The following is a 219,882-nucleotide window of genomic DNA, read 5'->3' as shown; positions in this document are numbered from 1 at the left end:
TGAGATCCACTAGTCCGGCAGCAATGCGTACACTTCTCTCACGTTTCCGCCAGTGGGCCACATAATTTCCGGTTGCCGCTTATGCATCTGCATCAGTAACTCTCACAGGAATAGCAGACCATTGACCAATGGTGGGTTACTGCGCACGCCGCCGACCACTGGCGCGGGCCAATCCCGTTTCTTACCTACGGGCAGTGCATCTTTCAAATTGACAGAACATTGACTGACCCACGACTGATATCGATTTCGACCTCTCAAATATATCGTCCTGCGCCCCCAGTCTGCAGTCGGCATCAAGACCAAGCCAACGGGACCCCTGGCACTGGTTTCTTGGTGATACCGGAGTGTTGCTTCACGATTCACGTATCACTGCATAATATGTATCACTTGTGAGATGTTTCTAGTGCACTCATACAACGACCAAATTTGCTTTGAAATCACAGTAAAACCGGATTTAAATGTGGGACATGTTTGAAGGTGAGAACGAGTTGGCGCCGAGGCGCCGAAGATGAATTACCATATTTGGGCATAAAACTATGGGGTCCTGCCCCTTGCTACAGGCTTAGACTTACGGTCATCATCTTAGCCTGCACACTCACATCTTTTCCTTCATTTCGCCCTCGTTCTGCTCCGTGCTGGCCTCGGTGCAGTCTGAACGACTTTTACAACATAACCAAAGTCGTTTTCAGCTGTAATCATCACTTAAATGACTTTCGTCAAACGAGGAAAGAGCCATCCGGATGACATGGACACGGACGAGGAGAATGACGAGACGATTGACCCCGAGCTGAGGCTGCGCACAGTGCGCACGGCTGCGTCTGCAATTGCAGAGTCCATTGTCTCGGAAGCGCGCATGGAGAGGAGGAAGACGATGAGGAGGAAGAGGAGCTTTTTTCGAAGAGGCAGCGAGAAGAAGAAGCCACCGCCAACGAGTGCGCCTGAGGGGTCACCACCATCGACAGCAGTCACGGGGACAAGGAGAAAGGTGTACTTCAACACCCCCCTCAGCGCTATGGAGGTAGACCGCAACGGAGAACCCAAGATCAGGTATGTGCGAAACAAGGTTAGGACGAGCAGTGAGTCCCTCGTTTTTATTTCATGGTGCTCGCTTCCTCAGCCGGAACAGAGTATACAGCTATCACATTCCTTCCGAAGAACCTCTACGAACAATTTAGACGGTGCGTACAGTCGTCGTTTGCTATGTCAGTATGTTAATGCAACGCAGCGTGGCGAACTTGTACTTTCTGGCTCTCGTCGTGGTTCAAGTGTTCCCAATCTTCGGCGCGGCATCCGCCCAGACGTCCATGCTCCCGCTCGTGTTCATTCTGACCGTCACAGCCATCAAGGATGGCGTGGAAGATTATCGGCGCGCTATTCAAGATGACATGGTCAATAATTCAGCCGCTACGAAGCTCGCGGGCGCCTTCCACAACGTCAACCAACCCACTGACCCACGCTCGTGGATAGAGAAAATTCTCGGACTCAACAAGCCGGGCAGCGTCAGCAAGGGGGTGAGGAAGCTAAGAGAACGTGAGGCGAGTGAAGCAGGGCTTGGCGTCAGGGGCTTGGCGGTTCCACCTCGAAGCGGTGCCTATGACTCTGAGAGCGTCCTTGGTGCAAACAGCTTGGACTACCATGCTCGAGGGGCCGGCGGCAGGCGGCTGGAGGACATACAAAGCGTCGATTCTCACAGTTATCCTCCCGATCTGTCCAAAGTTTCACTCTCTTCCAGTTCCACGCAGCTGATGAAGCCGTCATCAGAGTTCGGTCAAGTCGCCCCCCCTCTTCCCAGCATGAGTCTCGACTCCTTCCAACAGTCTACAATGTCTCAGTCTACTCTTGGAGTTAGCGTTGTGGATTGGCGCAAGCGATCGAACGGTTCAGTACACTGGGATCGGACACTCTGGAAGAAACTGGAAGTTGGCGACGTCGTTCTCTTACGCGACAATGACCAGGTACCAGCGGACATCATCGTACTGGCAACGAGCGACCCGGACGGCATGTGCTATCTCGAGACCAAGAACTTGGACGGCGAGACAAATCTCAAAGCTCGAAAAGCATTGAAAGCCACTACAGGCATTGCCAGTGAAGAGGACCTCGAACGCAGCGCCTTCGTACTTGATTCAGAACCGCCACATCAAAACCTTTACGTGTATAATGGGGTTCTGCGATTCAATGATCCTTCATCGCCGGACAAGGAGCCTAAGCAAGAACCTGTGTCCATCAATGAAATGCTTCTTCGGGGATGCGCTCTTAGGAATACTCAATGGGTGATTGGCTTGGTCGTTTTCACTGGTGCTGATACGAAGATCATGATGAACGGTGGCGACACTCCGTCCAAGCGTAGCAAGATCGAGAAGGAGACAAACTTCAACGTCGTGGTCAATTTCATCGCACTCATTTGCATGTGTCTGATTGCTGGCACCGTTTCTGGTATCCAAGAGGATAGAGACAATACGAGCGCCGATATCTTTGAAGATGGGGTTCAGCCGACAGATTCTACCGTTATCAACTCAATCATTACTTTCGTGTAAGTTATTTCGCTTCATACTCGCCTTGCTGCCGTTCACATCAATTATTCGTAGGTCATGTCTCATCGCCTTCCAGAACATTGTCCCCGTCTCGCTCTACATTTCCGTCGAAATCGTCAAGACCATACAGGCGTACTTCATATCTCAAGATATCGATATGTATTACCCTCCACTTAGCACAGCCTGCGTACCCAAGACGTGGAATATTTCGGACGATCTTGGTCAAATCGAGTACATCTTCTCCGACAAGACTGGTACCCTCACGCAGAATGTCATGGAGTTCCAGAAATGTTCGGTTCACGGTGTGGCTTATGGCGAGGGTGTCACCGAAGCACAGCGAGGTGCGGCGACGCGCGACGGTAAGGCGGATGCGATGGACCCGGAGGAATTGAATGCGAAGCTCGACGCTCTCAAATCCCAAATGACGAACACGATGGAACGCGCCTTCAAGAATCGCTACGTCCAACTCGACAAACTTGCGCTGATCTCACCCAAGCTCGCTGAAGATCTCGCAGACCGGTCCTCAGAGCAGCGCGCGCATCTGATAGCCTTCTTCCGGGCGCTCGCGTTGTGCCACAGTGTCCTGTCCGACAAACCCGACCCGCAGAATGACCCTTATCATCTTGACTACAAGGCCGAGAGTCCCGATGAGGCCGCTTTGGTCGCTGCGGCGAGGGACGTTGGGTTCCCATTCATCGGTAAATCGAAGGATACGCTGGACATTGAAGTCATGGGTCAGTCGGAGAGGTACACGCTGTTGCGGACACTCGAATTCAACTCGACGAGGAAACGGATGAGCGTTATCTTGCGTTGTCCGGACGGCAGGTTGATCTTATACTGCAAGGGTGCCGATAGCGTCATTTATGCACGTCTCGCCGACGATCATGACCCAAAGCTCAAAGATCAGACTAACCGCGACATGGAATCGTTCGCTAATAATGGCCTACGGACGTTATGCATAGCCTACCGATGGTTGACTGAGGACGAATACTTGCTATGGGGCCGGACATACGACGCTGCGGTCAATGCCACCGAGAATCGAGACGAACTGCTTGAGCAGGCAAACGAGCAGATCGAACATTCGCTTCGGATTTTGGGTGCTACTGCTTTAGAGGACAAACTTCAAGAGGGAGTTCCGGACGCGATCGAACTGCTCCACAAGGCCGGCATCAAGTTATGGATTCTCACTGGTATCTCAACTCATACACTCATAGAATTCGGTGTTAATCCCTCTTGTCTATAGGTGACAAAGTGCAGACGGCGATCGAAATCGGATACAGCTGCAACCTACTAAAGAGCGACATGGAAGTCATGATTCTATCCGCCGACTCTCATGAACAAGCCCGTTCGCAAATCGAAGCCGGATTGAACAAGATAGCCTCTATCCTCGGACCGCCTAGTTGGGACCCTCGCAAACGCGGTTTCTTGCCCAACGCCAAGGCCTCGTTTGCTGTTGTCATTGATGGCGACACCCTGCGACACGCGCTCAGTGACGACTTGAAGCCCATGTTCCTCAACCTTGGTACACAGTGCGAGACGGTTGTCTGCTGTCGTGTCTCACCAGCTCAGAAGGCATTGACCGTCAAACTGGTGAGCAACCCTGACCTCAGACGTCTGTTAGGATGTTGATGGAATGCTGGATGCCCTTAGGTCAAGGAGGGCCGCAATGCTATGACTCTTTCGATCGGCGACGGCGCGAACGACGTGGCTATGATCCAGGAGGCCAACATTGGTTGTGGGCTTTTCGGTCTCGAGGGCTCTCAAGCTGCTATGTCCGCAGATTATGCATTCGGCCAGTTCAGATATCTCACGAAGCTACTTCTCGTGCATGGTCGATGGTCGTATCAACGTATTTCGGAAATGCACGGCAACTTCTTCTACAAGGTATGAATTTGTCAGCTACTCGCACTTTCCAGGTGCTTATCAACGTGGCACCGTTAGAACGTCGTTTGGACTTTCGCGCTATTTTGGTATCTTCCATTCAATAAGTACGTAATCCCTTTCATGGTTCCGCATCTGAGGCTGAACCGAATGAAATTCTAGCTTCGATGCCACTTATCTGTATCAGATAACGTTCATCCTCCTGTACAATGTCGTGTTCACGTCTCTTCCTGTTATCGTTCTCGGTGGTATGTCCGGATCGGTGCTGACGCAAAACGGACGCAGCTGACGCTCTAATGATAGCCTTCGACCAAGATATCAATGCTAAAGCCGCACTGGCCTTCCCACAGCTCTACGTTCGTGGCATACGGGGCCTTGAATACACCCGTGCCAAGTTCTGGATGTACATGTTGGACGGACTGTATCAGTCAACGATCGTTTTCTTCTTCCCCTACTTCGTCTGGTCCCTCGGTCTGGCTATCTCGTGGAATGGAAAGGGCATCGACTCTCTCGCGGACTTCGGTACTACCGTCGCTGTCGCTGCTATATTCGCAGCCAATGTGTACGTGGGAATGAATACGAACTAGTGAGTGCTTGATCTTCCATTGGTGTACCTTTAGCTGATCATTCGCTGCTTCTAGCTGGACTTTCATCACCTGGATCGTGGTCATCGGATCATCCGTGGTCATGCTGCTGTGGATCGCCATCTACTCATTCTTCTACAGCTTTGATTTCATTGATGAAGTCATCGTGCTTTTCGGTGGTGTAACTTTCTGGGCGGTTGTTTTCATCTCCGTCGTTGTTGCTCTTGGTAGGCTCTTTCGTACTCAGACGGCGTCTGCCTTGCTTATGATATATTTATTGTACAGCCCCGCGCTTCCTTTACAAGTTCATAGCTCAAGTCTATTTCCCGCTTGACAGAGATATCATACGCGAAGCGTGGGTCATGGGCGACCTCAAGGATCAATTAGGAATACGCCACCGAAATCCCAAGAAGAACACGAATCTCGGCGATCCTGAATCTGTACCCATGTACAGCGCCGGCCATGGTCGTTCGTTTTCCGAGCTGTCTGTAAACAACACTTATGAACCCACGATTCCCGCCTCAGGTCCTCAAACGAGTCCTCTAGTGCGGGAAGTACATCCAATTCAGGCGGACATGTATTTCTCTCCAACATCCAGTCCTAATCCGCGCCATAGCCTAGTACCCGACGCCGCTAGGAATGTGTCGCCCGCTCATATTCATGATACCCGCAACGATGTCACCTCTCGCTCCTCATATTACTCAGTATCCGAACTCCCACCAGCGTCACCGCTACCCTCACCTAGATATCGATACCCCTCAGGAGAAGTTACCAACACGCCCCCGCCACGAAGAACATCGACAGCCACGCGTACATCAGTGCATTCGCGGACACTGTCACCTGCTGCGCCACAACCTAGACCACTTCAACCGTCACCTCAGGGGGGACTGGTCAGGCGGCTGAGCGGCGCTAACACCGACGGACAAGTGAGTCCAGGAGCGTACGAGATGCGAGTCCGCAGTCCGCCGCAGGAGTCCTATGGCCATCTCGGTCATCAGGGAGAGCGGTCAGCGACCGATGCTTCGTACGCCACTGCCCAGGATGACTTCGAAGTTGTCGACGACACTTTCGACCCTCCAATACGGGGTCAGTCGCCGTATGGGTATGCTCGTCAGCAATCACAACATCAGCATCAGCTGTATCCTGAAGAACAAAATCCACCAGGTAGCCGGCGAGCCAGTGGCCAGTCATGGCAGGGTGGTGTCGCGATGTAATACTACTACGCACTTGTTCTTCTCATGGGTTTTATTTTGCAGTTGCTAGAGATGTATCTTCGACCTAATCGTAACAACACTTTCTTTCATATTCCAATGCTTGATGTTGCTATTTACTCATATCCTTTTTTATGCTTATTGTTCCCTCTCTCAGCATCGTACATACCATTGGACCTCTCACTCGCTTACCGCGCTATTTCTTGTGGATCTCTACTTATAACGCAATGAAGGAATGTCTACCATGATCACGTCTCCCCTATGAAACCCACAGGGGTCACTGTTGAGGTTGCGCATGGCCCTGTGCATCTCAACCTCTCACGTCCATCTAATCCATCCCTGCTGCGCGTTTCCTTGACATTTCGCTGAAGACTCCTCGTGCAGGGTCCATACGTCGGACGTGTTCAACGACCGACTTTCACCCACACCCACGAGGTACGCGTTCAGCAGCCCTATTTTTCTATTCGCTTCACTTTGAAGACTGCTGATGACCGTGGCCAGTAGGTGCCTATGTAGCGCGTCGAACGTTGACGGTCAACCTCAACAGACAGCGGTAGAGGTTCGTGCATGTCGTCCTTTTTGACGCATATATGCGCTCATTTCGCGCGTTTGCGGTATTTGATAGGCTCATCGTGGATGTCGCGCGATATTCCGTGGTTTTTGGTGGCCGTCACAATCGTTCTGACGAGAAACGAAGGCTCTGATGCTCGTCGAGAGTTACGTGAACAAGGCTCCGATTTTAGGAGATTTGCGGACCGGTATCGATAACAGAGTCCTAAATCCTTTTATTTGATCGCCGGGAACTTGCAGTGGCTAATGTTATTTTTTTTTTTTTTTGGTCTCTGTTTAACGTCCATCGGAGGTGCTCCATGCGGACGGCTCTGTACTGCCTGTATCTAGTTCTACCTGTATGTACTTATAAGTAAATAAAGGGCCCCATGCCCACCTTGACCCCTAGCTCGTCTTGCACGACAGACGGACGGTCCTAGACCTCGTCCCCCTGCCGCCCAGCGACAGAAACCGCCGTTTTTCGGACGCTAGTGTGTTTATGGGTAGCCATATGGTGTGGGTTGGACGACTTCTTGGCCTGTGGCCTCTCTTGTTAGGTGCTCGTCCCGAGGGAGAGCGAGTCCGTGGCTATCTGTCAAGGTAAGAAAAGTAAAGTCTTGAGGGAGTCTTGAGGAGTTGCTGCCAGAAAACCTTCACCTACCCCGCCAGATTGCGGCCCGCGCGCGAGCAAATCGCGGTCGTGGCCTTCATCTGTGCCGCGCCGCCCCTTCCCGCCCTTTCTTCTTCTGCTGTTCCTTCTTCTTCCCCTTCCGCTCCTTCTGCCTTTCCCTCTTTTCCTTCAGTACGGCCGCCCTTCTAGGCGCGACTAGGTCTCCTTCCAGACTGCCAAAGGGGTTGTCAAAGCGCCTGGTGCGTCGGACGTAGGCGATGGTGGCCTCCGTCCCTCCTGCTGTGGATAGCAGCACTTTCAGCGGTAGGTCGAAATTCTTGCACTCTGTCTGCATCGTTGCCCGCTCCACGTCGTACGCTGGGCACTCGAGTAGGTAGTGTCGGACTGTTTCCTCCTTGTCGTTACAGTGGGGGCAGAACGGTGAATCGGCTTTCTTAATTCGGTGAAGGTGCTGGTTGAGAGGAACATGTCCGGTACGAAGTTGTGTGATGACGCTAGTGCGATTCTTCTTCCAGTCCCCGACCATGCCCAAATACTTCCCAACCTTCAGTGTCGGGTCGATCCTGTCTAGCTTTGGCTTTCGAACAGACTTGCGCCACGCTGCCTCCCAGCGGAGCGGGATGCGCATGCGCGCTACACGTCGTACAGCTGCTCTGCTGGAGGGTAGTCTTGGGTGGTCAGTGAGTAGGGAGGGGAGGTGCTCAGCTGGGTGCGCCACTCCTGTGGCTGCTTCTTTTGCCAGCACGTCTGCCCGCTCGTTGCCCACGACATCATCATGCGCTGAGATCCAATGCAGGCTAATGTTGAGGGGAGTCGCGGCCTCCGCTGCCCTTTCTTTGGCGAGCTTTAACGTATCTTCGACCCGCTCCAGGATGTATTGTCCTGTGCCTCTCTTGCCCGATTCCAGCCGTTGGATTACGGACTGATTGTCCATATAGATCTCAACCTCTCCCTGTAGGTTTTTTGTCAGTACCTCGTTCGATGCAAGAAGGAGTCCCACCGCTTCGGCATCAAAGGTGGTGTAGTGTGTGAGCGGCCCTAGTGTGTGACTCGTTGCTGCAATTTCCCCTTCACCATGGTGAACGACCGCTGCTGCTCCGGCGCCACCCTCGTAGCCCGACCCATCCACATAAATCTTGTAGTCCGCGGTTGAGCTGGCCTCCCGCTCTTTGGAGTCGTCCCGAGAGGCTGCTATGTGTGTTGGGATGGGGCAGGTACTACCAAGCCTCCTGTACGAGGTCGCCTGGATGACTTCCGTTTCTGCTGGCTTGATGTCGTAGAGCCTCGTGAGTGCGATGATGGGGGGAACGTGACTGCCATGATAGCTGTGGGTCCATGTCAGAATCTCACCCACTGGGTGTGTACCTGGCAGTGTCGCCGCCCTCGCCGTGTTCCTGTGGCAAATGAAATCCAGTGTATATTCCAACGGTGGAAGGCTGGCATGCAGGTCCAGCACATCGTTGGCGGTGGTGCGCATGGCCCCAGAGATCGCTAACGCTGCTATTCGCTGTGCTTTGGTGAGGATTTTCAGTGTCCTGACGGACCCGATTCTGCGCTTACGCCCCTCTGGTAGGCGGACTGGGGTGTACCAAACATCCAGTGCGTAGGTTAGCTTTGGGACAGCAACAGCGAGATATAGCTGCCTGAGGAACCTAGAACTTATCCCTCCCCCGACACGCCCTAGCCTCTTGAAGGCGTTAATCCACTGGACAGTCTTGCTGAGGGCGGCCGCTGTCTGTTCCTTCCACCGAAGGTGCTCGTCGAGTATAATCCCTAGGATTTTGTACGATGACTCGCGCAGGACCTCTTGACCTCGTAGTAACAGGGTGGGGTGCTCGGTGTCGTCGGGTGTGAAGTTTACGATTCTGAGTTTGCTGGCCTCGAAGCGGGAGTTGTGGGTGCCCGACCACTCATAGCCTCCTCCGCGGCGTGTCATCATGTCCGTTAGCTTGCGGTGTGCACCTTGCGTGGTCTTGGCCTCTGCTATGAAGGTGACATCGTCAACATAGGCGATGGCGGCCTCTCGCTTGGCGGCATCTGGAACGTCTACCAAGTCAGCGTTGTAAAAGAGATAGAGAATCATTGAGATGGGATCTCCCTGCCCAATGCCGTTGTCCACGTCGATCCAGTCGGACTTGTAGTCGTCAAAGACCATGGTGGTTTGTCTGTGAGAGAGGAGGTTTCGGACGAAGTTGATGAATTCCGGTGGGATCCTGCGCTTGCGAAGATTGGTCAGTAGTTGGTCAGTTACCGCATTCGGGAAGGCAGCTTCGATGTCTAAGAAAAGTGCAGAAACCACCCTTCCTGCGCCCCAGGCCCTCTTGATTTTGGTGGTAAGCGTGTGTAGTGCGTCGCTCGTTGTCCTGCCTGGGCGTCCCCCAAAGTGGTGGTCTGGGAGAAGATTGTGCTTCTCGCACATCTCTACCAAGTCCTCAGTGACCAGTGCCGTGAGAACCTTGCCCATCGTGTTGAGTAAGGCAATCGGCCTCCATGCCTTGGCCAGATCATACCGGGGTTTGCCCGGCTTCTTGAGGACAATTGTGGTCCATCTCTTCCAGGCTAGTGGGTAGTGGTTCAGGCGAAAGATTGCTTCGTAAATCTTGGTCAGTATGGGGGTGAGCGTGCCACTGCATTTCATGAGGACGACGTTCGGAATTCCGTCTGGCCCGCAAACCTTGTATGGCTTGAGTCTGGCGATGACATTGCTTGTCCTATATGTTGAAGTATTGAAATTGTGCGGAACTGGCTCTGGGAACGTCTCGGGTGCGGTCGCCTGAAAATCTCGGGGGCGTTTGGGAAAGAACATGTCAGCGAGCATGTGCCCTTTCTCCTCGTTAGAGGCAGCCTCCTTTTGCGTACCATCGGGCATACTGAACTTGAGAGAGGGGACACGCACCTTGCCTCCATCCGATCCCGGGCTGGAGATATACTTGTTGGCTATCCACAGTTCCTGAGGATCGAGGTCTTCAAGGAAGTCCTCCCAGTGTGCCGTCTTGATCTCCTCCAGGCGCCGCTTGTACTTGACGCCAAGCTGCCGTGCCTCATCGTGGACTGGTGACGCCACTCCCCGGAGTTTGTGTGATGCTCGCTTTGCCCTGGTGTGCTGCGTGCGAAGGGTTTCCAGCTCGGAGTTCCACCATCTGCGGTTGTAGGGGGCGATGCCGCTCTCCTTGATCGTGTCCTTGATGACTCCCTGCAAGAGCCCCGTGAGCGTGTCGACAGCAAGGTCGATATCCTCGGTTGTGCTGAGGTGGTTAGGAATTCCAGCACCAGGGAGGCGTGCGGTGAGTTCATCGTTGAAAACCTTCCAGTCCACGAGGCGAAAGTTGCGTGTGCGTCGCTCTTCGGCTAGGTCGGTGGAGAGGTCTAGTATGGAGTCTATGGGGTAGTGATCCGTGCCTGCGGGAGCTTCCCCTGGGTGCACTTCGCAGACCAGGATCCTGTCGATGAGATCAGCGGATACGAAGACGTTGTCGACTCGATACTCGTTCTTCGTTACCATATGCTCCAGCGTGGGGACTCCTGGTTCTAGTGCCATCTCCATTTCGAAGTCGGCTGCAAGGTCGACAAGCAGTTGGGCTTCTTCGCGGGCTCTGTCTGTGAAGAGGTGATGGTCGGTTGGTTTGTCCCACCATTCATGGTGCCGGTTGAAATCCCCAGCCCAGATCATTAGCGGGTTTCTGTATCGGAGTCGCAGGTCCAGAGCTGTCTGTCGGACACTGTCCAGCGCACGCGAGTGGTTGCAGTCGTTATAGATGTTGAAGATAAAGATGTCGCCAGCATTGGAGGTGAGGCGTAGGGCAGTAACGTCGCCAGTTCCAGGGATGGGTATCTGTTCGTATGCGTCAGTGCTGACCTTGCTATTGACCAGAATTAGTGATCGTGTGGGGTATAAATTATCGGCCTGCGAGTAGGGGTAGAGTGGGACCCAGTTGCGGTTAGTACGTGTTAGTTGCGCATGACAAAGATAGGGTTCTTGGATTAGCAAGATGTCGAAGTCCTCATGTAACGGGGTGTTGGAAACTGTCTGCTGGGCGATCGACGATTTGTTGAGGTTGTACTGTCGAATGCGAATACTGTTGGATGGTTCGTCAGTCATGAGGCTACGGACATGGGGGACTTCTCTTTCAGCTGGGGCGGCGGGTCCTGATCCATGGGTAGGTCCCGGCCGGGGTCTGACCAGTCAGTGCCGTCAGGTGGTGGAGGGCGGCTGCTGCGTGCAAGAGATGCTGCCACCAGAGGCTTGAAGGCCTCAGGTATCGTCGTTTGTTGCAGCCGATCCTTCTTGGTCTGTCGCCAGTCACAGTCCGCAAGGCTGTAGTTTGAAGCGCGGCCTGAATAGAAGGGTGAGCGGCGCTGGGTCCAGGGCTCCTCAGTTGGGAAGAAGGGCAGGCAGTTGCCCTCCAGTCGCTCGTCCAGTAATCTCTGGAGTTTGAGCCGGCTGGGACACGAACGCTCCCAGCTCGCATGCCCACCGATACGGCAGGCGACACAGGCGTGGGCTTCTTTTCGGTTCAGTTGCGGGCAGTCCCCTGCCTCGTCATGGTGCTGGGCGCAGGTGGCACATGTCGTGAGTGAAGCTGTGCAGGCGCTGGCGATGTGACCGTAAGTCTGGCACTTGAGGCATCGCAGTGGCTCTGTCTTGCTCTTGTGACAGCGGTAGTTGGTGTCTAGAGAGGTGAGTCCCTGTCGGAGGATAAGATTAGCATCTTTGGGCGAGGTGAAGGTAATGGTTGCATGTCCATATTGCTGGTTTTTGCCACGTCGTTCCGCTGATTTCATCCACTTGATAAGCGTGATGGCGTTGGGGGGGAGGCCGTTTTCCTTTTCAATACTTAAACGGGCTTCAACGGTATCGATTGGCTGCTCCACCGGAAGATATAGGGCCTTGATGGTGTACTTCTTTGCTTTGACGATGGCGCCAGGACTGAAGATGGCCGTAAAGTTTGCAAGGTGTTCGCCGGTGACGAGCCAGTCCTTGACCTCAGCTAAGTTGGCCTCCAGGAGCACGCCTCCCTTTTCGAGCTTGGTGCAACTGATGAATGCCCATGTGGGCTTGCCCCCGACCTTATGGAGCGCCTCGGTGGCCTTCCTGGTGATACCTATGTTTCCCACCGTGTCAGGGTAGAGTCGGGTGCGCCCTATAGGTGGGTCAATGAGAATGCGTCTGCGGTCCCGTTCCAATCTGGCCTGTGTTGACGGTTGTAGGAGTGCCGGTGCCGGGGAGGGGAGTACTCCGGTGGATGCCACGCTAGCAAAAGATCTTGGGGTGCTTTCTGCTGTTGCCTTCAGATCGCCGGTGGCTACTTTCACTACATCAGTACACTTGTCAAGTTCTCGGCCTGCCTTTATAACACCCTGCCGAACCGCCGTGAGCGTTTCCTTGGTCAGCTCGGCCATTTTCTCAGTGAGGTTGCCCGAGATTTCTTTCACCGCATCCCGCAAGGTGAGTGTGGCCTGCTCCATGGACTGCCGTAATAGGAGCTCGTCCTGGACCGTGGCCAGGGCGTGAAGGAGCTCGCTGGTCCCAGTATCCTGCGAGCGTGAAGCTATTCTGAAGAGAGCGTTAGTAACAGCACGGAGATCAACTTTACCCATGAGTCCGAGCATCCCTGCGTCCCGAAGATGCTTGGTGGCCTTGCTGAGGGGCGTGTCTGGTTCTGCACGGGGTGTCGGAATTTTGGCCCGTTTCTGCGAACGGCAGGGTTGACTACGGGCAGGGGTACCGGGGGTCGTTCTTGGAGTTGCCGCCGTTGCTGGGGTGTCAGGGAGAGGCGTACCCGCGTCCTTGTCTCTATCTTTTCGTTTGGTGCCTACCAGACTGGCTGTGGAGGGCGAGAAGGGGAGTGTGCTCTGCTGTAGGGGTGCGTGTGGGGGGGGGTCACGATCTTTGAAGGGCTCCGCCCGATGAGACGCTGCCTTATTTCTTGCCTTAATCTTGTCCAGTGTCGCTTGAAAGGTGAAGTTGCTGAGGTCGGCGTTGTCGGAGTGGGTGGATTCCGCCCTGGCCCTGAGCTTGGGTGTTGGTGTTGGCTGGTCAGTGGAGGAATGGTAGGCCTCGTCGTCGTCGTCGTCGTCGTGTTCAGCCGCAGTATTGCGCGCGCCAGGGAGGGCAGTCAGTCCCGCATGAATCGATGTTTTTGCACTATCAGCTGGGTGTGTAGGAAGGAACCAGTTGCTAAAATTGAACCCGGGCTTACTCCCCGGGTTGGGGTTACTCATGTTACCTCTTATCTTCCCTTTCTTGCGGTTTTTACCTTGCAGCGTACCCGGGCTTAGGGCGGGCGCTTAATCTTGATGGTCGTGGTAAAGGAAGAGAGAGGTCCGGCTAATGTTATATGTACCCCACAACCTGGAGGTTACGAAGCGGAAGCGGGGTGAGGAGTATGTGTCGTTCCAGGTGCCTGAAGACCAGCATAAGCTCTGGCGAATCATCGACAAGGAATAGCCAAGTGGTAATGCAAGCCAAGGTACCAATCCCTGTCCTCCCTATTACCACTCCAATTGACCTCCGCGCCCTAGGTCGCCTACAGCTTCTTGTGACCGCTTGCAACGGCGGCCGAGAACGAGAGTTGTCAGTGCTGCTTGAAACATGTCTGGGCGTATGTGAACAGCCTAGCTTGAAATGGATCTAAATTCCCTAGCTCTCCGTTACAGTCACCAGTGACGATGCCTTATAGGAGCAACGGATTTACCTCCAGACTCCTGGTCAGGTGTGGACTCTGTTGGAAGCTTGGAACGAAGCCTCTTTGATTCTTGAATCTATACTAACGCCACAACGCACGCAATTGGTTATTCCCCATACGCCCCATCAGTCTTTCGGAGGCCTGGTTCTGGCTACATGTCATGGCGTGGGGCCCCGCAGAGCTCTCCAGTTTCTTGTTGCATATATGTTTCAGCTTGTGATAGAGTCCAGGTTCTCAATTGAGGGACACTGGTTTGTCTCTGGGCTTCCATCGATCAGGAGGAGATCCCAAATGAGGTTTCACCAATCTGTCGGGTAAACTCGGCGAGAAAGGAGATGTGACCACGAGGTGAGGTTGTGCATTATTTACTACTATTACACTATACTCTGCTATTTCTATTTCCATTACTTACTTACCAAAGATTTCACTTGTTTCTCGCCGTCATCATGCCTCCAGTCACTTCTTCAGAGAGCCAGGACCACCAGCAAGCTCAGGCCTCTATTCTCAAGGAAAGGCGCTTCAAGCTAAGCAGGTTAGTCACCACCTTCCTATGTCCGCAGCGATATTTATAACGATTCGTGCAGGGCGTGTGACCGATGTCGGTGAGCGCAGCCTCGAGTGCTTTCGTGACCCTGTTACCGACTAGTTCTTGATCGAATAGGCGGCGAAGGATCAAGTGTGATGAAGGTCATCCTTGCCAGGCATGTCTGTCGGCGAATTCAGCTTGTACGTTCGAGGAGCCGGGGAAGAGGACACACCCACACAAATCAAAGTGAGTCATCGTGCAGTTGCTGGAAATGCAGACGTTGAAGGCCACATAGACGAACAGCGACCCTGGAAGACAGAATGCATCATTTGGAGACGCTGATTCAAGCTATACCCCCAGCAGTCTTTGCAGCAGGCGGCATTGTGCCGCCTGTGAATACCAGTACGAAGGCCTCTACGGATCCGAGTACAACAAGTCCGATCACTCCGTTCATGTACCCATCGCAAGCATTTCCTCTGGGCGTGCCACCACCATCTTTGCATGTATTCCCCCTAATCAACCCCTCCACCCACTTCAGCCCTGATCCCAAGGCCAATAACGAACGACAGCAAAGCCCTATCGCCGCGTTCAATTCACTCTTCCCCAATGCTTTCCCATCGTCAACCGTCGCCCATGTCACAACCCCAGACCAACTTGCTGACGAGACATCACGAATGTCCTTGGCTGCATCTTATTTGTACTTCGATGATGAGGGCTATACACGGTGGCAAGGCGAAACCTCTGGGCTCCCTCTTTTGGACCTCCTCGTCGAAAGGCATACCCCGGCTAATAACCGCGAAAAAGTAGAATCACCGGCTAACATAGATACTTCCTCGCCAGGCCAGAATGGCGCTTCCAATTCTACCAATACTGATTGGTTCCCTAATCGCACCCTCCGACGCACTGATATTAATCCTCAAATATTGTGGCGACTTATCACGTCTTATATTGTTCCGGAATTAATGGACAGGTGCGGTGTTAGACTTCTTGATAACAGTCAAGAGCTGACCTTGGAAAAAGTCTTGTACAGTGTTACTTATCTACGTCATATTACATTCTCCCATTCCTTCACGTTCCCACCTTCCTTGCTGTACGTTCGATATTTTCTGGTGCAATCACATGCATCTCGTGTTTTCATCCGTCTGGTGCTGACCCTTGAACTAATTTAGGATTATGGAAACCCGCAAAAATGGGGAGAACCGGGATTCGCAGCGTTCATCGTTTCTATCTGCTGCCTTGCCTCGCGTCACATGGATGATCCTCGCGTTCGCCCCAACGCCAATGATAGCATTTCTGCTGGAACGCACTGGTTTGAGCTTCTTGGGCGATTACGCACCTTGCCGATTGCCGACAGACCAACACTCTATACCATTCAGGCAAATCTAATCGCAGCTGTCTACGCGGTTGGACTAGGCAGACTCTCCAAAGCTGCATCCCTCTTGTCGGAAGCAATTACCATGTGCATCGATTCCGGCATGCATCGCTCAGCCGATACGTATGATGTATTCGATCCGATCGAGGACGAAGTGCGAAAGCGGACCTTTTGGTGCGTCTACATTTGGGACAAGCAGCTTGCGGCGCACTTTGGGCGTCCCCCAATGATCAGGCTGAGAGATTGTGACGTTGGAGAGCCGTCTCCGGTGGATGATGAATATATCTCGCACGACGGCATTGGCACACCACCCACGGGTACCGAATCCCGGATGACCGCGTTCATATGTTCGTTGCGAATTCTGGTTATTTTGGAATCTGTTGTGGACGTTCCTCCGGCCCGCACTTGGGGAGATTCGTCGCCTTTCTTGATGCGAGCTGCCTCTGTTCTGTCAGGCACTCGCCGGTACAAGGAATTGCGAGAGGAGGAGGCGTTGCTGGATGAGGTTCACCATAGTATACCACCGTTTTGGTCCCACACACCCGATACATTAGCAAGCGAAGATACTATCCGAGTAACACAGGCGGAACGTCTGCACGCTGCGGAGCACTTTGTCCGACTACTGATCTACCGTCATCGTTTTTCGGAACTCGTGGCAGAACGGATGGACAATGGCGAAGAGGAACAATCGGACGCTGAGAAGGAAGCCACAATAGCAGCCCATAATTCGGCATTGCAGATCATAACGACTCACCTACAGATTGCGAAGAAGGGCTTGATGACCTATTGTACGTTGTCTACATTACTCTCTTTGCTGCTCTCTCTCTTACCTACGATGACCAGATGGAGTGCACGTAATTCATCAACTCACTCAAGCCGGAAGAACCCTGGTCGCTATCTTGCTAAACTGCAAGTCGGAAGCTTTGCAGCATCTTATTTCACCGGCTTTGGACGCATTACGCTCCTGCGTTGGTCTCCTACGTCGGTTCAGCGGGAGATATGTTTGCGGTTTGCGTTCGGGTGATCTTATGGAAGAATTTTGCCGACGTAAGTCCATTTTGCTTGGACAATAAATATTGGCCCCAACGTCCTTTCAGTTACGCAGATACCGTTGGAGACCTCACGCTCAGACGGGACACCAAGCAGCAGTACACGACCTGCATGGATTCGTCCTATCCGCAAGAAAGCTCATTCAGTTGCTCGCTCCTCCCACAGCGACGTGTCACAGCATAGTAGTCCTGAGGCATTTTCGCCAGCAGACTTCCTCGCTGACCCGCCAAAATCTGCGTTTCAAAATGGAACTACGATGATGTCGCCGAAGATGGCTGGACCGTCATCGCCAGCGTTTAGTGGCGCCAATGGAGTGACCTCGAGCGGTGTCACGAATGGCAACGGACAGGCGCCTTCACCGTTCGCTGATACATCGTCTGGCATGAATTTGGATCCCCAAATGTTCATGAACCCCTCAGACGTGATGGCCCTTTTCAACGACGGTTCAGTAGACGTAAACTCGATGTTTGGTTCCGATTTTATTCAGTCGCAGCCCTCACCACCATCAGCATCGCCCAACGACCAAAGTACCAACGGCTTCGGGACGCCTGGTATGTTCAAGATGAATGGAATTGTATCTTCTCCTTGATCCACAAGAACCTTATGTTGTAATACTGTGCCGTTGTAATTGTTCTGTATGATCATTCACGCTTTCGATTATATCCATCCGACTATTCCAACTTTGGGCCATTTACTGTTCACTTTTAGGTCAATTCGCTGTGTTGCTATACCGTAATGATCAAGGCCGTTCTATCATTGCCTCTTGCGCAATGCAAACGACCCGGGGCCGAAACGTGAGTGGTTTGCGGTATCCTTTATAATCACACAGACAGATTCTCACAAGCTCTCACACCGTAAACGCGGATTTCGGATTTCATTTTCATCGAGACGCGTGCGGTTACTACTTCTTTCGGGACTTTCTAGGGCCTGCCCCCCCTCGATATCGATGACAACTATTGCTGCCATTCGCATGCTGGCAAGGAGGTCCCGTCAACGTCGTCACAGAGACGCTATGGGGAACTACCATATTTAGTGCCGCGTAGTCACGAGGCGCCCAGCGATCAACCAGCCGATCGTGATAGTCCTTATTTTGACGTTCCTTTGTCCCCAACCCGCTCCAGAGCCAACATCGACCGAGCTCTGGCAGTTCATCATTCATGGCAGCACTTGACATCGTCGAACAAAAGAACGGCCGCGTTAGCTTCAGTCATCGACGAGCAAGGAACCTTGCTTCTGACAATTGTTTTGTAGTGTGCGTCCTCCTTTATCCGTACCGCAATATCTTATTATTTCCTGGCGTTGTGATAGTGGGAATTTCAAAGGGCAAAGTCTGTTGCTTTTTGTTGTCAACCTTAATTTCCCGAACCGCAAGACAATAAACAACTTTCCCGATTTGAAACTCAGGTTGGCTCGCAACGGTTAGTCCGAGAGGGCCCAACCTCTGAGATTGCTTTTTGTTGCGGTGCCATGATCCATGGGACAAAGCAGACGCCATGGTATACATATACCCCGGGGTGCGGCCCCTTCACCTGTTTTCCCACTTCTTCCGCCCTTCATCCCCCCGTCGAGCTGAGTGAGCGATCCCTACCATGACCTCATCATCCCTAAGCCGCTTTGGCCGTCTTGCGCCTATTGACTCGTTGCCTGTTGAAATCATCTCCCATATCTTTGTCCTCAGCGCCTCTGGAGATCGCACTAACGAGCAGCAGTCGGGATTCGACTCTTCATGCATCACCATGCCACTTGTCTTATCCTCTGTTAATCACCGATGGCGACGTGTAGCCTCAACGACACCTGCCCTATGGACGAACTTGTGTTTGACGCCAGACTTTGTCGTCAATAGCACAGGAGAGTTGGATACGAAACATTTGACCAATTATCTCCAACGGTCGCGCAAATCACCGCTTCGCATTTGCATCGACGCTCGAGATCCAGAGTGGGATTTTACGGAGGATGGGTACGTGCCGTTCGACCGTTTGCCGATCCTCTCAACTAATTTTATATGTTTACAGAGTAACTGTTAGCCATTCCGAGTACCAGCCCACCTTTACATCAAAGCACATGAGCCAAGCGCTAGCGCTTCTTCTCCCTCACCTTTCTCGATGGCGTTCAGTCAGCGTCTTCACAGACACATGGGCTCTTATGCATGCTGCTTTGTCGCAGCTATCACCCGCCATGCTTACTTCTGGCGCCCCTCTCCTTGAGTCATTGACGCTTATGCGTTGCAACGATTTCGTCAGTTTCTCTGAATCCTTTCAACCTGGCGATCTCAAACAGTCCCCACTGTTTCGCGACTGTGGGTTTGGGATATCAGAGGATGGGAAAGCGGTTCTACCTCGCCTACGGCATCTCACCCTGAAAGGTGTACATGCTGACTGGCCATCTCTCTCCTCGATCCTCTCCTCCACTTTGTCGCTTGGTAACGGCGGGCTCTACTCGCTAGAGCTCTCTTCACACTCTCCCGATGTTAGACCCGACCTGCCCACCCTCCACTCCATACTTTCGTCCTCTCCACATCTCCGACAGCTCACCATTACTGGTTCAGGCTTCCGCCACGCCGAAGGCCTCGTCGATGCGTCCATTAGCAGACATCACGAAAGCACCAGTCGTGTCCGCCTACCTGAGCTTAGGCAACTACACCTGGGATACAGATCTGTCCCGGATGGGTGCAAGTTCGTAGACATGATAGATGCGCCGCAGCTAGAATCCCTTTCGCTGCGTAACGATTCACATCCAGCCGATTCAGCGATCGTCGACGCTGGGCCAGTGCTCGAATATGTCGGCTCAGGGACCACGTCTCTCCCCAGCTCCCATCCATCTGCTCCCTTACCATCCTCCCCAGCCGAGAACACCGTGGTTGATGGTGAACCGCCTTTCCCGCGAATCGAGACCATCGTTCTCGATAGGGTGGAAGCGTCCGAGTCCCAGTTCAGAACGTTCTTCGATGGTTTACCAAAAGCTCGTCGCCTAGAGTTACGGGACACACCGTTGGTGGCCATGCAATGCCTCCTACCTTCTCGACCGCACCGAGAAGGCATCGAGAGTCCGTGTCCCTCTCTTCAATCACTGGCGCTATATACCTCCGACGCCCTCACGCCGTCAGGCGCTAGCCTCCGGCTTTGTGCTTTCCTGGGAGAACGTGCTCGCAGTGGCGCCGGCCCGCTGAAGGATTTGTCCGTGTATCTGGATTCCGACTCGTCTTTCTGCGCGGAGGAAGAGAGCATACAGACTACTGTCTGTGGGACGAAGATACGAGTCTACGAAGCGCTGTCCGAAGACGAAGATTGGTTGACATGCGTCGGCGATGAAGAAGAAAGTGCCTTCAAGCTTGGAGGTGCCTTCAACGATCCTATCTTTGATTCTTATCATTCTGGGCATTCGATCGGCGTCGCGAGATAAGACGACGCTGAACATTGTAACTTGGGATTGGTGGTTTCCTGTATAGTACCTGTATTCCTTTATAGAAATTACCGGCGTCGCGCTGGTGTTTGCGGCAACTTGACTCATATACACTCATATCTGGCCTCAAAAACTCTGGGCCATTTGAAGCAAAGTTGTGTGCACCATCCACCTCAGGTAATCGATGAGGATGCTTACGGGCCAGAGTAAATGCACAGCTACTTGTGTACGATGCTTCGCTACCAACAATGTATACTTCCATCTGCATATCTCAATAGTCCCTTCGCCACCGGGGGGTGGGTCACTTTGTTCTATCGTCGAGTGCCCTGATGAGCACGGAAACGGATGGGAGGAGGAACTCAGCCTCTTGGGGAGTGTCACGCTTTTGAAGACTGGACGTGCCCATCCTTACGCTGCGTCTCCTTACACCGAGCCCGAGTCCTCGAAGCTCTGGTCGACCCGACGAGGTTGAGGTATTTAATTATGATCGCCGACACCGAGACGCTACTGTATCATTAGACTATCTTGTATATCATCCCTAATACCTTCTACGATTGGTCATGCGCTTCACGATTCGCCATGCTATTACACATACCTGCGTTCGGCTTCGTCTATAGTTGCTCTGAGAGCAGACATTGTATTTAGGTCTCTTGTTTCTTTATCGCACGTCTTATTTGCATGTTCGATCGCTACTTGGACACATTGGACATTCCAGGTAACCCTCGCGACGCGCGATAGCCTCTAGTAAGTGTCCCAGAAGGAGTGAAATATGGGTGGTTGGTGACTAGTCTCCGTCAAGCCAATCTTCAGCGAAACGTCCGTCATCGTCACGTCTTCGAGTTCGCCGCACTTGAATGGAGGGGTGTTGCCAATGAGGGTCTTATTATGGCTGGAGGTGTCCGAGTCCGACGAATTATGATCATGATCAGAAGCACTATCTTCGGCTGCTTCACATACATCCTCTGCCCACTTCTCGACTCCACGAAAGAAGGCCTCATGATCCTCCTCCTCCTCCTCTCTCGCTTGATGACTCTGAGATTCATCATCATCGCCTAGTAAAAGAGATATAGAGTCATCTGGCATCACAAGGTCGGTATCAAGAAAGTCATCTGGGGTGTCGGTCCCAAGCGGCATAGTCTCTCGATCGACAGTGGAAGAGCCACCACCACCACCAAGGGGACCAGGATTCGTATTTCGCGTGTTCCTCCCCGCGCTGCGACCACCGGCTTCGCTCTTTCCAGAAGACGATGTGCCTGCTGGCTTGCGGGCCGCATCTTGGTCTTCCCAGTGACGGTTTTCGGAGTGCAGAAAGGCCTCAGGTGGCGAAGCCGACATCCATACACGATATAAATCATAGCAACTCTTCAAAAATGAGCTTCTGAGGGAGCTAGCGAGTTTGAAGTAATTCTTCAGCAGGTCGCTATCGATCACGGCGCCTGAACCAAAAATCTGCTCAAGCCTGAATCCGGTGTTGAATATCACGAAGTGCGGGTGAACGTGGAGCTCGAATTTTGGCAGCGTATCGAAGGGGTAAAAGTGACGCTCGAATGCAGCGGGATCGTTGGAGTTCAACGAAAGGTCGTATGTGGATATATGGCGATTCGACATCTCGGGAGTTGCAATAAGGTGGTAGGAGAATTTGGTCTTCCCTTCGTAGAGCTGTTGGGTGGTTGTCAGCAAGGGAACGAAGCTGTGAGGTAAGAGCCAGGCTCACCTCGGTTGGTTTTTTGCGCGTGTTCACTTTGTAAGCTTCTTCGAATCCAACCATAATGTCAGAATCCATTGGCACCCATAACCAACCTGTTTTGGGCATATCGAAGAACCTATGGAGGTTAACGCGCACTATTGGGAGTGTCAGAGAAATCATAGAGCGAGCAAAGCACATACATGACTGGAGATTCTTGCGTGTGTCCAGATTGAGGGTGTGGTAATCCATTCCCCAGCACCATTCACATTTATCGAGCTGCAAAAGCGGAACATTCGGCCTCACGACTACGAGATATAGAGTACAGCATAATTACCGTCGCTGACCGAGTCGTGCGAGCAACAACATGCGAATATTCAATGTCACCTATGTCATCAGTCATGCCTGAAACAACGCAGACGTCGCATTCGGCGGACAGTGAGGGGTTACCAACAACCAGAATGGCGTGGATGTCAGCGCGCGCGTTCAGTTTTAAAGTCGTGGAAATCGAGGGTCCTGTCTTGAGCCGTTTTCTGGTGTTCCCATCGTCAGCGGCGGGCCCTTCTGGTATAAAAGGAGAATCTAGAGCAGCTGCCCGCCTCTTTGTGGTCGTCGGGGTGTCAGGAGTGTGCGGGCGAGACATGGTGGTCAGAGAGAAGGAAGGAATTGCGCTATAGTACGTTCATTGCTTTAGTAGCATTGCTTTAGACGCCCATATTCAAATGCGTGATCGCGGTTTTGGTCATGGAAGTGGCGTGGGATCTTTGCCAGAAACATAGCCTATTCTTTCCTTCCCACGTACTTGTAGAATGCGTGGAAAAGATGACTTAATCCAAGACCTGCCACACTGCCACCAGACCCATCCTTCATTCCGCACCACCAAGTGAGTACCCCGTCGCCACCCTTCTGTTGCGTGGCTCATACTTTTGTTTGCAGCACATTTTCGCTTTAATCCACAAAACACATTACATGGGCGGTATATCATTTACTGTGAGTAGATCCAACGCCCAGGGAACGATCAACTCATTGGGTTTCTGACTTAGGTCAAGAACAAACCAAATCATGGCGGCGTAAAAGCTGGAGGCACTGCCCCGAAGCCAAAACCCAAATAGCCCACCTCGCATCCACCACGACCTCTCATCATCTGCATCTACCCTTGAACTCTATGCTTGGACAGCGCATCTTTTAATGGCGGATCTCATTGGTGTTCTTTCTACGGTACATTGATGCTGCAGGGGCGGCATCCGAATTCTAGATGTTTGTTGTACTATCTCCTCGATCTCGTTCACATTTTTTGTAATTTCTAGTATCCCAAAGTCCATTTAACTCATACAGTGCTAATCCAGTATTTTCTCGGACTCAGCTTCTACATGACCAGATGACGATAGCAAGGCGGAAGATAATTGCCAAGGCTGACGATAAGGGAGGCTTGACTTCCCTGCAGAGTTGGTAACATTCGGCCACTCGCATTTCTTCGCACTGTGATCGGAGTAATGGCGCCCTTGCAAGTGCCTCATTGTTTCGACTATAGCTACTAATACGTGCTTGTACATGGTAATTACCGAATGTACCCGCTGCTCAAGCAGTTCGCTGTTGTGGCCTAGCGGCTGCGACCCGCCTGGTCGCACCTGTCCTAGCGCCGTTGTTCACTCTGTTCACTCTTGTCGTGCCGTTTCCCCGTGCAGCGCCTGTCTGTGTAACACGACCTGCCGCTGGCCTAGCAACACGAGCCGCATTTGCTAGCCTCCGAGCACTGGCAGCGGTAGCTACTCGACCCCGGTTGGCAGTATTGACACGATTTCGGTTGGCGGTGTTCGCTGCGGGTCGAGCGGCTACTCGGTTTCGATTAGCGGTGGCAGCGTTGACTCGATTCCTGCTAGCAGCGCCTGTATTCTGTACGCGATTCCTGTTCGCCATGTTGACCCGCGTGTTGGTGTTCCTATTCGCTGTGTTGACTCTGTTTGCTGTATTGGCACCTGTCCGGGTAGTTGCCCCGGCGTTGGCGTTGGCGTTGGCGTTTGCTGCACCGGCGTTGCCGAAGAGATTGCCAGCCCCGACTACGCCCTACAACATGGTGTAAGTATACATTGATCCCTCGAGGCTGGAGCGTACCTTGTTAACGCTAACACCATTCAATGTACCCTGCCCCGCGAGTATGCTGGCGAAGTTATCCGTAAGCAGTTGCACCCCCGACACAAAACCACGCGTATCGAACGCGCTACATGATAAGAGGATGTTGATTAGATAAGAATAATGATCCACGTCAATGCTTGGACGTACCAATGACCTCCGTTAGGAGAACCATCTGCCGTTTGGAGTTGGTTTACTTGAGCTGCCGAGAAGCCAGCATTGGTGGCGATTTGCGAGTACGCAGCGACACCTTGGGGGCTGGGTGGAGATGGCCGTTAGTGGCGTTGCTCCCAAGTGAAAACATGGAGTGAACGACTTACATCGTTTGCTTAAGACTGGCTAGCTCGTTCACCGTCGTCTGCCAATGAATCCTGATGCTGCTGATGTCCCCTTGAACTTGGACCTGCCTACAACGGGGAATCAATCCTATCAAAGACCGCTCTTCCCGAAACACACAAGGATATCTTACGGTGCAGTTCCTCCGCATCCCATAATCACGCCCTTCACACCGAGGGACGCACCAAAAGCCGGTATGGTATGCCCGCTCAACATGATCGCGCCACCGCTGATGCCTTCCATGAAGATCTTGGATTTGTCGAAGTTGACGATTTTTGGCAGTTCCTAGGTACCACTCCGTGAGCAATGCTGCGCGATGCGCAAGGAAATGAAGCAACTTACAGTAGTGATGAATTGGTTGACAGCGGCACTATGTGCAACACCTTGGGGCCTATCCGAAGAGATTTCGTTGGTACGTGCGACGAATCATAGTCAACTGCAGGAAGTACTTGCCTTTGCAGATTGCGACCAGAGCCACCCCATCTAAGACCGGGGTCCGGGGACAACAGTGCGACACCCATAAGGCCGCCTTTAACTCCTTGGTTCTAAAGGCAGATTTAGGTCCAGGATGAATATAGATGAATAGATTGGTTTATACGTACAGGGAAGTCGAAGAATGAGGTCCCTCCGTCACCGTGGAAGAGGATGTTGACTCCCAAGGTTCCGTTCTTCGCGCCAGCTGTCGAAACGAGTTCGGTGGTCGGCGCAGAGACCTTGAATCTCATATTCAACCCACTGATATCAATACCAAGTCAGCACACCGCACTTTGAGACTAATTGATAACTCACTTGATGACAACCTGGTTTTCAACAATGGTGCTGCCATCAGTGGCAGTAGCAGGTCCAGCGCCGATACCAGGCCTATTCTGGCGGCCATAAAGGTGCGGCTCCTCGCTAGGGGCGGCGAGGATAGACGATGCTGACAGCAACAGCGAAGCGGCGGAGGTGGTAAGGATCCAAGTTACAACGAGCATCTCGGATTGTACGTATTGGGGAAATTGACGCAAGGAAAAGAATGTGTGTCGAGTTGAGCTTCAGAACAACAATGACTCGAAGATGGGCCGGCCGAAAGAGTGAAAACGGACTGGAGCCAAAGCCAGTAGAGCGAAATAAAGGGATTAACGAGGGAAGGAAAGAACAAAGTGCAGACCCAGCCGCCGAAGAAGTAGAAGTAGAAGAAAGTCCAAGTCAATGAGTGAGAATGGGAACCAGTTCTGAGGAAACATAATCCATATTGCTATTCACTTTATACCATTGCGTTGTGGGGAATGTCCAATGATTATAACCGTTGTTGCTAGTGATCGATATCGCCGATGGGACGACGGTGCAAACTTCACGGAGACTAGATGAGTAGCTGTGGATAAATGGTGTCGCCGTAACCAAGACCAAGCTACTAGTAGGCTCAGGGAACTAGTATGTTGAAACGTTGGAAATCGACGTGCGGAACATGATTTACTGGCCGGTCGGGGGCGGAGACAGCAACAGACCATCGTAACCTACAGAATCGAACGATCATCGTGATTATCCAACAGACCAACACATGACGTACTAATATGATTATGCCAACTACCACGGTGACAGGTCTGAGTCGAAATATACAATGTCCAAAGTGTGTACAATTGTCCAAGATAGAGATAATATTAAACGTTTACATTACCAGGTCATGAATTGCGCGAGTAGAAGTCCGAAATACCCTGAAAAGATGAATAGAGTCTGCCATTCAAGTGTCACCAATTTCGCCCACAGCCCGGTTGTCAATGAAGTGGCTGAATTGCTGTTGCTGGCCCTGCCGTCGCCCGAAGTAGTGGTTGACACAGGTGTTGGCGATGGTGACCGCGCAAGCGAGCCAGTTGCGGACGAAGACGGAAATGATTGTGGACTGGGATTAATGCGGGCAGAGCTAAAGCTCCCTGAGGGAGCAGGTTCAACGAGAGCTGTCGAGTGGTCAATAGGTGGCGAAGTCGTGAGAGGTGAGTAGATATGCGTACCAGCAAAACCAGTGCCAGTACGACGGGCCTCTGCGACTGTCGATTTGAGCTGGTCCCCAGCGTCCGGTGGAACAGTCGACTTGAAGCCTATACGAGGAGAATCCTGGGACGGATATGTTATGTTCCCGTAGTAAAACGTAGCCATCACGCTACAAGTAGCTTATTAGCATCTCTCCCACAAATTCCCGTAATCAGATTACAACGTACCCTTTCAAGAATGGAGCCCCCAGACTCCAACTGTAGAGGTAATTCTCTCCTTCTACAGGCGTGTCTGTCTCCACAAGATTGGCAAAGCACTTTTCCGCAGAGTCGTGCGAGACGGAAGAAATGAAATCGCGGGGGTCGACGGGGAAGAGTGTACCATTGATCTGGAATGCGAGGGTATGCGGTACTGAGCAGTCAAATTGGTTGGAGCCTAACTTGGAAAAGATGTTCGCGACTACGTCTGCAGGGCCGCGAATAAGAGAGTTTCCCTATGGATGCGTTTAATGGCAGCGACTCGAAGCGAGGGACGGGAGCCTACTGTATCAATTAAGGCGGAAAGTTGGATATTTGGGCTTGGTAACGCTGATCGCGGTAGCTTTACGCCATCAAAGTAGACATCGTCCATAAAAACTTCCCATGTCATCGGGTATGTCTATGTAGACGACGTTTAGGTCGATCTAATAGCGACGCCCTGGGTGCGACTTACTTCGAAAGGCGAATCAATGGGGGGTGGTAAACCTTTCTGCGCGACGGTATACCCACGGACAGGAGACCATGTCATACTCTCCGGCTTCAAGTCTGGAGGCAACTCGCCTACACTAAACATCCCAGCGTTACCGCCCACCTCCACGGCATCCCTCTGAAGTGCCACAGTAAACATCGGTGACTTCAGCACGCCATCCATGACGAGACGAGGTATGAATGGCCCGGTCGAAGGTAGTGATGAAAGGATAGCATTAGTAGCAGTCGAGCCAGCGAGTTGCCGCGAGCTTAGTCGTGAAATGGAAGTACTCTGGTCTGTAGACGACGGGAGAGAACGAAACTGAGAGCTTCTGCGCTGGGGAATCATGGGGTCTAGCGACTGAACGTAAACATCGTGCCAGATAAAACTTCGTGAATAACTTAGCAACCCGACGCTTTTATTGCATTACAACATCGCTCACCTATTAATAGGAAATCCGAGGCCAAATATACCTGCACACCCAGCATCGAGGACACTTGTATTCGTGTCGTTGATCGCCGCGAGGTATTGGGCTGGGAGAGTCATCCCAAGTAATCCGACTGTGTCGCGGCCTATGGGACCGTATGCATGTGTTCCTGTTCGCGAATCGCCATATTGCAGTCGGACAATCAGACCACTTTGTTGAAGGCTGGATTGTGAGTACAGAGGCACCTGCGTCCCTTTCGCACTACACGCCGTACATGCATTTGAGGCGACCCAAAGGTCCGCAGAACCGGTGTCTTCACATCATTGGCCAAGGTGCTTCTCCGTAGAAAGATTGAGACTCACCTAGTACCACCGGTACCTCCTCGCTTCCAATTAGCAACCGTACCGAATACGAACTGAAAGGCGGGTCGATGAGGAGGTCCGCCGCGAAGAGCTGAAGTCAACTCACATGTCTTTATAGTCGCCCAAGCCCACCACCGCTGAAAGTCCGTCGTGCTTGGCAATGATTTGCCTTTTCGAGCGAACTATCGGCATTATTGGAACGTGGATCCCGCCATCGCTGCGTCGATGGACAGAAGCTCCCGAAGAAAACCCCGAAGAGAAGAAAAGCAGCGCTAGCACTGAATGAAGAGCATACATGTCGAAAAGAAGGGCTCGGCGAGAGAGTGGACGGAAGAATTTATTGCATCGGCTTCCAACCGTAGACGCGAGGCGAAGCTGGAGAAGGTGCGCAGCCAGCAGTGGGCCGGCACGATGCAGGGAGAAGAGAAGAGAGATTGGGTGTGGCCTTCATCGCACGACGGACCGCTACTGTATGTATGTAATCACACGCACCTCTGGCCTCAGTTCTGACGAGGCACCGGGATCACGGCCATCTGCTCATCTGCTCAACACCATCTCCATGGAAATTTGGATATCAATTGCAGAGGCGGGTGGCCACCTGGTACAGCCGGCCTTGATCTCGCAGCCAGCGCAGGCTACTCAGTCTTGTAGAACCGAAAACGAGCTAGTTCTGGTGAGTTTTTTGTCCTTGAATCTGTTATTCTACTGCATGACCTACCTCAGGCTGTAGACATGTGGCGAGGGCCGGTTCCTCAGTCTCTGAAACTTCCATCATTTATTTGCACTCATCAAATGATGTTCATCCGAGTGAGTTCCAGAGGCTGGATGCCCCGACAATCGTCTTTGGGAGATGGATAGACTACCATCAGCCAACTATGATCCAAGTCACCCTTATTACAGGCTTACTAGAGACGAATCAATGGGTGCATAGGGAATGGCGGAGAGTTAACAGTGGAAGACTAGGTCGCCTTTTGAGAAGTGAGAACAAGCGGCGAGTCGCGAGCAACTCACGAAGTAACTTCCATGATGTGAAATGATGGGGTTTCTGGCAACCATAGAGTGGGAGATATGCTTGGCAGCAACTTACATTTGATGCCGTAGTCCCCATTGTTGAGTATTATAAAGAGGAACGGTGTGTATGTTAACGCCCTCACTTCCTCTTCCTCGCAGCGGCTGGCTCTGCTTTTTATTCATCTTCCTTCCTCCCTTTTCTTGCAATTAGCTTCCCTAGTGGGCCCACCTTGGTTCCAGCATGGTCAGAATCGCTAGTCTGAGACTTCTCTTGTCAACTGCCACTCTTTTCCTGCCACTAGCATGTGTCCTAGCGCGCCCAATCGGTTCAGACATCTCGCTCTCGCTCTCTAGGCGTCAAAATATTCCCGGTGTTGGGGCTGGACCATCCACTGCCACTGATGGTAGTACGATCGTTGAGAAGGAAGTTGTCATCAAGTGAGCAATCTCTGTACTTCAAGTGTCATATCGCTGATGAGGTTTACCCCTCATAGTGGCTTCAGCATGAGATTCAAAGTCTCGGCGCCTTCCACTGAGCTCGTCTCAAATGGAGGTGCAAAGGCTGGAACGTTAGGCATCAATGTGTTGTTCCATGGTGACGGCGGACAATCGTTCTTTGATTTCCCCGTAGGTCTTACGCCCACGTACGCACTGGACTTCCTCTTGATTATTATTCGTAGAACCAAGGTGTTAACTCTGGTCTTATGGGCGTGGCACTGCTGTCGCCCGATCCTAACCTTCGATGGGGAGGCTCAGATCCCCGAGATTCGCTCATAAGGTAGTTATTCGGTGTTTCGCCGTAGCCTTTTGAAATTATTGACTCAAGATGCAATCAGACCTCAGGGAGCAGCCCACAGCGCCGCGGTGAATCAGCTCCTCACCACTGTATGGAGTCATGCTTGCAGTTAGAGAGGACCCTGTTAATGACTCGCTGAACAGGAATTACCGAAAGTCGTCAATTTCGACCAGACCAAGATATTTATGGAGGGAATCAGTGGCGGTTCACTCTTATTAAGCGGTGAGTTATAATACACATCATGTTTCAAGTCTAGCTTCATGACTCTTGTTGACATAGGCTTCATGGTCCCGGCATTTGGAGCCTCCCTAGGCGTTCCGGGAGTCGTCATGGGCTGTGGTGGTCTAGCTCCGTGAGTAGCCTGCGCGCGCGGTCGAGCGCCGGGGCGGTATGCATGCTGAGACCGGATTCTCAGGCAAGTGCAGGTCCAAGGCGACATTTCCGCCCTGCGCGTACATTGGCAAAGCACGGTGAATGAGCAACCAGAGCTACAGCAATCTATGTATGTCCTTCCGAGTTCTGGTTGCCATATTTCCCGTTTATGTACATTTCGCAGCCCACAAGCGATCGCCGCCTATGAACGCATTGCCAGCGGTGCTGGGTTGTCGGCTGCTCAAATCAACCAGCTTCAAACCGCGGACGCGTCTCCGAATGGTGGCCATTGGTACGTTAGCAAAACGGCTAATTCAATTTTGAACGTACTCATATATGCCATCAATATAGCGAATTTGACCAACGGGATTTTGTTTCAGGAGTGCAGCTTCTTTCCGATAACTACGCCACCATTCTCTCCGGACAAGGAGTACTGAATGGCGTCAATGTCAACAATGTATGTACTCATTCTTCTTCGTACATTGGTGTAACTCTAATTTTTCTTTAGGGCGTCGTTGGCAACGAAAACCTCTTCGCCGTTGCGGCCACTGGAGCGAATAGAGGTGCAGGTCAAGGTGCGGCGGCGGCGGCGGTAGCAGCAGGCGCGAACCGCGTAACGGCCACGGGTGGCCGGAATCGCACTGGAAATAGGAAGGGAGCGAAAGTGAATAACGCCAACCACGTTGGACGTAGTATGAGTTAAGTTTGCTGCTCTGTGAGTTGAGGAGGGCGGTCACATTCGGCCCGCCAAGTGAATTTAGAATTTCAAAACTGGACGCGATCGAGATCGATCCATCTAAGATATTTGTGATGGCTCGGAGGGGCTGTCAAGACGTTCTTCTGGATTATGAAGCACCCACGAGGCGAACTCTAAGAAAAGTTGAAACACAATCTCTGTTTAAAGATGTTTGCGGTTCAGCGCCAAACTCGGTGTAACTCTTCCAAAGCTGTTGCACTTGCGGCTTAATCAGTAACCATGAGGTTACTTCAGAGCAAATCGTCGAATGGCCCAACGCGTCCAATGGGCGTACCCCTTCCTCGCCGGAAGAGCTCTGGCTTCAAACTGGAAAAAGGCATTGGTATTGATCATGTTAAAGTTGGAATGAAGATGGTTGCGAGTCTCGCGGAAGGGATTGACTTTCCTGGCTTGAAGGGCGCTGCCTTCCTGGCGTATGAGATAGTGGAAGTGGCCGACGTGAGGCGTTTCTTCCTTTGATTATACCAAGAAGACATCTGACTAATGAATCTTGATTCATAGACGGTGAAAACGAACAAGGAAGACTGCCGCTTCGTAGCAGAATGCGTCTGGCGCTTGATTGACGCGCTCGTTGACTCCTCCGCGCGGTCCAAAACGATGGTCTCCAACGCGCGTCTAACAGAGGATATAAATCGTCTCGGCAGGTGGGTGCTTGTTTCCCGCTATTTATGTTGTGATTGTAATTGCTTACGACCTTTGAAGGGATCTTGAGAGAATCAAATTTATTCTTCAGCTCGTTGCCTCGCGGAGACTCTTGGGTCGAATATTTTACCACGAAGCGGACCAGAAGCAGATCGCAAGATGCAAGGATATGATTGATACGAGCCTACGCGTGTTCTCGGTCAGTCATCTCGCTTGACTCCTACACGGCGAGATGTTAATTAGCTTCCAACCATCAGGTATACACGGGAATTCAACTACGGACCGATGTCTTCGAGTTGAAGATTCGGCATGTACGTACCCGTTATATCGCATTGCAGACACATGCGGGGTACTCAACTCTGCTTCACAGACATCTGACGGAGACCCGATCCTCACAAAGTCGTGTTCTCAACTTGTTGCCGCGTTTTAGACACTGACTTCACTCCCCTTTAGTGTACAAATATCGCGAGTACCGCCACCGAAGCCTCGTGTATTCGTCGGGCGCGACCAAGTAGTCAACGAAGGCATCGCGATTATCTGCGACGCAGTGCGGAACCAAGTGGGTGCGAACGTCGCGATTCTAGGAACCGGTGGAATTGGCAAAACATCCCTTGCCCTCGCAATTCTACACCACGACGAAGTGCAAACTTCCTTGAATGGGCGGTGCTACTTCGTCCCATGTGACGCTATAAACAGCGTCAGCGCGTTGATCCACAGTATTCTGCAAGTCTTAGATGCACCTCCTGGATCTGTCACGGATTTGATATCCGCTCTGCACAGATGTCTTGAGTCATCGGACCCGCTGTTGCTGATATTGGACAACTTTGAAACTCCCTGGTACGAAGTCACATCCCGTACGCAGGTTGAGTCTGTGCTGGCTAGGATTGCCGCTATTGCCAATGTCACATTGATGATTACTATCAGAGGGCTGGAGCTCCCTTCTGAGATACAATGGATTACTCTGCCTGTCCGCCACACTCATGGCCTCCCTGCGTTGACATTGGAGGCAGCAAGGGAAGCATTCTGGGCTCATAGCGCGGCGACACCATCTGCAGATCCTGAATCTCAGCGAGCACTGGATACTCTTTTGGAGGAGTTGTCCTTTGTACCACTTGCTGTCAAACTTGTCGCCCATGCAGGGAAGCAACAACCACCAGAGTTGTTGCTCAAGCGGTGGCGGAAAGAGCGAAACGCTTTGGCGGAAGCTCACGGAGATAAACATGACCATCTTACAAGCATTGACTATTCTATTAGTCTGCTTGTCAATTCTCCCATTTTGGCTGGTCAGAAGGATGTAAAGCAGTTTCTTGCATTGCTAGCCAATCTGCCAGATGGAATTCCAGATTGGACCAAGAATCTTGAGCATATGGCTCCTCAGTTTACCAATCCAATGAGATTGGCTGATGTTGTGCAAACTGCCACATTGGTGTATCCTGATAGCTCTGGTGCTCTGAAAATGCTATCACCCATTAGGCATCATATATTGGATAGTTACTCTCTGGATAGTGCACATTTGGCTGGACTGGAGTCCTACTACATCACCTTGGTGAACCAACATGCTGCTAGGTCTGGTGCTGGATTGATGACTGCTGTTCAAATTCTGTCACCCCACATAAACAATATCATGAGTGTCATGAGATCAGCTCTAAGGCAACATCCATCCAAGGTTCTGGTCAATGCCACCTTGAAGATGTCATATTTTCTGTATGAAGTCAGACCTACATGTGACCTTCTTGAGCAGATGGTGAAGGTCTTGAAGGTTGTAGATATGGCAGAGATGGAGCCAGTGGCATATCATGTCATGGGAGATATTTGGTGTAGGGAAGGGAAGTTTGTAGAGTCCAGGGAAAGACTAGAGAAGGCATATGAACTTTTCATCGCAGCGGGGAATGAGAATGGACAGAGTCAATGCCTCCAAAGCTTAGCAGAGCTGTGTCTGCGGGAGAGCAAATACTCAGAAGCTGAGGTCAAGATTCATCAAGCTCTTGTAATATACCAAAGCACAAACAATGCACTCGGAATCGCGCAGTGCCAGCGCCGGCTTGGGGAGCTACTCTTCAGCAGCGACCGATACCCCGAAGCTAGAGAGAGCTTTGAAGATGCCCTCCAGAAGTTCGAGAAGATCAATGACAAATTTGGCAGCGCGCAATGCCTCAGAGGTCTCGGTGAAGTGCTACGTGTTGAAGACGAGTACGCGGACGCGCGGGAGATGCTAGAGAAAGCATACGTGGAGTTCAAGACACTCGGAAATATGTTCTGGCAAGCTCAGTGCTTGAAGAGCCTCGCAGATCTGTTATTGCGAGAAGATAAGTACAAAGAAGCGAGTACAACAATCGAGGAAGCCGAAGCTCAGTTTCATCAAATCCGCAACGCACTAGGCTTAGCGGAATGCCATCAGACTCAGGCAGAGTTACTGCAGCTCGAGGATAAGTACCTCACGGCCAAAGAGCTGTTCACCGTCGCATGCAAGGAGTTCAAGAAGATCGGGGCGCCACTGGGCGAGGCGAAATGCTTGAAAAGCATCAGCGAGATTCTGTTGGTCGAAGACGACGTCACGGAGGCTAGACGGACACTCGAGCAAGCCCAAGAGCTCTTCAACAAGATCGAGAAGCCGTTCTACAGCGCCCAGTGTCTCCAGGGGTTGGGGGAACTTCTTAGTATGGAAGAGAACTATCCGGAAGCCGAGGCGAAGCTAAAGGAGGCGGTCGAGGAATTCGTTCGACTTGACAACCAGATCGGAGAAGCACAATGTTTAAAGACGCTCGGGAACATCTTGCAGCTAGAAGACAAGTACTCAGAGGCAAGCGAGGTCCTAGAGCGAGCTTTCGTGCTATTCGACGATATCGAGGATACTTTGGGCGAGGCACAATGTCTGCGAAGCTTGGCTGAAGTTCTTCGGCTGCAGGGTAAGTATGCCGAAGCCCACGAAAAAGTCCAGAAATCGCACGAAGCTTCCTCAAGAATTGGTGACTCGCTCGGTATCGCCCAGTCTTTGCAAGTCTTGGGCGAGATTCTGAGAATGGAGGGAAAGACTACGGAGGCGTTTGGGAAGCTCCAAGAAGCGCTGGACTTGTTCGACTCTATCGGGGACGCCGTGGGAGCAGAGCAGGTCGAGGAAACTCTGCAAGCTATGAAAGAAGGGATCTAAAGCAAAGCGCGTCGTTTATGTTACGTAGAATTAGGTTTGATTTAGTTCACGGGATCTTAGCGTTGAATGGATTTCGGGTTAGCATTATCACTATCTCATACAACGGGTTCCTCCAGACATATCAACTACATATATACAACGGTACATGGTATGGAGAAAAATACACAATCTACACACATGCGTGGCACTACAAAAGTCCATCACGCTGAAATTTACAATACAGACTTACTGGTACGTTACAAAATATCCCAGCCCTTCTTCCTGCTCCAGTCAACGCCATTCTTCAATTGTTCAAGGGTCAAGAAAATCAAGATCGTGGTGGGTTGGAGACGAGTCCAAGCAGGAACCCAGCCCTTGAACATGAACATAGCTCCCTCAGATTGCATGGAAGAGCGGATGACAGCGAGCGTGGACTGATCAGACTATTAGCATGGAAGGGGCACTCAGGGGTAGGTACACTTACGTTTGAACCAGGACCAGAAGCATTCATGATACGACTCTGCAATGAAGAAGAGCTGAGATCAGAACAGCTCTCATGAACGGTGTGCGTGCCGCGGACTTACCTTCAACACGTCCGCTGGGGAGCAGACAGTAGTTGCGACCGTTCCCTAATAGCAGATTGAGTAAAAGGCGATGAGATATGCCTAAGTACTGACTGCTGCGAAACTGGCCGTGAAGTGGCAGGCGATATTGTCCTCAAAGTGGCCCGTCTTGAGCAATTCGGCTTTGAAGAAATCATACCTACGCAAGGGAGTACGTTAGTCACCCCCGCACGATGTGAAATCGGAGGAGGCGCACGAGGCCAGTTGTGACGCATTCATCAACACAGCACGGAAGACGTTGGGCCCAACGCCGCGTGCAAGTGACGAGACACCCTCTTCCCTAACCATCTGCAGTACATTTAGTACCCAAGCGCAGCTCATATCCACGTAAGGGACGTACGCGGAACAAAGCGTCAAAACAGTGCTTGTAGTTGAATCGTTTCTCTGGTGGCTTCGCAAAGTCGCCCTGAAGCCTGACCATGACGATCTCTATATCCAATATTTGATCAGCGTTGTGTTCTCTTCTAATAGTAACAGTAACATACCGCCAGGGTTTCCGACGAAGCCAGCAATACCACCAGCTACCGTGACAAGTACTATCAGCAACAAGTCACTAGTGAAACGCCGATACGATAGCACGCACCCATGCTGCCTGCCAACGCAAGCTTCCATGCAGGGGCATCCTTGCCTGCGCCTAACAGTTTCTTACTCTCGTCGTATGCCCAGAAACGGCACATGGAGTAGGACATCTGACGCAACCATGTTCCGGAGATGCCATCAAAAAGACCGCGAACACCTGCATTAAGAAGGTACGTCATTGGGCGTTCAGGTAGATCAGAACAACAGAAGGTGACCTACCAGCTGTTCGGACCGTCTTCTTGATGCTCTGAACCATCCGTTTGTCCCCCGAAGCTTGCAGGCGAACTTTCGTCAAGTCAAGGGGACTATTATTGACCCATGAGAATCGAAAATGGTAATTACTAAATCAAGGAAACGTACTGGGTGATTGATGCCGCGATAGTGGCAGCCACACCTGCGCACAAGACGATATCAGTTCATGTATCCGTGGAAAGCAGGTGAACACAACGCGCCTCCTAGCCAGAAAGGATACGGTTTCTTCTTCATTGGAGGAGGGATCTGCGTTGAAGGAGTTATCGGTGCTGGGGGTGACGACATCTTGAGGCACTACAGATCAAGAAAGGCTCGAATCCTTTGCAGAAACAGGCAAGTTGGGGGCTGCAAAGTAAGGGTAAGGCTGATGAATGGGTTCCGTGGGTGATTCAAGTATTTATATCGAATCTGCTGCGTCGTGGCCTAGTGCTATTGTTGGGGAAATCGTGGGCGTGTGCAAAGGAAGGCTAGCCGATATATTCCTACTTCACCCTGCACTTCAACCAATCGTGAGCATCAGCGACACGATACCAGGGCTTCTGGAATTTGGAAGGCCAATCTGCTGCCAGGGTACGGACCGTCAAAATGAAGACTGACCTTATAGACTTAGGCTTGAGAGCATTCCAGTCCGTAGCTCTTGTCCCGGTACCGTTCGAGAAACTGAGATGGCAGGAGGGGAGAAGAGGAGAAGAGGAGATGGGAGCAGTTACTTTAAATGTACGGCATGTGACCCCTGTTACGCTTAACGGTTTGCCGTGACGGCGCCTAACGGAAACATATACCCCGCAAGACCCCGCATTTCTCAGGCTACTAGAAATATGGGGTATTTTTCCGATGGAACATTTCATCGCCGGGTGTGTACGTTGTCACTACCGGACCTGATGGGACTGCAGGGGGCCACACGTATTAGTGCCCTAGACGGAGCATCCACTGTCATTATGGAGACTATACGAAGATATAAAAGGCTTGCAACCATGAATACATTTACATTACATTGAACCGTATTTCCCTCTGATCGAGACCTAGGCAATAGTGCATCCGTCCGGGCTCCCATCCTGACCGAAAGCAGCGGGGAGGTCACCCATAAGCTCTTGGGGTGGGGAACCATACGATTGCATCTGCGTTGAACTGTGTCAGAGTTAGGGCGGTAAATGAAAAACAACTCTACCTCCGTCATCATTTCTACAATCTTGAGCTGGGTTTGTGAATCACCCTCGTTATACCCTGGATCGTCAAACACGGACACGATCCGGCGCACGGAGGCGAGTTGAAGCTCATAACGTTCAACATCAGCCTTCGGGAGTGTTGCGGAGTTCGTCTTGATATATTCGGGGAGCTGAGGGCGTAATCAGTATCCTGTATCACGCAAGGAAAGGGATGAACAGGTATTGCCTTCTGACTGAGCTCCTGCAGCGGATCGTATAATATTTCCTTGCTCATGAGCTGCGTCATCATATTTTCGATGAATCCGGCCAATTCCTCTTCACTGTCCCCACCAGATTCCCCTTTAAGCGACGATGTCAATTCGGCCATAAAGCTCTCGAAGTCTGGGTTCGAGGCATCTCCCTATCAAAACACGGCGCTCAATTTATGGCAGCAAAGATGTTCATCGTAATCTTATCGCGTACCTGTAGATTCGATTCGCCCTCCTTCATCTTGTTCATCGTCTGCCGTATCTTCGACTGGAAGTCCTCCTTCCCACCAGAGGTAGACCCGCCGGCATCTTTTCCTAACGAGCTTTCTGGATCAGACATTAATCCGTTCATGCCGTTCACAAGCATATCTTCCCATGCCTTCTTCATAGCCTCCTCGTCAACTGGAGCATCGGCCGACCCCTCGCCTTTATCCGGGGACACGAGGTCACGCATCAGGCTCTCCATACCCTTAGAAAGCTCCTTCGCGAACGTATCTGCGATCTCGTCTTCCTCTGTTGTTGCAGCAAGACCTCCACCAGGCTTGCCCTGTTTCGTGGGTGGCTCGGGGTCCACTCGTGTGTTGTGCCGGGGACGGGTTGGACCGGTTCTCGTCGACGCAGTGGGTAAAGGCGCTGGCGCGGAAAGAGTAGCCTTTGATACACCATCCTGGCCGCTGGAAGACGGTGCCGATGCTCCAGTCTTTTGATTTGGAGTAAACTGGGATATGACATCTATCAACAAGCCCGATGTCAGTCCAATGAAAATTGATCATATGGGTACAAACCATCTAGATCCTCCAGATCATCTTCAGCGTCGTCGACGCGTGGTTTACTTGGTGGATGACTGGCCATGGGTCGCTGGTCGTTGTGGCGTCTGGTAAAGAATTCACAGCATCGTCATGGAACCTGACTGTGGGAACCTCTCTGTGACCGTGTGATAAGGATAAAGGGGTCCCCTGATCCCCACGCGAGTCGGTGCGTCGCGTCCTCTCCCGAGTAATATGTCGCGACCCCCCCGGCCCTATTCGCTACAGGGAGCCACTATCATACTGGTAACTCGGGATATGTATTACTTGCTTCTTACCATTGCCTCTTAGAAACTATGCAACACTCCTCCTGTCTGTCAACCCTCGTATGAACTACATACATTGACAAGAGTTTGGGCATCTGACTACGGGATCTCAACACCATACTCAGTAGTTGCAGGCTTTGATTCGCAGAGCTCTCATCTATATCTGTCGATCCTAGTGAATAATCCCCAACCGCCTTAACATACATAGTCTTGAGGTAACGTTCTCCAAGTATGTCACATGACCGGTGTTGAAAGGAGCCTTGTTAGGAGACTAACACGTATCTTGTCGTTATTTTACCTGGTTTCCCATTACATACTGGTATAAGCTATATGATATACTCTAGATGCAGCCATGGTAGGACATAGACATAATTGCGAGCGTAGCGAGCAATCATGCTCTAAAGGGTTCAAGGCCCGTGCAAATAAGGCCAAACAAATTCTGCGTACTTTGGAGGCTCGGTCGTGTTTTTTTCTGGCTGGACTGGCCTCTTTTCCACAATTCTGAATCATGGGAAGTGTGGATTTTGCTTGCCGTAGTTGGTTTGCGCCAAGAAAGCGGCACTTTTGGTAGAGATTTGATGATTTAAGACCGTAATTTGGCGAAGGTTGTTCAACTTCCTTCAACTCGAGACTTGCTGACGTGGCGCGCGCCTAATTCTCTGAGCTTACGGTGTACGCACTGGGTGCATATCGATGAGAACTCATATGCGCCCTCCTAGCGCTCATAGATTCTACGCAAGTAATAGCTAGCCATCTACCTAGTCTAGGAATATACACTGAATCCTTGCCCTAGCACTTCGAAGCGAGCTACCGCCGGCGCGGCCCGCGGATCCATATTATACTTGCTGCTCAGGGGTCTGTCCGCGATTGAAGAGGTAATGAAGGAAAGGGATAATATAGGGGCACCCCACGATTAAGCGCTCAAGCTACTTGATTCGGGGCGCGCCCTCCGCAGCCACCGTTCGCTCCTCTCTTCATGCGACTTCACCACTTTGCATCCATTTCTGGAGGCCGAATTCGCCAAACATGACTGTCACTCACGACCTTGAAGTTGGCCCAGGCTCAGGCTCAGGCTCAAGGTTGCCAACGGCTGTACTCACTTTGGCTGGGGTATCTTCACTGCTAGCAGTGCTGATATCCGGGATGTCTATATATCTACAACTGAAGAACTATCGCAAGCCGGGGCTACAGCGGTCAGCTCCCTCTCTTCGAGTGTATTTTGCTGGGGTTCGCTGAACGGTTGACCGGTTGAGTAGGATGGTTGTTCGGATTATGCTTATGGTCCCAATTTACGCTGTATCGTCTTTCATATCCCTCGTATCTTTAGAAGCTGCCGTCGTTATAGACGCTGTGCGCGATATATACGAGGTGAGCGTCCCCCCCTTTGCCAGCCAGCTCGTTCGCTTATGCGTAGTCAGGCATTTGTCATATATTGCTTCTTTGTGTTGCTTCTATTATATCTGGGGGGCGAACGGTCATTGCTCATATTACTCCACGGCCGGCCCCCCAAGGAGCCCATATTCCCCGCCAGCATCTTCCAGCGCGAAATCGACGTCAGCGACCCCTACACTTTCCTTTTCCTCAAACGTGGCATCCTTCGTATGTTCCATGTTTGCACTGCAGGAACGCTGGCTGATATTCGTTAGAGTATGTCCAAGTCAAGCCTGCACTTGCTCTGGCGACCGTCGTCCTGAAGGCGGTCGGCAAATTTAACGAAGGCAGCTTCCGCGTGGATTCGGGTTACCTGTATGTCAGCATCGTCTACAATGTAAGTATCTGCCTTGCGCTGTACTGGTGAGCCATCTATTTACCCATCGTCCTTTGGCCTTTGCTTGAACTATGACTTGCAGCCTCGCCATGTTCTGGTTGGTTGTGAGCGACGATCTGAAGCCTTTCAGGCCGGTGCCGAAGTTCTTATGCGTGAAGGGAATTTTGTTTTTTTCCTTCTGGCAAGCTATCGGGATATCCATTTTAGTCTCTGCAGGCGCGATCAAGAGCCTCGGCCCATATACTGACGCTGAACACATATCGCTTGGGCTAACGGACACGTTAATATGTGTTGAAATGCCATTCTTTGCCATCGCGCACATGTTCGCCTTCTCACATACCGACTTCATCGATAACAAACATTCGTTTGTGGCGAGGATGCCTTTCTATTTCGCCTTCCGTGACGCATTTGGCCTTCGAGACGTCGTCGCAGACTCCAAGGCGACACTCCGGGGCGAAGGCATGGATTACCGGGAGTTTGAACCGTCAGAAGGTTTTATGCACCAGGGCATCGGTCGCGAACGCCGGATTCAAGCTGGGCTCCGGTATAGACAAGGCGGGAAGAGCAAATACTGGCTACCTCGGCCGGTCGAAAACACGCAGCCTCCAAGCAAGTTCGAGCGCGGAATCAACAACGCGATTACGCGCGTCGCGGGCCGCGATCAGGGCGAGGAGGTCCACGCCCCCCTCCTTGCACGAGATGCGGAAGATATCGTCCATCTGGCACCCGACATGGCGCATCCCGACGAAGAAGATATATGGGCCGATCCCCTCATAGAGGGCGGCTATGAACTGCCGTTTGGCGAGATAGACGACGCAGACGAGGAGCTATTTAACCATAGCCGGAAGTATCTGTTTGGCGATTATAATTACCCTTGCATTGATGTCAGCTCCGAGGCTGCGCGGGTGACGATGTGGGACGAGGAGGAGCGGGTTCTGAGGGATGAACGGGGCGCCTGGTTTTCTCCACTGCGCGGGGCGAAGGGTCAGGCTGCCCTCGATCAACGGGGTGGGCCCGTTTGGGAGGGATATGGTGCCATAGGGACGACACAGAGGCAGACAGATGGTGGGCTGAAGGGGAAGGGCAAGTTCCAAGGCGCAGTACCCCGCATCAACGAGCGATTGATTGACCATGAATCGGACCGGGCTGCTGATGAACACGGTGGTGCGGACTCCGTCAAGCTCAACTGGACGAAAGCACAGCGCTATCAAAGCCAGGGCCTTCCTCGGCCTGCGTCAGGGTATCGGAATAAGAATAATCTACATCCACATGTCGACACGACGCATTCGTATCCGTCGTCTGCAGAGAGTAGTAATACCAGCGAAAGGGACCCGAGGGTACGGGCGGCATCTATATCACGAAGCCACTCTGGATCTCCCGCGAAATCGCTACCTAATGTTCTCCCACCGGATGCCGTCGATCTGGTAGTGGAAGACAACCATGCCGCCGAAGAAGACCGGATACAGGAACGGCGGAAGGGCGAGCCTGCCATGACCGGATCGTCGTTGAGAAAGGTGTATCGGAAGGGGTTCGTTACAGAAGACGATGCCGGACACGGGCAAGAAGGCGATGTGGAGGTTGAAGATCCGATAGCATGGCATCAGCCAGGAGATGCGCGGTCAAGAAGAGTTGACGCCGGCGAAGTGCTCTGGGACACCCTTGAGCACGACTTTGATGGGCACGCCGACAACCATCACGATACCCCACGAACCAGCATATCCGAGACGCCCGACCTGGAAGGCACCATCGTACGCACGGGGACACCCCCACTACATGCTAGAGTTTACCTGGACGGTGTCGATAACAATCCATGGGCATGATGTATCACTGTATATATCCTTATATTCACGCCTTCTCATTGCAGTGTACCTGTTGCATAATTGTATTGGCATTCCTAATTCCCATTGTCCATATCATCAGAACCTTTCGAAGTCGTTGCATGGCCATCAAGGGAGGATCGTGTCTTCGGTATCGATATCGGAGGGAAGGCGCCCCCAGCTGGAAACTAGCTAAGTTCATTTCTTACGGTGATTCTGGGACTAATGGAGCAACGCAGCATCAACCCCGAGAATTAAAATAAGACATTTCAACGGACACCTACGCCGAGTCTCAGTAGCAAATTTCGATGAATTTGTAGATCCGCATCTTTGTTCGCCAACAATGGCAAGTAGTCATTGCGGCGCACATGTAGGACCGGCTGTAATCGCCATGAAGGGCACATCCAGACTCCCCGTTGTTGGAGGATCTTCGAAGGTATGTAAGTATATCCACTCAATCTTAACTTGAAACATGATGATAGCAGAATTTTCGTAGCATTGAGAATGTGTATTTGGAACGATATCAATTCTAATCGATACTCAGTTCGAAGCATTATCCTTTAGAGTGCAGCCAAGACCGCATCGGCACCAGAAACGGTAACACCTGGGGCGGGTTCAACCTGGGTGAGGAATTACATATGGTTAGAAAACATCGCGGCCTATGAGGACATGGGGCGAACCTCGACGTATTTAACGACAAGATCGTCGATGATCAAGGCGTATCTATTTTCCAGTTCGTTCATTCCATCAGTATGGAAGGAGGCACGGGGCTTACCTGTTAGTTCTAGTGCCCAAGCCCAATGCCGACAAATCAAGGGAGAGACCCAACGAGGCGGACCACGCAGCCCCCGTGTCAGAGAGACACAGAATCTAAGACCAATCATCAGGACGTGACAGTTCGCGATGCAATCCGTAGCGCAGCTTTCGGAGTGCTTACTTTGTCTTTGACGCCTTCCACTCGGCCCCAGCCGCTCATGACGAACACATCGTTCGCGGCCAAGACGGCGATCACATCGACGCCTTTGGCCTTGAACTCTTCGTACTTCTCAACGTAGGGCGGGAGGTGGTTCACGTGACAGGTGGGCTGATAACGATAACGAACATAATGGTCAGATTAGCAGATCGGTTGAATCGACACATACGCACAGTGAATGCTCCAGGCACAGAGAAGAGGACAACCTTCTTTCCCTTCCACTCATCAGTCTTAAGCTTGCTAGCTAGGGATATCGATCAGTTCGTAAAGGAAGGTGTGAGTGATGCATTCGATGTTAATCGCAAGTTCGTTCGACTTACGAACACCGCAGGCAGCCTGGGGAGTTTCGACGGGGCAACCACGAAGTAGATCAAGAGATGGAGCATCAAGAAAGTATCAATCAGCCATCTCTAGGCTCAATGGTGGGGTTGTTAGAAGGCTTACGAGGTCGTCCAGGGCAGGCGAGTAAGGGATGTAACCAAATTCCCCCTCAGGGATCGTATCTCCAACTTTGATGGTAGGTGCCATGGTTCAGGAAGGTGAAGCTTGAATTACAGAACGATTGCAGTGCAAGTGGGTCTATTAATGAGAGAGGGCGATTAGATAACGGCCAACTCCGCGAGCACGCAATCATGAGAGCCTGATTTCCGGACGGTCGGGATACCCGAAAATACGCTGGTGTGAGAAGGCGGGTCGACGATAAACCTCATTGCACATGGATCTTTCATATGGCCATACAAATAGCGAGTGCTAGTGGTGAGCGGTTTACATGGCTTCCCTCTCAAAGCAGCCTGTGATACTGTACGCCATATAGAGACCTCATCAGCGACCACGTTCAGACTAGGAATTTAGCGAGGTGGCACACTGGTGACTAGCGAGAAATGCTGAAATAGTTCTTTGATGGAAGAATTGCTTTCACCACATGCTGCAGCGGCAGTCGGTGGGGTGGGATGGCGCCAGCGCTAGTCAAAAGGGTCAAAACCAAGACGGCCTCGGCCTGGTTCATAAGGCATAGGGACTCACTGTATCGTATGAGAAGTGGGTCTCCGGACTTGGCTACGACCCCAGAACTCTGGCAGCTTTGGTTTTGCTTCCCATCAGTCCGCAGGAAGAGGTGAGAGATATCATTGATTGGATTCGTCGCACAGCCTTTATCCTCTGATGCTCCTGATTTGTTTGTGAGAGCAGGCCACCGATAGATGCGCCAAGGTTTCAGTTTCTGGGAACACACGCTTGCCAGAGCATCCCCAGTTCAAGGCACGTACGAGCGCTCATCGCTTTTAGTACGGACTGTTTGCTGCTGGATACGGTCACCGACATCGCGCCCTCGGTAACCTAGTGGTAAAATATCCGACGAAAGGGGATTGCTAATTAAATCCTTCACATTTCCGTGCAACATCGGTGAGAACGAACTCACCGGTTACTAAGTGAGAAGTTGAAATGACGAGAGCCAATCCTTCCTTCCTCTTTCGCCAGTCGCCACATGCGGGGTTCCGAGTTCAGCTGTTCACACGATGAATCGACTTGAAACATGGTTGAAACAACCCATTATTTCCACCAGAACATCTTTCACTATAGCTCGGATCGTGGATAGAAGGATATGCCAATGTTTAGGTCCCTTTGGCGACAACGATCTAGCCGTCATCGGAAGAAGATGCCAACTTCATCATCCGCCTCAGCTACGCGACGGCCCGTCGCGCTCGTCGCGAGCTAGCTACGAAACCTCGCTGTTAGAAATGCAGTAAGTATATGCATTAGCGTGCTCCTGATATGATAGGATTAATGCTAATATTGTTCAATCACTTGCTGCTAGCCCGGACCATTGATCACTGACTATCAATCATCCATCAAATAATGTTGCCCTGGTGTTGAAGCTTTCATAATCCAGGCGCTCGCATCGTGCTCCTCCGGAGGTACATAAAGGTCTCATTCCTCCGAGGAAGATGTATATCGGCTTTGTTCTCTCCCTAGACGATGTACGTTGTCTCACGTTTGATTCTATGCATATTAATTGACTGAGTTATTGCTCTAGGCCTCACTACCCCACCCCAGCTATCCGCATCGTTGTCTCATGCGACGCTGAGCGATACTTTGCGGTCGACATCACCGGCGCTAGAGATGCCAGTAATATCCGAGGGCGCATCTTCGAGAAAGTCAGCGCTAAGAGTGTTATGCGTAGAAAATATACTGACCGTGCCAATAGTTGAATATTCCGGAGGACGAGCAGTCGCATTACTCTATCTTCCAGTCAGAGATAGGGACCTTCGGTATAGGTGCCGCATTATCGGATGACATGCTCATCGATCTATGTCGACAATACGGTGACCCCTCGGGTTCACTCAAATTCTTTGTTTCACCTTACCATGACAAACCATCGGTTATCTACCAACCCCGCCGGACGCCAGAGGGTCGACGACGTGAGTATCCGTTCCAGGTGTCAAAATACATACTTATCACTCTGATTCTAGCGATACGGCGCCACGTCTGATCGCTTGTGTAGTCGCAGTTGAAACCACTGTTGTACATTAAGTATTTATTGCCGGAGTCGCTGATATGTGATCTGCATTTATCCCGCTTGTATGAGCAGCTTGCGAGCCCCACGCTTTCTCTTGCGAGTCCGATGACAAGTCTTCAGCGGCCATTCGCCTGACAGCATCAAACCTTATGCTCTAGCACGCAGCAACCTGGAGTAACATCGATCTTTGGGGCTGCATAAACTTCTCCAAGCACCGCCCTCGGAATAATGTTAACACTCGCGCAAACGTGTAAGACTAGGAACTATTCGGGAGGGCATGCTTCTTACATAGGTACCCTGGCTTCAGCTCCTTTTGCGCCTCGTGTAGCCTGCAGACACATCAAGCAGAGTCACCGGTCCTTAACCCGTCATTCGTTCATCTCGGTCTAGCTTCGGTGAAGACTTGTTGGCATCATCACGTAGGTGTTTCACGATCATGATTCCATCTAGCCAGCCTTCATCAATGTTCCTCGTTGATCGACGATTTGCACTCATGGCCACGGAGATGGCACTACCTACATGTCGTTGGAGCACTCACCAGGCCCGGTCGACTATTGCTTCCTACCCTCCGATCAGCATCAGGCGACCCACATTGACGATCAACGGTTCAACGTCTCGCTGACAGATACGTTGGACACTTTTAAGCACTTGCGGAAGCTGACTGATTCAGGGTGGTTGGATTAGGAAGCACAAGGGTTCAACGTTCAACATTCAATATTCAACGTTCAGCAGACAATGAATTACGTTCGGCGGTGATCAAACTGCAATTACCTATAGATTTTCTTGTGCGAAAATGCCGTGAAGTAGTCACTGCATGAGGAGCTTAGCGACCGTGAATCAAATTGGATAATGGCTGCGATAATATATATTTCCATCGGCATCAAGCTTCGTGCACACGATCAACGCGACTTGCACTGCATGTACGCGGGTTGTTGATTGGTTTTCTAAGAGACACCTGACGTTGCCTCGAAAAGCAGATTCCGTGTTCTTTTCTTGATTTCTTGATTTGATGGAAATGAAGCAAGGACCATCCCCTGATCTATTATCGTTGTGAGATTGCAGCGCAGCAATCAAGATTGGTTCGAATCGCCCGCCTGCAAAGGATCGTGCTCCTAGCCCCTAGGTAGACACCAGCAAGGTTGGTAATGTAACGACATGTAACGACAATAGGGGGCTGGCAATCCCTCCTCCCTACCCTCATTCGCTCCTCCAAGTCCTCCAGCCATTGGAATCTTTACGACCTGGTCTCATATCATATCACCCTCAACCTGGTGGACTACCTTGGGTTCTTTGGCTTACAGATAGCCAGAGGCTAGAGCTTTTGAGATATACACACTTGGACTCCACCCTATGGAGGAAAAGGTAGGCCCTTCCATAGTGGGACAATACAGTTCTTTTTCTCAACAGATTGGTATTCGTGATGGTGAGCGCATTGCCTGTGTCCTTCTAAATTCCTGTCACGCAAACTCTGTCTGCTCATATCCGCCATGGGACCTACCCTGTGCAGGAAACACTACTGTTTTCATGCCTCTCGTTACACAGGCTGCCCAACCCTTTGTTCACAGTCCAATCATAGATATATTCATGGATGAATTAATTGGAAAATTGTACATTCAAATTAATTACTTTATCTACGGATACTGATGGCTGTCAGGGGACTTCGGAAGGTGGATTTTGGGTCACGTGGTGCCTGGTCCGAAACGGTAGATCGCCCATCATAAGCCAACTTCTCGCCTATTGTCCTGCCATAATGGCCGACATTACCTCTCCACGAAGAGCTCTCACAGCTGCCAATAATTTTATCTCAGGGCTATACAGCTCAGCAACAATGCATAGCGTCGTTCGTGAAGAATTAGCGGGCAAGGTTTCCAAAGATGATGCCTCTGTTTTCAAACGCCTCGAAATCGACCAGGTGTCTGATGAATTCGTCGATTCTTGTTTCGAATTATCCATAACCCAACATCGAGGTCTCTTCAACGAGCTCAATACGGTCGTGGCAGCAGCTGCCCAAGCCCGGAACAAAACATTTCACCACAACACGCAACTCGAGGATAGCTGGGAGGTGAAAATGTACCCGCCGCTTGTGAGTCCCCAATTTTCCACCTCTTGTATAGTCAACCCCATCTTCAGCAAAAAATGTGCAACATCGTCACCAATTTCTCGCATCCAAGGGAGCGGAAAGCGATGAGGAACATCAAGATCGCTGCGAATAGGCAACTCAAGGGCGAAGAATATACAACTGGCTTTCCAAAGGTTGCGCCAGACGGAACCGGATCCCGCGCCCTCGAATGCGATTCTTGGTTGGAAACTGACTGGTTCGTAGAAATCAAACTGAAGGAAAGCCAAGGTCTCGCTGCGAAAGATGCTACCATATCCGAGGTCGTCTGCCAGGCCGCCGACTACGCTCGGCTCCACATGTCGTGCCGCCCTTTCCAGCTCTTCTCAGTCGGCCTCCTCATCTTCGGACGCAAGTTCATGGTGGGTATCTTCGACAGGGATGGTGTCTCGCTCTCTCCTATCTCCGACTTCTGCGACGCCGGTGAAGGTTTCAGAACTTTCATCAGGGTGATCCGCCAACTCGTCAGCCCCCGCCTCTCGGATATCGAGCTCGGGTGTGACCCTACCGCTCAGCCTCTAAGCCCCTCATCTGATCTTCACGCTGCTGTGCGTGAGCTCGCGATTTCACGAGGGCTATCACCAGACTTCCCGCCATACGTCGTATTGTGCCCGAGAGAGTACTCGACGACGGTCAATGGCGTGACTTCTACAAAATGGCAACAGAATTCGTGGTTGACGGTTGGCCCCCCTATTTGGGTGTCTCTCTCCCTCATCGGTCGGGGAACGAACATTTGGCCTGTAGTCCCGCTGATTTGGAACTCTGGCAAGTGTAGTATCGTCGACGGTGCACCAATTTCGATCCTTAAGAATGCATGGCGCAATAGTGAACGCACTGGAGAGGCGTCCATCTATGGGAGCCTCGATGCTCCTCCCCCTGGCATAGCGCGCTTTTTGCAAGGAGGCGATGCCCGGTTCGACGGTGAGACTGACATACTGATATCGGTGCACAATCTTCGTCGTCAATACCCGTACGGCGCATGGCTCCACAGAGCTGCGACGAATGCTACAGCCAACGTTCCACCTGGGCCTGGGACTGGGACAGCCGTCCTCCATCGTCTTATCCTGCAGACCATCGGGCGGCCATTGTGGCACTTTGCGAGCTATCTCGAGCTGCTGAAAGCATTCCGTGCGGCCATCGTTGGTAAGCATCAGATCTCGCCATCATGCCTGCGTATTCTTGGGATAATTCTTGGGGGATAGGTCATCAGCAGCTCGTCGCTCATGGAATCCTCCACCGAGACATCAGCGCTGGGAATATCATGATATCCGCCGACGATCATCCCGGTGCGGGCGAAGAAGGGTTCCTGATGGACCTGGAGTTCGCGAGGATTGATGAAGTTGTACATGTCACAAAGGCCCCTGGGGGTCCGCAGCGTACGACGTGGAGTGTTCCGAGGCGGGGCATCCAGATGACCGTACGAGCTCATCTTTCCTGATCGAGTTGTCTACTAATATAGACCAAAATTAGGGCACCGTGCAGTTCATGGCTAGAGAGATCTTGAACTCCATCCTCAAAAACAAGCCGGTTGAACACACAGTATCACACGATCTTGAATCGTTTGCTTGGGTCTTCGCCTACGTCGTGCTCCGCCGTCTACTTCGCGATTCGGGAGATGAGACGAATTCGACAGTGCCAAAGGACGCCCGACTCGCTGTCAAAACGATGTACGAACAATCATTTGGTGCTCTGAAACTCGAGACCGTGCTGACCCAGCGTCGTTCACTGGGCGTGTTCGACTTGGAAGAAAATAGTTTAGATGGGCTCGTCCCCGCCGCTATCGCCCAGTTCATGACGATTTTGGGCGTGCTGGTGGGCGCAAACCACGCGGCCGCCCGACCGCGCATTTCTGATCCTATGCTTCCACAGGCACCGCGGGAGAGGATGACGCATGACAAACTTGTATATTTCATTGATAAGTCTGTCGCGAGCCTGGAGGAAGAGATGCAGGTGGGCTGATCTGGACTCTGGGGTGCTACTCTACAGAGGTGACAGAAGCGACTTTGTTTTGTGTTTACCTTTGCCTCATGGATTTGAATGACTTGTAGAACACTTCGGAAATGACAGAAATCCGCAAGTGACCCCCGCTTTCGACACACGCAATTGTCCTCGCCACTGTTGAAATAAGCCAGTGAGGTCACGCGAGTTCCGAGTGAGCAAGTAGATATATTGCGTTTGGCTGGGACTCCAGCAAATGCATAAAGAAAATAATACTTACATGCGCGCGAGACGATATTACAGTAGTCACGTGCATTCCCTATACCCCTGTACCGCCAAGATGACCTGACCTGACATGTTGAGATGGACCCGTACGTTGTCGGACTCCTGCCGGAGGTGTCCCAGGCTTTCTTTGCCTGTAAGCAGTTTCGAGCTTTACCGGCGGTTGTGATAGTTTGTCGGAGTTCGCTAGGGTTTTGCTGATGCAATTTAATTACAATGTATTCCGGGGGATTATATCAGCAGTGCATGATCAAGAGGCCCTATCACGTGCCGTTTAGTCTCGCTGTTCGGATGCAATAGACTTAGTGCACTGGTCGGTCATGTTTTTTGACTTGAACATTCCGATACCTCTTTCTTCCTTCCCGTCAACAGCGCAATCAAGGAAGGGGAAAGGAAAACAAACGAACGCGGAAACTCCCCCAGCCTCTGTTTTCTCCCCCGCTCAGGTCAATGCCTTGGAATCACGCATTAACCTGCTTCTTCAATGTAAACAGGATAACTCTGCTTGGATCCATCATCGTGTCTCTGATAATGTCTCGAAGTAGGATACACGGTACTTGCGTTCAACCAGGTCGTGCACAAAAAGGTCGACCCGAAATCACATTGCAACGTTCTTGATAGTCTTCTACCACAACTGAAGCATCGCTCGGGAGTCATATTTCTGAAGCGATTGACGATTATATTGGATGAAGACAGCGAGAAAGGATTCGGCCTTGTACGCTCATGGTCTCTTAACCTCTATGGGAGCTCACATATTCCAAGATCAATGCCAACATCCCGATGTTCAATTCCTACGATCTCATTTCTTTGTTACCAACCTCCGCAACCACTTTCTCGCTAGCTTGCCTGACACATAGCCTGCCCTCACAGCTCACTGCGCATATCATATCTCTCCCCCTTACCTTGCCCCGACTTCCATTTCGCATGAAGCACACTCTGATTCGTACGGCGCTGAAGAATGGCGCAGTTTTCGAAATCAATTATATAGGCGCGCTAGGTGGAGAGAACGATCCGTGTTTAGTAAATGCGGACGCAGCCATAAATGATAGCAGCGCGAAGCGCAATTGGTGGGCAGCCTCGAGAGAACTATGTCGGGTCACGAAAGGCAAGGGGATACTGGTGAGTAGTGGAGCTGTAGCAGATGCCGATCTCAGGGCACCCCGAGACATTGGTAACATGTATGCCATGCCTCACCGGCCCCTTGTCCCTTTAGCTTTGGAGCTGACTGTTTGCGCAGCATTTCTTTATTGGATGTCCCTCAAAATACCGCACGCGACTCTATGTCGACATTGCCCCGATCACTTGTTAAACGCGCTGGTGGGATATTTTCCGAGCGCAAGCCAGATCGTCGGCTGACCAATCCCATTAGAAACACGGAAAACATACCGTGCGGTGCTTTCCGAACCGAGGGTCGTCATCCCAGAAGGGCCCTCGCAGCCGAAGCTCAACGCTCCCGTTACTGTAACTCCCTTGAGCAGCGCGCACAATGGCGCTAATCTCAGAGCCGATATCGCCGTCCATGATATCATTGCCGAGCCGCAAGGAGGCTCGGAATGCGGACCCACTAATGAAAGAGACGGTCGAAGTGGGCCCGTCGAGATCTCGCGCACTAACGGACAGAAACGCTCCCGCGAGGATGTCGAAAAGCAGGCCGTAGCGGCTCCCGTTGATAATGAAACCAGAAAAAAGAAACGCAAGAAGAATAAAGATGGTCGCGGTTTAACCGTATCAACCAGTGGCGCAGGGAGTTAAATCTGCAGCTTCAAATTTCAGGTTTGTAAGTAATCGCACACAAAGCACTGCGATATGTACTGGTTCACCCTAAGCAGTATCGCTTCTCTCATAGGTCGAGACGTGAAATCTGCGATGACCGCGCGGATCGCCTATCTAGACTGGATCCCTGGCATTACAGCCCGTAGGCCGAATAAATGACACAAACTACCCATTAGTGCACCATTCCCTAAAGCAACAGACGAACCATCATTCCCTCCAATGATTACATGGCTGGTATTATATACTAGTAAATTGTCCTGAGAAGTGTCTTTCGGATACCGGGTTGTGTTGCCGCTGATTATAACTCATCCATATACTCTAGGCATCTGTCATACAACTTTCCCCACCGCCCTCCATTCCAATGACGGACTCTAGACCACTCATCATGGGGAGCCATGCGTGCAATCCAGATGAGAACGGAGCATAATGCGAAGTCGGCGTAGGACACGTGATGCCCCTGAACAACAACTCCATCTCCATCGCCAGTATTCTTGTCAAGGATCATGGCGAGAAAATTGAATTGTTCTTTGACCGCGTTCCACGCTTGCTCGCGTTGGCTGCCGGATAACTGCGGCGCTGACATGCCCGGTATCGCATACCCAGTGGGTCCTCCGAAGAAATGATCACGGCTGCGCTCTGGGAGTCGCTGGTGACTCAGAGGCACCATAATTGGGAGCAGCGGCTGAGCGAAGGAGTTTTGCACGAAGTGTACGAATAAGGACTGCAATGCCCGTGAGCCTTCGGGAAATATGGGCCGTGCAGGATATGATGACTCGAGGTATTCCGCAATATTGTTGACATTGGACAGAATTCGAGGGGTGGGTGATTGGACAGGATCAACGATGACGGGTAGCGTGTACGAAGGGCGCCCATCGTTGCGCACCGCGCTTGGAGGTGCGTTTATCGAACGTAACGTGGCTTCTACGTCAGGGAATTCAAGCCACACGGTGCGGTACGGCAGACGCTTGTAATTCAAAATAAAGCTGCCAAGAGGTGTAAGTAAGCCTCATGGCAGTCGTGACGATATACTCGCCGTATTCTCCAGATATTCGGGGCCCATGGTTGCGGACTGTGTCCTGCACGGATGTCGTAGAGTGTGATGACCGGCGGGTTCTGTCGCGAGTGTGACGAAGATGAATGACGATGCATCGCTGAACAATAATTGGATGGTGTCTTGTAAGCAAACAACAAGGTCTTTATATGTCCCCTTGTATATTTACTACATGGACACAAGTCCCCCAAGAAGCAGGGAACCCAGTCAATTGTCGCAATCGCGCGTCTGCGCACCTCTGATTGAGCTATCAACCCCCGGCGCAATATTCAGCGAATGGTCCGTCGGAATTCTGTTGTATTGTAGTTACCGATAGTCAAGAAAGCATGACCTCCAGACCCAAGTAAGGGCGGCCAGGCGCCATAGGTTTCATTGGTGATCGGTAGACGGAGTCATACTGATACAAAGGCATCGCGCTGAGATTGCACCCGGAATCGACATGCTATTATTGGAATGTTTGGCCCAGAGAGAAGTGAGTACTGGACCCATTGACGTATATTAGGCGTAGACGCTATCTCAACCGCAGAAGCTGTACGAGCGCCACTTGGCGCCGTTGGATTGCTAAAGTAAGAAGGGCGCCCGAGCTGTATTCTCCCTGAATTCGGCCACGTGGCGGAAACACTACTCTACTTCCTGGTCCCTTTTTGGTCGTATTATGCATGCTAATGCTTGCATTACGGAGAGCTGAAGTTAGACACACCGATATTTGATATTAAAGTACATATGCTTGAGTGCGTGCAAGCACATCGAGCCCTTGTCAAGCCCGTATTTTAGTTGGCACAGCTTTAACTCTCGAGCTTCGCAGCCGCTCACTGATCGGAAGTATCATGATAACATGCAGTGACAGAATAAGATCGTTATCTGCGAGTATAATCGTATGATCGAAGATCTGTATGAAGCGTCCGATGACTTCACTAAGCCCGACCACGGTGTGTTCCTGGTCAGCACCTTGTTCTGGATGGTGCAGATGCTGAAAATTTAGCACTGGCTACTGCACAGCAAGTGCAAAGCGGATTCGCAAGGACGGAGAGACTATACGGTAAGATGGTTGTACCCATTGAGTTACTGGCGCTGTAGATTTCCGCGAGCGTACGAGACGAAATGACTCGTCAGTCCCATGATAGAGATACTTGCAAGGGTTGGAGTTGCGAAGGTACAATTTATGCTGACACCAGCCTGTCATGTCCTGCTGTCAAATGGTAGCACTCTCGTACTCACTTAGATCTCTGCCAGTCGAATTACATCGGCATGATGGAATCTCATAAAATCTGTTACCATGGGCGCTTCAAACTTTTCCTCGGGGTGAAATCTTGATAGCTGTGAAAGCTGAGAGCTGAGCGCTAAGAAAGTGCCATAAAGATTATGTTGATCTCAGTCTAACTCATGGACCGCTAGAGTACCAATACTATATTAGTTGTCATTCTTGGGATTAACTCTAGCGGTTCTGAGGCAGCCCCTTTAGTCGCCCCTATGCACCAGCACGGTCACCTGACGTGACATCACATTGTCACGCATCAATGCATCTCCCAGCGTTGGTGGTCGTGGTTGCTTCCGCCACTTCAGACTTCAGTTCTACGTCCAGGGTCCCTCCTTCCTTCCAGTCACGATTCAGTGGCATGGAGACGGGGAACACGTTCTCCAGCGCCAACCTTCGCGTTAGGGATAAAATTGTGGAAGAGAAGCATCAGAAAGAGCTTGCTGACATAGAGCGCAAGTTGACGCGATGCAAGGCCACGAACGACGACCTCTTGAAGCAGCTTTTCGATGCTAGACACCGTGGCGAACATCTAGCTTCGCTACTTGGGTTTCCTAGTCTCATGGAAGCTCAAGTCTATATCGAGAATGCCGACGAGGATATGACATACAAGGAACGCAGTGATCGTATGACCGACCTTCAACGTCAATTGAAAGCAGCGCAGGCCGCTGTGGACGAGTCAGCAAATGTCAGGGAAGAAGTTGAATCTCTCAAGCGCAGCCTAGCAGAGTCGCGCGCGGAGGTAGAGTCGCTCAAGTCGTTAGTTTTCTTGAATGTCTTCTTTGCTCTTTGTCTGACTGCTTACACCCAGTGGCGGTGAGCTTGCGATTCTTCAAAAGCGTTATGATAGGGTAGTAGACTCTATGGATCGCGCTAGCAAACGATATGCGAGAGACTACCGAGCAATGGATAGAGTGCGCAAATATCTAGCTTGTACGGACGCTATGATGGATAGCACAGATCCACACCGCGCGGAGTTACAGCAAAAACGTCTCAAAGGCTTCTCTAAGAATGAACTACAGAAGCTGATTGATATGCTGGCCAACGGCACTAATCCAGCTGCCTTAGGTACGTTCTGCTTGCTTGTAATTGACAGTCAATGCTTAAATTCGTCCCTCAGATAAGCACCTCGGTATAGTGCATGCTATTCCACATCGACAAACACCCCAAATAGAACCTACATCGTCTCTTCGTTCCTCGCAGACGCGTGTGGCCCAGTCCCATTCTCCTCAATCCAAGCTTCCTCCTTCGAGCCCGTCTCCTCACGATTTACCTGCACATAGTTCGGACACCGAAAGTGATTCCCAAGGTCTGTTGCTATCAATCTCTACGGAGGGATTTCGCTCAACATATTGCAGCTTTGGAACCATTCGCCGCTACGTTATTCAGGAAGGGTGGGGGCCCATCTTCAGATACTGAAGACGATTCCCAGAGTGCGTCTATCCCATGACCCCATTGGCTAGTCTCACTTTCGTTGAAGTGCCCAGTGCAACTAACCTCAGCCCTGCTCCTGTTCGTGTGGCCACTAAGTTCGAGACGCCTAATTATACGTCCAGGCCTTTCATCCCGAGAACTGTCCCTCACGAAACTCGAACGTCCCCCACGACCAGCCATCTACAGCGACGACCTAATGCAGAGGCAGCTCGGCCTAGTAAAGTGCGGCGCACGTACGCCGAAGATGTCTCCGCGAACATGAGTTCGACACCAATTCGAGCTCCTGATCGCTCCACGAGGGCACCATTGAAGGATAAGCCACTAGTCCGCATAATGGGAAATGAGAAACCCACCCCCGACTCCGCCCCGTTGTTCAAGGGAAAAGGAAAGGCCACAGAGGGCGGCGGAGCCACTACTCCGACGCCATCAGCGCCAGCGAGAAATGGTAGGCTCACAGACTACTCAGCTTACAAAGGTCGGGGGAGATATGCACAGCCAGCTCAATCTTCGGGGTGCGTGGGCGTCCTTGTTTCATTGTGCTCCGTGGCTGAAGCTTCGCAGGAGCTCCAAGCCCATCAACACATTGTTCGCGATTGATCCCAAACGCAACGGCGGACTGGACTTCCAGTTCGAGGAAGTAGTAAAGAATAAAGAGGATAGAAAGAAGTTGCACGCGGGCGATTGCGAGTGTTGTCGCGACGTGGGTATCTCCTGTCCTTTCCTCAGTCCCACTTGATGAACTTTGGCCTAGTACTATGAAGCTGTTGGGCCTCTTCCTCCTAGGCCTCAGCCACCTTTGTGGCGATCGCCGGAATCCACTCCAACCGCTCAACGCCACCGGGCTTCGAGCAGTAACACCTCCCCCGACAGTAGGACTAAGACCATTGATCGGCATAAGCAAGCTATATCTCGGCATCGGCAACAATGGGTTCGAGGTCGGACGCCGCCGGGCTACTGGAACATAGGGTTTCCAAGCACCCAAGAGGCTAATGATATCAATCGCTACGCAGAGGATATGCATAGGAGAAAGCAAGAAGAGATCGAGAAAGAGGCCCGGAAAGAGAATGGACGGTATAAACGGAGGGATCGAGATTGGTGACAACCGGTGTGTCACGATACGTCTCCGCGGGTAGTTCAGTATATTTGCGCTATATCGGCAATTTGGTTGGATCAGTGTAATCGTGAGTTGCTTTGCACTAGCTTTTCCGCACAGCATCCTAACTACATCATATTTATTCAGGTTCATACTCGGATTTTTCAATCCCATGGTATTAGTACATACGCGAAACAGATAACAGCTTTATGCGTGATGCGCCAAGCTTCAAGTATCAATGTCCATATCCAAGAAGTCCCCATCGTACGATTCACACATCCTCATACCGTACATACCGGACATCAAGGCTATGGCGTCTGGGTCGTCCTCCACTGACACGTCCTTGGTGTTTCCCCGAGGGAAACGGAGAGGCGACCGCAAAGGTGAACCTCTTAGCGGGCTTCGTGACTTCCGAGGCGTCGATGTTTGGATGGGCGTCAAGAGACTGTTTTGCGCTGCAACAGACGAACTTGTCACAAGCTGGCTCGTCGGTCGATGTTTCCTCCTCGGCTGCGCCGAGGGTGCCCGGACTAGATTATGGTACGGCGTCAACTGAGTTGGGTGTGCCCTTAATGGCGACGCGCTGAATATATTCTGCAGTTCCCTCGGGTGAAGCCTATTGCTGCCCATAGAAGTGAAGACGTCGTCGATTTCGTTCCTAAAGGTGTTCGTTGCGGCGACTTTGCGACGTTTGCTTTGTCTTTCTTGACTAAAGTCCTCTTCGTCAGCCTCATCTAGTGGCCCAAGTCCAGGGCTAGGAGTGTAAACCCCGTATATCCTACTTCTGCTCGCCAGGGGGCTGCTGAGCGGCGTCACCGATTCTACGTGCTTGTCATTCCGCGTAGGTGTGGCGTTGGCCCTTCTCTTGTTCGCTTTAGGTGCTCCAGGTACGTTCTTTGTGATGCCTACGGCTACCTCGATGTCCTTGCGTATTTCTCTGTCGGTGCGAAGTAGCGCGACGTCAATCCTCATTGACTCTGGTAATTTGGCATTCAGTGAAGCTGCGACTTCCTCAAGTTTCTCCCTAGACATCGTCAAGAGATCTTCATGACAACAGAAGGGTATCTTGTCCAGGGCGGTGATGACGATTGCATCCTCGGAACAATCTTCGTGCTGCAAAGCGATCCGAGGAGCTCCAGGAATGGAAGCGGACGCTGAGCCATGAGCATGCTTTGTTGCCACTGGATTCCTCGATGTTGCACCTGTCACCTTCTTGGGCCCTAAATCCTGGGTTTCTATCTCTTCTCCCCGACGACGCTTTCCCAGTGCCCGTCCTGCTTCGATTCGGATGAATAGTCGCTTTACTGGTGTAAAGTACATGGTAGAGAGTCAGAAAGATGGAACGGTGGCCCACAATAGCGAGTGGCTGGCATTGCCTGAAACGCTCCTATCAAATCCACGTGATCGCGAAATTGCCTAAACTTCAATTTCTTCAGCATGTCGACCGCGACCATGCTATTACCATTTGATTTGCCCAACAGATCCACTTTTCTTGTCACCGACGAGCTCTTTTCGCCAGCCGATTTCATCATACATTCACATGTTGCTGCTCAAGCGAAGGATCGGTCGTACAGATGCCTCATTGTATCGATGCTCCCCGACGTATCCAGATGGAAAGCGATTGCCGCGAAATCCGTGGGTGAATTAGTCACTTGAACGCGCTTCATTAATCATTCCCGCTGTGTTCACGTTCAGAAACTCAACATTGCGGAGAAAGTAGCGTCAGGATCCATCACATTCATCGACGTTTTACCGCTGATACGGCCTTCGAGGGGTGAAGACTCACCACGACTACACGATTTATTTGATGCTGTCTCTTCGAATCTCTCGCGCTTTAACTCGGAGGATTCAGATGTGATTCTAGACGGGATTTCATCGTTACAATGGATGGGGATTCCCAGTAAGGATGTTGTACGATTCCACCGCGCTGTTCGGGGTCTCTGCCGCAAGGTGCGCGAATCTCTCACAGTCCGACTAGAGCTGACCTATGTGAACATCGCGAATACGTGCAGTTTGGCTCAACATTGCTCATCAGACATCACGTAGTCACTCCAACGCAACCCGACGACGTATTTCGAATGCTATTGCAACTATGCACATACCACATTGACGTCCGTCCACTTGCAAGCGGTCGGAGTGGAGCTGTCAGTGGGGAGGTAATGCTTATCTTGACTTCAATTCAGGGCATGGGTTTCTGAATCTTCGTTTAGGTTACGCTCTACTTCGGACCTTCGACGCGTTTAATTCAAGGAGTCCAAGGGAACCGACGGTTGCAATATAGACTGTCTGACAACTCTGCTGTATTTTTTGAACGAGGCATGGCAGGCGGTATCCTCTAGCTAATACCTTCGACGTGATGCTATGTACTCGGATTCTGCGGGAAATGGCTGATCTGGACAGGACTCCCCACTAGTTCGAATTGATGCACTAATTGGCCTGGAGTATCGACAGCCACTTTGTATACACCATTAAACAGCCACATATTCCCCTGCGAATCGGCGCGAGCCAAAGAACCGAGCGTTATATTCAGGTGAGCTTTTGCAGATGATCTTGGCCCGATATCATGTAATCGTGCATAGGAAACCAGCCTTCTGTTGGGTCGGGGCACTGGTCCAGCGTTGCCACTCACAAATAGCATAGTGACGAAGTCGGACTTGACCTTGCCCGTATTATGGACAACCACTTCGAGTGTGTCAAATGTGAGTAAATCTGGTGTCTTTGAGCGGCGAATACTGGATACGAAGTCCGAGATGCTGTAACGCGCTTGAGGTCTCTTCTGCCACATCAAAGAGAACGTGGTAAAATGCAATCCATGGCCGAAGTCGAAGACAGGTGTACCGGTGTACCATTGGTAGGTTCGTCCTGGATTGTTTGCAGACGGGCGCAGTGACATGTCAGTCATAGGGACCTGGTTCACGTATTCGGCAGGATATTGGGTGACGGGTAAACGTCCTGCGGGTGCCGCCTTTCCCGTGAGGATGTCAAACAGTGCAGTTCCTCCACTTTGTCCGGGATATCCTCCCCATACTATCGCGTTGATCTACAGATATTGGTCGAATCGAAGAATCCGATAATCATGCAAAGCGACGTACCTTCCGATTGCTTTTTAACGCACTATCGTCGACCTGCCCGCCTCCAAATTGTAGGACAACGATCGGCTTGCCTGCTCGTTCTAACTCTGTAAGAAGCTCGAGCTGGTTCCCAGGCCATGTGATCTCCGTACGATCTTGGCCCTCTCTTTCTATGGATAATTCATCAATACCTCCCGCAAAGATAACCAAGTCGGCACTTTGAGCCGCTGCTGTCGCAGCGGAGAATCCATCCGTAGTGTTCCCCGTCACTGCAGTTCCGAATTCGAAGATGGCTTCATAGCCTGCGTCGATGGCTCCTTGTAGAGGGCTTATGAGGAATGGAGCGATGCCATGGTAATTGCCTTGCATCTGCACGGTAGCATTTGCCCATGGTCCTACCAACGCAACACGCTTGAATTTGCGGTCAAGCGGGAGGATTCCGTCGTTTTTAAGAAGAACTACTCCTTCCACCGCCGCTCTATGTGCAAGAGCTTGGGTGCTCGGGACATTGACGTCCGACCAATCAATCTGTCGAAATGGTTGTGTCTCTGGAGAATCAAAATATCCAAGGCTAAATCGAACGTATCAGATACACTGATACCTGTGGGTAATTTATTTGTCGTCGCTTACCGGACAAGGGAAGTATAAAGCTTCACGACTGCTTCCTCTAGATCGGCTCTGGTGATCATTGATTGATTGAAAGCAGCCGGCAAGTCCCTCGCGAAGGCCGTTCCATTGCGAGCACAACCAACATCTGTACCTGCTTTGAGCGCAATGGCTGCAGCTTCTTCGGGCGTAGATGTGAAATGGTGTGTTCTCCATATGTTGTCGACAGCATCGCAGTCGGCTGTCACCCAACGGTTGTCATCGAACCCCCACTCGCCCCGCAACAAGTCTTGCAGTAGCCACGAATTAGCGCACGATGGGACCCCGTTGATCTCGTTGTAACTGCACATCACCGATGCGACTTTGGCGTCTCTGACGCAGCTCTGGAATGGGGGGAGGTAGAACTCGGACATGTCCTGGGTGGTCACGATGGCGTCAAAAGAGAAGCGCGCGATGCCTTGCCAGAGCTCGAGATCGTATGCTGCAAGATGTTTGCAGCTCGCGACGATTTTAAACTGTGGGGGATCAATACCGCCTTGCAGGCCGTTAATCAGCTGGAGGACGTATTGCGATATGTGGAAGGGATCTTCGCCAGGCGTCTCTTGACCGCGCCCCCAACGAGGGTCTTTGAATGGGTTGATATTCGGAGTGAAGTAATCGAGACCGGCAAACCCGAAGTTGTTGAACGCCCGGGTTTCCGTGCTGATCACGGTGGCTACCTCCTTGACCAGCGCATCGTCGAATGCAGCGCCCAGGAGTATGGGCTGAGGGAACGATGTGGCAAAGCTGAAGTTGCCGGAAGGGGCGAAGGTTACACCAGGGCTGGTAGCGACGCCATGCTACACGGTTGACGGTTGTAATGATCTTTCATTAATCGGTCCGTCCCAAAGAGTTCAGACAGTGAGACGACGTACGAGGGCCTCAGACCACCAATTATAACCAGAAAGACCCAACCGAGGTATCTCTGGGTTTTCGTTGGCAGTTCTGTTGATGAGTTCGTCAATGGTGAACAGGCTTACGACGGCCTGCGCCCGCTCCCTGGGACTTTTGGCCGTATCGCAGACGATATTATTCTTCAAGGGACCATTAGTGCAATCGGGGAACCCATACAGCGCTGCATAGCTGGTGGGTGCGAAAAGTAGATGGACGAGCGCAAAGATGAACATGTTCTACGCCAACAGAAGGCAAACGTGGGCCCTTTGGAGAGTTCTTAAGTTTTATGCACCACATCTAGTAATCTTTGGGTGGCGAAGAACACAGAAGTCAGGACGAGAATAGCTTGAACCGCCAACGGATTCTCGAAGTCGAAGAGCTCGAGAGCGTATGTAGTCTTGATCACAAGATGTTGTTGGTGCCATAACTCCTCCCCCGCTCGGCCCGCCTGTAGTACTGTCCATGGGAGCCCATATCTTCTTTGAGTACAGAAGTCGTCGGAGAGGTGAGACCTGATTTAGAAAAGTAGTGTGGTGGTCCATGTGAGCTCAAGCAACGTGCAGTGCTAAGTTGTGGTATGCGTGTAACGTTGTCGCGGGTCTTTCTTTTATCCAGCGATGCTATGTAGAACGTCTTTCCAGCCGGCTGACCATGGAAATGCGGATAAGTGTGTGCTCTAGGACATTGTGAGGAAATTGTACGCGGCAGGGTATTGTGTTTAAGCTTACTATCTTTAACTGTCAAGACAAATCAACAAGTGTCAAGACGGAATGGCCTTGAGGGAATACGATAGGGGAATAGGAGTTCAAATTAGCTTCGGAGTAAAGGTCTCCTTGACCCACCAGAAATGCAACGGGAATCCTCTCACAATAACGTATTGAGGCTGAATGACAGAAAATCAGGCTGAAGACAATCCGCAGTACCACCACAGTGACCAGGGGAAAAACCAAGGAAAAACAGTAACAATTACCCCAAGCGCTAAGCGCTCACTGTTATTTCAAGCTGAACCATGTCTACTACAGAATCTTCAGCACCTCGACGTTCCTCAAGGATCTCAGCGCAACCGAAAGAGGAAGTGAAAACCACTGCCAAAACCAGGAAGCCTTCTGTGAAGCGAACAGCTGAGGCTGCAGCAGAGAAGACCACAGCGAAGAAGGTCATTCATTCTTGTTTTCGCATCCCTCGTATATGGGACTACATGTAGATTGTAGGCCAAATCCAGTCCTGAACACGAAGAAAATACTGAAGATCATGATGCTTTGCCAAAGATCGACCTTGGCGACGTCCTTCCGAGCATCGTCCTGAAGAATGAGGAAGATGTAGACGTGGATGTTACTGATCTCGTGTCTGAAAAAGGTCTAGTGCTTTTCCTAGTCCCCAAGGCAGATACTCGTACGTGGATCTCTGAAGTAGATTCCGGACATGTCGAATTAACGTCGTTTCTGTTGGTAGCGGGTTGCACCAACCAAGCATGCGGCTTCCGAGATATATATCCAGATTTCACATCACACAATTTTGAGGTTTACTGCTTGAGCGCCGACTCGCCCGCGGCTCAAAACAAATGGAAAACAAAGGTAAGACAATACTTGTGATCTACGAAGATCATACTCAAACCATCACAATAGAAAGAGCTGCCGTACCCTCTACTTTCCGATCCTAAACGCAAGTTGATCACTGCTCTCGGTGCGGGCGAAGGGGGGAAGACCAAGCGAAGCCATTTCATCTTCGAGAAAGGTGGTAAACTAGTAGATAAGAAGATTCCGGTGAAGCCCGTTGAGAGGTACGACGCCTCGCCGGTCTAGGGCGGATATGCCTGACATCCCCCGTTTCGTAGCCCTGCGCTAGCGCTCGAATTCGTCAAAAGCCTGTGAAGGGCTTGAACGTTCGAACCCTTGGATGCCGTCGCTGGTGGTCGTTAAATTGGCATGGATGGCGCTATCAATGACTCTACCAGCTTGCTAGAAACGTCTCAGACCATATAGACGAGTGGTTCTAAGCAATGATAGCCGACTTTTTCGTATATGTTTGTAGTAATTGCTATGAGGCTGGTCTGCTTACAGGCTGTATGTCTTATAATGACAACTCCAACACCCAATCATAGCATTAATGGGGTAGTGGTAACCTGGGTCGTTGCCAATGGAACATTCGTTTCGACCCGCCGGGAGTTCGATTCTCTCTTAATGCAATTGATTTTGCCTTTTTTGCTGCCTGATGACTTGAGTTCAGTACGTTCAGTACGTTCAGTTCCTACTGGCGATCCTCGGCACAGACGCTTGCCGCGAATTCTGGGGGTTTCTTTCTGCATATTCACAGTAGGCAGCATCAAGTCAAATGTGCAGATGGATATACATGGTAAATAAGTAATAGTGTACCGAAAGGATGATATACGTTATCTTCGAAATACAGGTTCTATTTGAATACGAATGAGTTCTAGGTAATGCATGCATCTAGGTGTGGATTATGAATAAATATTTCGTCTATGTCGTGATGATGTTCGTGAAATAAAGGCAATGTCTGATTGATGATGCCAAATGTGAAAGGAACGGGATGCACATCAAACTTTCTCTTCCTTCGCCAAGGCTTCTGCCTCAAGCTCCTTCGCAATGCGTAGATCCTACACGCAATATTCATCAGGAATGGGGAAAAGGAAGGTATGCGATGGAGGTGACATACAATACAGGGAGCAAACTTGCTGTGCGCACGAATGCGCGGCCCATATTTCTTGAACAGAAATGGTGATGGAGCGAGTATCAAGCCGAGTATACCGAAGAGTGTACACGCCCAGTTTACGCCCATCTAGGAGATAGAAAAGTAAGTCACCCTGGTAAGAGGTTCGAGGCGAGGCGACTACCTTAGTAAACATCTGCACCGTGAATAGCGGGAAGGCCGCGGCGGCGGCCGAACGACACATCGTGTTTGCTGCGAAAGCGGACGCACTGTACATCCTTGGAGACGATTAGACGACGAATAGCACCGAAAAATGAAAGTACACACAAATACGTATCCACCAAATAGCTCTATATAATATTGATGGTTAGCAACTGCACGATTACCACAAGGAATGGACTACTGACCAGGAATGATATGAAGATCAAGCTGATGCTGGTGCCGAGGAACAGCGAGCTGAGGGCGGGCACATACCATGGGATAGAGGAATACTCGCCCGTCCACCCCAGCCAGAAGATCCCAACGACCAGACAAGGGCCACCGATCATCGCCCCGTACAGCCGTTCTTCCGGAGGTGGGAAGCCCTTCCACTTAGCAATCAGGGCTGGGTAGTGCCTACTCGTGAAGACATTAATGAGAGACCCCAAACTCGTCCCGATGCCGATGCCGATGAAGATAAGGCCGTCTTGGGCGATTGTAAACCCGCGCTTGCTCACGAAGATGATCGGGAACGCCTGGAAAACTGTATGGAGGAGAATATTTTAGCAGATAGCGGTTTCACGGTGAAAGGGTGCCTTACGGGCATAGAGAATGGCATAGACTATGGAGACGTAAAACGTTACGAGGAGGAGGATAGGCTCCATAGCTAACATCTTGAACGGTCTGAAGAGCGTGCGGTGCAGGACGCCTTTGAAAGACCAATCGCTCCGTTCATGCTCAGCGTAGATCGCATGATTCTTCTCGGGGTCGGCCTTCCTTAGCCGCCGGGCCTGTATGATAGAGTAAGATTGATGCCGCTTGCGTCGCAAAGATCACATACGCGTTTCTGAAGGAGAACGGGTGCGTATGTTTCGGGTAGGAGGATTATCATCAGCAATGTGCACGCTCCGGCGAACATCATCATGACCCAAAATACCCATCGCCAGCTTAAGGAGCTCTCGACGATGCTATGGGGCATTCTTGAGTTTCAATGGGATCAAAGAAGAGCATGCCAACTTACTATCCAGCGACAATGGGGCCCATGACAGGGCCCATAAACACGCTCGCGGTAAAGAGACTAGTAGCAAGCCCGCGAGTCTCGGCAGACCAAATGTCCGCTATAACACCTAAAATAGCCTACGGTCAACAAACAAAGTACATCCAGGAGGAGGTACACTTACCACCACAATTCGTCATCGGCGCGACGGCAAAAAATCCGGAAAGGAATCGAGTAACGAGTAACGTTTCGATGTTCTTCGCAAGTGCTTGTCCGAGGTGAAGTACAGTGTAGGATATCATGGCGATGAGGAAAATAGGACGTCTGCCCCACAGCTCCGAACCCGGACCCCAAAATAGCGGCCCAAATACATAGCCCAGAAGGAAGGTCGTCGTCATGAGATAAGATACCTCAGCAGAAATACCGAAGGTGGCGATGACCGCATGTGTTGCAGCTGTCGGAGCAGATGAAGCAAACGTACTGTATTCATACATCGTGAGTAGGTGCCATGCATCAGTAACAATACGACGCACACGTTAACCGTCATCATGATGCACACCGCGGTAATGCCCCATTTACGGCGGACTGACCAGTTCTGAGGATTTTCCAGATCGTTGGCGCCATTCCAAAATACACGGTTGGGATCTTGGGCCGGCTCTGTAAAAGTTGGTGTCGGTGTGATCGAGGCTACTTCTTTCGACGGTGGGTCATGGATATCATTCCCTCCGTATATTTCGAACTCTAGCTCGTCTTGTGCGATCTCCCTGTCTAACGGACTAGGACCAACTGACGCCGCTGGGGGATTGTTTTTATGTTCCATGAGGGTAATGGAAGAGCGCCTTGAACCTTCCGCCACCAAAGTAGCCATGTCGGCGAATAAAAGAACGATGAAAAGGTATCACTTGACATAGCTTGAGGTCAACCTTTTATGCAAATTATGAAATGTTGCGCACTTTCGGCTATCTGTAACCCGGTTGTTGGGAGCCGTCCAGGGGCTCCGGAAAGATGCCCGAGTTATCGATCGCCAGTAATCGAGGTAGACATATGCCCGAAGATAGGTGGGTTGCATCCCGACGGGGGTAATAGAAAGCACGGAGCAGCCTTGATAAAGGACGAGTGCGAAGGGAAACGGACGATTACTCAGGAGGTCGATGTCACACCAATGTTCATCTACAAAGACTATTTTGCCAGATAATTGGGTTGCAGGTCGTTAATTGTGGTGGCGCCACCACAGGCAACTTGGAGCGAGCCATCGGCACAAGTGCATTCCAGCCAGTGCTGGGCCGGAGCTGGTGGAAGGCTAGACGGGGCATGAATGAGAGGCGATCTCGCTGAAAGCTTTCCTACGGTTGACCTTTGTACCACCAAGGCGTCGACTTCTTTAACTAGTATCTTGAGGCCTCTTGAGACTCGCCACTCATCCCGAGTTTCTTGTCGTGTGTAGCGGCGCGACGTGAATGAGCACGTGATCATCAAAGGACTTACGACTCAAAGTTCAAAGTTTGGAACTCTTCCAAGTCCAACTCCTCGTCCATGAAATTGGTTCAGATCACGACCATAACCTTCATTTCCTAATATCTGCGCACCCCTTATACTGGACGTATCACAAACATCACGACCATGTTGAACAGCAGGAGTGGTCGCACCCCTGCTCGTACCTCTCAAGTCCATGCAATTCCATCGGTATTTGCAACAAAGACCACACCTACGATCCCATCAGCATCGGCGGGATATGATCCACTCGTCAAAGCAGTATTGCAGCGTCGCTTGGTTTCCGAAATCTTTGTGTACAGCGCCTTCTTCTGCTGGGGTGCCGCCTTCTGCTGGTCGATATGGGGAAGCGGCGGACTCGTGCACAAGCTGTTTGCTTCACTGCTGTACGCTTCCACATTCTGGATAGTAGGAGCTCTTCCCAGCATCATTCTGCGGAAACGCTACGTTACAGGTGCGGTGTCATTGAAACAACGAAAACCCTATCTAATAGTTCCACGTTTAGCTGACTCTAGCATCGCGAATTCCCCTTCAAAGACCGTACGGCAAGCGCTATGCAAGCCAATCACCTTTCATGCTCTACTCACCCACGTCGCTTCGGCCATTCTGATCGCGACGATCCACGCGTTCGTGTCTTCCGAAGCAAAACTGACACTGTTTGTCAAATCCAAGTGAGTTATTCCACTGCTGCAATGGCGTTGATTACCTGACCTGCACTAGAAAGCACCCGCACTACTTAAACGGTCGGCTAATTTTTCTGCTCTGCTCTCAAGTATTGCTGGCTTCAGCTTTCACCATGCGCAACGCTATGCTTGATCGCTACTTGCTTCGTTCAAGCGTGCGACAACCATTTGCCCTTGTTAACATCGCCAAAACAGTGGCCGTTGCAAGACTGCTGACGACCATAACAGTCGCTCTGTCAATGGCAGCTATAGCCCTTGCGAAGGTGTTCATGTTGCCCGTGTTGTATCGCGTTCCTTTCGCTTCGTTGCTTCTGAGGCCATTTGCAGGGCATTTCATGCGCTCGTCCATCATCTCCCTCCTTCCATCGCACCATCTTGCAACGATAGTTCAGGCCTGGTCTCTGGGTTCTGTCACCGTGGATGTATGGGAGTTCTCAAACGCCCTCTTCGACTTCTACGTGCCCATGCCCGTCCGTATTGGACTTGCCTCCGCAGACCCTATCGTAACGCTTGTCTCTGGCGCCACTTCCACCGACAAAATCATCAAGCAATTTGCATACGCCGAACTTCAAGACATCGCCAGCAGCGATTCGCCCACTGCGAGTGCCCAACGGACGGCCCTATTTAACGACCAGAAATTCATGCCTAGTTTGTGGAGCTCTCTCACCAGGGAAAGCCTCATCACGCTTGGACACGACTACCAACACTTTATACGCAAAGGCGCACCAGCTCCGCCACCGCCTACAGCCCCAGCCGCACCAAGAGCCACAGACCCTATCCTTCCTTCCACCCCCAAGAAACTTATACAAAAACCTATCTACCAATCGGCAAGACAGTCACCGATACACAACGTCATTGATTCGCTGGCCGCAGATGGGTCTTTCGCCCAAGCGATTGAGGAGACGCACGTTCCTGACGTCTTCCGCTCGGTGACGAACGCCGTTGTCGAGCCAGCTAATGCAGCTGCCAAGCACGAGGTGCAGAAGGTTCGTGAAGCTGGGATGAGTTTCTTGGGCCACCTCAAGAGTCAAGCGGGAGGCGTAGTCGCGGGCGCGATGACACAATATGCCCCTGCCCGAGTGAACGATTTCTTGGAGACGTGTCGTGCATGGTGGACAAAGGAGAGGCTGGGAAAGGTTGTTGAAGGATATCTGCCCAACAGGCAGCTTGACGTCTTGATTGTTCAAGGTAGGTCGTATCAATGGCGAAGTGTCATATTTGCTGATATCTCTTGGAAGTGTTGACACATCTCGTCTGCGCATCCCTGACGGAAGACCGGTACGGAGTCGTGCAGAGGGACATCCCGAAAATTCTAGAAGCAATGTTATCCTTCCTCTCCGAGATCGAGGTATATCAGAAAGAGGTCAACGCTTTGTACACGCCACCACCAACGAACGTGCGTTTGAGCGTGAAAGAGTTGGACGAGAGCGAGTTTGTTCGGGGACAGGTAGAGAGAGCCGGGGAGGTGCTCGGCGAAGTTGGAGACGGTGAGTTGCCTTCGTTCCATAGGATTCCGACGCTGAGATTGTTTTTTAGCGCTGAAGGATGGCGTTGCCAGTATAGTTCGTACATTTGGAGACAAACTATTAGCCTTCAAGTTCCCGCCAAAGACAGCGAGCAAGCTCCAAGGCTTCATGGACTATTGCTAATGAAAATGGACTTGTCCCTTTGTTGTTCCTTTTTGCCCATGCTAATGGTAATCAGAAGGCAGCGCGCTTGAGTGATACTTGGATGCCCTCAATAAACTATGACTGGATTGCATTTTGGCGGATAGTCGTATATTGCAATCACCGAGTGGGTTCACATCCAGAGTAGTTTCGAGAACTCATTGTGTCATTCAAAATTTAGGCGACGACTCGTAGAGAATATTCAAAGAACCACTACCGAAACTACCCAGGCGCTCTCCTCAAACCTCGCTGCTTACGACAACGTGGGCACGCTCCAAGGGATCCACCGTGTTTGGTCGAAATTGCTGTAGGTCGTGTCGGTGCGGAAGATGTCTGTGGTCCCGGATCCGTTGAGCAAGAATTTGTTGAGGAAGGCCGTCAACTCCGTTTGCTGCGATGACGGGAACGCGCAATGGTTGTGATTTCCTACTTGGGAGTACCCCATGTTCGCGGAGGCGCCGAGGGCCTGGTAGATGAGCTTACTGGCACGCTGGCAGCCGTATGTGCTGAGGGCGCCGAGCCATTCCATGCTAGTGTTCTCGATGACAAACAAGCCACGGGGCGCAACCATCGCAGTGAGTTGATGGTGGTCAACGGGCATGCTGTTCACTTGGTTGACCCACGAATTGAAGTTAGGCGAGAACCAGACGTTCTCCTGTACGATCTCCGGCGCGGTCTGCACGTTCTGGCCCTGGGATTGTTGGAAGTTGGACAGCCGCCATGAAGCCGACCCTCCTGACCCAGACTCTTGCGGGATGGTCAAGGCGATGCGCTCGTCGAACGCTCCTGCGACCAAGGCTCCCTTCCCATTGCGCGAGCAGCCGGTAACACCGATGCGCGTCAGGTCAACGTTCGCCGCGGGAGTTATCTCGAGCGCGTCGATGATGCGCTGCACTCCCCAAGCCCATGCCGTCATGGCACCAGCAGAGTGCCCGGAGCCGTAGAGCTGGTAGAATTTGCCCTGCCCGCGCGAACTGCCGCTCTGCTGGGCAGCCATGTCATCGTTGTTGAAAGTGATGACGCCGATGTTGTTTGGAATGGGGATGCTAGGGCCACCATACGCGATTATAGCTGGGAATGGGCCGCTGCCTGACGGAGTCGTGATTTTGACGGCAAAGGAGATGGATTTGCCTTGGTCTGACACGTTGATGGTCAGAGTTCCACCGGAGAACGAGGCCGTCACCGACTGCGGTTTGGGAGGCATGGTGCCGAGTTCGTATCGTTGGAGAAGCTGCGATATTTCGTTGCGTTGACACGTCCATTGAGCCTTGGTGGAGATCCGGGCACCGCCTGCGACGGGCTGGAAAGGATCTGGGAGGGCAGCATTGGAGAAACTGATAGATGCGGGGATGGCTGCGCAACTTGCGGGCGCGGTAGGTGTTGGTCCACTCGACGTTGGAGCCGACGTCGCCGGTGGGGCTACAGTTGTCGGCGGTGCAGATATAGTTGTCGGTGGTGCAGGGGCCCTGCAAGCATACCATCAGCAAGCGTCCGGCCAGGACTTGCATCAACTCACGATGTGGTAGGCGCAGGCGGAGCCGTGCCACGGAGGCACTGGGAGTAATAATCGTTGAGGTGTGTACATGTCAACCCAGCGTCGCAACTTCCTGTAGATTGGGATGAGAATTAAAATTGGTAGGTCGCCAAGCGTTTGTTCCCTGCTACTGACCGCTTCCGCTCCAGCCGATGCCCTGTCGATACGTCAGTATTCGCACCCATGCGATAGAATTGGTGGGCTCACGCCACATTGCGCCCATCTACGTTGTCCCGAGATCAGTATCATCCTCGGCAAGCGTGCGTCTTCACTCACTCAGGGATTGCTAGAACTCCTGGCGCAGCCACAGCCACAGCGGCGAGAAGACGAAGATACTTCATGGTTGGGTGGAAAGTTCTTGGCGGTAACTGTCTTGAATTCCCTTCAGATACGTCTGAGCAAAGTTGAGGGATTTTATAGGTGGTCTATTTCGCGACGAGGTATTGTCGGTCAAAGTCTGGTGACAGGTTGTCCCCACATGCTATGGAGAACTTCTTGGATTGAATGGCTAAAAGCTGGGCGATGACCACAAGTCGACCCGTCCCAGCCGAGATCAGAGCGCAATAGTTCCGGGAGGGTGTTCGGGATCGACGCTTAAAATGTATAAGAGCCTTCCAAGATCCACGCTTCCATCCCCATATCTCCCCTGAACGGCTTCAACGACGTCCTTGTCAGTCACAACTGCCTCACAGTTTTACTCATCCTACGCGCGCCCTGGACCTTTCTGAATGTGCACCAGCGCCCACCGATTTGTCCAAAACTCTGCACTTGAAGATCTCTCCCTACGAAATCTCTGCTTCGGAAAGAAAACCCTTCCTGTTAGCGATTCCACCGGCGGCCGCCCCACCACTTCGCGTTCTTGAACATTCTTACTGCGTTGTTTCTCCGCCATACGTATCGAGCTTGGTCTATACTATTGATATTAACCGCGGCTGAGCGGGTGGCCGTCGATTACAATGGTTCGTGCAAGCAGCTGATCGTGTCCACGTTGTTCCGAAGTTCCACCATGACGTGCTTGACAATCAGAGGATCCATACTTAGGCCTAAATTACGGCCTCGCAGTATCCTTCAGCCGACACCATGGAAGGCGAACATTCTATGTTATGTTAGTACCAGCCTTGCGGAGGGTCCTTTGGAAGTGGTGTATTCCTGTTCATCCTCTCCTTTACGTTCGGCCACCCGTGTTCATGGTACCGCAGACTTCCCCATGCTCTATCACACGGACCAGCGCTGATGCCCTACGACTAGAATACGATTTCGATCACATGTTTCGTGAAGAACGCGCCCACTACTTGCCAGGCTAGATCGCCTTATCTACACGTAGGCTCAGGGTGTCGTGTTATCGAGGGTGATTTATCTGACACGGCACCAGATGGTCGAATGTGCTTGGCCCCACCTCGTCTTTGTTCGCCTATCCAGAAACGAATCATCGGGCTTAACGGTCGACTCTTCGGGTGCGAGCATGATTGCAAGTAGTCTATTTCTGTCCTCGCATCACTGGCACTAAAATATCGTGCCCTCAGTCATAACCCGCTTGGGGATCGCCGCTACTAGTCTTTCGCATGATATACTTGCGCAATTCCAAAGTTCATAACGCCTTCCATTTCACGGGGGGCGGAGGAGGAGGGAGCCTCTTGACCACGTCGACGCTCATCGGCAAGACAGTGTTCAGTGACTATTTTTGCGCTTCTTCGCACCTCTATCTAATCAGATAAGGCCTCTAGACAAAGACCATACTGTCAAATGTTCCAGCGCGCGTGGATGTGCTCCTTTCATAGGCAAGTTCATATCCAGAGTCATTCGAATACCGAAGCGTTGGGCTTCTAATGCACCTGGTTCCATGTGTTCTAGATGAACTTGCTAAAGATATGCAGACGATCCCTGTTCAATGAAATTGCGTAAAAGAAGCGGTTTCCAAAGGTAAACTGTGCAGAGTCCCCAGTGCACTCCCCCGCTCTAATCACCATGGACTCGACGCCGTTGAGGCAGCCCTTTGTGCGCGCCGAATCATCTTACAACCCAGACAAGCCGTTTTCGAAGAAGAGGAACCAAGAATATCCATGGCAGCTCTGGTGGTGCCTGGCAGTGTTCTTCTTCCTCGTCTCTTCCTTGCAGCTAGCTTCACATCTATGTAACAAGATCGCCGTCGCCAGGTCGAAGACGCGAAGCGTTGGTGATGGTGAACCCCCCGGGCAGCTGTCGAGCACCCGTAGCGTCTGGTCGCTTCGAAAGCTTCCAACCGCTGTTGTCAACGGCTACCGCGTCATGGCCTTTCGCTGGACCATCGACTTTGGTCGCGGCTATGTGTTGAATGTGGCTGAGGTCGTCTTGACTATTGTCTATATTGTCGCGCTATTCACTTGGTCTTTCATCAACAGTACGTACGACTATCACTTTCCGTTGTCGATATACTAACACTAGACAATAGCTACTGATGTTGCGGGTAATAAACATGCAAACCGGTACTGGTCCAATCGCACGGGAACGCTGGCTACCAGCCAATTCCCCTTGATCACCGCGCTTGGGACCAAGAATAATTTGATATCTTGTAGGTCACTATTCATTCGACTTTTCGTGTTCTGAATCAAATCTTTCAATGCAGTCATCACGGGAGTTAGCTATGACAAGGCATGTAGCTTGGCTTCTTCATCTAGTGTCCTCTGACAGGATAAAACAGCTCAACTACATGCACAGGATGACATCGCGAGTCACCTTCGTTCTCATATGGGTGCACGGGATTGGTAGAGTACGTCTATTTGGCAGTTAGCTTAAATTGTGATACTCTAACACATCACATTCGTCACGCTAGATTGTCAAAGGGTATGATGCTCTTGATTGCCTATAACGTTTGTTCATTCTTTTTCAACAGCATTCCTGCGCACGAATGGCATGATTCGTGGCTGTGGCCAGGTATCCTGGCTGCTGTAGGCCTGACAATCGTATGCATGCTATCCATCCGCCCTGTTCGCGCTCAGGCATACGAGCTTTTCTTTTATGTCCATTTCTTCCTGGTCCTGTGAGCCAAATTCATATACCTCTCTACACGACACAATCTAATCCATGGTCATAGCGCATTCCTCATTGGCGCGTACTACCATGCCCGCTATAGACAGTATGTTTGGTCCAACCCTCCATGCTGCATCATCTGATCTATCTGACAGCTTTGACCCTTATATCATCGCGTGCTTCATCATTTGGGGAGCCGACCGTCTCATCCGCGTCGTGCGTCTCGTCGTATTCAACCACTCGTATTTCGGGTTTAAATCGGGCAGCGGCACGCTCGACGCTACGACCGAGCTCCTTTCTCCGGAGATGGTGCGCCTCGTCCTGCGGCGCCCACCCCACTTCCATTGGTCGCCAGGCCAAACTGCGTACCTCATCATGCCGGGTGTGTCGGCACTCCCGTTCGAAGCTCACCCCTTCACCATTGCGAGCTTCGATTCTGGATCAAATGTCGAGGAGGATTTCGGCGGCGCTGGGAGCTTCGACGTGAAGGAGAAGGAAAGCGAGGGTTCCGGGAATGATACGACGTATTGGAAGGAACTCGTGTTCCTCGTCAGCCCCAGAGACGGCTGCACCCGCCGCTTGCTCGATGTAGCGGCTAAACGAGGAACGATTAAAGTCTTTGTGGATGGGCCTTACGGTCCTTCCCCGGATATGCGCCGCTTTGATACTTGCGTTCTTATTGCTGGTGAGCTCGTGTTAGCTAAGTCAGCTGCGATGGGCATTAGTTGATGGTGTCCTTCTAGGTGGCTCTGGTGTATCGCACACACTACCCGTTCTCTTGGATATCATTGAGTAAGTTGCATCGCATTCTATAATGCTCTCCGGCTGAACTCTTTCAGGAAGGCCCGGGATGAACAAACACACTGTACTAGGGTACTCTTTATATGGGCAATTCGTGAACTTGGTACAAATCTTCAGTCTATGCCCTTTTCAGTCGGGGATAGCCGCTCACAACTGTGTCATAGCGCACATCAACTGGATCTCGGAGGCCCTTCGCAGAGGGCTCCTCATTGCTCCCCCTGATTTGGACATCGATATACAAGTCTTCATCACTCGTCAAAGTTCCGACGGCATGGAGGTTGAGAATGCATCCACTAACCTGCATCCTTCAACACCACAGAGTGACAAAACCGTTGCTGACGGAAACCCTTCCGTGCTAAACATGTCGGGCATCCGCGTAGCCTCTGGCCGACCCGACCTCAAGGCGCTTCTGCAGCACGAAGTGGCTGCTACGCAAGGACGGATGTCTGTCAGTGGTACGTCGTTGGCATACTTGTTTCAATACCGCAACTGACTGATTTATCTGACCGTCTAGTTTGTGGATCACAGAGTATCTCCCAGACCGTGAGGAGCGCGCTCTCTTTCCCCGTGTCTGGCGCCCCCAACATCCTTGGAGGAGGAGCAAGCGTGACTTTACATGTTGAGTCGTTTGGATACGCGTGAATTGTGTACATACATTGTACCATGCAAAGAAGAAGTATATTTTTACATGTAACAGATATCATTGTCGACCGCTTTAGATGCCTATCAGTCATGAGACAGGGGTTCCCTATTTCTGAACCTGTGCTCCCTCAAGGTCTGCTAGCCTCACTATCGGCGATTCAAGTGGATCCTGAGAGTTAGACGGCGTAAGAAACTTCTCTCCTCTTCCGTGTGGGCAGAGTGCAACCCGGGACAACTCCCTGGAGGTACGAAACATCAGCTTCTCGAGAGTGGGGGGAGACGGCGCCCACAAGGGACGTACAACTTGGCATCAGCGGTAGATGCCAATGCGCAGTGGTAGTATTATCTTTTGCAGCAATCTGCCCCAAATTAGTCGTTTATCCTGAATTTGAAAAGGGGGGCGACTGGCGAGCGCACTCGAGTGTCGTAACAATTGATAAAAATCCAGCAACGCTCCATATGCCGTATGTGGGATACTTTTAAGGTATGGGTACCAGCTTGGAGCAACCCCCCTCCGCGCAGTCTCTCTTTGCTAGAGGGATCAAGTTCACGACAGTTTACGACCAATTTACGACCGAAAATGTGGCTGGCCATGAAATTTGGTCCTTATCAGCCGGCGCCTAATTTGTGGCACTCAGCCAAGCCACCTGCTCTCATCCAGACCATCAATCTTTTCCTCGAAGACCACAAGCATCAACGCGCAGAACGTCGCCGACGCCGCAAAGAACGACGCCAAGCACGTCTCCAAGAACCCTCGCCTACTATGGATCCCGCCTCCCCCCACATTGGGACAGAATCGCCACCGCTGCGAACAACCATCTTGGGCTCCTTCCTCAGAGGCCGACCGCGAAACTCTTCTCAATCACACATCAATACTGATTTGGCTCGAGAACTATCGCCTTCACCGCCGGCGCAGCCGCCGTCCCCGGGGGGTACAGGTCATAGGCGGCGTCCCGCAGCAGGTGGTGTGCAGGCCTCTGCGTCTCATAATAGCGCCTCTTCATCTGCGGGCATAGGTACGGGATTATCTCATATGCTCAGGCGAAGACGATCTGCAGGAAACATCGCGACGCCGACGACCCCAAACTCGACGGCCTTGCCACCAGCTGTGGCACATCTCTTAGGGCAGCCAGGCATCAGTAATGCCACCCCGGCCGCGGCACCCTCAGCCAGTAATTCAAACGCACCAGCCCATCGCATCCGTTTAGTTCCCCATCTCGATTCTCGACGCTCACTCAAATTTGAAGCCATCGGTAGAGATATTAGAGAAGGCGATCCGCCACTTCGCATTGGTCGTTTCACGGACCGCACAGGATTAGGGCTTGCTGCAGTAAATGCCTTGGGTTCCAACAAACTAGCATTCAAATCGAAGGTAGTCTCACGAGCACATGCGGAGATTTGGGCAGAGCAAGGGGGTGTTTTCTTCATCAGGGACACCAAATCATCGTCGGGGACGTTTTTGAATCACATCAGGCTGTCGCCTGCCAACTCCGAGTCGCGCCCATTTCAAATCAAGGATGGTGATATTTTACAGCTTGGTGTTGATTATCAAGGCGGGACCGAGGATATATATAAATCGGTCAAGATTCGGATAGAACTGGGGCGAGAGTGGCAGTCTGCCGCGAACGCATTCAAGTAAGTGGTGTTTAGTTAGTTTCGACAAGCACTTCAACCCATATCTTCAATGTCAGTACCAACGCGCTCAAGAATCTCAAGTCCCTCGCATCGGCCGTTGCTGGGCCTAAACCCGGAGCCAAAGCTGTGCCCAAGTCAAGCATCCCCGATTGCTGCATTTGCCTCTTCGGCGTCACCATCAGACAAGCACTCTTCATCGCACCTTGCTCGCACACTTTCCACTACAAATGCATTCGCCCACTTCTTGAGACGCACCATCCTGCGTTCTCCTGCCCTCTTTGCAGGACATTCGCTGATCTCGATGACGATGTTGAGGTAGAGATGGATCCTGCCTTCGAAGATGATGACTCTGCCGTGGAGGATGGTCCTGGGCCTAGTACCGTCAATTCGCCAGCAGTGGGCCCGGCAGAAACGAATGGGAGCAGACCGGGAACGGCGGAGTTAGTGGAGGACAGGGATGTTGTAGCCGTGGAGACTGATTTAGATGATGGACGGGTGGGAATAACGAGAAACAACCGGGTTCGCAACAGCATGGGTCGCCTCAGCGATCTACACGAGTCCTCTGGTGGCGAAGAAGACGTAGAGATGGTTAACGATGCGAACCCACACGCCACAGCGCCTGGTCAAATTGAAGTGGATGACGTCCTCTTAGTCGACGCAGGAGTGAGCGACCTGGCTGCTACCAGGATGAACGGTGGTCTGGAGACGGTGGTGCGATCTGATGGAGAGAGTGATGGCCGAATGAGCCCTGCCGTTGGTGATGATGCGGGGTTGATGATGCAGGACGATGGCGAAGGCTCTTCGGACAGTAACATTGGAAGCAAGCGTAAGCGATGAAGGTCGCTTTCGCTCTCCCCCAGTCTGTGGTGATATTTTCGGTAGGTCGTCGATTGTACTTCGAATTGCGTTCCTCTTGCACTTTCCCCCTCGAGATATCCATTTACTACTTCCCTTATTCACTCTTCCAGCTCATCACCATCCAACACGTATTCTAACGTCCAATCTCCCACTATTGTTTCCCATTCACTGCGCTCTCTTTACGCTTCACGCTTCACATTTCACGCCCACAACCTAATGTCTTCCAAGTTAACGAACCTTTTGATATACGATCTGCATTTGAATAAGCCAATGGTCTGTTGATACGTCGACCGTTTCGTTTGGCTACACGCAATACAATTATTAGTGAATAGTGGAAAGTCTGTACCTTCTTGAATTGATGTGTAATACTATGATTACGCCTTAGAATGTTCTGGATATCTTTTGATTATTGCTCGGAGACTCAGCTACGAGCCATGTGCTTCGTTTATTCGACTGACGCGTCTGCAATTTTTGCGAAAGCTACAGGATGATTCAGGGATATGTCAGCCACTAAGCCAAGGCGCAAATGTCAGCAAAGCCCGGTTACTTGCGATTGCGCTTCCGGCTTCACTAACCTGGCACTCTGTCAGCCACTTCCCAGCTCTTCATAAAGCTCGTCTATCGCACGCATGGCCATGCCAAACAGCCCTCTCATCAATGTCGAACTCCAAACTCTTCCAGCCCATCACCATTGGCGACATGCATCTTAAACACCGGGTGGTTCTCGCGCCCCTGACGCGGTACCGAGCCAATGATCAGCATGTCCCATTTCCGCTTGTGGAGGAGTACTACGTCCAGAGGGGGAGTGTGCCGGGGACGCTGTTGGTAACGGAGGCGACCCCTGTCGCTGCGAAGGCTGGCGGCTATAGGAACATACCAGGTATATGGAGCGACGAGCAGATACGTGCATGGAAGAAGGTGTGTTGCTATTCAGATCCTAGGCAACGCCGGTGGTGTCTGAAGTAACTTATAATACTAACAATGGTTGATAGATAACCGATGCGGTGCACGCAGAAGGGTCCTTCATATTCATGCAACTCTGGGGGATGGGGCGTGCTGCTGACGCCAGCTTCCTTGCGGAGCAAGGGTTGGACTACGTCTCCTCATCCCCCATCGCCTTATCAGACCGAAAAGATTCCCCCGCCCCCCGCCCCCTCTCTGTCCCGGAGATCCAGGAATACATTGAACTGTACGGTCAAGCCGCCTACAACGCCGTCCATCTCGCAGGTTTCGATGGCGTTGAAGTCCACGGCGCGAACGGGTATCTGGTCGACCAGTTCCTCCAAGATGTCAGCAACCATAGGACCGACGACTACGGCGGAAGTATCGAGAAAAGGGCGAGATTCGGGTTGGAAGTGATAGATTCCATCGTGAAGAGGGTAGGCGCGCGGAAGGCTGCTATTAGGCTGAGTCCCTGGACGACAATCCAAGGTAAGTTCCACCTCGTGCCTTCCCCGTGGGGTGTCAATGAACCGTTTAATGTCTTCAGGTATGGGAATGGCCGATCCCATCCCCACATTCTCCTACTTCGTCAAAACCCTGCGCGAGCGCCACCCAGGGCTGGCATACCTTCACGTCGTCGAGCCGCGCGCAAACGGGGTTGTCACCGTCGAGAAGAAAGAGGGCCAGTCCAACGACTTCATCCGCGAGATCTGGGCTCCGAAGGTGTTGATCAGCGCCGGGGGGTACGATAGGAACCTCGCCATCCAGATGGCGGATGAAAAGGGGGATGTCATCGCTTTTGGGAGGTTCTTTATATCGAACGTAAGTCTTCCTTCGTCTTGAGGAAAGGTGTTGGCTGAATTCGAGTGCCGGACTATAGCCCGATTTGCCGCTGCGACTGAAGAATGGTTGGCCGGTGGAGAAAGGCGATAGGAAGAAGTATTATAGACCTGGCAGCACGGACCCCGACGGCTATACGTCGTACCCCTTCTTCGCTCCCGCCGTTGATACCAGTAGACTATGAATTGCCTGAGCCGTTAGATGTCCCATAGAATATATCCGTTCTTGTTTCGTACAGCATCGCAAGTGAAACCGAGGGTATACCTACCTCAGACAGGCTCAAGAACAAGTGGATGTTATAGAATGAATATGATTTGATGCTCGTGATGGACACTGTATGATGAAGTGGAAAGAACTGTCAACTGCTACAGGAAAGAAATCTGCCTCTGACTCGATGCTTTTAATCCGTGGCTGTTAACTTGTGTTTACTCCGTGGCAAGCGCGAGCTTGATTTCCGCAATGGCTTTGGCAGGGTTGAGGCCCTTTGGACAAGTGCGAGAGCCTTGATAAGGGATATGATTAGCGTCGGTGAATAACAAGGCGAAAGCGACTTACAATTGAAGATTGTGTGGCAGCGGAACAAACTCAGCTCGTTCTGGAAGTGTTCCTTGCGTTGCGCGCCGTACGTATCCTACGAGATGTTAGTCTATGGGAGTATGCAATAACGACATCACAACGCACTCGCGAGTCCGCAATCCACCTGTATGCAGCCATCAATGCAGCCGGCCCCAAATACTCGTCTTGGTTCCACCAATAACTGGGGCACGACGTGCTGCAGCATGCGCACAGGATGCATTCATACATCCCATCCAGCTTCTTGCGGTCCTCTGGCGACTGGAGGTGCTCCCTCTCGGGAACATTGTCGTTCTGCAGGTAAGGCTTGATGGACTTGTACTGCTTGTAGAACAGGGTGAGATCGGGTACGAGGTCTTTCACGATGTACACTGTTGCCGAACGTCAGCCGATGCAATTAGGAGCTGGAAGACATGTCATACTGTGCGGCAAAGGGTAGATCTTGCTGTCCTTGCTGGCGTTGCGGTCAATTCGGCACAGGCAAGCCAACGTGTTCTGTCCGTCAATGTTCATCGCACACGAGCCGCAGATCCCCTCTCTGCACGAACGACGAAATGTGAGCGTAGGATCGATTTCGTTCTTGATCTTGATAAGAGCATCCAGAATCTACGAGCCCGTGAGCGCGGAGACAATCGCCTTTGGATTGTACGTACCATGGGGCCCGTCTGGTTCAAGTCAATAGTGTACGATTGGAGATGAGGCTTCTTGGCGGGCTCATCTGGGTTCTGTACCGCGAGTGAGCAGTACGTCTGGATATCCAAAGGTCTCAGCTCACCCAACGGTAGATCTTGAATTCTTTCTGGAGGACGGGCTTCTGGAGGGGCTCAGCCTGCCATCTTCCAGGCGAGGTGGAGAAAGCACGAATCGAGCGAGATGAGCGAGCCAACGACCTGGAGGTGAGCGCCTGCATGGTTCAGTGATTTGTGTGTTCCCGGGACGTCGTCGACGATGGTGAAGAGGAGAAATGTCAATTCTGCGGCGGGATCGCGTGAATTCGGGAGCGGAGCGGGAAGGCTCGTGGCCCGGACCAATCAGAAGGGGTGTGTTACTCTTCGGAAAATGCCGGTGGACTTAAGGGAAGTTCATAGGCTTCGTATTTGGTTCCAGGCCAGGAGAAGTACATGTAGAATTGGGGTATTGAGTAGTAGATGATACACATCCAACGTTACTTTGATGGACAATAAAGTAAGACAGAAGAATAACGATACGAGACAATCGATAATCTTTGCGTCAATCGTACTCCCTTCAATAGTGAGGCGTACATGTAGGAGCACCTAGGAAGTCTCAAGGTACGTGAGCAGACGATACATATTGTTGTTATCCTGAGAGGGTAGTCAGGGCGTCTTTATGAACATGATTCCATCGTATCCACTTTCGACGACTTCTTCGCAAATCTTTTGATACGACGGACATCCTCCAGCCCAAAACATATGCTCCATAACCTTGCCTGGGACGTTCGCACCTCTGTACCACGAGTTTGCCCGATTCCAAAGCCCCCTGGCACCGATTTCATCTATTCGTTGAGTCCAATCCAGTTCCGCTTTGTTACTTGCTTCGATGCGAGCGAGCGAATTCTTCATCATATATTCAATGCAGTTGGTTATCCAATCAACTTGCAATTCCTAACCGTTTCGTCAGAATTACCGATGCCCACCGTAAAGTCAATGAAGAGCTACTCACAGCACATGTAGGTGCATTGGTAAAGCCGCTGGGTGCATGAGGGCCGTATACCATAAACATGTTTGGAAACCCAGACGCCAACATGCCCAGATATGATTTTACCCCATTGGCCCATTTATCGCGAAAGACGGCCCCGTTTGTCCCTACGATTTCGATGTCCTTATAGCCACCAGTTCCCATATCGAACCCCGTGGCCATGACCAACAGGTCGAGAGCATATTCTGTCCCATCCTTGGTACGAACCCCAGTAGATGTAATCTCATCAATGGGGCTTTCGTTGAGGTCAACCAAGGTGACATTATCTTGGTTAAAGGCTTCGTAAAGGTGCTAACGGCGCTTGGTGTCAGATTGCAAAGATAATAGAAGCCATTCGGGCCACTCACCTGCTCCAAAGCTGGACGCTTCGTCCCAAAGGGATGCATCTTGATGGTAGGGGCAAGTTTCTCTACGAGCTCGACCTTGTGAATCCGCTGCCGGACTTTGTCCCGCCAATACGCATAAGCGTAGTCGTTGGCAGTATCATCAAGCAATGTATCATCATATGCCCCCAGCCAGAATGCGAGACCCCCCTTGTTCCATAGTTCATCAAATACAGCTTGACGCGCTGCGGCGCCCTCGAGAGCCGGCTTTGGAATGAAATCCATGTCGAAACCACCAAATGTCTTCTTTCTCTGCTCGAATATGCCGGGATAGATGCTTCGTGACACTTCGGCTTGCATGGATTGTCGCATCGGGAATGCCAAGTTCGGTGTGCGCTGAAACACGACAAGGTCTTTCACCACTTTGGCGGCTGCTTCGATCACCTGAACGCCACTGGCCCCAGTCCCGATGACCCCAACTCGCTTTCCTGCCATCTCGACGTTCTCTGGCCATCGTGCGGTGTGACACAACACCCCTTCAAATGCTTCGAGGCCCTTGAAATGTGGTTGGTAAGGCTTACTCGCAAATCCGATGCACATAACGAGGAACCGGGTCTTGATCGTCAGTCCTCCATCTGTCGCGACTTCCCAGAAGTTTCCGGTGTTGTTGAACTGCGCACGGACGACCCGTGTATTGAAACAGAAGTGTTGGCTAACTTTAAATGTTTCGTCGACGTAATGGAGGTACTGAAGGATTTCCTCCCTGCTGGGAAAGCGTTCGGAGAACTGCCACCCCTTCCAAAGCCCCTCCACGGAGTACTGGTACAAAGCAGCGTCGGAATCGACGCGGGCGCCAGGGTAGCGGTTCCAATACCATGTCCCCCCAATATTCCTTCCAGCTTCGACTCCTTTCGCGTCTAGTCCTAACTGCCGGAGACGATGCAACTGGTAAATTCCGCTGATACCAGCGCCGACGACAAGGGCGTCGAGCGACATGTTCGCTGAGGCTTCGCCGGTCCAGCTGTCAGTCATTGAGGAAGGTATGGCGGGCATTTGGGCGGAGGGGGGGGTTAATAAACAGTGACTACACGAGATCGTCGGTCTCAGGCAGACCGGATACCGTGTGGATGATAATACCGTCTTCCCACCAGATCACCAATGGTGCTTCGCTCAATCGATTCATGGGAGCATGTTCACATGTATGTGTCAGGCCCGCACCGCGATCCTTGTCCGGTGATATTTGCTCCGCAGCGGCGAGCGAAAACCTCTCCCAAGTGTCCCTTTTGAACTCTATAAGAAGTTGACATTCGGGAGAACTACACACTTACCTGTAGACCAAGACTATGACACTGGACAGTCACGAGTCGTGAAACGGGTGAAATCGCTCGTGGTGAAGAACAGATGTATGACATTGGCCCGAGTACTGTGGTCGTGATCTAGGTCTCTGAGGCGAAAGATCACAGAATAGTCATCAAAGAAGGTAGAGTGCTGTTAAGATTGTCTGTATACTTTGAAACCATAATTTCGAGGACATCACAGCCCATAGCAATGCCGAGCAACCCGTATTGACGAGCTTGCTTTTCATAGGTAGCAAATGCGTAGGAGGCCGCGGCGGGATGTACCTTCAATGAGGGTCTTATGAGTGAGGTATACAAGGCAGAATATGTGTTGTACCTGGGGCACTCTGGTTGAAAAAAGGAAGAGCTATTGAGGTGACACTCGAAAATCTGAGTCCAACGGCCTCGCAATTCCCTTGAGCATACGTAGTAGAGCCGGTCCATAGGAATAGGAAGAAGAATGGACGTAGAAAGTGTATCGATCTCCTCGGCCGAGATGCACTACTCGATTCGATGGTGGGCTTGATTCTTGAAGAGTTCAGTAGGGATGGGACTTCGAGTAATCGTAACCGAACCTCAAAGCCCCCCGAACCAATTCGTAGTCAACAGCGATCGAATGCCACTTTGTTGACCTACTTGCAGCTTCTCTGGGGCTTATGGATTGTTCAGAAAAAGTATGTGCAGCACTGGCTTAGGTCTTCAGCAATCGTTCTTGAAAATGTTTCTTCAGGCAATGTCGGCAGTCTCAGAAACCATATATTGGTGTTTGCGCAGGTGAACAGTTCACAAGCGGCAGGAGTCCGATGTCGTGTGACGATCGAGCGATATCGTGAGTATGAACTGGTCGTGAATGGCTCTTTGCGAGCGAGAATACCATGAAAGTGGTTAGCGTTATATCGTGCAATAAACACTGGCTTCACTCACAAATGCAGGATATCTCTGAATCAGAGATTCTTAGAGACCGATGTCCACATGGTTTCCGCAAGCGCTTACCTAGAACGTGAGTTTGAAGGTTACATTTAGTGCGTTACTTTTTTAGAGACTAAACAACTTTTTTTCGGGCACAGTGGGAAGCCTACTAAGTCAGTGTCGACGAAAGCGAAAAGATACGAAGATATCACGTTCGCCAGGGGAATGACACAGGTATAACAGTACCTCCTTTGAGTTGAGTTGAAAGAGAGCCAGCTGTAGTTCCTTCACAACATGTACGATGACGAATGTACATTAGAAATAACTATGTAGATGGTGATAGAATGAATACGAATCCGTGATTGCCATTAAAAGCCGGGTAAAACGGTCCTCCGTCCTCCTGAACAGGAATATGAATGCTACGTATATAGAGCTGGGATATGCAAAGGAATTGTGTAAGCTGTAAGCAAGATATACGATAATGAGACGATCGGCAGATAAACTGGCTTGCGAGTAATTTATGAGGGGTTTGGATCAAGGCTAGAAGCAGATCCTCTCCGAGGGGCGTAAGGCCGGGGAGACGCAAGTGATGGTAGGTTAGGGCTTAGTATCGTCGGGCTTCGTATAGTTGGCGAACCCATCCCGTTAGCATTGGCAACGGGCTCCAAATCTGGCTTGCCCGGCGGCAATGTCGGTGAAATGAGACTCATGATGGACGACGCAGACGATCTCCGTGAGATGTACGGTCGCGGGGAAGGTCTCTCTTGGCTAGGCGAGACAGGGCTAGGAGATACTGGGGGAACTTCCGCTTCCGGTTGGGGAGTATGGACGTTCATTTCCAGACCGTATTCGTCCAGCAATGGTCTGGGCGGCGGGCGCTCGACCATGGCCTCTAAAAGCTAGTTCACCGCGATCATCAGCTAAGGAATGAATTCAAATTAGGCTGAACACCAGAAAGCCTACCTCTTTGCGCAAATCTTCACCAGCGTAGTCGCCCTCCATTTCCTCGGGGCCGAGTAGCACAGTGCCCTTGCGGAATACCTCGCCTTCTTCCTCAACCAAGAACCTTGAACTTCAGATTCACGCTATGAACGATGCGTTTACTGCGGGCACTAAGAACATCGCTTACCGGTCGATAGTGGGAGATGTGATGAGCGCAGCGTCATCATCTCCTTCAGCGAGGAACTGGGAGATGTCTTCTTCGTCCGTGTCGCCCTCAGTCATCGATAGCGACAATGAAGGGCTGAGGACCTTCTCAGGTTCTTCTGGAACGGGATCTGCTTTCGCCTTTCCTTTATCAATCCTAGGGGTAGAAACCTCTTCCTCTTCATCAGGTTCATCCTCCTCGGCGATGGGACTGCCGTGCAAAGACCCATTGGTGATGACAGTACCATTTGAATGGGCAGTCCACTTGGCTATATCCCCAGGAGACAGTTCTGGGCTGAGGCCAACCAACTTGAGCGATGGCTTCCCCGGCGAAGGAACGCGCGCCATCAGTTCTGTCAACTCATCATTAAGGGTAAAGAGTTCTTCCATCCGTGAGGGATCGCCCGTGCCTTCGATGAGCGTGGTGAGCTCCGACGCGATGATCTTGGCTTGGGTGATAAGATCATGGAGGGACACAGGCGGTGGAAGTGTCAACGGGTCAGGAGATATCGAAGCACGGAGTTGAGCAATCATAGTTCGGGCCCGGGGGAGTACGTCACCATCGGTCTACAGTTCTTGTCAGGGCTAGACTCGACACACGACTCGAAGGTTGTATTTACCTTTGACCCCTCCCCGAGGCGTATGCTCCTGGCAAGCTCGCTTTCTTCTATCATACTCCAAACACCTTTACCCGTACTCTTACCTAAACTTCCATTAGTGAGCCCTGACTGAGTGCTCTTCTCCGCTTCCTCGGTGTTCCGTATGCATGAGTTGAGGATATCTCGGCACATCCTATAAAGTTCGTCGGAAAGATATACGTAAATGGGAGTATTTAAGTGTGGATTCAACATGAGGTGTACCTTGCGAACTCTTCATCGCTTGGAGGAACGTTTAGATCCAAGCACCTGAGGGTGTGGTTTGCCCTCAACCCCGACCTGAGCGCCATGACGCTTGCGATATCCAAGTTGTTCTCAGTCAGGTCCAAATGAAGTAAGCTAGTCGATTCGGGCAAGAATTCGGCGAGAGCTATGGCTCCAGCGGAAGTCATCGACGTCGAAGAAAGGAAGAGACGCTTGAGGGCAGAATTAAGAGTAAAAGCAGTGCGAAGAGATTGGATCTGAGACTAATGAGAACGTATGATAAGACAGGACGGTAGAGTGAGAGCATACCCCTTCCAGACCAGGTCCACAACATGGGTTCTTGCTTAAGTCAAGCGTCTCCAGGCAGGAATTATATTTCTGAAACGCATCTTTCGTGAGTCCCAACGTTATGAAGACGAAAGCGGCAAAATTACCAATGCTTCAGCGATATACACCAGACAAGGGACGTCTAGCTTGTTCTCACTGAGATTGAGTACCTTCAACGTCCGATTGCGCTTCAAGACTTGGGCAAGATAAGAAACACCAGTCTGCCAAAAGCACGGAGTGCCGTCAGTGGAAGCGGAGAAAAAGAAAGGGATAACGCACGCGAAGGTCATTGCCCTTTAAATCCAGAGTCCTCAATGCCCCCAACCTTGGTAGCGCATCCAACGCCCTAACTTTGTCCAACAGCGCCTGGCTAGGACCCCCATGATGGTTCTTGTCACCACCCGCTTCTGAATTGCTTGCCGATCCCGAAGAAGTATGGCCTGGCAACGATGATGGATGGCGCATCATTGTCACACCACCCTGAGAGGAGCTCGTAATTATCGGAACAGGCTGTCCGGTAATCGATAAAGGATTAGGTGGAGGTCGCCCACGCCGAGACTTAGGTATGTATGGTGTGTAGGTAGTTTGTGGGCCGGTGGGTGGGTGTCTGGGGGGAGGCAAGATCGGACCTGCTCGTGCTGGGGGAGTAGGGGACGTTGGGCTTGTTAACGGTGAGCCATCATGGAGCGGTGGAAGAGGAGATGTGGAAGAAGCAGGTGAAGGTGGAAGGGAAGAGGTTGGTGTGGAAAGATTGCTAGGGGAGAATGGTATCGCAATGGGGGTTCCGGCTGGTATAACGTCTGGATAGTCTCGAATCATGAGCGCAAGCGCGACTGCACCGGTCTGGTTTATCTTATTATGCCGCAAGGATATGTTCTTGAGTGACGAAGTTCGGATCGCCCTGCATAGCGTCTCAAGTGCTGCATTTCGAAGATTACAATCGTCCAGCCGAAGAGAGGCTATCCCCGTCGTCGGTGGCGTTGACAGAGCAGCGACAATGTATTCAACAGACTTCTTGTCTAGATTGTTCTGCGAGAGATCCAGGAATTCAAGACTCTTCGCCTGAACGGCGAAAGCACCGATCAATCTAAACGCGGACGTCTTCAAACGCCTATTAGACGCGACTGAGAGGTAGGATAACGTCCCAGGGATAAGGAGGGCATGTAGCATAGGTTTCAATATCTGCGAAACAATGAATTTTTTCTTTGAAGTAGAATGAGCGGGACTGACGTGTTCATCTAGGTCACACTCGCGAAATACCAGCTTTCGGAGACCCCATTCGATGGTGAACACGTCGGACAATATGGACGCCGACACCAGGTTAAGCTGCACACCAGAGAAGTCTACCGTTCTCGGGTTGCCTTGTGTCCCATGCTGCAGCGGATAGTGAGTACCAGGAGCTTAGCGTATAAGATCACGGCCCACCTTGAAAGCCAGGCTGATGCCCGGGTCAGGCTGTTCATCACATCCAGCACAGCATTCCCTGTAGAACGATTCCACCTTTTCTAGAGACCACCAATCATCCGTATTCTCTGAATTTCCTCTGACTACACGCCGCCGCCGCTCTGCCTCCCTTTCTTCAATAGCACGCTTCTCCTCTTTTAGAGTAGGGGTTGATGGTGGGTTGAGTGACGATATCGGGTAAACGGTAGAAATTTGCGGTAGAATAAAATGTGCTCGTTTCAGCGGTTTCTCTTCGTCCCCCGATGCTGGAGATGGCTGAGTCGGCAAGAATCGAGTGATTCGCGAAAATAGCGATTGCTGAGGCGGAGGCGGTCGTTTAAGGATGGATTTGCCAGGAATCGGGATAGTCACGGCTGAAGACGACGGCGAACATGATGCACTTGAGGACGACATGAAGACCCGTCTGCCTGGAGAACGACGTCCTCGCCAGCATAAATTCAAGTGGTGCCAAATACGAAATATCGTGACCAGGACAAGCGATTCAATAGATGTGGGAACCACTTTCTGTATTCGGAGTAATCCACGTGATCTTCACAGGGGTAATGCCTCACGAGTCGGCGAACGCAATTGATATTGAAATCTGAGACTTGACCTTCATGAAATTTCCGGGGGAATCATATAAGGTATATGTACCTCGCAAGGCTAGCCACGTACGACACAGTTTATGCTCAAGGTAAACCTATTGCCGACATCACGGCCCGTGGCCAACGGATACCTTTGAGGTACGTCTTTCTACTTTCTAAAAAGCTACATGAGTTCGCGGCCTCGATGAACCGTAAATTTAGGCTACACTCGGGCATAAAGGGGTTTCCTAGGGCCCCCTTCACACCACGGCCAAGTTCCATGGGTTCTGACACTCCGCGTCGAAGCTAAACACGCCTTCTCAAGGCTTCTCGTGCCTCGCCGTCAGAACACATAAAAGGTGGCTTCCAGAATATGCATTCTTGCACGGGAGACTCAAGGCTTCAGGCCCCTTGTTGCTAGAGATGTTCGCCTTCACTCATCTCTTCGTGTTATGCCTGGGCTTCCTTGCGTTCACGCATTCCCGTGGAAGCCCTCTTACGTTCTTGCCGTTCCCCGCAGACGTACAACGGAGTCTCCCAGTCAATTTCACGATTTCTGCTCTCAACATAACCCTACCGAACACGAATACAACCGGCGCACCTATGGTCCTTGGGCAGGATGGTAGGCAATTTGTGTCCTTTCATTTTTCACTGCTAACATATACCGTTCACGATAGGTGCTACTGGGGGCGCTCAATTGGAGGTCCTTTCTGTAAGTTCAGTTCCGCAGAACAACGTAACCAGCAACGAACGCAAGTTCTATAGACTTGGAACTCCTTCCCATATAATGATTTCCCCGCTCTGTCCCTCTTCGGAGGCCAGTTAAGAGCATTCACGAAACGAGGGGAGTGGATCACCAATGCTACCGCTCCAAGTCGCGGCCAGCCATTGGGTTGGCTTACGAGCCGCCTCTACCACACGACTGCCACGGACTATTCCGTAGTACCGGTCTATGGACTGAACCTAGCTAAATATGTGTTGGCTGCAAACGAGAGGGCAGATTTGTGGTCTTTATGTTCTTGGAAGGGGCCCCGCGGACAGACCAACGTCGTGTTCGATGTATCTGCCTCTCCGCCGAACCCTGGATATGATATTGCTGATTGTTATGGTGTATGGCTCATCGTGGTACCTACCTTACCTCCTCATTCCAAGTAATTACACTATTCAGCGTACATTGTAGAAAATCATGTAACCCTTTTCGCGCAGTAATATTGCATACGTGGCTCTGCAAGCTAGTACTATCGCTGCAATTAGCAGCGTGTCACTCTGGCGCAGTCAGCGGCCCCTATAAGTTCATGCACCAATCTTGGCGCCTCGAGCAGACCTTGAATTGTAAAAGTCTTTCTGAACCATCAATAACTCTGCAAAGGGGGAGTATACCCTACGATGCGCCAACTGAGCCTGCACGTCTCTGCGCTGAACGATTCGGAGTACGACTTCTACACGACATCTCTCATCGATCTCGCAGAGGATGAATCAGAGCCCACTGCACGGAATAACGAATACTTCGACAATCTCACTGTCGGCGTACGCGAAGCACGAGCATGGATGAAGGGCCGCTTCTCGCACATCCCGGTCTCCAAAATTGACGAGGTCTGTCTTTATCCACAAGAAACACTGCGAAATCATGACCCCTAGCTTTCGCAGATTCTGAGGCTCTTCAGCCCGAACATGAGTGCAGGCGATACGCTGTCGGGCGGGCAGTTCTTCGCTGCTCTCAGACTAGCTTTACATGTCGAGAATGGGAGGGAGGTGGACCGTGGATTGGCCTTTGCGCAAGGTAAGGGTGTTTGGCTAGCAAGCACTTAGCCTGCACTGAGCGGGCCTTGTTAGCATTCCCCCGGACAGAATCATCCGCTTCTCCTCCGAAACGGACGCTCCCGGTGCCCCCAATGTCGCCGCCGATGCTGCCTGCGACTAGCGCTCCCCATACGCCCAATAACCCCTTCAGTCAGGCCCAATCATTCTCGGCTTTGCAGCAGGAGCATCCCAGTCCCCACCCGAACCCGTTCAACCCTTTCGTAGGTCGGAGCAGCAGCCAATCGACGGGGCCGCCGCAGAAGTTGCCGCCACTTCCTCCTAGGAAGCCTTCTATTCATCAACCACCACCACGACACGCCTCCCAAGTGCCCCCCGTGCCCGATCACGCTCCTCGGGGGCATGTTTCGACCCCTTCCCTCACCAAGCCTGCCCACGTAACGAGTGCTTTGATGAAGCAGTCATTGCAAGCTAGCAAAGTGGGACAGACGCTGAAAAGGGCAGAAGAGCAGCTGGAAAAGGAACGCATTCTGCAGGTCCTGAAGAGCAGTAATTCGAATGTAGGACGGGCTCGGAGCAATAGCCCTCATAAGCCTCCCCCACCCCCGCCTCCGCGCCCGACATCGTCCTCAGGTTCAGGCTCGGAGGTCAACTCTTCTTCTGTGCCGCCACTTCCGAAACGACGTTCCTTCGTAGATCGAGCTAGAGCAGCCTCACCGCCGGTTTCGACTACGTCTCTCGAGGAAGTCGCTTTCGCTAGACCACACGTCAACACCAACGTATCCTATGGCTACGCAGCCAGCCCGTTCAAAACGCCAGACCAAGCGTTCAAGGAAGCATCATATTTCACGAGATCGCCTTCCGTCTCACCAACACGTTCACCGAGTAAAGATCTACCGCCCCCGAAGCATCCTCGTCGCAAACCACCGCCACCGATCGAGAGCGCCTTCTCCTCTACGTCGTCCGCGTTATCGTCAGCTGATTCTACGTCGTCTACCACTTTGCGAGATAGGCAGAGAGGCGAGGATCTGAATCAGCCTTTGAACGATTCCCCTACTTCGCGGATCTTCCGTTCGAAATCCGTTCACTATCCATCGCCTCCCCCACCCGTTCCGCCACCTCTCCGCAAGCGTCGTCCGGAAAGCGTCCAAGTTGTCGGCGGCCTCGCATCGTTAGAGCATGCTTCCCAAAATACAACTTCGCCGTTTCCATTCAGAGGCCCTCGAAGTGAAGGAGGGAGCAACGGCAGTGTCGCTGGTAATGGCGCTCTTCTCTCCCGCCACGTCTCCATGTCGGCTTCCACACCCTCGCCAAGGGCTCCTCATTACCGCAACAGCGCTCAAAACGTCGGTGGGGTAGATAACGGCGAAAGCCCTTTCCACCGCACGCTAGCCACGTTGCAGCCCAAACTAGACGCCCTTCAGCCGAAGTTGGATAAAGTGCGGTATAAGGCTGAGGCCGGTCTGTCGAGGAGAGGGTTTGTGAGGGAAAGGGGATGGAGAGAGGGTGAAGACGAGCAAGGGTTGATGGGGGGTACGAGGTCTGGGCAAAGGGGCTCGCCGTCGGATTCCGATGGATGGGAGAGAATTGGTGGTATGGATGGTGGGCCGGATGTTGATAGCGGGGACGAAGGGAGCAGCACGGCGAATGGGAATGATGAGAGGGGTAGACGATTGAATGGGCCCCGGGAGCCTGGTCAGCCACTCTTCAGCGAGAAGGATAACCTGAAGCTACCTCCCGGAGATGGATGGAAGCCTCTGTGACAAAGTGCTTTCACTCTGTCTAGTTTCCTCGAACCATATCTTCATGCATTGTGCATCGTATTGCACCCGTAATCTCATACCGAAACCGAAAATATATACCAAGCTCAGTGCTTAGTTGTAGAGTACGTTATTTATTTAGTACGTAGATTATGCCCGCCAGAGGACTGGGTCTTTTCATTTAGTGTGCCTAACGACGGGCGTTCCACTTGGGCGCAGACACTATCTGCTACACACTCGATTCTCGAACGTACTGTTTCTATGAGCATAGAAAGTTACTCGTGGTTGTTTGGATCCAGAGGCACCGATCAAAATCTGATCACGCAGCAGTGGTTTTGAACAAACGTCTTCGGAAGTGAGTTTCAAGATCTTGAAATTGAATGACTCTGAGCTGCGGGAATGTAGTATCCCTCGCCATCATATATATTAACACCATTACCAAAACATCCCCGAGAGTTGACAATATATACCTTCATCTGTAACGCTTTCCGAACACTTGACTGTCCAACTCGGCCTCCATGTCCATTCGACCAATAACCTCCTCGCTTCCATGGCTCATCTGTCCTAAGTGACCGCTCCCAACACCTCTCCCAGCGCCGCTGCCCGAGCTGCCTCCGAGGCCAGCGACTTCACTAGAGCTCCCAGAATCGCCGCCGTATTGATCCCTAAATCGCCCCAAGAACGGCGAAGAACGCCGTTGCTGACCAGGAATCCCTACCTCCCCTCCACCACGACCGCGACTCTCTGAGTCTCCATCCCAACTCGAACGTTCTCCCCCACTAAATAACGCGCCCAGAGAAGGACCTTCACTCCGCTCTTGATACTGATTCCAGTCTCTGCCTCGCCCTAAGGTACCAAATTCACGCTCTCTTCGAGTACTCGACCCAGACCCTGCCCCAGACGTCGATGTGGACCCACCTAGTCCTTCCAAACTTGCTAAGAACGCTTCGTTCATCTTTCGCAACCGTTCATCGATCTCATCTGCACTAGTGAGCACAGGGGAGGTTCCAGTGGCGAGAAGAAGCCCTGTTTGCGTTTGCTGCGCATTGAGGCTCGCACGTCGACCCAGTGGCGAGCGAGGTTCTCCTCTCAGGGGACCTAGAGACGGTGGTCCCATATCTAGATTCTTCCCCTTGTCCGCCATTTGACGCTCCGAGGCGTCCTTAAGCCATAGTTGGTCAACATTACTCGGACCGACGCTATGGGCTCGAGACGGTCCTTGACTATCCGTTCCACTTTCCTCCATCCTCAAGCGCCCTCTCAAAGGCTTTCGAGCGTCGATCTCTTGTACAAAGTGAGAAATATCGTCGTCGTCGGTGCCCCCCGCGTTGAGGAAGGAAGAACTCTTTTTGGTAGATATGTAAGTAAAAAATGGAAAACCGGAAGGGAGATGGCTCACGCTTCGTCTTGCTTTGACCGGATCTAACTCCTCTCTATTCCCTGATCCGGCGCTCCCAACGTTGCTTGGAACTCCCGCACTTCCAGCAGCGCTTCCTCCCGCGCTACCACCACTACCGGTGGCACTCCCTCCTGCACCAAGGGACGAGGCATACCTATGACCGAAGCTACTTGAATACCGCTTTCTGCCAGGCACAGGGACTGGAGACGGGCGGGGAGCGTCAGGACTACCTGTCGAGGGAGGAAACGCGTAATTCGACGGGCCCGGGCCAGCTGACAACGGTCCGGATGGTGGTGACGGTCGAGTCATTACTCCGGTGCTACTCCCAGAACCCGAGCTCGCAACAACACCAGCACTAGCCAAGGAACCTGCCTTGAATGGTTTGACTGCAATCGGACTGATACTGCTTCCCGAGCGTGTAGGTGTCGGTGGCATTGTCGCGGAAGCTTGAATGGGAGACAATGGGTGCTGCGATAATAGTGAGGTTTGCGGTAGCGAACCCGGAAGGCCTAGGCCTAGACCAATCCCAAGTCCAGCGGGAGATCCAGGGGTGGAAACAGTACTTGACGTCCGCAATCGCGAGAGTGGTCTAGGTATCCCCGCTGCTGCTGGCACGCCAGACGTAGACGGAGAACCTGACGTGCTGGGGACTCTGGGGAAGTCTCGAAGAGGTTGAAGGGGGGATGTGTAAGAGCCAGAGTTGGCGGTCTTGCCATAGATTGATGTGGTACTCGTAGGTATGCCCAGTGGCACGGAGGGCAAGCCAATGTTACCCTTGCGGGGGCTTGTGCGTGGGCTGCTTGTACGAGAACGTGATCCCCCTGAGAAGCCCGTCCCACCATAAAGTCCTAGGGCAGCGGGCGAACCGGAACCTGTCGATCCGGGTAACGCAACCGCTCTGTTGACTCCACTCCCAGGTGTAGACGCTGTGCGGCTGTGACCCATCCCTGGGCTTCCGGATGCTGATGGCTGCGGGGGTAGGATGAACCTGTCAGCTATCGACTGAGCGTTGACTTCGCGATCCCTGGGTAGCTGAGACGCCCAACCATGGACTGGTGAGGAGCTGTATCCCATTCCGGAGGAACTCGCAATGGAATCCCGTTGCTGATTCTTGACAAGTGTTGGCAAGAACTCTACATCACGAACTGGTGGTTCAGCCTCCGGTCGAGGAGCTGGCTGTTCCAGCAATCCGGCTTTGTCTCCAGCAAGGAATCGATTGGAGAACAAGCTTTCCTTGTCCTCAATTTGGAAATTGGGATTGGAAAGATATGTTATTGTCAACGTGATGGTTCCATGAGGGTGCGGCACTGGTACAAATGTGTGCGTTTGCGTGGGCAGAACGGGAGATGGTAAAAGAGGCGACTGGGAGGTGATCGGCATGCCTATCAAGGTCTGAGGGAAATTGTTGAGCACCCACAATGCTGGAGACGTACCGAATTCCAGCACATCGTCATCAGCTTCCTTCACCCGTACAATTATGGTCATATTTCCGTTTCGCCCTGCGCGGCGTTTGAGTCGTTTGTACAGCTTCCAGGCAGGAAGCACGCGAAGGAGTGTGTATAGGCTACGAAAGAGGGGAATACCGTGCTTGTATATAGTTGGTGGCGCAACGTCCGACGCGCTCGACGACGAGCTAGAAAAGGAAGCAGTAGAGCCGTGATGCGCGAAGTTGAGAACATGGGACTCCAATAGGATATATCGCGGTGTTGGGTCTATCCTGCTGGGTATATCATTACTCAAGTGGACGAGCACTTGATTTGAAGCGAGCTCTGGGATTGTTAGTAGAACCTGGATCTCTAAAGGGGGGGCTGCGCCGGGCGGGACGTAAGACGACAAGGAGCGATAAGGCTCCCTGGCCTCTTTGAAGAGCAAATCAGAGTCGGGTGTCTCTAGATTGAACTATTTCAAATGATTTTCAAGTCGAATTGACAGTATGGTGAGGCTGAACTCACCCATTTGTCGACTTTGGGCTGCACCCTGGGCTCGACAGTGGTACGGGCGTGATTGACAACGTGAGATAGTTTCGTATAGACATGAAAGGCTATTTGGTCGGCTTTCTGGGTCTCATTGGACATTCTGGAGGGCGGTGAGTTATAAACTAGGCGAAAGTGGAAGCCATGGTGGTGGTACGAGGAGAAGGCGTGGGTGAAGAAGATAAGATAAGATTGCAACGATGGAACTCAGATAAGATAAGATTGTGGTCTTCTTTCGACCTTTCGACAAGAGCTGGTACTCACACGACCAAGTTCACCACCGCCGACGGACGGTACATGGCCCTTTGCTTGCGCTGAGGATTACTCGTGCAACTGCTTGAAATATCTGCCTTCTCATTCTTCCCTCTAATTCACAATGCCGGCTTTCCGTACCGCTCTCCAACTCATGGCTTTCTCTGTCCCAACATTCGCCACGCTGTGGTCATACGAAGGATCCAAGTCACAGATTCCTATGTACTCGGAAATAAGCACCAAAATATATGATGGGGCTCTGTGGCGATTTGAAACGGAGAACCAGGATGTATTCCAATGGACGCTACGAGTCGCGCAGGTGAGCCGCACCCCCAAACTCACTCGGAAACTCTCCACGGATGGCTAGGACTATTCTCTGGACGTATGGAGAGCCTCTGGGGACTATGTCGACGTATACACCGCAGGGGACTCAGTCATCCCGAAGGCCCTGCTCTCAGTTCCCCACACCATTTCAAACCTCAGCACTACCGTCCGGACACCGTCGAGGGACTCGTATACCAATGCTATCGACCGTTGGAACCTCACGAACCTTGAAAATACGACGTATCACGCTGCATACCACCCTTCATGGGAGATCGACGAGTTCATGCACACGCTCGCAGAGCTGTATCCCGACGAAGTGACCGTCCTGAGACTCGGGCACACGGCGATGGGGTGCGAAATATACGGCCTGCAGATCTCTGGAGACACGAAGGCCAGCAAAGCGAAGCCTGGGTTCCTCATCACCGGTGCTCAGCATGCTCGCGAGGTGAGCCGTGTATCTCGTCGACGCGCTGATGCTGACGTCGCTAGTGGGTCGCTATTTCGACGGCGCTCTATCTCTCCCATGCGCTTGTGAGCAACTCATCCGAGTCGCAGTCAATGAGAGGGCTACTGGACGACTTCGACTTCTACGTCGTCCCTTCGCCGAATCCCGACGGGTATGACCATACGTGGGAGACGGACCGATTCTGGTGTGTTTCTCCTGTTCCCAGTGTGTCCTTATCTGTCCACTAACAAAATCAAGGTACAAAAACCGCCAGGTCGTCGACCCGGTCTCGCCCTGCGTTGGTATAGACACGAACCGGTGCGTTTTCCGTTTTTCTTGGGTCCCTCAGAGTGCATTGACTAACCGCCCGTCAATGTAGTAATTGGGTGCAGCTTCATTTCATTATTGCCATCCCGTCTGTTCTCATAGCGAAATGACGTCTAGGGATACAAGTGGAAACCCCATTCGGCGTTGGGAAACCTGGGGAAAAAGAAAAAGAAGCCCGTGCCGGACGACCCGTGTTCGACCTGGTATCCCGGCCACCGAGCGTTTGAGGCGCCCGAAGTGAACAACCTCGCCAACTTCGTGAGCACATTGAACGGCGCGGGAGGGCCTCATGCGAAGATCAAAGCTTTCGTCGACTTGCGAAGTTACGGTCAGATGCGTGAGGGATATCTTCTACGGTGCCACAAGGAGCCTGTACTGAGCCCGTTGACCAGTGTCGACCCCATATTCATTCTCGTGCAAACGCATGCCGAAGGACGCAGAAGACCAGCTTGAGGCTGCACTCGGGAGCGTTCAGGCTTTGAAAGTCAAGCACGGTACGATATTCAAAGTAAGACTTGCATTCGTACTACGATGCTGCTATATTTAACTGTTGACAGACCGGCAACCTGTGCTCTACGTTATACAGGTATGTTTCCTTGGGCAACCTAATCTAGTCGCTGAAATCATCCTCTCAGAGCTCCGGGAAACATCGTCGACTGGATGTACGCTCGTGCCGGGATCAAATACTCCTATGCTGCCTTCCTTCGTGATACCGGGACGGTAGGGTTTCTTGCTTGCTCCCCCTATTCTTCGATCGAATGATTGACATCTCCTCGCCCAGTATGGTTTCTCGCTACCCGCGGAATGGATTCGCCCGGTTGGCGAGGAGACGGGCAAGATGATAGAATACCTCGCAAAGTTCATTGCTAAACGGCAGAGTAAGCACCTGGTTTGTCCGTCTATATGATTTCCTCACTGATATTCGCAGAATGAGTTCAAGGGCATCACACTTACGCCCTATGACCAATCTTTGTTTAGGCTTTGTATATTACATGATGACTATATTGCATCCACTGTCTCCGCCCGATGCCGACTTTGGGGTGGATCCGAGTTCTTTCTTACTAACGCCATAGCGCAGGCACCTTATGGAGCGTGACTTATGCCCATTGACAGCCCGTGAACGGATTACAGTTCCTGGCCCTGGAGGCTCAAGGATCTACACACAGGTTGTGTGCAGGGGAGGGTTGTAAGTGAGTTTTGGTTCTGACCTTTTGATTCAATTTGTGCGGTATTACATTGATCTTAGGGAGGAGACTTTCCTACTGCCGGCGAAGATTGTCCCAGGAACTATCGATGCTCTCTGGGGCATGGTGCTCTCACAGTTCAAATCTCCGCAGGACACCATCCGGTCAACTGATTCAGCAGTCACTCTCACACTCTGTAACACACCATCTGCTATGGCGTTATATAATCCGACTCCACGTCGCTTGCTTGGGTGAACATTGGGTTACCACTACCATGGCCTCTCTACCTCGCAATGTGGATGTCCTCATCGTGGGCGCGGGGTTCAGCGGACTATACCAGCTCCACTTTCTTCGTCAACTGGGGTTCAACGTAAAGGTCTTAGAAGCAGGGGGTGACATTGGCGGGACGTGGTATTGGAACTGCTACCCCGGCGCGCGGGTCGACTCCTACGCCAGCATGTACCAGCTATCGATCGACGGCGTCTGGCAGAACTGGAGCTTCTCGTCTATGTACCCCGCGCGAGACGAAATCCAGAACTACTTCCACTACATCTCACGCACACTCGAGCTGGGGCGCGACATCATTCTGAACACGCGTGTGGTCTCTGCGGTGTACGACGATGCTGGGAGCGAGTGGGCGGTGACGACACAGCGCGGGGATGTTGTGCGGTGTCAGTTTCTGAGCTTCTGTACTGGGTTTGCGTCGAAGGCGTTTACGCCGGCGTTCAGAGGGATTGGAACGTTCCGCGGTCCGTGCCATCATACGGCGCTGTGGCCGCAGGAGGGAATTGAGCTGCGGGGGAAACGGGTGGCGGTGATTGGCACTGGTGCAAGTGGCATCCAGGTGATCCAGGAAGCAGCGGCTGTCGCCCAGGAGGTCACTGTCTTCCAGCGCACCCCCAGCATCGCGCTCCCTATGAACCAGCAACTTTTAAATGACGAGGCTAAAAGGAAGTTGAAAGACGGGCAGGCGAAGGCGTTCGACGCGCGGAGGAAGAGTGTGTCTGGGCTCGATATGGGACCGCTCGGGCAGAAGATGGCGGATCTCGATGAGGGGGAGAAGAATGAGTTATACGAGGGCCTGTGGGCGGAGGGCGGGTTTGCGCCGTTAGTGGGCGGGTTCGCGGAGGTGTACCAGGACGATGTGGCGAATGATTGGGCATATGGGTTCTGGAGGGATAAGGTCAGGAAGCGGATTAACGATCCTTGGCTCCAGGAAAAGCTAGCGCCGACTGTGAAGCCCTACCCGCTTGGAGCGAAACGCGCACCCCTTGAGCAGGTACGCTCATGTTTACTACAACTTGGTGTAGAAATGAAGCTCACTTTGTCCTGTGCTACAGAATTACTACGATCTGTTTAATCAGCCGAACGTCCACCTCATCGACGTCAACGAGAATGATATAGATCAGATCACGCCGAAGGGCATACAAACAGCCGATGGGGTTGCACGGGAGTTCGACGTCATCGTACTGGCCACTGGCTTCGACGCCATCACCGGTAGCATGACCCAGCTCGACATACGGGGTACGGACGGTGCTAACATACACGACAAGTGGACGTCCTTGGCTAGCACATATCTAGGGCTGATGACGGCAGATTTCCCTAACATGTTCTTCTCGTACGCAACTCATGGCCCGACAGCTCTCAGCAACGGACCCACAGCTCTGGTGAAGAAATTCCATCGCTGATATACGGGTTGGGGGTGTACTGATAGATCTTTCATTGTCATCTCAGGAAATTCAAAGTGACTGGATTGTTAAATGTATCCGGTACACGAGAGGGCGTGGCTTCTCGTCGGTCCGGGCGAGCAAGGAGGCCGAAGAGAGGTGGACGAAGCTTGTTAATGATATTGGTGATCAGGGGCTGTGGAAGCGCGCGAAGTCGTGGTATACTGGGGCCAATATTCCGGGCAAACGGGTGCAGCACCTGAACTTCTCGGGCGGCGTCGGCTTGTACGCACAGATCTGCCAGGAAAACGAGGAGAAGGGATATGAAGGCTTTGAATTTAGCGGGAAGAGCAAGTAGATCTGTGCGAGCTTGCGCTTTTGCATGGTGTGTAGTTATTCCTACCTCGCTTAGCTCGGGGCTAACGAGAATCATTTGTAGTACATCTGAGGACGTTGCATAGTAGCTTGTTTTTCAGTACAATAACACTGCTTAAAGTGGCGAGAGTTACATCCAGCCTCACGCTCCATTCATAGTGGATTCGCCTTGTAGGAAGGGTGGTAGGGTGTCTCTTTAAGACCATAACCTAGCGTGAGCAATGCTTTTCTTCCCCATGAAGTGTGCTTCTTGATACATTACAAAATCGTTCTAGCCAAGAAACTCTGAGATTTGGTTTCCCAACCTTCGTACGGCATGACTGCTCTAGCTCACATGTGGAACCCAGTGTATCGTTCCTTCCATGCTCTTTCTCACTCAATTTCCCAGGCAGTGCTGCAGCATGCGTAGTGCTCCCACCATCGATATCTTACTTCGTGTGACATGATCATCGCGATAGTCTAGCTTCAAAATCGCAAACTCAACCCACGAACTCGAAGGCTACTGCAAGACATAGGTCAGCCGAATGGTTCAATTTGCTATCAGCCCCTTCGGGTACCTCACTCCCACAAGCTGAATGTTGTTATCTGCCTCCGCGATTCTGCCATCAGGTCAGCTGACTTCGCAAGCATAGGTACTGGAATTATATGTTCTGAGCGGCCTTTGGACACACACCACGTCGACATGTCCAACTTACCCGACAAAGTGGACGTCCTCATTGTCGGCGCAGGTTTCAGCGGGCTTTACCAACTTCACTTTCTGCGAGGACTCGGGTTCAACGTGAAGATCGTGGAGGCGGGAGGCGACATCGGTGGAACGTGGTACTGGAACTGCTATCCCGGTGCTCGTGTCGATTGTGATGCAAGCATGTACCAGCTTTCGATTGACGGCGTCTGGCAAGATTGGAGCTTCTCGTCCAAGTATCCTAGCCGCGACGAACTTCGAGAATATTTCCAGTACATCAACCGCAAACTTGACCTCAGCCGCGACATCCTCCTCAACACACGCGTTATCGCTGCGATCTATGACGATCCCGCCAGCGAATGGAAAGTGACGACGCAGCAAGGGGACGTGGTTCGATGCCAATTCCTGAGTTTCTGTACAGGGTTCGCATCGAAACCGTTTACGCCGGCCTTCAAGGGGCTCGACACGTTCCTCGGACATTGCTACCACACCGCGCTCTGGCCACAGGGAGGGCTCGATTTACGGGACAAGCGGGTGGCAGTTATCGGTACTGGCGCGAGCGGAATCCAGGTCGTCCAGGAAGCAGCGGCCGTCGCTCGGCAGGTCACTGTTTTTCAACGCACTCCGAGTATCGCTTTCCCTATGAAGCAGCAAGTGTTGGATGATGAGGCTAAAAAGAAGCTGAAAGAAGGTCAGGCAAAGGCCTTTGAAGAACGGAAGAAGACGGCTTCTGGGGTCAATGTAGAACCCATCTTTCGGGAAATGTCTGACTTTACGACGGAGGAGAAGAACGAGATCTACGAACGCCTTTATGCACAAGGGGGATTTGCACCACTGGTAGCCGGATTTCAGGAAGTATATACGGATGACGCCGCGAACGATTGGGCGTATGGCTTCTGGAGAGATAAGGTCAGAAAGCGAATCAAGGACCCTTGGCTGCAAGAACAACTTGCGCCGACTGTGAAGCCTTCCCCAATTGGATCAACACGAGCTCTCGAGCAGGTGAGTTTACGACAATAATATGCCTATCGACGAAGCTAAATATGTTTCGTGAAGAATTATTATGACGTGTTCGACCAGTCAAATGTCAGGCTTATCGACGTCAACGAGATCAACATAGATCGAATCACACCGAAAGGAATACAGTTGGCTGACGGCATCGAGCAAGAGTTCGACGTTATCGTTCTTGCCACCGGCTTCGACGCGATCACTGGTAGCATGACTCAGCTCGACATACGAGGCACCGACGGTGCAACTATACTCGACAAATGGACGTCCTTGGCTAGCACATATCTAGGGCTGATGACAGCCAATTTCCCAAACATGTTCTTTGCCTATGCGACACACGGTCCCACGGCCCTCGCCAACGGCCCTACCGCGTTGGTAAAAGATTCACTTAGCTTGATTGAACGGGTACTGATGAAACGCCCTTTCAGGAGATTCAAGGCGCTTGGATTGTCAGATGTATCCGTTATATGAGAGAGAACGGACTCTCCTCAATCAGGCCACGCAAGGAAGCTGAAGACCATTGGACGAAGCTCGTGAACGATATCGGGAATCGTGGACTATGGGTTCGTGCCAAGGCATGGTACACTGGGGCCAACATCCCGGGCAAGACGGTTCAACACTTGAACTTCTCTGGAGGTGTCGGTCTATATGCTCAAATGTGTCGAGAGAGCGAGGAGAAGGGGTACGACGGCTTCGAGCTTTCCAACAAGAGCCATTGATCGATGATGCGCCGTTGGCTGAGGCAGGTAGACTATGTTGTCAAGGGAGTGATCATCAGTGTTTAACTAATCTATCCTCCGCGGTAGACATACATTCTTCGTTGACTTGTCCTCAATCCTCAGCTCCGGGATTTGTTCGTTAATAGGGGATATTCAGGAGGTCGTTAATGCTAACACCTGACTTGTGACCTTGCATGTCACGTTGGACAATGAAAAGGTTTTACCAGATTCTCAACTCTACGATTTCCTGAAGGCTCGAAATCTCAGGAGATCCATACGAGCTCAAATGGGGCTGTTGAATTCTGACAGGCTCAACGCGGACGATACGAGTCACACGGCCAGCGGAGCCAGCTAAATTCTGGCTGGGGGCCTACGACGATACCTTTACCGACGACACCGCCAATGACTACGCCTATGCATATTGGCTTGACAAAGTCCGGCATCGCATTCACAAGGTCGAGCTCGTAGAGAAGCTCGCCCCTACCGTCAACATGCATCCCTTTGGGATGAAGCGTCCCGCTTTGGAGCAGGTGAGTAGCCCGAAGCCTTTGATTATTTCTACAATCTGACGCCAAACGCCGTCAGCACTTTTGCGGAGTTTTTAAACAAGATAACGTCACCTTGGTGGACCTCAACGAAAGCCCCATTTACGAGATCACATCTACTTGGGTTCGTACCAAGGATGGGGCGGAATATGCTCTCGACCTGTTGGTCATGGCCACAGGGTTCGATTCGGGGACTGGTGGCTACAATAATATTGAAATGATAGGAGCGAACGGAGCCCGCTTTCGCGATATAATGGGCGAGTGGGGTGGGCGAACTTGGGCATGTTGGCACATGGTTTCCCGAACATGTTCATAGAATACGGTCCTCATGCACCGATTGCCTTTGCAAATGGACCTACAGGTATTGTAAGTGGTCCTGTATCAATTGCAAATGCGCTAGTGACTCTGACGACACGATAAGGAACTGCAAGTCGACTGGATAGCCAAATGCATTGAATACATGGCGAAGAACTCCCTCATTCACATCGAAGCAAGTGAGAAATCCGAACAGGATTGGACGCAATGAGTACATGAAGTCGGAGCCAAAGGCCTTTGGAATCGGGCGAAATCATGGTACAGAGGCGCCAACATTCCAGGCAAGGTTGTGGAGGACAGTTTTGGGCTGGAGGATATCCGTCGTATGCAAAGGCCTGCACAGAAGTCGCTGACAGTGATACGAAGGAATCATATTCGTGGAAGGACGCTGAAGGCCATGTACCTTCCGGAATTTGGAAGGTTTTACCCACGTTTCATGGTACTTGGCGCACATTTGTTTTTCTTAGACACTCTCCACGTGTCTGCCCACAACATGCTCTCTGCTGCTCATATGGGTGGCGTCTGATCGTCGAAAGGTGTTCGCACCGATTTAGTGCCTTGTGGGGTGCGAAGCAAGCCAGAGCAGCATGCTCTTTTATAAATACCCGCACCTTCAGTCCCCCCACGGGCCCGTTCTTCAGCCTGCTTGAATCTACCCTTGAGCTCCTGCGATGTCCTCCGCCTTTGCTACTGTCTGTGTCTTTCTCTGTTAGATTCTACGTGATCCCCCCTGACGTGAATTTAGGCGACCCTCAAGGCTGTGGGCTATACTTTCGCTGCGCCATATCTCTTAATCAGCGACGCTGCTGCACTCGGGTTCTACATCCGATTCATCACCACAGGGATAGTCCTCGTACTCGTTTGCATGATTAGTACTTCGGCTGGAGTGAGGGAGGTGGATAGTATGGAGTAGCGTTGGAATCGCAATTGTAGTATGTGCTCCCGTATCTTCACTCTTCATGACGCTAATCTAGGTTTAGTAAATAAATCCTTCTTATCCTCGCCGAAATTCCAAGATTTGTGTATGTATTCTAGTCGCGGTCCAAGTTTGTACGATGTTTGTATCATCAATTCTGGAGCTGTTCTGCCAGTGGACTTTTGCTTGAGCGACGTAGACGAACAACTTGCGGAAACCCATAGCCCCCACTGCCATCCTAAACCCAATTCCGCATCACAGCCGACACGGTTGGCAACGCTTGGACAAAAGACATTCTCTCATTAACAGGGAGCTTCGTAGACACCAGCATGTTTGGATGATGACCATCAACGTACGTTTCTCGCTGTCGGTGATTATAGCCAGCAATTGCATTTAGGGAGAAGGGCCGGGAGCGCGTGCTAAGAAGAAACGTATAATATTCCGAGCAACGGTAAAGAGGAGAATTGTACTAGTGTCTGTGTCAGATATGATCCATTAGGAACGGTGTTGCTAGGCTGATAGAAACCAGCCTCACTTTGAGTATACTATTTCGAGTCTTGAACCGAGTGCGAGTCCATCAACAGCGTTCCAATTGGCAATTCCGTCGAAGCAAGGGAAACATTTTAGAAACATGACAAGAAGAAAGAAGCGCTCAGTTGTAGCAAGACACCTTACCATCACATTGGCCTGAGGGCCTTCTTCGCAATCTGAATAGCAGCCTGAATATCGCAGAGGGGCTCGACGAGCCCTTGGGTCGAATGTTGGCAGAGTGACTCTGATGACAAGTGTCAAGCCGCCCCGGGCCGCCGTCAGGGTGTCCATGTCAGCGCTTATTAATTCCAATAACCGCCATCGCTTTACCACTCACTTCAACATCGAAAAAATCGTCGTTTCCTCGCACCTGTGAATTCCGTAAAAAGGAACACCTATACGCTGTGCCAGGGCCTAGCAGCACCCAAAGTCTGCGCACGGCACTGTGGTCTGTTCCTCCGTGTACAGAAGTGTGGCCTGGTTCCATCATCAATCCCGCGTTCAGATACGCAGTTCAAACTTGATGGTCGTTAAATTCCGCTTATGCCGAGCGGACCTTCGAGAGATTTTCCAAATGACATTCAATCATCTATGATTATGTTGCGCAATTGGTTTCAATACAGTTTTTTGTCCGCAAGGGGCAGAAGGAAGCATTGTGGCAGGCGCCGACCGTTGCTTATTTATGTACGTCCGGAATTCAATACTTGCGCTCTTCACGGCTTTTCTTCCTCTCCCCTTACGCATCATGTCGGATATCCTATCATCTGCGCCTTCCCTTGCCTCACCGCTGATCTTTGGTGTGTCGTTTGTAACCTAGTCGAGTGATTGCTCAACGACCGGACTCCGAAGGCATGGAGATTGGCACACCGTTTGTCCTTAGATTATGTTCTCAGATGGTGGCTGACGTGCCCTGCAGGCTTTTTGCCATCGCCATCGCTCAAGCTGTAACATATTATCGGACCTACCCCAATGACTCTACTATTAACAAAGTATATGTGAGTACACCAGAGCCATTAGTTCTGCTGTGACGAGACTTATTTAATAAACACAACCTATCCCAGATCGGCGTTCTGCTGTAGGTATCAATGTATGATCAGGGTTTCCCCAGATTTGACCTCGCAAGGTGATCAGTTCTATCGACTTAGCCCACGTGGTGACGATCGCACATGCATCGTTCGTCTGGTATCTCCGGGATCGTCTAAAGGAACATATGCCATGGTAAGTTTGCATCTTGTCCTGCCAACCAATTCTACTCACCCGAGTGACATTATCAATAGGAGTTTGCTGGTGCGTAGTTGTGCTATCGCTCGGCAAATACTGGGTGTACACATTCATCGGTTTCAGGCTAGTGGATTCTTCGCCGTAGGTGTCTACGTTCATCTGTACTACCCCAAGCTGAGCTCTGGTCAGTATCCCGTCGTCACACTGGTTCAGTTGTAGGCCACTATCTGAAAATCATCGGGTGAAGTTCTTACCCTTGCCCTGTCGTAGAGCGTATGGCCGCCGTGTTTGGTATTGTGGGTGTATTCTCTCAGTGCCATCCTCCCTACATTAACGTCCCCTAAGTGAGCCGACACAATAAGATCCTGTGTGTCTTCATTGTAAGCGTTTCGTGGCAATATATCCCAAGTATCTCTGTTCTCATCGCTCGCCAAGGTCTCTGCATCTGTTATCCAATGTGGTGCGCTTCGCCCTCCCTTCTTAATGACACGTCTCTTAAAGCCTTGTGGTGGCGGGTCAGTGTCTGGGATGGGTACGCTCTCTCTTTGTTCGCTTTCACATTGCCCCAATTAACCTCGTCCAAAGCAATGAATGTAGTGCTGTACGTACCACCGCCCTGCAAATTGGAAGACGTCTCATTCCTTCCTGAAGCCTGACGGACACAAGTGTACACTCTATGCATTCCACGGCAGGCGAGGTAAGACAAGGCTTTGTTGACTCGCGTTGGAAGAAACTCATTCTCCTAGACACTTGGCGGGATCCAGCTTGCCACCAGCTTGCTCTGCGATATACTTATCACCGGGAGCCTCGTCTATTTCTTGCGACAAGGCCGTTCCTCTAGCTTCCGTAGGTGTGTAAACAATACCTTCTCCTGGCATCAGCCCTTACTTCTCAATGTATAGCACGCGAAACGTCATAGACACATTAGTGCTCTACTCAATTAACATCGGTTTAGTCACCAGGTACGGGTTGACTCTGGCATTGCCGGGATAAATCTCACCGGACTCTATGTTTAGTATTCTTGCTATCATCACGCTCTTCATCGTAAGTCGGCCTCCGAGTTGCTAGTGTATGTCTAATCAGCTGCTCATTCTTATGGGTATAAAATTAGTGGTTCACAATGCCTCAAAATTTCATATTCAGCACGTTTCATATCATCATCAGTAAATGTGAGCAACTCACCTTAGTGACCCCTTGCCGAACGACAGCGCGCTGATATCGGCGTATAAGTCTACATCAACTCTCTTCTCGTCAGGTACGCCCGAGTCGCTATGGCGTACCTCCCTATATTGCTGATGTTGCTACATGGGGCAGCTTGAACGCTCGCCGTAGTATGCGGCAGTCCACTGAGGTTGATACTGAAGGATATACTTGTACGTACCGGCCATTGACGTGATGGCGGGCCGTTATTCACGATTGATCTCCGCCTACATATAGTGCGCACGATCCAAGAGATGGTATTCTCATAGGCTACTCAGTGATTCTGTTGTGGATGTCTGGATCGTACCGGGTACGGCACACGCAAAAATGTATTCCCCAAGTACCTCGTCCGTCGGTGCACGGATGGTTGCTTGCTCGTGATCAAACAGCTGCGCCATGTCATTGGGTAAGGTGATGAAGATGCCTATGTGTTGTATACAAAGGGCTTAGATTGAATTGACGATCGTGTACTCAGGCCCAGGTGCCGGAATCCTGAAGATAGGTGTTAAACGGTAACGTTCTAAACAGCTATTTCGCCCCCCGCGTCCCACGCTCCCAACACAGGAGATCTTTCGGCGTTCATGGACGTGGCTTCATCACTCTAAAATAAATCCGACAAATTTTACCCGTGATTACACAGGCGTCCTAGTACAGGAAATCGTCGGTTTCGGCAACACGGCCATCCCCCAAGCGCGCTCTTCCCTCTTTGGAGCTCTACATAAGTGGGCGGCTGACCGACGAACACCGTAACTGGCCGACCCCGATGGTTATCACTTCAGTGATTGATGGTGCTTAATCAAGGCCGCATGCTGTACCACTGAAACACATCTCAGAAGATGCCTCCCGCCCGTACTGTTATCTGGATGCAAGCATGCGTTATGGAACAATCTGGCACGATTCCTATCAAGTGAATTTCCAAGTATGAGTGCGGTTCCAAGGCACAACTGGATTCACTAGCGTATTCCTTTCCCCCTCTGGCCGATTGAAAGTATGTCCAACCGGCCTACTCACATGTGGAGTATCATCTGTGCGGGTATCATCATCTGGCTGCGCGCAATCACCATTCAAAGGAGACGGCGGCCTCGATATAATCATCACCCGAGAACCGGTGCATCTAGTTTCCCAGCATAGTTATTCGTCTTGACTCCTCGACCCAGCCTCAGATACGCTGAGTACCGGTGTATTCTCCTTCTAGACCATGTCCTCCGTTATCCTGCGATCTTGCCGCCGTCCCCGGTAACTCTTCGGCCTCCCGTATTCCCGTATCCTGCTAAGACGCAGTGTTTCAATTTACCAGGTACCTCCGTTGGCTATGCGCGGTGGATGACATGTGCAGTATTCGTCACTTTTCCCGACTCTCTGCGCGTCATCATCGCGAGACTCGCGGTCAAACTAGGATGCTTTTCATATATAAGGAGCTCGGCCAAAGAGAAGCATACCATCACTCCCAGAAGCTTCTTTGCCATGCGATTCACCGTCTCTTCGCTGCTTCTCTTTGGCCTTCTTTCCCCTTCTCGGGCTGTGACCGTAAATCATGACCTACGGGAGGAAGCAGCTGCAAGGGACTGCGTAAGTTCATGACGATGAATTAGCATCTCTCACTGACCAACGTCAACTTTCTTTGAACAGTGTCAGACCTTGCAACGACAGTTAGGCCCGACGGCCGTCCTCTTCCCAGGATCTTCAGGGTTCCAGCAACTCGTTAACTCGTACTACAGCAGGCAAGAGTCAGAGATTGTCTCTCAGTGCCGTGTCAGCGCACGTAGCGCCAAGGATGTCTCAGACGCCATCAAGGTGATTACCAACACGGGCTGCAAGTTTGCTGTCCGTTCAGTCGGGCATATGCCATGGGCCGGCGCTGCTAACATCGCGGCGCCTGGTGTCACGATCGACTTGAAGCTCATGGACAGTGTCAATGTATCGGCTGATAGGAAAACAGTCAGCCTTGGTCCCGGAGGGTCGTGGGGACCTGTCTACGACACGCTTGATCGCTTCAACTTGACTGCAGTTGGAGGCCGTTCTAACACTGTTGGTGTAGGAGGCTTCACCCTCGGTGGTAAGTTTCGTCCACACCTCGCTAGTAATCACTCAACTAACCCCACCACAGGTGGCTTTTCGAATCTTTCACCGTCGCACGGTTTCGCTTCTGATAATGTCATCAACTATCAGGTTGTCCTCGCAGACGGTCGAATTGTAAATGCGAACAAGAATTCGAACTTCGATCTCTATCGTGGTCTCAAAGCGGGCAGCACCAACCTTGGGATCATCACTCGCTACGACGTCAATGCCTTCCCTTTGACGCCAAAGTGGGGCGGAAGCAGGGGATACAATGTCTCACAAGGTCCCGCCATATTCGATGCGATGGCTAAATTTACTGGCAAGCTTCCCAAAGAACCCCTTGGTGGTGGATCAGTCGTTTGGGGGTACAACGAGCAGATGAAGAATGATACCATCTTCGCGACATTTGCCTATTTGGGCGCCGACGGTACCCAATCCAAAGCGGAATTGTTCTCGGAGATGCTCGACGTCCCATTCAATAGTGATACCATCCGAACCAACACCAACCAACAAGCTCTTTCCGACGAAGTTGATGTCGCCTTCCCTCCCGGCTTGAGGCGCATCTTCGCTACCCTGACTTTCAAGGTCGATACGCAAATCGCTGTAGGCGTTTATGAGAAGAGCCACGAAGCATTCGCCGGTCTCGTTGGCAAGGAGGGAATATCGTGGTCGGCTTCTTTCCAGCCCATCTCTGTAACCCATCTCCAGGCCACTCAACGGGCGGGAGGTACCCTTCAAGGACTCTCTCCTAAAGATGGAGATCTCATATGTGAGTGCATCTTTCACTGACTGAATTCTGTACCTTGTCTAACATATGTCTTGCAGTGCTCAACCTGAACAGCGTCTGGGTCAACGAATCTGACGACGCGGCAATGCAAGCGGCCGTTCGCAAGGTCATCAACTGGGCAACCCAAGAAGCCAAGAAGCGAAACGTTCTCCACCCCTGGCTGTACATCAACTACGCCCTTCCGGACCAAGATGTTTATAGTTCTTATGGTCGAGACAACATCAAAGTCTTGAAACAGATTCAGGCCAAGTACGATAACAAGAATCTGCTCGCGAAGCTCTGGAAGGGTGGTTTCAAACTCTAGTCCTAATTCTAATTTCTCCACCATTCCGCACCCACTACTTATTGCGTACTTTATCACCTACATAAATATTAGATCAGTCGAACAATTGACCCAGTTCGCGCGTAGATATATATTCTATGGCCTCCATCTTCTCTGTCCGTCGCCCTGTGCTCAACAACCATTCATTGATAAACATCAAAACTTAGAAAATCCTGAAGATGCCTATCCAAACCACCTGTCTGGCATTTGTTCTGATATATTCATTCCCCGGATCTACGTTGGCAAGGGTTTGCTCCGGCTCCTTGGAGAAATGAAATAAAACCGGTGGATCGATGAATAAGTCACAGTCCGTGGTCAATGAACTTTTGCGTTGTACAGCACCATCCCACGCAAAATATCTACGTATAAAGGCGAGAGTTTGCGTACCTCAAAGGTTACAGGTAATGCACACTCCATCCGCTATCTTCCTTGCAATCGGGTCCTTGGCACTTGCTGCCTCTGTAGCAAGTCTTCCGTCTGGAAGCAACGCCACCGAAGGGCTCTCAGCTGAGCAGTGTGTACGTGAGAGACTCGTGTACTGAGTATTATGGAGACTTACGCGCTTTTAACTCTGTAGTGCACTCGCCTGAAAGGTGTTCTGGATTCCTCTCAAGTTCTTTTCCCGGACTCCGAAGAATATGATGCTCAGGAGGCCTCCTATTATTCAGGAGAGCAGGCCCTGCAACGTCCTGCTTGTCGGGTTACGCCTTCGAACGCAGAGGATGTCTCGAGGGTCGTGAAGTTTGCCACTTTAAATGATTGCAATTTCGCTGTGCGCTCGGGTGGGCATATGAACTGGGTCGGATCGTCAAACATTGGGGAAGCTGGCTTTACTATCGACTTGGAAGATATGAAACGGATCGAGCTCCTCGACAACTCGAAGACCGTTGCTATTTCTCCTGGGCTCCGATGGGCCGACGTGTATAGTTTCCTTAGTCCCCACAACCTACACACTGCTGGTGGACGATCCTCGGGTGTCGGCGTTGGTGGGTTTCTGCTGGGCGGTAAGTGCAGAGCAAACGAAGTCCGTTCCCGCCGCTCACAAACTGATGCAGGCGGTATATCGTTTCTGTCACTCGAGTTCGGCTTCGGGAGTGACAATGTCGTTAACTACGAGATCGTTCTCGCGGATGGATCGATCGTCAACGCGAACGAGTCGGTAAGCAGCGATCTGTATTGGGCGTTGAAAGGAGGCAGTACAAATTACGGGATTGTGACGCGTTTCGACATGGCCACGTTCCCGTTGACCGAGATATGGGGAGGATCCTTGTTCTACAACGCTACACTCGGCCCGACTTTCTACGAATATCTCGTTGGATTTACGCAGCGGCTCTCGGTTGACCCTCATGGATTACTAGCTCCCATACTCGCATGGAATGCAGCAGAGAAGGACTATCTTATCTGGACACCAAACGCCTATCTTGGCCCGGAGGCGTTCCCTAGCCCACTGTACGATGGGCTCCAGGACATCCCGACGATCCGAGACACGATGCGTATCACAAACCTCACCTCTGTCACCGACGAGATTGAGAATGGATCACCTGGCGGAAGCCGGACCCAGTGGTTCGCTCTCGCATTCAAGGCGAACGCAGAACTGCCTTGGGACATCCATCTCAAGGGCGACGACATCTTCAAACCGTTCCTTTCCCGACCGAACACATCTTGGGCGCTCACCATGCAGCCCATCAACGTCGGAATGATCGCAGCAGCCAAAAATCGGGGCGGAAATCCGTTTGGCCTCACTGAAGAGGATGGTGATCTATTTCGTAAGCCATCAGTCAATAATGCTCTTCTGGGTCATAGATTTACTTGACTTGGTGCAGTGGTTTTGATATCCGTGTTCTGGACTGACCCAGGGGACGACGTCGATATGAAGGGAGCAACACAGGACTTGCTAAAATGGTCAACAGACACTGCAAAAGAACGTGGCCTTTTCAACCGTTTCATCTACATGAACTACGCCTTGAACACGCAACCTGTGTTAGAAAGTTTTGGACAAGAAAACTTCGACCGAATGAAAGAGGTGAAGGAAAAGTACGATCCCAGGGGGCTGCTCAATGTGTGGAAAGGTGGGTATAAGTTGTAGGTAGAGATGTCACAATGATAGACACACGTACTCAGGCTCCTAGAACCAGCCGCTCGTACGAGAGTAATTTTCAAGCACGTGACGCCTCTTAAGGCGCGATGTAAACAAGTACATCGTCAAGCGAGCTTGAAACTCTCGATAGAGCGGCTGGCAAAATATGTCGCCGAGATCACCGATTTTGTTCCCATGCTCTTCGCCGAGCTCGCGGCAGGCTGTCGATGTCACTGTGACAGTTATGTACCGGCAGACTCCGGTGCGTAGCTTAGGTACTAATTGGGATATAACCCCATAGTACCGCCCAATCTAATCATACTCCCTCTGGATCCCCTTCTCCTCGACGCCGCCAATCTGCTTGCAGTGAGGTGGCATTGAATATACTGCAAATGTGAGTACATTGTTATTCCAGGAAGCAGCGTTCTCAACTGATGGGAGCCTTGTATCCATATTTGCGGAAGGCACTGGCAGGTTCTTGCAGGACAATGCACATGAACGGAACGGAAAGTGTAAAAGAGATTATGAACGGGAACCAAATGAAGACAGATCATGTAAGTATGAACACAGTTCCCCCCCATTTCGTCTCTGATTAAACGATATGAGAAAATGGTTGTGACTGCGAGTCTGCGACGAAGAACTTGAACATTTGGACGTCTACACTCACACAAGCTTGCAAGAAACTGACAGTGCCCATCTACTGGGATCCCTTGGTTCTGCACAACACCCTCTGAGAGCTGACTGTCCTGCTATTCCAATACCTCCCGCCCTTCCTCTTCTATCCCGCTCAATATGACCTCGCCGGTGTCTTGTGCACTGCTATCCATAGCTTTCTTGTTAATTACTACTCATTTACCATATTTGGTTGTATATTACTTGGGAATAGAAATTATCTAAACTATTGCGTGACAGCCTGCCGCGAGCTCGGCGAAGAGCATGGGAACAAAATCGGTGATCTCGGCGACATATTTTGCCAGCCGCTCTATCGAGAGTTTCAAGCTCGCTTGACGATGTACTTGTTTACATCGCGCCTTAGGAGGCGTCACGTGCTTGAAAATTACTCTCGTACGAGCGGCTGGTTCTAGGAGCCTGACACGTACTATGCTTCATCAATGCTTCGTACCCCATCACTACTTCGTACCCCTTGAATTACTCACCCATTGTCTCCTCCCCTGCTAAGATATTCTCGGAATATGATGTAGCAATGCCTACGCACGCATTCGTACCACTTTGAAGCAATACACGACCATATTTCAAACGGTAGAATCTTGGCTGGTGTCACGCTCTGCCGCAGAAGCCGCTGCGGACAATGAATCTGGGATTGATTTATCCTACGTGAGTTCCAATACCTTTTCCGCTCGTCCCTGTGATCGCCAAGTCGGAGTGCAACACTGTGACGAGCATAGTACCTACCCATCGGCCCGTCGTGCATCATCAACGACCAATATCACCCAGATCCCATGCTTTACAGCTCTATGGCTGTTTATGGTATACACATTTCGGCCGCAGCCAGCACAAAAAAAGACATCTGATGAACATCGACTCTGGTGTACATTCGATTGCGAGTTGCTGTCTGTGCGTAAATGGATACTGTCCAACGATGAGAAGGTCCATAAATAGAGAATAATCTAGGTAATCGCGTCATGATAGAGAAACATATAACCTAATCCATGGTATCATCCCGTGTGTTTTCCGGGTTGAGGCTGCGAATAGACATATTGCCCGGGCAAATTGGTGGTTGGACTAGCCACACCATCGGATAGAACATAACCTGGCATAGGTACAAGAGAGGAAAGATATAGAGGGGACGCCTGGCCGGCCTGGCCTGAAAATAGTCCAGGTGGCGGGGGAGACTGTTGTTGTTGCTGCTGCTGCTGTTGTAGTTGCTGCTGCGGATTAGTGGGATCCGGGGTGTTTAGGCGAATGGCGGTAGGCACGGGAGTACCACCTGAACCAGAACCAGTCTGAGATTGCGCCACGTAGAAAGGTTGAGGAGGATATAGAGGCGAGGCGAAAGTCATATGCTGTGGAGGATGACCATACGTAATGTAAGTGGGAGTATATATCGCGGGAGGAACAGCGAACGGAGGAGGTTGCTGGAGGTGCCGGGGAAATTGAGGGACTGGCGGGGGTTCCTCGCCGCGGTGATGATGATGTCGATTCATACGCTGCTGGCGCCTTGGGGGAGGCGTACTACTGGCCGAGGTATGTGAACGGTGACGCCGTTGATCAGGGGGGCTAGAGGGCAAAGAGGGACTCCTAGAGCGATGATGATGAACAGGAGGGGGGGAGAGAGGAGGGGAGCGTCCATCTGTCTGGCGAGAATCGCGTGGCGGTGTCTGACGTGCACCATTTGAGCGATGGGCAGAATCATACGGTGACGAACGATAGCCATCGTTAGCATAACGTTGCGTAGATGTGGCGGGTGCATCACCAGAGTTTCTTCGCCTTGGTGACGACACCGTCCTGCTCCTTGACGATCCGCTGAACCTACTCGACGACGAAGGCTCGCCGGTTGACAACAGGTCAACGGAGTGCGCAGCGGGAGAGTCCTCGTAGTACCATCTAACAGGCGGCTTGTTCAAGATCACAATGCGCTCCTCAGCCTTCCTCGGTCGGTGGTCACCGTCAGGTCCTCTGATTCCGGGTTTATAGTCAACTGTGATGCGATCGTGCTTGATCCATGGTAGACGGCTAAGGTCCCTGAAGAACTTTTGCACTCGGTCGATGTGACTGTACGTGCTGGTAGACGGGGGCGGTCGTGCCATTTTGCGGTAGTCATTTGAGGGCTGAATATCCGCCAGGACGGCGTTTGGAGAGTAAGGACTAGCCTGATGGGTGTCCTCTCTTTGAGCGGTGTATCTGTCGCTATCGCTTCGTGTGCGTCGTGCCGGCCCATCGCGATGAACGGAGTCTTGCCGGATCGTGCTTGCGTGCACGGATGGAGTGTGGTCAGATTGTGAACGAACCTGGCTTGTGGATGAGTCTGCTGATGGGGGCGTTACGCTGATTCGAAGGCTAGGACGACGTGCCGGCGTCTGGCTGACCATGGATTGCCTCGGCATGTATTCCGACGGTTCAGCAACTTCAGGGATCGGCATATCGATTGGAGCCGTGTACTCGATGTTCGTGGGTGCACGAGGAGCGACTGGAGTCGGAGGATTCGAGGAATACTGGGGGAGCGTAGCCCCTGACTGGGCGGCAAGGTTGTCGGCGTGTCCGTTGGTAACTCCGACCGGCGTCATCGGTTCGTTCAATTTCTTTCTCTTTCCAGCACCCTTGCCTCGCCGCCCTAGAAGCCCAGCAAAGAAGCCACCTACGAACCCCTTCTTCTCCCGTCGCCCAGGATACGGGGCACCATCCCCATCTGCAGAAATTCTGGGCGACACGACTTCCATCGGATGCGGATATACACCCTGTGTCGTCCAGCCATAACCTTGCTCTTGTACGACATTGTTATGGTCGATGGTCATATATTCATCTTCAACCCCGAATCCCGTCGGAGGCCGCGAGCGATGCTCCGAGAGCCCGCGTGCTTCCTGGACAGGGGATGGAAGGTTGATAGCTGCTGGCGGAGGTGGAGGCGGAGGCGGAGGTTGTTGGTTCTGTGGAAAGGTACTGACCCACGACCGGACGCTAGCATGACTAGTTGGAGGAAGATGGCTGTAACGGGAGACAGAGACCCTTTGTGTAGGCATGCCCTCGTGGACGACGTCGAGATCGTTAGATCGCGCATAGGCTGGCTGGGGTGGCGACAGCGGGTAGTCCCCGCGGTGCTCGCTGTATTCGCTCATAATAGACTGAGCTTTTTATCTGGTCGCTCTAGCGCTCTGAGATAGATATGAGTTCAATGGGGTGCAAAAGGACAAGGATGACCATACCAATGACCAGAAAACAGATGGGAGAAGGGTGGGGCAGACACATGGGGTGCTGGACTATGGCAAGACGATGCACACGTGGTGAATAAGTGAAATGAACGAGGTGAACGCTCATCCTCAAGGCAAGTCTCCAGACAAGGCTCAGGCATGTTGTAGACGACGCCGGCACAGCGTTAAAGGTCGAGGCGACGGGGATGAATGGCTTGTATCGGCGAGAGTATAAGAGCCTGGAGGCAATTTGATACCAAGGCCTTCGGACGGGCGAGGGGATATATAACATGCCATGCGTATTGTGCATGTCATCGAACCAGGTTCAACCTGGAGAGCAGCACCGAGCCTCAAAGCCTTCGTCACGATTCTGCGCGGGCCGATATAGCCGATGATCTGAGGCCATGGCGGAAGATGCTGAGGGGGAGCTCGACGGCGGATGTTTAGACTCTGGACGTGATGAAGATGTTACTGGACAAGACTGGACGTCAACTGGACGCCTGTGGTCGTGTCCGTCGTGCACGGCGCAGCATGGTACATCATCATGAGGCCGACCGAATGGCGTAAACTGTCAGCGCTTCCAGGCAGCATCAAGGCATCAAGGCAATGTAGAGCACGCCCTCAGAGGTCATCATAAAGCATCATAGGTGCCGGTACCGATGCTTGGGTCCCGCCTCCCAAGTTGAAGACCCCGTGACACCGGAAACTGTGATCGAACCGTGACTTACCCCGGTGGATCTGGGCCCGAATGCCTCCTGCAAGTACTGCAAGTCATCTCTTCAACAATTATCTCTGCGAGGGCGATAACTTCGCTGTTAGAATGAGTCATATCATATTAGATCTTTTGCCGTGGACCTCTCATCAACTCTCACCCTCCCTAACGCCATCGTGGCATTACTGAAAAGCAGCCAGCCCGATTGCAGCCCGAGGCGGTTGTTCACGGGCCGAACAAAGTAGATTGTAGCACCTCCTACGATATTTCCCCGGGGCGCTCACAGCGCCGGACCTCCAAAACGTATCGTAGGGCCGTTCAGTGAGATAAAATGTCTTCAGGTGCGCGTATTATTACTGTATCACCCAAAATTCTGGCCACCGACTATGCAGTCTGGCCTTGACTCACGAACAGAGTTACAAACGAAAGGTTCTTGATCTCATCACGCGAAAATAGAACCATGCCCCACCCCCATGCGCCTCGGTGTTGTACCTAGGTTTAGCGAGTCTGGGGGTCTGGTGACCGGGTTCGTGTGTGGGTATCAATGGAAACTATTATTATCATTGGTCCGCTAAATCTCATATATAGCCCGCTATAACGGAAGGTATATTTTGGACGGTCTTCCTTGCCCTTCTGCGAGCGAGCGCAAAAAATCGACATACCTCAGCCATGGCGAAAGGCGTGCGCAGTTGCATATTTTTCGTTCTTCTTGACGAGTTACTGATGTAGATCTTGTGGATTTAGTATAATGCTGCGATTGCTTCGAATCCGGTGAGCTTTATTGCTCGTATGACTACCGATAACAACTTACCACTTCCTACAGTATGTCGTGGGCTCCTTTGCCTGCATCGGAGGTGCCCTCTTCGGTTTCGACATCTCGTCGATGTCGGCCGTCCTCAGTGTACGTACACTTTGCCTCTTTTGAAGACTGGTGGCCGACGTCGTCTTCTAGAACTCTGCGTACAGCCGCACATTCGGCAATGTGAGCTTTGGATCTGAGTCGTAGATTTCCTTCGCTAAAGGAGTGTTAGCCCGACCCGAATGCCCAAGGCGCTATCGTAGCTTCTATGCCCGCTGGTTCTTTAGTCGGCGCCCTCGCTGTGACACAACTCGCCGATCGCCTGGGTAGAAAGAGGACAATCATTCTCGCCGGTATAATCTGGGTTATCGGCTCGATCTTGCAATGTGCTGCACAAGTCAGTTTATCCCCTTTCTGCCCCCTTGTACTACTAATCGTTTTGCAGAACCGTGGAATGCTTGTCGTTGGCCGCATTATCTCTGGTCTCTCAGTCGGTATATCGAGTGCCATCGTGCCTATTTATCAGTCCGAAATCACCGCGCCATCAATCCGCGGGAGAATGGTTTCGTTGCAGCAATGGTACGCCGTGTTTTTCAGGGAGCTCGACTTGCAGAAGCTGACGGTCTTCGGCGTAATAGGTCTATTACCTGGGGTATTCTCATTCAATACTTCATTGCTTTTGGATGTTCCTATATCAATGGGACTGCCTCTTTCCGTATTCCATGGGGTCTTCAGATGATACCCGCCATCATCCTGAGTCTCGGTATGACAATGTTCCCAGAGAGCCCTCGTTGGCTCTTTGATCAGGGACGGTGAGCAACTCCCGCTTCCTTGGTGATGAAGACACTCACCCCTCTCCCGCTCTTTCTTAGTGAAGAGGAAGCGTTGGAGATCCTTGCTGACCTTCACGGTGGAGGAGATACATCCAACGAGCTCGTCGTACTCGAGTTCGAGGAAATCAAGCAACAAGTAGTGCATTTCGGCGTTGGCAAGCGGTCGTCTTCTAACTCGTAACCTCGTAGGTCTACTTCGAGCGCCAAGAAGGCGCCAAATCCTACCTCGATTTGCTCAAACCTGGCATATTCCGCCGCGTCGTACTGGGAACCTCTCTGCAGATGTGGTCCCAGCTGTCCGGCATGAACATCATGATGTACGTCAGACCCACTATCGGTCCGATGGACTTGCGTTCATGTATCTTTTTCAAGGTACTACATCATCTATGTTTTCCAAGGTGCCGGTCTGACCGGACGGCGCGGCAACCTCATCGCCGATTCCGTTCAATATGTCCTCAACGTGGCTTTCACCAGTGATTATGAGTTTGCTTCTCATTCGCTCGCACGTGCTGACGCCTAGGCCCCTTCAAGTACCTGCTATCTATTACATTGACCGATGGGGTCGTCGACCCATGCTATTGATAGGAACGTGCCTCATGGGATTCTGGCTGATGCTCGTTGGAGGTCTACAGGCTAGATTCGGACACTGGGGAACGATTGATGACAGCGGTATGTCTCTCGCCGTTGCATGCTGGCGAAACCAATAGTTTGACGATGTCCTCTTAGCTGTGTGGGTCATCGAGAACAACGACGCCGCGACGAAAGCTATCATTGTATGTTCATACTTCTTCGTCTGCAGGTAAGCATTGCTTCTCTTGTTCCCTCACTACCAATCCTGAGCACCTCGCGAAGCTTCGCTATCACTATGGGACCCGTGTCGTGGACGTACCCCGCCGAAATATTCCCCATGAAAGTCAGAGGGAAAGCTGTCTCAATCTCCACGGTTCGTATGGTTGCCCTTCAAGCGCAAGCGCACTACCTACTGACAATCGCCGACACATTCCCTGTGTATTCATAGGCCGTGAGTACCCATGATCCCCTCCACCACGTTTCTCTCACGAGTCATATTTTTAGGCCAACTGGACCTTTAACTTTGTCCTCGCTTGGGCCGTCCCTCCCGGGCTTGCTAATATTGCGTGGAAGACTTACTTCATCTTTGGCACGTTCAACTTCGCCGCCATGATTCACATATTTTTCATGTTCCCCGAAACAAAGCAACGTACCCTGGAGGAAGTCGAAGAAATTTTCACCCAAGGCCACCTATTCTCAGCTTGGAAGATCGGAAGCGATGTGGGGGCTAAGACGGTCGCCGATGTGAAGAAGCCGACGGTCAGTACCTACCAAACACCGTACCGTGAAATCCTTCTAATTCGCATTGCGATAGGATGAACACTCTGTCGATGAGAAGAACTCCGCCTGATGTTAATGATGTCTTTATGCTCTCACGCTGTACTGCTAAGTTTTATACGAATGATTTCGATTATCTCGCGTTTGGCATGATTGTAAGATTTTGAGCAGAATTTCTATGGAGCAAGTTGGACTAATGGCCGAGTGGGATATGTTAAAAAGCTCGAGATTTACAGACGGCGTTGATTATGACCAACTACAAAATACCATTTACTTGGTATCTACACCTTCACGCTCCACGATCTCCAGCTACAGCTGATACCCGCCTCTTAGGATCGTGCTGTCCGACCTCTAAAACGGACTGTTCATATAGATGGAGCAGTTTAGAAGGCCGCGCTCTTTCGCTATTCGAATCTATGGTACATTTGAGGCGCAACAAATCTTTGGTGTACGGCAAGATCGTATACTGTTAGCTAAGTGTCCACCCTGCCCACTGTGGTTAGTGGTGAGAGTACACCCACCATCGATGGCTCAGCAGGATGCCCCTGAGTTGTGATGGTAGTCACGGGTGACGGGACCCGCACGGGACCAAAGTTGAAACCGAAGGGGCGCTGAAGCGCCACACATAGGTCAACTTCAACCACCATGTCGATGGACGCTCTTCGACTCGAGGACCTATATATTACTGATCCGAACCAGCGACGCTACTGGTACACATTCTTTAGCGAGCAAACAGACTCGGCAGAGGCACGCCTTCTCGCCTGGTCATCAGTTACTGGTTGAGTGACTCAAGTCGAATGGCGGTGTAGATCGATGTCATGGAGTGTTGCTTAGGCCTCGAACGGGGAGAACTAGACGTTAGCAATAAATCCTGCCCCATCTCTCGTTCCGTTATCTGTACGTGATATTCAGTTCGTGCTCGCTCAAGCTGGTACACTAATGACTTCTTAGTGCGCGGTGAAATGATTCTATCCCTCCAGCGAGCAGAATGGGCGATGTTCCCTGACGAAGAAACAATCAAGGTACTGGGAGCAAACCTTCTGAAAAACGGCGAACGCGCAACGGATGACCGCCTCAACTGGGAGACGGTAAGTGGCAAGAACCTCTTGCTAGATCCGTAGCTGACCGCCAAGATGATAGATTTTCCCGATCCAGCCGGAATATACATACACCCTTTACTTCAACCCGGATGTTATCAACATCCAGTCGGTTCGTGGGCCTTGCAAGTCGGGAGAAACGTTAATTACAAGCTCAGTTCACCCCGCACTGACCCTCGCCTCCATCACTCGATTCACTCTTGCCCGTCTCAGGAAGAAAAATCTTTCGAAGATATGCTCTGCGGTTCTGGAAAGCAACAAAATATATCTTACCACACTTCTTCGGAGGTCGTTCATTGAGCAGGACATGACGCTTCATCGACCGGTTCCCAGTGACATTATGGATGACGTTGAATATGGTACTCCGGAGAAACCAACCCGTTGCCATTTAACCTATTAGATCATGTGTAAGATCCCTGTGTAAATTACTTGAATTCAGTAGATTACTTGAATTCATGACCATGGACGTCTGAACGCGTGGCTTGCTCGTGACCATATTGACGTGACTCGATCTCGAACCACCATGTCTTTCCGGCCATGAAGCATCAGCTTCAGCACCCATTCGATGCGTGTAGTATTATGCCCTAAACCGTTTCACTGACAATCGTCACATGGCACAATGCCAGTGTTATTCGGCACAAATCTTCATTTCGCTTCACAAGAGAGCATATGCTCAGGCTCGATGCCGGAACCCCCCAGTATGGCCGAGGGAATGGGGGGGGGGTGATGTCGATGAGGGTTCAATTAGTACGGGGCTGTGAGCCAATGTTGATCAGCCAGCTCCCCGAAGACAGTTGGTTCTCTTCTTTTCGTGCCAATTCCGTGCCTTGACGTCTTTGAAGAAAGGGACCACCCCGAATAAGCCACGCGTGGATGGTGTAGGCCATTGAGTAGGTCCTTGTGACTAGGTTCGTGTTCAATGCACCATTTCGACGTCCTTGCGGATTGGCTCACGCTTTACCTCTCTTATCGTTCTCGCCAGATTCCACGAAAGTGGGGTCGGAGGATGATTCTGGTCGAACGTTGCTTGTCACGGAAGAGCAACTCTCCGAAATGCTGTACCCATATTGCCCCAACCAGGCCAATGCTTTTTCTGTATAGATCTTCGCCCTCGCATTGCGTCCGAAACATCACACGTACGAATCATCTCGATTATCGATGGACGTCATTCCACATTGGATGCAAGAGCTTCGTCTCTCATATAAACGTGCCCCACATATGCCGAAGGAACATCATAATTTCTGAGCACTATCATGACAACGGAAATTGTAGGCTCACTCCCCGTCAAGCACAACGTCGACCCCAACGGGTCGCTAGGCATTGATGTACCACTTATGCTTCCACCAGCTAAGATGGCACCTAATCTCACGGTCTCCTACCACTCGGCTGCAAACAACGCGTCTGTCATCGGTGTCGGTTGGACCATTAAAGGCGCATCATACATCGAGCGTGTTCCGGCTACCATAGCCCAGGACCAACTACGAGGTTCGTTCGAGCACACGTTAACTCTTCGTTCTGAATCTAACGGTCACTTCACTAGGATCTGTTAATTACGACCAGAACGATAGGTTTGCACTTGATGGACAACGCCTGATCTCCATCGGCAATAACGAGTATCGATATGAACTCGAAACATGGTCCAAAGTTGTGGCACGCGGCTCTGACGCGTCGAACCCCGACTCTTGGGTGGAGTATCTCCCTGACGGCACCCAACGAACATTTGGAAATACTTCGGTGAGTTTATACGTCCTATACCTGTACCCTGCTTGCCGCATACTTAGGGATTTCCTAGGATTCCAACATCAAGGCCGCTGGCGGAAACGGCACTAGGGTCTGGGCGGTGACCCAAAATATTGATCCTTTCAAAAACTATGTCTCCTACTCGTACATCAACGACACCGCCAACGGCGCCTTCTACCTTGATCAAGTCAATTATGGTGGTAACCAGGCCGTCAGCATGGCTCACCAGCGCAACGTCAAGTTCACTTACGCCGACCGCCCTGATACGAAAGTCAGGTATTTGGGAGGGTACAAGATCGCGATGCTGAAACGGTTATCAACTGTCACCTCGTCTATCAACAATGCAGTCGTTCACACTCACGTGTTGAACTATGATTCTGCGCCTCTCAGCGGCGTCAGCCGTCTGAATTCGATTTCCATCAGAGACGCCTCTGGCAACCAAGTTCGACCAGTAAAGTTCAACTGGGTCGATAGTAACCCGGCCATCTTCGGCGACCTGAAGGCGCCTACGACGATTAATCCCCAAGATCCCGATGCTCAAGTAATGCCAATGGACGTTCATGCCACAGGTAGAACCGACTTAGTTGTCTCGTCGAAGCGTTTCCAAGGGTCGCAGAAGCTACATCTCGACGTATATCGCTCGGACGCGAATGGTGTGATAGCGTCCACTCCCGAGTCTACGTTAGATGGTATCGACTATCCAACGCAACTTCTTCCACTCGACTTTAACGGAGATGGTCGCAATGACTTGGTAAGTTGTCACCACAACTTCGAGATATTTTATCTTGTTAACACTGCAATGAAGCTCCATATCACCACGTCCATGTCCTCACATACCCTGACCGTCTTACTATCTACGCCAAGCGGATATCAAGCTCAGACCCCCCTGTCGTTCACTCCTGAATACATTGGCGGTTCCTTCCATATTGGTGACTTTGAGGTGAGAGCGCTTCATATTTGTTACCGTCGGTCTGACATTAGCGGGATTAGGCGAATGGACGCGTTGGCCTCTGCTATATATACCAAGTGTGGAAGAATGGGGGTCCTCAACTGCGCTTCATCCAGTTCGTGTCCGACGGGCAGAAGTTCACTGCCCTGCCGCCGCAGGATGGCCTAACAGGGGTTAGCTTCAGTTCAATCAAAGTGGTTGTGGGCGACCTCAATGGAGACCAGTGAGTCCTCCGTCTGGAGAGTGCGGTCCTATATTGACATCCATTCAAGCGCTGAGGATGTCTTTATCATGTATTCGGCGTTCAAAAACGGTGGAAACAAAGTTCAAATAGAACTTTTGCAGTCAGATTCGAACGGCCGGCTCCAGTATCGAAGTGATAAGCCGCTTCTATCTGTTGCGGAGAGTATCTACTGGACAAACAACATCAACTTCCTCCCGTACTCGGCCGACGAAGACGGAAAGACCAGTCTCCTTGTCGTATCACCGGATATCAATAGCAACTTACAGCTTCAAATGATTCGCAGCTCAGGGCCCACTCTACTCCCTCCATCATCTCCTATCGCTACCAGTATTGCGTACAACGGGAATGTGACGCTCGCAAAAACGTCTTCGACTACCGCCATTGATCTCGTCAACACGTTCAATAAGCAGTTTGCCAGTCCGCCCCAGACTGAAGTCACGGTTATGCGATTCTTCAACGATACCTTTACTATCTTGAGCAACGTGAAACAGCCGGGCGTAACGTCTAGCTTCGTTACCTGGGCCGATTTGCGGGGTATAGGTCGATCTGATTGCCTTCTAGGCACCGCTGACCACACTGGCACAATCACTATCAAGCCGATGCCATCTTCTGCTTCCCAGCCTCCCGACTTCATCTCCGGCTACGAAAACGGCCTAGGAGCGAAGCTATCTGTATCATACTCCTCCCTCAGTGACCCAAATACGTATACGACAGATTCCACGGACACGTCCGGCTCTCCTGTGGTGGCAGTCAATGCCATGGCGCGGAACGTCTCTTTCACTGCCAACCTATCGTCGTCGTCAGTTTCCCAGTCTTCGGCCCATACTCGATCACAAATCGTCTACTTCCCATCCTATGTCGTCAAGCAGCTCAAGCACACGCCATATGCCGCGAGGCCGGACATCGTTGATGAGAGCGATTACACGTACAAGACTGCACGATATGGATTCGACGGTCGAGGATGGCTAGGATTCGAGACCATTACGAAAACGGCGCCGTCTCTTGGCTCATCAACGGCGACGAATTATCACCAACAGTTCCCCTTGATCAATCAACAAAAGCAGATTCGAGTCACAGACACGCCTTCCAGCAAGGTGCTGCAAGTGACCGACAATACATGGCAAGCGACTCCAGGGAATAACAATAAGAACCAGTTTGTCAGCCTATCGAAAGTGAAGGAGAGTAACTACGAAGGCGGGAGCATCGCATATGAAGTTAATGTCGACTACGCACACGACAATTACGGCAACGTTACCTCTATGACCACCCAAGTCCCACAAACAGGAGCGCCTGCGCTGACGATCACCTGCACGTTCAGTAACGATACCGCGGCTTGGGTTCTTGGACAGAAAACTCTCGAAAAGGTCACTTCGGGATCCACTATTCTGAGGCAAACAAAGCGAAAATTTCACCCAGGTTCGCTGATCGCAACAGAGCAAAGTCAGTGGGCTGCAGACGACACTTGGTCTACACAATCTTTTGAGTTCGATTCCACTGGAAATGAAACCACTGTCAAGGGCCCAGGACAGGCGCTCAGGAAGTTTACGTATGATTCGACATCTACCAACCTTGCCTCCTCGTCTGTGTACACCTCCGCTGACAATATCTTAACCGAGACTGCCGTTTTTGATCTCGTATCGGGGAAACCACTCTCGACCACCACTCCTAACGGTGACACCACTGCGATCGTATACGATGTTCTGGGACGCGCCACACAAATATCGATCGGCAGCCAGGAGTCCGGGATGAAAGTTATCGAGAAGCAAGCCTACGAAACGGATGGTACCAACTTCTACCACATCGAGTATACCGACAGCGATGACAGCGGACAGGATGTCTGGTTCAAAGTGATCAACCACCTCGACGGTATGAGTCGTGTGTGGAGGAGAGAAGTGCCTCGCCCTGACGATCCTAGTATAATGACATACTCGGATGTCGAATATGATGGTGCTGGACGGATCATCAAACGGGCGCGCGACTATGTAGCAGGTACCTCACCTGCATATGCCACTTTCCAATACGATTCACTATCGCGCTTGACCAGTCAATCACTTCCTCCTGCCGCTTCGGACGTGGCCTCAATTAGCTCTACGTTCACCTATTCCTTCGTCGCCGGCATTATGCACGCCAAAGAGACACGGTCCGATGGCCAAGGCAGTAATACGGTAGCTACCACGCGAGAAATCACTTATCTCCCGAACCCCGAGCCCTCGGCTACCAAACTCACTAAATCATTCGTCACTGCTTCCGTTAATGAACTCAATCAGCCGGTGAAGACAGTATTCGATGGGCTTGGGCGGCCTATCTCGATTAGTGATCCTTCTGGCAACACCCTTCTGCTCGGATGGGATGGTCTTGATCGTGCCATCACTCGCCAAATCTCTAACTCTGACAGCGGGGCGGCGAAGGACATTCAAAAAACTTCGGCAACCTATGAAGACGACCTGGGGAAAGTGACGATTAAGAATGAACTAACTGGCACTAGCTCTGTCGTTCAGTCTGATTGGGCCAATCGGCCTTTGTCCAAGGTGACTGCTGAGGACTCGTTCACGTTCGTCTACGATACCGGCGGCAAGTACACCAAGGAAAACCTTGTCTCTGTCACATCTACAAAGGGCATCGGATACAAGTTCGATTACGACCAACGGGGGAACCTTACATCTTCCATACTCACGATCGATTCACAAGATTACCCCTCCTCGTATAAATGGTCAACCAGCAGGGAGCTTCTTCAAACTACCAATCCCGACGGCACAGTCATGACTCGCACTATGTACTCTGACGGTGCGACTGTCAAACGAGTTGAACTCACTGATACAAGTAAAGCCGTTCGGGCATGGGTCAATCTTAGCGACTACAACGACGTGGTGAATCGGCCCCTTGTCTGTGAATTTGGCAATGGAATCACCTCTACATCCAAGCTAGCCGACAATGGGTCATTGGTTGACATGTCGCTCGCAAAAGGGGGTTCAACGATACATCAACAAAGTTGGAAAATTGATTCATTTAGCCGCATCAATCGCTATGATTCCATCAGAGGTGGTCAAGGTCTACAAGCGCAGGCCTCTTCCAGCCATACCTTTACCTATGATGACGCTGGTGAGTAGTAATATCTAGATAAACTAAGCCATACTCATCATTCGCAGGTCAACTCTCCGGACGTGTCCCCGATGCGGGTTCTGCCACCGGCAACGCAGAGTCGTATGCATACGATAATTGTGGCAACATTCAGTCTAAAGGTGGCAAGACATTTGTTAACAAAGGATGGCAACTCGATCAGATCAGGGACACGAACACTGGAGCTACCGAGTTCACGTTCCAGTACTCAGTGGACGGCCACTTGACCTCGAAAGTAGACGGTACTGGAAAGGAGACGGCGTCGATGCAGTACGACTCAGAAGGCCACCTCATTGCATTGAATAAGACCAGTTTCGTTTACGATTACGGCGGTCGCCTTGTCAAGGCGGTTCTACCAAATGGCGACATCAGGATCTACCCCAGCCACACTTACGAGGTCGACATTGCGGCTTCAGGCGATAAGACCCACTCTGCTTACCTCGTCCACGGATACCGACGCGCGGCATTGTCTACCTCAGCGACATCGTCGAGCGTGAATTACTTCCACACCGATCATCTAGGCAGTACCATTGCCGTATCCGACGCCAATGGTGGGATTATTACCGAGTATTCGTACGACTCTTTCGGGCAGGCAACAGTGACCTCCGGTAATGATGTTTCTCGCTATAAATTCTCCGGAAAAGAAATGTTCGACGGCATCTACTATTTCGGCTCTCGTTTCTATGATCCCGACGTGAGCAACCTTCCTATTGGCACAGTATTGTTGCTTACCCATATTTAATCCTCTAGACGGGTCGTTTCTTAACGCTAGATAGCTATCCCGTCGATGTTCAAAATGCTACGCCCTCGACGTTCAACATGTACTCATTCTCTCGTAACGACCCTATGAACTTCATAGACTTGAATGGAAATGTCCCTTGGTGGCATTGGTACGTATGATTGCTTAACTTCATGTTTTACCACCACTGACTCTTTCATTTAGGCTTGTTGACGCTGTCCTGATAGCCGTTGGCGTCGCTCTCCTGTTTGTCCCCGGGGTCAACGCCATTGTCGTTGGTGTCATGGCGGTTGTGACTGGGGCCTTGATTGGAGGTGGGTTGGCTGGTGCAATGTACGACGTGAAAGCACAAATATCCGGTAAATCGGACGACAAAGCCTGGGGTATGGCGGTTGGCTTGGGGGCTTTGTTCGGAGGAATCAGCGGAGGTCTCTCTGCTGGCGTGGATGCCCTTCTACCCGCGGTGACCTTCATTGATATCTCTTCGAATATGGGAGCAATCGGGGCGCGAATGGTAGCTGGCTGGGTTGTCAAGACCGTGGCCAGAGTTGCCATCAAGACAGCCGTCGACACTGGTCTCGGCGTGCTGAAGCAGATGTCGGCAAATGGGATTGAAGGTAAACGTTGGGACGAAGGCCTCGGAGACGCCGCCGCCTCAAGTGCTCTTTCTGGGTTCGCATCAGCTGGTGCGTACTCGACGCTGAAGCTTTTGAACCTTAAGCTGACCCTCAGCAAATTCGACAGCCAAGGGCGAAGCAGTCGCATTCCTCAAGCCGATCAAAGGCAGCGGATTGCGGCTCAAATTCTGGAAGAACAGAAACTGGAAAGTCTACCGAGTTGCTGACGCAGAGAAGATGTCAGGATTGGGCAAGCTCGCCAAAAGTCCTGAGTATCCTATCTCATCCTCCGAGCCCAAGCTTCTCAGCTATAAGTCCCTCAGCGAGTTTGGCGATAGTTTCGCGGCGCCATCATCTTCACGATTCATCCCTGTGGGGCACATTAGTGGTTTGTAGCGTACTGTGGAGTTCATGGTGTAGAAATAGCTATTCCGAAATCAATATTTCGTTCGCAAATCTAGAACTTGGCAGGGAGTGGATCCTTCATGTCGATTTCGATTCTGAACTCCCTAACTACTTGCGTCACGTAAATTTTTCGTGTTTGCGCACAGAACACGCTCAACAACAGGTCGTTATGCCCCCATCGTACCGGAGGGCTCCAACAGGTTGTCGTTGAAGGTATTGTCTGTCTGAGGAGAAGCTCACTGAAACTCCAATCTTGACGCCGGTAGGCTGCATTTGCAATCCACATAGAAAATGCTACACAAGCTGGTGTATTCGAAGGCAACGCTAAAATTCAATAATCGGGATTTTCATCGACAATTTTATCAGTGCATAATTGTCAAGGAATCAAGGAAGCCTCTCTGAATCAACGCTTTTCATCAAGGTGCCCCTCCGCCATGTTGTTCAGTTCGTCTTCATGTCGATCCAAGTCTCTAACTAACCACCAGAGGATCACACCAGAGATAGTGGCGATAACGGCCATTGTTCCGTAATTCCAAACCAACAAAGGATCGGCGGATAACGCTATCAGATCCTGGTAAGCACTGGGAAGGGACAGCCTGAGCAGATACGTAGGGTCCTCACCAACAAAGGCTTCACCTAAAGCCGATGCGATGGCTGAAGCGAAAAGGAAGACAGCCATGACGAGGGAACGCATATTCTTGGGCGCCTTTGTAAACGCATACTCCAACCCAGTGATAGATGCAAAGATTTCGCTGAATGCTATCAAGATATACCTAGGAGCCAGAGATCAGTGTAGATTACGAGGTTTACACCAAGCTAGCTTACGATCCAGATTGAATCCAAACGTTCAGAGGAGATACATTCGGCGCCTTGCAGTCAGCAGCGAAATTCCCACACGGGCTTGTCTACATCCAGGTTGAAATTTAGGTGAGGTATATCTGGGCACGAATCACTTACCTTGTATATGTAATGCTGGACAACTAATTGCCTTGTTATCAAAGACCGTCAATGCAGATATGTAGTTGACGTACCTGCTGCCCAGATCATCGCTGCGGCGCCCGTGAAGAATCCAGCGGTTATCTTCTTTAGGGCGCTGAAATTGATCCCTAATCGCCTGAGACCTGGATAAATCTTAAAGGGGTCGTTGATGTTACATCTACCAAAAAGAGAAGCCCAGACATACGAAGCGGTCAAAGATAGGAATGAAAATAATCAAAGCCAAGGGATCGAGGTTTGACAGGATATCGTTGGGCAAACCGTGCGTCGACATCGTGGCGGCCTGCGATGTCAGATTGTTGTTCAATTGGTTGTATGTGAGCCCTATGATCAGATTACCAGTAAGCAGACGCTCTTGACAGATTGTTATATCATACTTACAATAAAGCGGGAACCAACAGAATACACTGCACGCCTTCAATCCACGGCGGACTTCATCCACCCATATATCGTCGAATGTCATCCAGCGAGGCTTTTCATTGCCTCGGGCAACAACGTTGCTGGGTTTGGCGTTCTCCCAGAAGTCGTCGGCTGTCAATTGGCGGAAGGTTTTCACGGGATTGAAGCTCCAGCGGCCCCGAGCCGCGTATCGCCAAAGGCGAAGAGCCGTAGCTAAGACCGATCCAGTTGGAGGCGATCGGATGTACCGCTTGCGGCCGACGAAAAGGGCAATGGGCGAAATCATGAACACTACCGTAGGTAGAGTATAGGCCAGCCAGAATCCAATGTACTAGGTTTAATTCCGTTAATAATCGCCGATCAATTCACTCATATGTCGGGTTTACCTTCTCAGCATACGTCCTAGTATAAGTGGCGTAAGCTGTCGAAGCGTTAATCGAGGGACAAAGTGGACATACATTGTGATTTGCCCGATGAGCGCCCCAATATTGATAAATAGATAGAAGTACTGATTCACAGTTAGTACTTCGGTGACACGATGAACACCAGTAACACTGACCATATATATCCTTGAAACCGTCAATGCGGGATCAACGATGACTCTTTCGCCGCTCGCTCTGGTAACAACGAATAATTTGGTGCGCCTGTACTGTTCAGCTACGAGTGGTGATATGTTTGCTTTGAATCCTCCGGCGCCTAGGCCCATAACGATCAAAGCAACGACGAAGGCGCCTATAGCGCCTGGTTTATCGATGACACCAGGGACGCCAGAGACAATGAGGATGATGTGTCCAATGATTGACAGTCCAACGGACCAACACACGGTCTCGTATCGGCCTAGCCTAGTGTCGGCAATGAAGGCACCTATCAACGGAGTGATATAGCACCTGCCACGGAGTCATTGGTACCCGAGCATCATGAGGTAGTCACAAAACAAACCAGAACTGGAAAAATGTTGAAAGCCCAGTCGAAGTTCGCTGGCCAAGGCCAAGAGCACCAGATTGCCCAATGGGCCCTCCAGCGCCAGTATGAGAACCATCAGGTAAAGGTTGTTGGATGTAGTTCGTCTAGTTCCGAGTCCCATATTAAATAACATCGAGGACTTTTCCGAAAATGACGTACAAAGACCACGGTACTTCCTTTGATGGTGTGAGCCCACAGATATTTGTCGAAGCATTAGAGGACATTACCGTAGAACTAGGTAAGACGGATCAGGGATATAAAGAGAGTTTGAACGATGGAATTCGTACCGAAAACCGTTCGGCTAATTCAACCAGCGCAATCACTTCATCGCCGTGCGGAGATCAGTAATAGTGCAGCGAAATGCGGACCTATCCTTACTGTAGGCATTCCACGGGATCGTATCAGCCACCCTTCTCAGCGTTAATCTTTCTTCTTCAGTAGGAAAATCGAGGCCATCATGAATCCCATCAAGTTGGTGGTTGACGTCTTGGTCGATGGACTGCTCCGAGGAAGTCCGCTTCTCGTTGATCTTGCCCTCGTCTTGGTTAGCTTCCGCTAGACCAGCGACTAACGCAGTATCTCGCTCGAGACCAGCCATGGTGTTGAAGATGGGGAGGTGGGTTCAGAAAAAGCCACGGTTGAGCTTATATGCAAGAACCGGCACGCCACCCGTCCCACTTCTTAGGATAGGTGGCGATTGCGCCAGTGAGGTCAGGAAGTAGCATGTGGCTTTGCGATACGGTTCCACATTCATTGGTCACTAATAATACCCATGCGAAGAACCGAGTCGGCAAGCGATAATCCGAAGATAATGGGATCAAGGGGTTCTCGTGGGTAGCTGGAATCTGGTGCCAGGTATGTCTCATTGTAGCATCAATATTTTTGCCAACCATCAGTGATACAGCAACGCGGGGAAACAAGACCTACAGACAGTGGTAAGTACCATGTGATGATAAGAAGCGGGGTGAGTTATAATTAGAGAGGTACGACGAACCTCAATTAATACAGCTCAGGCGAAATACGTCTGAACGAAGGTCTAAGGTCAGTGTCGGAGGGTCGTTTTGCGTTGCTCAGACTGGTGCCCTCGGCCCATCGACATCGACATTGCTATACCGCAGCGGGAGGGACCAGGCGCCGTGGCTCGAGTTCATTCCAGAGTTACGCCTACTCCTGGGTTTACAATCGGCTGCGATTGATTATCAGGAGGTCCAGAAATGATGAGGCGTTTCTACTCATTCGTCTTTCTATGGCGCAACACACCTAATCACCACCGATTTGGACAGTTTAAGAAAAAATACGTGGAAGGTTGCTGAAAACATGTCTAGAACGAGCTTGAAATGAAGTCACTGAATGAAGACTACTACAGACCTTTAGAGCTTCAGATTTCCACCACTACTTGGTTTGGCGAGAAGATTTGTCAGTGAGCGAGAAAAAGTGCGCCATTTGACAATCTTACACGAGTGAAAATACTCTGTCAGTTTTGAGGAATTCAAGAAAACGCTCACCGTAGGTTACAGCGGTTCTACCAATGAGTCTGGGCAAAGTTATGAGGCCTCGCCACATTGAGAGCTTTGACGACGAAGTATCGAGCCTCTTCATAGCTGGAAAATCACAAAACATGACTTAGAGATCATAGATATTAGTCGTGGGAAGATATTGCTGACCGTGTGAGTTAACATTCGAAAGGCGTGCCTCTCCTCTTTCAAGGGCCACCACATCGACCAGAACATTCAGCTGGCGCAATGGACGGAGCAGCATCGTCCGGAAGGAGGAAGGCCCTCAGACTGAAGTCTCTGCTTGCTGTCCCAGGCAGCTTTACTGGCCCGACTTCCACCAAGCAACAATCCATCGTTTGTTCGAGTCCGACATCCATCGTCCCCGGGGATGTCATTTTGGCCGTAGCCGACCTCCTGGCGCCGTCGGACGTGCTGAATCTCAGCCTAGCGGTGCGTCATGACCTGCTCCATCGCTTTCTGATCATGCTGACGCCGGGGGACAGTCAACAAAAGTGCGGGCGCTACTCACACCAACACTTTACGCCACCGTCGTCCTCAAATCCAGCAGACAATGCCGCATCGCGTTGAAAGCTCTCTCAGATAGCCCTCGCCTTTGTGCGCACATTCGAAAGCTAGCCGTGCGCCCAAACTACTACCTCGCATGGCCAAAGCCAGACGAGCCGCTGGACGAAGACTGGGTGGCCAAAGCGATCATCGACCTCGCACCCCACCTCAAGTACCTGCACACGTTTGATTGGGATGGGTTGGAGATGCCTGATGATGACCTGTGGACTGTGCTGAGGACATCGTGAGCCCTGGCCTCGAGTGGCAACGCGGCCCGTGATACTGATGCGCGACAGGTGCCCTGATCTCAAGACAGTGTACAGCAATGTCGGTTGCCGCCCGTTGAACGCCGAAAGCACGGTGAGTAGCGCGCGCGCGTTTCGTTCCATCAGTTCTTACTCGTATGTCCAGCTCTTCAGTTTCAGCAACCTCACCAGCTTCTCGTTGATCGTGAGACACGGGTTGGGAGGCTTAGGTGAGTCGGCAGCCGACGCTTACTGGTCGCGACGGTAACAAATATTTCGCAGATCTGTTCCCGCCTACCGAGGAGCTCCCTGATCGGCTGTGGGACATGCTGTTGAAGCGATGTCCCGATCTGGAAGAGATTACGCTGTGCTCCTTCTCTTCTTCCGCGCGTCTTCTTGCCTTCGACCGCATAACTGCTGGGCGCTTCCCAAAGCTGCACACACTCACGCTTGGGTCGTTTGGCTACACCAGCGACTTCACAATCAGTTATCCAGGCAGCGACTCGTCCACCTTCAGTGACTTCTTGGCAAATCATGACTCTCTCAAGCACATTCGCTTATCGTGGAACTTCAAGCGCTGGGTATCGCCTGAGACGATACCTATGCACCTCCCCCCGACCGCATTATCCAATTTACAAACATACATCGGGATCTACCAACAACTATCTGAGCTACCGCATCCGGAAAGTATCGAAACTGTAGACCTCACCTGCGAGCCCATCTATGAAATACGGCTAAGAGATATTACACCTGTGCTCAATAGGCTGACTTCCTTGACAACTTTGGATATTTGGGTTTATATCCCAAACACGACCAACGACTACACCACTTTCTTTATGACCCTTCTTCAAGCATGTCCGAAACTCACTGAACTACATTTCATGTGCACCACCGGCTTTACTTCGGTGAGTAGCCGGACAAAAGAAATTTACGATCGCTAACCCTATCGCGATATAGAAACCCCTCAAACGACTCTCGTCCCTCCTGTCCCTCCTCCCCGACCTCAAGACCTTCTCGCTAACCAAAGGCCACAAATACCGCGACGAAACGATGTTGCAATCCGCCTTACAGATCGTCAAGGACAACCCGCGGCTCACGCAGGTTAACGTGCGGTGGGCACGCGAAACGTGTCCGAACCATCTCAAGCAGGAGGGGACGTATGATATCGTGCACTCCAACGTTAATCTCGACGGTGACCTCGGCGAAGGTGGTCATGGTAACGGGCAGGCCACGAAGAATGTCCCTACCAGCATCAACGTATTCGAACGCGGCTTGACGGTGGTGGGGAAATCGTTCACGAGGCAGTATTCGGTCAACTTGAGGCCTAAAGGCAAGCTGGCGACTCTGAAACGTGGGGTGATGGTCCAGAGATATCGCTGAGCCTATTGTTCCTCGATGCTCCTCCGCAACAACCTGAAGCTCTATTATCCCATCGTTTCGATATCAACACTCGCTCCTTGGATCTTGAAATCGCGTTGCTAGCTCCCTCCACCTCTCCCCATCAGGCTGCAAGTCTCATCGATCTCGTCAGCGTATCAACCTCGAAACACCACTCAACCAACTGACCGCCACACTCGTTACTCTCGTTAACCATTCTGGCTGCCGAACCCTCACGACATCACGACTCACCATTTCGTTTTTCTCTCCCGGCCTCATATGTCTTTTATCATTCCCATCTACGGACTCTCAGCCTCTTCCTCTGTTTCTGTCCCCGTCCCCGTCTCATGGTCCCCGATTGTCGCTCATTTGTATTAAATAGTGTGTGCATCTGCATCTGCGTGTATTGTGTGGTGTAGTAGGATGTATAGGGTGTACGGGGTACCAAATCCCCATGTAATATACGGTGTAGAAAGTAGCCTCTCCTCTCTTTTATCAGGATTTCTTCTCAGGTGTATAGCTTCACCTTTTTCCTTTCTCCTTAAGCTCATGTATGTACACGTGTATCATCCAGGCGCTATTCCCCATCGATCTTCCACAAGCACGCATTCTTCCATTTAGATGATAGATTATCAAGATATACATAGCTTGGTAGGTCGGCGGGGTAAAGAGCCCTTATTCCAGTGCTCAGCGCTGAGTGGCTATGTATGTATACGGTTGGCTTCGACACAGATACGCTGGTGCCCCATGGAATTATTGTAGTCACATTGCGCAAGTCCGCACGATATGTAACCAAACGAGAGGACACTTGAGGCAACTCCGCAGATCGGATGATGGGGATGCCAAATAGTACCGTGATGGTACTGTTACCTTCAGCTTCTTGATATCCGTAAATTTTACACCGGTGAGCCTCAGCCTGAAGTCCAAAGGGGAGTGTAGATTCGACTCTTCAATCAGACACGGGTAAGGATGAGTATCTGATCCACGCCTTCATCTAATCGTTCTCTACGCATGTCATTTTCGATCAGAATCAGAAGGAACTGAAGACTTACCCCCGAAACAAACTAAAGATCGGGATGAAGTAGGTATGGGGGCATTCCGAATTGGCTGCCATTCGCTAACGCGCTGATAGCAATCATGAGTGCCTGCAGGGATAACCAACCGGTAACTATTTCCTTGGAGCACATCTGCAAACATGCAGGGCAATGAACACAAAGGTGGCTTCGGCGCTGACGAGAACTAATGTTCATTGGATACTTGCCTACTACTGTCCACGATGCCGGGGTACGTGTAGGTCGCCTTTAAGTGGGCCGTTCAAACCGGATGTGACCAGTGCAAAGAATGTGCATGATGTACGGCATGGTCCGTAATCCACCGAGCTTGAACTGACTTGGTGGCATTTTCGAGTTCGCGAGGTTTTGTATCTCTTATTCAATGGACAAGGCCTCTGTGCGATTCTCGAGGAGTCAGGGGCACAGGGGTGGTCTCCTAGAGGAATGGACGAAGGATCGCTGCATCGCGATCCGTTACATGTATCCAAATGATGTTGCCGAAACGTTCAGACTATGGAAGATCCCGAGATGCATATCACCCAAGCGGTGCAGACTCAACGCTCATTTACCGTAAAGCCCGTGTGCTGCCAGTGATCCCTCTCAAATACGAGAGGATAAACTTGATGTGCCAAGGTGATCCCAGTTCTTTCCCCAATTCCCCTCCAGCTCCAGCGCAATGACGCTCACGAAGAACGGACGCCACATCTTCAACGAAGTTCCACATGGTGGGTACTCGATGAGTTGTTTGCAGAGTCTCGTCTGGTTTGACTGTCGGCTGACCCCGGTGGCTGGCATACGTCTGCAGGCTATCCCATTCCAGGCCGGACGACAATATACGACGGCAGCCAATCCATCGACCTCGATAATGTCCCATTAAATGGCGGTTTCTTGATCAGGACCTTGGACTTGGCCGTCGACCCGTACTTGCGAAGCATGATGGACCAGGTCTCGAATTCGCATGTGGTATGTCCATCCCTGGAGGCACCTTTGGTGTATAGAGTTCAATGTATTGACCTATCCATGGCGAGGTAGACCCCCTTTCAACTCGGCGAACCGTGAGAGCTATTTATAAAGTGTCCTTCCTTCCTTCCTAACGCTGTATTTAGCCTGATTAATTATGGAATCGGCCTCGTGTTGCGATCAGAGGTAGGAAGCCTCACCTCCTTCCATAGACACCAGCCGGAAGCTAATCCCCTCTCAAGTATTCCGAGGCTCAGCCGGGAGACCACGTCTACGGGCTCATACGTGAGTCGCTTCTGACATCAATAGCGATATCCAATCTGACTTTGGCGCAGCGTTTCAGGAGTATAGCGTGTTGAAAGACTTCGAGAATCAGATAGAGCGAATGCGGGTGTTGAGAAACGATGTCGGCCTACCGTGGTCGGTCTACGTCGGAGCGGCCGGGATGCCAGGTAACAAAGGTCCAAACGGGGACTACGCAGCAGCTCTTATCTTGTCGTCGTAGGTCAGACTTCGTATATGGCGTGGAAGGCGTATGCGAAGGCGAAACCGGTGAGTTGCCCCGAGAGGTATGCCTAGAGACTCGGATTAAACTAAAAATATCTGCAGGGGGATGTTGCTTTCATCACCTCTGGAGCCGGTGAGTTCCCTGATGGCTTTGAGGCTGCATGGAGTCACTTACAAAGTTGCAGGAACCGTCGGATCGTGAGCATCTTTCTATGAAGTCCTATATGGCATCCTTTTCTGAAGGGCATGCGGAATAGGCTCGTTATACAACTGGCGAAGAGGGACGGGATGAAGGTCATCAGCTGCGCTTCGTCGGAAGAGAAGCTCCAGTACCTCTCGAGCCTGGGGGCCGACGTCACGTACAACTACAGAACAACAAGTGCGAGGGAAGTCCTCGAGAAAGAAGGACCCATCGACATGTGCGTACGCACCATCATCATCATCATCATCATCATCCGCGACATGATTACGCACAATACTCACGCGACGCGACGCGCGATTGTACAGATACTGGGACAACGTAGGGGGGGAGACATTAGAGGCCGCGCTGGACAACGCCTCGACTGGGGCACGATTTCTAGAGTCGGGTATGATGTCAGGCTACAACGAGCAACACCTGCCGATCAGAGTGCGCTGCATCTCCGCAATATTGGCCGAGGGTCGTACGGTTGTACATACTGACGAGCATCCAACCTAGAATCTCTTCAAGCTCATAGGCATGCAAGTCACGATGCAGGGCTTTCTGGTCTGGTCCCTGGTCGATCAGTACCGAGACGAATTTTACCGGGAATTCGTCCCGTTGCTGGCGAGCGGGGACATAAAATATCGGGAAGATATAACACACGGGCTCGAGACTGTCGGTGAAGTCCTCCTGGATGTCCAACGAGGGAAGAATTTCGGGAAAGGTATTATACATCTAGCAGATGGATAGCCTGTCCGCCTGTCCGCCTGTATTTACCACATAAGACCATATCCGATAGAGGCATCCGGGTAATACTCACCGTTCGTCCCTGCCTGCAGCCGGCCATAGCGCCATCGCAGTCGTGCTTTGATATCCAGCACGGAGGATATGCGGCTCGCTAATCCATGACCCACAGACGAACAGCTTTGCAGGCTCCAATCTCAGGGTGGAGTAGAACAGAAGAAAGCCAATGCTGCAGAAGCTGCCGCCGACGCTCTAGAAACACCGGTCGATACTTGGACAGCGGCGCCTTCGGGGGCAGATCAGGCACGGACGCTTGTAAATTCCGCTGCATCGCATCAGCTTGCACCGCCGCAAGGTACGAAGAAAATGGCCGCATACCGGAAGTGAAAGCCGTAGCGCCGTCTCAAGTTCTTCGAAAGCGCTGTAACGTTTGTGCGCATGGATTACCGTCCCCTGGTGGTACCCCCGGATGAGTCGGGATGGCGATCTACACTGCTGGGCGCACCTCCTTCGTCTTGATGGAGCAATCGTATACTGAGAGTGATGAGGACATCGTACCCCGCCACACGTCGCCGCAACTCACCAACATAAGCTCCGCCCTTCCTGTCGCCCACACTAGTCCAACCTGATATCTCTACATCTTGGGCGAAAGCGGCACTTTCGCCGGAGTGATCTTGTAGCCATATTGACTCCCTAGAGAATAGCGAAGGTGCCACGTCGGGGGAACTTGATCTACTCCCTCTGGGACCGGTGGGTGTGCCTCCATCTGAATCGTCGTCCTAAAGTGCGTGAGCATATGCCATATCCAGGCCCTACCCATATGAGACGGAGACGGACCTCGCATAGCTCATCGTATAGCCTAGCTTCTTCCCGAACATCGATTCGATTCGGGATGATTTCCAAGAGGTGGTTGCTGGATGTAGTGGCCATCGGGCTAAAGCTTCGGGATTGATGTCGCGCAAATGCAGCCAAACGCGTGCTAGTGTTACTCACGGCCCGGCTGTTAGGAGTTCATGCACATGTACAAACAATATATTTCTCTTGTAACTATGGATGACGCCGCCAAACTCATAAGCATTTCGAAAGTGAACGCGCAAGAAATGGCTGGCAAGCAATCGCCAGGTAGACTCGGATGCCCTCGTCATCTGAGCGGGCCCAGACCTAAATCTAATCCTGAATCTAGGAAATAGTCGTTAACAGCTTCTCCAACATGGCTCCATCAAGCTCGCGCGTAATTTTCGCGCCTGGGCGCACGCCTGGTGCCCAATCGATGCCCGCTGTGTTGAGGTCGAGCGGATAGCGCACTGCACCTTCCGCACCGCTCCAGTCGAAATCGAAATCAATCAAGTGGGGATTGCCGCGGGAATCCACAAGAACGTTCGCGTCACGCAGATCGCCAAAGACGAGTGCGTGCGCGTGCAGCGCGTTTACCGCATCCCGCAGCGTCTGGACGCCGTCAGCCGTCAGCTGCGCGCTCGCCTTCTCCTCCACAAACTCGGTGACGACACAGAACTTGCCGACTGTTGGCTCGAACGCGCAGTACAAGAGCCGGGGGGCCGCGCCGGCGGTGTAGGCGATGTTGTGGGCCTCCGCGCAGTAACGCGAGGCAAACTTGACGACGCAGTCCTTCGGCAGCTGGCCGGGTGACTGCGCCTCAGCAAAGAATACCGCTCGCTCGCTGCGACTTGCGAAGAGGCGATGGCGGTAGATGAGTTTATAATCGAAGTCGTCGGCGCGGAATGAGGAAAAATGTGGGCACGGGACCAACGTAAGATGGTCAGCAGCAGGGAGGGAGGGCATATTGGTGTATTCGTCGGCTAGTTGGTCTAAACATTCCCGGAGACATATGAAAAGATGGGCGATACGGTATGCAAGCTGGTCGCGCGCTGATGGATGCCCCAATGGTTCCTGTGAGGATAAAACGGGCACGAGAGAGATGATGTCGGTTAACCGCTCCGTTATGACTCCCTCGACATAGATGGCTCCGGAGACAGTGATGTTGGGGCCGCTTATGCCTAACAGGAAGGCGGGCATGCAGGATGTAGCGCGTAACTTTCCAAGCTGCCGACAATTGAGCATGGAGGGCGTATCTAAGCAAACGACGGACCTCAGACGCCGTTACAACTATGAGGTAAGCCTTGGCTGCCTGCTCTATTGGATCTCGGCCACCTAATCCAATCCCATTCTTGACCTCGGCGATAAGGTTTAGCATCAGCTGGCGGCCTGGGTCATAACGGAGGAAGACACCGCACTCCACTGACCTATGACCGTCAGGCTTGAAGGACATACTCCCGTAATGGAGTGTCACCTCCCGAAAGACAGCCCAAGGTCCTAACAGTGGTGTTACGACTGGCGCAATAGCGGACTGACGCACAGGCTCCGAAGCGTAATATTCTGCACTCTTCACGATGAAGGCATAGGCATCGGTCAAGGCTGTCTCAGGTATATCATCTATTGAAGGAGGCTGGCTGAAGCGTTGTTGGAATCTCGTGAAGATGGGGTGGTATATTGCAATGCTTGGACCCGTAATGCCAGCCGGGCGACCGTCGTAGACTGCGTCGGGGCGAGTTGACCGTTCACTTTGCATTAGAAGGGCGTTCATTGCGCTGGTGGACGGGGGGTTGAGCTTCGACCGAATAGACGTAGCAACTGACGGATGGGCTGAACGAAGAATCAACAACGAGGCGACATTAATGCGAGAGTAACGAACGCGAACGGTGTATGTGTGGATGCTTGTGACCCCTACGGCCCACCGTATTCTCTTCGATCGTATTCGTATGAAGGGTCGACTCGGCCGAGTGTTTGATAGCTTGGAGGGGTGACGTCAACAAACCTTATGGAATGACTTCCGAAACGGCTCACCACAAAACGCGACGATGAAAAGCTTGTTGTCCGAGTCGATGTGAGCATCTCTGAGCTCTGAAAGGCGTGTGGTTCCATAGTGGGCAGAACAATCGTCGATGACGACACGCCAATCAGCCCTGATTCGGCGTAGCTTGTTTGGAGTATTTCCATCAAGTCTAAGGAGGGCCAGCTCTGGTGGCAGCTAAGATGAGTCAAAGATGGGAAAATGCATCGTTATGAGAAGGTCATTACATTGTGTAGTGCTTCAGGTGGGGTGACGGTACGAAGATTGATCTTCGGATGGACTTTGAGATGATTCAAAAAGTCGGATACTTTGGAATCGCCGTTGGTCACGAGCTCTGAAAGGCCGATGGGGTTACCGCTGGCCTCGTCGATGATGATGCATGTGTGTACGACATGCTCCCCTTTGAGATCCATGCTACCATTGCTGCGGTCCAAGTAGAACAGCGTCTGGCGTCTTTCTCGATGCCGTTGCGGGCTGAGCTGAGTTCGAATTATTCCATCCCCAGAATCAACGCGAAGCGCTGGAGCAGTTAACCACCTCTTCCTCATTGCAATCGAGCATATCCACAAACCGTCCAGGATTCAAGCTCAAGTCTCAAAGGATGTCTATGTTCTCAAGTATTCTGTGCTGCTGTACGCGTGCACGCCGCGATTCCTTGGTGAGTTGGTGCCAAACCCTCGTGTGCATTGTTCATTCTTTGACTTCAGGCTTCAGGATTCTGTCGACGAACGAACGTCCTTGATACCCCATCAGGATATGTGCGTCGCCTTCCCTATGCATCGAATATCCTTAACTCTGCAGCAATTCAGCGATGCTCGCGTCGACGCCCAGCCAGACGATGAAGTTGTCGATCAGCAACGTCTGCGAGACAAATGGGCGGCTGTGGTACGCGAGAAAGAAGGGTGAGTTCCTACGTAGCGCATGAATGCTGCGTCGATTGATATTCCGCAGGAAGCTCATCAATGTCTCCCACCCCCTTCCATTCAACTTTCACAATCGCGCTCTGCCAGCGATGTATGGTCCAAGCTCGTCGCGTAGCGCCAGTACATCGACGAACAGATACTCTTCGATGGAGCCCGGCCCGTCCAACGACGCAATACTCACACCGTCGCCAGTTCATCACCTCGCTGGCGCCTTTTCCGAGTCGACTGCAGACGTATCGCAAACCGTCGGCCCAGACGGGATAGAAATCGACGTGGATGGGGACCGTGGCCGGGTCTTGCAAGCGCATATACGCAACCCAATCCTCGGGATTCGGCTGGTCCATCCTTCTGGCACTGCCCCCGATGTGAAAGGGAAGCACGTTGAGGTGCAGAGGGGCAGGGAGCGAGTAGCTTGGGGTCAAACTGAAGCCGCTGGTCGCACCCTTGAACAAGAGAGCAGCAGTCACGTTGACGGCGGCCATTCCGACTCGGAATCCGACGCGGATATGACCCCTAGGCCATCCAGGTTGATCGTGAATGTGAGTGGTCTTCCCCACTTGTCATGTCATTCGCTTACCCTATCTGTAGACGTCGCCACGTATCCCCCCTCCTCCCGTGGGCGCTGATCTTAATCTTGATGTCGGCAAGATCTGCGTCAGCTGGAGCGACTGACCAGCAAGGCTTACGCGCCCCTTCTTCGGTATCAAGCTTGGACTATGCGTGTCCTGTTTCCTTCAGTTATCGCCGTCCTCATTTGCCACCGTTCGTTCTAATCATAGACTGCCGTTACCCATGTTTGTTTTGCGTTCGTTTTCTGGTCCATCTCTTTTCAGCATCTACACAAACACTGTATCGATATCCACCAAGGCACTTCCGTTCTCGCTTCATGTATCTCCATATATATATACTCGCTACCATGCATCGTCCTCGCCGTGTCTTCCTCTTCTGAACGCGTTTGAACGCTCCCGAGTCCTTTCGTAACTACCCTTTGTGATTTGTGACGGCTCCGGAGCGACCCCCTCGTTGTGTGCCCGTGTTCGTCCCTGGAGTATCATATATCAAGGCCGGAAGACGTAGGCTGAATCCCGGTATGATGTAGCCCGAGGGTACGTCTGTTTTCATGTACATGTCGCTTTGCACCACACATTAACTTCCTCGGAGCAGACCCGCCGCCCTTGAGTCCGCGCAGCTGGAGGACACTAGACCTAGACTGAGCTGCGACCTTTGGGGCTGCGACCTTTGGGGCTGCGACCCGCCGAAATGGCTTGCTGACGCGACGGTTTTCCGTGCATTGCATAAACGTTGATCAGAAGGACGAATGCGGACCCCCGCATGGTCTCTATACTGCATTATGCATAGAGGTTCGCGACCGGGCGCTAGTACAGGCCGCTTCGTCCTGGCCCTGGGTATAGTGGAGTTTTGGGTGGTCGTTTTCTGTTGGTCCTGCTCTACTGTACCTCCATTGGTCGGAGTTGTTGGGGCAGACACGTTTTTCGTTTTTCGTTTTCTGCAGAACGTAACTAGAGCGTCGATCTTGGTGACCCCACAGCGGCCGCGATCATGGGGAATTGGTGAACTTGTGTCCATCGTAATATCGCTGAAATGGTTCTGACGGTGGAACTAGGCGAGGGTGTCTGGCATTCTGCTTCGTGCGAAGGGAGTGTTGGAATAATAGAATAATAGAATAATAGAGGGGTTGATTGTTGATTCACGGCATACATTTACCATACATTTACCATACATTTACCATACATTTCAGTTTCAGTGTGGTCAGACTGAGGATCGCTCCCAGCGCGGAAGAAATGCGTCGGATTGTTGGGATACGCCAAGTTCGTGGGCGAACAGGCAATTGACGTGGTAGACAATCGCGTTGGGGGCGCTATCATTCCATGTCCACGAACCTGGGCTTCGCATACGGCGAGGAGGTGAGTCGCGATGGCGATGCCTCTATGCCCAAGTCCGCACGCAGCAAATGATCGTCTTCGTTTTCAGAACCACTGTGATCGTACATCATACCGGCGCACCTTCTTCGCGAAATCTTGACAGGGGAGGAAGTGCGTGTCGTCATCGATGTGCCGATAGGGTGGTACGGTGATACGGTGGATGGTCCATATGTAACTGTTCGCTTCGTGGCTGACCATCTGACAAAGAAGGGGAAATGCGCTGTAGAACGGTGGGTCGGTAGTCAATGCAAAGGCTTGGACAGGGAGACATTTAGCACGCGTCTGGGCGCGCTGCTCGGCGGATGCTGGTACGTGTGTGGCGGGCTGGTCTCACTGCCACTCGTCCTCCGCGATGATCGTTTCGTAGGGATTCGTCGACAAACGACGATATATTCAAGAATCACAATGCTGCTTTGCACCAGCCCGAGAAGACTTACATCGATCGCCTTGGAGTGACATATTCAAGATAGAGGATCACTGGAGCAGTCAGACTCTGACAGATCGTAGAAGGATAGACCATGCGTTCAGCAAACGACATAACGGGTTGCCCGTGAAGGTAAGAACCTTGCACTCCTTCTATGTATAAGGCTCCAAGCCGAATCGCTGCATTATAGTTCACAGACCTTGTACCACCCCCGCCAAAGTGCTACATCCCGGGCGGTATTTTTATTTTTCTCCCAAAATCGATGTCGACGCCATCCTCTCCTGAAGCATCAATGCTACGTCGAACCGTCGTCGAACCGCTGTTCGCCTTCCATCGCCCGCTCCAGTACACCTAACGCCGTAGGACGTGGGGCAATTCCGCCTTTGATTCGTGACCGGGTATTTAAGGGGGAAGGGAAAATTCGATCTGAGGTAAAGACCTTTGAACAAGGGGAAGCGGCCCTCGCATGGGACATGTGCGCTGGGTTGCGAGGATTGTCGTTCGCCAACGATAGGGTGACTCCCCACGTATTCTCCATTTCGAAAAGGATGGGCGATATCCTGGAGGATAACTCGATGATTTGAAATTTGTGAACCGCTTCACAACACCTTCAAATTCAGGTCAGGACGTATTTTCCCACCCTCCTCGTAAGTTCATACATCTCCAGCCGCTTTGCCATGATTGATTTTATACCCAGCATGTGGTAAAACATGTATCTGCCGAGTGCTCGGTTCCATAAATGATGTTGATTACATGAACGCAAGGCCTTACTAGCGCTGGAAATGAATCTCGAAACATTGGAAAAAATATTACCGATGCACAATTCGGAGTTGGGTCAGCGACGTGATAAATAGCATTGCGTTGTCTGTTGGGAGTGTTTCCGCTGGTTGCGACTCTATATAGCGAAAAGGATCGTCAAGACTTGTACATACTCCCATCCTCATCGTTCCAAGCCCCTGTCTGCATTGTACTTCACCGCCACCAACATTTGACAAGACTATAAAAACCGGTACCATGCTCGGCTCCACAGCATTTGCTGTTAAACAGATATCACTCTCTCGCCCGCCAATCGTTCTCCCCCATCAACCCATACCATGGATTTTTTGAAGAAATTCACCGATAACAAGGAGTCGGACAACAGCGGTGGGGATCATCGAAAGCAAGATGAAGGAGGTTTGATGGGAATGATCAATGGCGCGATGGGAGGGGGACAGAAAAGCGAGCACAAAGAAGGTACGACCAGCGTTTCTAATCATATCGCAAACGATCGAGCAATATTTAATATGGTGACTCTGTAGATTTGCTCGACAAAGGTACCCGTTGACTGACTCCTATCAAACCTACCACTCACCACCCGTCATTGGCGTGTAGCCGTTGACTTGGTTCAAGAACATGTCTTCAAGCAGGGCAGCCAAAGCAACGAATCCGCCATTGAGCAGGCGAAGGACGAAGCTATATCAGATGCGATCAGAGACCAATACAAGAAGATGACTGGCAAGGAATTCATGATCCCAGATAAGTCTGAATGAAGGTGCGTGGTTCTATACCCCATGTGAGTCGAAGAGTGTTCTCAGCGCCCGATAGCAGAGAACACTCTGAAATTGTCGATGTACTACCCCTGTATAAATCTCTTTAGCCAGAATTCACAGCCATGCAGCTCCGCGTTGGCGGAGCGTATGCATCACCCTGTGCTTGAGGAACGACCGAAAGTTTCTTCATAAACCCATCTCACCTTCCAATACACATGGCTTCCGGGTGGAGACGAAAAAAAGTGATTCGACCCAGGCTCGAACTGAGGACCTTCTGTGTGTTAGACAGATGCGATAACCAACTACGCCATCGAACCGACGTTGTGATTTCAGTAACGAATAGATATCATATGAATAAAATACTATAACGGTCACCTGCACAAATACATATGTCACGCATAGAAACACTAAAATTGAAGGAAAAGAATAGGAAAAGAGATTGTCTCTGCAGTTTGAGCGCAGCTATCGACTGCACCAGCATTCCGATGACCATTATGATCCCCATAGTGCACGCTCGCGGGCAATAGATGTGGACCATCGTTCTAGTTATTGCTGTGGTCTCAGCATATGGGATGTACTAGTTGGTACGGCGAAGGCGGCACCATATATAGTGATGGTCGGGCGAGAGGTAACGGGGGTCGTGGGAGCTATGAGGGCGCTGTAGCTCATGGAAGGAAGGCCAAACAAGATCAACGAGATCGAGTGCGGGAAGATGGGGAGAGAGGGGTGGTAGCCGTATATCGATATCTGGAATCAGAGACAGTGTGTAGGCCCGTGGTAGCGCCGAGCCAGCGGCATGCACCGTGTAGGCTCATTAGTAGCCTGGTACTTGTCCGCAGTCTGGTACTTGTCCGTCACAATACACGTGGCATGGACTACACCATCCGCCAAATGCGTGCATCAGAGGTAGCAAGTCATGAGGGAACGTGCGAGTGGGATTATAGAGGGGCGACTCGAAAAAGGGGCATCGATAGTAAGGTGGTGGTAGTTAATGGGGAAGCGCCTGCGTGTTGCTGGATGCGTCGAGCATCAGGGATGAAGTAGCTGCTCTGTTTTTTCCTTGAACCATTTATTTGCGTTAATCGATAATCTTCATCCCGCCTTAACGTTGGGGCGGCTGCATGCGATTGTTTCGGGCTACGGTATTAGGCGTCCTTTAAGAACGGACAACCGCTGCCACGTAACAGCGTCATCAACACCACGGAGAGTGCTAGCGTGCATGCCACTAGCACCATTGTTCTTTTGGGCTGAGACGTTTCACGGTCATTGATGTCTATGCGCCCGGCAAACTTAGGATATTCAATCAGGAGGGTGTTGAATTACTCACGAGTTCCCTCGGCGAGGTTATTATTGTCACGTCCTCCGACAGTGCCGCCATTGATCGTCGCGTTGTAGTAGCTGTCTCCGAGCATGATGATTTGGCATGTATTAGACATCCCTCGCAACAAGGAAGTTGGTCGGGGCGCGGAGGAGTGAGGAGGGGCTGGAGACTGGTCCCTAGTTCCCTATGAACTTTTATGGAGTGAATGTATCGCTTTCGTAAATATAACAACATACCAGCTCACCCACGTCATTCTTCGTGCAGATTTCAACAATGAGGTGGGGTGTCAGCGGACTGATTCTGCATCGATGTCTTGAAACGAAACGATGAAGCATGCTGCCGGGACCCAAGATTGAGAACTACGGAATGTTGCGGTGCACGAGGGAGTGAATTTAGCCGTGTGCCACTTGGTAGATAGACACCTATAGCGTGGATAATAGGTTGGTATACTCAGTTATACGCGGGACTAGATTGTCGTACCATGGGTCTTGAAAAGGTGAAATTCAATAGTGAATTGGTTAGGGTTGTACAGTCAGCGAGACATTTGGGTTCGGTGATATGGGCAGTAGAAATCATGCAGTTTCATCTGACGGGAGAGACAGGCGGGCTGGGTGTAACTGATCTGGCGCCAAAGGCTCGTATGGAAGCAACCGGTGAGCGGATATTGGATGCGGACGTCATGCACGCTACAGGTTTTGAAGAGATATGTGGTGTTGATACTAAGTGCAACGTGAGACCTTAGCCAGATTGAACCAGTACATCGTCCTGCCTCGAGGAATTGGCACAGCGAACTTGTGCTCACCCTTCGATGTCCAAGCAGCGTCTGTTCCTCATCGGGTAGAAACTCCGCCACGAGGCAGTGTGAAGGGATACCTCCAGGTTCATTATTGGCTCAGTAGCCCAGGAGTCTGAGAGAAAGGTATGGGAAAACTTGGTACCTATAATGCCCGACTGAAATTACACCAATTCTCTAGCCAACACGATTGAACGGCGTGTTTGAGCTTTTATCCTTCGATAGCTTAAGCTCGTAGCGTGCGCTGTTATCCCAGACTATCAGAACACTGTCCACGCATTGAACACGATAGATCATCGATATGTGTGTCATGTGGTGTTCCAAACCTGAAACGGAGCGCCTTTGATCAACGTGCACAGAAGATTTTAGAGCGAACACACCACAGATCCTCTTATGTTATCCACATACTGACAAGGGATTGTGACATCGGTGAACTTGAAACGATGGCGCAGTAACGAATGAAATCGGTTCTCCCCAGCAGGAAGGGGCCTGTCATGGATGTTGTAACTTGGGATTGCCTCGAGGATTGCGAGCTCCTGCTGGAATCTACCTTGCATGCTTCCAACGTCGGTCGTCGAAGCGAGGAAGACCTCTTGGACGCCTGCGTTTTTCTTTTTTTGGGGGGGAGGTTAATGTATGAAACGGCGTCACTATACATAGATGTACCATTCGGTGTTACCTGTGTCCACTGCTGTATTTCATGTGTGTGGATGTACAGCAGCTCCACTGCGAGTCAACCTGTTGATGGGGGCAAAGCAAGGGCGAAAGAAAGGATAAAGACATGTACAGATGGAATGCTGACTAAGATATATATACTTAGGAGGCACATAATTTTCTGCCGTTAAACCCAATGGTCCGAAGTTCTAGGTTATCAAAGGTGTATCGCCGAAGGGCTTAAGTCGTAGCTAAGGGAAAGAGAGCGGAGTGGCGTACATGCGACTGCCAACTCTCCGAGGAGTTGACCATGGTATTCTAGAAAAGATAAGCGAAGATGAAAGAGTGTGAGTTCGTACCCTTTGCCCGCTGAAAACCACACTCAACGTGTTTATGCTGCAGTATCAATGTCGAATGTGAGACATACCCAAGCTTGCCGTATGTCCTTCGGCTCGTTCCAGACGTGGCTGTGTGTGCTGTTAAACGGATGAACGACGTCCTCATTCTGGCCTAGAATGCACGGCAGTCAAGGGCACTAACGTACACTCAAGTCGGTTCTGGACCTCCATATACTCTAACACGAGCATATAACAGTGATCAGCGAGCTCAAGTCATCAAGTGTTAGAATGCATGCCTTTGTCAGTGGCTGTTGAAAAACAGTAGCCAAGATGCACAGTTTCGTCGCGGTCCAACCTCCAAATCTTTAGCGGTGGGTGTAGGGACCAATTGCGTAGGCTGCGGGTAGTCTTGTCGTTCCAAGGAAGTACTTGGCGGGAAACGATTCTCGTGCATTTCGAGAAGCTGTTTTCACAGCCAGTAGTTTCACAGTCGGGCTCTACTCGTTGAGTGCTTCATCTACCTGATGTGTAGCGCATAAAGCATTCTTGGTCGGGCGAGCCTTAAGGTCCATCCGGAGTACTCATGCGATGAAGCTGATCGCAGCACTCCTTATCCGCCAGTCGGTTGAAGGGCAGTTCAGAGAAACTATTAGTTGAGTAGCAAGGGGCTGAAGTGGTGCTCGCAGGCCGAACTGCATAAGCGCCGATGGCTGAATCAGGAAACTTACCACGTACACCTTGTGAACACCATATTACTATTAGTAGCGCGCAACGTCGCCGACCCTGATTCCCTGATTCCCGACTACTATCTAGGACCTTGTCATACTCTCGAATTCCTCTCGGAGGCTGCATTCCGTCAGCCTATCTGAGCGGTTATGTGGACGTCGAACGCTTGTAGCTCATCTCTATTCGTCGATGTCGTTACGTTGCTCTCTAGATGAAATTACGACCTCGACTTAAGTGGTGGCTTGAAAAATTCAATGCAAGTTCGTGCTCCCGGAGTTCTGGACCCTCTTTTGCCATGGTTCAACCATAGTTGACGGAGCAAGTGCATCCTCGAAGGGGATCTACACGACAACTATGAATAGGCATTACTTAGCTGTATCCGGTGTAAATCTCTCCAAGAAGGCCACGATTCTCAGCGTGTAGACCTCGCGGTCAAACGGCAAGAGAATTGTACGTGACGCGTCCCTGACTGTGCATTTGTCTCTGATATCATAAATGCCATCGTTTTCCGGGCACCGCAGCCTCGGTGCTATACGTATCCACAATTTCCATGATAATGGCATCCTTCTCTCTCTGTCCAGCTCGATGGTACCTCTCCATGTGGGACATCGGCAGAAGCAAGATATATCAGGCCCCATATCGCTTTCACCTCGACTTTCTAGCCCTATCGATATACAGAGCCTTGCCCTGAGACACTGGCAGTATAGGCCGATCACTCTGACCGTTACCTGCCGTCTGGTGGGCCCGCAGGGCTCACTCAGACGTCTATGGGTTACGAAACGGGCTACTTTGCCGTTGCTCTCGAGTTTCTACAGCATTCGCTACAAACGTTCACACGGCGCCCAACGCACGATCACTCTTCTGCTGCGCTTGAATGACATTCTCTTCGGCTGCTCACTCCCTATCTACAGTGTATCCTTACCCCAGTGCAGATCCACCAGTTTGGCAACAATATACCTCGTCCACGGCCCAACTTGACGGTCGCCCTTCTTGACAAGAACTGCGCCTCATCGTTCGTGTGAGGGTAGATCGAATGGGTTTGGGTCGGAAATGGCTGTAAGTGAAAACCGCATGAAGAATTTAAGCCTTGTAGTTTCAGGAAGTAGCGAAATCCACTGAAAGTAGGCGTTACATGCTGCCGTAAATGCCGCACCGCAGTCCCGAAACGCTTAGACTGCGGTACACTGCCTAAACCCATCGACAATATTCTGGTCGGTGAATTAGAACAGAACTAAATGGCGATGGGCGATTTCTTTTGTGGTGTGGTATAACAAGAGAATATAATCATCGTGGTGAGCACTATCTATTCTTTACTCGTGCAACATGCTGCTAAATATGCAGCCGGCGCAGTCGATTCAACGTGCCGCCACCTTCTAAGGCTTCGTTCATGGCATTCTCACAACGGGCTTAAGCCCCAAGAACTGCAGTATCGCCACTCTACGATTGCGACTGGGGCTGGATTAACGTTTGTATGTAGATGCTTAATTTGATCGGCGAGCTTGAATGCTTCGATACGATTGGTTGCTAGTGGCACTTCGTTCCCTCCTAAACCGTCACACTACAATAGCCCAACGGATCAGCCCAAGTACTAAAATGGGCAGAAAACTCCCAAACTGTCTTCTTTCGCGGGATGCCCGTCGGTTTTATGGCGAGAAGCAGAGAGATTGCACTCTTGGCAACGGTGAATACGCATGGGCGGCACGAATTATTGTCTATGACGGGCGAAGGCCTCGCGAATTTCCTCACACGAACTGTCGTTATGATCATGAGATGTAGAGAATTCCCTCGACTGGGACGTTTTCTTTCCACGGTGGCATGAGGCTACTACATATAGGCGATGTCTGAGCCAGCACATGGAGGAGTACACATCAATGCCCCTCCCCATTCGCATACCGACGTCGACACCTGAGCTACCACTACTCCGTACTCGGTTAGTTCTCCTTGTCTTGACGGAGGTATTCTTCATCGTAGCCGGGTCGCTGTGTTTGAAGATCTTCACCAAGTACGTGCCCCTTCCCTTGTCTTATCTCAATCTGAACGTTGACCGACTGCTGTCGCTCATCCCTTCCTGCGTTACAGACACGGTGATGTACAGGATCTGATAAACGAATCCGTTATTCCTGGGGTGACCGTAAAGCTGGAATACAACGGTACACCTTCTCATACCACACATCAGACTCGAGCCTGGGGACTGATATTGCTTCTGGATACTTCGCCGTCAAGATGTCAAGACCGCGACTATCGTGCTTTTCATCGCAACGCATATTGCAACGGCCATCTTAGCCAAGATCATTATCCTCCACTTGCAAGATATCTACAACTTCATCCCCCTCTTCATCGCCAAGAAACTCCGCATCGCGAACAAGCGTCTCGCATCCACGACCCTCGGATATCAGGCGCTTGGCCTGAGCGTTATCATAGTGTTTAATGCCGTTTCACTAGGCTTTTTCTCGTTCTTCGTGTTCAAGAGGGAACAGACGGTTAGAGTAGTCGTCGGGGACGATGTCAACGTGAGGATACCGGACGGCTATGGCATGCAAGTCTTAGACCGGCTAGGAATTGCGCTCGCATATCATGATACATATTACTGTACGCCGCTCGTCTTCGTGAACTCGTTCTCCTACCCTTTGAACCGTGACGTATTAATCGTTCTCATCATCGTCTTTATAGTTGAGATCACCGCGAAGTTACCTTGGGTTGCTTTGCTGTTTGCAGTTCCTACAACATTCGTCACCATCGTCGCCCGCATCAAACGGCAAGCCAGCCTCACCGACATCACTCAATCTTCTTCATCAGGCCCCGAAAAGGGGGACCCCTTGAATTCAGGGGTCGATGAAGGGAAGGCCGAAGGAAACGTCAAGGCCGAGGTTGAAGTCGAATGCAGAGAAGTTGGAGCAGAGAAGGTCTGAGCGCTTGCCAGCCCTCGCGGTGTAGACTCGAACATTCATGCGTCAATAGAACAAAGTGTATGTATTGATGGTGGGATGTATCGCCGTTCTCAACTTACCAAAACGTGTTCCGCGTTTTGCTCCTTGCGTGTCCGCGCCATGTGAAAGGAGGTGATGAGGCACTGCATAGACTTTACTCTGCATAGATACCTTGCTTACTCGAACTTCGTTTAGGGTAGATTCAGAATCAAGGCCTTAGAGATGGGACATATATTTCTATTCAACATGGTTTCATGTACTCGAATAACTATCGGTCCCGCCATATGCTCTTACCCTTCCAGCCCTTACCCGCTGGCAGCTGCTCTTCCGGGACGATGACCAACCAATGACCAACCCAAGCACCACATCCCCCAGCAAGTCGGCCTGATAATCGCTCAAGAACATAGTGTCCCGCTGCATTGTGGGCTTTCACGTATTCCCATTTCGTGATATTTATTGGCGCCAGTGTCTCGCGGTCGTGGATTCTCATTGGATCCCAGAATAGCACCCAGCACTTCCGCACGCGATACTCCATCTCCAACAGCCCAAGGATGGCTTCGTTCTTCAGCTCCTCCGTGCGGCGCCCGTTTCAGCTCGCCATCGCCCTCTTTGTGTATCTGAACAAACCAAATGACTGGTTTTCGTACCTCTCGAGACCTTCGTCGGACGTCTCGTCTGTACTGGTGGCTCGACGAATATCTGCCATATCCACTGCCCCATTATCCTTTTGCGCCAGGGCCCATGCAACTTTGGGGGCGTGCTTTCCGATTCACCGAGACAGAGAATACGATCGTACGCCAAGTCGATGATTACTTCGTCGACATTTTTTAATAAATAGATGCCGGAGAAGGTACTCTCTCGCCACTAAGAACGGTGAGGTCAAATTTGTGTTGATTGTATGGTTCCATCGCTCCAAAGACATCGCAGTGATGGGCGTGGTGGCGGTCGGCAGTATCCCATGGTTTATTACGATGATATGAACGGGGGCGAAGTCAGACTCGCCGTCACCCTGCGAGAATATTTGCGAGACACTTCGTTCATTAGTGAGGTCTGCCTGGATGGCCTGTACCTGCGATGGTCCGAAGCTTTCAATTAGGTTGCGAAGCGGCGAGATATTGGTGTTATAGTGTGCTGTGATCTTGGCTCCCTGCTCTGTAGAAGGATAGCATGAGCTCAGGCTTACAAATATCCATGAATTATATGATACCGGCATATACGCGAACGATTTCAAGGCCTGGGTCAGCCGGTGAACCTTCTTGAGTCAAGGTAAGTAGTTCCAGAGGTCAGCGACCTATTCCGCCACTAGCACCTAGCCACAGCCCGCCGGTTAGTTGACAATACGGGAGTAGTGAGTTGTCCTACCAGTAACCAGAACGTGCACGTCCTTCAATCCGAGATCCATCAGTAGGTCTTAGGCAGAGTCGTTGCGCGATCTTCGTAGGGCTCGTGTGAGACTGTCGCTGTGAGCGGTACACGTGTCCATTGATGGTATTGGAGCAACTGAACCTGAAGTGTTCACTATTTGAGTCGCATCTCAGCAGGCGTCCGTCAGAGGAGAGCAATCCCCGACACGAACCTCGTTGTGTGGATAGCATGGCCTTCAGGGGCATTCCGAGGCTTGCTAAGATTGAACTGCGACGAAATGAAATGAAGGGCATAGCAGGGAAGGCGATGCTAGGGTGAGCAACTTCCGCTAATCTTAGTCTAGTCAGCGCGGAAGAGCCCTCGGCAGGAAGCGTAGCGTTGAATATGAAGACGAGCTCGAAATGGAGTTGCACAAGGAAAGAGTAGGGGAAGAGGGACGAGGAAAGTGGCACCCCCGCCGCGGTTCAGGGGAGTGATGGGAATGATAGGGGACCTGCCTGCAGAGAGGAAGACCGGATAGATGTGACGAAGCGCAGTCCTGAATAAGTGGTGAAACAACACATGCGAAATACAACAAATTAATAAAACAACAGATTGAGATGAATACAAGCTTATCAGAATACATGAAAAAGATTCTGAGAGGCGAAACGGCTAGATAACAATGGCAACATAGTGAAGGTGAAGGGCAAAGCAGAGAGGACCAGGTCCATAGAAAGTGGGACGTGGCGAAGTAAGGGGTGAAGGTTGAACAGGGAGTGTCACGCTCGAAATGTGCTGAGCTGCATCACGTCCGACGTTGTTACTGTTCCTATGTACGCAACATCAGAAATCAATATCAGTATTGAATCGCGATATATAAATGAAAGTACGAAACCCGAGGGGGAGTCGGCAAAGGATACAAAACTGACAAGCTCGGGGATCCCAAGTGAAATTGAAAAAGAACGCACCTGTCCCATTAGATATCACCCCACAGCTGTTGACCTCGAATTTGTATCTGCTGGATTTGGCGGTCGAGCGGATCGTTTTGCGTGTGTTCAGTCTACAAACAAAGTAAGATATCAACGAACTGAGAACGGAAATGAGAGAGAAAGGGACGAAATGAGACGCACGTAACCAACCACGAATTGACGTACACCTTCCCGATCAGAATGTGGAAGGTTGTGAATATGAAGTTGTCGGGCATCGCGAACCACTGTCGATAAAAGCAAGAAAGGCCGTCATTAGATGATTCAGTTACTAGTGAATTCAAGTGGAATATGAGGACGCACAGTGATCATTGCGACTAAGGAGAGCATGCTATATGTTTGCACCGAACAGGAAAGAATCAGTAATCCGAGACGGCCTAATGTAAAGCAGAGGGGAGGGGAGGGGAGGGGAGAAAGATTTACGCACCTGGTGACCAACCCGATATTGATCGAATATATTACAAGCCTATCGACTAGGTTCTGTGTCCTATACCACATGATGTACGATGTTAGCTTTTATATCCCTTGGTCTACGTAGGTGAAATCATCGAATGAACTTGGCGGTAATGGGAACGGGAACGGAGACAGTCCTTGGTCTACGAAATACGAAGTCAACGAAATTGCAACACTCAACTGCTTAAACGCGCCCCTGCCCCGCCTGAGGTACCACACGAGTGAGCCGGTGATGAGCACATCGCAGACGACGCTTGCCGCAAGCTGGAGGCCACCGAATATCTCCGCGGAGGTGTGGTGAATGGAGATGAGGCCGACGTTGAGAGCGCTGTTCGTCCGCGTCCGTGTTCATCCAAGTTCACATCCACGCAGGAGATTGCGTTGTCGTATGATCAGATCGAGGTGAAGCAAGAACCTGTGAGTACCACTGAAACGGCGCGTGTACGCGCGTAGTGAGAAAGGAAGAGACTCACAGCGTCGTATTCATCCCGCACCCACATACTATCACCAAAGACCCTATTTGGTAACCATTCTCCTTAGCATTAAGGGACTGACGCACTCAGTTGGAGGAGCGACATTGATGACTGTATACGCAGATATTAAGAAAGGGTCACATTCGAAATGAAGTGATATGGAGGGGAGGGAGGAAATGGGGAAGACGGAGGAAGGAGGCATGAGAATTGGAAACGAAGGGAAGGACTCACGAGTATGACGGGGATCCATTTATTCCCTGCGCTTACTATTATCTCATTAGCGTTCACATCTACCTTCGCAAGTCGAATCGAAAGGAGAAGCAGGGACACAACGTACTCCGATACACGCGCACCATATACGCCCTTCATAATCAAGAGGTGAGAAAGAGTGGGAGGAGTGGAGGGAAATGTGGGGAGACATGGAGGGGACGCACATCTGGACTAGGCTTATTACTACGTACTGCATTTGGAGTTAGTATGGGTAGACAACAAGACGAAGACAACGGTGAAGAGTAATATGCTGTGAACGAGGGAGGAAGACGAACGAAGGCAGGGTATGCGTGGGTGAAGATGACGGGAAACCGGATACACAACGATGGGAAAATGACTCGAGAACGAGAAGCAAAGGTGAAGGAGAAAGCATTCGAGAAGATGAAGGGTCTATGGAGGGAGAGGAATAACTCACGGCGACGTATCCACTAGCCTATTAGATCCATGATACCTATTCAGCTTCACAAACACATTCAATAGTAAAGGTAATACACACCAACAAACTCTTCGGGAGGACGAACGCAAGCGCCGCGCGAAGGTACCACACGTTCGAAGCGTGTGCGATGAGGAGTGTGTGCGCGGTTTCCAGGACCATAAGGAGGGCGATCTACCACGCCGTGTGTCGGGATAGTTAGCGTTTAGGTTGAAGTAAGGATCAAATAAAGACGAGGAGGAATAAGATGACTTACGAAACCCTTGATCAACCGAGGATCTCCAGCATACGTCCTGTAGTAGAAGACGGCTTGGGCAATAGAGAGGCCGTATAACCTTTTCATCATTATTCATGTTGTTTCGTATATCGAGAATGAAAAGGAACAAGAGAAGGGACGTACGGGCATGAGGCAATCAGGCCGTATAAGAGTGGGGCAACTACGATGGGCGGGGCGTCTGGCATCTTCCTTGCCCTTAAGCCTTTATCAACCTCGCGTCTACTTATGCCTTCGTTTACTGGTCGTTTAACCTGTGAACTCGTTCGCGCGGCGGGGGAGTAGTAGGAGGATCAGAGGAGGACGTCGTCAACCAAGAGCAAGAGCAAGACTCAAAAGATAGGAACCAAGTCCTTAGAGGGAGACGCGTGACCTGATCGGCGTGTATAAGTACATAAGTAAGCACGCTACAATTACAATTAGTGGAAGCGTTACAGCGTTCGAACAAAGATAGAGTGATAAGCATCACTCACCATCACTGGTCAGTCCATCAGTGAGTCAAAGCAGTGCATCAATAGCGCGCACAGACTCGTGATGCGTTTGATCGCGTTCGTATTGGTATTTTGGTCGTACACGCTGAGCAATGGGGGAAGTTGTTGATGGAATCAGCTTCTCTACTGATAGATGGGTAGGTGTGCGGCAGATCACGCCATGTGGGTCATGCGCGAGTCGGGAGTAGTATGTGGTGGTTCGTATGTCGGTGGAGTGGGAGCGCCAGAAACAGAGGTAGTGAGTCAACATAAAAGTGGGCGGGCAGGGCGCGTCGCCAGAGCCAAAACGGAAATAACGGCTGCGTTCCATAGCTACGGTCCATTGGAATTTAAAATTCCTGGAGTCGCGCGCTTGAGTGCAGGTTGGTGAAAATTGGAAATTGGATTTGAAGAGGTCGTCGATGTTTTTTTCAGTCCTTTTCCTCCGCCGTCCTCGTCCTCTCACTAACAACACTGGCAACATCAATACACGCGAAGGTTCTTAGACCCACTTCCCTAGTCTACTTCACAACGAAGAGCAATCGAAGCAGGGCGACGGTCGTCTGGAGGGAATCGACGGAAAGTCGTTGGCGAACGCGTCGTTTCCCCAAAGGTGCGCGATAATCGATAACCTGCTACGATCGGGCACCCTTAGTCATCGCTCTCTAAGCTTGTTCTTGGAGTTGTCCGACATGCACTGTCTGAGGAGGTGCCAATCAAGGCATCGGGAGTCTATTAGATCATCGGAAAATGTACGTCTCGCCTGTATTTAATGATAATCATTAGTCCAACTTCTTTCACTGTATATCGCATCCATGTTGGTAGCGTGAACTTCTCTGCGTTATACATTCTTACTGTGACGCTCAGATGCCTTTTACTATAGGCTGAATCGTTGGTCATTCACGCAACATGCCACCTCCTTGGTATTCACGCGTTCACAAATTCAAACTTCACTTGATCTGGAGATCTCCATCACCACTGATCTATTGGTTGATGGAGAGGGCGAGCTGAAAGTTCAATTCTTGTACCCAGTGAGCCGCGACTAAAGCTAGAAGCGTTTATCCAATGATGAACCGTGCTTTTCAGACGCACTTAGGATCCCTATACTATGTATTACGGACAGATATTACGATTGAATCGCCCCACGCGTGAAGGCCCAATGCTCGTACGAATTACCACGTATCAAGTGTATGCCGTATCGGCTCTACAAAGCGTGAGTGAACTTGGTACTCATCGGGCAGCAAGGTGCCCCTCTCTCCCGGTTGCCACCAATCGTATTTCCAGTCATACTCCCACCCATTGTCCTTCATCTCCTCTCTCAGTAGCTTCCTCAAACTTGCATAGTCAGGCTTCTCCTCGAACTTCAGTGCGCGGCAATGTGCAAAGAATGGCGTGAAAAACGCTGGCGAACGCGCGAGTAGATCTGTGAAGCGGTCACCCCGTTTCATCTCTCCAATACGGCGTAGCTTTGCTGGAATATCGGGAGCGCAGATGCCTTGCCAAGGGAGACGGCCGTGAAGAAGGTAGAGAAGGAGGATGCCAATGGCCTCAACATCATCTCGCCTACTTGGTTCTAGGAATAATGTAAATGAACAGGATAAATGAAACGATGACAAACGTGCAGGTACCTAGGCCGAAATGAACGTTATGGCTAGCATATCGCGGGGTACCAATCCCTCCACGTCCTTCGCGAAACGGTATGTGCTTTCCCGTAGCTGGATCGAGATAAAGTTTGGACAAGCCCATATCGAAGAGGCACAGTCGCTGATAGTCTTCCAGATAGCCCATTGCGAAGTTCTCTGGTTTGATATCGTGCACAATGATACCCCTGGCATGAACGTGTTCAATCGTCGAGAGCTATAAACACGTCGTTATAGCGTCGGCGAAACTTTGACGTGCGGGGTGGCAACTCACCATCTGTTCACCGAGCATCAGGATGGTCTTCAACCCCAATTGACCTCGACAGAAGCGCCGCAGGTGCTCGAGATTGAGCCCGAGCTTGTCCATTACGATTACATTCGCGTTCTTGCCCTGCCCCGACCAATGAATACGCGGAATGCCCTCAACGCCCTCAAGTTGGGCGTATATCACTGCTTCACAGGGCAACGTTGATGGAACTGAGGGATCCATGACCTCAAATTTCAAGGCGACGCCGGCTCCCGTGTGCACCTGAATACCATTCCAGACGTATGCTGTAGATTAGCTGCATCAATATAGATATCTTCGAACTCGGAAAGAGGTGGCCTACCAAATGACCCGCATCCCAACAAAAACGTACACTGGTAATTGTCCTTCACGCGAAAAGGCGGATTCTGCCTGGACACCTTAGGTGAAGTCGCGGGTATCAAAGGTTCGTCTAGAACGGTTAACAGGTCCAGTAAAGATGACAAGGTATACGTAGGCGCTATCGTTGGGATTTTTAGCTTGGCGCTGCGTGTGCCTTCGGCTTTGATGAAAGCGGTCGGAAAGCCAGCTTGACTTGCGGTTTCACAAACTCGGTATAGGTCGGACGATACAACGAGAATCTGGTTGGGGCGAATGCCGGAATCGGATGTCTTGCAGAACGAGAAAGCTTGTGGCCATAATTCTGCGAAGGACTTCTGCGATGGAGCTTCGTCTAAGATCGGGTGGGAATATAACTCGATCGAAAGACCGTCGTATCGTAAGACTGTTTCCTTGGCTGTAAATGGGATGGCCATGGGCGTGTAGCCTCGCTCTCGTAGCTTGGTGATCAGTGTTTGACCTTCCAGACGTTGGGTCGCTTTCCCATACGATTCCATTGCATCGTCAACCGTCAACTCGTCCACCGAGGCGCCCAAATAGTGAGCAACAATGCGAACTATGTTGATCACGGATATTGGCTGTTGATCGATGGTCCCAAGGCTTTCGTACTCCACGTATAGATCCAGCAACTCCTTCGCCGACAGCGAATGTTGGGATGGGGGGAAAATGCGAGAAAGAGCTGTTTGTAACGGCCCGTCCCGATCCTGCAGATATCGTCCCTTAAGTCTCGCGTACGCGGCAAGAGAAACTACTTCAGAGGTCGCGTACCAGGAGTACATGAGGGTCGATTAGGACAATTTTGATATCCTTGGGTACGATTGCGGGCGTCGCTTTGGCCATGTCCAACTCCAGATCTGGCTCATTGTCCCATTCGCCGTCTTCGCTCTCGGGCTCTACCTTTGGATCGCCATCGTGTACTACTGGGAGGGACTGCAAATGAGATGTACATGGCCTTCTGGACTCAACGAATGGATCCGGCGATGCGTCTTCGAGAGGTATAAGGCGGGGTTGACGGAATATTTGGCCAGATGAGAGGAATCGAGGCATTCCCTAACATTAAAGAGTGAGTAAGTTCGTCAATGCGTCAGCAAGCTATTAATACCTCCCGTACAGACTTTATGTATAGTATAGCAGTGTTACAGCCCTTCCAAGTATAGTCCAACGTCAGTCTGTATATTATCAATCAGAGACGCTGAGCCTTTAGTCGATATCACTCGACGTACTGACGTATCAATGGTAGCTCGTCGAATACGGTAGTTTCGAATTCCCCGGGGAGCTGCTTCATAGGGAGGGCTTCGAATCTGAACTGAACTTCACGGTCTCCAAACAAGATACCTGGCGTCTCTCTGGGGGACTGGCCGCTCCAGGTATCCCATCGACTTCCGGGATCGTCGTCTCCCCCCGTCGTCCCGGCTATTGCTACGGAGGGACCAGCATCTTGCCACGCCTGGATGAACGCCTCAAAGCTGGTCCCGTCTAGCTGATAGTCCACGTTCTTGAGCAGTTGAATAGATTCATCCCCAGCTCCGTCAAATGTAGCGCAAATTCTAGGCGTGACAGAGAGATACAAAGGCCCTCTGAACGGGAGCGGGGGTACGACGTTCAAGGGGCGCGCACGCGCACTCGCCTCCAAAACCGAATTGAGCACGAAATATTCGCTCCGCGGTAGATGGGGTCTCTCGCGGGTAATCACGAAGAGATTCGGCACCCGTACAAAGTTTGGATCAGTATCCCGGAGGTGGAGGGCGAGAAACGGCTTGGTGACGATCGAGAATGCGACTTTCCGCCCAGCTGGAGCCCATGCAGGCAGGTGCGGAAGGAGCCTGGGTACGACGAAGCTATGTAGCATGTTGCCGTCCCTGACCAGTGCGGACGGAGTCCAGGAATATCAGGAACCAGTTGTTGCATTTTGGAGAAAGAGATAAAGATGTGGCGTGTGACAGGTTGTGGGTCCAGGAATTTGAGGCGCCTCCCCAGCTCCTAAACGAACCCCCTGAAGTTGTCCCTCAGTATCGTGGGCTGTGGCGAAAACATTAAAAAGTCATAAGAGAGCTCGGAAATGGTCATATATAACAGGAGCGACCTTTTGTCCAGGTGCTCCTGTCCAATGTCATCATTTTGAGGGGGGGAAATAGTATAGAAACAGTCCACAAGTTTGCGTCCCTTTGGCAGTCACTTTGTCCCAACTTTCGACCGCGGCGCGCTAAGAGCACTAGAAGATACGTGGCAAATCAATAAATAAGTGCTGCAGGACTTGGCCGTGTACCACATCCTGGGGTCCTCCTGAACATAAAACAACGTTATGGCACCCTACTGGCACCGTATTTGATCCAAACTCCCAGCAAACTGCTCGCTACCTCCCTCTTACGCAGCCTCATCCACTCTCCCAACGTTGCTCACCATCCGATTAGCAAGATGCCTGCAGACCGCGCCCCAAAAGCCGTCGCCGACTCCGCTCCCGCCCGTATCAACGCTCCCCTCAATTGGCACAGAGATCGACTTCCGCCTGGAGTGCGCGTGGGTACAGCAGTCTGCCAGGACGCATGGTAAGAAATGGTGTTCTTTCGCTGTCGTTGGTAGGCGGGACTCGGCGTTGACTGACTCTTGTCGTACCGAATGAAAAAGGGATTCAACGATGTAAACAGGGACTCTGACACCATAATGGATGTCGATGTCGATATCGATCCTCTACAGCACCAGGTACGAGTCTCCCTGCCGTTGGAAGACTCGGTGATCGCACCCTCATCGTAGTTTTCATACTCACTACTTCCTAGGACGCCGAATATCCCAGACCTGGTCATCACGCAGTCCCACAACAACATGTTGAAGGTGAACAAGACCACACGGAACATCATCGTGGATGGTGGATGCTATTGCTGCTCGTCTTTTTCGTCGTTTCCGTGCATCTCACGGACGGATATCAAGTGACCAGCCGAGTCTAACCGAATTCTTAATAACGCAGACGACGAACTAGACCTGCAGACGAACCACATTTCTTGGATCTTGAATCTCCCGAACCCAGAAAATGTACATCAACGAGACGCATCAACGCAGAAAGTCCCAGAAAAACACAAAAGCACGAGTCGCAACTGAACTACTTGAGCATCAGCACTTGTATCACCACCATATCATCACCAATGTCTTGCCTCCTCCTTTATGGCGTCCCGGAGTCTCAAGAAACACGGCGATTGTGAGTCTTTTCAAGCATATCACCCTACTGGCCGTTCACAGTGCACTCGCAGCATCACACCCAAAGTGACTCGGCCTTGAGTGATGTACGAACCCCAACTAAACGACTCACGCGTCACCACCTGTATCACCATCACACCATCACACCATCACAGATGTCTTGGATCTTGCCTTATGGGAGTCCTACGACTGACCCTCCGCGATCGTGAGTCTTTGTTTCACATATGGCCTCACTTGCGCTCAGTCTACATGCACCATCGTACCCAAAGTGTCCATACCAGCAGTGATGTGAGGAGACACTGCGGGAAGCCATCAGTATTTCCGTAGATAAAGTAATTAATTCAAATGTACAATTTTCCAATTGATTCATCCATGAATATATTTATTATTCGACTGTTAACAAAGTGTTGGATAGCTAAATTATTTAACAGCATATTTTTCCTGTGACAAATGAAAAATGAAAGCAAAGATAAAGTGAACAACAAAGATAACATTTGGCCATTGCTTTATCTGCTGGTAAACCTTTCCTATAGGCCATGTTTTATCTCTGGACAAAGCAATCCCTTTGTTCAAACAATAGAAAAGTTTGACTTTGGAAGAACCAATTGACAAAGCATCTCTTTGCTTAAATCTAAAGAGATTGACAAAATGATGATTTGTATGTCTACTTTGACCACAGACATATTTTTTACATTCCAGAAGATGTTCCATTTGTTGGATAAATAATTTCACTGCAACTTTACATGAAGGCGAAGAAAAGGAATATCAGGGGACAAATATAGGAGTAATAGGGTACATTTATGTCAGTTGGTTTTTCTTGCGACAAAGTAATGGTGATCCGCAGTGAGATGAACAGAGAGGGACAAGGCGATGCAAACTTGCACTGAGCCCTGAGTTTGAATTGTCGAGCCTGCCAGGGCTTACGCACGGACGATCTTGCCTTCACGCCACCAACCAGGACCAGCTTGCCGAGCACGTACCAGGAAGTAATCGTCGTCTCCTCTGAGACTGTCGACGGTCTATCTGACAACGAGCGCTTGAGCCCTCATCGATCATCGGTTCTCGCTTTCTATATCGGAGATGCGAAGACGACGACCCAAGCTGAAGGTCAACCTAGTTTTCTGTATGCCGCCTCCACTCTTTCTCTCAAACCATCATCATGCCCTCAATCCTCTCGATTGCAACTCGCGGCACCACCGTGCTGAGCACCCTCCGGCCTCGTCCTCGATTTGGGGGCTCGCTTCGCGCCACTCGTCCTTTGGGCTCGGGCGCGTCCTCTGATGGTACGCATACATGCACATTGCACGCATCCATGGGTTGACAGTGATTGGACTCGTTATTTCGATGCCCACCGTTGACTACGATCAGATCCCATGAAGCAGACGAAGAAAGCGACGCAGCTCAACTAATCCCGTCAACGCAGCGTCTCCTCAACTCAAGGAAAGGGCATACACAGACGCTACGGGGAATACGGAGGGCGTTGGGGTGGTCAATTAGGTTGGGAGCCAGAGCGCTACTGCAAATAAGATGGGAGCAAGGCTGGCGAAGTGGTACACCTCGTAAGCCGTGGAACCGTTAACTGGAAGATGCCAGGGTTGATGCTCTTTGAACGACAGATAGCGCACATATATTGTCCGTACTTGTATCAACAGTGTTTGCTCAAAAGCATCTCGCTCAACGTTTGTAGAAGCTGCTTTCAAACCGCAGTTACGGGGACAAACGGTGATCTAGGCAAAGAAATTCGTGGGGGCTTGGAAAGGGGCAGAGGCATATGCGGAAGGTGGCACCCACGGAGACCCATTTGAAGTCGGCGACGACTTCGATCTTTCGATCTATCTCCTTCCAACGCTTGGACGGAATTGGATTGATGTCGTCGACTTTGGAATCCGGAGGCTTAGGAACTCGTACTCGTACTCGGGAATTGGAGGATGGAATGGGAGCGAGGAAGGCGGGCTTTGGATTTAAACGCGCCACGAGTTTCCGTGAGTAGCACATCGAATCCTCGTCAATTCGACACTCTGACATGTCTGCTTTCATGATATATCATAGGCGGTGTTGCACGACGTGGTTCCAGGTGCATTCTCCGCGCAGATACCAGACAGACCTCTGGCTTGCAAATATATCTGAATTTTCATCCAGCGGGTCGAGTAATGGTTAGCGGATTTGAACATCTCATGCATTGCATCGTAGACATGGTGATTAGATGACATGATTTCTAGACACTGAATTGCCATGCTATGTAGATGTTCAGAATACAGTTTCGCTACTTTTTAAAGACATGCCATCCAACTACAGACACTACTCCAACGATGATCGCCGTGATCGTAATCACAGGCAATGTTCCGGCTGGCAACGGGTCCTCTGGCAGCGCTGAATCTGCGGAGTGATTTCCTTGAGCTCAAGAACTGCAGTATACTGGAAGGTAACTTACGGCCTATATGTATATTGTGATTTGCTCGACCGCCCACCACCCCACCACAGAATACCCCACTGTATTGATCTCCCATGTGGATATAGTAGACATGGATTTCGTTCGTTATGCGAGCTGTGTCCGGCTCAAACGACGACTCTGTGGCCAATGGTGCAGCCGAGGAAGCCGGCAATCGTCTGAGCTCTTCGTATTCACTAGTGCGGCGAGGGACTTGGGGGTAACGCGACCGTGAGTTACTGATGGGTGAAAGGGCAATGTACAATGCATCGACGGCTTCTAAGGTATCTGTAGCTGTAGCGGTCGTGGCCATGAGCAATGGAGGGAGTCAGTGCTATCACTATCACGAAGCTTGAGGGTAATCGTCGCTTAGACAAGGTATTTAAACTGCCACACAAGCCCCTTCCTTCTGAAGTTCTGTGTGTGCGCTGGGGCACCAGAAACCTTGATCTCGATAGAACTCGCTGGGATTCCCTGTGCAAAAAGGACACATGAGGGGGGGAAAGTACGATCCCCATGGTGCTATCGCTCATGTGGAACGTCAAGGGATTACTGATGAAAAAATTATTCTCCTAGAATGCTCTTACCGGACTTGCCGCGGCATGAGCCGCGGCACAATTTGCTTGGTTCTCTTGTGACCAGGGTATGGCGGTGCAAAGTGGAGGGCTGTGCCGTGCCGCGGTTCGAGCCGCGGCACGTTTGTCGCTTCATGGGAAAGCTGTTCAAAAAAATCAGTTTGACTGAGAGATTGAAGGGCTTCGATCAATGATAGTTTCCTCCACCATGCGAACAATAAGGCATAATTAATGACCGTGTCCTAAACAGAAACAGACAACCCCGAAAGGCTTTGATAGTTTATCATGTCTGCCCTTCGTTCATTCCCCATAGCTCTCACACTGCGACTGTCACCGCCGCCGGCTATCTCCCCCTTATGATCCTCAAACCGCTCTAAAAACTCCTGTCATGAAGAGTGGCATCTCCATAAGGATCTCTCCTACTCCTTGGAGAGAGCTGTCCCAACAACGAGGACTAGTTGCTGTTGCATGTCGAAGATATGACGTGTCTTGCGTGACAAGACGCCTAGAATGACTGCAGAGGTTGTTGAAGCCGTTCACCTTGGCTGCCTCAGAAGTCGATGTTTGCACCTCAGTAGCAACCGTCGTCGTGTCTGTGTTTCCGGTGTATCCCCGCTCGGGGACGAGTACACTACGATATGGGAGTATGCACCGACGGCCGTATACGACTGCGCTCATTCGATGGCGGTGGTGCTGCTGCGTGCTGGAGTCCAGATGCCAGTAACTGGCGAGTCAGGTTCAGGTTCAGGCTCAGGTTCAGCGATACATGCAGTACAGGTTACGGACCTGGGATCGAAGGGTCGTGGCGACTACTATACTCTGCCGCCTCCGCGAACCCGCGAACCCGTGAGGCTGAGACTGATAGAAACTGGCGCGGCGGATGGTGGAGAATTCGGTGTTGGTGAGCACGTTGACTTTTGACTCTTGAGTAATTGAGTAATTGAATTAGATCACCACCGTATACCCGGACTGACGGAATCTGGGTTTGGTCCATCCCGTGCGCCGGATTGGACTTACGGACGATGCAGCGATGCAGCGGGCCGGTCGTCTCGTTTGCGCAAACGCAGAGCATGTTGATGCGGAGTGTTCCTCGTCTACGCCGGATGTTGGGGGCAGATTGACAATTAATCATCCCGCTAATTCAAGACAAGATCGTCAGTGTGTATGTGTGGTACGCACCTTGTCATGGAACTCTCCTCGCTCCCGGTCCGCCAGGTGAGGCCTGTCCGCTCTGCGGCGCAGGGGCAGACGACTGTGATTGCAGGACACGGGGTGCTTCGCCCCATCGCGCGCGCGTTCGTGTCGTGGCCGCGAGCGCTCGCAAATGGCTGCGAAACGATCATCTGCCGCGGTTACACCGCCGCACGCCTCGAGGGTATAGCCAATTGAGAATGAGATGGCCAATTGAGAATGAGGTGGCATGCCCGGAGCCCGTAGGCAGTGAGAATCCCGGTTGTTAGGAGACGAAGACGAGAGGTGCAGTAAGACATGCGGAGCATTTGGCGAAGAACCAATGTAAAATATAAAACATAAAATATACAGAACCAGAATGGAGTCTGCAACTGGAACTGTTCTGGAACGACGCCGTCGAGTGGAGCGACGAGATTGAGCCTGCTGGGCTAGGGGTAGCTCTTTGCTTGACGCTTGAGCTTGGGGAGTACGCTGCTATGATGTGGTGCATAGCCTGGCCAAGATAAGATAAGATAACCAAAAAAAACGAACAGACGCTCGCCCATCAACTGTTTCAACCATAACGTCGATGTCCTCTCGTAATACTCTCCTACCGCAGCGACTACTCGGTTTCCCCGATCTCACGCAAGCTGAGAAGTCTTCGCCGACCCTTCAGCATCAGCATCAGCAAAGTCGTCCTACACACGGCTGGAACTCGGAGCGCAAGACCAATGATACAAGCAAGCACATAAGTCGGGTTGCCAGAGTACGCACCGATGCACGCGCGGTATTTGGACGATATATGTTGTATGCGGGGCCAAGTAGGGCGTCAGGCGCGTCAAGCTCACGCTTGGTTTGGTCGCAGCCCTGGTGAGCGTTGACTTGCTGCGTCTCTGCCCTCTGCTTAGACACGTACTTTGATGCGCGAAATCCAAGCGGTTTATCCTGCGAACCTTTCCTCCTCAGGCCTCAGGCGCGAAGAAGTCACTCGCAGCACCGTTTTGGACGTCGTGGGCGTACGTGCTCACCAGATGCGAGAATGCCTCGAACGCCATGCGATACGGCTATATTCTACCTCGCAGCGCAGCGGGCTCGTGGAAGGCTGCCGATGGTTGACTCGATGGCCAGCTGGGTGAATAGTGTTGTTGGAGAACGTGTCACTTACCGAAAGGTGCTCGATAACCTCTTACGAATGGGTACCCACGCTGATACCATACAGAGGCTTCCATCGTCGCTCTAACTCGCTCACCATACCTTCAAAGCTTCAAGCTTCAAGCCGCTTGGAGGGTGGGCGCAAACAAACCCGATTGCCCCTATTCAGCCCACGATCGAGTCTCGATCAGTGCAGTGCTTTCCCCCGCTCTTGTGTTCGTATACGCACTAGCACTCTCTATCCACACGCCTCTCAGCTGGTATCTGAGACCCGCCTAATCCACAATGGCGTCCTCCACATCTCCAAACGATCCGGACCACGACGCCTTCCCCGACACACGCTACGCCCTAGCGGATTCATACGCACATCCATACGATGGGATACAGCGCAGAAAACGCGCGACGCGCCTCGTCGTAACCCCCGGCGGGTTTCTTCGGCATCAACTAGCACCACCAAGCCACGCATCTCCGCCCTTCGGTGCTCTTTTAGCAGCTGGCGCTAGCGGAGACGAGGACGTTTCTCCTGCGGGGGGGCCGCCTGATAGCAGCGCCGACTTCCGCTCGGGGCCCCAGGAGCTCTTCAGCAGCCTGCCCGCCGCGAACGACCTGCATATAGCTGGTATCGCCCACGAGGAGAACGCCGCATCGCCGCCTTTGCGCTTCGAGACGCCCGAGCCGTTCTTGGGCGACCACGACGACCCTAACGCACCGTTCCGCCCAGCGGCGCCGCCTTCCGTGCATAACCACCAAGCGCACGACAGCGACAATAATGATAAGGATAACGATGCGGCCAGCCCGCCAGACGTGAAGGTGATCCTCTCTAGCGAGACGCCCGCTCCCTCCCCTTTTGTGCAGGGCACGCAGAGGCGGGCGACTTCGTCCCCCGCGTGCACGTCCACCCCGCCTGCATACACGATCCACCCCACCCTCATCTCAACCTCATCCCCAGCCCCGCTCCCCTCCTCCTCCCCCTCTACACTCCCAACGAACCCACCACCCTCCCTCCCCCTCCAATCCTCGCTCTCGCTCCTCCCTACAGCCGTCGTCGCCAACACCACGTCCACCGGCGCGCCGCTCGCGGGCGCGGGCGCGGGCACCGCTCTGCCCATGGCCTTCGGCGCGCTGCACACCGTCCCGTTCTACGTCTCGGTCGTCTTCGGGTCGATCGCCGCCGCCGCGCTGCTCGCGGCGCTCGTCGCGTGGGCGTTCCGCTTCCGCTCTGCTGCGCGGGTGAGGCGCGAGGAGCGGATATTTGGGTTCCCGGGCACAGGGAATGCGGGGGGTGGTGGTGGTGGAGATGGAGGGGATGGAGGGGGGTGGGCGGCGTGGTGGAGCCGCCCGTTCATGGATCGCGTGGCGAGCGGGCGGGAGTCGCTCGCGACGATCGAGACGAGCTCTGTGGCGGATGCTAGTTATGTCAGTGCGCGACCCCAACCCATTGTGGGACCTCCAATCTCTGGTGTTGGGAGTGTTGGAGTTGCTGGTGTGGGTGGTGTAGGCGGCGGTGGTGTTAGTGCTGGAAGTGGGAATGTTGGTGGAGGTGGTGGAGGTGGTGCGGTGCCTGCGGGTGTGTGGAGGGAATGGGAGCAGGCGACGGGTATGTCGTTCGGGAGGGCGATGGGCGTGGGCGTGGGGTCGGGGACGGACGTGGGGATGGCTACGGGGATGGGGGTGGGGACGGGGATGGGGATGCATAGGACGGTGTCGTCGAAGCGCCGCCATCAGGCTCGCGCCGCTAATGCTGCGAATACTGGAGAATTTAAAGGTGATGGGGATGGTGGGGAGTTTGGTGGGGAGTTTGGTGGGGTAAGGAAAGTTGGAGGATTTTACGTGCACCCGCCCCCGCAGATGTATGACGCGCCGACGGTGCCGCTCGAGAACCCGTTCGCGCCCGCGCCCGCGCACACTAATCCTTATCATTATCCTTATCCTTCTAGCGCCAGCACGAGTGAATCGGCACCAGCACTACCACTACCATTAGCACCACAACTAGCATTAGCACGATCAAGCTCGCGCACACGAGGGAGCGAAAGGACAGGAGAGCGCGGTGCGGGAGAGCGCGGTGCGGGAGAGCGCGGTGCGGGAAGGGGGCGCGTCGGGCTGCCGAGGATGGACAGCCTGGGGTCTGGGGTTGGGCTTGGGCTCGGGCTCGAGTTTAGCGGGAGCTCCGATCTGGATTATCTGCCGAGCTCCGAAGGGGACATGGGTGGTGTGGGGTGTGTGGGAGGTATGGGTGGTATGGGGAGCATGTTGCGGGTGACGAACCGCGCGGCGGGCGACGGGATGTCGGTGCGCAGCGCGTCGGCGTCGCGGGCGAATACTGCTATGGGGATGCGTGAGGATGGGGATGCGGATGAGGATGAGGATGAGTTTTCGCCTACGCCGTCCACTTCCACTTCTGCGTTCACTGTAAGGCCTGCATCCACCGCAAGGCCTGCGGGGAGCGACGCGGGCAAGACCCCGACCGCGGGCCCGCTGCCGTCCTTCCCGTCGTTCCCGGCGGTGCTGCATGCGATAAAGACGACGTTTGGCGCGGCGTTTAGCCCGAGCGTAAGTCAGGGGCGGGGTGAGGCGCAGCGGGGAGAGGAGGAGGAGGAGGAGGATAGGTACACGCGGGCGCCGGAGCGGTGTGGGGTTAAGAAAACGAGAAAATGGGCGCAAATGGGTGTAGATGCGCCGGTGGAAGAGAGGGAGGGGGAGGGGGAGGGGGAGAAGGAGAAGGAGGGGGAGATGGCGGAGAGGGAGATGGTGGAGAGGGAGGGGACGCAGCCGCTTTCGGTATCGAAGAAGCACTCGCGGCGGTACCCCTCTGCTGCTGGCCCCTCATCGAACAGCGCGAAGGCGAAGGCGAAAAGGCTGTCGCTGATGCGCGGTGTGTCTGCGCGGCGCGTGGGGGAGGCGTTTGGTGTTGGGCTGTCGAAGAGGGGGAGGGGTATGCGGAGGCTCGGGAGCTCTGCTAGTCGCATGAGTCGGGGCGGGGGGAGCCGGCTGGGCGCCAGGTCCAGCACGAGAGGGAGTGGGGAGAGGGGGAATGGGGAGAGGGGGAATGGTGGGTGGGAGGACTTGGATGCGCGTTCGGATTATGGGTTCGATGCCGATGGGGACAACGACAACGATTACGGTGGAGATGGCGATGATGATGATGTCGATGATGATGATGATGATGAGGAGGAGGAGGAGGATGGGGGCCGCCCGCGGTTCCTAAGCCGGCCGTCTGCGGCGTCGTTCCTGTCGTTCATCTCGAGCGTGTCCGGCGTGTCTGCGTTCTCGGTGAATTCGGTGGACTCGGTGAATTCGAGCCGGGAGGAGCTGATGAGATGACGGAGCGGGAGGCTGGGGCGCGGGGTGCGCGGGGTGCGCTGGCTGCGCGGAGGACGTGAGGGGCGTGAGGGGCGTGTGCGTGAGGGGCGTGTGAGGGGCGTGTGAGGGACGCTTGGGGATTGGAGACGGGATACGGGATACGGGGTGTGTAGGGTTTATACAGGGTGTTTTTTTAATTTGGAAATTATTCGTGTGCGTTTGGGTATGCTGGAGCTACTGTGCTGGGGAGGGTTCTGTGAGTGCGGGTCTGAGGCTGAGATGAGAGGGAGCTGTGCGGGAGCGAGAATGCGGGTGAGAGTGAAGTACGTGTTGATGTTGGTTGATTGAGGGGATGCGCTGCGCGGGAGATTGATATTGATGGATAGTCCCATAGGGGGTGGACATACGATGCGGATGCGGTATGGATAAGGTGGTGATACGAATGTTATGTTTGACGTTCGAAGCTCGAAGCGTAGAGGGCTAAAAAGATTGTGAATACACACTTGAACTGAATTTCCTCGTAGCCGATTTGAACGACTGACCTCCTCATTATGTATATGTATTTAGTTCGCCGAACTAAGCATACTAGTGAGGCGCTCTACCAACTGAGCCAACGAGGACGGTGCTTGACATTCGCAGCGTATTGTTATACCTAGGGTCCGTCATCGATCGATTTGTGTGGATAGGCGATTATGCATTATGATCAAACTTTAACTTGAAACCTAAAAAGCGCGAGGGGCTTCGTCAGTGTCTACGCCACCTCATCCGCTCGCCTCCGAGTAACACGTCGTCATCGTCATCGTTCGATCACCCACTTTCTGGACCCGGGCATCTCAGCAGTCTCAGTCATGCGAATGCGAGCGCTGCGCAGCGCTCGCTACTACCATGGTACTTATCACAGCGACGATAAAGTCGCGAAAACTCCTGCCCCAACACGATTCGTTGGAGAGCAGAATCAGAGTACTAGGATCTAGGATTGCAGGAGACGACGAGTTGGGGAGGATGAGTGATATCGAGATCGAGGATCGGGTGACTGGGGAGAGCCGTACGTCCTTCCTCTGTCCTCGCTTTTCTGCGGCTGCACATTTTACCGCCAGCGATGAAGAGCACCACGCTATACTTGGCCGCACTGTCGAGGTGGTGGCCCCTCTGCCGAATCTCGACCATCCGCGCTCCTGCTGGAGTAGGGACGTCCGCGATATCCACGACATCCACACCCGCTCGCCTGAAATCCCACAGCTCGCGTGTAGGGCTGGATTCGAAATGAGGCTCGCTTGCGCGTATTTGATGGTTTCGACTGCCCCAACATATCTGAGGCTATCGCACACCCAATCCATACCCCCGACGAACACCTCGGACCTTCCTCGCCGTGCGCAGTGTCTTCATCCCGTCCCGTCCCATCCCATCACACCACATCACATCGCATCGCATCGCACATCAGCAAGCTGTTCCCACTACTCTACCCATATAAGTACTCAGTCCTCAGTGCGCGGCTCACGCAGGCGCTCGAAGTCGCTGAGATATCCGATATCATCTCCCATCCATGATCCATGACGCATGATCCATGATGTACGAGCCCGCAGCAAGGTATCGCCGCGGCCGCTCAAGTCCAAATCTCCAAGCCAAGCCTCAACGCGCTAGCTCGCAGATACATACACGGCTCGTTGATGAAGGTGGATAGACACGATCAGAGGATACATAGAAGACGAGGGTACCGGGGTAGGGATTGGATTGAAGGGGACGAGATGCTGATTGCTGGATTGATCAACTTGGTGCAGAATGCCTCGACTTGGTGCTGAATGCATCGACACGCTGGATGGATCGAGTCTTCGCGAAGACCACCGAACGTCCCCCCTCTATCCCCAGATTCCCCAGATTCCCCACTCCCATACGACCCCCCGCCGTCGCCTTCCGTTCCCGTTTCCGTTTCCGTTTCCGAGCCCTAAGTTTCCGCAGTTTTCGTTTTGCGGTTTTTTGTATTTCGGATTTTGGTTTAGTGAGTTTCGAGTTGTTCGCAATTTTGGTTCGCAGATTTGGACCTCGAGCTCGAGCTCGGGTTTTGCGATTTGTGTTCTGCGGTGCGCGTATGTGCACAGGCAGGCACACAGGCGGACAAATGAAATATTCCACGCGGCAGCTCCCATTACCCATTACCCACTACCCATCACTCGCACTCGCACTCGCCGAGTTGAGTTGAGTAGCTGCTCGCGGCGTTGGCCGTGTTTCCAGCTCCACATTCAAGCTCTCGAGCTTCAAGCTTCAAGACTCAAGACGCAAGTACTCAAGTAGGTAAGTAGTCAAGAATCAAGACTCAAGTACTCAAGTAGTCAAAACTCGAGACTCAAGTACTCAAGTACTCAAGTACTCGTGACTCGGAATTCCAAGTACTCAAGTACCCAAATATCACTCAAACAGCGCTTAAGTAGGTATCTAATTCCTCGAGTACGTCTTGGGTATTATGGTGTTGGGTGTTGGGTATTGGGTATCGAGGCTCCTGCCGTCCTCGCGTCGGCCTGCGCGTCGACCACGCGTCCATGGTGTCTTTCAAGCCCAAAGCTTCAAGCTTCGCATCTTGAAGCCTGACAAGCGGCAGATCGTCACGTAAGTGCTCGATCGTGTATCCCGCCGATACGCCCTCCTCGACCTCTCCTCGCCGTCTCACCGCCCCACCGCCCGCCGCCCCATCCCCTTTCATCCACGCCATCTCACCCCCCCATCCCCGTCTTGCCACCTTCATCCATGCCTTCATCCCCGTCCCCGCATTCGTCCCCGCCCATATCTACCCAGACTCACGCCTCGTGCCTCATATCCCGAAGAAAAGCAAGAGCCCAAACATGTATATACACATATACGCATATAAATACCGGAATCTCGAAGCCAGCGAGTACGCGTACGCGGGTACTGCGCTCGCCGCTCTACGGTCCGTGCGCGTGCAGCCGCTTCCCCTCCACATTGCATTCAATATTCGATATTCGATATTTGCGAGGCCGAGGGCCCTAGCGAGTAGGCGTAGCATGGACGCCACCTCTAATTCCAATATCAGTCCCTGCGTTCTATATTTGCCCGCTGGAGCGGCTTAGGCGCCTTACTCATTACTCCTCCTTACTCCCCACACCACACCGCCCGCCGCATAGCCGTTCCCTGCGTGCACCCCATCTCCCCATCTCTCTACGCACCGCGATAGGAATAACGCGCGAAAATGGCACACCGGAAGGACTCGTGTGAGAGCGGTCTCGCGTCAGAATGGAAAGAATGGGAAGAGGAGGAAGAGTAGGAGCTGGCGATCTGGCCGTCGCGCGTCGCGGCTCGCCTGCTCTGCACGAAGAGCATCTCCCATCTCCCACCGTTCACCGTTCACCGCTCAACGCCCACGCCGAACACGTCGGAAACGCGAAATCGCATAAATCGCCGCGGCGCAGACGCAGACGGACGCTGCTCAAGTACTCGCGCGAACAGATGCACCTTCGTGCCGTATTTGTGCCGCATGTAACTTGTATATGCGTATGCGTGGAGGTTTTTGGGGCACTGAAAGCCATCCTACTGCACATGAGACTCGGCTACAGCCATCCGAGATCGTCGTAGCTGCGTCATGGCCATGCTCCGGGCACAAAGGCAATCGTGGGGCAAGGTTACACGCCGCGGGGTGACCGTGTAGTGTTACGCATATGCATGTGGTTGGCGATGTTCAGATATCAATACAGGATTCAATATTTACACTGCAGCTAGTCATGCCGATAAATGAAGCGCGGGGGACCAAAGGAGGTCAAGGTTTTTTTTTCAGAGTTAGTGGGAAGCAGTCGTATTACCGGAGATACGACCTTTCTCTTGTGCCCGATGCTGTCGATGGGATGCAATTAGCACACGGCGGAAGGTGCCCCATGAACTACAAATATTACCCTGAGCTTTGCAAATGGATTACGGGTCTGTGTGCGAGGCTGTCGATGGAATGCAATCAACACACGACAGAACGTAGATTGACAAATATTACCTCGTGCGTCGACGATGAATTTCGGGGTTGAGTATCATTCCCCTTTGTGAAACACTATCGATGGGATGTAATTAACGCACGACGGAATGTGGTGCCCCATGAGCTACAATTATTACCTTAAATGGATTGGGGGTTTGTGATGCATACTTGCGAGCCTGGTCTTCGACGTCCGAGAGGAATGTCATCACATCGAGCCGTAGAGCATTGCGATTGCGACGGATAATCTCCTTGGCTTTCGCAGCGCATCCAACTATTTTCAAGAAACCTTCGACTTGTTCTCGTCCGAGAAGAATACGGCTCTGGGGGAGCTCTGAGAGAACCTTGGCTATATCCATGGAGATATTCACATTGATCTCCTGATTGCCGTGGATATGGTTGAACATGCCACGCCCTTGATTGTGATTGTGGTATTGCACGGGGGTGGCGGCGCTGTGAGGGTGTGCAGTATTGTCGGTCGCGAGGTCGCCGCCAATGCTTGCCAGCGAGCCTGGGTGAAGCACGAAACTAAGCCACAGGTAATTAGGGCGTGCTGGAGACTAACCTTGAGATTGATCACCCAGCTGCGTGGGTGGTGATGGCGAGAGGTTAGAAGCGTAGCTCATAGTCAAGTACAATGCCGGTGGTGTTAGTAGTGGTGGTACGCAAGGAAGAGTTGGATGGAGGGGCTGGTCGAGCATTGCTACATCGTGTAGAAGGCATGGCTTTGAATCTCACGCCAGGCGTCAGAAGAACAGGTGCAGTGATGAGGAGCGCTATGAGGTTAGCGTCAAAGCACTGTCAGTATATGGTTACTTGCATGTTGTCTAGATGGGATCATGGATGACGGGCTGGGGGATACGTAGTTTTAGGTGCTGAACATGTTCACGTCCACGATGTCTGCAAGTCGTTTGAAGCTCAACCACGAGAAGCAAGCAGCGATATTCAAACACAAAAGATGAAGGCACGGAGAATGAGAAAAGAATAATAGATCACGCTGCCTGGAGGCAAATTGATACAGGACGACGCCAGACGCCGGCCTATAACTGAGAGGTTAGAAGTTGTACGCCTTTACGAGGCTATATCAGCGACTCACTGCAGATTGGGTTCAACCGTTGAGTCTGCCAACAGAGGATTGTCCAAAGCCATGTCGCGACAAACACCTCGAGCGGACGTTCGTAGGAGAAAGGCCAATTCAACTTCCACACTGTTTTCCTTTCCTCGAGAATTCGGATATAGGTGCCGAACCGTCAAACATCAAATAGGACTCACGTTGACGCAAGTTCAGGACACATATATGCCCGATCTGCGTCCAAACGCGTTCATTGAGCTGAGGAGACATCGCATCCGTAAGTTTCTGTCCCGCTTTCCTCGTTCCTGTTAGAGGGTCTGACAGCGAGATGCGTTAAGATATGGTTGCCTAGTGATACACGGATGTACATGTCTCGTCAGACGACGCCCCAAAGCCGTCTTTGCTGGCAAATGATGCCTAGACTTGAACGGGAGGGATGGCCGAAAGGCCGGAGTGGCGAAGCAGCCATATTAGGGACATCCTGATGATTTGAGAAAAGTGGGGTGCAGCATGATGTAGCCGAGCCACTGAAAATCGACTTGAACCTTGAACCGACGTAATTTGAAGGGTGAGAGGGTAGTGTAACAAGACTCTGTCTGGGCTCAGACACTGCTAGCCAGCTCTAGGATCCAACAGCTTCCGTGAACCTATTACTTCCCAGTGCGTAGACGGCCCGATATCCTAAGAGATACTATCACCGTGCATCGTGCAAGGTTGATGTAGTCATCGCAGCACGGAAGGGGGACGATAGCTAGCCGTCTAGCCGTCTAAGGACTGTGCTGCGTACAGAATTCCAGCGCCACCTGATCACGCCGAACGAGGCCTTCAGTGCGGCAACATAGTGGCGGCCAGCGATGAGTAGCAAATATACGCAACAATAGACCATGGAGAACGCCATTTCATCAGGTCGAAAAAATGTGCATGAAGGTGATACAAGTACAGGCAACATATGTGCGCTATCTGTAGTTAAAAAAGCGTCAACCCTGGCATCTTCCAGTTAACGGTTCCACGACTTACGAGGTGTATCACTTCGCCGGCCTTGCTCCCATCTTATTTGCAGTAGCGCTCTGGCTCCCAACCTGGTCAACCATCCCAACGCCCTCCTTATTCCCCGTAGCGTCCGTGTATGCCCTTTCCTTGAGTTGAGGAGATGCCGCGTCGACGGGATTAGTTGAGTGCTTGCGCGCGTCCTGCGTCGCTTTCTTCGTCTGCTTCAGGGGATCTGATTGTAGTCAACGGTGGGCATCGAAATAACGAGTCCAATCACTGTCAACCCATGGATATGTGCAATGTGCATGTATGCGTACCATCAGAGGACGCGCCCGAGCCAAAAGGACGAGTGGCGCGAAGTAAACCTGCAAATCGAGGTCGAGGCAGGAGGGTGCCCAGCATAGGGGTGCCGCGAGTTGGAATCGAGAGGATCGAGGGCATGGTGATGGTTTGAGAGAAAGAGGGGAGGCGGCATACAGAAAACTAGGATGACCTTGAACTTGGGCCGACGTCTTTACATCTCCGATACAGAAAGCTATGACCGATGCGCGCTCAAGCGCTCATTGTCAGATAGATCGTCGACAGTCTGAGAGGAGACGACGATTACTTCCTGGAACGTGCTCGGCAAGCTGGTCATGGTTGGTGTCGTGAAGACAAGATGGTCCGTGCGTAGCCCCTGGCATGGTAGAAGATTCAAACTCAGCACTCAGCGCCAGTTCCATCCGGCTCGCCTTGTCCCTCTCTCTGTTCATCTCATGATCGCGTTCGCCGATAATGAACGTAGGTTAGCTTTTGAAATTTGACGAACTGCGAGATAAATTTCTCTCGTCGCGATTACCCCCCAAGCGTTGCGATCCGGGAGCCGTCTAACGAGTGTTGTTGATATTCAGAGCGATGCACTCGTTGGTGGCACGGAGGTGTGTTGACTCTCGGTGCGATTGCGGGAAATCATCAGCAGCTAATTACCTCTTTGTTTACTCAGATAAATCTCCGCTCATCCAGTCTCCTCACGACAACTACGAGAATATGATGTCTATCTTGTAGGCGGTCCTATGGGGCAACTCATGACGAGCGAGCTCCTTCCTGGGACTTCGTCGGTAGACCTTGGACGCCTGCAGATGAGCATCGTCACATCGTAAACTCCAAGATACAGAAGACACGCCGAGCCTCTCACAGTAAGAGGACATTTTATCGTTGACACACGAGGCGATACTAACCTGGCATCGTGGACGAAGGATAGCACCATGCTGGAATCCACGTGGAACACTTCGTCTCTCTGCTGTATGTAAGCTTTCGTGAAAGTCTCGAATAGCGATGCTGACGGTTTTGTGTGCTGCGCAAATCCTATTCGAAGGCGGTGCGTACCATGATCATTACGAGCACTTGTCTGGCAGCGGGGCCGCCTCCTCGTGTAACTCTCAGTATCACTAGTGTATCGTTTCTCACATAGAATAAGACGTCTCTTTTCAGCCCGAAGCTCGGTGTGGTGTTGACGTGTCCATATTTTGATCAGAATCGGCCGATTGACCACAAGCTGAAGATATAGCCCCTTAACGGGGTCACGGAACAGATTCCAAGCAGTATCTCAAAATCGCGGAAGAGTGGGGATCCCAGCGAGATCCCGAACTGGTTAGAGCCTGTATGCAGGAGCGGCGATCAGCGTCGCTGATCAGACGAGATCTCGGCCGGAATACCCCACGAAGACCAGAGGTGTCGCTGGGTTCCGATCACTGGCTTCGTACTGGGACGTATCCACTGAGATCGTCGATCTATCTTAGTTTCTCGCACCCGACGGACGTTTGCAGCTTGCGATGGATTGATAACATTTGGGTAGATGGTATTGTGATCTAAAGAAGTGAGCGTGAAGGCGCGTAGGCGCGTAGTCCGTGTTCTCTCTCCTTCTCTCCCTTTTCAAGTTTTCCTTTATCGCTTCTGACTTCTCCCCCTAGGTCCACCGCCTACCCCCTTATGTCAATGCCTGTGCACGTCAATGGCGGACCCTTGAGCGCTTTAAACCTCTACTTTCAAGAATCGTCGGTATCGTACATCACTTCCGGCCCAGACACTTTGGGTGTGATGCTGCTTGGGCACTGTGAGCGGCTAGTAGGGTCATATGTTTGAAAAGACTCGCGATCGCCGTGTTTAGTAAGCCTCCACGGCGCCATAAACGAAAATGACAGACATCGGTGATGGTATAGTGGTGATACAAGTGTTGATGCTCGAGTAGTTGAGTTGAGATTCGTATTTTTGTGTTTTTCTGGGACTTCCTGCGTTGATGCATCTCGTTGATGTACTTTTTATGGGTTCGGGAGTCAAGATCCAAGAAATGTGGTTCGTTGGAACGTCTAGTTCGTCGTCTGCATTATTAGGAATTTAGTTAGCCTCAGTTTGGCACTTGGTATCCGTCACAGTCAGACGTACGGCAACGACGAAAAAGAAGCGCAGCAGTAGCATCCACCATCCGCGATGATGTTCTTCGTGGCCTTCTCCACCTTCAATTTGTTGTTGGCCTTGTTGTGGGACTACGTGATGACCAGGTCTAGGATATTCGGCGCCCTAGGAAGTCGTGAGTAGTGAGTACGAAGTTGACGAACAGGACGCGATCACCGAGTCCTCCAACGACAGGGTGACTCGTACCTGACGCTGTAGAGGATCGACAACGACATCGACATCCATCATGGTGTCAAAGTCTCCGTTTACATCGTTGAATCCCTTTTTCATTCGGTACAACGACAAGAGTCATAGTCAGCGCCGAGTCCCGACTACGAACAACCGCAAAACAAAGCTATTTCTTACCATGAGAGCAGAACTATTGCTGTAGCCACGAGCACTCCCAGCAGAAGTTGACCTCCGTGCCAATTGAGGGGAGCTTTGATACGGGCGGGATCGTCGTTGGCGACGGTTTTTTGGAGAGCGGTCTGCGGGCATCTTGCCGATGGGATGGCAAGACGTTGGGAGAGTGGATGAGGCTGCGTAAGAGGGCGGTAGCGAGCGGTTTGCTGCGAGTTTGGATCAAATACGGTGCCAGTAGGCTGCCATAACATTATTTTTTTGTTTAGGAGGACCCCAGAATATGCTACACGGCCAAAATCTGCAGCACTTATTTACTGATCTGCCACGTATCTTTCAGTGGTCCTAGCGCGCCGCAGGCGAAAGTTGGTACAAAGTGACTGCCAAACGGACGAAGATTTGCGGACTGTTTCTATACCATTTCCCCCGCTCAAAATAATGACAATCGATAGGAGCACCTGGGAGAAAGGTCGCTCCTGTTATCTATGATTATCTGCGGGCTCTCTCATAACTTTTTAACGTTTTTACGGTACTGAGGGACAACTTCAGGGGGTTCAATTAGGAGCTTGGGAGGCGCCTCAAATTCCTGGACCCACAACCTGTCACACGCCACATCTTTATCTCTTTCTCCAAAATGCAACAACTGGTTCCTGATATTCCTGGACTCCGTCCGCACTGGTCAAGGACGGCAATATGCTACATAGCTTCGTCGTAGCCAGGCTCCTTCCGCACCTGCCTGAATGGACTCCAGCTGGACGGAAAGTCGCATCCTCGATCGTCACCAAGCCGTTTCTCGCCCTCCACCTCCGGGATACTGATCCAAACTTTGTACGGGTGCCGAATCTCTTCGTGATCACCCGCGAGAGGCCCCATCTACCGTGGAGCGAATATTTCGTGCTCGATTCGCTTTCGGAGGCAAGGGCGTGTGCGCGCACCTTGAACGTCGTGCCCCCGCTCCCGTTCAGAGGGCCTTTGTATCTCTCCGTCACGCCTAGAATTTGCGCTACATTTGACGGAGTTGGGGATGAATCCGTTCAACTGCTCAAGAACGTGGACTATCAGCTAGACAGGACCAGCTTTGAAACGTTCATCCAGGGGTGGCAAGATGCCGGACCCTCCGTCGCGATAGCCGGGACGACGGGGGGAGACGACGAGCCCGGAAGCCGATGGGATACCTGGAGCGGCCAGTCTCCCAGAGAGACGCCAGGTATCTTGTTTGGAGATCGTGAAGTTCAGTTCAGATTCGAAGCCCTCCCTATGAAGCAGCTCCCCGGAGAATTCGAAACTACCGTATTCGACGAGCTACCATTGATACGTCAGTACGTCGAATGATATCGTGTAAAGGCTCAGCATCTCTGATGAAACCAATACACAGACTGACGTTGGACTATACTTGGAAGAGCTGCAACACTGCTATACTATATATCAAGTCTGTACGGGAGGTATTAACAGCTTGCTGACGCATTGACGAACTTACTGACTCTTTAATGTTAGGCAATGCCTCGACTCCTCTCATCTGGCCAAATATTCCGTCAACCTCGCCTGATACCTCTCGAAGACGCGTCGCCGAATCCATTCGTCGAGTCCAGAAGACCATGTACGTCTCATTTGCAGTCCCTCCCAGTAGTGCACGATGGCGATCCAAAGGTAGAGCCCGAGAGCGAAGACGGCGAATGGGACAATGAGCCAGATCTGGAGTTGGACATGGCCAAAGCGACGCCCGCAATCGTACCCAAGGATATCAAAATTGTCCTAATCGACCCTCATATACTCATGGTACGTGAACTCTGAAGTGGTTTCTCTTGCCGCGTACGCGATACTTAAGGGACGTTACCTGCAGGATCGGGACGGGCCGTTACAAACAGCTCTTTCTCACATTTTCCCCCCATCCCAAAGTTCGCTTTCGGCGAAGGAGCTGCTCGATCTATACATCGAATACGAAAGCCTTGGGACCATCGATCAACATCCGATATCCGTGATCAACGTAGTTCGCAGTGTTGCTCGTTATTTGGGCGCCTCGGTGGACGAGATGACGGTTGACGATGCAATGGAGTCGTATGGAAAAGCGACGCAACGCCCGGAAGGTCAAACACTGATCACCAAGTTACGAGAGCGAGGCTACACGCCCATGGCCATCCCATCTACAGCCAAGGAAACAGTCGTACGATACGACGGTCTTTCGATCGAGTTATATTCCCACCCGATCTTAGAGGAAGCCCCATCGCAGAAGCCCTTCGCAGAATTATGGCCACAAGCTTTGTCGTTCTGCAAGACATTCGATTCCGGCATTCGCCCCGACCAGATTCTCGTTGTATCGTCCGACCTATACCGAGTTTGTGAGACTGCAAGTCAAGCTGGCTTTCCGACCGCTTTCATCAAAGCCGAAGGCACACGCAGCGCCAAGCTAAAAATCCCAACGATAGCGCCTACGTATACCCTGTCATCTTTACTTCATCTGTTAACCGTCCTAGACGAACCTTTGGTACCCGCGACTTCACCCAAGGTGTCCAGGCAGAATCCGCCCTTTCGCGTGAAGGACAATTACCGGTGCACGTTTTTGTTGGGATGCGGGTCATTTGGTAGGCCTCCTCTTTCTGAGTTCGAAGATAAGATATTGATGTGACTAATCCACAGCATACGTCTGGAATGGTATTCATGTGCACACGGGAGCCGGCGTCGCCTTGAAATTCGAAGTCATGGATCCCTCAGTTCCATCAACGTTGCCCTATGAAGCAGCGATATACGCTCAACTTGAGGGCATTGAGGGCATTCCGCGTATTCGTTGGTCGGGGCAGGACAAGAACGCGAACGTAATCGTAATGGACAAGCTCGGGCTCAATCTCGAGCACCTGCGGCGCTTCTGTCGAGGTCAATTGGGGTTAAAGACCATCCTGATGCTCGGTGAACAGATGGTGAGTTGCTACCCCGCACGTCAAAGTTTCGCCGACGCTATAACGACGTGTATGAAGCTCTCGACAATTGAACACGTTCATGCCAGGGGTATCGTTGTGCGCGATATCAAACCAGAGAACTTCGCAATGGGCTATCTGGAAGATTATCAGCGATTGTACCTCTTCGATATGGGCTTGTCCAAACTTTATCTCGATCCAACTACGGGAAAGCACATACCGTTTCGCGAAGGACGTGGAGGGATTGGTACCCCGCGATATGCTAGCCATAACGTTCATTTCGGCCTAGGTACCTACACGTTTGTCATCGTTTCATTCATCCTGTTCATTTACAATGTTCCCAGAACCCAGTAGGCGAGATGATGTTGAGGCCATTGGCATCCTCCTTCTCTACCTTCTTCACGGCCGTCTCCCTTGGCAAGGGATCTGCGCTCCCGATATTCCAGCAAAGCTACGCCGTATTGGAGAGATGAAACGGGGTGGCCGCTTCACAGATCTACTCGCGCGTTCGCCGGCGTTTTTCACGCCATTCTTTTCGCATTGCCGCGCACTGAAGTTCGAGGAGAAGCCTGACTATGCAATTTTGAGGAAGCTACTGAGAGAGGAGATGAAGGACAATGGGTGGGAGTATGACTGGAAATACGACTGGTGGCAACCAGGAGAGAGGGGCACCTTGCTGCCCGATGAGTACCAAGTTCACTCACGCTTCGTAGAGCCGATACGGCATACACTTGATACGTGGTAATTCGTACGAGCATTGGGCCTTCACGGTGTAGGGCGATTCAATCGTAATATCTGTCCGTAATACACGGTAATGGGATCCTAAGTGCGTCTGTAGAGCACGGTTCATCATTTATTAGACGCTTCTGGCTTTAGTCGTGGCTCGCTGGGTACAAGAATTGAACTGCCTCTCCATTCTCATCAACCGATACATCTGTGGTGATGGAGATCTCCAGATCAAGTGAAGTTGGTATTTGTGGACTCGCAAAAAACTGAGGTGCCGTTCCCACCGGGGGCATGTTGCGTGAATGACCGATGATTCAGCGTATGGTAAAAGGCTAGTGACAGTAAGAAATGTGTAACGCAGAGAAGCTCACGTTGACAACATGGATGCGACATGCACTGAAAGAAGTCGGACTAATAGTTATCATTGAATACAGGCGAGACGTACAATTTCCGATGATCTGATAGACTCCCGATGGCTTGATTGGCACCTCCTCGGCCTGAAATCGTGGATAAAGAAGACAGTTATAGTTTGAAGGCATGCGAACTTACAAGGACAAGGACCATTACAAAAACATGCTGATAGGAAAATTAAGAGTAAGCCGCGAAGACTCATACGGACATACTTAGTTAGGATCCCGATGTTGATCGCCCAAAAATATTATCTTGTTGATCAAGCTGCTGATTCAGATCAGGATAATTTGACATCCTCATGGGGTAGATGCGAGTATACGACGCACCTCGTTCCCAGGCCGGAATGTGAGGTATACGCAGAAAAATACCCTGAAAGAACGGGAATCCAGCGAGAATCTAAGAGAGGTCGAATATCAGTGTAAAGTCCAGTAACGGTGACGGTCTCCTTACAAGATACCAGCGACGACTTGATGAATCAGAGGTTAGTTACCGCCATATTTCTGGCTGGCACTCACCCTAAGAAGAGCCTAACGAGGATAATTCGGTAACGAAGTGTTCTCTGGGGACTATAAAAATGAAATAGTCGCGTGCAATATTGCCATTACTCGCTGAATCCGCAGATGAATTCTGTGAGAATTGCATCGACAAGGACCCATGTCCTCCACTTACAAGGAAAATGAAGAGGCCACGTCTCCGGGAGCTCACTGGCCTCTGTCAGTAAGTCCTAGAGAGTAGATGTGTGCAGCTCAGATATGTATACACGCCAGGCGAAGAACGAATGTGCGGCGAAAATAATAATGCCCTGGCAGATCCGCGTCATCTGACACGTATTTACGCTCATGAAGGACTTCTGACTTACGGTGAAGAGTCACCGTGGCCTTTTCAGCGACAAGCCAGCGATGCTAAACGGACCGATACGACAAGAACCTTACGGGAAAGCCCCTGGGATATCCATTGAGTGTACTCGATACCGTTTGTGCCTGAAGAACTCACCAAGTGCGATGAAATACTTGAGCAACGTCCACTATTCCGTCAAGGAAATAGAGGTAAACGATCTCCCACAAGGACATGGTGTGCAACGCCGCCATGACCCTAGACGCGACGAAATGGTACTCGATGGGGATTAATCATATCCACCAGACGAATGCAACCTACGAAACGATACCGTGAGTTCTTGCAAGATCTTTAGCGCATCCTTTCCAAAAGTTGCAGAGCTTTTCTATCTCCAGGATAGTGGTAGTCGTATACCACACTTGCAGCGTATTTGCCCCGACAAGGCTTGAAGGATCGTCAGAAATGGAGGTTGGTATGTATTCAATATTACTGGACAACATACCAACACCAGGCTGACCGTTCCAATAGTTCGGGAGTATCATAGAATCGCTGGCCGTGTTTGCTTCCATGCGCGATCCGTTTTCGTACTGAATACCGCATACCCGTTTCCTATATTCGTAGTAAGGCTGACTGACTAGATAGCTATCAGCGTATCATTCGCTGATGAGTCACATATCGGCTTCAATTCATAGCGAAGCTGACTTGAGCAACTGATTCCAAAGTTGACATTCGTATATTCGTTCAAGACCGAATTACCCGCACGTTCGTTAGCAGGTTACGCAAACCGTCCTAAGTTTGGTACGAGGGAAGCGTTGCCTGCATACCATCGCCGTCCATCCGTTCGGACTTGAACTTGGTGTGCCAAGTAACACTTTACATCAGGGCACCAGCGAGTCATCCCCCGAGCAAAGAAGCAGCGATCTTCAATTACACATAGCTAACGACGCACAAGCATTAAGAGAAGTTCAAATCGAGGGCCACTTTCTTCGAGTACACCTGGCTGTACTACACCAGGCGTTAGAACACTGCGAGGACAACAGGAATAAATACGTACGACTTGCTGGCTTGGCCTAAGCCATTCGTAGGATTGAAAATCTAGGGTTTCATTTTAGCTGGGGGTGCAGAATGGCAAAAGCGTATCACGCCGAGACATGCCTAAAGTAACCGGGAAAGCTGCAGGATTCACGAACTTAAGTACGGAGAAGGCGACGAGGGGGTAAGAAGTCGATGGCTCAACCTTGATGGGCGCCATTATCAGTGCCCTGAATATAGCGCTAACAAGGAAACGAAGAGCATATTGTACCCACCCGCTTCTGGTATTGCAAGGCGAACTGGACGCCATTGGTAACTTCACTCCCGGTCTGCTTCGTCTTGACGAGGGTGGAGTTGTCCTTGTACGCCGCGTCAAACATGAAGACTTCATTTCCGTGGTTCTTGAATAGGGGGATTGACTCCTGGTAATTGATTGTATCTAGAGCAGGGGTACCACTGTAGGTATGCAGAGTTCCTCTGAAACATTGGAGAAACGTACACTGGTAGTTGTCACCGGACTGAGAGGCACTGTCGGTCGCGGGAAATTGCTTTATAGACGACAAAGACGTCGACGCGAGAACCTTCTGTACAAAGTCCGTACGTTCGCTGGTCCCCTGAGTGGGGGGCATCTCTAAAAGGCCTTGGTGCACGATCATCACCGTGATCACTCCACCTTTCTCCCTGAAGCGCGGGTCGTTGGGGGCCGCGCCGGAGACGTACACGTAGATATCGCAACGCCAGTTTAGAGTCGAGACCCAAGTCCCTGAGACATTGTAGTATCTGAGGTTGTCGAAGATCGTCTCGCTCTGCCTACATGTTGTACAAGGAATCGTAAGCTGATAGGCCGTCAAGAGGGATGAAGGAGAGGCAGACCGTTTGAAGTAGTTCGTCCCCGGGGGAGGCATCAGCCGGACGACCTGCTCGAAATCGTTGGAGGACATAGTTGAGACGTTATACTGTGGGTTGTTCTGAGTGAGTGGCCAGGATATATACTACCGGCTACTCGCTTAAGGGTGATTGTGGCGTAATGTAATGCAGTCGAGAAGGTATGCAAAGCTGTTGAGGTGACGGATCGCGAACATCTAGTATCAAGCTTGACGGACGCGGGAAGGAATCGAGCTCTAGATACGACTGGGGGACATAATTCCCGCCAAGGTCGCCATATAAGTTGGTATGGGGAAAGGTACGAACGTTTATTGATGCTTCTATCAATGGGGTGAGTGTGGGGGTAGGAGGCGAACAGAAAGATCTAAAGCATGAGCTTCGCGATCGAACGTGTAGACAGCTTTCTTGTACGCCACTCGAAGAGTCCTTTACATTATCTCGAGCATCTTGTCCAGGGAGAAGCTTGGGCAGAGTAGCTTGGCTGGCGTGTTCCCAAGGTACGTCGTACAGGTGTGCTTCGTTAACTCGCCAAGGGGTTGTCACGAGGGTCAATCAGACAGATCAGAAAGAAGAACTTCATTGATAGCTGGGTTCGTACGTCAATGAGCACAGTTACACGAATAATTCACCTATTCTCTGCTCGTTTTCATCGACAACAGGGGTGAACAGCGGTGATGAGGTCGTAGCTTGCTTAAGACTCACGGTACTGTTGACGGAGACTCGAACGTCCGAGGTCTTATCCAACGCACGAATAAGACATGTTGGGAGTCAAAGCAGTCAATGGCTGACCCTTTGCAAGGGTTCTAACTACTTGGTAATGTATTCAGCAGGAGAGGTCAAGGATTAGAATAGAACACACCATGAAGGCTAGCGCGGGATATCATGTCCGAGTCCAGCTCTCTGTCCATGTTCGGGCGCCGTCAACAATCCCGCCACAACCGCCGATCCGTCCTGTTTGCGTTTCAACCGATCGTACAACGCAGTCACCGCATTCGTGGTATCAACAATTAGTTGGGCTTCACTAGGAACCGCTACATCCACTCCATGATGCCCCGATTGCGACGAAGGCAGCAAGGGGAGCGCGCCGACGCCTGATTGGCGTAGGATGTCTGATAGGAATTGGAGGGATTGCTTCAGCGTTTCCAGATCGGCTGTCGTTGAGCCTCGCGTCGATTCATTGAATGGTCCTCCAGAAGAAGCGAGACCAACCTTCAGCTTGGTACGGAAAGATTCCGGGTTTGTATGCCTCCCGTCTGAAATGTTCCCCATTGAGTATCAGTCGATAGATCGGAGTCGATCAAGCGTACGAGTTGTGTAGAACAGTTCTCGCGAGCCTCCTGACCCTTTCAAGATGATCCCGTATGAGATGCAGATTCTCCTTGAAAGTATCTGGCGAATTCGGGTCTGGCCCTTGGTGAACGAGACGAACGCTATCTGAGGAGACAAGGCTTGGCGCGACTAAAGCATTTGAAGAATTTGATGTATTGTTCGGGTGAGCATACGTCGATGAGCTCGCTGCCGACGTGACTGAGCTCAATGAAGGACCTGACGATTGCATTGGAGGAACAACGAAGTTCGAACTCAGGACGTCTCCAAGCGCCGAAATAGACAGTGGCGTTGCACCGTGGGGAATGCTTTCCTCATTCATGATTTTCCCCGGACCGTTGGCGCGAAGCTCGCGCCACGTTCGCGCCGCGAACGTGAACGCAACCGAAGATATGCTTTGGCATAGCGCTTCGTGGACTAGTACCTAATTTTCTAATGGACGAAGGCGTGCATGTTCTTTGAATAAGTATGGGTGCAAATGAGCATCAGCGAAACCCATTTGCATCTACGCAACAGTCAACATTTCGCACCTCTGCATGATAGTGCGTAGAAGAACTGAATTATGTCGGCCATCGTATATCTAGACTTTACTATGCGATTACGACCAAGTAGAATACATGTACAACATTGCGTGCTATGATTTGCTTCGGCCGTGCTTCAGAACATCGACTGGCCATATCTATGAGTTTTGACGATTTGCGATCCCAAGATGGAGAAGATTCGACCGCTGTTGCTAGCGTCGAACAAAGAAGATAGCTACAATCATGGCGAAGCCGTTGACGCCTAGCAGCGACCAGAATGACGCGGCATAGCCAGCGTGTTGAGATATCGGGTCCAGAGCGCGTCCGGAGTTCACGCCGAGCGTAATAGACGAAACGACTAAAAGTGGGAGGTCGCCGCTGAGAATTAAACGAGGAAGACAGCCTGAGAAGCAACTCACCAGCAAGACCCAACGTCGCACCCATCTGGTACGCCGTATACGTGACAGCCCCCACGACGCCCTCCTCACCCTTCCTCGCCCCGCTCATAATCATCGTCGTGCACCCCACATACACGCCGCCCATGCCCATGTGCCCGATGATCAGCCCCGTGAATATGTGGGACCAGTACTTATCGGGCGTGTCCCCGAGCGCAAATAAAATGGACGCGACAGCCATGAGAGTGGGACCGCCGATGAGGAGGGTGTGCGGCGCCCTGGTGACGTATTTCCCGGCGAGGTAGCAGGACAGCACGCCTGACGGACCGAGAGGGATACATCGCACGGCGGCGATCAGGGATGAGTCATGCCAGAGTTGCTGATATTCGTGGAATGTAAGTACACGGTGGGTTTGCTAGCAGCGGAAGAATAATAAACGCACAGTGAACACGTCTACGAGTTGCAGTTCCATGCCGAGGAGCCACCAATACGCAGTCCAGCCGTAGAAAAACAACGGGATGAAATTCTTATTCGTCCATGTTTGCAGCGGGAGAGCCGGTTCCTTCACGATTCTCTCGACACCAAAGAACGCGCCCATGACTACGACAGACAAGACGAGCGTCGTGATGACTTGCGGTGATCCCCATCCTAAACATTGCCGACAATCAGCAAGTGGGGGAGAGATCAATAGTGCTGGCCCTACCTGAGTCAGAGCTAGCTGATATAGCGTAGACGAAGAGAATAAGCCCGGCCGTGAGCGTTAAGACCCCGGGTAGATCAATGCCGCGCCGCTTATCCGTTTTAGGCACCGGATTCGGGAGGATGAACCACGCTAGTATTGATGTGGGGATGACCGCGATTGCGATCAAATAGTGGACTGGTGTACGCGGGTTAGGGGGTAAGCAGCAGTCGGAGGTATCATATGGGATAAATGATCAACGTACCCCAGCGCCAAGTTGTTCGAGCGGTAAGCACTCCACCGATGATAAAGCCGAGGACGTTTCCGATGGCACCAGCTGAGGCATACCAAGCGTAGGCGTGGTTCTGCTCGACGGGATCCTGGTAAGCTATTCGTATCATCGCTAGGGACGACGGAACGTTCATGGCGGCCCCTGAATGAGAATGAGCTGAAATCCTCGTTGACAAGAAGTTGGAAAGTTGAGACGCACCGATGCCTTGCAAGGCGCGGAACACGATAGCCATGATTGGGTGGACACTTGCTCCTACGGGAATCGCGAAAAGACCAACAACCGCGAATCCCGCGCAGAAAACGGGTTTGGGGTGAAAAATGTCTGAGACGCTCCCAGATATCAGCATGAACGATGCGAAAGTCAGCGTGTAAGCCGATAGAATCCATTGCAGTGCTCCTGGTTCGAATCCCAGATCGCGACCAAGCTATTTTATATGAGTTCGACACCATCTAAAAAATATATCTGAGGAACTTACCTCAGGTAGCGATATAATTGACGCATTCCCATTGAAAATGTCGAAAAACTGGGCCAGACAAACGATAAAGAGCACCAGTACCTTCCTCCGCTTGCTCAAGGTTTCGGTCGGTGGAATGGCATTTTCTACCGCAGACGCCTCGACATCCGATTTTTCTGTTTCTCGCGGCGAGGATTCAGTAACAGTAATTTTTTCAGCCGAAGATGAAGAAGTTTGGCTGATTTCTGTGAAATCTTCTACTTGTCGTGTACTCTCTGACGCCGTCGACATGGAGGGGTATCGGAGGAGGTGATGGCACGATGCAGGTCTTCTGAGAGGCGCATTATATAGATCAGTTAATTGGCAGCTAAGTAAGCAGAAGAGTATGGCCGTTGACCCATTCGAAATAACCTTGGTGGCTTCTTTCGAAGGTCTCACGAGTGGGTCGCTCTCTGTGTCGGCTTTGGAATCAAACAGCTATACACAAGCGCCTACTTGCGCGCCGCAATCCCGACACGCTCACGATGCTGGACTGCTGCAATGGTCTCTCGCTTTGGGAGCTCCCCAAATATATGGTATGGAATGCAGGGGTCGATAAGTGTGTCGACACACTTATCAAGCTCCATCTGAAGCACTGTCTTTCGGCTATCAGGTTCCGGCATCGCCGGCATGCAGCGTACAAGCCCGGAGGAAGAAATGAAGGAGTACCGTACCATGAATAGCGATGATTTGATATAAATATCAAGGTTAGCCCATACTCCAATCATCACAAGCTTCGGCAGCTTCACAAACGCACCCATGGACCCTCTGCAATGCCGTATTGAACGACATATAGTACGAAGCACGAGGCACAGGCCGGATTGCTTCAAAGTATGTTGTTTTATCTTCACAGCGGCAAGTTGTAAGCTTGTGTATCTTGATTCCTTAATCTTATGAAAAGTTTAACTAATCGGATGTCAGGTGTATAGATGCTGTCATCCTCGAACCGTATAAGTTACCCAAGTTACCCCACGCTCGTCAGCAGCATTAGCTCACAAAGTCTGCGGAGGAAGGAGGACGCGCACCAAGTTGAGTCGAGTTCTCCGGACCCAGGTTGACGTTGAGTGATATGGATGAGCTGTGATGGTACGAGGCTAAGCCTCTCTTATATGTCGCGCATCACGGGCCTTTCCGACTCCTGCTTCTCTCGCTTTAAATGGTCCGTCTCATTTCCTCGAAGTACGTGAGTTTCATAATTGGCTCACCTTCACGGCCCCCCACCTCTGCCATCCCGCAGTCCTTTCCATGTAGTAGTGGGAGTTGTGGTTTAGATCGATTCCGCACGATGTTGACTGCCCATCTCATTTTCTGAAGGAACAAACGACGACAGCATCCCATGACTCGAGCTGTCATCCTGCAAAAGCTACTACGAACTTTGTGAACTCAAGCATATGGAACCAGGAGACGCCGGGAGCCTTTGTGGCATCGTCCACAGTTATGAATGGCTGGATTGTATTCACCGAACCGCGCCTCGAATGGGAATGCAGATAGGTGCCAGACTTAGTGTGGTCGGAGCACGCATAACCGCACTGTAAGCCGTTAAGCATTCTCAGCAACGAGGAGAAGATGCACCTTGCTATTGAGGTTCCTATATGTTCTTACGAACCTGGTGGCGAAGTTGGTCGAAGCGGAAACGGTACAGTCGGTTGTCAAGCCTTCTGTGTTTCTGGAGGTGTGCTGAAGAAGTGAAGACGTCAAGCGGGGCCAGATGGCAGGGAAAGGGGACGAGTGCGAACTAGGCTGCCATGTCGAGTTGTAGTTCGCCCTTTGCGATTGCAAGTGATCCTCACACGCCGTCCTCTTCTCCTGGGTGCTGGTGGAACTCGACAACAAGATTCGTGGCGGGAAGCTCAGCATTGACGAAAAACATTGACCGTTCCAGACTCGTCGTCGCGAAATGGACGATTGTGGACATTTGCGTCCAGGGATAAGTGAAGGCGGACGGTACGGTGTGCATACGAATCGTATACGGGACCGGATGATATTTTCCTTCTCATCCTCCGTCTTCCATACCGGCTGCAAGTTCTCGCTAAGTTCCATAAATGAGCCGTCATCCTTGGGCGGCTTCGATACTACTTCCTGACTAAGAAATGAGGAATGTGGCCTGATCGCCAACCAAGGAAAGCGCGATCACGACTGCCGGACAAAATATGGGTCTACGCTTGCTTACAAGTTCTACGTGGATGGTGGGCAAGGAGTATTTCTTTATCATACTACTGGAGACGATCCTGTGCGTGTGGTAATCGAGAGCGAGGACATGGCGTGAAACTTGGCCTTTAATCAGGCATTTTGTATGTTACTCGGATAGGATGGAGAAACGGGTGTAGCGCAGACCTTGTGGTAATTCCCACCTCAATATTCACCAATATTCCCTTATCATAAGTGCGTGGAAGTACTATCCTTCTGTTTTTGCTCGGACTCAAATTGAAAGTTCGTCTCGAATATCCCTCTAACCTACAATGCGCCTCGATAGAATATTCCTAATCATCACCCCGCCATCTCATATGCAAAAGCGACGGCGAGCTTCGTAAACTCAAGGGTATGCGACCAAGAGAAGCCCGTAGCCGTCGTCGTGTCGCTTGAGCTATGGATGGCTGGATTGTCTTGGCTGAAGCGCGCTTCGAACGAGAACGCAGACGGGTAACCATTCCTGTTCCAAGAGGCGTGGTCTGAGCACCCATAACCGCACTGAATTCCATCAATAAACCTCTGAAGATATGCTTCGAGAAGAAAGCATACCTTATCTCGGACAACACCGAGGGTAGTGTAAGCCTGTACGAGGTTGGCAACGAAGTCACTCAAGGCGGGATCAGTGAAGTCGGTCATCAGTGCAGTTACTGGAGTAACACCCGGGGGCGTACTAATAGGCGAACGAGTTAGTTATGGAGGAGGGAGAGGAACCCGAGACGACGTACTAGGCTGTCATGTCAAGCTGTAGCGCGCCTTTCACCTTTACGCCATCTGCCTTGTACCTTGTGGCGATTGCGTTCGATCCGAGTAATCCACCCTCCTCGCCCGAGTACCAGTGAAACTCCACTGGAGTTGCCGGTGCGAACCCTTTGCTGACGAGAACTCTGAACGCCTCCAGCAAATTGACCGTGCCGGACCCATCGTCGTCGGCTCCCGGTGCGCGTCCGTTCATTGGGCTGCCTCCGTTAACGGAGTCCATGTGTGCACCGAGAATCGTCACTGGCGCTGAGCTGTTCTTGCCCGCGAAGCGGACGATGGTGGAACTTTGAGCCCAGGAGTGGGTGAAGGCCGACGCGGTGATACCGGATTTTCCAGCGGCGATCTGTTGATGGGAGATCAATGGGTGATTCGTGAAATGCAAGAACGCAGGGGATTCACGGTTCGGACGGTGTTGAGGATCCAGGTGGAGGCATCGGCACCGGTCGATGATCTGTAGTAGCGATTATTGAAGCTCGTCAACGTTCCTAGGTTGGTTTGCATGTTTGATAGCGAAATGGTGGCGATCGCATCCGTGACGATAGATTGCTGAGACAGTTCGCCGTCTATACGGGTATACGGCGACATCAAACAAACGCCGACCCAGGGAATGGAGCCAACGTACAAGAAATTTCTGCAGATTGTACTTTGAAGTTCGATATCTTTTGGGAGAGCTCGTATGTATCTGTAACATCGAACTAACCGATCCAAAGAAACATCAGTGGGGGATTGCAACACGAGTTCAACAATACGCACGAATCGCGTCTGCGACCGAATAAGCTCTTCCTTCTCATCTTCCGTTTTCCACACTGGTTGCAAGCCTTCGCCAAGTTCTATGAGGCGTAGACCTTGAGCAGCCTTTACACTGATTTCTGACGAGGGTATGAATGGTGCAGCCTGTGAGCCGACCAAGCAGAGTGCTAGCGCAACGACGAGACTAAGTGGGATTGCCATACGGTGTGGAGGTAGGAACTGACTTCCCGATCATCCATGCCCAAGATTTATATATGTAGGCAATACAATGCTTCTGCCCGTGGTTCATGTGGAAAGTGCACATCGTTGCGCACGAGAAGGCCCTGCGCGCACGGCAAGAAGAAACCTGCGACACATGAGGCCTTTCCTTTATCTATACGATATGCTGTAGTTATCTGGAAGGTCGGATGATGTAGCACGTACGTCGCGGCCCCCTCCAGCGATTCTTCACGAGAATGGAGGTCAAAGAAGCACCATGCCTCCGTAACAACGCCAAATTTCTCCGGAGCCAAGCCAGAAGTTTTCGCGGAGTCTAGCGGAAGGCTGATCCAGCAGCATGGTCGAGATCTCATAATGACAGAAGAAGCGTGAAACATATGGTGCCGCACATAGCTGTAGCCGAAGTCGTTCTCTGAACCATTTGTTCTGCTTCACTGAGCAAGGAGGACGAACGAAGACACCGGGCGCCCGATCACCCTTGATCATAATCGAGACGGCACGTGTAGGATAGGGGCGCATGCGACCAGATGCGACCGAAGTTAATCTTGGTTTAGATGGCTGGCATAATTCACAATGTTTCCCATAGATAAACAGTCACATTTGAGGTCACCTTCAACAGCTTTCCGTTATTTTGAGACTCACGTCGAGGATTCAAATTACTGTTGAAATTCGAAAGTTACCAGTGGGCACCGCCAAGCAATGGTCGTTCCTGCTTCCTTATGCTTATCTTCAAACGAATACGTATATACCCTGCGCCTGAGACGACTTGAATCCACCGTCGCGCTCGTAGTTATCGCGAAGAAAAGACAGACAAAACAAGCGAAGACCTGGGGAATCGAGCGAATGTAGATTGGCGACTTCACGCCGTCCATAATTGTAACATATCAGCACCCCGGCCCGTCACAGGCACGGGAGGGAGTGGTCCGTTTTTGGCGAGGCCCTGCGGTCACAAGCCTACAGTAGAAAGGAGACATATGTCCCCCTAGTCAAGTCTTGGTAGAACCTTTGGGATCATCATCTCGCGGACCACTACTGCGATACATGGCTCTAACATGCATGCGATGGAATATTCACGCGTCAGCAACGGTGGTAATTCAGTGATTGAGCTTGTTGCCTCCGGGATCAGCTTTAAACTTCATGAAATGATGATACATTCGTGACACGCGTGTGGCATCGTGGAGGTGGGGTTCTATGGGGCAGTTCGTCTGCACGTTCGAAGCGAGGAGCCGAACTCGCGACGTGTTGTGAAAGAGACGCGCAGCTAGTAAGCACTGACGGACAAGTACTTTCGGGCATGGCACAGGGTAACGGCACGATGAAACCGGTAGGTGATTCATACGGTGAGCAGGAAGCCGAAGTGGAAACAAGGTGGGATTTACCCTCGTCAGGAAATATTGATCGTATCGTACTTGTACGCAATCAGTTGCGGCAAATATGTTAAGTTATACTAGATGCTCACCCATCATTTCAGAACCGTGTTACTTGGGTAAATACCATCGTGGACGTGCACGACTGCATTCCAAGTCACCAGGGTGCATGCGGCTTTCGGTTTAGCGTCATGTTTCTAGACTGGGGTAATTCTGATGCGAGACCGCTTCTTCGTGGCCGTCGGCAGTCCGGAAACAGGAAATATTTATCCTTCCAGTTCAGTCGCCGGTGGAGCCGATGAACGGGAGGATTATCGAATAATTCAATGGGAAGAGATGGCCGCCATCATGATATTTCCACCCACGAAAGTCAAGGAAACGCGCCAGAGTGCCAGAAGTCGAGCGTGAAACCATGGAGGGATGTTTGTTGATTTCGAAGTCAGTTGGTGCTGTAAATATAGCTGAAAGTCCCACTGGATTCTTCGCCAGAACAATTTCGTGGGTTTGGGCGCTAATGAGCAACATCGTTTAATAGTCTGTGTGCTATGAGGAGGCTACACCTAGTTTACGAGGATTAGCCTTCCCAGTAGCAAGCAGCGAGCTCGTTGACCGACATATTTAATTTGCAAGAGTTTCTTCGGCACGGGCGGACGTTTCACCGTGAAAGTCAGGGAAAAACAAGCGTGAGAAAGGGACCATAACAACATTGCGAGCGGCTTACCTAATGTAGGCTTATCATCTTTTTCCTTCCCTTCCTCATCCCTCCACCGCAAAGCTCTCACAACGACAGTGACGACGGCGACGACGACAATCGACCTCTCTCGCCGCTGCTGCTCACGATGAGCAACCACGTCCTACCCCCTTCCTCTCCCTCTTCACCCGCCCCCCACGAGACCCACCACATGCTCACTGATGGACCCTCGTCACCGCCCTCGACCTCGCCGACTCCACGGTCTGCACGCTCGCAGACTCTGTCGTCCGGCCACCACAGCGCCTTGTCGCCCTTGAACCCCGCTTCGTCCGCGACTGGGACGTTTCCAATACCGCGCTCAAGGCCAGGCTCTCGTGGTTCTCAATATCTTACCAACCGCTTCGCCTCAGACCACTCGGCAAATACGGCCAGCTACTACAATACTTCTGATTCAGCGTATCCAACATTCGCCGCTCCAAGTCCAACGGGCCTCGGTGGTGCTGGGACGAGAGCGTCGATGGTGCTGTATAGGTTGGCGGACGACATAGTGTCGCCTGGTGGAAATAGAGATTCGGTCAGGGACTCCACATTATTGCCGCCCGAACGGAAATTCGCTCGCGACAGCGTCTGGTCATCATCAGGAGACAGCTTCGTCAGCATCTCTTCGGATAGAGACAGCAAGTATCCCTCCGACTTAATGTCGCCCTTCCCAACTACCCCAAGAGGTTTGGTGCCATATGCTTACGACCCTGCGTCCGACGAACTTGAACCACCTGATGAAGAGGACATGCTGCATGACCCGGACGATAAAGCGTGGAGTGAGTCGGATGTATCTTCTTTTTGATGCTCGTTTCATCCTATACCTCATAGTCAGCGGCGGCGGCAAACGGCATCCTGGCCTCAAGCGCGCCTTTCCTTGGCGAGGAATACTCAACGTCGCCGTCCTCATTATCCTCATCCTCGCCCTCCTATGTCTTTTTATCTTCTACCCGGTCCTCACGTTCTACCAGAACTCGGCGAGAAATCTGAAAATCGATGGCAACATACGGATAAACGCGACCGGCCAGGCGCCAGTTTTGTACGTGTTTCTAGGTCGCCTACATGGCGGAATGGTGGCTTACCCTAGATGTCGAATTTTGCAGATTCCAGATGCCGGATTTGATTGACAAAGATACCCCAGACGCCGCGAAGTCACGCACAGGATTCGATGGTCATGAATACGAACTCGTCTTCTCGGACGAATTCAACGTAGATGGGAGATCCTTTTACCCAGGTCAGTCTGTCACCGTACGGCGGATTTCTTGTCTACTTTCTCTGACGTCTGTCTGGTTTCTGCTCGCTTAAGGTGACGATCCATTCTGGGAGGCGGTTGATCTTTGGTATGGTGTGACCGGCGATATCGAGTGGTATGACCCAAGTCAAGTGACGACGAGGAACGGTAATCTGGTCATCACGATGGATAGTATCGAGACCACGGTACCTGGTCAAACAGTAGGTAGGTCTTTCTCTAGCTTGGCTCTTTCCCATTTTCTCTCCGCCAGACGGTGATTCGGGCGATCTCATCTTGCATTCTCCCACTCGGCTTTCCATTTTAACCCACAACGTTGTTTAGGTTCGACGGCACCTTTCACTGCGGCTGAAAACCACGCCCTGAACTATAAAAGCGGCATGTTGCAAAGCTGGAACAAGTTCTGCTACACGAGCGGCTATATCGAAGTCAGCGTGGTCTTGCCTGGGGCCAACGAGAATGCACAAGGATACGTGAGTGCTCACCTTTCCCACTCTTCTTGTCCTGCGACGGTGCTTGGTTGAAAGGGCGAGGAAGCAACCGTTTCGTCGCCTTCCCTCCATTGTGCCCTGGGCTTATATAGTCTTCGAGTCCCCATCTTTTACGTTAGTGGGCGACGCACTTCTTGCTGCCTTTGTACCTAACAGTGCACTTTGTGATCCGCGTTCATAGCGCCGCTTCGATCTACGCCGAGTACCTCTCGTCTCCGCGAGGCTAATTCGCGTTCATCGCCATCGTCGTTCCGTTGCGAATGCTGATTTTGGCTCCATTTTCCAGTGGCCTGGCGCATGGACTATGGGCAACCTTGGACGACCAGGGTACCCGGGCTCGACGGATGGGACTTGGCCCTACACGTACGTCTACCAGGCAATAGAGCATTGAACCCCGTTGCTGACATCCTTCTAGATACAACACCTGCGATCTCGGAACTTTCCCCAACCAAACCTTGAAGGATGGATCAGGGCCCGCTGCTGCTCTCCACTCGGACGCCTCCAGAGAGAAATACAATTTCGAGCTCAGTTGGCTTAGCGGGCAACGTCTCTCGTGAGTGCATTCTTGCAGACACCGTATGACTTGACTAACTTAACTCTAGAGCGTGTACATGTCCTGGCGAAGACCATCCTGGACCCTCCCATGATCGCGGCCGTGGTGCTCCTGAGATTGATATCTTTGAGGCGTCCAAAGACAAGCAAAACCCCGTTGGTTCCACCGTTTCGCAGAGCGCACAATATGCTCCTTTCTCCCACGATTATCTCTTCTTGAACTCGTCGGCAGATGAGTGGGAGCTGCTGAACCCTGTTATCACGCGTCCCAATGGCTTCAGAGGAAGTCCTGTCCAGCAGTCGGTGTCGGGTGTTTCGAAGCTACCTTCTGACATGTTCCAGGGAAGCGGACAAAGACTTACGACCCTCGGTGAGTCTCACTAGGACATAACGCAGCTGTGGCTAACTAAAGTCCACACTAGGATTCGAGTACTGGGCTAATCCTTCGAATGTCGAGGAAGGCTTCGTGACATGGCAAGTCGATGGGAGCCAGACCCATCGTATGTGGGCCAAAGCTGTTGGCCCGGACAACGGCCCGGACGGTAGTGGTGTCGGACAGCGGCTTATACCAGAGGAACCTATGTCCATCGTCCTCAATTTGGGCATCTCTCGTACGTCGCTGTACCTTTACCGCCATGGACGAGATACTAACCGTCATCGTAGCTAACTGGCAGACGATCGATTTCTCTACCCTGATTTTTCCTGCTGAGATGCTCGTGGACTACGTACGGGTCTATCAGCGCAAGGGCGCAATCAACGTCGGCTGCAGCCCTAAAGATTACCCAACGGCCGATTACATTAATGCCCACATGGATGCCTATACCAGTACGTCGTCGTTGATGGTATCGCCATGTTTCCTTCATTGACTCTTCCTTCAGATGCCAATCACTCATCATGGCCGTACGCCAAGCCCAAGAATAGTTTGGTACGTATCATTCTATCCGAGATCATGACGCCAGTACTCATACCAGTTTTAGTGGGACGGCTGCTAACGGCGTTAGACAATCGAAACACCCTTGTACCATGAGCGACTGCCATCTTTTAAAGAGTCAGCGCCTAGCACCCACACTCCTTTGACCTTGTCCAGGTTCGCTGTCTTCAAGTAGCGGCTTACCTGTACCACCGAGCCCCCTTCCCTACCTCATTGAATAGCATTGGAACATTCATTCAGTTCGCGGGCCTGTAGCTTCGTTCACGTATACTATTCGGACGCAATTCGTATTACTCCTCCCTCCTCCCTCTGCCCCCGCACCCAGAGAATAACATTGCGCTAATCACCCTTGCATGTCCCAGTCGCCGTTATCACTCGCTCACCTCTTCCACTTCCATATCTGTCGTCTTATTACTCCACGGAACTGCCTGTATCGCTTTCAGCCCACCCAACCTTATTAACAATTATCATATTTGGACAGACACGTAGTAGTTTTTCTTCGTCATATACACCGAATCTGCGCTGAATACTTTACCTCTGTACGATGTTATGGACTGCAGTGCTCTTGGAGGATAGGATCATTTGATATCCCTACCAGCCTTTTGTTCCTAGCAGATAGTTACAATTCTAGAGATTGGGATGTCATCGTCTGCAGAGTTTCAGTGCCCCCTCTGAGCCAAATGTATACCTATGTCATGGACCTCTCAACGAAAGCGGTTGGAGGTGTTAAACGTAACTTCGCCCTTTGACCTCCCTCCTCCCTCTTCCCCATCGATTGGAAGTCGGCGTCCTGGGGATTATCCGTTAATATTTCAACGATCGCGCTCATCACAGGAAACGTCATCGGGGTTCAATGTCAAGCAATGACATTGCTGTAGTGATCTGGTGATATCTGCCGAATGCTACGACAGTGGCTACTGGCGCGGACGTCGAGCGTTATTCGAGCGTTGACAGCGAATTATTGGTGCCATATCGGCCGGGTAGTAGCTACGACATGCAAATTCATCCATCCCGCGGGAAACCGCGTCGAGCGTTCGTAATCGACGTTTGTTCCCAGTGGCGACCTAACAGGATAGGCAGTATATAGCTACAAGCCGCCTGCAACGGACGTACTGTTTTACGGTCTCGGTCAGCGTGAGCAGTGGGGGTTCACGAACATCACCTTCTTGGTGGTGTTCCCAGCGAGTCTTTCGTCGAGAGAACGACAGATGATGGTGTTGACCGTTCCGCCGCGATGCTGAGCTGCGTCTGAAATAGCATGGTCTAATTAAGTTTGCCATATGTCCGAGCTCACGAAGGCAGTAAGGTCGCGACTCGCGCGGCCACCGCTTGGCCATCGGGCTCTGCGAATTTCGAGGACATGAACGGGAGATCGAGGTGTAATATGAGATGCGGCAGAGGCTAGGACTGAGCACTACGATGCAAGTTTGCACGGGCACGACTGATGGACACGGCTATGCCTTTCAAACAAGAGCACGGAGTGATGCAATGGAACATGGAGTGGTGAACGACTCAATAAACCCATGCAGGAAGACCGGGGTGAGAAAGCCTGTTGTAATGTATCATGGGTGAGATTCGCCGACACGAAAGGGCATGATTACTAGCAGCCGTGTGCATATTAGGCCATCCTTCGCGAACGTCGTGGTCGATGTTGGGCGGGGATTTATCCTTGTTTGGCGGCCTACCTCGAGGGTCACAGAGTTTCTTAAGCTTAAGTCACGGCGAAGTGACAACCACTAGACGTCCTCGTGTGCATACACCAGGACTTGCGCGCCGCAGACAACGTCTCGCTCCTTCTGAGCCTTGATTGCTCCGCGATCAGCAAGATGTCTCCAAACAAGACATTAACTTGACGACGCTATGTTTACACCCTAATGGCCAATAAAGTCTGCGCGAGCTGCCACATCGGGCAGAATTCACGTTCGACGCTTATCAGCTAGGTAAATACCGTACTTTCAAGATTATTTTCACGGCCACGATTGATGAAACGTCGAATAAACACTTCTTTAGCGTAAGACATCACCGGAACCTGCGCACAAAGAGTCGTTCTGCTGGTAAACACTCAAAGCGCCAGGAGATGCTCTCACGTCGGTTCTCCACGTACCTTGTCGCATCTATCTCATCTGTCGCAGTCAGCGAGTAGAGCTACACCCGCTACCACTCCACGAGACTGCCATTCCATAGATGTTGGTTGCCGTCCTCAACTCGCCATTGCATCCCCGTTCGTTCTCGCATCCACGATCGGCCAAGTACTAAAGCGTGTCGCTGCGGAGAGTGGAAGTAAACTCACCATCGTTGTCTATGAATATAAGGCATCGCGGGTCGTCGAACAAGGGCTGGTTGGTATCTCAACTATTACATGCTGTGACGGGGAATAGCCGCGAGGGGATAGGAGTCCTTCATCTGAAGCTTGAGGTATTGTCGCTTTTTGTACTCGTCGTGGTCTCATTGCCAGCGCTGGCAGGCCGATGTCGTGAAGCTGTTCCATCAGGTCGGCAACGCATGATGCAAAGGTTCGTCGTGACGATCCATCCTTGTTGGGAGCAACCTCAGTAAGGAGTCGAAGCGTCGGTGGGAGCGTTTCTCCAGCATCACGGCTGGCTATGGTCCACAAGGCAGGGATGGGACTTGACCAGTCGCTAGGTTGAGCTCGCGACGCTAACAAATTGCTACGCACTTTTCCCTCCCTTTTATGCTCACGTTACGGTAGTAGGATTTCAAACTATAGGATCTCAAAATAACCTCAAAAAGCGGCGCCCTTTGCAGACAGATCAAACTACACTACTGCGGCGTCCCTTCCGCGGTTGACTGAGCGCCGTTATGGTTTCACTTGCTGAGCCATGGTATACAGGAGAAACCTCGACAAACTCACCGTCTCTTCCTCGACAAACCTATGCAGGATTTACCTACCTGCGTTATCTTCTCCCTCCTTCGCTTGCCGACCTAGCCCCTCCTAGCCATAATCGAGGTCTCACCCAGTCCACCTTTTCGCATCCACGCTACAGCCGCAGTCGGATGGTCCCGAGTGAGAACCGTGTGCAATCAGTCTTATCATCTCCCTTCTGCGCCCACGAATCCGTTGTTCTCGGTTGATGTGTACAGCAAGAATACCTACCACGCGCCTGATGGCTATGATGCTTTCCACCTAGTACCTCATTGCTCTCTGATCTCACAACAGTGAAGCGCTACTTCGTCGAAACTTGGTATATGATAGCCCCCGTTTCAACTCGTTTCCTTAGTGGCCCAATAATCACGCGTGATGGCGAGGGCATGCATGCCCTTCGTGGGACACGCGCAGCATTTCACTCTAACGATTCGGTGGCGTGCCTCGGGTTCGACACCATTTCACGGTTCATTTCGTGCAAAGTATATGCTATTCTGCCTACTAATACACTTTTGCGCTATACAACCTGTGACTAGAATAAGACGAACAAAGCGCAAAATTCACCGGAACCGTAGGCACCGCCACTGGGGTTGACTTTGGGGGTAACGACCCTTAGCCTAGGCGCCCAGGCACATGTTACTCTCACTCTTCTCACAGCAACCGTTTCTCTTCTTCTCTTTGCCAATTCTTCTTGAACTTTGAAGGCCTCAAGGCCTTGAACTCGAGGCGCAACATCTTCTCCTCGACGGCGCAGAGGTTCTCAGATTCCATGTTCGCAACTGTCGACGACGCTTCCCGATCGAGTTCAAGCTCCACTGCATCGCTTCTCTCGGACTTCGTCTCGGGAGAGCGCTACCCCGGTTCTCCGTCCACATGGAAGGGCAAGCAGAAATCGCTCGTGACAGGCAGTGAGTGTGAAGGAGTAGGGTGTGTCGGACAGAGGAGAATCTCAGGACTCAGACGGCGGAGGTCCCAGTTCGATCGCAGAGATGAAGGCCCAGGTGCAACAGACGGAATCGTGCTGCCGATGCAGTTGGTGGGGACAGGGATTTTCGAAGCGTATGCCGTCAATTTTATTGTCGTGACGATGGGCTGATAATGTATCCCCAGTGTCTACACCATTCCCGTACGAGTGGGCACTAGCGCACAAAATTTCTCCATTCAAGTGGACACCGGATCTAGTGACTTGGTGAGTTATCTACTATCAGCGTATGCAGGATCCAAATGACCGTGCGTCACGACGCTAGTGGTTTGCATCTAGGTCGTGTTCCTCCCAGGCATGTTCGCAGACAGGTGGGCGGCTTTACGACCCATCTTCGTCAAGACCGACGGGTCAACAATTCGAGATTCCTTACCTTCGGGGCAGGGCCGCTGGACCAGTGGTGTGGGATCGATTCGAAATAGGTGGCTATAGTATCGAAAACCAAGCAATAGGTGCGTGGATAGTGCAATCGAGGGCGTCTATCAGCTAACGGATTTGCAGCGGCCGTCGACGACGTCTCGGACGAACCGCTCAGCCCTGATTTCGTTGGAATATTGGGACTCGCGCTACCGATGAATTCTATCATCGCACGCGTTCTGACTCCTGGGACAAGCGATGCGCCTGACGGACAGAGCGTACCAGCAAATCTATTCTCCATCACGCCCCGTTACGCTGCGCCCTCCTACCGCTTCATCTCCATCACCCTATCGCGCCCTGGATCCGACTACCCTCCATCTCTCCTCAGTATCGGTCGACATCCTTCTGCCATCCGAGAACTCCACCAGGACAACGACACAGCGAAGGATTTGAACGCCACCAAAGTCCAATACTCTACCCTCGTTTCAGAGCGCAGCGGGATCCTCTTCTGGAAGGTAGACGTTCGTGGTATCACGGTTTGGGTCGATGGATTCGCTAGGGAGGTAACTCTAGCGCGTGGCGTATCTGGAACACCATGGCCCACAGCAGTCATCGATTCCGGCGTCCCCCTCATCCTCACAACCAGTGCCATAGCCAACGGTATCTACGGCGCGCTTGGAATAGGTCCAGCTAGTGATGGTCAATGTAAGTACCATCTTTCTACTTGCCGCCCGGTCCCTGACACCGCACAACAGACTACGTCCCATGCAATACGCCCCTCAACCTTACTCTTACCCTCGACGACCGTCCTCCGGTGGCCCTACATCCCCTTGATCTAACCGGCCTGCCCCCCAAAGACACTTCCAGCGACTTCTGCATCGGCCTCATCCAGGCAGCTGACGCCGCTCTTTCCAGTCCCACAAATGGCTTCGGCGACATGATACTCGGCGTCCCCTTCATGCGCAGCGTCTACACCGTTATGGCTTATGACAGTCCCTCCGAAGAGGGTGTCTTCCCCAACTCGACCGTACCAACCACGGGAAGTGCTAACAGTATTCGACCACGGCTTGGGTTGCTGTCCTTAGTGGACCCCCACGTGGCGATGGACGAGTTTACACGCGTGAGGGTCGCACATCAGCCGCTTTCTACAGGAGGCGGGACCGCAGGGAGCAATAGGGCACCTAGTAGCGGAGATGGGAAGAAGATATCGGTGGGGATAGCGGTGTTGATTGGATTGGTTGGGTTTTTCGCGCTCTGCGTCGCGCTTTTTGCGTTACGGTGGTTTATCACGCGGCGTCAGTGGAGGAATGCGGGTAGCTCAACTTTGGGAGGCCCCAACTCCACAGAGTATCAACCCACACGTCAGGGATCACCCGAGGTCGAGCTCACGGCGGTTGGATGGGCTGGGCTCAGAGGGAAGGACCGCGGCATCGAGGCGAAGGTGATGTCAGAGGACGAGCTTAGGGCTCTGCGATACGAAGCCTACATGCGCAAGGAGCGGGTACATAGCGACTACACCACTAGCAGCGCCCAGACGCGCGTCAACGAGCAAGATAGTGACATCGACGGCGAAATGGGTTTCAGGAAGGAGGCTCCATACGAAGGAACGCCGGCGCTGACTACCGAAGACCATCATCCCACCACCCAATCCGTGTCTCCCTCGCCGTCTCCAATACCGGTCGCTGGTCGGTCCCAGCCTTCAGCTTCAACATCGAGCCACTCGTCCTATGACCCGCATCCCCCACTTTCTGAACATGACGCTCGCCCTTCCATGCATGCAGATACTACGGACGAGCTCGGCGTCCGGCTCAGTATGGTTGGTGTCGGCTCTGGAAATCGCTCGAGCTTCATGGACACATCCTCCCCTCACGATACGAGATTCACTTCTTTCCCCTCACCAGAACCACCTTCAGGACATTCACCACGCCCGGTGGATTCATAACATTCATTTAATGGCGTTTCATTTATACCTCGGACAATTGCTGTGTAGCCATTTGCTTCGCGAAGGGATATCCACGTTCATTGATATCTATGACATACGAATAATCACCCCCCCAGACTGCCATGTAATATGTAAATCTAGTTCGACGGGTGTTTTCATCTAACTTTCAACATATCTAGTTTAGTTGGAAAGATTTGTACCTCGACACTTATTTTTGATTTATCCACTCGACATCCATTGTTCTGAACGCACATTCGAACACCAGAACTTGAAAGAGCAACTGGAGTGAACGTGATCAGATGATGTAAGCAGAGGGAGTCAAATACCATCAACTTGAACCAAATAATGTCTTACCGCCCCAATGTCCACTACTTTCGATGGACGCCCTCAAGCTTGAACCCAAGATACCAACGTGCGTCCTCATTTTCCGATGTGATTCCTCCTTGCTCAGCGTCGAACGAAGCCCATGGGTCTTTGAATGCATTGAACTTTGAAGTATCTTCGATTCCTCATGATCACTCCCTTAGAAAACTTCCGACCGACTTCGAAGGGCCTGCCCCTCCCTTGTGCACTGGGAAGCGGAAGGTCCAAGAGCGTATACCCTTCCGAGTTTTTGGGTTCACGTACACACTTGATGACCTCGTCGATTACGCACTGAGGAATTGCCCCGGCGATCACGATACAAATCCTGAAAGCACGCGCCGTCACCCATCAGTTGTCAGAGGATGTCGTCAGCAAGACGCTCGTCGGCACCTCAAGAAGGTTCTGGGTAACCCCCAACATTGTCTCGTTCGCACTTCGGACGGATTGGTTTTGACTTGCATCGCCGTCGGAAGTAACTATGATCAAAAGGATTTGGATCTCGCGACGGACCCAGATAACATTGCCCTTTTCCAGAAGCTGTTCCACTGGGAGGATCGCAAGCCACGATGGTACAAACGCGTCAAAGATGTATGTTGCATTATTAATCTCCTTTTCGTTATTCTGATGTCGTGCCACAGTGAGCAAAAGCTAGTACAATACATGTCCAGTTGTTAATTGTGTCTTTGGTTTGCTCTATAGCCGTTGTTTGCTGTGTCAATCATATCTTGTTTGCAGTCAGCAGCGAGAGCATGATTCCATGATCCTCAACTAATAGCGCACACCTGTTAGCTGCGATGCCAGTGCTGCCTGACCTCTCAAGTCACGTTCCTCCGCCCATTTGCACGCAATATCTCTCAGACGACGCCTGATACGCCGATGATCGACTACCCCACGCGGTTCTCTATCCTTCCCTGTTGAATGTGGCTCCATCCAGCGCCGCGAGGCCCTCACACGGCGTTCTCCGCACGCCTACGACGGCTTACGACTACCGGCGCTACTCCACCCCTCCCGCCAACTCCAACGGCGACTACAACGGCTACGCTACGCTAACCGAGACTTTCCCACTTCCCCAGCGCTCACCCCACGACTCCCCGCATTACCCTTTACAAGGTTACGCACCGAAACGGCCTCAGATGACCGTGCAATCTTGGAACACCACTGAGGCGCTGCCGAATACCTCCCAAGTATGCGCAACAAAGTACACCACCAAATCGTGCCATCGAGTGTGAGACACGAGCCACTGAGACGAGCAACGACGACGAAAAGGGAGATAGTGATGTGGGACGGACTGCAGTGTTGGAATGCCACCGCCAGCGCATCGACGAAGAAAGGGACGAAAAGGGAAAGGTAAAGGAAGGTACTGCAGGACTGATGTAAGCGACATCGACAACCCAGTTCTAAAGAAGGTGAACGAGCCACTCACCGTCGGATGGTCACCCCGCACCCGCCATGCCCTTCACGACCCGTCGAAACTGTGCCTTCCATCCCCCAAGCCTGTACGGCGTCCTGCAAACAAAATGCAGCGGGATAGCGCCTCAATGGCGCGCCCTTGACAAGATTCGTCGCGCTAATTATCGTCGACGGCGACGACGATGGAGCAGAGCTGGGGGACGAGGAGAGACGGCGGCAGCGTCAATGGGGGAGCAACCAGAGAGATATACCGGTCGCACTAGCACAGACGAACATGACGAGGGAGTAGGGTCGAGTGGGTCGAAAACAACACCGAGTGGGGGAGAGGAGAGGTGGGGCGAGGCGGAGAAAAGCGGAAGTGCAGGAAAGGGAGATGAAAGAGAGAGGTAAGCAGGCAACGAATTGCTGCCCTCGCCCCATCTTGATCTTCCCTTTCATAGCTTTCGAACGTCTCATTCTGACCGGGGCTACGATCCTGGCACCACCACAAGGTACGGAGATACGCCAATTGGCGCATCGATGCGACCTGGCACCTACGGAAACCGAGCATGTCCTCAACGACGATGAGGAAGCATGGCAGGAAAGCAGACGTCAGCAAGTGCCTCGGGATGTCCAAAACCACGACGAAGGCACCAAGCGACACCAGACGAGGAGTCGTACAACCTCGGAGGCCAGCGTGGAGGACGACAACTAGGCAGAAACAGGAAAATGCAGCGGGGAGGAGACAACGACAACAAGCAGCGCCGCGCTGCTGAAGGTGAGCACCCATCACGGCGAGGAACCTTGCCACTTACCTTTGTATTCCCCCGACAGCGCTCTTCTTGCCCTTCGCATCCCAGAGTCTTACACGTCGATGAGTCGGAATGAAACCCGTGAAGTAATATTCGGATTCGGGCTAAGGCATTCTCTCGACGGCGACGTCGACAATGAGAGAAGAGTCGTCGGGCGCTGAGAGTTGGTGAGATCATTACGATGAACTGGTGTTGGAACGGACCGGAGCTGGATCTCCCACGCGGGTTAGTTTGAGTGCGGCAACCCCGCCCTCGTTTTCCTCAATTTCCTCGACATCCCCCCATTGCGCTCGGCATTCAAGCGGACAGAGTTAAGCTGATACCATAAGAGAGCGCATGTAGAACTCACCATGAACGACCCCTCCAGACACCCGTCACCTCAGTCAGAATACACCTCGAAGTCCGAACATCAATATTTCAAGGACTCGGATGGACAGCTCGACCGTGTACGCTGGAACTCTGAATCAACGCCTGCGCCGTCAGTACGCCTAACGGACAAATAAATGACCAAGTGCGTACCTTATCCTTTGACTCTACGCCGCACAACTAATCCCAAGTGAACACGAACCTAGATCTCAACGCTCGGCCGTCGAATCCCTCAACGTTCAACAGCAGCGCAGGTAAGTGAGTCGCAAACCGATTTATTGCCAGTCTATCTAACGATATTACATTTTGGTTGTCAGTGCAGTGTTCCTACCAGTTACTTCCACGGGTCGCGCGCGAGCTCCCGATGGCGCGGACATGACCACGAACGCCTAGCTATCAAAGCCTCAGCCAATGCAAGCATTGGCTGAGCTTTGATAGCTAGGCAGTGACGTTAGTGAGGACTTTGCGCAAGAAACAAGCTCAACACAAGCTTACCTATCCACTGAGTCTGGGCCTAATGCTGGGTTAGGCCGGACCAATATTATGACTTTTTGGCCCATTCAGGCCCTTTTTCTACTGAAATGTAGACCAGAATCAAGTATAAGGTACACAATAAGTCTTATATGTGTCTGAACTACAAGCGTTAGAGCTTGCGCATGCGAGCTCTAACGCGGACTTACAATTGAATTTGCACTGACACGTACTAACCACTGAGCAGCTTTAGGGATATTAGGGATTATTAGGACTTTAAGGCTTCGGGTTTCAGAACGTTTATTTCAGAGCTCGTTTACGAGCGATTGTCTCGGTGGTTAGGTTAGGTGAGTGGGCAAAGTTATGGACTAAGCATTGCCTACAAGCTAGAAGTGTTAGAGCTCGTTTACGAGCTCTAACACGGACTCACTACTGAATATTCAAGTATCAGCACATATATATGCATCGGAAATCTTAGCTATACACTATCTACAAGCTCATAGCCATTCACCAACACCACCTACTCTTGACACCCCATCATGTGATGAGACTGCGGCCCACATAACAGGGACATTGCAGCGAAGGGATGAGACGGGGAGAGTGAATTGCTGCGAAGGGAGGTAGAGGGAGATAGGGGCTCCCTCAACGAGGGAATGGCTTTAGGGGATTGCGCCGAAGGGAGGCAAAGGGGGTGATGTGATACAGGGGCCCACACCAGTTGGGGATAGCTTTGCGAATGGCAACGAAGGAGAGGCAGGGTGCACGTCATCATGCAGCGACATGCACATGACATAGGGGCCCCCACATGGTTGGGATGGCCTCAGGAATCGCGTCGACGAAGAGGCGAAGGGAGGGATGGGAGATAGGGGCCCCCCACATTGTGGGGGTGGTTGCGGCCATCTCGGCGAAGAGGAAGAGGACAGGGCTGCCATTGGGGCGCAGACATGCATGTCATCACACCGAAAGAGACAGGGGCCCCTCAAGTTGGGGGCGGTTTTGGTAATTGCGGGGGAAGCAGGCAGCAGAGGGAGCGATGGGAGATAGGGGCTCCCCCGGCGAGGGAGTGGTTGCGGTCATCTCGGTCGAAGGAGGGCGCGCGTCAGCGAGACAGCGACATCGCAACCCATCCAGTAGCCGCCAGGCTAATCTACCGCGTGTCAGTGCATATATGCGCATGGACTCAACAGCGACGTACCACGGTAGTGCTACCAGTTGTAGCCTAGTCCTCTGCGCCCTACAGCCCTCCTGTTCTACCCTCCGCCTGCGACTGTACACCCGCTAGTCAATACCCGCGCGTCGCCGATATCGCGTTTGACGTGAATATATGCGCCCGTATGATTCCCCCTTGAGCTTCCTCTGCGAACCACGACTGTGGGTGAGGGCACCAAGGGGGACGTAACGTGGTCGCAAATTTGAAAACGGCGGTAGAGTTAGGGGTTATGGGATTGTTTTTCATATTTCCTAGGGAATTTTTAGGGATGGAATTTTTTCCCTAGGGTAGGGTAAGTGATGGTAGGGAAATGGTGATAGGGAGGACGATAGGGATACAGAGATAGGGAAATGATACGGAGCTGGTGGCAGGGAATATGGTAGGGAAGTAGCAGGGTTCATATGAGAGAGATGGTAGGGAATTGGTGGTAGGGAAAATAGCAGGGATGCATAACACACAGATGCTAGGGGAAAATGTAGAGGAATGGTGGTAGAAAAAACATTAGGGACACAATAGGGTACATGAGAGAACACTGCTAGAAGACTAGTGACAGGGAAAACAGTAGCAAAGGCACTAGCATGAAGCTTAGGAGCAAGGAATGGGGAAACCATTAGGGATGGAGTGAGAAATGGTGCTGAAAATGCCAAAGATGAAAATAGGGATTGATAAGATGTATAGAACAGTTGTGTGGCCGTCTTGGACGACCTGGTGTGTGGTGGGATGCATTGGTGGTGTGGGGAATGTTGTAACAGATTCCATCGATGTATATTATTACAAGACGGAGTCAATGGGTCAGTGCGTGGGAAGACGAAGTGGGTCAGTGCGTGGGATGTGGAATGGGACAGTGCGTGGGAAGGCGGAATGCACATCGGAGCGCTGACAGTTTCGTGGGAAAACGGAAGCAATTTCGGGGCGGTCATAATTTCGTGGGAAAGCGGGTAGACATCAGTCAATAGCGGGTGAGCACTATACGCGCTGCGTGGCCGTCCTCGACGGCCACAAGTGGATCATGAGTAAGTATGGACCAACAAAAACTCAGCATATATGCTGTAGAGTATGTTTCTGACCGTCCAGGACGGCTATACGCAGTGCATGTCAACAGTCAACTCCACAGCAAGCAAGTCAAGTAAGTGGATACACGCAATCACGATTATTTGGCGTGTCGGCGAAGCGACACCGTCAAATCGTCGTGTTTGTCGTGTATTCACTTACTTGACTTGCTGTGGAGTTGACTGCTGAGAATTACTAGAAAATACCTTGTGATCACAGCGGCGACAGGTAAAGTAATAAATAAGTAAAGAGTTGAGAAGAAAGCATCATTTATGGGTTAGTTGAAAGTAGAGATGAGAATGTGACAACTTGAACTTGCCGTCCCGGACGGACAAATGTGGGCACGTTCTTTGTGTGTGCATTATCGTTAATAACCAGCATAATATTCCATCATGTGTGAGTGTGTGTGTGTGCGTGTGTGTACACACAAATACAAAGCTCAAATGAATACAGGGCAAACAAAACGGTGGTCGAAAACTACAAATGTATGTCACGCGTCACGATTACAAATTTATGTCACACGTCATTATGTACAAATTTGGGTCGTCGCAATTGTCATTTTTGTCACGCGTCACATTTACCAATTTGGGTCGTCACAAGTAATATTTATGTCACGCGTCACATTTACCAATTTGGGTCGTCACAATTATTATTTTATTGTCACTCGTCACGATTACTATTCAGTCACGCGTCACGGGCGCTTAGACTATGGAAAAACCGTAGTCGTCTGGTCTTGGGCGCCTAAAGCGCTGACAAATCCCGCCCTTCCTATTTGGGCGAACGGCGCCTCTCTCACTACACCCGTCACCACACATCTTCGCCCTCACCTCATTACCAACAACCACACCATACAACACAACGACTATCACTCTTAACAATGCCATCCCTCTACATTATCTCGACAACTCTCGCTTCGCGTCGTTGCCGAGGACGACGACAACAACTCCAAACAGCAGTAATGACGGCGTTGATCGCCAATCAGGCGACGATCGAGGCAGACGGGAGACACGACTACGAGTCGTTGACTCACTTCGTCATCGTGTAAGTCAATTTCTTTGTCGTTCGCTCTGCGCTAACTTGTTTTAGCGGGGCCCCGCATAACAGCGTCTCAGAGTCACAATCACACGTGACTGTGAGGGGCTACATCGACGACGCCCCCGCCATAACCATTCACGTCAAATTTTCGCGGCGATGGAACGTAAAAGAAGTCAGGACGTTTCGGGGGGGACTGGCTTTGACCGCGTCCGACTTGGATTTTGTTTGGTAAGTAATGTCACATATACCCTTCTATTCATCACTAACGCCTTTTCGCAGTGATATATAGTAGCATTATGTAGCTTCCGATTTTTTGTCGACAGAATTGCTTGTAAAATTCGCGATCGATGTAGCTTCTGACGTCGACCATTACGTAGATGTTGTTTTGGCCCAGGTAAGGTACTAACAAAGATAATTAAAAATCATGCTGACAATGTTATATGTAGGCCACCCATCGCCCTCGACTGCTCGCCAGCCCCGACGCAGATCTCATTCATATAAACGAGCTCTATCACTGTAAGTTCTTCACTTGCTCTACATAATTGACCGTCCAGGACTGACATATTGTTTCATCCTCATTTCGTGCTGCGTTACGCGACGAATAAAAGCACAGGCGTGTCCAACGACACAAATACACGGTGAGTACGTCCACGCCTACTCATTTCGTGCGTGCTGTGTTACGGCGACGAATAATACAAGCAGCGTGTTCAACGACACAAATACACGGTGAGCACGTCCACGTCTATCTTGACCGTCCAGGACTGACAATTTGTGTCATGTTCATTTTGTGCATGCTGTTTTACGCGACGAATAATACAAGCAGCGTGTTCAACGACACAAATACACGGTGAGCACGTCCACGTCTATCTTGACCGTCCAGGACTGACAATTTGTGTCATGTTCATTTTGTGCATGCTGTTTTACGCGACGAATAATACAAGCAGCGTGTCCAACGACACAAATACACGGTGAGTACGTCCACGTCTATCTTGACCGTCCAGGACTGACACATTGTGCTGAGACCTCAGAGATAATGAAAATACTTATTGAGTACTGCGTTTTCGTACACAAAAGTAAAACTAATGACGGGAGGGGAGGGGAGACGACTACGATATCACCACTACTAGCGCCTTTTCTTTGCTTTGAACGGGTTTGTTGGCTTCTTTGTCAGCGCGGGGAGATCTTTGAGCTCGACGTCAGTGCTGTGAGCAGAGAATCTGGTAGGTTGTCGATGTGGCGGCTGTTCAGCGTGTGAATGCAAGACTGCTGTAGAACAAAGTGCACTGAGCCGTCCGTATTGTCATGAGATTAGAGTAACACAAACCTTTGTTCCTAGTGAGGCTTTGGAGAAACGACGGAGGCCTTGGCTGTTCAAACTCATCTGAGTCTTCGTTCGACAGTTCTGAGGGAATTGGCGGTGAAGCGTTAATCCCTCGACCAATTGAGTCTACAGTCTCTTGTGATGAGTGTGGCGCTGCCTCTACCCCAGAATTGAGGTGATCATTGGCCCCAGACCTGAGGGCTTGCAGATTTGCAAGTCGCCCAGCACGAGATCCTTCCGCCTTTCTGCCCAGCTTCGTCTTTCCAAGAGTACTTCCAGGCGTAGGTGAGGTAGGCCTCGGCGAGAACCTGACACGCTTGCTATCTTTGTCCCGCTTTTTCTGAGGCGTGTCGGGATATGGGTCACGGTTTCGCCGATGCGAAGAGATTGTAGGCTTCTTGGAGGTTGATTCGTCACCCACATCCATATCTGGCTTATCAATCAGATCACCTTCGGTAGGGATGAAGCTGGTCATACCATCGTCGGAGTCCAAGTCCACAAATAACGGGATATTGGAAGGTTCTGCGCTCTGATGCCTTGAGACACTGGGAAAGCTACGTATATCCTCGTCCTCGTCCAAGTCGATGGTTATCTCATTATTCGACAGGTCATCCCCAACCAATATCTCCGGTTGATTCTCGTTCTCGCTCCCCGCTGTCGAATTCCCCTTGTTGACGTCCACATGCTGAAGGTCAGGAATAAGTCCCTCAACATCGACTGTTGCTAATATTCAGATATGCGTATGAATTAGACCATGAAAGTTTCCGATAGATGACTCACGATTTGACGGGATCCCGGGAATAGAGGACTCGTCTGAAGATACATGATTATCTGCGGGTGGTAAGAATGGATAATCGGACAGAACGTACCGGGTTGACTGTCTTCTGAGCTGTAAGAGACTAGGGATGTCAAGGGTTTCTCTGTGGTAGGCGTTGGATCATTGACACCGTTGGTACCCAATGATAATACTCACTTGTGGACGCAGACTTGCTAACGTGAGTACCAGCGACGTCTTGGCCAATAACCGTGCCCAAGATTTGCTTGCCGTCTGACAAGGTCTGCTTGGATTGAACGGAGACATCACGGTTGTCATTCTCTCCATCAGAATCTTCGACAGTCTCCGCACTTATCGGTTTTTCTAATCAGTATATTGAGTGTCACGTCGCGCTGAAATTAATCGGCTTTGCTTACTTTTCCTGAACGTCTTAGTATGTTTTCTGGGTTTGGCGGATGATATTGATGTATCCATTGGCGTATCGGAATCAACATCGGTCGTCCTAAGTCGTTGAGCACCGTCTATTAGATTCAGGGCTTGTCAGCTGTAAATTGATCAGCCTGCACTCAACGTACTCTTGCTACTCTCTCCGGGGAAACTCTGCTTGCCCTTTTTGCCTTTGACGTCGCTGGGACGAGGGATATCGTCCTCTGAAAGTGAGGTCGTGAGGTAAACTTTCCAGACAATTACACATTACACGATACCTAATTCAGATGCGTACGGAAGTGTAGCATCGTCCGTGTTTTCTAGAGCTATGGGAGCCTTCAAAAAGAATGTCGCAGAATTTAGTGTATACTCACCGGTGGAGGTGACAGGCGCAGACAAAGTAACGGGCTTTTCCTTCTTGGACTTAGACTTACGCCTTGACGTCTTTCCTGTTCCCGAACGATTTTCATCAACTTGTTTCTCCTCAACATCAATCGTGATAGCATCGTCCATGTGTTCTAAAGCTGTGGAGGCATTGAGAAGCAATGTCGCCGTCCTCGACGGATACTCACCAGTGGAGGTGACAGGCGCAGACAAAGTAACGGGTTTTTCCGTCTTTGGTTTGGACTTACGCCTTGACGGCGTCTTTCCTGTACCCGAAATATCTTCACCATCGATCTCCATTTCCTCGCCAGCATCGAGCGCAAGTGATTTTTGGGTCAAAATACCTTGGATGTAATTGGTTCCTTCCCAGTTCTCCTGACAGGGATCTGGGCCGCCAGGGAGGAAGGACTCAGAGAGGTCCCGTTTTCCGAGAGCGTGACTTGCGAGGATGATATCTGCAGTACCACGTATGAGTAGCATGAAGCACAAGACGTCCTTCTTTTGCGGTTGTCGATAGCATCGATTCTCGATTTGGTGTTGTTCGAGAGCACTCCACGGTTGGTCCTAGTACAACAATTAAAAGGCATCTAAAATTGAGGTAGATCCATACCACAAAGACCACAATGTTAGCAATGGCGAGATTCAACCCGGTTGATCCAACCGATGAAATGATGAGGACACGGAACTCGTCGCTGGCATGGAACTTTTTCACAATCTTGCTACGAGCCCTCGTGTTCATTCCCCCATCTATCCATAGCGGTTGTATTCCATGTAACGTGAGAATCTACATGTCGATGGGCCATGAGAATCAATTGGATCTAAAGCAAGGGAAACGTACATTTCTGAGTAGCGGTCCAAGGGAAGGGTATTCTTGATAAATTAGAATCTTGTTCTGTCGAGAAGGCGTTGCTTCGTCCGGCATGGGCGGCAACACGAGGACTCCATCTAACACATAAGGCATTCCAGCCTCGTCACTGGCAAGGAAGTGAACGCAAAGATCGACGGCAGACTGTATCTTCGTCGACTTCATCGGTTGCCATTCTTCGAGGGAATTAAAGTGCGGGATGGGGTCAAAAAACGGAAGAGACTTCCCGTTGGCATCTTCTTCTTCTTTCCCGATTCGCGGGTAGGCAATGCATAGTCGGTGGGGAACATAGAAGCCTCGATTCATGACCAGGAGCTGAGCGTCACTGCCAGAGAAGCTGGTCATGCAGTATAAGTGCCAACGCAGACTCACATATCAATAGGCTATGACACGTACTCTGCCCTTGTCGTATTGGCATTCTTCTCAAAGATCACCTTCTCTCGGGGGGTGGGTTCGATCTCAAGGGTAATACGGCGCTTTTGAGGTAGGTTCACAAGCGGCTTTCCGTCTTGGCCGATTGTTCCTGGAGAGCGACAAAGGATCCTCCCTTTGAATCTATTCTTGATGCGAGTTGAAATTTGAACCCTCGCCTCCTGGAGACCGTCCTGGTCCGCAGGTCTGTTTTTCGTGGCAGATAGTCGTCTGATCGTCTTCATATCATCACGTTCTTGCTGGTACGCTTCATCAGTTGCGAACCATGGGACGTTGATGAGCCGCCCCATTGCAGACAAGTCCTAGTTTGGAGAGAAGTCAGCCTCCAATGTCTGGCGCAGCCCAATAGCACGTACCCTCGTCGATGTTTGCAGAGGAGTGCCAGTCATTGCGAGCCTCAATGAGGAACAGCTGAGAATTGTGGTGGCGGCACATTGTTTGACCCCTGGGTTCCGATATGTGTGAGCTTCGTCAATTGTGACGACGAGGTATTTCAGATCAAAAAGCGTCTTGTCGACAGAGTTCCCTAATGGCTTCCGTTTCGCATCAACCCACGGCTTTAAAAGTGTTGTCGTCGGTGGTTGATAAGTATAGATAAGCGCGAAGTCTGCTTGTAGGGCCTGACAAGATCGCCGGTCAGAATCACTCGCATTTGGTGAAAAATGGTACTAACGGAGTGAGAGGTAACAATGAGTCTTCGATTCATCGGTTGTAGGCTCTTGAAGAAACCCCCCTTCTCCGACCAAAATGCTTTCCTAGATTGAGCCTGATAGACGAACAGGTCGACAGACCCCTTCTTGAAGCAAGTTTTCAGTTCCCCCACCCATTGATCAAGGAGAGTGGGCGGCACGATAAAGAGGTAAGGGAGATTAGGGAGCGCTTTATCCAGGCGGTGGCTACCGAGATACGGAGTTTCCTCTAATATTTGTGGATCTGAGTCATAGCAGTGCCGAGTGGGATGGATTGGAACTTACGAAGAATCTTGGGGAAATCGACGCCTCGTTCGTGTCTGAACGAAATATCTACAAAGAAGCCTATCAGTGCGGCGCTCTGGAATGTCTTTCCTAACCCCATTTCATCAGCGATCAGCACTCCAGGACATTGGTCTGATGAAGATGACGACAGCGCGCTCCTGAGAAGGGCATGTACACCCATAGTTTGATGTGGCCGTAAAGAGAAGGGCTCATTGTCTTCTTCAGCGAGCTTAGCACCATCCCACAAATTCCCTCCCATCCTGTCCCGGGTTTTGTTGAAAGGAGAAGGCAGGTTGTCGTGAAAGCCAAGCCGATCGTTCAGGACCTTGTCGTCTAAAGTCATCTCGAACTCCACTCCAACTGAGTCCTGGCCTTCTGACCGCCAAAACCCGCCTTCGCTCACATCGGGTTCGAGCACTGAATCAGTAGCTTCCTCAGATGAAGCGGAGAAGAGGTCATGATAATACAACAGGATCTCTTCTATGTCTTCCGGCGTGGAGAGGTCTGAACTGGCGTGCGATAGCCTGCCTTTTCCTGTCAAAGTGGCGGGGGTGTCAAGTGCAGCATTTGTGATGCTTGCGTTGTACTCACCCTTGCTCGTAACTCGTGTTTGCTCTCGTTGAATGACAAGGCTGTCGATTATGGACTTGAGTTGCTCGCCTGTGCGGAGCAGTCTTTCCACTATCTGCGGCTTTGCATGTTGCGCGATGGCGACTACCTTCCACCGGTTTATCTTCGTGATGGCCACCCGCACCTCCTGTTTCGTGGCATTCCCACCCTGTGCCACTAGATATTCGTTAGTTAGAGAGACTCCAAGACAGACAATCAACGACTAACCTAAAAGAGCCTTGGTGGCATCGGCCTCCATCTTCTGAATTTGCGCAGAGAAACGAAGATTTTTCCGAGAAAGACTGCCCCAGTGCACCTGGATTATCGCAGAGATGGGGGCGAAGAGATCGCCCCTCATCATTAGACCCATTGGAACCGCTTCATCCCCCAGAAGCTTCTGACCGACATAATCTGAGAATCGACTGACGCACTGCTTTGCCTGCGGCCAAGTTCCCGTCTGCGACTGAACCATGAAAGGATTGACGCCACCCTCCTCCATCGACTGAGAGATCAGAGCGGGAAGGCCAATCTTGTCTGATATCTGTTGAATTAAGCGGCCCCAAAGTTGACGTCCGTTCGCAGAGCTGATTAGCTTCTTTCTTGTAAAGGACATGCGATACTTCTCTTCTTGCATTGAGTATTCCGTAAGATAGGCCCTGATGAGCTCGATTTCTCTTGCACTCCATCCTAACGGCGGATCTTCCGGGGAGAGGGACGTCATTCCTGTTAAACGTTGAAAGCCCTTGAAACGCCAAGGTCCGTCGACTTTGCAGTCATCGACGACGAAGAAGCTGGCGAATGCACCGTGAAGAGAGAGACTAGGCATGGAGATTTCTGTAGACAAGAGTGTACTTTGGTGTAGAAACTAGGCGTACGGTACCTCGTTGAAATACCTTTGATTCCTGCATTCCGTCGTTCATCAGGTGAATTAACATTGAAATTTCTATTTCCGCGACCCGAAGGCTGTCACTGTGATCATACTGGTAAAGGGTTAGGGTTAGGGTTAGGGTTAGGGTTAGGGTTAGGGTTAGGGTTAGGGTTAGGGTTAGGGTTAGGGTTAGGGTTAGGGTTAGGGTTAGGGTTAGGGTTAGGGTTAGGGTTAGGGTTAGGGTTAGGGTTAGGGTTAGGGTTAGGG

The 219,882-nt window shown here is 51.6% G+C and overlaps 64 protein-coding genes and 3 non-coding genes across 67 annotated transcripts; 37 read left to right on the top strand and 30 right to left on the bottom strand.

Annotated features, from left to right (window-relative positions):
- Nucleotides 1-706: 706 nt before the first annotated feature.
- On the top strand, nt 707-6,210 carry PC9H_001823 (uncharacterized protein; the record flags this gene model as incomplete). Its single annotated transcript, XM_036771469.1, has 11 exons — nt 707-1,076; nt 1,127-1,178; nt 1,226-2,530; nt 2,586-3,721; nt 3,775-4,121; nt 4,182-4,415; nt 4,473-4,519; nt 4,575-4,660; nt 4,716-4,998; nt 5,054-5,223; nt 5,282-6,210. 11 exons carry the CDS (start codon nt 707-709, stop codon nt 6,208-6,210), a joined length of 4,959 nt encoding a protein of 1,652 aa, XP_036626090.1.
- An 8,309-nt stretch (nt 6,211-14,519) lies between these two features.
- On the top strand, nt 14,520-17,610 carry PC9H_001822 (uncharacterized protein; the record flags this gene model as incomplete). The annotated part of the gene is made up of 8 exons (XM_036771468.1): nt 14,520-14,605; nt 14,658-14,675; nt 14,735-14,845; nt 14,895-15,569; nt 15,620-15,689; nt 15,769-16,759; nt 16,815-17,018; nt 17,069-17,610. The coding sequence occupies 8 exons, from the start codon at nt 14,520-14,522 to the stop codon at nt 17,608-17,610; spliced, it is 2,697 nt and encodes an 898-aa protein (XP_036626089.1).
- Nucleotides 17,611-18,610: 1,000 nt separating this feature from the next.
- PC9H_001821 (uncharacterized protein) lies at nt 18,611-20,420 on the top strand (the record flags this gene model as incomplete). Its single annotated transcript, XM_036771467.1, has 2 exons — nt 18,611-18,978; nt 19,034-20,420. The coding sequence occupies 2 exons, from the start codon at nt 18,611-18,613 to the stop codon at nt 20,418-20,420; spliced, it is 1,755 nt and encodes a 584-aa protein (XP_036626088.1).
- A 741-nt stretch (nt 20,421-21,161) lies between these two features.
- Nucleotides 21,162-22,747, bottom strand: PC9H_001820 (uncharacterized protein; the record flags this gene model as incomplete). Its single annotated transcript, XM_036771466.1, has 4 exons — nt 21,162-22,079; nt 22,135-22,262; nt 22,308-22,383; nt 22,442-22,747. 4 exons carry the CDS (start codon nt 22,745-22,747, stop codon nt 21,162-21,164), a joined length of 1,428 nt encoding a protein of 475 aa, XP_036626087.1.
- A 935-nt stretch (nt 22,748-23,682) lies between these two features.
- On the bottom strand, nt 23,683-25,544 carry PC9H_001819 (uncharacterized protein; the record flags this gene model as incomplete). Its single annotated transcript, XM_036771465.1, has 8 exons — nt 23,683-24,168; nt 24,217-24,322; nt 24,385-24,492; nt 24,555-24,641; nt 24,704-24,855; nt 24,942-25,115; nt 25,173-25,305; nt 25,360-25,544. 8 exons carry the CDS (start codon nt 25,542-25,544, stop codon nt 23,683-23,685), a joined length of 1,431 nt encoding a protein of 476 aa, XP_036626086.1.
- A 679-nt stretch (nt 25,545-26,223) lies between these two features.
- Nucleotides 26,224-28,245, bottom strand: PC9H_001818 (uncharacterized protein; the record flags this gene model as incomplete). The annotated part of the gene is made up of 8 exons (XM_036771464.1): nt 26,224-26,504; nt 26,559-26,707; nt 26,766-27,031; nt 27,082-27,195; nt 27,250-27,652; nt 27,707-28,004; nt 28,054-28,106; nt 28,160-28,245. The coding sequence occupies 8 exons, from the start codon at nt 28,243-28,245 to the stop codon at nt 26,224-26,226; spliced, it is 1,650 nt and encodes a 549-aa protein (XP_036626085.1).
- A 1,060-nt stretch (nt 28,246-29,305) lies between these two features.
- PC9H_001817 (uncharacterized protein) lies at nt 29,306-30,935 on the top strand (the record flags this gene model as incomplete). The annotated part of the gene is made up of 10 exons (XM_036771463.1): nt 29,306-29,502; nt 29,559-29,691; nt 29,745-29,842; nt 29,901-29,949; nt 30,004-30,082; nt 30,140-30,212; nt 30,276-30,362; nt 30,417-30,524; nt 30,584-30,689; nt 30,741-30,935. The coding sequence occupies 10 exons, from the start codon at nt 29,306-29,308 to the stop codon at nt 30,933-30,935; spliced, it is 1,125 nt and encodes a 374-aa protein (XP_036626084.1).
- A 273-nt stretch (nt 30,936-31,208) lies between these two features.
- PC9H_001816 (uncharacterized protein) lies at nt 31,209-34,779 on the top strand (the record flags this gene model as incomplete). Its single annotated transcript, XM_036771462.1, has 6 exons — nt 31,209-31,427; nt 31,491-31,633; nt 31,692-31,830; nt 31,889-31,942; nt 32,002-32,033; nt 32,085-34,779. The coding sequence occupies 6 exons, from the start codon at nt 31,209-31,211 to the stop codon at nt 34,777-34,779; spliced, it is 3,282 nt and encodes a 1,093-aa protein (XP_036626083.1).
- A 236-nt stretch (nt 34,780-35,015) lies between these two features.
- Nucleotides 35,016-36,446, bottom strand: DIC1_1 (Mitochondrial dicarboxylate transporter; the record flags this gene model as incomplete). The annotated part of the gene is made up of 11 exons (XM_036771461.1): nt 35,016-35,192; nt 35,243-35,278; nt 35,343-35,387; nt 35,436-35,520; nt 35,578-35,669; nt 35,722-35,810; nt 35,867-35,902; nt 35,965-36,117; nt 36,180-36,265; nt 36,321-36,354; nt 36,413-36,446. The coding sequence occupies 11 exons, from the start codon at nt 36,444-36,446 to the stop codon at nt 35,016-35,018; spliced, it is 867 nt and encodes a 288-aa protein (XP_036626082.1).
- Nucleotides 36,447-37,234: 788 nt separating this feature from the next.
- PEX19 (Peroxisome chaperone and import receptor) lies at nt 37,235-38,478 on the bottom strand (the record flags this gene model as incomplete). The annotated part of the gene is made up of 5 exons (XM_036771460.1): nt 37,235-37,330; nt 37,381-37,548; nt 37,605-37,778; nt 37,841-38,358; nt 38,412-38,478. The coding sequence occupies 5 exons, from the start codon at nt 38,476-38,478 to the stop codon at nt 37,235-37,237; spliced, it is 1,023 nt and encodes a 340-aa protein (XP_036626081.1).
- A 4,365-nt stretch (nt 38,479-42,843) lies between these two features.
- PC9H_001813 (uncharacterized protein) lies at nt 42,844-43,784 on the bottom strand (the record flags this gene model as incomplete). The annotated part of the gene is made up of 7 exons (XM_036771459.1): nt 42,844-42,903; nt 42,964-43,006; nt 43,059-43,153; nt 43,221-43,367; nt 43,430-43,500; nt 43,577-43,592; nt 43,701-43,784. 7 exons carry the CDS (start codon nt 43,782-43,784, stop codon nt 42,844-42,846), a joined length of 516 nt encoding a protein of 171 aa, XP_036626080.1.
- A 986-nt stretch (nt 43,785-44,770) lies between these two features.
- On the top strand, nt 44,771-45,744 carry PC9H_001812 (uncharacterized protein; the record flags this gene model as incomplete). The annotated part of the gene is made up of 4 exons (XM_036771458.1): nt 44,771-44,997; nt 45,289-45,409; nt 45,460-45,673; nt 45,725-45,744. 4 exons carry the CDS (start codon nt 44,771-44,773, stop codon nt 45,742-45,744), a joined length of 582 nt encoding a protein of 193 aa, XP_036626079.1.
- Nucleotides 45,745-47,521: 1,777 nt separating this feature from the next.
- PC9H_001811 (uncharacterized protein) lies at nt 47,522-49,846 on the top strand (the record flags this gene model as incomplete). Its single annotated transcript, XM_036771457.1, has 5 exons — nt 47,522-47,854; nt 47,902-49,030; nt 49,090-49,304; nt 49,358-49,699; nt 49,757-49,846. 5 exons carry the CDS (start codon nt 47,522-47,524, stop codon nt 49,844-49,846), a joined length of 2,109 nt encoding a protein of 702 aa, XP_036626078.1.
- Nucleotides 49,847-50,427: 581 nt separating this feature from the next.
- On the top strand, nt 50,428-51,859 carry PC9H_001810 (uncharacterized protein; the record flags this gene model as incomplete). Its single annotated transcript, XM_036771456.1, has 5 exons — nt 50,428-50,593; nt 50,650-50,822; nt 50,870-51,285; nt 51,345-51,424; nt 51,477-51,859. 5 exons carry the CDS (start codon nt 50,428-50,430, stop codon nt 51,857-51,859), a joined length of 1,218 nt encoding a protein of 405 aa, XP_036626077.1.
- A 319-nt stretch (nt 51,860-52,178) lies between these two features.
- PC9H_001809 (uncharacterized protein) lies at nt 52,179-53,029 on the bottom strand (the record flags this gene model as incomplete). Its single annotated transcript, XM_036771455.1, has 2 exons — nt 52,179-52,863; nt 52,914-53,029. 2 exons carry the CDS (start codon nt 53,027-53,029, stop codon nt 52,179-52,181), a joined length of 801 nt encoding a protein of 266 aa, XP_036626076.1.
- Nucleotides 53,030-54,448: 1,419 nt separating this feature from the next.
- Nucleotides 54,449-56,719, top strand: PC9H_001808 (uncharacterized protein; the record flags this gene model as incomplete). Its single annotated transcript, XM_036771454.1, has 7 exons — nt 54,449-54,945; nt 54,998-55,254; nt 55,307-55,495; nt 55,545-55,619; nt 55,667-56,132; nt 56,182-56,320; nt 56,372-56,719. 7 exons carry the CDS (start codon nt 54,449-54,451, stop codon nt 56,717-56,719), a joined length of 1,971 nt encoding a protein of 656 aa, XP_036626075.1.
- A 222-nt stretch (nt 56,720-56,941) lies between these two features.
- Nucleotides 56,942-58,033, bottom strand: PC9H_001807 (uncharacterized protein; the record flags this gene model as incomplete). The annotated part of the gene is made up of 1 exon (XM_036771453.1): nt 56,942-58,033. The coding sequence occupies one exon, from the start codon at nt 58,031-58,033 to the stop codon at nt 56,942-56,944; it is 1,092 nt and encodes a 363-aa protein (XP_036626074.1).
- Nucleotides 58,034-58,150: 117 nt separating this feature from the next.
- Nucleotides 58,151-59,052, top strand: PC9H_001806 (uncharacterized protein; the record flags this gene model as incomplete). The annotated part of the gene is made up of 4 exons (XM_036771452.1): nt 58,151-58,348; nt 58,409-58,663; nt 58,726-58,869; nt 58,924-59,052. 4 exons carry the CDS (start codon nt 58,151-58,153, stop codon nt 59,050-59,052), a joined length of 726 nt encoding a protein of 241 aa, XP_036626073.1.
- A 20-nt stretch (nt 59,053-59,072) lies between these two features.
- Nucleotides 59,073-61,556, bottom strand: PC9H_001805 (uncharacterized protein; the record flags this gene model as incomplete). The annotated part of the gene is made up of 4 exons (XM_036771451.1): nt 59,073-59,753; nt 59,806-60,355; nt 60,415-61,229; nt 61,305-61,556. The coding sequence occupies 4 exons, from the start codon at nt 61,554-61,556 to the stop codon at nt 59,073-59,075; spliced, it is 2,298 nt and encodes a 765-aa protein (XP_036626072.1).
- Nucleotides 61,557-62,332: 776 nt separating this feature from the next.
- PC9H_001804 (uncharacterized protein) lies at nt 62,333-63,194 on the top strand (the record flags this gene model as incomplete). The annotated part of the gene is made up of 5 exons (XM_036771450.1): nt 62,333-62,479; nt 62,535-62,715; nt 62,776-62,897; nt 62,949-63,103; nt 63,158-63,194. The coding sequence occupies 5 exons, from the start codon at nt 62,333-62,335 to the stop codon at nt 63,192-63,194; spliced, it is 642 nt and encodes a 213-aa protein (XP_036626071.1).
- A 229-nt stretch (nt 63,195-63,423) lies between these two features.
- Nucleotides 63,424-63,508, top strand: PC9H_001803. Its single transcript has one exon. It is a non-coding gene; the product is annotated as a tRNA-Gly (tRNA).
- Nucleotides 63,509-63,877: 369 nt separating this feature from the next.
- PC9H_001802 (uncharacterized protein) lies at nt 63,878-66,005 on the bottom strand (the record flags this gene model as incomplete). The annotated part of the gene is made up of 10 exons (XM_036771449.1): nt 63,878-63,937; nt 63,997-64,119; nt 64,175-64,268; nt 64,318-64,340; nt 64,398-64,732; nt 64,790-64,979; nt 65,030-65,156; nt 65,210-65,315; nt 65,370-65,665; nt 65,719-66,005. The coding sequence occupies 10 exons, from the start codon at nt 66,003-66,005 to the stop codon at nt 63,878-63,880; spliced, it is 1,641 nt and encodes a 546-aa protein (XP_036626070.1).
- An 800-nt stretch (nt 66,006-66,805) lies between these two features.
- On the top strand, nt 66,806-69,008 carry PC9H_001801 (uncharacterized protein; the record flags this gene model as incomplete). The annotated part of the gene is made up of 5 exons (XM_036771448.1): nt 66,806-67,130; nt 67,182-67,347; nt 67,397-68,547; nt 68,598-68,846; nt 68,896-69,008. 5 exons carry the CDS (start codon nt 66,806-66,808, stop codon nt 69,006-69,008), a joined length of 2,004 nt encoding a protein of 667 aa, XP_036626069.1.
- A 271-nt stretch (nt 69,009-69,279) lies between these two features.
- PC9H_001800 (uncharacterized protein) lies at nt 69,280-70,901 on the bottom strand (the record flags this gene model as incomplete). The annotated part of the gene is made up of 5 exons (XM_036771447.1): nt 69,280-70,492; nt 70,543-70,633; nt 70,696-70,717; nt 70,768-70,783; nt 70,837-70,901. 5 exons carry the CDS (start codon nt 70,899-70,901, stop codon nt 69,280-69,282), a joined length of 1,407 nt encoding a protein of 468 aa, XP_036626068.1.
- A 1,624-nt stretch (nt 70,902-72,525) lies between these two features.
- Nucleotides 72,526-75,009, top strand: PC9H_001799 (uncharacterized protein; the record flags this gene model as incomplete). Its single annotated transcript, XM_036771446.1, has 11 exons — nt 72,526-72,937; nt 72,989-73,108; nt 73,215-73,306; nt 73,370-73,380; nt 73,430-73,576; nt 73,631-73,672; nt 73,722-74,251; nt 74,310-74,358; nt 74,406-74,470; nt 74,532-74,822; nt 74,882-75,009. 11 exons carry the CDS (start codon nt 72,526-72,528, stop codon nt 75,007-75,009), a joined length of 1,887 nt encoding a protein of 628 aa, XP_036626067.1.
- Nucleotides 75,010-75,589: 580 nt separating this feature from the next.
- On the top strand, nt 75,590-77,481 carry PC9H_001798 (uncharacterized protein; the record flags this gene model as incomplete). The annotated part of the gene is made up of 2 exons (XM_036771445.1): nt 75,590-76,644; nt 76,701-77,481. 2 exons carry the CDS (start codon nt 75,590-75,592, stop codon nt 77,479-77,481), a joined length of 1,836 nt encoding a protein of 611 aa, XP_036626066.1.
- A 678-nt stretch (nt 77,482-78,159) lies between these two features.
- Nucleotides 78,160-79,468, top strand: PC9H_001797 (uncharacterized protein; the record flags this gene model as incomplete). The annotated part of the gene is made up of 4 exons (XM_036771444.1): nt 78,160-78,420; nt 78,495-78,933; nt 78,992-79,266; nt 79,325-79,468. 4 exons carry the CDS (start codon nt 78,160-78,162, stop codon nt 79,466-79,468), a joined length of 1,119 nt encoding a protein of 372 aa, XP_036626065.1.
- A 241-nt stretch (nt 79,469-79,709) lies between these two features.
- On the bottom strand, nt 79,710-80,767 carry SDH2 (succinate dehydrogenase complex, subunit B; the record flags this gene model as incomplete). The annotated part of the gene is made up of 6 exons (XM_036771443.1): nt 79,710-79,786; nt 79,840-79,915; nt 79,966-80,228; nt 80,280-80,463; nt 80,511-80,582; nt 80,633-80,767. The coding sequence occupies 6 exons, from the start codon at nt 80,765-80,767 to the stop codon at nt 79,710-79,712; spliced, it is 807 nt and encodes a 268-aa protein (XP_036626064.1).
- A 424-nt stretch (nt 80,768-81,191) lies between these two features.
- On the bottom strand, nt 81,192-82,949 carry PC9H_001795 (uncharacterized protein; the record flags this gene model as incomplete). Its single annotated transcript, XM_036771442.1, has 3 exons — nt 81,192-81,479; nt 81,538-81,864; nt 81,921-82,949. The coding sequence occupies 3 exons, from the start codon at nt 82,947-82,949 to the stop codon at nt 81,192-81,194; spliced, it is 1,644 nt and encodes a 547-aa protein (XP_036626063.1).
- Nucleotides 82,950-84,660: 1,711 nt separating this feature from the next.
- PC9H_001794 (uncharacterized protein) lies at nt 84,661-88,332 on the bottom strand (the record flags this gene model as incomplete). Its single annotated transcript, XM_036771441.1, has 10 exons — nt 84,661-85,041; nt 85,106-85,214; nt 85,272-85,855; nt 85,909-86,080; nt 86,149-86,405; nt 86,458-86,526; nt 86,583-86,696; nt 86,755-87,657; nt 87,706-87,849; nt 87,901-88,332. 10 exons carry the CDS (start codon nt 88,330-88,332, stop codon nt 84,661-84,663), a joined length of 3,165 nt encoding a protein of 1,054 aa, XP_036626062.1.
- A 593-nt stretch (nt 88,333-88,925) lies between these two features.
- PC9H_001793 (uncharacterized protein) lies at nt 88,926-89,657 on the top strand (the record flags this gene model as incomplete). The annotated part of the gene is made up of 3 exons (XM_036771440.1): nt 88,926-89,124; nt 89,180-89,214; nt 89,268-89,657. The coding sequence occupies 3 exons, from the start codon at nt 88,926-88,928 to the stop codon at nt 89,655-89,657; spliced, it is 624 nt and encodes a 207-aa protein (XP_036626061.1).
- Nucleotides 89,658-89,888: 231 nt separating this feature from the next.
- On the top strand, nt 89,889-92,023 carry PC9H_001792 (uncharacterized protein; the record flags this gene model as incomplete). Its single annotated transcript, XM_036771439.1, has 3 exons — nt 89,889-90,095; nt 90,150-90,282; nt 90,336-92,023. The coding sequence occupies 3 exons, from the start codon at nt 89,889-89,891 to the stop codon at nt 92,021-92,023; spliced, it is 2,028 nt and encodes a 675-aa protein (XP_036626060.1).
- Nucleotides 92,024-92,492: 469 nt separating this feature from the next.
- Nucleotides 92,493-95,494, bottom strand: PC9H_001791 (uncharacterized protein; the record flags this gene model as incomplete). Its single annotated transcript, XM_036771438.1, has 3 exons — nt 92,493-93,365; nt 93,420-95,318; nt 95,372-95,494. 3 exons carry the CDS (start codon nt 95,492-95,494, stop codon nt 92,493-92,495), a joined length of 2,895 nt encoding a protein of 964 aa, XP_036626059.1.
- A 274-nt stretch (nt 95,495-95,768) lies between these two features.
- Nucleotides 95,769-97,673, top strand: ECM14 (putative metallocarboxypeptidase ecm14; the record flags this gene model as incomplete). Its single annotated transcript, XM_036771437.1, has 10 exons — nt 95,769-95,963; nt 96,012-96,413; nt 96,458-96,618; nt 96,672-96,735; nt 96,858-97,077; nt 97,133-97,248; nt 97,298-97,326; nt 97,376-97,460; nt 97,522-97,618; nt 97,669-97,673. The coding sequence occupies 10 exons, from the start codon at nt 95,769-95,771 to the stop codon at nt 97,671-97,673; spliced, it is 1,374 nt and encodes a 457-aa protein (XP_036626058.1).
- Nucleotides 97,674-98,198: 525 nt separating this feature from the next.
- On the top strand, nt 98,199-99,949 carry PC9H_001789 (uncharacterized protein; the record flags this gene model as incomplete). Its single annotated transcript, XM_036771436.1, has 3 exons — nt 98,199-99,203; nt 99,265-99,591; nt 99,659-99,949. 3 exons carry the CDS (start codon nt 98,199-98,201, stop codon nt 99,947-99,949), a joined length of 1,623 nt encoding a protein of 540 aa, XP_036626057.1.
- Nucleotides 99,950-100,648: 699 nt separating this feature from the next.
- PC9H_001788 (uncharacterized protein) lies at nt 100,649-102,375 on the top strand (the record flags this gene model as incomplete). The annotated part of the gene is made up of 3 exons (XM_036771435.1): nt 100,649-101,650; nt 101,705-102,031; nt 102,085-102,375. The coding sequence occupies 3 exons, from the start codon at nt 100,649-100,651 to the stop codon at nt 102,373-102,375; spliced, it is 1,620 nt and encodes a 539-aa protein (XP_036626056.1).
- A 6,192-nt stretch (nt 102,376-108,567) lies between these two features.
- On the top strand, nt 108,568-110,252 carry PC9H_001787 (uncharacterized protein; the record flags this gene model as incomplete). The annotated part of the gene is made up of 4 exons (XM_036771434.1): nt 108,568-108,672; nt 108,733-109,159; nt 109,211-109,930; nt 109,987-110,252. 4 exons carry the CDS (start codon nt 108,568-108,570, stop codon nt 110,250-110,252), a joined length of 1,518 nt encoding a protein of 505 aa, XP_036626055.1.
- A 422-nt stretch (nt 110,253-110,674) lies between these two features.
- On the top strand, nt 110,675-112,356 carry PC9H_001786 (uncharacterized protein; the record flags this gene model as incomplete). Its single annotated transcript, XM_036771433.1, has 4 exons — nt 110,675-110,788; nt 110,848-111,274; nt 111,326-112,036; nt 112,094-112,356. The coding sequence occupies 4 exons, from the start codon at nt 110,675-110,677 to the stop codon at nt 112,354-112,356; spliced, it is 1,515 nt and encodes a 504-aa protein (XP_036626054.1).
- A 1,667-nt stretch (nt 112,357-114,023) lies between these two features.
- PC9H_001785 (uncharacterized protein) lies at nt 114,024-116,141 on the bottom strand (the record flags this gene model as incomplete). Its single annotated transcript, XM_036771432.1, has 1 exon — nt 114,024-116,141. The coding sequence occupies one exon, from the start codon at nt 116,139-116,141 to the stop codon at nt 114,024-114,026; it is 2,118 nt and encodes a 705-aa protein (XP_036626053.1).
- A 1,257-nt stretch (nt 116,142-117,398) lies between these two features.
- Nucleotides 117,399-119,977, top strand: PC9H_001784 (uncharacterized protein; the record flags this gene model as incomplete). The annotated part of the gene is made up of 16 exons (XM_036771431.1): nt 117,399-117,455; nt 117,514-117,606; nt 117,670-117,696; nt 117,749-117,826; nt 117,878-117,907; nt 117,957-118,121; nt 118,170-118,303; nt 118,363-118,536; nt 118,597-118,693; nt 118,747-118,874; nt 118,930-119,030; nt 119,089-119,226; nt 119,284-119,356; nt 119,410-119,500; nt 119,632-119,886; nt 119,942-119,977. The coding sequence occupies 16 exons, from the start codon at nt 117,399-117,401 to the stop codon at nt 119,975-119,977; spliced, it is 1,677 nt and encodes a 558-aa protein (XP_036626052.1).
- A 572-nt stretch (nt 119,978-120,549) lies between these two features.
- On the top strand, nt 120,550-121,401 carry PC9H_001783 (uncharacterized protein; the record flags this gene model as incomplete). The annotated part of the gene is made up of 4 exons (XM_036771430.1): nt 120,550-120,682; nt 120,739-120,801; nt 120,856-120,992; nt 121,045-121,401. The coding sequence occupies 4 exons, from the start codon at nt 120,550-120,552 to the stop codon at nt 121,399-121,401; spliced, it is 690 nt and encodes a 229-aa protein (XP_036626051.1).
- A 606-nt stretch (nt 121,402-122,007) lies between these two features.
- Nucleotides 122,008-128,803, top strand: PC9H_001782 (uncharacterized protein; the record flags this gene model as incomplete). The annotated part of the gene is made up of 12 exons (XM_036771429.1): nt 122,008-122,041; nt 122,103-122,193; nt 122,248-122,486; nt 122,542-122,735; nt 122,794-123,492; nt 123,547-123,681; nt 123,732-123,913; nt 123,963-127,033; nt 127,081-127,745; nt 127,802-127,941; nt 127,995-128,476; nt 128,523-128,803. The coding sequence occupies 12 exons, from the start codon at nt 122,008-122,010 to the stop codon at nt 128,801-128,803; spliced, it is 6,213 nt and encodes a 2,070-aa protein (XP_036626050.1).
- A 412-nt stretch (nt 128,804-129,215) lies between these two features.
- Nucleotides 129,216-131,768, bottom strand: PC9H_001781 (uncharacterized protein; the record flags this gene model as incomplete). The annotated part of the gene is made up of 15 exons (XM_036771428.1): nt 129,216-129,373; nt 129,434-129,585; nt 129,638-129,717; nt 129,770-129,792; nt 129,844-129,943; nt 129,996-130,132; nt 130,190-130,538; nt 130,594-130,609; nt 130,666-130,715; nt 130,767-131,094; nt 131,147-131,274; nt 131,330-131,346; nt 131,398-131,404; nt 131,458-131,492; nt 131,549-131,768. The coding sequence occupies 15 exons, from the start codon at nt 131,766-131,768 to the stop codon at nt 129,216-129,218; spliced, it is 1,800 nt and encodes a 599-aa protein (XP_036626049.1).
- Nucleotides 131,769-132,912: 1,144 nt separating this feature from the next.
- PC9H_001780 (uncharacterized protein) lies at nt 132,913-134,855 on the top strand (the record flags this gene model as incomplete). The annotated part of the gene is made up of 6 exons (XM_036771427.1): nt 132,913-133,116; nt 133,170-133,474; nt 133,527-133,590; nt 133,642-133,705; nt 133,758-134,380; nt 134,433-134,855. 6 exons carry the CDS (start codon nt 132,913-132,915, stop codon nt 134,853-134,855), a joined length of 1,683 nt encoding a protein of 560 aa, XP_036626048.1.
- A 1,725-nt stretch (nt 134,856-136,580) lies between these two features.
- Nucleotides 136,581-138,302, top strand: PC9H_001779 (uncharacterized protein; the record flags this gene model as incomplete). Its single annotated transcript, XM_036771426.1, has 11 exons — nt 136,581-136,629; nt 136,710-136,867; nt 136,937-136,959; nt 137,011-137,050; nt 137,107-137,149; nt 137,200-137,316; nt 137,370-137,416; nt 137,474-137,569; nt 137,615-137,790; nt 137,879-137,999; nt 138,069-138,302. 11 exons carry the CDS (start codon nt 136,581-136,583, stop codon nt 138,300-138,302), a joined length of 1,104 nt encoding a protein of 367 aa, XP_036626047.1.
- A 148-nt stretch (nt 138,303-138,450) lies between these two features.
- PC9H_001778 (uncharacterized protein) lies at nt 138,451-139,226 on the bottom strand (the record flags this gene model as incomplete). The annotated part of the gene is made up of 5 exons (XM_036771425.1): nt 138,451-138,621; nt 138,675-138,749; nt 138,802-138,830; nt 138,880-139,075; nt 139,134-139,226. The coding sequence occupies 5 exons, from the start codon at nt 139,224-139,226 to the stop codon at nt 138,451-138,453; spliced, it is 564 nt and encodes a 187-aa protein (XP_036626046.1).
- Nucleotides 139,227-139,475: 249 nt separating this feature from the next.
- PC9H_001777 (uncharacterized protein) lies at nt 139,476-141,713 on the bottom strand (the record flags this gene model as incomplete). Its single annotated transcript, XM_036771424.1, has 5 exons — nt 139,476-140,357; nt 140,404-140,957; nt 141,007-141,105; nt 141,159-141,342; nt 141,393-141,713. 5 exons carry the CDS (start codon nt 141,711-141,713, stop codon nt 139,476-139,478), a joined length of 2,040 nt encoding a protein of 679 aa, XP_036626045.1.
- Nucleotides 141,714-141,766: 53 nt separating this feature from the next.
- Nucleotides 141,767-142,760, top strand: PC9H_001776 (uncharacterized protein; the record flags this gene model as incomplete). The annotated part of the gene is made up of 5 exons (XM_036771423.1): nt 141,767-141,823; nt 141,880-141,923; nt 141,975-142,067; nt 142,117-142,621; nt 142,677-142,760. The coding sequence occupies 5 exons, from the start codon at nt 141,767-141,769 to the stop codon at nt 142,758-142,760; spliced, it is 783 nt and encodes a 260-aa protein (XP_036626044.1).
- Nucleotides 142,761-145,549: 2,789 nt separating this feature from the next.
- On the top strand, nt 145,550-145,984 carry PC9H_001775 (uncharacterized protein; the record flags this gene model as incomplete). The annotated part of the gene is made up of 3 exons (XM_036771422.1): nt 145,550-145,688; nt 145,754-145,768; nt 145,827-145,984. 3 exons carry the CDS (start codon nt 145,550-145,552, stop codon nt 145,982-145,984), a joined length of 312 nt encoding a protein of 103 aa, XP_036626043.1.
- Nucleotides 145,985-146,227: 243 nt separating this feature from the next.
- Nucleotides 146,228-146,301, bottom strand: PC9H_001774. Its single transcript has one exon. It is a non-coding gene; the product is annotated as a tRNA-Val (tRNA).
- A 5,368-nt stretch (nt 146,302-151,669) lies between these two features.
- Nucleotides 151,670-152,725, top strand: PC9H_001773 (uncharacterized protein; the record flags this gene model as incomplete). Its single annotated transcript, XM_036771421.1, has 3 exons — nt 151,670-151,818; nt 151,896-151,966; nt 152,040-152,725. The coding sequence occupies 3 exons, from the start codon at nt 151,670-151,672 to the stop codon at nt 152,723-152,725; spliced, it is 906 nt and encodes a 301-aa protein (XP_036626042.1).
- Nucleotides 152,726-154,572: 1,847 nt separating this feature from the next.
- On the bottom strand, nt 154,573-157,048 carry PC9H_001772 (uncharacterized protein; the record flags this gene model as incomplete). Its single annotated transcript, XM_036771420.1, has 8 exons — nt 154,573-154,646; nt 155,056-155,147; nt 155,218-155,300; nt 155,377-155,404; nt 155,501-155,560; nt 155,708-155,854; nt 156,764-156,876; nt 156,959-157,048. The coding sequence occupies 8 exons, from the start codon at nt 157,046-157,048 to the stop codon at nt 154,573-154,575; spliced, it is 687 nt and encodes a 228-aa protein (XP_036626041.1).
- A 1,570-nt stretch (nt 157,049-158,618) lies between these two features.
- Nucleotides 158,619-161,578, bottom strand: PC9H_001771 (uncharacterized protein; the record flags this gene model as incomplete). The annotated part of the gene is made up of 7 exons (XM_036771419.1): nt 158,619-159,019; nt 159,075-159,303; nt 159,361-159,638; nt 159,725-160,433; nt 160,498-160,779; nt 160,832-160,898; nt 160,953-161,578. 7 exons carry the CDS (start codon nt 161,576-161,578, stop codon nt 158,619-158,621), a joined length of 2,592 nt encoding a protein of 863 aa, XP_036626040.1.
- A 6,950-nt stretch (nt 161,579-168,528) lies between these two features.
- Nucleotides 168,529-171,564, top strand: PC9H_001770 (uncharacterized protein; the record flags this gene model as incomplete). Its single annotated transcript, XM_036771418.1, has 1 exon — nt 168,529-171,564. One exon carries the CDS (start codon nt 168,529-168,531, stop codon nt 171,562-171,564), a length of 3,036 nt encoding a protein of 1,011 aa, XP_036626039.1.
- Nucleotides 171,565-172,057: 493 nt separating this feature from the next.
- On the bottom strand, nt 172,058-172,163 carry PC9H_001769. The gene has a single exon. It is a non-coding gene; the product is annotated as a tRNA-Thr (tRNA).
- Nucleotides 172,164-175,326: 3,163 nt separating this feature from the next.
- PC9H_001768 (uncharacterized protein) lies at nt 175,327-176,133 on the bottom strand (the record flags this gene model as incomplete). Its single annotated transcript, XM_036771417.1, has 5 exons — nt 175,327-175,380; nt 175,440-175,478; nt 175,532-175,585; nt 175,648-176,018; nt 176,073-176,133. The coding sequence occupies 5 exons, from the start codon at nt 176,131-176,133 to the stop codon at nt 175,327-175,329; spliced, it is 579 nt and encodes a 192-aa protein (XP_036626038.1).
- A 1,471-nt stretch (nt 176,134-177,604) lies between these two features.
- PC9H_001767 (uncharacterized protein) lies at nt 177,605-178,010 on the bottom strand (the record flags this gene model as incomplete). Its single annotated transcript, XM_036771416.1, has 2 exons — nt 177,605-177,801; nt 177,887-178,010. 2 exons carry the CDS (start codon nt 178,008-178,010, stop codon nt 177,605-177,607), a joined length of 321 nt encoding a protein of 106 aa, XP_036626037.1.
- A 1,904-nt stretch (nt 178,011-179,914) lies between these two features.
- PC9H_001766 (uncharacterized protein) lies at nt 179,915-180,497 on the bottom strand (the record flags this gene model as incomplete). Its single annotated transcript, XM_036771415.1, has 4 exons — nt 179,915-179,926; nt 179,991-180,125; nt 180,177-180,281; nt 180,366-180,497. 4 exons carry the CDS (start codon nt 180,495-180,497, stop codon nt 179,915-179,917), a joined length of 384 nt encoding a protein of 127 aa, XP_036626036.1.
- A 555-nt stretch (nt 180,498-181,052) lies between these two features.
- PC9H_001765 (uncharacterized protein) lies at nt 181,053-184,013 on the top strand (the record flags this gene model as incomplete). The annotated part of the gene is made up of 7 exons (XM_036771414.1): nt 181,053-181,678; nt 181,735-181,801; nt 181,854-182,135; nt 182,200-182,938; nt 182,994-183,271; nt 183,329-183,557; nt 183,613-184,013. The coding sequence occupies 7 exons, from the start codon at nt 181,053-181,055 to the stop codon at nt 184,011-184,013; spliced, it is 2,622 nt and encodes an 873-aa protein (XP_036626035.1).
- Nucleotides 184,014-186,193: 2,180 nt separating this feature from the next.
- PC9H_001764 (uncharacterized protein) lies at nt 186,194-187,212 on the bottom strand (the record flags this gene model as incomplete). Its single annotated transcript, XM_036771413.1, has 6 exons — nt 186,194-186,244; nt 186,294-186,334; nt 186,395-186,476; nt 186,547-186,710; nt 186,771-187,081; nt 187,145-187,212. 6 exons carry the CDS (start codon nt 187,210-187,212, stop codon nt 186,194-186,196), a joined length of 717 nt encoding a protein of 238 aa, XP_036626034.1.
- Nucleotides 187,213-188,023: 811 nt separating this feature from the next.
- On the bottom strand, nt 188,024-188,714 carry PC9H_001763 (uncharacterized protein; the record flags this gene model as incomplete). The annotated part of the gene is made up of 3 exons (XM_036771412.1): nt 188,024-188,307; nt 188,366-188,409; nt 188,464-188,714. The coding sequence occupies 3 exons, from the start codon at nt 188,712-188,714 to the stop codon at nt 188,024-188,026; spliced, it is 579 nt and encodes a 192-aa protein (XP_036626033.1).
- A 501-nt stretch (nt 188,715-189,215) lies between these two features.
- PC9H_001762 (uncharacterized protein) lies at nt 189,216-191,114 on the bottom strand (the record flags this gene model as incomplete). Its single annotated transcript, XM_036771411.1, has 7 exons — nt 189,216-189,361; nt 189,423-189,777; nt 189,841-190,046; nt 190,102-190,275; nt 190,343-190,510; nt 190,568-190,793; nt 190,845-191,114. 7 exons carry the CDS (start codon nt 191,112-191,114, stop codon nt 189,216-189,218), a joined length of 1,545 nt encoding a protein of 514 aa, XP_036626032.1.
- Nucleotides 191,115-193,349: 2,235 nt separating this feature from the next.
- Nucleotides 193,350-194,762, bottom strand: PC9H_001761 (uncharacterized protein; the record flags this gene model as incomplete). The annotated part of the gene is made up of 6 exons (XM_036771410.1): nt 193,350-193,550; nt 193,602-193,722; nt 193,778-194,154; nt 194,211-194,374; nt 194,434-194,506; nt 194,565-194,762. 6 exons carry the CDS (start codon nt 194,760-194,762, stop codon nt 193,350-193,352), a joined length of 1,134 nt encoding a protein of 377 aa, XP_036626031.1.
- A 2,287-nt stretch (nt 194,763-197,049) lies between these two features.
- Nucleotides 197,050-200,196, top strand: PC9H_001760 (uncharacterized protein; the record flags this gene model as incomplete). Its single annotated transcript, XM_036771409.1, has 11 exons — nt 197,050-197,656; nt 197,709-197,916; nt 197,981-198,111; nt 198,184-198,333; nt 198,451-198,599; nt 198,904-198,980; nt 199,033-199,170; nt 199,220-199,539; nt 199,592-199,780; nt 199,833-199,994; nt 200,048-200,196. 11 exons carry the CDS (start codon nt 197,050-197,052, stop codon nt 200,194-200,196), a joined length of 2,280 nt encoding a protein of 759 aa, XP_036626030.1.
- A 3,557-nt stretch (nt 200,197-203,753) lies between these two features.
- PC9H_001759 (uncharacterized protein) lies at nt 203,754-206,265 on the top strand (the record flags this gene model as incomplete). The annotated part of the gene is made up of 5 exons (XM_036771408.1): nt 203,754-204,043; nt 204,095-204,173; nt 204,232-204,418; nt 204,468-205,028; nt 205,079-206,265. The coding sequence occupies 5 exons, from the start codon at nt 203,754-203,756 to the stop codon at nt 206,263-206,265; spliced, it is 2,304 nt and encodes a 767-aa protein (XP_036626029.1).
- Nucleotides 206,266-206,610: 345 nt separating this feature from the next.
- PC9H_001758 (uncharacterized protein) lies at nt 206,611-208,732 on the top strand (the record flags this gene model as incomplete). The annotated part of the gene is made up of 3 exons (XM_036771407.1): nt 206,611-207,216; nt 208,403-208,424; nt 208,479-208,732. The coding sequence occupies 3 exons, from the start codon at nt 206,611-206,613 to the stop codon at nt 208,730-208,732; spliced, it is 882 nt and encodes a 293-aa protein (XP_036626028.1).
- A 447-nt stretch (nt 208,733-209,179) lies between these two features.
- Nucleotides 209,180-209,588, top strand: PC9H_001757 (uncharacterized protein; the record flags this gene model as incomplete). Its single annotated transcript, XM_036771406.1, has 3 exons — nt 209,180-209,307; nt 209,387-209,449; nt 209,513-209,588. 3 exons carry the CDS (start codon nt 209,180-209,182, stop codon nt 209,586-209,588), a joined length of 267 nt encoding a protein of 88 aa, XP_036626027.1.
- Between the last annotated feature and the right edge of the window lie 10,294 nt (nt 209,589-219,882).

Source organism: Pleurotus ostreatus (assembly GCF_014466165.1).
Source record: "Pleurotus ostreatus strain PC9 chromosome Unknown scaffold_10, whole genome shotgun sequence".
Classification (NCBI taxonomy): domain Eukaryota; kingdom Fungi; phylum Basidiomycota; class Agaricomycetes; order Agaricales; family Pleurotaceae; genus Pleurotus; species Pleurotus ostreatus.
This window is presented reverse-complemented; position numbering and strand designations above follow the sequence as displayed.